The sequence below is a fragment of the Carassius carassius genome, chromosome 5, assembly GCF_963082965.1.
Source record: "Carassius carassius chromosome 5, fCarCar2.1, whole genome shotgun sequence".
NCBI classification, from domain to species: domain Eukaryota; kingdom Metazoa; phylum Chordata; class Actinopteri; order Cypriniformes; family Cyprinidae; genus Carassius; species Carassius carassius.
The window spans coordinates 27210979-27499336 of NC_081759.1; the positions used below are offsets into that span (position 1 = coordinate 27210979).

A 288358-nucleotide genomic window follows, 5' to 3' on the forward strand; every position below is an offset into this window, starting at 1 on the left:
TGCAACAAGAGTAAAAGGTGGCTCATGTTGAAAAAAATAAGGAAAAATTGTTCAGCTTTGGAATGACATGAGGGTGAGTAGGTAATGACTAAATGTGTAAGCTTGGATGTGACTTCACAATGTAATAATAAACTTTTCATGGTCATCATGATGACGTGACAAGAAGAAACCATCACATTTGGACTGTCGTGGGAGATTGAGGAGTGAAGTGCGCTGAGCTCCAGCCGCAGAGTGGAGCAGTGTCTCCTCTTTATGTTGAGTCACTGGATGAGTGAGAGAGCAGGAGAGAGAGAGAGAGAGAGGTTGGTCTCTCACTTAACTAACAAAACAGCAGCAGATCTGCGGACATAAACAAATGCACGCAGGCTGTCTGTCCCTCCACCTGCCGTGGGAGACACTTTGATGATCGCAGTAGGTTAAATTAACCGGATTACAGAGAACCTCGCTCTGCTTTATTTTAGCGTAGACCTCCGACGATATCTATGTATTATTTGGACTGAAATAAGGCAAAAATGACGGAGCTGAGACGGCGAGGAGGAGGAGGAGACCCCGACACCACTGAAAACATCAGTGACAAGGTAATGTATATAGAGCACACGCTGATTCAATAGGCTTTATTTCTCTCAGTCGACTGCGAATGACCTTCTAGCTAAGCAGCTAGCGAGCAACCAGTCAGACCGCTTCAACCTGAAAAGATATTACACAAAAACAACTTGTTTAAGGCGAAATTAGGATTTTATATGGCGACTTTTGCGTTCGGGGACTGTCCCTTTAAAACATTTCATATTTAAACTGTCGGTTGCCTCATAAAGTTGGTGAGCCAAACGCACTGCAAAGCCAGTGTCACTGGCTGTGTCGCAAAACCTATTGAGCTGCCTACCTAGACAGCATTTTTAGTAGACGCGTCTGGAACGTTCTGAGTATTTTGACTGAGCATCTCACATAGATACATGTTGCATGCCTAAAATACTGTCTAGGTAGGCAGCTCATTATGGTTTGACACAGCTGTCAGAGTCAGGTAGTATGTGTCATACAAAGCTGTTTTATGTCATTTGAATAAGACTTCAGTAACCAAGTATTTAAGGAAATGTTCACCCAAAAATTAAAACTGCCATCAATGTATTACCCTCATGTTGTTCCACACGAGTATGACTTTCTGCTGTGGAACACTAAAGTTGGTAGAATGACAGTCTCAACCTCTATTCATTTACATTGGTTCTTTCTGTACGTTGAAAGTGAATAGTGACATCAACATTAGTCATCAACATTCCTTTTTGTGGAAGAAAGTTGTCCAGGTTTGGAAGAAGATTAGAGTGAGTTATGATATTTTTATTTTGGGATGAATTATGTGTGTGAATTATTGCTCTTTCAGCATTCTGTTATAAATCAGAGAAATGTAACATTGCCCTGCTATAAGAATCTGTTTACAAATTCTTTATAACGTGTATCTGTCTGATTGAATATAACCATTCCCTCTTCCCTGGAAATGATGTAGTTTTGTTGATAGCTGAGCGTAGATCACATGTGACAACAAATCGCTTGGCCACAGTGTGGAAAAGTTGAGAGGGGAGTAACACAAGCGTGCATACTGAAAATGGATGATTTGAACTCATGACTCCGTAATTACAAAGGTTTTGGTCACAGACGAAGCTTTTGAAGGAGATCTGTTCATGAAGGCTGTCTTGTCTTTGCACTGTTGAATGGTGTTACTGTATAAGGACTATTGAGCTGTCATATGGTGTTTCCCCTGGAAAAATTCCCTACAAGTGTGGGAAAACTAGGGGACGAGAATTTGAGAGCAGAACCAAGAGCATTTTGGGTCTTAAACCCAAAACTTTATACCAAATTGGTGTCATAATTAAGTAAAATAGTAATTGCATATTTTAAAAAGAAAGTTAATTTTAATATAAAAAATAGGCTAAATAATATGAATAATTGAACAGTAAACTTGTAAATAATAAAATATTTAATGACATAATTTTAATAAAATGCATACAATTATTATTTTACTTAAAAATAATATTCAATAATATTCCCAAAAATCAGAAAATTATGTGACCAAGACTGCCGGCTCCATTATATCCAGTGTTAATTATGCAGAAATACTTCTGTTTATTCACAGATAATTCTGCAAGGGTGTATGGTTTATCCTTTTAATGGAAATAAATGTTGCAAATTTAGTCAAAGAAGCACTAAGGCTCTGATAGCACATTGTGTTATTGGAGACCGCTGACCTTATAAAACTCATGCTGATGTCTCATGGGCAGAGCTTTGACTGTCCATCTAGAGCCCCTCAGCCAGTTCTCTCAAGGTCAGTCTCTCCAACACTCATAAGAACAGCCCTGCACTCTCACTGATGACTGAGGTTATCTACAGAGTTCAGTCTGGTGGTTTTCAGTTCATATCTTTTCTTCTCATTGAGAGAAGCATCATTATCCACAGTCTCTCTGGGTTTTTGCATGGTTCTCTGCTCAGTGTATACCTCAGCAGTCTTTGGAGTTCAGTGGACCATCATAACCTCTGCGCAGCACGTCCTGCAGCCTGGCCTCAGCGATGGATTCGCTCTCTTCCTGGTCATGGCCTACTTCTGCTTCTGCAATTTACCACAGAATGGTTACTCAACACATATTACAATCACAAAATTTTCAGTGATTTATAATTACACAATTAGGTTTAGGCCTGGCAGTGTAGGTGTTATGTGGATTTTTTTTTTCTTTCAGGTAATTTGAGTCATTGATTACGGAGCTCCGCACATGACATGCAAGAAAAAAAAGAAAAAATAAATAAATTGTGTGCACGATTTACTAATTCGTTCCCTCAATGTACTAAAACGTGCACAAGATTACTATTGCGTTCCCTCGATTTACTGTTGCGTTCCCCTTTAGCAAATCGAGGGAACGAATTAGTAAATCGTGCGCACAATTTATAAATCGAGTGAACGCAATAGTAATCATGTGCACATTTTAGTACAGTGAGGGAACGAATTAGTAAATCGTGCACACGATTAAGCCTAATATTTTTTCCTGCATGTCATGTGCGGGGCTCCTTAATTGATATATATATCAAATATATATATTTAAGAAAAATCTATGTTTGACAACACCAATTGCTAGGTGACCAAATAGTTTGGGTAAAACTGCTGCAGGTAATTTCTAATGACTTTTCCAAACATATTTCCAAAACATTACCCCAACTTCCATGGTTGGACAAAAATGGTAGTCCCAGCAAAACTCAGAGATTTGATTGGCTAACATATGGGCGGTAGTCATTTCTCAGAACACATCTTTCAGAGTAATCTCTCTGGTAATGGGGACATTTTATGTGTTGTATCATGCAGAACACTAGTGAGCAACTGTGCTGGTATTATCAACATTTGGTTTTTCTCCCATAATGCAACAGTGGACTATATAGCACAGAATACAGTAAGCAACACTGCGTTTGGAATTATGCTGCATCCACTCTCCTCCAATCACTTTTGACATCAGCCAAGAGTGTGTCCATTTTGGTATTTGCTGCAACAGTACAAATTCCTGATCAGCCCTTTTTTTTTTTTTGCCACTGCTGTAAAGAATTTAAAGCGACAGTGAAACTGGGCCAAGCTGTCATCCCCGGGAAAAAGTCCACAAAGAATATGGTCCTTGACTGACACTTTATTTTCACCCTTGAAGCACTTTAGAGAGGATTTAATAGGCTGCTGAAGTGATGATTAGGCAGGTTTTTTGACATTTCCACAGTTCATTGGTTACATGATCTCAGCACGTCCTGTTACAGATACCGGCTCTGCAGGTAGAAACTGAACGAGAGATGCGGTGACTGCTGACTGCTGACTGCGGTTTTTATGCCTTTGTATGCTTGTGTTTTGGTGTGCGCTAGGTCTTTTGGGACTGGGGCTAGACTGGGGCTTTTCCCTCTTTCTCTCTGAGGGATTAGTGTAGTCTCATTTATGGAGCAGCTAATCAGCAGGCTAGTCTTCTTATCCCTTCACTTCCAGGACTCTTATAGGCAGTAGGATACATGTGCGGAGCACACAGCTCTCAAGGACACAAACACAGCAGTTTCTCTCTCTTCTAAAGGGCATGTTATGGATTTATATGATTAATTTAATATTAATATATTGAACATTATAATAAGTTATTATTATTATTATAAAATCATCCATTTTTTTCATATTATGGGTTCTTTGTAGACTAATGTAGTTCAATCTTATCAAACAGTTGAAACAATCAAATAAAATTGGGTACTTACAAAAAATAATGGAAGTGAAGCAAGAAACCTTGACTAACATAAGTGTGCATCAGGGAACAAAATAAAACAGTTTGAAAGTAAAATAGCCTGTTTGAACTGGGTGATTTACTATTAGGTTTAAAGAGCTGTACTTTATTATTGACTGTTGAGTGTCATTTAAATAGTGGAAATATATCAGCACATTCATAAACACTGATTCTTTTTCTTGAGTGGACTGCAGAATGCTACTAGGCTACCATTTAGTGGATCCCTCAGGCTAATAATAGGTCTACTCATCTGTAGCGTTAGGAAACTCTCTCTTCTCATCTGTCTATTGTCCTGACAGAGTATGAAGGAGATAATGTTGCAGTTTGTTTGTTTTCCTTCTGTTTACTTTCGAAAATAACCATTTAATTGTCACATTGCACAAAATGTAGTTAGACTTCTCTGATGTAGTTGGTAGCTGGAATGATTGTTGCTCAGATCTGTACATCCATGAATGTACTTGAGTGGGCTTGAGTGTGTCCTCATTAAATAGTTAGCAGAGGGTTTCTTTTACCAGCCTTAATCTGAGCCTTGTTTCAGATATGAGTGACCTCCCTGCTCGACACTTGCTCCAAATGACTTCCTCAGCACAGCTGCTTACAGTCATGGTCCAAAGGTTCACTGTCAAATTTGGGAAACTGTACAATGTTCATCTTGCTCATACATTTCCAATTTTGGTTGTCAGTAAGGGGTTTGAAAGAAACACCACGAAATGCACAAAATCTATGAATAACAAAGCCAGCATAGTCTCACAGGGCCAGACTTTTGCCCGGCATAAAGTCGGTAGCACATTCAGACCTTATTCTGGCCATGAACAACTGCTTTAATCTGGACACCACTAGTGTGTCTTTTATTTGACCTTTAAAGTTGGTTTTTGAAATTCATATTTATGCATGTGACAGACAGTGCAAACCAAAACGATATACAAGGCATGGAATATGTGAAAAAAAAAACTTTGTTATAGAAGTTCTGGTGATGTTATTTATTTAGATAGTTTGTAGGCTGTAGAGGAGAATTACATCTACGCAATATTACATATTAACTTGTCAGCGTGTAGCTTGTTTGCTGTTGCCTTTTTTACATTTAAGTGCTGTAAAACAAGCTGCAGTTGGGATTTTTTTCTTTAGCTTGCAATATTTTGTTTTTCGGTCTGAAAGGCCGATCAGCTACTTTGTGAACCACTCTATGATCGCAGTGGTAGACTGCCGGCACAGCATTTAAATCCAGATTGCAGATTTATTGCAGATTATGAGACAATTACAAATCAGACTTTCCAGGATGTGGGCTGCTGTTGAAACCACATGTAGAGGCTTACAAACCAGCAATGACATGTCCTTGTTAGCCAGTAATATTTCCCTATAATGATGTTATCAGCGAACATTAGGGCTGGGTATTGACACAGATTTCACTAATAGATTTGATTCTGATTCACAAGCTCTTGATTTAGTTCTGATCTTGATTCAATGCTAAATCAATTAATTGGATACCTATCCAGTACAGTACATGTCCATTTTCTTCTCTCTCAACAAATGCTGTAAACTGGTGCTTGAAACACTGTTAGAGCGATTACATGAGACATGATACATATCAGTAAGTAACTCAGCCCTTGTGAACATGTTGAGTTGCTCATTAAATCATAACCACAAGCTGTTATGATGACATATTTGGTACTCTTTTAGTACACGCACCCAGCAGCATCCATCCATTAGTTTTCTCTGTTACTGTTGCCGGCCATATTTGATTCTGTTCTTTGGCTCGTCATTGTGTTGTGCTTGCCAAGACAACAGTGAAAGATGAGAAAGCAGCCTCTTTTTATCTTCAGTCTACTGTACTGCACCTACTCGGGTGCCATGTCCTCAGGCCCGATTGATTTTCCTCAGAGGCATTTGTCTAGCATTTGCATAAGTCATTCTGGCTAATATCCTATCGACCGTCGCTCTCTATTACTTTGACTGGTAAATCTGTGATTTCCATGAAGGGGCTGCATTTCAGGGTGATTGCAAAAGACTACTGCATTATGACATTGTGAATTGTGAGTTTTGTTTTGAGTCTCCATCCAAGTGTCTGGTGCTTCTCTCACCTAATTCTATGTTTTTAGAAATGTTTCTTGGTGTGTTGTTGTTGTGTAATATTCCATACAAAAGACTCAAGACCGTTCACTCATATTGCTATGAATGGGAGCACTGCAGGGATGACAAAAACCATATCACTGAAATATCACATATATCACTTCTAGTTCCAAAATCCCTTTGCGTCTGGTGATTGTATTTAGGCTTCAGAATTCCTAAGTTACATTCATTTGTGAAGATAATAAAGTGTATAAGACAATTGACAAAATGTATAAGAAACTTTTGTTGGTCACAGAGCTTATTTTCTGCAGTAATCCAAAAGCCATTTGAAAAATCCTATTGTGTCTATTGCCAATAGCAAATATGCTTTAAAAGCAGTTGATTTACCGATGCCATAATGGACACATACCAGTTGAAACATCCCTATTTAAAACCAACACACACACTTTAGCAACTGCACAACAATGCCAAATTAACATTTTGTGCCATAAAATGCAATATAAAATTGTTTGTGTTTATGCCTGTGTTGTTAAGTGTATATAATTATCTGCCTTGAAATCAGTGCATTAATTATCTTGTTTTCTTCTTCTCACCGTTTGTTTACACTCTGCAGGAAGCAGATGGAGATGACAAGCTCCTTTTTCCTGGTGAGGGGGAAGGAGAACTAGAGGGCGACTCCAAAGCAGACACACCAGACGTGCCACCTTCCACAGATAACACTCCACAGTGTCTCAACAAAGCCCTAGAGGGCTTGTCATCTAGGTACCCATGATACTGAGCTCATGAGCAACTCCCCAAACAATCAACATCGGCATTAAGGACCTGAAAGGATGTTTAGGCCCCACATGGGCAACTATGAGTCTCTGATGTATCACAAACAGGTTGAACCTGTTTTTGCTGGGGAAATAAGAAACCTGTACACTAATATTCTCTAAAAATAACCCTTTCCAAATATTTTTTGGTAAAATCAGTGCCTTGTAAAAAACTGATCTGGTTAATCTTTGAAAGCTGACACATAACCTTACAGCCAAGTGTATCGCTCAGCTGTTCACTTCTAATTCTGATCAATAGGACAGACTGTAGTGATATTTGATATGCAGATGAGGTTAGGGGTCGGTCAAAAGGAAATGGGCCCTCAAAGAGATTAAACGGGATCTTTATTAGGAACAACCCTAATCCTTGTCAGTTTTGCTGTTGTGTTGGTGGGATTTGCTGCAGACTTTTTAAAAGACCGCAGAGGCGCTGGTCCAGTGACATGCCTGAATGCCGGCGCCTGGCTACCCACCACATTTTGTGATGATGCTGCACTTTTTTTCCCATTCTCCCTCCCCGTTCTCTTTCTCTCCATTGACAAATTCCCTCCCATTCTTTTCAGTGGCTTGCATGAGTTGTGGCCCCTGCAAACAGTTTATCACACTGTGGGCCAGAAAACTAAGAATTCACATCTCTCACGAAGCCCCATTTACTACATTTATGGCACCATTGGCATAAATCTATCCCATCAGTTTTGTTCTCACAAAGCGCAGAGTATCATAAATACATCTTGAATGTTCAACACTGAAGCTTAAATCGAACTGATATTATTATTATTGTTTTGTCATGCAGTAGATCATTCTGCTCAAGCCATTTCATTCAGTTAAGAAATCCCTAGGTCATCAGTTAAACTTTTCACACAGCTTCATTTCCACCTCTTTCACAGGCTTTGTGTACATTTCCAAGTAAACACAAAGGCAAAATGTCATCTATACCCTTAACAGTATAAATGTATTTTCATGGACAGGACAGGTTTGTTGCAAAACTGTAGTTTTATTTTTGTCTGCATTCATATTGATTTTAATTGTAATTTTATTTTTATTTATTTTTATCCCAACAGGTGGAAGAACTGGTGGATAAGAGGCATATTGTCATTGACCATGATCATTGGCTTCTTTCTTATCATCTATTTGGGACCCATTATGCTTATATTAGTGGTAAGTGTGAGTACAAACCATCTATGTACCGTGCAAACAAAGTTAACAAGACAAACACACTGACCCCTTGCTAGCCAACATTTGTGGTTACTATAGAGAGCATTTACAAAACATTTTATCTGTCCTCCTACAAACTCTTTGGGCCACATACTGTCATTTTAGCTGATTTATAACCTGACCTGATTTGACATCATAAAAAAAATACCAGTAAAACCCCTAGTGTTTTAACTAGACATTTGACAGAAATTTCAAAAGTGTTTTTTGAATGTGTTCAGCTCTTACAACATACTTATTTTTTATTACAGCTTACTTTTTTATATCTTTTGTTATAGGTTATGGGTGTTCAGATCAAGTGTTTTCATGAGATTATAACCATTGGCTACAGAGTTTACCATTCGTATCATCTACCATGGTTTAGGACTCTTAGCTGGTAAGTGAAATGCTGTGTACGTACTGTAGGTATCATTTTAAGCTTTCCATTCACCCCTTATCTCTCCACCCTTCCCCCTACTCTCCGATTCATGCACTTCACATTCATTTACGGACAGCCAACTACAAACAAACACACACCCACTCTCTCACGTTTTTCCAGTTACCTTTTGTCATAGATAAAGTAGTGATTCACTGGACTTGAGCAAAGTGCACTTCCATGTTGGAACCTAGCATAAAGTACACCCCACCTGCAGGCTTTGTCCAAACAAAACAAGATGACAACCAAGCAGCCGAAAGGGGCCATGTATTGTTTCCATCAAATAAATTTATTTCCCTTAAATCTTCAGACCTTGACACAAATACACCTTGTATTTCAGGTACTTCTTGATTTGTGTGAACTACTTCTTTTATGGTGAGACAGTGGCTGATTATTTCGGCGCACTCGTCCGAAGGGAGGAACCTTTGCAGTTCCTTGTGCGTTATCATCGGTTTATTTCCTTTGCACTGTATTTATCAGGTGAGTGTAACTCGCATTAAACACTCCACTGAAACTTTTATGACCCTAGGTCAAAAGCCCTCAGTGAACACTTAGCTTTATAGCATAGTTTATATTTTGTTTGTAGATTATATATATCGAATGGTATTCAAATTGATTGTATGCTTGGTCACTTTGACATATGCTTTAATTATATTAATATGCTGTTGCTCTGTGCCAACAAGATACTCACCTGTAGCTATGCTACCGTTCAAAGGTTTTTTATTTAATAATTAAATAAACCAAATTTAAAATTAAATTTAAATTTATGCATTTAGCAGACACTTTTATCCAAAGCTACTTACAGTGCATTCAGGCTATCAATTTTTACCTATCATGTGTTCCCAGGGAATCGAACCCCCTTCCTTGCGCTTGATAACGCAATGCCCTACCAATTGAATTGCAGCATACATCTAGCACAACCTTGAATCAAAAATGTTTAGAATGAAAATGATACATTTTATAATGTTTTAATATTTGTGCAGACTTTTTGCTTTAATGGCAGCATCATGAACTGCATGAACTTCACAAATTTGTATAAAAACCTCATGAGTTCGGACCAGCTCAGGGCCATGACAGAGTAGATGTACAGTTGATACGTCTCTGTTATGGCCATGAATGCACAGCATGCTGGCAGCTGTTGCAGGTCTCTCTCTCTGCAGTCATTTATTCTCACTAAACTTTGCTCTCTCTCCAGCACTGCTTAGTGGTCATCGTCATACAAAAACAAAATAACTGTCTGTGCTGCTTTCATAACAGTGATATGGAAGCTTTCCAAAACAAAAATTGACAAACTAATGCTTGTGTGCTATCTTTCAAATACATCTCTTTAAATGGAAATCAGGATGATACAGTAAACAGTGACAAGGTTTATAATATCTTCTGTATTGTTGGAAATTAACCGCATGTTATTTGCTTTTTACAGGTTTCTGCATGTTTGTACTGAGTTTAGTGAAGAAACATTACCGCCTGCAGTTTTATATGGTGTGTATCAGTCATTTATATGCCAGCCGGAAATAAACTGTCCCTTTCATTCACAGTCATGTGCATATCATATGTTGGGTCTTTGGATACTCAGTAGTCCCATGTCATAATATCACATTTAATGTTATATTTCTGTATAATGATTTCACATTTAGATACACTGGCCATTGTGAAAGGATTGCAAATAATGTTTATATGAGTCATTGCATGCCATATATTAACAGTGTATGCAAGGCAAAACTAGTGCTGAAATGTGGGTTTCATGATCCTTTAGCATACAGACTTTTGTAGATCGTTTTAGTATTAGGTGTCCTTTTGAAAAGTGCCCCTATTATGCCTTTTCGACTATAACCTTTCATGCAATGTGTCATGTAGCTGTATGTGAACATAAACTATCTGCAAAGTTGTGAAGCCGACAGTGCACGATAGATAAAGTTATTGTCTGTCAAAAAAAAGAGTAGGCTCACAGTCGCCTAAACGAAGTCGTCAGGAATTTGAATCTTATTCTGTTACGGCTCTACGTCACAAAGTAACACATGCATAATGTCCGCCCACATTTTACGTCGCCAACTTGCCTGCCAACAAACGCAGTAACATTTCTGTGTGGTTTACATTATTTCGAGAAGATGCTGTATCCTACGCTTTGAGAGTAAATTTGTTTTATCACATCTCATAATTACCACAAACTTGTCAACACTTGACACTTACCACTGAGAAATGTCCTGCTCCAGTCATCCTTGTGAATCAGTCTCTTGTCCATCAGCCAGTTCATCCGTTTCTTCATCAGACTGTGGTTTGAATTGGTAAGCTACAATCCATAATCTTTTCTATGTCTTGACAAGTCTCCAGGGCTGTCATTCTGTCATGGCAATTAGGTTTTCATTTCCGGCATGTGCTGTAGGCGGTAGAACAATCCAGAGCCAATCTTTCTATGGCTCTGGACTAATCACAAAAGACTGCTCCATCTGACCAATCACAGCAGAGGGGGCTCACGGAAAGGAGGGGTTTAGAGAGACTAATTCTTTGAACTGTTTCGCACGAGTTGTTTATGAATAATTTAGAAACGAGTTAAAATTAAATCTATTTTCTGAAAAAACAAGTGGTTTTTGATTGACCTAACAATAACTGCATATAAATTGGAAATATATATTATTTGTAACTTATTAAATATAATTATTGTAAATGTTTATCAATTTAATGCCCCATTGCTGAAGAATTTTAGAATTTTCACCATTCAGAATGCAATAGAAATAATGATGCTCACAATTAGTGTCATGACAACAGCGATGGTGGCTCTGATGCTGCTTTTTATTGGCAAAACCCCAAAACCCAAATTCAAGCTGATGCCTGGCTAGCACTGATATTTCCTTCAAGACATGCAAACGTACTCTGTTACTAACGTAACCTCGGTTCTCTCTAGAAGAGGGAACGAGTACTGCGTTTTAGCTAAGACGCTACGGGAAAAGTCTCTTTTCACGAAATACTGAAGCAAAAAATTATCCTTAATTTTGAATTATTGTAAAGCGCATTTGCAGCAGCACACAGCCATAGGCGAGACGGCTCGCTCGCTCATTGGCTGCTCTGCGGCAACTGCACAAGCCTATCGCGCGCAGGCTGATGTAACATCAGACCAATGAGGGCGCTTCGCCGAAACGGGTGTGGCCTAGCACTATAAAGGGAGCTCGAAAAGGCTGACTCACCTGATTTATTTCATTGCCGAAGCGAACCAGAGTGAATCGTACCCACGGCAGAGAACGCAGTACTCGTTCCCTCTTCTACTTCTAACTTTGAGCGTGGAGGGGGCTCTGCCCTTATCCAACAGCTCCTGTAGGAAGGAGAGAACCTCCGTCACCTCACAACTAAGGGGTGAACGTCCCCGAGCTGTGCACCAGCTGGAGAATACTGACCACTTTGAGGCATATAGCCGTCGAGTCAACGGAGCTCTAGCCTGAGTGATAGTATTTAGCACTCCCACTGAGAGATCAGCGGGTAACCGATGAGCGCCCACACATGGAGGGACCACAACTCCGGTTGAGGGTGCCAAATCGAGCCCCTGGCCTGCGAGAGGAGGTCCCTCCTCAACGGCACTGGCCACGGGGCAGTGTCTGCTAACTGCATTAAATCTGGAAACCATGGTTGGTTCTTCCAAAGTGGTGCTACAAGCAGTACTGAGCATCTTGTTTCCCTCACCCGTTCCATCACCTGCGGAAGGAGGGAGACGGGGGAAAAAGCATAGAGCGGGCTCTCGCTTTCGCTCTTGGAAAAGAACGCGGGGCAGTGAGCATTTTCGTGGGACGCGAAGAGGTCCACTTCCGCCCTGCCAAATCTCCCCCACAGCAACTGGACTGTCTGTGGGTGTAGAGACCATTCGCCAGTGGGAATGTTGTTTCTGGACAGTCTGTCTGGACCCAGATTCTGTAGCTCAGGCACATGAACTGCTCTCAGCGAGCGCAAGTTGCGCTGAGCCCAAACCAGGAGGCGTTCCGCCAACCTGTACAGGTTTCGGGACCTGAGACCGCCCTGGCGATTTATGTAGGACACCACAGACATGTTGTCCGAACGGACTAAGACGTGGTGGCCCTAGATTCGGGGACAAAAGCGCGTCAGCGCGTTCTCTACTGCCAGTATTTCCAGACAGTTTATATGTTGGAGCTTTTCCCGTTCTGCCCACAGGCCAAAGAACGGTCTGCCCTCGAGCAGCGCTCCCCATCCCGAAGTGGAAGCGTCCGTCGACACCATTTTCACTTTCGAGGAAGTCCCCAGGCTTACACCTTATCGGTACCAGTCGTTCGCTGTCCAGGGTTTCAAGGCTGTAACACAGCTCTGATTGACCATGAGACACAACTGACCGGATATCCACGCTCTGCGCGGTACTCGCGCTTTCAGCCAGAACTGCAAGGGGCGTATGTGGAGCAGGCCCAACTGAAGAACTGGTGATGCTGAGGCCATGAGACCTAGCATCTTCTGAAATTCTCTGAGCGAGAATGTCGCGCCGCAGCGGAGAGAGCTTTGACCGTGGTTTCGACGCGCGCTACAAAGCGCGGAGAGCGTCGAAAAAACTGTAGCGAGTAGCCTCCCTTTATAATGTCTAGCACCCAATCCGAAACCCCTGGAAGCGCTGACCATGCATCTGCATGAATGGCTATGGGTTGGATGCGAAGCACGCTCTGTTGGCTGGGCAACGGCAGCGCTTTGTTGTGCTCTAACATGGGCGTTAAGCCTGTGACATCTGAGGCGGGGAGCACGCTGATCACAGCGGGCAGATCGCTCGTCCTCGACCCCTCCATGGTGCTTAACCGAGTGAGGGAGGGCTGAGCGGGTCCCGTGAGACTCGTGCTGTCTGTGAGTAATTGTGGGCTGTAAGCGTGCACATTTACTGCTTTAGACTCGCTGTCTGCCTGGGCAGAACGAACGTGCACGGGTTTCGTTTTTACAGAAACCACATGACGTGTGTGACATAGTGTTTGTGGGCACTGAGGAGTGGGCACGTTTACTATGTAGTGTGCGCGATCGACTTGAGTCGCTTTTATGGGCGCGAGCCCTGTGTGAAGGGCTGTGCTTATATGTGGAGATGGGCACTGAGCAGTGGGCATCGTCACTACATTTATAGCACCATCGGCCGTGGCCGGGACACCAGAAATTACACCTTTTTCGGGAAATATCTGGGTAGCCGTGATAATGTTTTTTTTGTGTGCAGGCAAGCGGGCAACCGTACAGGCTTGCGCATTGCAAAAGACGCTGAGACAGTCACAATCCCTGGAACTGAAACAGCGGCGCGCTTGGGTGAGAGTTCGGCCGCGGCGACTTGTACACCGGCGCTTTCCTAGGAATGCTAGGATGGCTTCGGGGCTTCCGGCCTCACCGTAATCCTCTGCCCTGGTCCCCGCGACGCGGGGCGACGGCCGGTAGAGCGAGAACGGGGTCTCGAGCTGCATTGCTGACGTTGAGCTGCGTCAGCCCTAGATGCCTCTCAGCCACCGTAGCGGAAGCCATAACTCGTCCCATGGCCTGTGCAGCGGATTTAGTAGCGAAGCACTCCTAAAATCCGCGAGACAGATAGCCTCAGGTCCCATCTGTAGTGCAGACGCAGCCTGCCCAGCAGCAGAAAGATTCGCGCGAGCAGAGATGACGTCATGCGGCAGGCTTTAGATGGCAACACCGCTTTCGTCCGCTGTCCAGCAGAGGGCGGGCAAAGGTGCGTCGCTATCGCCTGTTCCACCGGCGGAAGTGACTGGTAGTTCCTGTTTTTAGCATCATCCAGTGTGGAGAATGCTTGTGAGACAGACGAACGAGTTCACGCTGAATATGGAGCGTTCTAAGCCTTTGCCACCTCTTCGTGAAGCTCAGGAAGAAATGAGACTGGCTTTGAGTTCGGAGAAGTACGCTCATCCGAAAGGAAACTACCATCCAGCCGGGAACGAGAGGAGGGGCGCTGGTGCAGACCACTCGAGGCCGAGGCTCATCGCTGCCAGCGTGAGCACTCGCATCGGCTCCTTCTCGATGTCAGCTCGTTTGCTGGGCTTCTGAGCAGAAGGCGCGAGATCCCCGGAGCTCGCCCAGCCCTCACTGCCCGAAGCTAGCAGAGAGCACATGTCCTCTTCCCCCGACGCGGCCCTGAGATCGACTTCCTCGGAAGACGCGGCGGCAGAGAGCGGGCGCTGACCATCGGGAAGCGATGCGAGAAGGCCGGTGAAGCAGGGCAAACCGGCGAGCTCGGTTGAGCTGGAGGCGGTTCCGGAATCCGCTGAAAACGGCGCTTTTTACAGCGCCGCAGCGCAGCGGAGAATGCAGGCTCAGAGAAAAAAGCCAAGCGAGTCCTCAGAGTCACCATTGGCAACAGCTCGCAGTGAGGGCATCTGCCGTCAGCAAGCGCAAGCGCTGCATGATCTTCACCCAGGCAGGAGACACAGATGACGTAACGGTCTCCCTCGCTGAGTGGGGCTCTGCACGAGCCGCAAGAAGGCATCTTAAAAAAGACGCAAGCTCTTTTACGAGTGTGTGTCGCAGGGCGAACACACACACATGCATAAAGAACAGTTGGATATAATAGAATTGAAAGGATATGGGCGCCGGAACGCGCAGCAGGAACGGCAGTGGAAGGCGGCGTTGGCCAGCGGCTTCAGGAATAGCTTGTCCCGCTGAGATGCTATCTGACGGCGCTTGCTTCTTCTCGTGATCCAGTGATGCGTGAGCTTCGCTGAAGAGATGAAAAATCAGGTGAGTCAGCCTTTTCGAGCTCCCTTTATAGGGCTAGGCCACACACGTTTCGGCGGGAAGTGGCATGGAGGGCGCGAAGCGAAGAAGTGGCATGGAGTTACATCAGCGTGCGCTCGATAGGCTTGTGCAGTTGCCGCAGAGCAGCCAATGAGCGAGCGAGCCGTCTCGCCTATGGCTGTGTGCTGCTGCAAATGCGCTTTACAATAATTCAAAATTAAGGATAATTTTTTGCTTCAGTATTTCGTGAAGAGACTTTTCCTGTAGCGTCTTAGCTAAGACACAGTACGAGAGAACTCTCGTAAGAGAACTTAGTTTTGATGTTGATTTTTGGTTATGTATTAACCAAAGTGTTGAGCTTTTGAGCTGAGTCCAGCTACAGTGGTTCAGAATCTCTAATAATAGTTTTGAACTGTGACTTACTTCTTCATTTCAACCATTGATGTCAGCAAACTGTCATTTCCTTTGTGAGTGTGGTCACACCCATTCCACATGAAATTAAAAACTGCCAAATGAAACACTCAGCAGCCAAATAGCATTTAGTATTTAAAAATGAAGAATGTATGTCTATTTGTGTTTAATTTTATAGTCTTAATACAAACTTCAGTATTAACGTTTGAGAAAAAAAAAAACATTTGAACAAAAATAAATCACCCTGTGATTTTTTTTTTTTTTGGATATGTGCCATAACTCGCTTTGCATTATCATTGTTTGAGTGAGTAGATAACATTTCAATGGTTCACTCTGTTTGTGTGTGTCTGTGTGGATGGCCATTGTGTGTGTTTGTGTGTGTGTGTGTGTGTGAATTGTGTTTGTGCTTGCCATTCCAGTTTGCTTGGACCCATGTGACCTTGTTGATTGTGGTAACTCAGTCACATCTGGTTATTCAGAACCTGTTTGAGGGAATGATCTGGTAAGCCCACCTGACCTGACAGACCTGTCTGAAGTTTCACCTCACTCCTACTTGAGTTTCTCAAGCTGCATTCCTGTGTTTCCTGATGTTCCACATGATAACTTGCTGCTCAATGGAGACCAGAAACACTCATTTTTTTGTTATATTTATTAAAATGTACATTCTAATCCTCTAAAATAATCAGTAATGTAAATGAATCTAATTGGAACTTTCTTCTCTCCTACAGTATGTGTTTGTAAAATAAAAAAATTTGTTCTCTAGGTTTATTGTTCCCATCTCTATTGTGATCTGTAATGACATCATGGCCTACATATTTGGCTTCTTTTTTGGAAGAACTCCACTGATTAAGGTGAACCTGTGATATTTGCATGGTAGATGTTTCCTCACAGCACTAAACATTTCTGAACATTTTCTAAACTAATGAGTACCATAATTACCATAATTGAATGCGTTGTGGATGAAAATAATCTCATCTCAAACCTTGTTTGCTCTCTCTTCCAGCTCTCCCCAAAGAAGACCTGGGAAGGATTCATTGGAGGATTCTTTGCAACAGTGGTCTTGAGTTTCTTTGTAAGTGACCATTAGACCTTTGAGCATCCATTACACAGTCTTCATATATTATATGTACATGTACATGCATTGTTTTGACCGTTGTCATTCACATCGATTGGTTGATTATGTACAATGCCTGCACGCTATTGGTCAAACTACTTTTCAGTCATTACCTTCAGCAAGTATGAAAACAAAGTGAAAACAATTTAGAAATCCCAGCCAGGACATGTTGTATGCTCACTCTACTTTCAATCAACACCAACAAATGTTATATTACCCCATAACCCTCATGGTATTGTGTGACAACTTAAACCTTTATGTCTGCCTCCTATTCCAGTTTGCGTACCTGCTATCCCAGTACCAGTACTTTGTTTGTCCAGTAGAATACAACAGTGAGACAAACCGCTTTGCAGTGGAGTGTGAGCCCTCAAATCTGTTCATGATTCAGGAATACACACTTCCTGCAATGGTGCAAAATGCAGTTAGATGGGTGAGTACGTGAAAGGCCAAAACTACATGCTGCAACCTAAAAGATTGTGGCCTAATAAAACTCTGCTAAATATAAGAATTAAGAGGGTTGTTTTATTCCTGAATCCTTTTTTTGTAAAACTATTGTTTATGTAGTATTAGCTAATAATTATGTGTACGTCTTTCTTGTGTCTGCAGAAAACGGTGAACCTTTACCCATTTCAGATCCACAGTATTGCGCTCTCTACATTCGCCTCTCTGATCGGGCCATTTGGTGGATTCTTTGCCAGTGGCTTCAAACGAGCTTTCAAGATTAAAGTTGGTCCACTTTCAGCAGAAGTCACACATAAACCCTTGAATTTGTATCTTTAGGGATTTACCTAGTTTGAGTTACCGTTACACTGTGAGCTTGTGATTTATTTTTTATTTTGTAGGACTTTGCAGACACCATTCCTGGTCATGGTGGAATAATGGATCGTTTTGACTGTCAGTATCTGATGGCAACATTTGTTCATGTTTACATAACAAGTTTTATCAGGTGAGGAACTCGGGTGACCTCTCAACTTATTTGGTTACCCTTCATCCTTTCAAAAGAATATTACCTATCAAAATCGACAAAATAGTCTCTACACACAAAAAAAAAAATATATATATATATATATATATAAATAAAATTTAAAGTAGAATTAGTCACAGGATCCAAAATTAAGAGACTAAGTGTGAAATGTGTGCAAACATTGGCTTTGGCCAATAAACAAATTAGATTTACTCATCAGTGGGCTGTAACTTTATAATTATCTTCAACATGGTTTAAGTCAAACTATGACCGATAGTCTGACCCTTCATAATTTAGGTGACACTGGCGACACAGTTCAAATCAAAGAAATCTCCGGAGACTCGTAGAGCATCTTCTATTAAATAATACCATTGTCATAAAGACAAATGTATTTGAAATGCTCCATTAATTTAGTCACTTTGACCCACAAATGTAACATTTTAAAAACGTTAAAGGGTTAGTTCAATCGAAAAATCATAATTATGTAATTAATAACTCATTTCGTTCCAAACCCGTGAGACCTCCGTTCATCTTCGGAACACAGTTTGAGATATTTTAAAATTTAGTCCGAGAGCTCTCAATCCCTCCATTGAAGCTGTGTGTACGGTATACTGTCCATGTCCAGAAAGGTAAGAAAAACATCATCAAAGTAGTCCATGTGACATCAGAGGGTCAGTTAGAATTTTTTGAAGCATCGAAAATATATTTTGTTCCAAAAATAGCAAAAACTAAGACTTTATTCATCATTGTCTTCTCTTCCGTGTCTGTTGTGAGAGAGTTCAAAACAAAGCAGTTTGTGATATCCGGTTCGCGAACGAATCATTCGATGTAACCGGATCTTTTTGAACCAGTTCACCAAATCGAACTGAATCGTTTTAAACGGTTCGCTTCTCCAGTACGCATTAATCCACAAATGACTTAACATGTTAACTTTTTTAATGTTGCTGACACTCCCTCTGAGTTCAAACAAACCAATATCCCAGAGTAATTCATTTACTCAAACAGTACACTGACTGAACTGCTGTGAAGAGAGAGATGAAGATGAACACCGAGCCAAGCCAGATAACGAACAAAAGATTGACTCTTCTCGAGTCAAGAACCGTTTCTGTCAGATGCGTCCGATTCAAGAACCGAGGAGCTGATGATACTGCGCATGTGTGATTCAGCGTGAAGCAGACTGACACACAGAGCGTCTGAACCAAACTGATTCTTTTGGTGAATGATTCTGAACTTGTTCTGTGCTAATGTTATGAGCCCAGGTAAACCGAAGGCTTGAATGAAGGGCAATCATCGCCAATGACGCCATTACGTCGAGCGCAAAAGAACCGGTGAACTGTTTTCTTCAACCGGTTTATTGAATCGAACTGTCCGAAAAAACTACTGGTGATCCGAAAACCGATGAGTCAATCTTTTGTTCATTATCTGGCTCGGCTCGGTGTTCATCTTCAGTTCTCTCTTCACAGCAGTTCAGTCAGTGTACTGTTTGAGTAAATGAATTCCTGTGGGATATTGGTTTGTTTGAACTCAGAGGGAGTGTCAGCCACATTAAAAAAGTTAACAGCTCAAGTCATTTGCGGATTAATACGTATTGGAGACGCGAACCGTTTAAAACGATTCAGTTCGATTTGGTGAACTGGTTCAAAAAAATCCGGTTACATCAAATGATTCGTTCGTGAACCGGATATGACAAACTGCTTTGTTTTGAACTCTCTCACAACAGACACGGAAGAGAAGACAATGATGAATAAAGTCGTAGTTTTTACACATACACATACAGCATATATTTCGAAAATATTTACATGTATATTGTAACAATAAAAACTCCATGATCACGAGGAGGAGGAGGCGGGAACCGGCAGACAATCAAAATGAAACTTTAATAATCAAAATAAAGACAAAACAGCGCGTCAGCCCCTCGCAGCCGACTGTCACGCACAAATAAAAACCAAACACAACTAAAACCCAGGCCTGGTCCTCTCTTGTCCGTCACTGTCGTCGCTCCGGTTTTATATCCCTCCATCTCCTCCGTGGGACTCGAGACCGGTGGGTCGAGCAGGTGTCGCTCATTTCCAATCACTCCACCGGCCTCGCTCCTGTTCCCACATCTCTCGGCCCCGCCCAACTCGTCACAAATATATATTTATATTCATATCAATTATATCATATATAATTATATTTAATATATAAACATAACATATATTTCTTAAAAATATATACATGAGTGTTTATTTATATATACATAATATACACAGTACATACACATATATTATATAAACTAGGGGTGTAACGGTACGTGTATTCGTACCGGACCGTTTCGGTAAAGGGCTTTCGGTACAGTGCACGTGTGTACCGAATGACGGAATGCAATATTTTGTGTGCGGAACATAGGTACATGCTCGTGTTTCCACACGAACATATTAAGTGGCGGAAGTCTCCGCGTTCAGCGCAAATCCCGCCCTGCAGTTGATTCTAAAGTTTTCAAAAGGCATCACGCGAATGTGAACATCACTACAACTAGGAAAAAAACATATTACAAAATATTTTTATTTCATAGAGAGAGAGAGAGCGAGATATTTTTTTTCTATTTTATTATATTTTTATATACGTACACACACACACACACACAAAGTATATCTATTTATCAATTAACATATTTTTGATAGTCTACTGTATATTGTTATTATATTTTATTTCTTATTGTGTCCAATGTTGAGTTTATTGTTGCACTGTGAAATAAGGATGTTTGAGCAGGTCACATATATATTATTTTTTTAAAAACCATAAAAGGTTTAAGTTCAAAAACATATATTTTCGCTTGTCATACATTGCAGAAATAACTATTATTTAGCATTTTGATTTCAGTGCCAGAGGAGTGCACACAGGAAGCATGTTTGACACTGGACACCTTTTTTTTCTTCTTTTCCCCAGGGGGCCGAACCCCAGTAAGGTTTTACAGCAGTTGCTTGTCCTGCAACCAGAGCAGCAGCTCGGCATCTTCAATACACTACGCAACCACTTACGAGAAAAGGGCATGCTGCCCCCTGCTGTGGAGGAAGCCCAATAACAGATGTCTCCAGCTGGTGTCCTGTTGAACTCAGTAAGCATTCACCCAGGAGTGTGAAGGCACAAGCACACTCCCAACCGACCTGGAGCTCCCATTCAGTGAGAGAGAGTGACACCCGCTGCAAACCAAACTCTCACATTTAACCCATTAGAAACTCACCAAATGAAGGAGCAAAATGACCACAAGGGGGCGACAAGGTTCTCTTAACATCAGAGGTCTTCCAATCAACAACCATGCTAAATAAAAGATTCAAGCACATGGTAAGTGAATGTATAGCACTACAGGAAAGGGGATGACATTGTACAGATTTTGTGATTCTGGCCTGGTCTGCAAAGTCAACAACTCATGGTGGTGGCTTTAAGTTTTTGAGATGCCATAATACTCATGGTTAACCTTTAAATGTGAGTTTAATTTTAACAGGGGTCCTAAACTCAAAGCATTACAAAACAGTGAGTCTAAAACAGAAGCATGTCTGTAAGTCTTACTGTTACTGCTTAAAATAGCCATGTTCCCTTTCCCATGAATCAGTGTGTTTGTGTGAGTGTGTACATATCATCATATGTATTATTGTACATAGATATTATACACTAGATCACATATAGAGAGAGATTATACATTTATTAATATAATATATAAGGCTTAACAAATTCTATAAAATAGTAAGTTAGTAAAATATGCAACCAGACCTAAACTTGTCTTATTTTCTTTAATCTAGCATGAGAGAAACAGCCTTTTTGAGAAGGTGATTTGTGTTCCCCTCCGTGACCATAGGTTTTAGTTGCACTGTAACTACACGAGTCGAAAGATTCAATTCGCTTTTCAGGTTTTAATATCAAAAAGCACTGGTGCTTTGAGTAGATATCCAATAATTGAAAAATTTTATTATTTTTTTATTATTATAGTATATTTTAGTATCCTCCTTGAAATATTGTTTTTAGCTACGCATTTTTAAAAACCTTACTTTTTATTTTAATTTGTTGAAATCTTACTGAATTCTTTACCAAACAAATGTGTAGCCAAGCACTGTCAATTTTGCTGTGAAAATAAAAAAAAACTAAATATCACACCACAATTAACATTGTCAAATGCTACAATCTTGCAGTAGAAAACAATCCTATAAAAGATTGAACAAATTAGATCTTGATTTAGGCACTACAGGATTACTACAGGTTATCATCACACTTTTTTAGGCTTTTAGTTAAAAGAAGTAGATTTGTAATAACCTGTGACCATCGCCCTAATTACAAATCGGGGCTCAGTCATGTAGTTTGGGACCAGTTTTCGATGGGTGTATTGTAAAACTTAAAAGAAAAAGACAAGTGTGACCCCTTACCTTATTCATTCCTGTCTGCAATAGGTTTACATGTTTCTTTCCTTCACATCTGCTGTCCAGTAGATGCAGTCAAATGAGAATCTTGTGATTGTAGTAATATGAATCCTATCAGACCAAAAAGAGAGTGCACTTCCAGTTGTCTATAGCTTATTTTGTGGATGTCACGATATTGTATTAGTAATTTAGTTTTTTGAGAGCTGCTGTACAATTTAAGTTGTAATGTTGCCCAACATAATAATGTGCAAGCTTGCACTGTTAAGAAGTTTCACTGAAAATGGGTTTCAAATGACATGCTCATCATGGTTTTTGTTATTTGTGGTTTTAAAAAATGGGAACTTTTATTTATGTCCGTTTTGATTTTCTGATTATTTTTTTTTTTAAATACAATTTTTCAGTAGTAAATATTTACCAGAAGATAAAGAAAGTAATAAGTTATGGGCAATACTGGTGGAATAAGTAAGAATTATTGTGATATTACCCTTGGTGAATAAACTTCACTTTTGACTTTCTCTCAGTGTGGTCACATTCATTACATGATTTCAGTCTTCCATATAGTACTTCTGCAAGCAGCACTTGGGTTTATTCTCAAAAGTGTGTCTTTGTTTGTAGTTAAACAGTAACATTTGGACTGAAACAGCTACAGTGGTTCCTGAAACCAAAGCAGATTCCAAACAGACTGATAATGTGAAGGTAATAACAAAAATCAAGAAATTCAAATGTTTGACAAGAGCACTTCACATACAACATTTAACAGTCAGTATGGTAAATAACATTTAGATGAAATACTTACAAAACAATCTCAAATACCACAAAAACAAAATACCTCTTATAATGGCTTAAGCATTTTATCATTATCTCTACATGATCCATTCAGATCAGACTGTAAGTGCAACAGTGACTTCATTATTTAATCTAAGGTGCATCACCAGTTTCATTGTCAGGTGAAATGAAGAGTAGATTTATACAAACACACTGAGAGAGCATTCACCTAATGCATGTGGTTTGGGACATTTATGCAGTTACATGAAAGATTTCCTTTAACAGAATGTATAAATACATGAAATGCAGCTCCAGAACAAAAGCATGAATAGTGCAAAATAGTTGATTAAAATAAATAAAATATTAAGAACATAATTGTAATACTAAAACCAACATAACTGAACAAGCTAAAACACTGTTGTAGTTCTTACTGATAGAATGAAGTGTAAACCTCTATGTAATTGAATTCACATTTAAATAAAGACATAAAAACATTGAGACCGTTTTAACATGCTAATAAATTCAAGGCTTAAACATTTAAGCTAACACTGAAGACTCATGAAGACCTCAATCACTTCCACAGTCTATTAAAGTAAATGCCTGATATGGACGTCTTCTACAGCACAAAGCTATCAGCTGCAGTATTAATTCTAAACGAAAGCACTGAGAATCTAGCCTAATCTTAATTTTAGTTTAAATGTTGAGGCGTTTTGTTCTTCTCTGTTCACTGCTAAGTGACTATATCATTAATGGGCAGATGTGAGTCCTCTTCCTCTACTGGAACACTGTCCAAATCGTTCCTCGCAGGACAGAAGAGCCACCTGAGCAGCACCAGCGCCACACGGACCAGCAGCCTCAGTACAAGAAAAGCAAACGGTACACCAATCTCCATCATGTGAAAGATGGACGTGCTGAAGCGGCTCAGGACACAGGTGAAAACGAAGGTCCCGAGTGCCACACAGGGGTAGAGCGAGAGCTTGGCTAACATAAAGGCGTGCTCTCGTCCACCGTAGCGCACATATGGGTGCAAAGTCTCGCGTTCTGTGAAAAGTGCCGTTACCCACATGGCTAGCTGGAACAGACCGGCGAAGAAGATGATGACGCAGCTTATCTGCACGGCCTCCAGCTCATTGTGGGAGCCTCTGGGAAATTCATGCGTGAGCTGGTAGGCGAGCGGCAGGCCCCCCACGAAGGCCAGGGAGAACGTGTTGAAGAGGCCCATGAGGCGCGTGGCCTTTATCACATGCAGGAAGAGAGAGTGATGAACGAACCAAAGCAGGCCGACAGTGGCGAAGGAACCGAAGTAGGCCAGGTACTCGGGACCGTACTCCTGAAGCGCAGCGACAAGGTTGTTGTCAAACTCCTTCTTCACCACAGATGGATCAGGCACGTTGTCTTCACTGTGTAAGACATTAAAGGGGTCATATGACGTTGCTTAAAAAGAATAGTATGTTGTGTATTTGGTGTAATGCAATGTGTTTATGCGGTTTATTTTCCACATACTGTAAATTATTGTTGCTCCTCTATGCCCTGCCTTTCTGAAACGCGTCGTTTTTTTACAAAGCTCATCGTTCTGAAAAGCGAGGTGTACGCTGATTGGCCAGTGTATTGTGATTGGCTGAACACCTCAAGTATGTGACGGAAATGTTACGCCCCTTGCCATACTGTGATGATGTGTCCCGACGAGACAAAACCAATAAAACCCATTACAAACCAGGCATTTGTTGCATCCAGTGGGGACATAAATACGGATTATAATGACTTATACTGTGTTTTTACGTGTTGCATTGCATCGCACCACATAAACATAAAACCATGACTGCATTTGTCATTGGAGAAACGACAAACAACAAGCGCTTCTCTACACTGCTCAAAAATCAGTGGCAAATCCTTTAAATTTTAAAACATACTTACAGACTTTGAGTCAAAACACCCAGCATTGTAGTCTACTACCCCAGGTTCAGGAAACAGTCCTCCTTAAAATGCACTGCACACATCTGTATGTTTGGATTGAACTCTTCTGGAACACTGTTGTAAATTAACTTAACCACTGATTTCTAGTTGTGTCCTCTTTTGGAAGGCCAATCAAAGTAGTTTCACTTTCGCAACAAAACAGTGTCTCAATGACATGAAGCCGGCGGCAAAAACAATACTACAGCGAGAATCAAAGTTCCAACTTCTTTCTTTGGGTAAACATTAGGGCGGTGTTATCCAAATCTTCCCAAATAGTAAATTATTAATTATGACCCTTTTAACCAGGTGTTTAAAATAAAGTACCAAAGAGGAGCACATTATTTGAACAACTAGTGGCCTGTTGGATCCAGTAATGACAAAACTGCTTTGAAGGCATACAAACCAAATGTCTAAGATGAGCAGCGTGGCTACGATTGCATACACCCCATCACTGAAGGCCTCCACTCGCTCTTTACTCAAAGGTTCACTGGGGCGGTAGGTGTAGAAGGGCACTGAATCTGGACTGTCTTCCACTTGACCTGAGGTTATTTAAAAAAAAAACATAATGCAGTTAGCAAGTGCTCCAATTACACTACAGTTCAAAAGTTTAGGATTTAAAAAAAAAAAAAAAAGTTTTTTGTTTTTTTTTAGCAAGAATGCATTGAATAATGATTCATCAAAGAATCCTAAAGAATGTATATCTCAAGTTTCCGTAAAAGCACGTCTGTTTCCAACATTGATAATGAGAACTGTCTTGGGCAGCCAATCGCCATTTTAGAATTATTTCTGAAAGATCATGTGACTGGTGACTGTAGTAGAGGCTGAATGAATTCAGAATAAAATATTCAAAATAAAAACTGTTATTTTAAACTGTAATAATATTTCACAATATTGCTGTTTTTACTCTATCTTTATCAAATATATGCAGCCTGGTGAACATTAAGTGACTTCTTTCAAAAACATTTGAGAAAATCCCACCAAACCCCAAACTTTGAACAGCAGTGTATGTACAATGATAAAATATCTATGCATTGTAAGAATAAGAGAGTACAGTGTGTTGAGATCTTACTCTTACCCCCGATGGCTTTACTCCCGATCCATTTTAAACACTGAGAGATGTATGGCAGGAATATGACGATAGCCAAAATAATGTAGGACTGCCAGAGGAAAAATACATAAATATTATTAATCAAAATGTTATAATATGAAATATGTTATAATGTGTGTGATTTAAAATTTGTTTTACTTTTGGCATGTATGCCTTTATTATGACAGGACAGATCAGAACTGACAGAAAGTGAAGTGGGAGAGAGAGGGGAAAGATCCTTGAGTCACGATCGAACTCGGGACGCCTGTAGCACATTGCCGCTGAATATTGGCGAAACTGCCCACAAGGCTATCGGCGCCAACTAAACATTCTGTTTTTATATCATAAAATAAACTGTATAAATTTAGCAGTAAATACATAGGCTGCCATAGTTTGTATGAATAAATCGTTCAAGCTCAATCCCTTACCACTTGGATAAGGATGACTGAAAAGACGCTGGCAAACAGGCACATGATAGGAACCCTCATGATGATTTCAAGGATCCGTCTCTTATAATAAGCCTGATTCTCAGACATTTGGATCTGATCATTGAGAAGGAAAGGATGGCTGAATCCATACAAGACAATCAAGGCCTAAAGACACAAAAACATTTGACTGTCAAATAAAACTCAAAGCATCTTCTGCTGGTTAATGTTATTCAGCACATGCAAGTGTTCTCACCTGGATTAAACCAATCACCATGACACAAGCACAGAAGAGGAGGATGCCGAGGGTATTATTAGGGAATGTTGCCATGAGAGAGAACTAAAAGAAGACAAACAAACAAAAATTAATCATGAAAAACAGTCATAAACAGGGAGGTTTCCCATAAAGTCAAATAGTGCTGAACTAAGCAATCTTTCAAAACATCAGTAGAATGACTCACTGTGTATGGTAGAAAGGTTATAAGCATCATGCATGCCTGAAATAGAATAAAAATTGAGATGTTGAAAAGTCACCACACACTTGAATATACAGCTACTTTCCATTCATTAAGAGGAATACTTTGGTTGGTGTTCTCACCAGGTTAAGCAGTGCAAGAGTGTCGTCAATGCGCTCAATGACTTGAAACAACCTAAAACCAAATGCTTAGTGAAATCTTTATGCAAATGAATGAAAACAGCAGTTCTATGAAGTTAATACTTGGTAGAGTGTAGTTCTTGAGGGCTCTCACCGGATATGTGCAGCCCAAGCAACAGTCACAATCAAAAAAGTCATTAAGTAGACAGCAATCTTGGTAGTCAGCAAAGCCTGAAGACTCTGTTTCAGTTCCTGAATATAGAGAGATGGGTTAGGAGAAGAAAAAAAAAAAAAAATTGTGTATTTAATTTGTACGTCTTAAAGCAACAATTCACCCAAAAATGATGTTCATACCTTCACGTTTACATAAACCAGTGGTGATCAAACAAGGACCCCAAGATTTTAAAACCCTCAAGGTATTTCTGAAACATCTGCTATAATGACTACTTATTTTAAAACTTCATTTGTATAAAGCAGTAGTGGCAATAGATTTAAATAATTTGATCATTTTCAGTTGTCCTGCTGCCCTTTGGAGGTGTGCTGAGGGCCCGAGAGGGTCCCCGGTCTCTAGTTGAGAACCACTGCTCTAACTAAACCAGTATGACTTTCTTCTATGACACAAATATAGACAACAGGAAAGACATTGTACTTTATTTTATGTTTATCTGACTTCTGTGGAAATCTCATGGTTATAGCTTAAAATGAGGGTGTGTATAATGACTACATTTTCATTTTTGGGTGAACTATTCCTGGAAGGGTGGCATAATGTAACTTTTCACCTCATTATCCTGAAATTTTGTATGTGCAACAGGCAATATCTGTGAACACAAGAAAATAATGACACACTTTAAACACACATAGTCATACAGTATGTTTTATAAACCCCGTCTTTGTTTGGAGCCCAGAGAACAGGCGATTAGAAAATGACAGCGGTTTTGTCATACACTAGCGGACGTCAGTTGAAGAGTGCATTAAACGCAGTAAAATGTCCCATTCCGTTTGTCTAAAGTCGGTCTGTCTGTGGGTTTCCTCACCATTACAGTGGCGATGATGGAGATGAGCGCATCACTGTAGGCGAGCAGGCGGTGTGATGACTGCGTGCTACTGTATCCGTCCTTCGACGACGCGACGCTCTCCAGAAAGGATTGCGAATGATTCCTCGACGTCCGCATCTTCTCCATCTCCTCGTCATCGTGGTGCTCGATTATTTCGCTTTCATCGTTCTCTCCCATGACCGCGACGGAGTGTGGTGTCAGTGGACGGCGCAGGCATGAAGACACAGAAGTTCTGTTTGCAAACACCGATGACACACTATCAGCTGACCGGAAGATTGCGAGGCCGTTTCCCAAACGGGAGGCTGCGTACTCCGGAGATCGCATTTGCAGTCTGACGTCATCCAGCCTGGTTTATTTCAGTTAACCGAGCATTACATTCCCTTTCTAACTAGGCCAGCACTAATTGACGCAAAATCTTCAGTGAACTGTTGTGAACTTCTGTGAGTCGGACTTAGCTAAAACAAAAACAAAAAACAAAACAGGTGAATGAATCAAATAAAGAACAGCCTTAGGTGAAAGAACAGACTAATTTCAATTAAACTATTAAATTATTAATTTGTTTCAATAGTTTTAAATATTGTGGTTAATAGGCTTTTTTCCCTCTTCTCCCAATTTCCCACAAAATGTGATTTGCCGTTGTTTACGATTCAATATGAATCTGCGTTTAAACGTAATTTTACGATGTCAACGACAAAATCGAATGCTGAATTTTAAGAATGGATTGAGAAAAGAAGAGAAAAGAAGGTGGTTGAATTGTTAAAGAAAAGGTTTTACGGTTAAAGACAAGCTTGATCAAAGATTAAACTGGCAAATTAGTATAAGCAGAAATGCGAAGTACCACTAGAGGGAGACAAAACTTTGTTTTAAAGGACGAACCTGACTGCTAGCAAACTTCAGAGATATTAAATCACCCAAATAGCTTCCAGTTTCTGCATTATTTACCAGTTTACCAGTCACTATGGAGGCAGCAGAATTTGCCAGCATTTTCTTGTACCACAACCAAAAAGAGAAGAAGAAGATGATGATGAAGAAGAGAGAGAGGAGAATCAGCATGTTTTTATGAGCTTTTTCAGTCCCTGCAAATCCACAGTCCCAAACTAACTGGATGCAAAAACAGAAGAGCTCCTTTTGTTTTTTGTTTTTTTTTGTTTGTTTTTTTGTTTTAATGGAATTTCAATCAAAGTGGCTAATTAGAGAATGGAACAGTAACCTAGCAACTAACAATCAGTCATTTCCATTATCAATTGACTGTACAACTAAATATCACATTATACATGCTCACCCACACCAGCATGAAGCATTCATGAGTGAGAACAAAAATTATATTTAAAATGTGATTTTAAAAGGGTGAAAGTCAATAAACCATAAAAATTAGGGTGAGAGTTCAAATAGATCACATGTGTCATTTATTAATAATAAGAGCTTTGTTCCATTGAAAACCAATTCCTGAACATACTCCAAACCATGACCAGAGCAATATACAAAGACATTCATGGATCTGTCTAACTGTTGTGGTGCATATAACCCTCATCTCTATTTAAAATAAAGCTAAACAATTTACCTGGCATTGTGATCCTCCGATGGCATATTCCATCTGTTCCTCTGTAAGTAATTTGCCACCACTTGCTTTCAATTTTTGCAAGCATTACATTAAAATAAATAAATAATTATAAAAAGAAAGAAAAAAAATGTATATATATATATTATTCAATATGTCTGCCTTAATTAATTGTTCTGTTAAGCCTTCTTCTAAGGAGACATCTGTTCATGCCATTCATTCAAGTATAACGCTTTCAAAGCCTTTCGTTTGTTTTGCTATTTGCTTTTTGTTGTTATTAGATTAATACTTAATTGAAAACAACATATTGGCATAATGAACCTCTATACTTTGCATATTTGACAAAAAAATTATGCAGTCGTTTAAACTGTTGTTCACATACCGGTAATTCATTAATGCCTTTACTGCCATATTTAGCAGCCCTTTACAGTGATTTCTGCTGGTGTGTTGTTTTTGTGTCGTCTCAACAGAACTGAACACTGACATTAATGACTGTTCACATAACTGCTTTTCGCTAGTCAGTAAAGGCTAGTCAAGCTGTTTAGCTCAATTTTACTGTGCAACATTAGCAACCTTAAAGTGCCTGTGCATGACCTCTGTGATGACCTTTCAGTTCTCATTGCTATTTTGCAAAACGGATTATGAAGTGGAAATGAGAGTTTTATGTTAAATTAAAAACAGCTTGATGACAGGACAAATCTACGACTGCTCAGTTATGTATAGCAACATTATTACTGACTACTTTGTATGGAATATACAGTTTTATTTTGATGCTTTAATTTGAGTTTTTGTCTATGTGATTCCATGCAAATATTTTTTTTATAAATCGTAAACATTTAAAATGAATGATTTACATAACTCCATTTCACATATTTTCTCTCTCTCTGCATTTCATTTCACATATCCAAATCATATCCAAATAAAGGGTTTAATAGAGTATTAAGGGGTGTTTTTGGAATGGTTTTGTGTGAACAGTTCATGTCTTGGCTTCTGTGTCAACAGTAGCTGAAGAAAAGAGCTGAGGCAAAGTAATCCCTCTGCCACCTTCTGGAAGAACGGGTCAGCAATTTTTATCCCTCCTGGACAACAAACAACTTGATGTGGTGTCATATACACCCGTACAAGCTGGAACATTGGGACAGGATGCATAGAGTATGCTGAGCTACTCCAATCACAGAGGTTGTAGCAGGTCTGTATTAATTCATCCATTTGTGTACAGTCGTGGCCAAAAGTTTTGAGAATTACATAAATATTAGTTTTCAAAAAGTTTGCTGCTAAACTGCTTTTAGATCTTTGTTTCAGTTGTTTCTGTGATGTACTGAAATATAATTACAAGCACTTCATACATTTCAAAGGCTTTTATCAACAATTACATGACATTTATGCAAAGAGTCAGTATTTGCAGTGTTGGCCCTTCTTTTTCAGGACCTCTGCAATTCGACTGGGCATGCTCTCAATCAACTTCTGGGCAAAATCCTGACTGATAACAACCCATTCTTTCATAATCACTTCTTGGAGTTTGTCAGAATTAGTGGGTTTTTGTTTGTCCACCTGCCTCTTGAGGATTGACTACAAGTTCTCAATGGGATTAAGATCTTGGGAGTTTCCAGGCCATGGACCCAAAATTTCAACATTCTGGTCCCCGATCCACTTAGTTATCACTTTTGCCTTATGGCACGGTGCTCCATCGTGCTGGAAAATGCATTGTTCTTCACCAAACTGTTGTTGGATTGTTGGAAGAAGTTGCTGTTGGAGGGTGTTTTGGTACCATTCTTTATTCATGGCTGTGTTTTTGGGCAGAATTGTGAGTGAGCCCACTCCCTTGGATGAGAAGCAACCCCACACATGAATGGTGTCAGGATGCTTTACTGTTGGCATGACACAGGACTGATGGTAGCGCTCACCTTTTCTTCTCCGGACAAGCCTTTTTCCAGATGCCCCAAAAAATCGGAAAGGGGCTTCATCGGAGAATATGACTTTGCCCCAGTCCTCAGCAGTCCATTCACTATACTTTCTGCAGAAAATCAATCTGTCCCTGATGTTTTTTTGGAGAGAAGTGGCTTCTTTGCTGCCCTTCTTGACACCAGGCCATCTTCCAAAAGTCTTGGCCTCACTATGCGTGCAGATGCGCTCACACCTGCCTGCTGCCATTCCTGAGCAAGCTCTGCACTGGTGGCACTCCGATCCCGCAGCTGAATCCTCTTTAGGAGACGATCCTGGCGCTTGCTGGACTTTCTTGGATGCCCTGAAGCCTTCTTTACAAGAATTGAACCTCTTTCTTTGAAGTTCTTGATGATCCTATAAATTGTTGATTTAGGTGCAATCTTAGTAGCCACAATATCCTTGCCTGTGAAGCCATTTTTATGCAATGCAATGATGGCTGCACGCGTTTCTTTGCAGGTCACCATGGTTAACAATGGAAGAACAATGATTTCAAGCATCACCCTCCTTTTAACATGTCAAGTCTGCCATTCTAACCCAATCAGCCTGACATAATGATCTCCAGCCTTGTGCTCGTCAACATTCTCACCTGAGTTAACAAGACGATTACTGAAATGATCTCAGCAGGTCCTTTAATGATAGCAATGAAATGCAGTGGAAAGGTTTTTTTGGGATTAAGTTAATTTTCATGGCAAAGAAGGACTATGCAATTCATCTGATCACTCTTCATAACATTCTGGAGTATATGCAAATTGCTATTATAAAAACTTATGCAGCAACTTTTCCAATTTCCAATATTTATATAATTCTCAAAACTTTTGGCCACGACTGTATTTTACTGTATTTGTCTGATTTTCTCAATGTCTCTGTTAGTGGAGACCAGTGTTGTTATGTTAAAGTCAGCATGAAATGAAATGGAATTTGGGATTGTCTTATATTTCCTATTGAGACATATATCTGTGTTAAATGACTTGAATGAGAAAAAACTTAAGATTTTGTTTGGTCCATCAGAAATTAATTGGATTACTCAACTGTTGTGGGCACATTGATTTTAAAATATGAGCGACGTATAGATAAATCATTTATAATAAACATCCCAATATTCCATATATTTAAAACGATTGTTCACCAATGAATTCTTTCATTTACTCACCCTCATAACATTCCAAACATAGACAGCACTGCAACTAACATGATCAAGGCCCAGAATCTTGGTAAGGGCATCGATAAAATTATCCATGTGACATCATCTTCCATGACATCATCCTGTATGCATCAGAATCAGAATCAGAATGACTTTTATTTCCAGGTATATTTACACATACAAGGAATTTGTTTTAGTGACATAAGCTCCACAGTGCAACAGAATGACAGTGACAAGACAGGACACAGATAATGAAAAGAATAATATACAAATATACAATATAGACATTGTACGAAATAGCAAAAACACAATATATAATTTAGACAATTATGTATGTACAGGTATGTGCAAATTTGAAATGAAAAAAAGCGCATTGTGGTATAATGCATTGTGGTACTCTCGTGAATGCTCAGCGGAGACTAATATAAAAGAGAAGAATTGTTGAATAAAGTTATTTTTTTTTTCTTTGCACACAAAAAAATATTCTCATAGCTTCATAACATTACGGTTGAACCACTGATGTCACATGGACTATTTTACTGATGTCTCTATACCTTTCTGGGCCTTGAACGTGCCAGTTGTGTTGTCATCTATGGAGGTTAAGAAAGCTCTCGGATTTCATCAAAAATATTTTAATTTGTGTTCCGAAGATGAATCGATGATATGAGGGTGAGTAATTAAAGACAGAATTTTCATTTTTGGATGATCTATGAAGTCGTGGTCGAGGAGTTTGACTCCTAACCCTAAGGTTGTGGGTTCGGTCTCGGTCTTGGGCCGGCAATACCATGACTGAGGTGCCCTTGTGCAAGGCACTGAAACTCCCAACTGATCCCCGGGTGCTGCAGCATAAATGGCTGCCTACTGCTCAGGGTGTGTGTTCACGATGTGTGTGTTTTCACTGCTGTGTGTGTGCACTTTGGATGGGTTAAATACAGAGCATGAATTCTGAGTCTCTTATGCCAGATGCCTTTCCTGACACAACCCAGCACTGACAGTGAACAGCAGATGCAAACCTAGTTCTTGGTCTGAGTGTGCTTTCCTGAAAAGTAAATAGAAAAGCCAAATCAGTTCCATCGCCTCCTGGTGGCTGGCTACAGTATTGTTCATAAACCTTGCCTTCTCCATGTAAACAAATGGGAAATCAAATTACACTTTGATGCATAATACACTTACCAAAACAATCCAGGCCAAAGTCACTCATTTATAACACACCATGAAACAATATGTGAATACCATTTCAAACAGTAAATATTCTGTATATCTGAAATGCTACTACTAACATTGGAAGACATTAAAAAGTAATGAGCGTTATCAATGACATCCGAAATGTTTCTATTGATGTAGCCTGTTCATCACCGTAAGGAAGTCAAACAAATCAACACAAAGTAACAGCCAGTGCACTGATTACACATGTACTATAGTTTGTATCTCTTGTCTTTGTAAAGTACTGCCAGCTAACTTGTCTACCTGTCAAAACAGCAGTTAAACAACTGTATTTCTATACATTCAACTAGAAGCAGAAACCTGGCATGCAGGTTTATGTCGCCAGCATATCAACGTACAAACCACAGTGTATTATCCTAAAATAATCCCTGTTACATAATCTTAAAGTGCATCCAGTGAGTGGTTTTGATTTCCTGAGAGATGAATCCATCATGAAAGTTGAAGTAAAAATCATTGTAATAACTTAGAGTCATCTTCATTGAGAGGAACAGATTACAGAGACATAATCCTTCCCCTATGAGCCGGGGTCAGTCTGCGCTTCAACACACTCCATACACACACAAGTTCAGGTTCAGGTTAGTTCATTTCACTATCACAGCACTAATTGTGGAGGTTTACAGGATTAACATTGTATCCAGGCCACAAGCTGAAGGTCAAAACTGAGCGTTGCTTTAAAAAGTGGAAGTTTCCTAATTTGTTTGCTAATCCATACCAACTAAGGTCTGAGGGAAGAATAGGCTCTTTATCCTTTGAACTGCTTTGGAGGTGTCACTAGATCATTTGATATCATGGCAGCGGACAGTTCTCTGGCTGGTTTTTGAGAAAAGGATAGTGTAGTAATCATATGACCACATCAGAATGTCAATCAAATGGAAGAAAACCTCTTGCTGTCCCTCATCAAATCTCGCCCTGCTGTTCTGAGCCAGAAATGGGACAGAAGTAGGTCAGCATCACATCTACTTCCCGTCCTGTTAATCTGTAATTCGTAGAGTGGCTCTTAATTGCTCTTCAGTCTTTACACGTCAGGAGCGGCTGTGGAGGGAGGACTGTGGCGGAGGTCTTTAAGGAGCACAGGCTGCATTAGCAGGCTAAGCAAATCCCTTTCTGTTTAAGTGAGCAGCAGAGATGGATTAGATCTGATCAGAGAGAGGCCAACAGTGCAGAAACACTGAATTAGAAAAGTTTGAGCAATAACAGAGGACAACAGTTCTGGAGAGGGAATATTACAGTGTGACACGTATTGAGGGAATGTTTAGATTGTTTTCCAGTTGTATTCTGCGAATTGTGGAATGATGTTACACACAGCAATGGCAAAAACCAGTGAGTCTTAAAATGACCCTAACAGTTATGAAGAATAAAATGAAGATAATTAAGGTTCACTGGAACAAATGGAACTCAGTTTCTTTATTCAAAAGGGGTTATTTATAACTGAATGTCCATGCTGCTTTAATATGGAAGTAAATGGTGACAAAAGCTGTCATGCAGTATTTTCTGTGAATAGAAAATATATTATAAGTAAATGGTGACAACATCAGTACATTATTCAGAGATGATTTATATATATATATATATATATATATATATATGGAGATACACTGTTTAAAATATAGGAGCTTTATGATGCTTCTCTGGTCCCGCAGAGTTTTCAAAGCTCCGCTCAGAAAAGTTCCAAATAACAGCCATATAATCACCTATGACCTGACCGGACTAGCAGTGCTCTTTCTATTTCCCCAGTAGTTTGAAGCTGCAAGGCCTGGAGCTTATCAACTCAACAAAGGTATAGTGGCTGTGAGAAAAGGAGGGATAAACATTCTCTGCAGAGCTAGTGTACTTGAAGTTCTAACTGTTGAGGAGCTGGTGGAAAATAGGAATGATCTATGCATTCTAGAATGGGTCAGGATTAGTATGAATTTAGCAAGCCATTGTTAACCCATTGTTAACCCATTGTTTTAAGGGGGAGTCGTGGCCTAGTGGTTAGAGAATTTGCCTCCTAACCCTAGGGTTGTGGGTTTGAATCTTGGGCTGGCAGTACCATGACTTAGGTGCTCTTGAGCAAGGCATTGAACCCCAACTGCTCCCCGGGTGCCGCAGCATAAATGGCTGCCCACTGTGTGTGTGTGTGCGCGCATGGGTTAAATGCAGAGCATGAATTCTGAGTATGGGTCACCATACTTGGCTGAATGTCACGTCACTTTCACTTTAATCTGAAAAATAAAATTATGTGTACTTTATGTCTATTCATTGTATTTACTCTCTTATTTGACCCTAATCACTGAATCAATAGAATAATCATTCTGGCTTTATAGCAATATTTTTTTTTCAGATGTTCTTAAACTATTAAGCTATAAACTGTATATGTATATCTATTCTAGTAACACTTCTATATTACATCTTAGTTCAATGCTGTTCGTTTTTTTAATTTAGTTAACATCATGTTCTCTTTATAATATGTTGTTTAATAGTTTACACACTTCCTTTCTATTCTAGGAAATATTTAATACCCTCTTGTCTAGACTATAAACATGCAGTTTGGAGGCCATCAGTGGTGTTTTCCTCTATTATGGCCAATTGTTTGCATCTATAATCCCAGATTCCCTTCACAGATGTGTTTTTGACATTACTCATTAATGCACTGGAAGTAACCTTGCAGATGATGTGGGCTGTGAGTCTCTGAATTATTGAAAAAAATTGAGATGCAGCACAGATGTGAAGCGTGCCATATGCATGTTTATCTTAGTGTGTGGACTGGGATGCGGGTATTTGATTACATTAATATTAATAATGTTTTTCCCCTTCTTTCTTTCTCTCTCTCTCTCTCTCTCTCTCTCTCACACACACACACACACATACCCTGGGTCTCAGCTCACACTTGGCTTATCAGTATGAAAGTAAAGATTAAAAAAACGTAGCTGCCAAAATTAATAGATAAAATAGATCAAAGCCAAAAAATACACATGACAGCTGACAGCGAATGCAAAACTTAAAAAAAAAAAAAAAAAAACTCAAAGAAGCTCTGCCCAGTGGCTTCATTAGCCCTTTATGTTCAGTGTAAAACCTACAAGTTTGTCTTTCCTCATTGCCCAAATGTGTGCCCTCAGCATCTATATAGTGCAAGTGAATAGAAAACGAGAGGTGCAGGGTTTGAAAGAGATGAACTGCCAGTGTGAATTAAAGCTCATTTGCTAATGGGCCTGCCCTCACCCTGAGAGCAGCTGGGGGCGATAAATCAGCTGCTGCTGCTGCACTGCAGCGTCATTGCTGCAGTCACCACTGCTTTATGGCCCTATCCCAATGCCAGTTTGGCACACGGCATATCCGCAATTGTGAGACAGAAAGAGAAAAGAACTGCTGTTGTAAGTGTTGTGCACTTTGCAGCAGCATTAAGCATCTCAGCGGGATGTGAGGGATGAGAGAGAGAGAGAGAGAGAGAGAGAGAGAGAGAGAGAGAGAGAGAGAGAGAGAGAGACGGAAAGAGAAGGATGTCTGAGTTTATCTCTACAATCTCCAACATGACGGATTTTTACTGTGAAAGTGAAAGCCTCTAATATTTCCTTTCATCTTTTTTTATTAACCCTCTTGAAATCATCCCTGAAGAGATTTTATAGCAGGGGGTCAGTCTGTGTGCTGTGAGACATGATATCCTGCACCCTACAGCTGTGAGACCATATGGAGCATCTTCATGGCACAACATGGAATCTGTCTAAAACTCCTTTATTAAAATTGCTGCACGCTTTGGAGGTCATGTACACTTTGTCTTCTTATCAGCTGCAGCGTTTGGCATTCTACAGGGCCATTTTAGTCAAGCAACCTGAAATGAGGTTTAAAATGTTGAGCGATTTAGTCAATGTGTGTGCATACAGTATGTGTTTGTGTAATTAGTCGGCAGCAGCCGGTTGAACAGCAGGCCACCTGCATCTGAAACAGAGGCACACCTGTCTCTACGGGGCCCGTTCCCTCCAATGAGACCCACTCCCTGACACTGGAGACCTCACAGACAGGACACACACACAAATGACAATGAAAGACAATTATATATATATATATATATATATATATATATATATATATATATATATATATATATATATATATATATGTGTGTGTGTGTGTGTGTGTGTGTGTTATTGTTATTTTTCTCATCTGATGTTTTTAGTTCAGTATGTATTTCGGTTTTTTAAAATGGGGTTCACAAACCACAAGGGTATCATGAGGGGGGATATATATACTGTATATGTTTATCATGTGTGTGTGTGTGTGCAATGATCAATTAACTGTATATTATACAAGTAATACTACAGAACAGTGCTATTAACCAATACAAATTTCAGCTGTATTCCAGAGAGCCGTTTATTAAACATTACAAATATTGCACAAAGATTTATGATAAATTAAAAAAAAAAAAATTTGTCTAATTGAAGTTCCGAAGAAATGTGTGTTTCTAAGGAACAGTGCATTCTTGGTATTATCACAGTCAATGTCACAAGAAAGAAAATGCAGTATTACCATGGAGACCTGTTTCAGCTGCTTGGATACCAGAGAATTTAAAGCTAAGTACATGACAGAGCTGTCTGACAGCAATTTGGATGCCTACCTATCACACCACACACTAAAAACATTCACACATCCACAGAATACATCACAGGTTTGTCAAACATCTTTAGTGTTAATTATGTCATTTTCAATATCGGAACATAGAGCATATGACTAATAGCTGTTCAATAACAAGACTGACATGTCTTCACAGGTTTATAGAATATTAAACCTTAATCCTTAGAGAACACATGTGAAAGGGAATTTAAACCCCTATTTTGTCATCAAGCCACACATGCCCATCTAAAAAAACAAAACTGTGGTCCTGAAAGGTCACTGCAAACAGATGGGACCCTGTTCATAGGGTATAAGAGTGAATGAAGGATTAGTCGGCATTAGATACCCCAGATCCCTTTACTAAGAGATATTTTTTCTTTCACTGGAACCCATTCTCAAATCATGCTAGGGAACATGGTTTTACACAAAGTTCCTACAGCTCGAGTGCTGCTGTCTACTAAACGAAATGTAATAGAAATCATCTTTGTGCCAGATATAAAGTGAAGGTTTGTTCAGAGGTGCAGTTGCAGTTTTGACAGCGATGGCAAAACACAGTTTGCATCAAATGTGCTTAATCACAACCTGCCAGCACTGTCACTGTCACACACCTGCTAATGACCACCCACTGCCCATGTGAGCTTGGACCTGGGCAACGATTTAATTAGTGATTCTCAGTCACATTTGATAAACATTCAAATGTGAATTATGATTTTGTGCCAGGGACAGACTGCGAGTCTCTTTATCCTCCTGTTCTGTTTGCATTATGCATGTATAGCAGTCCATCATCAGTCTATGTTAAAAAGCTCTGGACACATTTGGGAACACATTTGATTTGAACGGCAGAATTTTCACTGTGGGTTTTAACGCATTCAGGTCATCTCCAGGACATGAGGAAAGAGGATCTCCAGAGACTCTAGTCACTGAAGCCATGGACTGCTCTCACTGCTTCCATCAGCTTCAGGTCCCGCATCAGCAGGCTGTTGAATTACAACATCAAATAGCATTATATCTGAATGCAAGCTAACATCTCGGCACTGCATTCATATAGTCATACATACTCCACTGTATAAAAAATGCTATTTATTATTTCCTCATCACAAACATTTTTAACCTAATTACTGAATTTCTTATTCACATCATGCTCCATCTGTAGAACTATATTTATTCAATAATTTGCCCAATGCATTCTACATTGTATTGGTTCTTAAAGAAAGGAAAAGAAAGAAAAAGTTCAACTAATAATAAAAGTTCTGCCATCATTTACTCTTTTGTGTCATTTCAAACATCTGTGACTTTCTTTCTTAAAGATTTTAATGATGTATTTGCAGTGCAGGGTAGTAATTGAGTACATATAATCTGGGTTACGTAATCAGATTCCAAAAATGTAGTTCTTGAATTTAAAGTACATTACATTTTAAAATGCTTGTAATCAGATTATAGTTACTTTATATGGTTTACATGATTACATGTTATTCACACATTGGCAATACATTATGCATAATTTATTGATTCTGAAAGTGTGGACAGAAATATTTAAAACCTGGAAGTTTGGGCGTTTTCATGTTTATCAGTGTGTGTTTAATACAGGGATTGCTAAACATTTTTTTCACCCCTTAAAATATTTGTTGACATATCACAGAAGTAGTTAATATTTCAACAATTTAACAACACATTTGCAGGTTTACAGTTTTCTCATGGATGTTGGTACTCACGTCCAGGTAAATGAATAGAATGTTTATATTTTTAGTGTTTGAATTGGGTTATTTATAATTGGGTTAATTATTATGTTTTATATCAACTCACTATTCACTCTTTGTCAAATCACTGTTGTGATGTTTCATGCATTTTATGATGCTGACCTCAAATCATGGAATATATTTTCTTTCTTTTGCTTTATTTCATAATAAATCATAATGACTAATAATTTTCCCATCCAGTGAGTTGTTAACCGTTGTGTAACAACGAGTTGAACCGAATTTTAAACAATCGTTTCTAGTTTAACCGACGGATCGATTTATTCACTGTAAACAATCGACTGGAAAGAACAATGCCTAGGCCAAGGGAAATTCTGTCCTCAAACAAAATATAAAATGTGGACTCAGCGACTCAAAAAATGACAGTAATTAAACCAAAAACTAATTTGCATGCAATATAGCCATCAATGCATAATCCTAGATAGCCTACTGTCTAACATAGGTTTCCACAGGTTTGTTTCATTTGTGTAATGTTCTCATTACCCGAGTATTGCACTCTGGAGGGCTAAAGGGGTTCACGACGAGCAAGTTTGATCCTTAGAAATGATAACAGACCAAAAACTTATTTGAAATCCCAGAAGGAGCTAGGAAACCTGTCGGAACTTCACGTCCTGTCTGGCGTCCCCTCAGCTATTCCTCCCTCCCCTACACCAGGATTACAAGTGGTTTTCAATGAGCTCGACTCCACTGCGCTCGCGAGCCGCTCTACGCAGACACACGCGCTCTTGACTAGACAAAGACAATGAGCTGTCACACCTTTAAAATTAATCCTATTTGTTCGGAGTCAAAGAAATGCTGAAAGGAAAATCCAAGAGGCGAAAAATCGGTCTGTTGTGCTGTAGGAAACCGTTGCTGGAACAAGACTACCTGTGGGCACTGTAAGGGTAAAAAGAGCCAGCGGCGTTTTCAATCTACCGGCGAAACACACAACATACATTTATATGGCAAAGTTCCTCGCCGAGCTGCTGGGATGTACACTGCCCGAGAAAGGAGCATCTCCAATGTTTGAGGTATGATTAAAGTCTGTTTGTTTCATGGCACGTTTCATTACCTGATATCTTCAAAGGTTTCATATATTACAGTGATTTGTATTGGTTTATTTACCGTAGGTATAATTAAAGCACCGCTTGTAGTCATTTGATTGTTTAATCTATTAAAGCGATGCTCAGTTATTTGAGACAGATTGGTACCTTCACAGCAGTTTGTTAATGCTGCTGCCACACAATTGGTGGCTACCTGAGCATTTAAATTATGGTTATAGCTAATAGAATAAGTCCTTTTTACATAAACAAATACTAAATACAATGATGACCATTTTGATGTATAAAATAATGGGTTCAGATGAACATAAGAGCTAAGTCTTTAAATGTTGATGGAAAGGAGTCAGCCTTGATGTCCTTAAGAAGCTTTTACAGTGTGTATTTAGGTCAGTGTGTCAGGGGACATTCACCTGAAATACAAAATTGACTTTAAATCGTGATGCTAAGTGAACTAATATGAAACCTGCATTAATCAGTCCTTTCATTACAGATATGCTTTGCAATGTCCTTCTTCAACTGGGCAGTAAATGCATCATGAATTTAAGCGCATCAATTTTGTATCCTGTCTTTGGTAAAGCATCACACATTTGTGAATCTTTTGAAGGTGGCATACTGACTTTCTCATGAAAATATGTTTGTTTGGATTATGTGTTCATTATGTCAGTTGCTGCTAGGCTTAATTTACTTTATAATCCCCCAGATCCAGCTATTTTTAAATCAGTGTGTGTGAGCACAAGCTGAATCCATGCTTTTCAATTATCTATTGCTGATGGCCATAATCGGTCTGTAATAGCAGATATAGTGAGTGAAGAACAACTGCAGCACAGTGGTGTTGAGGGATTAGTGCTCAGGCTGTTATATTAGAGAATATATTCTGATTGGATCTGCACAAAGCCATGAGATCTGCCTTTGCCTCTAATCTCATGAGTGCACCATGCCTTCCTTCCCCTGTGTGTGTATTTTTGAAATGCTCTGTGTCTACTGTCCTGTTGTTTTGCATGTATCTTAACTTTTATCTTTCAAAATTTGATTAGGGTGCATTGTAATAATAATAGGTCTACAAAGTTGGTTTCTATTTCAGGTTTAGGTCTGTTGAGTGCACTTTGTTTTTTTGAGCCCACTGGGGGGCTTCCAAGGGGACACAGGATGATTTTACAGTCATCTCATTATATATAATTAAAATAATTGAAACTTGAGTAAAATCAAGGTGTAAACAGATTTTGTGTAACTTTTTATTATGTGGTCACTATTGCTGTGTCTGTTATTACAGATAGTTCGATATGTACTGAGTATTTATGCGTTTTTAGGCTGTCTAACATTCACAACTGTTGGCCATTCGCACTAGTGGGTGTTTACTTCTGAGTCTACAATCTAGCACACCTATTCAAATGGAGCGTTCTGATGAGGGGGGTCAAAACAGGACAGAAAACAGCCTATTGCCTCTAAATTGTTTTGTTTAAATGTAAAAATCTTGATAACATTAACATGGACCACAGAGAACAGTTAAAAACAATAAAAAGGCAGTTCATGACCCTTGTAAAGTCTGCATGGTTTGTTGATTGTGTTTGTCTGTAGCTTACTAGGCTTCAGTTTTGTTAGTTTTTGGGTTCAGTAAAGGAGTTGTGGCTGGTCAGATTACTGTGGACTGTGTGGAGGTGTTGAATGTTGAGTTGGCTCAGATCTGGTCCTCATTAGTGTCCTGTGGTCACTTGTTTGACACTCAGCATGAGACTGAGTCAGGCAAGGTGACCATGCATGCCATGCAAACACACATCCATGTACACAGGCTTCTTGAATATAAAAATGATATCCAAAATAATTTACCTGCAGTCTAAACCTTATACCTGCAGGCATCCAAACCTGCATTTTGATAGATTCCTAGCATATTTTAATCAGTTTGAATTAATTTTTCTTAGGATTTAAGACCTTTTAGGATTGTTTTTTTTTCTGAATTAAACTTTTAGATTAATCAGTGCAGTCCTCTGTATCTAAATTTTGTTCAAGGATTTGTAAGGATTTCAGCAAGTAATAGTGTTGTCATATGTCTGATCTAGCAAAGGGCATCATATAAGTCATCTTTTAAACATATTCCAGCTGTTATAATATAATAGCAGTATAATAGCAGCACCCAAACAAATATGTCAACTACATAAATGGATTTTGAGATATGGAGGGATGAGAAAAGTCCTATTCTGAGAGGAGTTTTCATTTAGAGGGCATATGCTCTCAGCTTCACTCCTAATCAGAACCAATCAGTGTTCTCGACAGGCCATTTCAGAGTGGACCCTGAAGTGCTGCCAGCCAAAACCAAATCCATTTCTTCCCTTAAACTGACAACTGCAAAATTGACTTGGCTTGTGTGAGTCTTTAATTTAACTTTGAGTCTTTAACTTGTATTTAATATTCTCTAGAATGCTGCAGTTTTCTCTAAATCTTAAGCTGTTATATTGGTTTAAACACACTTTATGATAATTTTTGGTTTAATATGCATATATGCAAAATTGCCAGAGTAACTACTAGTTCTCTCAAAGCCCCAAATTAATTAATTAATTAATTCAAAGCTAAAAGGCAATTTTACTATTAATATAGATTTTTTTTTGAGTACGTGTTCATAGTGTAACAATGTTAGTATGCTTTTATGTAGAATGTAAAACTTTTATGTAGAAATGGTCACTTTCACTTTCACAAACTTTTACATTAAATGTTCCCTGCTGGTGGAATGACCTGTCCTTAGCCAGCTTTAAGAACACATCTCTTCCATCTTTATTTGACCCTCTAACTTTAGCACTCTCTATTCTAATTCTATTCTTAGACTTGCACTCTATTAATTTACTAACTGCTTGTTTTCTTAAAAAACAAAACAAAAACAAAAACACTATAGCTTCTCTATTATTTTTGTATTCTACTTGTTTTCTTTTTATTTACAATAAACAAGAGCAAAAAATAAAAATATGCTTTTCTTAATTAGAATTTTTGTCTTGTTTTCAGCCCAAATATCTAAAAATTCTTAAATGAAGAAGGAAAAAATTGTTTTCAGAAAAAAAACATGCCAAAATTAAGTGAGTTTCTGTTTGAAATCTGTTTTTTTTCTGAAAACAAGACAAATAATTTTTTACTCGTCTAGAAAATCCTTCGTGATAGAAGATAGAAAACAGATACAGATTGAAAAGAATAGAGCCAGATAGTTTTATAACTCTAGTCTATAACACTAGCTGGCTCTATTCTTCTCCATCTGTTTTCTTCTTTTATTATATAATAATAATAATAACAATAAAAACTTGCTACATGTACTGCGTAAAGTTAACTGAGACTTGTTATAGCACTTGCATAACATTGCTCTTTTGTTGATTTTGATTGCTTCCATTGCCCTCATTTTTAAGTCCCTTTGGATAAAAGCGTCTGTTAAATGACTAAATATAATGTCATGTATTGTTAATTGTTATGTAGTTTTTTTTTATCACCATTTTGAATGAACATTTCTTTTTCTCCTAATGCTTCCACTGTGAGGCAGTGTTTAAAGAGATGTTCTCAAATGTGAGAACCAAGTTTTGCAATACAGATTTTTTGTGTGTGTGAATCTTTGGTCGTTTTGATGCAGTAATCTGCTTAATTTGTTAGTTTCATGAAGAAGTGTCTAAAAGAAATGTGCTTCTTTATTTTACCTTGGTTAGTAAATGAAAAATGAGAGTGTGGTCAAGACTACTTCCTTCGCCAAACTTACATACAGATCTGTGTGATCAGTGCATTTATTAGATGAGTTCTCAAGGATGTGGAGATCCTAACCTGCATACGCAAGCAGAAAAGATCAGTCTTGCTCAGCATATCCCAGCTGTGAGTTTCTGGATATCTTTTAGGAATTACCTCTAAACAAAAATAAATTTTCAGCAAGCCAACAAGACTTCCAGACAGTGGAAGCAAGTGACCTTTAAGATATCAAACTGTTCACAAATCATCAATAAGAAATGTCACAGACTGTTTCACAAACAGAATATTCTATTTACAGTGTCTATTGAATAAACAATTCAAGCGATTGTGAAAGATTTCATGTTTTTCCATACTGAATGTTATGTACTCACATTTCAGCTTCAGTGAAACACTTCTGTGTGAGTTTTCTCATGTGTTTGGGCATTGGAGAGAGATTTATGTTTTTTCTTCAGTCCTGTCATGTTTCCTTGTCCTTCAATCATATTTAGATTTAAAGTGCCTAATTTATAATGGATTTTTCACAACAGGAAAGTGACGTGACATGACATACAGCCAAGTATGGTGACCCATACTCAGAATTCGTGCTCTGCATTTTACCCATCCAAAGTGCGCACACAGCACTGAACACACACACACCGAGAACACACACCCGGAGCAGTGGGCAGCCATTTATGCTGCTGCGCCCGGGGAAGAGAAGGCTAGACTCGAAACTCTGTGCCTTTGAGCTTAGCATATCATGCTATTTGTCAGAAACATGTGACCTACAGTACTCAAGTTTTATTCAAAAGATGCAGTCTGTTGGTGGAAGTTAAATTCACCAACAGTTTAATGTTCTTCATTTTAATGTCTTCCTTGAATGAGCTTTCTGCAGGCGATGCAGCTGGATTACTGAAACTGGATTGTAGTTTAAACGTTGATGCACGGAACTTAAAAAGCAAAGTAATGACTTTCATTGGCCACAGTCAGTCATGAGGTAACCACAAAACCTACATGTTTTATTTTCTAAGCAGAACAAGTGAATATAGTTTATGCTGAGTAGTACAGAGTTTTGTATATTTTTTTGTTTTGGTCCTTGTAGTGGTCTAGTAAAGCATTTAGGCACAGTCAGTTTTGTATGTATGGAGCATGTGTGGAGCACAAGAGGAGTTATATAGTTGCATTTTCTTTTCCGTAGGATGAAGGTGAACAAAGCCTTTAATATATATAAGTATTTGCAAAATTATTCTGGAGGCAACAAAAGATTCAGAGCAAAAAATCCAAAATTTCTCACGATTAGTTGGTTCATTTACAGATTAGTTTTTTTTTTAAAGTAGCATTTGTTAGAAGCCATGTTTAATGCATATTCAAAGCTTATTGTATTAAAGCTAAGTTTTATAATGTCACCATTATTAGAATTTTGAAGATATGGAAATCTGTTCAGACCATTCAGGTTTATAATAATTATAATCTTGACAATAGCTAATATAATGCATTGAATTACGTTTTATCATTGTTAAGTGCTTTCCATGTTGGAATGATTTCATTTTCATAAATGTATTCTCTGGGGTCTGGGTTTGTCATACACTACGTGCAGTTATTTTCTGCTGACAGGGCTTTGAAGGCTTTATCTCTTTTTGTGCCTATTAGAGTTTTTAATTGACCTTCATTGAATCTTATCTGAGGCAATTTCCATTTTAATGACAGATTTTTGACTTAGGGGTAACAGATCCCTTTTTTTGGGTGTTATTGTGGCTTTTCATTTGATGACATTAGCATACCAAGAAGAAAATGGTTTTACCCAGACCATTATTGTTTAATGTGTAGTTATGGTCTGTTTTCTGTTAAAAAGGGGATTTCAGCTGGGCCTTGTATCCTGATTATGATCAACCATCACAATCATTTCCAAAGAGACACAGAAAAGGTTGTCTTCAGATACTCTCTGATACATCTATTTCTATTTCTCACAGCAAATTCATTTGAAGGATTTTTTTCCCTGGGAAAACAGGGAACGCCTCAGTTTTGTTTCCACAGCATAATCTCATCAAACAACGCTTCCCTTGGAGACCTTTTTCTCCTGATACCGTGTGTCAATCTTTGTGTCTTCTTAGTCATGAACAAAGGCCCTGCTCAATCCACCTGCTGTTTGGAATGGGGAATCATCAGACTCAAGGTCTCAAAAGAGAGACATGTCACTCACACATAACAAGCTAATCAGTGAAGATCTTGGCGGCGAATTACGCGAAGAGACTTACAATGGTAAAGGTGCTTGCCAAAAAGATTTTTAATGAACACTTGGGTGCCTGCATTTCACGTCTAATGCCTCATGTGCTTTCATAAGCAGCTGTGTTTCTAAATTATGGGAAGCTTCCTCAACCTAAATAATAAGAAGAGGCTAATTTGCACAAACCCTTGGTTAATTTGTAAAAACTCTGTATCAGTCCAAATAAGCCACAAGGGGGCTCTGTACATTTCTAAACTGTCCAAATACCCACTTTAAAAGCTGGAGAGAAACCCATATTCAAAAGCAAGTGTCTAAAGCTAAAGCTGTTTATAGCTAAACTTCCATTTATAGCTAATTTATTTAGTAGAAATTATTTTAAAAAGCGTTAGCTATAGATAACTGAGTGCATTACAACACTTTTGCCTAAAATGTTTTAGAAGTGTTTTGCCTTTTGTGCAAGTCAACATATAACAGTAAGCATATTAAGCAAGCATATAGTGGAATGGAAAGGTCTTAGACAACTAGTAAATAGTAAAAAAAAAAATTGTAATACTATGTATTTATAGTTAGATTTTTTTTATTGCTGTCAAACGATTAATCATGATTAATCGCATCAAAAATAAAAAATTTTGTTTACATAATATATGTATGTGTGCTGTGTATATTTATTATGTATATATAAATACACACTCATGCATGTATATATTTCAGTAAAACATGTTGTTTATATATAAAATATATTTATTTATAATATAAATTGTATGAATATAAATAGACATGTAAATACATGTAAATATTTTCAAAATATGTATTGTATGTGTGTGTATTTATATATACATAATATACACAGAACACACACATATATTATGCAAACAAAAACTTTTATTTTGCATGTGATTAATTGCAATTAATCGTTTGACAGCACTAGATTTTTTAATGTTTTTTTTTTTTTTAAATAACACCAGCAATTAGGGATGTTGCGGTGACGGATTTTTTCCACCGGTTAATCGACGTGTAAAAAAACCGGTAATCCCGGTGTCACCGGGGTTGCGTGTCGGGGATTTCGGGAGGCCGAAAATGTGGTTGTGCAGACGTGCACACGTCTCAATTTACTTTCACTTTAATTAGCGGCAATTCAGTAGCATTTGTTTGAATTAATCATGGGTTAATTTATTTTATTCTTAATAAAAATACACAAAACAATAAGACACTCGCTTGTATTACACACATCTTTATTGCAAAATGAATAATAACTTAACACACCATGCAAAAACTAAACGAAAGCACTTATGAAACACCTTTAAAGTGCATTTATTAACAAAACGAACCACTGCACACATCGTGCAAGTATCAAACAAGACTCGTTAAATAATTATAAATATACGTTAAATAAAGTGCCTGCCTTTTTCAGCAAAAAAAAAAAAAAAAAAAACACCGCACAACCATCGAATATGAAACGAACGAACATCAAAAACTTCGTTAAATAAGGTAGCCTACCCGAATAATCACTGGACACTTAAGTGCAAAAAAAAAAACTAATATAAAAACTAAACTCACGTTAAGCTGTTAAAAAAAAGAGGTAGGCCTATTAACTGCATACACCGTACAAAAAAAAATATAAATAGGCTAAATGAGAAACAATAAACGAAAAACCTTCATTTTAAATTGCAACAGTTCGCTTTGAAACCAGATCTTCCGCCATCCTTTGCCAGTTAGCTCGCCTCACTCTCCTCAAATGATAAATGAAATCAGACACCTGCTGCTTTACTGCGGCGCTCGTTCCGCTTACGCTAAATTACGAAGGCACGTAGTCACTAACTGAATTAAGTGCTTTATCGCTATAGGCTAAAACTTCAACACGATGGGGACGGTGCCGGTGGTCAAGTGCTATAACCGGTAGGTGGGTTAAACACCGTGTATCACCGGTAACACCGACTATCGCAACAAGCCTACCAGCAATACAATTAAGTCCGAAAACTAAAGAACATTTGACCTTGGTTGATGTAAATGTGATTAGTGAACTACAAGTATATCATTTTTTTTTTTATATTGCATCATAATGTTTATTTGTTTAAATTGATCTAAATCCTAAAACTTTGTTTACGTCCAGTTTTTGACTGTCAGTGTGCGTCTTAAACCTTGTGTATTGAAGACTATGATATTCTTCTGACCTCTGCAACCTTCAACTATACAGATTTCCATCTCTTAACCTTAGATTTTTATGTATTTGTTTTTAAAATATGCCATAAACATAGCTGGAGAATAGTCTTTTGTAATTATATGAAAGCTCCAATGCTCCAGTGAGCCTTCAAGAGCAAGACTGGGGCTATAAAACTTCATATTGGCTTTCTCTCAAGACCTTTCTCAAGATGTCAAGGTAATTTATCCTGAACTGTAAAAAAGCCTCTCTACATTATTCACTCCTTTTGTTTTATGAGGCATGTTCTGTGCCTTATCTGCCCCTGAGTCTGCCTGTCACACACTGTAAGAGAGGAGCACTCACAACTGGACAGGCCAGGGGTGAGCAGACACTGTCAGGACATCAGATGGGACCTCAGCCTGCCGTATCTCATCCCAGTGACAGCCATGCACTCCGTCACCCTGACGCTGATAAAATTGATGCCCGCTGGATAGAGCGGCTGCCTCTGTGCTGTCCACACTTTCACCAGCTTCAACAGGCTATGTTAGTCAAGGTCAGCTTTATGTAAGCACTGGTGCTCATCTGATTTGAAAAGGATAGATGGTGCGTGATAATGTGGTAATATACCTCCTGTTTAGATAGTTGAACAGTTTTTAAGAAAATATTTATAATAATTCAGCAAATTCCGACTCTGCATATGTCTGTTTGACCCTGGTGAATAAACCCTTTGGTATTTGATTGTCTTCAAGTGTCTCCAAAGCAGTTGTTGCTATGAAAGCATTATTATCAACAGTTTTACTCCTTTATATAAACTTCCCTCAAGGAACGCATATATACACTTCCATTCAAAAGTGTGGGGTCAGTAAGATTTGGTTTTATAGATATGAATAGTTAAATTCAGCAATTAAATTGATCAAAAGTTGCAGGAAAGACTTTTATTGCAAAAAAATTATTTTACTTATTTTAAATAAATGCTGATGTTATTATTTTTTTATTAATTCAAAAAAATCCTGAAGGTATCACAATTACCACAGTTATATAAGCAGCACAATTATTTTCAACATTGATAATAAGAAATATTTCTTGAGCACCATTCAGCATATTTGAATGATTTCTGAAGTTACATGTGACACTGTAGACTGGAGTAATTGCTGCTGGACTAAAAGTTTCAAGGTTTGTTTGGTTAGCATGACTCTTAGCCTACTGTAATGACACAATCTGGATTTAAACATAAAGTAGGCAAATCACATACTTTTTGGGCAGTCTAGTACTTAGTGAGAAACTGCCATTGAGATGAATGGGAATGTAAATAAACAACTCTTTAATACTCTATTAAAATAATGCAATGATTCTGTTTAATTAAACACTGCTCCTGCATTCATTGTCTTGAGTAACAGCCACTGAACTAATGGTCATGCTGCATTTGATGATAAAGAGAATTTGATTGCATTAATTACAGCACTTCATTGGGTTCCTTTTCCATTTACTGTAATGATATTCTGCTCATATGTGCCCATCTGATCCTTGACGTCCTTGACATTTGTGTCTTGCATGTAAATGATTTCACTTTATCTTCTCAGTCTGGGGTATGGTTTGTTTGGCACTTGGCATTAAACGGGTTAATGATGTCAGCACCCCTCCCAACCGCACTTATTTAATTAAAATGTTAAAAAACATTAGCTGTAGTCTTCTATTACATTTACATTTAAATCTAATATGATGTGTTTTCTATCTTACATGGTTAAAAAATAAGATCTGTAAATGGATCTGCACCATCAGATACCAAAAATACGATTTATTATTATGAATATTGACAAATTGAGCGTTCACTTCAGTTAATGATCAGTTTAGTAAGACTAAAGGATTCATCTTTCATGTCTATTACATGCCTATTAAATGCAGGACCTTTTTCTGCTGTTGCTAAAGTTACAAATAAAGCTACAAATAAGACTACAAATGACACGCTTTGGATAATCATTGTATTGCTGTTCTAGATTCACCACCATGTTTTTATTTCCTCTCATTTCTTTTAACCAGAAATATAAGCTCAGTTATCATATGCCATGTCCTTGGGATAGGACATGCTACTCACGGTTTATGAATATCTAATGGCCATCTTCTATAAAAAGGTATAAACAGTGCTACACTGCAATAATGAAAAAAAAAATAAGTTTAAAAGGTTTATTTATTTATTTTGCTCTTTCAGAAAATCTTCTGCCTTATGCTGTACTAGGTGATTTTGTCAGAGCTACCCTAGTGAAAAATAAATAGTGAAAAATAAATATACTAAAATGTATTTGAAATGCATTTATTTCATGCTAAGTTTATATTATATTATATTTCATATACGTTTACATTTATATATTTGTGACCCTGGAGCACAGGTATATTTGTAGCCATAGCCAACAATACAATGTATGGGTCAAAATGATTCATTTTTCTTCTATGCCAAAAATCATTAAGATATTAGGTAAAGATCATATTCCATAAATATATTTAGTAAATTTCCTACCGTAAATATATCAAAACGTAATTTTTGATTAGTAATATGCATTGCTAAGAACTTCATTTGGACCACTTTAAAGGCGATTTTCTCATTATTTCATTATTTTTTTTGCACCCTCAGATTCCAGAATTTCAAAAAGTTGTATCTTGGTCAAATATTGTCATGCAACAAACCATACATCCGTGGAAAGCTTATTTAGGCCATGCCCACACGTAAAAGGGTATTTTTATACATTGAGTTTTTCCTTCCATTTTCAAAAAAATCTCCGTCCACATGAAAACACAAAAGCATGCTATGAAGCACTGTCAGGAGCATGCCAAGCCGACAGGTGGCGATATAATCTCAACTGTAAAGTCATGTTGGCCAATCAGAAGCCTAAAAAAGCTTCCAGTAAGCAGAGATAACTGTGCGAAAGGAGTCCAACTAAAGATATACTGAAGTATATTTGATTGTGCTACAGTGGAACTATAGCAAGTATACTTCAGGTATACTTTAAACATCTTGCATTTAAAGACCGATTATGTTCAAAAATCATTCAGTCCTTATCAAGCAGTACTCCAAATTAAGCAGAGGTGGAAAGTAACGAATTACATTTACTCGCGTTACTGTAATTGAGTAGCTTTTTTGTGTACTAATACTTTTTAAAGTAATTTTTTAAATCTGTAATTTTACTTTTACTTAAGTATATTTTGTTTGAAGTATTGTACTTCGCTACATTTTAAAACACATTAATTACTGAGTAAAAAAATAAAAAAAATAAAAAAAATAAATCGCTCCCTGGAAACTACGGCATAATGGGCAGGAGGACAAACTGGCGCTAAAATCACAAGAAAGATGCAGACGGACAAAACGGGCGTTAGTGGTGCAGACACCGCTGAAAACGAAACCCCGTCATATTCTGAAGTTTAACTCGAAGGAAATGAAGTGAACCCCTGGCCATATGTATGCTCTATTATGCAGTGTAAGCTGTACTTGCCTAGGAAGACCAAACTAGCAGCTTATAAAATCTCGACAAGACATCAACCCTTCGCAAGAATGTAGAGGTAAGCTAAATAATTGCATCGTTGCATTGGTGCTTAAAATGAAGCTTTGACATTTTAGCAAGAGGTTTTGCACAAATTAGCTAAAAAGACCGTGGTGAGGAGTGTGCTATTTTTGTTTTAATGATGTGCGCGCGCATTCTTTCACTGTGTGATTCAGTCTCCTAAAATGCATTTAGAATGATCACAAAATTGAAGATATAGGGGCAGAAAATTCACATATTTATATAATTTCATATATTAAATCAAAATCACACAAAGAATGCCATTTTTTCCACCAAAAATCATCATGAATATATACATACATATATATAACAGTTCAGTAAACAAGTTAATTAAGAGACTTGCGTTTTAGACACCATATTGCCTTTTTTAGCTCTATTTCTACAACAGAAAATAATTCCAAACACAGCCACCAAAGCACAGTTTTGCGTCTCTGAGCAACGTGACAGTGTTTCGTTCCTGAATGAATCAACCGTTTAAATGATTCGGTTCAATCGCAATGACTCACTTATTAACAGTGACTTGCTGACACATACTGGCCATTTTAATTTCACATTTAAAGTATCTTTTGATTTTTTTAAATAATTAATTTCTTATCATTTCAAATGAGTATTCAACATTTTATGTCTTGTATATCAAAACATTATTCATGCATTTGTAACTGCAGGTTAAATGCATTCTTGTCCTGCACTAAACAGTGTAATACATCTAAATGCCACTTCCAATGAATCTTCTGCATTTCCTCTGCATTAAAAGATGAGTTTGTTGATACTGATTTGCCTGGTAACAGCCCAAATGTTTTATTATTCTAAATAACTGATTCCTTTAATTAAAAACAACTAGTTTGAGATTAATAGACCTATCCCAGGGGTGTCAAACTCAGTTCCTGGAGGGCCGTAGCCCTGCAGAGTTTAGTTCTAACCCTGCTCCAGCACACATATCATGTAGTTTTCAAATAAACCTAAATGATTAGATTAGCTGGATCAGGTGTGTTTAATTAAGGTTATATCTAAACTGTGCAGGACTGTGGCCCTCCAGGAACTGGCCTGTCCCATTTTGACTCCCTCCCACTGTTAAAATGTAACTAAGTAATTTTTACTCTGAGTAAATTTTAAATGAGCTACTTTTTACTTTTACTTGAGTAGATTTTTAGACTGGTACTTTTACTTGTACTTAAATAAAATTTCATTAATGTAATGGTACTTTTACTTGAGTAGAATATTTTTGTACTCTTTCCACCTCTGAAATTAAGTTTATAATTATAATTTTAATATCAGTCTCAAGCAATATGTTAGTAAATACGTTAATTAACTATGTTTGAACTACTTCATATGAAATACAATTATAAATATATATATGAACTAAAGTTCATGTGAAAGTTTTGACTGTTCTTTTTTCTTTTAAATATTGAGTGGTATATAATTTAAAATATTATATTATATTTTATCATTTAAAATATTATTTACTGCATGAAGATATCAGTCCCCTGAACCCTTATGCACATGTAATCACCCACGTTAGCCAAAGACCTGGAGAGGGCTCTCCCACACACACATGCGTAACCTAAAGGAGGTGTTTGGCCTCTCAGGCAGCAGTCACAATGGAGACTCTGTAGACCAGCCCAAGAACATCCACGTAGCAGGCTGCTGTGGTAACTAGGCAACTTGTCTCCCTCATAATGAAGAACTCTTATGTGATGAGGTTTCTGTTAGCAATTGTCTGTCCTCTCTCATGATTTGTGCATGGGTCTCACACTCAGATATTGAGTTTACTGATTAATTTACATGGCAACATCTTTCTGTTCTGTTGTGTAATTGATTTGGATCCTAATTTTGGTTTTTATATCGCCGTGTCATGTAAATACATTTAAGCTGTTATGGTAAGGTCCATCATCTTTGATGGGTTGGAGCAGGTGTTGTTTCCCCAGGCCCTGTGTTATATCTACATCAGCTGAATAAATTCTCTCTAGAGCTGAAAAATCTACTCAGCCGTCACCTGTTTCCCAGATAATTGCTTTGCCCACCAATAAAGGGAGCAGCGGTCTTTGGTTAAGGTCGGTGTTTAAATCTTTGGACATGAATTTAGTGAGGTAGTCAGAGTGGTATAGTGGTTTTGTGTGTGCGTGTATGAGGGGTAATTTTTGGTTCTGTGAGGATGCATCATGATTTGAGTCAGTTAAGGTATTTTTGTTTGTGTTTATGCAGCTGGTAAAGTGCAGGCTCTGAGCAGTGAAAGACTCAACGGCACACTCTGTTTATGAGCCTCACTTTTGAAAAGAAAATCCAAGCTTGTTTGCTTTCACACGTCACATTTGAAATGTGACACACAGTTTTCAAAAAGCTCAACATACAAAAAAAAAAGCTATATGTATTTAATGCAATTTCAACATTAGGATTCAAATCATTTTCCGCAAAAATATAGCATTTATTTATTTGTTTGTTTGCCCTAATGATTATATTCATTTTTTTTTTAGATATGGTGAGTTTATGGTTGAGTTTTTAAACCCACTTACTGGCCCAATTTGAATATTAACATGCATCCTGCACTTTCAGAAACAAAGGATACAAAAGCTGTAACTGGGGCAGCAGTGACAGAAGGTACACCTTTGTACCTAAAGCCTGCATAATAGCCAATAACCTTCTCTACAAAATAGTGCATTACTCAGACAATAAACTACATTCATTAAAAGCTACCCATTAGGGGCTTTCGCACCAGAGAAACCGTTTCATAGTTTCTAGAAATATTAGCGTAGTTAGTTCCTGTTTTTTAATTGTTCGCACAGCAGTTTCTTGGAACATATTTGGTTCTAGGAACTCCATTTAGTGGAACTAAATGATATGCTAATTCAGTGTAGTACATTTTGAAAGCCCCAGTGGAAGCTTTGGTACTTATTTCTGAGAGTGTGTTTTTTGAAAACAGCTCTAGGAATAAAATTTGCTGTCAAAATTTGAAACGTTTTCTGATGACCTTTGTATGGTTGCCATGTTTGATTTGTATTCACAACTATCATGCAGTTTATAATTTAAACCAGATTATATTCAGTGTTCTCTGAAGCATTTTTAGAGAGTGAGAAACCAAAAATCTAAGTCTTTCAAAGTTGTAGAAATGTGTTTTGTGTGTGTGTGTGCTAGAGCAATAAATTCCTTCTAAATTCAAAAAAACTCTTTTCTTTTCCCCTCAGTGCAGGAGTCAGCCGCACATCGGATTGAGGCATGTCACCAAACAGCGGGTATGTTCTCTTTGTCATGTGATGTAGGGAATAGAAAGTATTGATTTTGGTACACAAGCTGTAGTTATCCTGAGGCAGAAGACATTGATATTGTCCCACCTCTGCTTTTTGACAGTCGACCCAAAAATACATCAAACATATATTTATACATACCGTATTGCACACCTGAATACTACTCAGAAAGAACAAAAAACAAAACTTAAAGCTACAGTGTATGATTTCAAATGGCTAAAATACTAATATTGGCAATAAATCATTTTATAATACATTTTTTCAGACAGTTATTCCAAATACATGTTGTTCAGACAATTTGTTTAAACAATTTACAATGAAGTTTAGAACAAACTGAAACGACACACTCAACATTCCTAATTCATCAGTTTTTTGGAACACCAGCTTATTGGGTCAACTAGCCCTTAATGTTGGGATGTGAGTATTTTAAAGTAGTAGGCCACCCCAAATTTTCAATTCTGTCATTAATTACTCACCCTCATGTTGTTCCAAACCTGTAAGACCTTCATTCAACTTTGGAACACAAATTAAGATATTTTTGATGAAATCCGAGAGATTTTACACCATAGACAGCAATGCAACTGACACGTTCAAGGCCCAGAAAGATAGTAAGGACATCGTTAAAATAGTCCATGTGACATCTGTGGTTCAACCTTAATGTTATGAAGCTACGAAAATACTTTTTGCATGTTGTATAAAAAGCAACATCTAATCATTTCTCACTTCACTCAGTGTCATGGCATCACCTGTCTAATGAAGAGTTGAAGAAGGTCTTTTTTACACCTGTGAACAGCATGAACACCACTGCACTTCATACAACAAGCTTGTAACCTGATCCACTGTCCTTGCCCTTCAGACAATGCAGTAGTAATGGGGGATCAGGCACAAGCTCTCCATCAAAGCCCAGAGCTCTTCCCTGTCCCCATTCACACTGGGACCTCTGTGGCCCCCACACACTCCACCATCAGCCCAGCACTGGAGATGAGGCTTTGATCCTTGCACACATACACAGTCACAGTCCTTCTGAAGAGAGCGTCTAGGAATGCTTAAACATGACTTTCATCTTCCCAAATTCAGATTCTCTTTCTGTCAGCATGTGCTCCACTTGTTCTCAAGGCAGCCGTGCCCAGGCTCAACCGCAGCCGGGGTCGACTGGGTTTATCTGACTCTTTGATACTATGCATTTGATGCCAGTTTCTTTTAGCTAAGTTCAGAAAAAAAGAGTTGATGGGAATGTGGCGGTGGGATCATGTTGCAAACGTTTTTGATGAGGCTCACCTGACTTTTACACTTGGCACACGTGGCCAAATTGTAATAAAAGCACTTCATTAAAAAGTGACATAAAGGGGCATTATGCAGTGATAACAACAATCAGACCTGTGAAATCATCCTTCAAACTTAAATTACTTAAGAAAGAAAAAAAATTTATCATAAAACGTAAACAAGGACTGTGGCTTGGGTGTATGAGGCTAGCATTACGAGGGTCTCACATTTCATTGTGTGGTCTCTTTCACATCAAAAGGCTCCTTGGATTGCGTTTTTCGTTGCACCCTTTCCTTTATGAGCTCAACCTTTTTTGCCAGTGGAGGATTACCGTGACTGCTTTATGCCTATGTGATCAAAACATGTTCCTCACTAATCAAAGGTAAAAAGGAGCTTTTATTTAAACACCTGTATATTTTATACTTTGACAGGACCATGAAAACAAAAACACGACAAAGTTTTGGAAACTCCCTAGGCAAAGTGGGGGTTTGGACAATGTTAGCATAAATCATTGCTTTATGACTTTACATTGATAAGGGACAAACCATTTTGATGAAAACACTGCAGACAGCATTTATTTGAAATAGAAAGAAATAGTAACAATACATTTTGATCAATTTAATGCATCCTTTCTGAATAAAAGTGGTAATTCCTTTTAAAAAAAAATCTTACTGACACCCAGTTTTACAGTCGTACTGTATTTATTCACGTTTTCATGTAATCAAACAGAAAATCATTATTACTGGTCTTCGGTATTATTATTTGATAAATTGTTATTGCAATCAGCATTCTGCTGCATTTGTCCAATACCTCACTTTGTGTAGACTGTCCAAACTCCTGGAGGGCTACAGTGGCCTGGAGTGTTTCCATTATAACCAACACATGATCGCATGAATGTAGTGTGGACTCTGTTATTCTTTAATATTGAGAGCGATTTTTAGAACTTTATCTTTATCGTTATCTTTAGTTATCATGCTTTGTGTGAACGGGCCTTTACACATTCATAGAAAACAGCTTACAGTATATTTAATAAAAGCAATAAAGTATAATAAAAAGAGGTAATAATTATATTTCACCTGTTGAAATGTTTGGGTTGATATTTGTATTTGGTACTGGTTTAAATCATATATTGTTACGATTTAAAATGACTCTTCTGAATTAAAAAAAAAAGTTTTCAATATTCAACTATTATTATGCTTTCATCTATTGTTTCCTGTCTAGCAGTGTTACTTACTTCTTGTCTGCATTTAATGTTTATTTACTGTATTACTTGCATAATATTTTTGTCATGTCTACACTGCAATTTCCTGAAAAAACGTCTCGGTTACGTACGTAACCCTCGTTCCCTGATGGAGGAAACGGAGACGTTATGTCGAACGACATATGGGGTCTCACTTGGGAGGCCAATCATCTCTGAGTTTAAGAGAAAACGCCAATGAAAATTGGCTAGTGGATTTAACATACCTGAGCCACTCCCCGTGCCAACGGGTATAAATAGGGCGACAGGTGCATCCACTCATTAGGTTTTACGCTGAGGAGCCGAGAACGTGTCCCGGCAACAGCGACCGGTTCAAGGTTGTGGCATGGGGACATAACGTCTCCGTTCCCTCCATCAGGGAACGAGGGTTACGTACGTAACCAAGACGTTTCCTATCTGTCAGTCACTACGAGTTATGTCGAACGACATATGGGGTCCTATGGAAAACGCCACAACCTTCCCAAAGCCCCAGCGCAAATTCACTGACCTTGGTACCGAAGGCGCCAAAGGGTGAGTACATCGCTGCTGGAGAAGGCCACGCTGCTATTCCGCCCACATAAAGTTAATGGAAGGGATTTCAACTTTCAGAGAAAGATTGCTTCAAATCTTCCCTATTTGTTCTTTCAGCTTGGCAAGACAATGGGGAAGCGAGCCTTAGGAAAAGGTCGCTACGGAGACCACATCCTACCCGTAGGGAGGTGACATGTGGAGATACTGATATGGACTGACCCAGGGGGCAGTACTACATATGGAAGGGGTCTCTGAGGCAGGTCCTACCTTAGAGTAGGGATGGAACGGCTGCCAGAAGAGACTGACAGAACGGGCCTGTCTAGGGAAGACACGAGTTTGCCAAGAGGGAAACCTTACCGTGGAAAAATACACATATGGAATTACCTGTAGGGAATCAAGCCATATGGACACCTAGCCCAGTACAGGGGCTGACCGGAGCTCCGGGCATGCTAACACCGATTCAGCATCTTGAACGGGAGCTTGTGGGCGGAGCTCCGGGGCCGAGCTGGTGTGGAGGATGCAGAGGGGTGCCCACGGCGACGAGCAGGCTGAGGCACTGCCCGCGACGGAATGGTGGCAACCAGAGGATCAAGTCGTGGCGAGATGTGCTGTATGGCCTCAGTCTGCTGTTGTTCTGTCAGGAACTGCTGGGCGCAGCCCCTGACAGCGTCGCCACACAGGACAGCCTGGGAGATGGGAGCGTCGAGAAAGTGCACTTTGTCAACGTCTCTCATACAGACCAGACTGAACCAGAAACGGCACTACTGGACCACCAGAGTGGACATCGCCTTCCCAAGGGACTGCCTTGCGCAGCTCCTGCATCAACCTCGGGTTGGTTCTACCCTCGTGCATTTGTTAAAGCCTTGGCTTGGTGAGTTTGCAGGATAGCCATGGCATGCAGAGCAGAGGCAGCTTGGCCCGCAGCACTGTAAGCCTTGGCAGCGAGAGCAGCCGACAGTTTACAGGACTTGGGTGAGAGGCACGGACTATTCGTCCTAGTGGCGGCGTTTTGCGGACACAAGTGCACCGCAATCGCACTCTCCTGCTGGGGAATGTCGACGCGCCCCTAGCTGCCCCGCCATCGAGGGTAGTGAGGACGGAGGAACGAAATGAGCTGCTTCTGGCCGTAAAAAGGGGCCATCCACGACTACATCACTTCCCCATGCACATCCGGGAAGAAAGGAACCAGAGCAAAACGTGGTTGTGAGCCGCGCTCTAGACCAAAAACCATCCACAAACGCGCCTTCAGCATGCTGAATGCCCAGACACGGAAGACCACGATCGTGGCCGTTGTCAGAGAACAGGAAACGACCGCATCCAGAAGGACGCGGACGAAACGGCGTCTTTTAATAGACGCGAATCGTCCATGATTTGCTCTTTTAGGAAATCTGCTCTCTTAGTTGAAGCGCCCAGGGGAATCGCTGAAAGGGACACCACTGTTTGCGCCGTACCGCCAACCAGAACAGCTTCCCGACACAGCAGATGAATGGCTTTGTGGAGTATAACAGCTTTCATACAACCACTCGGCTCCGAAGCAAAAATCTAATGAGTGGATGCACCTGTCGCCCTATTTATACCCGGTGGCACGGGGAGTGGCTCAGGTATGTTAAATCCACTAGCCAATTTTCATTGGCGTTTTCTCTTAAACTCAGAGATGATTGGCCTCCCAAGTGAGAACCCATGTGTCGTTCGACATAACTCGTAGTGACTGACAGATAGGGAACCACTTTTCTTTTTCATCTGTAGTGTATTAAACATGACAGTAAAGCTGACTTTGACTTTGAACATGCATATGTTAATAAGTTCTGTTCTGGGTCTCAGGTAGAACTGAGAAGATTTTATGCTCATAAAATATATCCCTTCTGAGGAGGGATTCTCGACCTACAGTATGATGTTTGTATGTAGAAGAATGTTGGTTACTATCTAAGATGCTGAAGCACTCATTAATTCACACACAGGCACACACACCCCTTGGTGTTTTCAAGAGCAGCTGCTTGCCACTAAAGTGTGAGTTTAAGCTTACCTTTGACCCAACATTAACAGCCCTGATGTTATCACACACTGGGTCATACTGAGTTAATGTAAGCAGCTGAGTCTCCTGTGCTTACTTCTTTTACTGCAGAAACACTGCTCTCTAGAAGAGGCCACATTGTCATTTTCATTTTAAGAAGGTTTGAAGTTAGGACACCAGTGGGATTGTCCTAAAGTTAAAACTATTATCAATATTTTTGTTGAATTAGGATGCTTCTGTAATACCCTTTTCCTATCTTTAGTTAGGATATGATGCACTTAGGAAATGTTGTTCTCTAATAGCTTTTGTCGTAAATGAATTCCTATCTGAAAGTCTCTTATGTTAACCAAGGCTGCATCTATTTGATGAAAAATACAGTAAATACAGTAATATTGTTTATTATTACTGTTTAAATATAACTGTTTAATATATTTTTTTTTATAAAGTAATTTATTCGAGTGATGGTAAATCAGAATTTTCATCAGCTATTGCTCCACTCTTCGGTCACACAAATTTTGTTATTATCAGTGTTGAAAATTATTGTCCTGCTCAATATTTTGTGGATGTATACAGTTTTTTTTAATTCTTTAAATACAAAGGTCAAAAGAACAGTGTTTTTTTTTTGACAAAAAAATTTTTGTAACATAAAGGTCTTTACTGACTCTTTTGATCAGTTTAATGTATCCTTGATGAGTACAATTCAGAATGAATAATTAAACACCAGGCTTTAGCCCTAAGCTTCTTTGATTTTGAGTTCACATGCTTTAAGAAATATCTTCAGTTTGACTATCATGACTGCATTGTAAATTGATGAATGAATCCCAGAAGAGACACAACACTTCAGGATGACTAATTGACAACTTTCAGACCTGCCAGACATCGTTCAGCTGTCTGCTCTCAGACAGAGATTTATAAGTCAATGCTAAGGATCCATCATTTGAGAAATCTTTCTTTGACCCTTTACCCTACAGTTAGTTCCATTCACAAAGTATAAATTAAACACTAGCTCACCAAGTTTGCTCCCAATATCAGTCAATCAATCATTTATTTAAAACGCACAGACGAATTTATGCTTTGACAGTTTAATTGGCAGTGGAAGGAGGATGATTTCATTATGCTTGTCGTGTTTGTCACTATATATGCAGAGTTAATAGTTGAGTCCTGAATTATAGGGAATGTAGTTTCCTGAGATAACATGTAGGTGCGCATCTGTTTTTCACACAGACGTCAGTGTGACAGAAGAGGCAATCATCTGTGTGATTAAAGGGGTCTGGTGCACCTGTGGCAGCAGCATGGATTCCCCCAGTGTTTCCATTAAAGCAGAAACCTCAGTAGACACGGTTTGGCTCCTTCAGTGCCAGGAACTGATGTTCCAGTGAGCAAACTGTGTGTGAAATGTCTGGTTTCTGGCACCGGAGGATGGCAGGTTCCTGTTCTGCCCTTCAGACCGTGTTGTTTGCATGGTTGAAGATTATGAAGATTACTGGAAAACTTGAATCTAGCCATGGAGCAGCCCTAGACATGCTTGGCAGTTGTTGAAGCAAATACAATGTGTTAAAGCCAAATCTTCGAAGTATTAAGAACCATGGCAGCTTGAAATTAAAGTCCCTGAATGCTTTCATTAACACTTTACATGTCTTAGTTCAGACATTAAGAACAACATATGAACAACATTTCTTGTTACAGAATTTATTGATCTAGGACTAGGTTAATGTTATATTATTAATATACTGCTTAGGCCACTATACTATATGCAATACTATCTCAAAATAGAAACTATGTTCTTGCACCTAGATAGATAGATAGATAGATAGATAGATAGATAGATAGATAGATAGATAGATAGATAGATAGATAGATAGATAGATAGATAGATAGATAGATAGACAGATTTCTATTGAATGAAGTAATGTTAACGTTGTTGTAAAGTGTTACCATTCATACTGAGCTAGACATGGTATTAAAAACAGGCTGTGGAACTGAAGAAAGATTATAATTAATAGGCCGATGAATGATCCAGCTCTTAGATTATTCATGAGATCACATTCTTTCCAGCTGTGCCAAACTCCAAATATCCTTCCGATTAAGTCAACATGGATTACCTTTCTGACACAGCCAGCTACAGTAAATGCAAGACAGGACTTGCAACTCAAGTAGTTTTACAGGGGAAGAAGGATTGTTAGTGTAGCCCCTTAAGATTGCTGCCGTTGTATTAGTGGAATGGTTTTAATTACATGCATGACTTGCTTTGCTGCCTATTCTGTCATATTCTCATTCTCTGCCGGAGCCACCGGGTGCTGCAATGTAGCACTGTTGTTTTGTTAAATTGCTTTGGATCACTGATCGATGGACTCGCAGGGCTAGATGCTTTCTGCCATGTTGTCTCATTTGTTATTTGAAGGTCTAGACTTTAATTAGCCAAACGAGCTCCTCTTTCTTTTATGTATGTATTACAGTCACACATTTTCCATTAATCTTGACATAGACACCTGGTCACTTGAATAATGAATTCCGCTCTTTTATTATGGTCATTATTCCTTAGCCACAGTCATTAAATATCACCGGGGTTGTTAGACTTGAAGCGTCCTGTGTTCTGGACAACAGCCTCAGGAAACATGTTGTACTGTGGAAATTACTCCACTGCAGTAACACTAGATCAGTAAAGCTAATAAATCTGATGTATTAAATATTCTCTCGTAGGTTGAAGTTGGGCATAATGGTTGCTTAATTATGGAATGGTTCAATAAAGCGGATAAAACAAAGCATTCACATATTAAATGGTCAGCATCTGTCTTCCCAGTTTTAGCACTGAATCCATGTCACTTTTGCAATATGTCAAGTGTGAATATAATGACACTTTCAACGAAGCATGGGAAATTATATGGATACTAGAACAGTGTCCATAATATTGTTCGGATGCATATTGGCTGTGCAGTAAAAATACTCATGTGGTATGCAAAATATGATTAATAAATTGTTATGCAAAGCTCAGTTAATGACAAACGTGATGAAATCGTCAACAATCTTTAAGCTTTAATATCCTAAAAAATGTCAATAAAAAAGAGGATGAGAATGTGTGATGGTATCGTGTTCTGTTTGCAAAGCTTTTCTAATGCTATGTTATTGGTCTTGGTGCAGTTTGAGCTCTTATGTAACTTGAGTTTACAGTGACAGTAGCTTATCTTTCAGTCGTCTGAATTGCCTATGATCATGGCAACATCATGTGATATTTATACATCCTCATTTTAATGTAGAAGAAATCTTAAACTTCCTTTAAACTTTCCACATGACCTTTGTGTCAACCTTTGTGTTTCTTTATTGATTGATTTCTACTTTTTTTGCAGCCCACCATATTTGGGACACTGATTGAAAAACCGCTGGGGGATCACAATGCAGTAAGAAAATCATATTCCCTTTATTCTGAATGTTTGAGGAAGTAAAGATGTGATGGATAAAATGTGGTTTTGACACACTGACACATTCCTCGGTGTGTTTGATTCTTATATTTTCAGTTCACCAGTAAGCATCTAGCCATTGCAACAAAACTGCTGTTTTGCTGTCACTGATAATGTAGCTTTCCATTTACATAAATACTTATTTCTGTAAACCCTGAGACTGTGTTTGACAATATTTTTGCTCTAGACAAAAGTTGCCCATTTCCTTTATTGTTAGTCACCCGGTTACATTATTCAGTATAATTGCTGAATATTTTCAACAGAGGTAATTAAATGGTTCTCTTGATGAATTTACCACATCAGATAGAGTTGATACAGAATGAGGAGGAATGCAAAGCTTGCCAAGTAGCAAATGACTTATTCAGTACTTATAGAGCCAAGTGCATGAGTAAACAGACAGCTACATCTTTCATGTGGCACAAATAATATTGGTTGACATTCATTTAGGTTTATGTTTAGCTGTTTAGGGCCATGCAAAAAAATAACAGTTGCTCTTTCAAGCAACTCCCTTTCAGTCCTGAGGATACTAACAGTTGGAGATCATATTGTATTCAGTAAAGTTTTGGGCAGCATGCATGCTTCATCTGCCTAATGAAACCTAGGAGAATCCAGCTTGCCCACAGACACACAGGAGGATCAAGGCCTAATATTATGCTAACGTATGCATGTCGAACAATGGCTTTCTCCACGGGACTGTGCACCAGAGCCAGTCGACACATGAGATCAGTGCAGAGACTTAACTCCAATGAGATGAGCTTTAAGGATTAATGCAATTACAATGTGCCAAAGCCGTGCAGTGCTTTTGTTCTCTGCAAACTTATATTAGTCTGATCTCTCATCCACCTTCTCTGCTGTAACACATGATCTGTTTGCTAAAGGGATGAAGGCAGATCATGGAAGGTTTGTAAAAAAAAAAAAAAAAAAGAGGGGTGGGGGGGCTTTAGAATGATTGTCTTTGGCCTTGTACTTTATGGTGACCTTATATTCACCTTATGTGGCTGCAGTTTTTTGGCTCAGTGATATATTATAGACAACATGGATTTCAAATGATTTAAGCTGTGAACTTTATTTGTTTATTACAACAGTAACAACATTTGTACAAAACAATGATTTATTCAGGAACGAACTGGTGACTGCCTAAATGAGCTCTTTTTTTTAAATACGATATTTACAGCACACATTGCTGGTTAATTATTTGTGTATTGTTGCTAAATACATAAATGACAAGTCAAATGTCTTTTTTTTTAAGAGTATCACATGCACATTGGTCATAGCAAGTGCATCAGAAGGGATGGAAAAGTTGTTTTCCACTAGTGTATCATGAACATTTGACTGATTGACTAGCTGCCCGAGGTTGTTAATTTAGGTTGGCGTCCCATGACAGTGGCAGGGCAGCTCGGCTGGAGCTCTGGAATTTTAATCAGTGTTTGGGAGTTTTAAGGGGGAGGTGTCTGATTCACTGGACCATTTCAGGACAAGCTTTATATTTAGAACACATCCGCTCATGGAACCATCTGAATAATACAGTAGTGACCACCAACATAATGAGCTGAGTGAATTCAGCAGCAGACTGTATGAGAGGGCTTTTCAAGCTGTGCAAGAAGTACCTTTTGATTTCATTATAAGAGGACACTACTATCCATCTTTTAAAACACATGATGAACATAATTAAGTTACTGTTTAATATACTTTGACATCTCAAGATGGCACATGTTTTTATAAAAATATCCTTATTTGTTTTAATCCTTGGGTCCTTGGGTGCTTGATTTTTTTTTTTTCATGAGTTATTGGTTTTGATGCCCCGTGGGTCTTCATATTCCGTAGGCTTTTCTAGGTCACCAGTAGCTAATGTCAAAAGGGTTTATTTGATGTCATGCAGCTGACAGTATTGCTATGGCAACAGCAAAAGCTTTTATGCCCACATGCACCCTTTGAAATAGTGTCTTCAAATTTGAGTCTTCAAAAGAGGAGAGATCATTTTCAGACCACACTGCATCACTGATAAACCTCTGTGTTTTCAGTGTATATTTTAGTTTAACTAGTGATGTTTTACTCATGTTGAACAATTTCTCATAGTATTGTAAATCCTGTTTGTGTGAATGTGCCCTGTGTTGGTGAGGATTTCCTGGCTATTTTGAGACATAAAAATGAAGCACACTTCTGCTACAAGAAAAAGAGGCTTTTTAATTATAAAGGAAGTCATAATTATGATATAAAAAATCTAATTGAGATACTAATTGATAATTTTTAAAAAAGTTTTCTGTAGGAAGTGCACATATATGTCAGTGCTTGTGCAGAGAAATCCAGGATTACCATGGAGCCTGCCAGGCTCTGGTGCACTGCCAACTGATGCAATGCCGGTTGCTCAATTTTAACGATGATGCATTATGTAATGAGTCAGGACTTGTTATTACGCTCCTTATTTGGCCTATACAGTGCTGCTCAACTGCTGTATCATGGCCTAAAACCAGAAGTCTGTTCCGCAACATATCCACTAATTATATATAGTATATAATAAGGATAACTTTATGAGAGAATATAGTTCCCATATCTTTTATTGCTGTTTTGTTAAAAATTATCACTTGGTAGAAGCTAGTCAAATTACATGACATACCAACATCCTTGATGATAAACAATAGTGTTTTCTTTGTGGTGACTTATTTATAAATAAATACATTTAAGTCTCTTGGATCAAATTACAGTAGAAACATTAAATTTGTTGAATATTAATACAATTTAAAATAACTCTTTTCTCTTTTACTATATGTTTTGTTTGTAATGGTTGAATTTTTGAAAGCCTGTTTAGTTTTTTTCGTCAGGATAATAAGCTCAAAGAACAAATTTGAGATCTTCCCTAACAACAAGTGTCTGTTCTGTCACTTTTGATTGATGAAATGTGTCCTTGGTGAATAAAAGTATTAATTTCTGTGAAATTTATATTACTGACAAACGTTTTGAACTGCATTGTATGACTAATATATTATTAGTGCTGTAAAACGATTAATCGTGATTAATCGCATGCAAAATAAAAGTTTTTGTTTGCATAATATATATGTGTTCTGTGTATATTATGTATATATAAATACACACACATACAGAAAATGTTTTGAAATTTTTTACATGTATTTACCTGTCTGTATTAATATTCATGTAATTTATATTATAAATATATTTAATATATAAACAAGTTATTCTTTTAAATATATACATGCATGAGTGTGTATTTATATATACATAATAAATATACATACCACATATATATATTTTATGTAAACAAAAACTTTTATTTTGGATGCAATTAATCATGATTAATCGTTTGACAGCACTATATTATAAAAAAATAGTTGCCTCAGATTACTATGGCTTTTGACTTGTCTAGAGCAACTCTCTCTTCTTTCGGACAGAATTCTTTAGTTCTCTGAGAGTAAACGTGAACATTCCTGTGGTAAACTACATTGAAGTTGAAGATCAATGGTTAAGGGTATATTTGTATGAATAACCTACCCACTTGTATGGGCCTGCTTCAGATTTAATGCTGGCAGAATTAGGTGCTTGAATGTCAAATGTACCATCTGGTGCTTCAGCACACTGTAATACACTGTGAGCAAAGAAAGTCTTTCTCATGCTCATGAGGTGTTTGGCTTTTTAGGAGGGAAGTGTCATATGTTGTGTAATAGTTTTTTTTTTCCAATTCCAATGCCTGTACTTAAAGTATGCCTGCCAGTTTCTATGTTTTCCTATATTTCTTACATATGTCAGCAGATAACATGTGCCCTTTATCATTAGCAATGTTTTACAGACACAATGCAGTGTTCACGTTAAAAGACCACAGCCTTTATACAAGTCTTATCCTCTTGTAAAAAATAATTACGTGTCTGTCTCTGACAGCAAAGCTTTTATATTAGTTACAGAGTTGGCACAAACACACTCTGCATCAGATCACATCAGCACAAAGATGCATAAAAAGAAACCAACCCTGTGTCAAAGGGAAAAACAAAATAGGAAGGCTTTAAATTCACACTGCATTGACATTGTGAAACAAAGTGTTGGTTTTGTGTGTTGGGGGGTGGGCGCCTACACGCAAGCTATTCTGCTCATTAACATGGGGGCAAGTGACCTTCCTCTGAGGATGTTTGTCTTCCAAGGAAAGGCTGCTTTGATGACTAACTGACTCAGCGCTTTTGTACTAGCTGCGTTATGCCCGTGTTATGGATGGGCTACCACAGCCCCCGACTCCTCCTAAGATGAATTCCTTCTGTTTGAACTGTAATAATAAATATCCTTCTGTTTTTAATGACCTAGAACACTGTGCATCTTCAAGAATTCACTTCTTTGTTCAAAGTGCGTATGTGTTATGAGAAAAGTATGAAGGTCAAGGGACCAATGAATGGATGAATAAAGTTTTCAGGAACGTTTTGTACACGTAAAGCCATTGACACGACCCAATGCTAAACTTGTTCTAGTTGCTCTAAAGATATTTTTTAAAGACAAAACACATTTATACATTTGCCAGATGTTTGCATCCAGGATGTACAATTTGTCTCTCTAGCCATTTTAAATGAAACCAAATATTCTATTTGTAAACAAATTGATGCCTCAACTGGATTGAAAATCCACTTCAGTTGAGCTCTGTCTGAAAAGAAACTTGAAAAGGATGCTATAGACCTGGAATAATCCAATCAAAAAGAAAAAAAGTACACATGTGAATGACTGAATTGACTACCTTCTCAATCAGATTAAAAAAAAAAAAAAAAAAACTTGTGCCTATGTTTACATTCTACGTTTAAGTCATATAATCATGCCTGTTTTTTTAATCTCTTGTTTTGAGCTGGTCAATGAAGTAGACTGACCTAAAAAAAAAAGCTCTTCTGACATATATTTAGCTTACTTTTTAGATGTGTCATAAAAGCCACTTGCACACATACAGACTTTTCCAGAAAATTATCGGTAAATTGCCGTAAAGATATCATGTGTGAACAGGATCCTTTCAGAAATACTGGTAAATTCGTTCTTGCAATTTACTTGTATGAGAAGTTGTAACATTACCAGTAAATTGACGGAATTCTGTTGTGTGTGAACCATAGACTGAATAAAAACATTAATGTAGTGTCCGTGACGTCACCCATTGGTTTGCGAAGAGTGTTTTTTGAGCCAAAAGTGGGCGGAAGTGGCCGTCGCCATCTTGGCAGTGCATCACCGAGCATCACTCCCAGATAATCAAAAATGGGCAAAAAGGCGGGAGCTGGTTGCTGAAACCACGCACACCAGCAGCGACAGCAGCGGCAATCCACCTGTCACTCAAGTGGCTGAGCCCTTAATTATGCAGAACTTTATAAGGCTTAATATAATTTAAATGAATGAGTTATAAAAAAATTCACCCCCTTTACAGAAATATTCAAATTTGAAATATTCACATATTCTTATTCTGTGTCAACGTATTTACATTATGTGATAGATTTTTTATGTTTTGTACATTATGGGACTTTTTATTTAAAAAACAATAAGGTTCTGTCTACACAGTCGAATGGAACACAACAACTTTGAAGCTCAATATCTCAAAACTACTCGGAATGCAGATAGAACCTTATAATTCCAAGGGGATGATTTGTCGTCATCTGAGAGGAACTATTAGTGAGGCAGTAATGTATGATAAAAAGAACTAGATGTCGCTGAGAGCAAGGGACTCACAGGACAAAAAGTCAGGTCACCAGTAAACTGAAAACATTGCGCCTTAAATATCTAAAAAAAATGATCATTCCAAACAAATGGTAGTTGAAGAATTTCTAAGGCCTGTTATGACTTTTGTCGATCTATTCTGTTTAGAATAAATAATCGAATAAAATCTATTCGTTTTTTTTTTAGCTGTGGGTAACGTTAGCGCCTCTGCCTTCAGATGCTAGCAACAATTTCTTTTCTCCTGTAGTTCAGTATTTTGGTTTGTAATTGTCTATTACGATGTCTCTGTGACAAAAGCAGCTGCATGAATGCGAAAGTTTGAAACAAAAATGAAACCATCAACAAAAAAACTGACCACATATACCCCTCCATGTTTAAAAATACAAGCGCAGCTGTTTAGAGATTAATGATGTCAGAATTTACCAGTGTTTTGGAATGGATGTGTGAATGGTGCCTTTCTGAAAAAAAGACGTAATGTCATTGACTGTGAACAGCACATTTTTGAATTTACTGGTAAAGTCGTTCCAGTTATTTTAGGGCAATTTACTGGTATTACTGTGTGAAAAAGTCAAAAATGAAAATTATGCTTGTGGTAGCTCCAATGACATTGCAGTGTTATTTTTCTGGTTCGGAACGTGGCAGCATTTTGTGTTATGTAATATGTAATGCATATGTAAAATAAAATGTGAATCATATTGTAAAAGTAGGGCTGTGCGATATGGACAAAAAAAACCTATCACAATTTTTTTTTATAAATTTAGCGATTTCGACACACACAGACATGCTTTACAGTCATAAATGCATTCAGTATAAATTCTAAACATATTTCCAAAAGAAAACCAATGAGAGCTTTATCAAAAAGTTGTAACTTGTCTCTAGAACAGACTTAAGTCAAAATAATCACTAAGTAAAGATGTCAAACAAAATCTAGACATATGGCAAAAAATTATAATAAAAAAATAAAATAAAACCTGTGGTCAGGGATGTTTCTTTTTTTTTCAAATCGCGATTTTATTTCGATTTCGATTAATCGCACAGCCCTATTACAGTTTGTTTTCAGAATATGAAATTGGATTGAATTCATTCCAATTGCCAAAAATGTGTGCATGTAAACATACCTACTGTGTGTTACCTAGGATTTTAACCCATTATACAAACACCACTTTAGATGAAGTCTGGAAATTTCTACATTTATATCCCACCACAGCTTTAGCAGCCCTGATGTCCAGCATCACTCTTGACCATGTGTGAAAAGGCCTTTAAATAAGGAACGTCTTTAAGAATGTAACCATTAAACATTCAATCTGTGCAGTATAATTGTGTCTGACACACATTATCTTTGAGTCTTTAATGGCTGCTCAAATCGCTCTTTCTTAATATTGTTATTTGCATGCCTCCAAGCTCTTCCCACTTCCATTTAGCAGTCCAGAAGGAAATAACTTTGGCTTAGAGACTTATAGACCTGGCTTAGAAACAACACGGGCCAAGATACCATTGAACAGTTTAAGAGGATTAACTAAATCTAAAGTGTTATCTTCTATCAGTGAACCTGAGGCCCAGAATGGCAATTTCAATGCAACAATGATCAAGAGCAATGTTATAGTCAAAGTGAAGGAACAATACAATAAATTTCACCAAATCTTTATAGTTACTGTGGCCTCAAATGTATTTGGACACTTAAACCACACTTAGGAATATTAGATTTTTTTTGCATTAGCAAAATATCAAAATGTGGCAAACAATTGATAACAGAGGTTTTTTTCAACACTAATGTAACTTCTCTGAGCAGTGTTTAAATTATTTTGACAGTGAAAGAGTTTCCAGTTTTCAGCTGTTTCACTAAGTTCATGGGGGATGTGTACCCTTGCCTTCTGCATCCCATTTATACACTGTCTCCAGACAACCATTACTTCCCTCAGTAGCATAATAGCTCCGCTGCCCCAGATCAAGCACATATGGCTTATGGCAGTGGTTTTAGTAGATTCCTTTATTTATACAGCAACTGCTGTTTGACTAAGTAGTCAGTTTTATTACAGCCATTTTTTTTTGTATTGATGTAACACAGATATTTAGACAGCCAACTGAATTCTAAAAAGAAAGTTAGGTTTTAAATGTTAATTCATGTGGAATTCACCTGATGACTTTCACATGTCCATCAGATTCACTTACGGCACATCAGTTCTATAAACTCACTGGAAAGCCCCTCACTCCCACTCACTGTAGTTTTTCAGACATCTAAACCTGCTTTCATCTAATAGCTGTCATGTGTCCGATTGCATTGTTTCACAGAGAGAAATAGTAACCTCAACCTTGTGAAATCCCCACGTTCTCTTTTCATTTCCTCTTTCTCCCAATTCTAAGAGAAATCTGTTGTACATAGTAAAGTCAACCAAATGAAACCAGCTGATTGGAAACCTCAGGATATGGCCTTTACTGCATAAACTTCTGTGTTGTGGGGAGAAAATAATGTTCCGTGATTAAAAATCTTCTAGATGAACTTCTTGTATCCTAGGAAATTCCTTTTAAAGGGAAATTTTCAAAAAGAAAATTTAAGATTATTTAGGCTTGGGACTGTACTATAGACTGACAAGTAATTTATACTGTCAAGGTCCAGAAAAGTATGAAAAGCATCGTCAGAATAGTCCATCTGCCATCAGTGGTTCAACTGTAATGTTATGAATCGACGAGAATACTTGAGACGTGGCTGAAACAGAAGAGTGTAAGAGCTGCCTGCGTTCAGCCCATGTTCCCAAAATTGGCGCTACGGTGATGTGGAGAGACACAGAAGAGACAAATTGTTGAATAAAGTCAGGATTTTTGTTTTATTCACGAAAAAAAAGTATTGTCGTCACTTAATAACGTTACCCTTGAATCACTGATGGCAGATGGACTATTCTGATGATGCTTTTCATACTTTTCTGGACCTTGAAAGTGTAATATATTTGGCAGTCAATGGGACAGTCACAAGCCTCCCGGTTTTCATCCAAAATATCTTAAATTGTGTTTGTGACGAACAAAGCTTTTACGGGTTTGGAACGACATGGGGATAAATGATTAATGACAAAATTTTCATTTTGGCGTGGAGTATCCCTTTAACAATTGAAAATGCAAGTCTAGAGGGTTTATTCATGAATAATTTACCTTATAATTGGCAACATTGTGTATCTAAGATAAACTGAGCCATGGCTTTGCATAAGGAGTGTGAGCTTTAGACTTGACAAAAAATGGTATGTTTAGCCTGAAGGAATTATTTGAAATGTCTTTTTTCAGATTCGTTGCCCTTTTCAGAAAAAAGAGAAAGATGATGTTTTATTCATGCCTTATTATAGCCTGTGGCAAGCTAAGATTGTTTCTTCTAGGTGAGATTAGATATGTTAAGTTATTTGTTAAATTGTTCAACAGGATAATAGGCTTCAAATTTGCATGCGTGCATTGCCTTTGATTGCTTCATGTTTACAAACCTTTCAAAGACAAACTGTAAGTCTGCAGCAGCAGATAATAACTTCCTTTTTCTTTGACTATGAAAAGCTGACCTGTATGGAAATGAGCACTTTGCATCTATTATATTTTTTTGTCATTTTGTCATTCCTTTTTGTTTAAAGTCTTTTTGGGTCCTGTGTGAAACCAAACAAATTAGCTCTTTATTATATTACTCTTTATTATTCCTCATGATTTTGAATTAAGACCAAATGTGTGAATAGTGTCCAGTTGGGGGCCAGATGTTTGTTCTTTAGTCAGGAGACTGTGGCTTCAGACATGCAATATTTTATCTGTGTGTATTTATTTTGACAGTCATGCTGAGATTGTGTGATGAAATGTCCATCCACCAATGAAATCTCTACTAAAATATTAGACAGAGAGACATTTGCATGGAAGCACTGGTAGATATAGTAAAAGTCTGTATGTATTCTAAAATATGACTTTTGAGTGTTTCCAATGTTCAGATGGAAGTACACAAGGAAGGTCTGAATTGTTGTAAATTAAGTTTTACTTGAAACTTGAATGTGTTGCATGGGGAAACTTTAAATGATAAACAAAATGAGGTAATTAGAAGCTAATCTTAAATGGAGATGAAGCTCTAAATATAGCATGGGAGATTTATGCATGGTTTATGCATGTGTAGGAATCCATGTAAAAACAGTTTTGATCAGCTTTGATCTATTTTACTCAACCAGAGCTGGAGGAATTGCAGTTCAATCATTCTTTAAAACTTCAAAAAATGTTTGCTCTCATAAATAGGTAATTGTGTTGACTGTTAGCAGAACATGTAAACCATGCCAGTTGAAGCACACACTCTATGATACACGAAAGAAGAAAGTGAGAAGATACTGTCCCTTCGTCATCATCATCATCATCATAGATTTTTTCCAAAATAACTTTTTAACATGGCTTAACCAGTACAATTTAATTTTGATCTTGCAAGATGAGACTCAAAGACATATGTTCTTTATATTTCTCTAATAAAAAAATTCTCAATTTGAATGAAAGGCACACATGTGCCACAAAGGATTATGGGTAGTCATAAAAGGTGTCAGTTTCAATTGCATTAAACAGACTGTGACCACATAAATTGATATAGGTAATGGTGCACCTGGGTCTCATGAGATTGTCATTTTATACATGCTACAAATCAGATTTCAAAGACAGTTATTCTGTCATTTCTGTCTAAAAAAAAGTATTGCTAAAAATGATTGCTCGTAGAGGTATGTAGTAGAACTTTTCTACATGCATAAGTGTGTCAGTGTGTAATAGAGGGATAAAGAGAGAGCAGTCAAGCAGACGACTCTTCCCAGGGCAATAATAGTTCCCTTGGGTGTGTGAGTGAGAACGGGACAGGACAGGTGCAGAGGCTGACTGCGCTCTCAACACTGTGACTAATGGCACTGAGAGGCAGAGTAGGACAGAGAGAAGACAGAAATGATGAGAGGAGGATGACTGTGTGGCTAGGGGGGTGGGGAGTTGAGTGACTTTGACTCGTGGGAATGTGCCTTTCACTCTGCACCCGCCACGAAGTGACTCTCACTGTCAAGTGATGGATAAATGACATTGTTACTGTGAATGAAATCTAGGACAGCATCCATGGGTATTTCAACATGAAGTACTTATATAGAACAGATTATATAGAACAGATTTTTAGGGAAGTTTTAGAAGTGATTCACAGCAGGGGCCCCAAAGCATGTCTCAGAAAACGGTTTGCTTACTTAAAACTGTAAAAAAAGTATTAAAATAGATCCAGTAGATATTAAATAATAATAAATTATGTGGATTAGCGTGGTTATATTATCTATCTATCTATCTATCTATCTATCTATCTATCTATCTATCTATCTATCTATCTATCTATCTGTCCGTCCGTCCGTCCGTCCGTCCGTCTATCTATCATTCTTTTATTGTTCTGTCTTTCTATCCTTTGTTGTATTGTTCTCGTTCTATTTATTGTTCTGTGTATCTATTGTTCTATCTATTGTTTTAGCCTTCTATATATCGTTCTATTGATTTTTCTATCTGTGTCTTTCTATCTATTGTTCTAGCATTCTATCTTTCATTCAGTTTATTGATCTGCCATTCTATCTATTGTTCTGTTTTTCATAATATATTAAGTCAGGTGTGTTCAGGAAGAACGTTAGAAATTGTCATGGCCAAACCAAGTACACAAACGTTTAAAAACCAAATGTTCTTTGCAGAAAACAAAAGAAAATTGTTGGGTCTTAGGAGAATATGACAGATAGGGTTGAAATTCGCTGATTTACAACCAGGTAAGAGGAAACATTCTGAAAGCTTTCATGAATAGTATAATTACTCAAACACTCCACAGACAGCGACAAATGAACATCTAGTATTTGTATGAGCACTGCTGTGTCTGTAATTCCTCAAACATTCAGTCTTTTTGTTGGGATTGAATCCTGAATATCTCCAGTGGATTTAGTTGTGTTTTTTTTCTCCTTGACTTCAGAGAGCGTTTCTCGAGGTCTCACAGGGGACACTGGCATAGCTTTTATTCCTGTCTGAATAGTAACAGATGAGAGAAGGGGGAGACTCAAAAACAATTACTGTCAAATGTGTGTGTGAGCAAGGACTTTGTCTTCAAGCCTACTGAAGCATCTACATGCTTCTCTTCTCAATCCTCTCTGTCTGTCTGACTCATAATGAGCTCATATCCGGTTACATCATAGCGATTCAGCCCTTTGAATCCAATAGGTAACCGCTGGCTGAGAAACTCATTCATCCACCAACTGCTAAATTTATGAGAGATTTATTGGCTTTCTGAAATGTGGAAATAATTCTCACGGGTCCCATGCCACATAATCTTGCTGGTTACGGTGTAGATGGGAAAACATCCTTTCTCCTCCTCCCAGATGAGTCTGATTGACGTGCCTGAGACTTTGAGTCAATCAGTTATTGTCAGACTTTCTTGTGTGTTTCTACAGGTTTTGTGTCAGGGTTTGGTGTGCTGGCACAATTTGAGAAAGTTCAGCAGAAGGCCACAGTTGTGGGTTTTAAAGCTGTCACACAGTTAAGAAGTAGATTTTCTTTGTTACTCTCTTTGATATTGCTTTCTGTATTGCTAAAAGCAAACATTCATGTAAAAATTAATTACTGAACTCTAAAAACAAACTCTGAGCTCTAAAGTGCTATATAGGTAGGTACTGTATATAAGACCAAATGGATACATATATCGTGTTATTAAACAGGTCATGAACTGAAAAAAGCAAAACTTTTGACACATAAGTGGCCATTTTACTATAAAACATCCTGTAAGTTTCAGAAATCATAAAAAAAAGAGGTGTGTTCAGGCATATTGCTGGCGCAATGCTATTTTAAGGAGCTGAAAATAGACTGTAGAAAATAGAATTCCCATTGCATTTCTTCTGATCTCAACATTAGGAAAGAGTGGTAATATATTTTTAATGAAGTTCCAGACCACTAGAAGTTATTCAATAAGATCAATAAGAAGTTATTCGTTTACAAACGAGACACAATTCGACGCGGGATTTTCAGACAAATTGACACTGAAAGATGATGCTATATTAGACTACTGTATCCGACAGTGATGTCGCAACACACAAACGTGAGTATTTATGCATTTTTTTACCTAAATTACTGCATGGTATATCTGTAAATGGCATAGGTTGTCAAACATACACTGTTAGCCAATCATAGCAGTGGGCGTTTACTTACAACCCGCCATGTCTATTCATACAGATGAGCATGGTCAAAACAGGAAAGAAAATAGCTTATTACTTCAAAGGCAGTTCATGACCCCTTTAAACATAGTCTAAAATGGTACCACAGCATGAAGCCTAATCAAGTTTTCAGGTAGTGAAAGTAGAGGGTCAATTATATCCTCCTTATTTTCCATGTAAGCGCGGGCGCCCCCATTTTCAAACTATAATGTGTCAGATTTTCGGTAAAGCACTTCAGCTAATAGTAGTTGTATTGTGAAGCAGTAAAACTGTTTTTGCATAATTCTCAATGAGTTTGACTGACAGCAGTGTTAGCCAATTGATATCCAGGTTGTTTTGGGCATGTCGCACATGTAAATTTGTGCTTTTCACCCATTCAGTTGAACTGTAATTTGCAGCTTTGTGTTAGAAAATGTTAGAAAAACAGCAGCAATGCATAATTCTGTAAAAAAGAAAAAAATACTTTTAAAAACTCGCACTGATGAGGGAGAAAGCCTGTCCATCAGTCCGCATCAGGCCGGTTATGAATGTTATTTGAGCTCAGTCAGTGTTTCAGTCGGCGTTCAAGAATTTAAGACCAGCTGTTGCCAGTCGTCCTAACGATTAGCCTATTATATATATATATATATATAGTACAGACCAAAAGTTTAGACACACCTTCTCATTCAAAGAGTTTTCTTTATTTTCATGACTATGAAAATTGTAGATTCACACTGAAGGCATCAAAACTATGAATTAACACATGTGGAATTATATATGGAATTATATACATAACAAAAAAGTGTGAAACAACTGAAAATATGTCATATTCTAGGTTCTTCAAAGTAGCCACCTTTTGCTTTGATTACTGCTTTGCACACTCTTGGCATTCTCTTGATGAGCTTCAAGAGGTAGTCACCAGAAATGGTCTTCCAACAGTCTTGAAGGAGTTCCCCGAGAGATGCTTAGCACTTGTTGGCCCTTTTGCCTTCTGTCTGCGGTCCAGCTGACCCCTAAACCATCTCGATTGGGTTCAGGTCCGGTGACTGTGGAGGCCAGGTCATCTGGCGCAGCACCCCATCACTCCCCTTCTTGGTCAAATAGCCCTTGATGCCTTCAGTGTGACTCTACAATTTTCATAGTCATGAAAATAAAGAAAACTCTTTGAATAAGAAGGTGTGTCCAAACTTTTGGTCTGTACTGTATATATATATGTATATATATATATATATATATATATATATATATATACATTTTGTGACTGCCGCCAGCAATTAACTACACCTGCTTCCTTATTTGAAGACCATTTAAAAAAGACATTTCTGAATAAAATTATTTTATACACTTTAGTTATATATAATTTGACATTTTCAGTTAATGGTGGCCTGTTACATTCTTCTGATTATCAAGCCTATTCATATTATTATTTTATTCTTTATTCTTAAATTAATATTACAATTGTTTTGCCCCACAATAATTTGATAGTGCATCACCGAAAAACTTACGCTGCGAGGTAAAGATTAGGCTAGCTTACTCCTTATTGAAAATGTTTTTAAAAAGGTCCTTCAAAACAGGTTTATTGATTATAGGCCTATAATTAAAATGATTAACACTGCAATCATCATCATCAAAAAAAATAATAATATAAAGCTTTATTTCAAGCACAGACTTAAAAAAAAAACAGTTTAACAAGAAATACATTTCTTCTCTCTTTACTTATTTATTTTTACAATTTATTTATTTTGCACTAGCCTATATGTTTGGGCCATAAGATAAATAATAAGGATTTAAATTAAAACATTTTAGCTCTATATACCATTATCAACATATGAAGTAGATTTGTCGTCTGTAAAGCTTGTATTTTGCTATCTGTAGTGATATAAGTCCATCAGAATTTGTAACTCTTGTGTTGTCCTCTGTCTATACAGTTTATGCTTTCCAACTGAAGATTCATGAGGTGAACCTTTGAGCTATTTCAGAGAGAAATGGTTTATCATTGGTTGATCTACATTCTCTTCATTAGTCAAGATTCACTTGCACAATTCATGCCAAATTTACAAAAAGTTTAATCATAATGTGTAATAAAAATAGCTTGACACTATATGACAACTAGATGAACCATTTTGGATTTAATGACTTATACGATGAACTAATGCCTAAATGTTTTGAGGGGTAAGACTACTGCACAGAAAAATATATAATATATTTTGAGCGACATGACATTAGCAACTGATAATGTAGGAAATAGCAGATAAATGTGCACAATCAATTGCATGAATGTACAAATGCAATCGCAACTTTTTCAAAAGAATGAGAAACTGGTTTTATGATGTATACAAATGACTAGATGATGTGGAGGTTGTACAAGTAGTTTTGAGAATTTCATTTTTGATTTGAGAAATGCACCAAAACAACTGAGAAAAACTGTAATAGTTGGTAAGGTGATATTTTTATCAGTTCATATACAGTATGTTACATGTTGTATTGTGGATGAGCATATAAAACGTTGGGGAAACGTTACCAAACAGGAAACGGCTGAACACAGAGTGTGGTCACCACTGGAAACCGTTAATAAAACCAAAGCTAGTTCCAAAACATAGCCAAATAGACAAAAGGAGAGGTCAGTGGAATCATCATATAAATATTATGCATTCAGTTGCCTGGCACTGAAAAAGTTCTGACCCCATCTTGGAATATAAAAGCTTTATTTATAGAGTTATGTCTGAATAAAGCTTTAACATTATAAAAAAAAAAACCAAATAAATATATATATATATATATATATATATATATATATATATATATATATTTTTTTTTTTTTTTTTTTTTTTTTTTTTACTGAGGAACAGTTATGGTGTTGCAAAAGCACAAACTCGTGACTGATCATGTACAACCTTGAGTCACTTCCATGACCTTAGGATGAAAAAACTAGGAAGTTTAGGGCCTTTCTACAATCCTCCCCTTATAATAGTTTTAACTATTATTAGCATGAGGTTTCCATTGTATTTCAAAATAAGAATACCATACATAAATGCTTTTAACAGAATTCATCCCTGGATGCAAACTGAAGTCGCATTACAGAGAATTAATGTAATTACTTGAAATGTATCCTGTAATTTTTAGCTTTATGAATCCATATTCATGTGAAGTAAAAACAAAAATTAAAAAAAATCCCTTACTGGATAGGCACACTGGTCAGCATAAAGATATTTAATATTTACATCATGGATGTGATCCCTGAAGTCTATTCTAAATATTTCATTTTGTTTTCTACATAGAAACAATTAACATTTATGAAAGAAATCACCATAAGTCAAAACAGCTGCATGCGATTGTTGGTCCATTTGTATTTTACTCAGCATCTGCATGGTCAATATACACTCTATTGGTAAGAAAGTATAATATTAACCCAGAAAGAGTTAAAAGCACTGCTAGGTGTCTTGAGTCTTGACTGACAGCACAAAGGCATGGGTTTGCGTCCCAGGCAGAGATGGGCTTTGAAAGCTCTCGGTCAACACTGTGCTTTCATAATGGAGCCCAGTTTTGTTGTCTGTATTCATCGTCCAGGTTTACTTTTGTTTTTTAGACATTGTGTCTGTACCTTCTTAACTGTAGCTTTGGCTGAAGTAAATAGTAATTTTGTTCTGATGCATATTTTACATGCTTTGGTGCATTTCTCGAATCATCCTTAATATTTGCAAAAAAAAAGTATGTGCATTTCTCAAAACAATTCGTGCAAACAGCACTACACAATGGAGTAACTGCAAAAGCCTGTAACTTACTCAAAATATTTAGTTAATCTTTCAAAAGCAAGTATTTCTGCCATCGGAATGAAAAGTCCTTCTGTCATTGTTCACAAACAAGATAGTCAAAATGCTTAGTCATGTTGTCAATATGAAAGTGCACCTTGTTAGTAATACCTGATGTAAACTATGGCAACATTTTGGATGACAGTTACTGTATTGAACAGTATGCCATATGCTTATGTATGCCATATATCCATATCAAAAGTACAAATTTACACATTACTATAAGTGGGATATTGACTGAAAGAGACTGGATAGAATTCCCAGTTACACTTTTACCAGTGGTCTGACCCAAAAAAACGTTTACAACGTCATTGTGATATAGAAAAGGAAAAAGAAATATGGCCACAAAGATGAAAATAAAAAATAAGTCCATTGTCAGAATTTATAACTCGTGTTGTCCTCTGTCTATACAGTATATGCTTTCCAACTGAAGATTCATGAGGTGAACCTTTGAGCTATTTCAGCTATTTTTTTATCATTGGTTGATCTACATTCTCTTCATTAGTCAAGATTTACTTGGACAATTCATGCCAAATTTACAAAACATCTAATAATAATGTGTAAAAATAAAAAACGTGCTTGGCAGTTTATGACAACTAGATGAACCATTTTGCATTTAATGACTTATGAACTAATGCCTAGATGTTTTGAGGGGTAAGACTATTAAACAGAAAACTATATAATCAATTTTGAGCAGCATGACATTAGCAAATGATAGTGTAGGAAACCGCAGATAAATGTGCACAATCAATTGCATGAATGTACGAAAGCAATCACAACTTGTTCAAAAGAATGAGAAACTGGTTTTATGATGTGTATAAATGACTAGATGATGTAGAGGTTGTACAAGTAGTTTTGAGAATTTCATTTCTGATTTGAGAAATGCACCAAATTGACTGAGAAAAACTGTAATAATGTTTATGACAACTAGATGAACCATTTTGCACTTAATGACTTATACGAAGTACTAAAGACTAGATGTTTTGAGCGGTAAGACTACTGCACAGAAAACTATGTAATACATTTTGAGCAACATTAAAATTCAGATAAATGTACACAATCAATTGCATAAATGTACAAAAGCAATTGCAACTTGTTCTAAACAATTTGAATCTGCTTTTTTATGATGTGTTTAAATGACTAGATGATGTGGAGGTTGTTCAAGTTTTGAGAATTTCATTTCTGATTTGAGAAATTCACCAGAGCGAATGAGAAAAACTGTAACCATGAGTTCAAACAGTAATTTGCGTACTCCCTGCGGTACTCCTGCAGACCCCCTGTTGAACACCGTTGAACAGATGTAAAGCTTTAATCCTGATTCTACATTATGTTGTTTATGAGTGTACATCATGTCTTATTGCAGCACTCAGAATCGCTCGATTACACTTGTACACGTAGCAGTATATTGTGATGAAACAGGCTGCAGTAGTGTACAGTTTCATCAAAACTTCATCAAAATATACAGTGCCACATTCATAAATAATGAGCAGTTCTTGTCAGTGTCATACGGTGTTCACCTATTGCAAATAAATATTTAATGTGACTTCCAAACGACATGATGCTAAAGGCTTTGAATTTCTTTTAAACAGACAACCATTTTAAACATGCTCTATTATTGCTGCTTCTGGGCATTTATATAGTATATAGTAAATATCAATATCCTTTTAGCTGCATTATCAGTCTTCAGCATAATCTGAACCTGTGAAGTCTGTCTCTGTAAATAGCATTTAAATGTAAGTTGGGTTATCATTCTCACTGGTACCCGCTCTTCCTTTTGCATAACTGATGTGGATTATGGGTAGTGATGTGGAGCAGATGATTTTGTTTAAAAATATTTGTAATTTTATTTGCCAATTAATGTAACACAAACCATAGCATGTTAATACTATTACATTTAACAAGACATGCATAAAGCATTTTTACAAAGTGGAGAGATTATGATAAGGAGGGTGTGTGTGTGTCTGTATGTGTGTGTGTGTGTTTTGATAGCTCTCCCTCTCTCTCTCTGGTTGGGATGGGCTGCGCAGCTTCCTTTTCACTCCTCACCTCCCTGGGATAACAGCATGAGCACACACAGGCAGGTTTGAATGTGACTGATCACCAGATCTTCACTCTTTTTACAGATAAATACAAGGACCCTCTAATGCTAATAAGGATATTTCTGTTCTGAAAAGATTTGTTATACTGATAAGAGTTTATCATGCTATAACAATCCTTTTCAAATGGTAACATCCACATGGATTCATAGGGGTGTGGATTCGTAACAGTGTTTGGGTCATAGGGTCAGGTCACAGCTGAAATGTGCTCAGTAGTTTCCTAAGAGTTGGATTTCAGGAAGACCTTTCATTACTTGATTCAATATTATATATTATCTTTAGCATTTCCATTGAAAAAGTTGTGATTTCACACTGTTATGTTATTTCATACTCATTGTGTACAAAATCAGAGAAATACATTTTATGAGGAATTAACCTTTTGGAAAACTAATAATAAGCTTTTGTTTTCTGTTACCCACTTCTTGTTAGAAAAATGTATTTCATATTGTGTGGAGAAAGATGAATTCCACAAAAATCTGAGCTTCCATTCTAGACAAATGTGGGATGGCAAGCTGTGTTTATGGATCACTTTGTCTCGATGGTTATTTTAAGAAAAGCTATATTCAAAACATATATTTACAGTGGCTGTAAAAGCTAAACAGGAAGGAACAAAGGGCCTCATGCTCCTGTCTGAGAACCCAAAACAGTACCAAAGTGCATAATAGGTGCATTGTCCATCCAGTCCAACTTCCCCTCCTTTTTAGGAGGTCTTGTGTAATCTGTCCCAATTTTTAGGTCTAAACATTAGTAGATCAAAAGGAGAATTAGTCTGGAAGTAAGAAGTGAGACATGATGAGAAAGGTCATATGTTTCTACACAGAAATGTGGCTGTTTTTTTAAATCACCAAATGTGCTATCTCTCCATACCCTTTTATCAGGCAGATAAATCCAAGGCCGGCTCCATCTGGGACTGCTTTGTGTGGCATTTGGCGTGGCATGCCTGCCATCTGCGCTCGCATTGTTTCAGGCACCAGTGGCATGATAGCGAAGGCTATGAACGGGGTCAGAGCACACAGTCAAACATAACCTAGAGAAACTTTTATGGAAACTGAGTGTATGACTTCATGCTCTTACATGAACCATCTGAATTACAGCATCTTCACTTTTCCCCGGCCTCCAGTGGAGTCTCAGGCTGAAAGCGAGGGCAGTGGTTCTCGTCTGTTGAATTGGACGGCCATGAAAAGGGACAGTTCTTATGTAATCTGAACAGATTATCTTTTATGTGTGTGTGTGGTGGACTGTTTTGTCTCGTTATTTCATTCTGTGGCACTGACATCATATCTGACCATTCCCAAGCGATGTGAGATTATCCAGTAGACGACTTTGAAAAATAGAAACAGCAGCTATGCAGCCAGTTGACCGAGCAAGTGTCATATGCATTGGTGGAATTAATGAAAGAGTACAAACACACAAGTGGGCCTGTTCAGCTGTTCAGCATGGATGGTGGAAAGCGGAGGCCTCCCCAGTCTTTACTGGGAACATCATTATGAGCGTCAACTGACAACAACATTTAGCCACTTAACGGCATTCTCTGAAATTTGTGGGTGTAATCTCATGGTGATGTTCTGTGAAATGTATTTTCTGATAAGAACATCATTATAATGTGACCATGTTTGCATGTACATTATTTTCTGATTAAAAAGATAATTCATTCAAAAATTTCAATTGTCTTTTTTACAGGCCATGTTCTGTTTAAGAGTTTATATTAGTTCTGTCAAATGATTTATTTCGATTAATCACATCCAAAATAAAAGTTTCTGTTTATATAATATACAGTACAGACCAAAAGTTTGGACACACCTTCTTATTCAAAGAGTTTTCTTTATTTTCATGACTATGAAAATTGTAGAGTCACACTGAAGACATCAAGGGCTATTTGACCAAGAAGGAGAGTGATGGGGTGCTGCGCCAGATGACCTGGCCTCCACAGTCACCGGACCTGAACCCAATCGAGATGGTTTAGGGGTGAGCTGGACCGCAGACAGAAGGCAAAAGGGCCAACAAGTGCTAAGCATCTCTCGGGGAACTCCTTCAAGACTGTTGGAAGACCATTTCAGGTGACTACCTCTTGAAGCTCATCAAGAGAATGCCAAGAGTGTGCAAAGCAGTAATCAAAGCAAAAGGTGGCTACTTTGAAGAACCTAGAATATGACATATTTTCAGTTGTTTCACACTTTTTTGTTATGTATATAATTCCATATATAATTCCACATGTGTTAATTCATAGTTTTGATGCCTTCAGTGTGAATCTACAATTTTCATAGTCATGAAAATAAAGAAAACTCTTTGAATGGGAAGGTGTGTCTAAACTTTTGGTCTGTACTGTATGTGAATGTACTGTGTATATTATGCATATATAAATACACACTTATACAGCTTATATTTTTTATCATTTTGTACATGTATTTATGTTCATATAATTTATATTATATATAATTATATTTAATATACAGATGCAACATATTTTCCTTAAATATATGCATGTGTGTGTGTTTCTACAAAATAAATCTACACAATACACACACACATATAGTATGTAAACAAAAAACTTTTATCTTGGATGCGATTAATCAGTTAATCATTTGACAGCACTCGCCGCAGCACACAGGAGTATTACCTATCAGATAGGTCCTTCAAAGTATCTTGGAGAGGTGAGGTGTTTAAGTCACAACATTTAACTACTGGGGTGCCTCAGGGCTCAGTTCTTGGACCACTCCTCTTCTCTGTCTACATGGCATCATTAGGTTCTGTCATTCAGAAACATGGCTTTCCATACCACTGCTATGCTGATGACACTCAACTCTCAACCTCTCATTCCATCCTGATGATCCGACGGTAGCTATTCGCATCTCAGCTTGTCTAACAGACATTTCTTCCTGGATGATGGACCATCACCTTCAACTCAACCTTGCCAAGACAGAACTGCTTGTGATTCCAGCAAACCCATCGTTTCATCACAATTTCACCATCATGTTAGGCACATCAACCATAACTCCTTCAAAAACAGCTAGAAGCCTTGGAGTTATGATTGATGATCAGCTGACTTTCTCAGACCACATTGCTAAAACTGTCCGATCCTGCAGATTTGCATTATTCAACATCAAGAAGATCAATCCCTTTCTTTCGGAACATGCTGCACAACTCCTTGTTCAAGCTCTTGTTCTGTCCAGGCTGGACTATTGCAATGCCCTCTTGGCAGGTCTTCCAGCCAATTCTATCAAACCTTTACAATTAATTCAGAACACAGCAGCAAGATTAATTTTTAATGAGCCAAAAAGAATACATGTCACACCTCTGTTTATCAATTTGCACTGGCTTCCAATAGCTGCTCGTATAAAATTCAAGGCATTGATGTTTGCCTACAAAACTACCACTGGCTCTGCACCCATTTACCTAAATTTGTTACTTCAGACTTATGTGCCATCTAGAAGCTTGCGTTCTGCAAGTGGACGTCGCTTGATTGTGCCATCCCAAAGAAGCACAAAGTCTCTTTCACGGACTTTTAAATTAAATGTTCCCTCCTGGTGGAATGACCTCCTCAACTCAATCCGGACAGCTGAGTCCTTAGCCATCTTCAAGAATCGGCTTAAAACACATCTCTTCCATCTTTATTTGACCCTCTAACTTTAACACTCACTATTCTAATTCTATTCTTTAAAAAAAATCTAACTACATTTCTAATCTTTTTATATTCTATTTTCTTTTCATTAATTATGCAATTGTATGTGTGTGTGTATATGTGTAAAGACCTCTAACACTAGCTTGCTCTCTTCTTTTTTTATTCTATCTGTTTTCTTTATATTATATTATTTAAAATCCCATGCTAGGTGTACTGTGTTAAACTAACTGAGACTTGTTATAGCACTTATATATCATTGCTCTTTTTGTTGTTTTTGATTGCTTCCACTGTCCTCATCTGTAAGTCGCTTTGGATAAAAGTGTCTGCTAAATGAATAAATGTAAATGTAATAAAATGTTATTAATATAAGCTATGATGTTTTTTTTATGTTTTTGAATATACTTTCTTAAAGTTTTACAGCAGTAAAACCTTTCACCCATGCCTGTCTCTACATTTCAAATGTTTGGGGTCAGCACGATTTTTAAATGTTTTTGAAAGAATTCTCTCATGCTCACCAATGCATTAAAATATAAAATTAAAAATACAGCAAGACCAGTAATAGTAATAGTAATAGTAGTAAAGTAAAACTGTGTTTTCTAGCTGAATATATTTAAAATTTGTAATTTATTCCTGTGATTTAAAGCTGAATTTTCAGCAGCCATTACTCTAGTCTTCAGTGTTTCATGCTGAAAACAGGTGATTTATATTTATTTGTGATTCTTTAAATAACAAGCTTTTATTTAAAATATAAACCTTTTGGAAAATTATTAATGTTTTTACTGACACTTTTAATCAATGCAATGCTTCCCAGCTGAATAAAAGTAATTTCTTTCAAATAAAATGTTTTGTTCTGACCCCAGACTTTTGAATGGTACAATAGATGACAGCTATGTCTATATTTCTAGAAACCAGAATATTGGCTTAATCTTATTTATTGTTCATGTTGGTTAATGTGTTTACCTAATGCTTGGCAAATTCTGAATATCCATGTGCATGTAAAAGTGGTGATTGATGTAATCCAACTCACTACAATGTTTGTGTCTTTTGTCCCATTACGAAATATTTATTTTCTATGAAGTAGAAACTTCTTCCAGCATGCTTTAGTATAGTGTGACATACACAGAAATGCAGTTATTAATAGAATATCAAGAACTGATTTCTCATGTAGGTCTTGGAGACCCAAAATCTAAAGTGTACTATGAAGGTGTGCAAGCAACGTGGACCACTGACTGGTTAAGACTAGACCCTTGAAAATGTGACAAAACAATTCCCTTTCCTCAGGTGGTCTTCTAGTTTGTTTTGACAGAGGGGGGTGGGATGGAATGTCAGCTCTCAAGCCGTCTCTACCCAGAAGGTGGAGGGTATGTGGGTCACAGGGAGTTTGTCTGGGTGTTGTCTTCTATAGTTTCCTCCATTTCCTAACCTTCCCCCCATATATCAATGCCACTCCACATGCACACACGCAATGTCTTCCAGCTGCTGTTTCATATGCTTTGGGACCCTCCCAAAGCACATCACATGCTTCTCACAACTCTTGTTCATAATGTGACTTTTTGTAGACGATTTTGGAGATTTTAATCAATTTAGTCATTTGTTTTATTTTATTACTTTTCTGCTTCATTCATTTTATTTTAATTTATTACTCGCTTGCTTATTCATTCATATATATTTTTAATTACATTTTTTATTGGACATCATGCTTACACTTACATATTCATGATTCATGTCATATGCCTCTCATTTAGACAGTTTTATAACCGTTGTCTATTGTTGGCAATTCTCTTGCCTCAGTCAAAGATAATTAAAATGTCAGCACTCCTTCAGACAGCAAAGTCACAGATGGACACAAGACAGTCCTTTGCCCCCTGACTGACTTAACAAACCAGCAGCCCATACTACTTACTGTAGCATCCAGATGGGAGCAGGACATACATAGAAACACTTCTATATTATACATAGGCTTTAGACACAGTTCAGGGCTTATAGGTCTAAAGGTGTTCAGTGTTGTGATGGCTGAGAGCAGTTAATGCTGTTATGTGTCAGAACTGACAAAGAAATATGTTGCATAATTCATGGCATGCATCCCAGTAGTGTGAACATTCATACTGCATAAACAATAGTGTGTACATTGTAATCTGGATGCGTTTGCATAATTGTTCATACACAACCTACAGTAAAGTCTAAGCCTAGATTGTGTTTACCCCTGAGAAACATGGGTAGGAGTTCATGTTCTTTGGCCTTCGGGTGCATGTGGGAGCCCAGAGAACATGCAGTCCTCAACTTTCCTGTTCATTTTGCTGGAAGCCAGTCTCCTGCGCACCTGGGTGGAGAGTGCTGTGTATGTGCTTATTTGTAGGAATGTATATTTTATAATATATAATTTGTTTAATTCAAAATGTGTTTTTTTTGTTTGTTGAAAACACTTTCATACACCAGTTTCAACAATGGTGATAAAAGTGTTTGCCCTGCTTCAGTAATTTGGTGTTGATTCTCTCAGAATCCGAGCCGAGCCTCTGTTCACTGTTACACCTGTCCTTTGATCTTATCTGCTCCATCTGTGACATGTTGTATCATTTGGCATCTGTTGTTGTAGAGTGGGAGGGGACATGCGAGATCTTTGTGACCTTCAGGGCTGAGTTCAATGGGTTATTATCTGTCGCAGTGATCCTAATGAAAAGTCTTCAGTGCTGAGGTCACCTCAGAAGAAACGCAAATCTCTGTAACAGAATTTTTTTCACTGTTGTAGTTTATCTATAGGGGGAGGATTTACTGAACTCCAAATCAAGGTTTCTCAAAACTCACATCCTGCAGTTAGAGATGCCCTATTTTTTGGTTTTGGGATGTGAGCGGTTTTGTCAGGCAGAGACATGAAGGCATTCTCCTCAGGCTCACGCAAACATTGAACTAGGCCAACTGTGAAAAAATTTGTGCTTCAGACATTACTCTGGAAACGTGTATATAGGACCACATTACTGGCAAATCAATTCCAGTCATATTTTCATATCATCAGGTTACATTTAACTTAAACTGGCTTGTGTATTTAGGGGGTCCTCTTGTGTGGTCTGTATCAGTTTGAAAAGCGTAATGTAAAACTTGAAATCGACTGGGAAAGTACTTCACCCATTCTTTACTTGCTGGTTGGGGTTTCCCTGGTATGTTTGTGAATAAGTCTATATAGACTATGAGTAAAATTTATCCTGTCTGTCTCAGCATGTTTTGTAAATTGTAGGAAAAGTGTTGGGTTTAAGTACTTGGACTTCAAGGAAAAGGTTTTTCACTTAAAAGTTCCCAGAGTGGGATGTTGCATTTTTATGATGTAAATAGTGGTAGACATATCGTAATAAATGAAAGATGGCCAGTTTAGTGCAGACCATTGATTTCATTCAAATTTAGAATCAAAAATAGGATGATGACTATGATCGAAAACAATTTACAAAAAAAGTTACAGAATTAGGTTTATGAGAAATAAAGCAGGATTTCATTTAAATATTCACATTTTTACAAAAAGTTTTTTTTTTTTTGGTAACATTAAATGTCAGGAAGTAGCACGCTGCACCCAAATCTTGTTCCTCATTTGGAAGCTAATTCTGAGCACTGAGCATTGGTTTCCATGCTTGGACTTTTCCATGCATGTGATCATCTGACGTAACATGAGTTAATAATGAGGATCTGTGAATGAACGATGATTGAGTAGAAGAAGTAGTAGATTGTACTAACCTGCTTTTGCCCTTTTTCTGGAATTGGTTGCCAGTCATTATACCTGATCTGAGGCCAGCTTGGTTTTTCCCAATGATTGTGAAGTTAGAAATTGGGTTGGGGAAAGCTGGTCTAAGTCAGTGCAGGGGTAAACATTATCTGGGTCTTGATTTGATGGACTGGAATCTTGAGTGCTTTTCTATGTTTACTTGTAGGGGCGAAATCACACTCAATTTGGCATAATATTATTTCTTGCAATTGGTGAATATGGAGTGTTGTAAACCTATTTTAATGATTTCACTCTCGAAATGAAGTGGCTATTAAGCTATATGATCACAGAGTGACACCTAAGATCAAAGGAAAAAGCTGATTGTGACATCCTTGCCCTGAAGTAATGGAGATTTAACACACACATGTGACCATATGGTATGGTATACTAACGTTTCTGCAGTACATTAGTACTTAGGTTAACTACAGCTAATAGACTGTTGTTCTTAACAGAGTGCCTGATCATCTTTGTCGACTGCTAGTCATTGTTTCCACAGAATGGATGTGCCAGATTTTCTGGGGTAAGGACCCTGGTTTGAGAATTTCTATGTTTATTGTTCTTATATGAAAAAAACAGACACACACAGATTTTGACTTTTTTGAAAAATAAATTTTTTCATTGGGATAATAATTTTCAATTTAACTTTTGTTATATATATCTTCTGTTTTAGGGACTAATCTTTGAAGTAAAAAATAAAATAAAATGGAACAGCTGGCACTATGCTCATCATGCATTCTTATTAACAGTTTCCAATATTTAAATAATTCATGCTGTTTCTCACTTTTCACATTCATAATGGCCCATCTAGGACAACAAAACAGGTGTGAATACCTCTGGAGCAAAGGAGGAGCTAGGTCAGACAGTCTGTGCTGACTAACCTCAAATATGTATTTAATGGGGAGAACGACTGGACTTGAATTGACTGGTAGTTGTTTCTCTTTAACCTTTTTTTTGTTGTTGTTTGGTACTGTTAGTAGTATTAACTTTTGCAGAGAGTTTAACTGTTAGTTCTTCATATTTATGAACTCATCCACACACTCTTCATAATGAACAATGAATTTGAATACACAGAGGTTACATAACTGTGGGCCCATTGTGGAGGTGTTAGTCAAGATGTGAGATCTGTGAATGGTTATTTTCAAACATAATGCTCCCCATATTCAGATTTTATTCAGATTGGTTGTCAAAGGCATGAAGAAACCTAATTATCACACATTGTTTAAAGAGTCTTTTGTGATGCAGATTTTAAGATGATTCATACATGTCTTTTATTTTAAAGTTTTACAAATTTGTGCAACTCGGTTTGCTTTTTAATTATTAATATTGTTATTATTTATGATTTTATGGTACTGGTCTGCTTAAGACATTTGACACTTTAACACACACACACACACACACACACACACACACACACACACACACACACACACACACATTTACGAAAATATAACTGAAAGAAAATGTACAGTCAGCCAGCCATTACTGCATATAACCCCAGAGAGGACGAACTGCTTCTTAAATATGCATAGACATGAAACACTGATTTTTGAGTTATCACATTAAGTGACTTTTTGATTTAGTTTTCATTATTATTATTTATATATTTTTTTCTTCTCAATGTTCTTACCTTCAAGTTTATCAGATTAATTAATTTGTTCTGGCAAATTGTTATTGTTAGAACATGCTGCTGGAAACCCATTAAGTACACCTCATAAAGGTGAGAGAGGTGACAAACTCTCGGCCCCTTGACCTGCAATGAGAGAGGGAAAACCTCTCTGTGAACTCTTTCAGGTATTCACTGCAGTATCTAGTGTGGGGTTCCTGCAGTATCAGTGAAAATGAGACGGGGTATATAGTGTGTTTCAGATTTAATTTAACCTATTTAAAATTAAGCTAAAGATAATGCAGTTAAACGTTTCATAGGCCTACCAAAATATCATAAATATATTAGCAGTTTGTCCTATAGTGTTATCCGTTGTTGTCTTTAAAATGTAAGCTAATGATACACAAGGCAACTTTTTAAGGAATGTTGTGGGCAGCTTTGGTTAATGTTGCCATCAAGGGCCAACCAGGTGAGACACAGGACCCACTACTGATCTAGAGAAACCAGATAGAAATAGGTTACCCATTCTCAGTGAGAAAGTGCCTAAAGCCCTAATCAGCTTATGACATGAGGGAGTTCCCACAAATGTTTCCATTTTTGCTCTGCCCACGATGCTAACATTTGTAATATTATGTACATTTTTAACAAATCAATAAATGCATTTTTTATAAATTCATCAGTCTTGCTAGATTCAAATGAGACAGCTATATTTCAGGACATAATAGCGGACTTTTAAGTAACGTTAACCATGAAGATTATGTTCAGGGGATTTTCACTGAGGCAGACATTTAGTTCTTCTTTCAGTCGTCTTTTTCTAGTGAAATTCCAGTATGTTTTCGTTTTCAAGTATAGACTGATGGGCGCGCGCTGACATGCACGCGGTTGTCTGATGCTGTCCGCTGATTGGCTGTTTCAGAATCTACGGCGCAGCCTACTATCATTTACTATTCGCGCGCTCACTCAGTGGATCAGCAGCAGTACACACTTGCTTGAGATCGTGAGCGAGAAGCACGTCGCACGTACTGCCTGGATATATTTATAAGTATCATGCGCTTGAGTGTCACAGTCGGTATCCGTATGACATAGGAATACGCAGCGTGACTTCTTTTCAGATTCATATGTTTTGAGAATCCTTTTTTGGAGCTTGTTGTTATATGTCCGGAGATTCATCTCGCACAGCCATTCATCGCCAAACTTCTGCAGGGCTGATCTACAGCGGAGTCTCGGTGCCTTTGGAGGTGAGAAACTCGAGCAATGTTTAACGCGCTCGATTAATGCATTCAATACGCGGCTTGGTTTTTGCATGCATTATGATTTTATTCCACATTACGACCTGCTCATTGTACGTCAGTCAATACATTACGGCAAGGGAGCCAGAGTCAGGTTACTCGCATATAAACATGCAAACAAATATTATGTGCTGACAAAATTCACATTCTGTCTTACTGACTTAAGTCTTAACAGACTTAACATGGTGGTCTTGATAGTGAGTTCTTACAAGTGATATGCAATGTAAAACAAATGTAAAACACAACCAAGCTGTCATGTATTTTGATATATGTTACCATGGAAATGATTGATTGCTCTGTACTATTGGTTAATTGTGAAATTGTTAGTGGAATTAATATTCTATTCTAGACTTTTGGTGTACTAGTTTGGTGGTTAAATTGGTTTCATTTGATAATTTAATTTAAATGTATGTTGTTTTGTATTACATGGTAACTTAGTTTTCTGTATAATATTTTACTGAAGGATTGTAATGTTAATTTACCTTGCAAGTTACATCAATACTAACGTTAGTTAACGTTACATGGTAATTCAGACACGTTTCCCACAGTCGGAGAAAACTGGATATAAGAGCGAATTTTAAAACTGTAATTCCAAGTCGAGATCTTAAAGTTTCATTGAAATGTCTATGGAAGGTATTTTATAGTTTAGGATGATATAAAATTACAGTAAATTAGCTTAAAATAATGTGCATGGTGTATACTAAACTGATGGTTTGCACTGCAGAATGAAGATGCCAGGTTTATGGAGTTTTGAGTGTTTGCTGAGGGTATTCACAGGGGAAATCATTTTTCATTTCTCATATATTAGTGCAGTAGTGTTCTTGTGGTGGGTGTGGAAAAGGGAGGGTTGTTGCTGATATTCCCTTGTTGATTTCAGATGATTATTACCCATGTGTTCCTCTCCACAAGTAAGCTATTTTGGGGCTTAAACAGCTTAAACAGTCTTATCTACTTGATTAATCAGCGTTATCAACAGTCTTCTATTGTACTTTTTAAAATCAAAATGAGGGTTTGTATTTGGTCAAGATTGTGGAAAGAAGAGTGTCTGAGACATTTTGATTCTGTTTTGAAATGCTGATCTGCATCAGTTTGTTGTGATTTGGCTGGACTATGCCTCTATGATACCAGTCATGAAGGTAGCTCAAAGTGCTGTGGGAAGGACACTATGCCCTGCCAATCTGTCCCGCCAGCCAAGCCCTTTATTTACCCAAGACACACTCGAGTAGTTTCAGTGAAGCTATAGCTCCCTTCCCCCACCGTCTTACACACACAGACACGGACACACACCTGCTCGTTTCCCAAGGCTAACATCTAACCCACTTTGACAGAAACCAAAAAAACAGGGATAAATTTGATCCTTTTGTTGAATTTATCGAAAGCCGACAATGTTGTGTCATACTGGTATCTATTACAGCGCTATGAACAGACATGTTTATTTCCTCATTTCCAGTGGCGGAGGAGGGGCCAGTGTTTAACCAGAGGGGCACATTAAAAATGGCAACATATTTTATTTAAATGTAATGCAAATAAATACAAAAAGTAATTCTTGAAAAAATCTACACAGTAATTTTACACAATCTAAACAAGTTAATAAAAATAAATTACTATTAGTACTCTTATAATATTCAATCAGGCAATCATACATTTCACAATTTAATATTTATATAGACGGTTTCATCGGGCGCACGCGCCTGGACCTAAGTTGAGTTCCGGTCTGTGTTGTGTATATCGGTCTGGCTGCGGTGCCTTCTACAAACGCAGTTAAAGTCAATTTGATGAGTAGACTGAAGTTGGGGTCAGGTGGTTGTGCCGCGGGATGTGTTTCCCATACATTTATTTATTTTTGGAGACTCGCCACAATTTTAAAACTGATCGATTTTCAAAAAGGCTTCGTTGAATAAACATGAGTAACGTTATGTACTGCACGTTTAATAATAATAATTCCTTACATTTATATGTTTAAATATCAAAACGAGGCACAGGTGTTTTTATATCGCTGTATTTCTGAAGGAAGACTTGCATGTTATATGCCTGATAAAGCAGCGTGTGAGCGTACCAGCTCTGCTTTGTTTACAGCTGTTACTGGGGAAACCTCTATTTCTCGCCCTTTATGTCTATGCTTTAAAACATCTCCTGCTGGCAAAGAATGAATTTGCATTTTCATTAAGTCCGCCTGATCCACGCGGCAAACATATTTTGTTTGTTTATCAAAAAATATCTACTCTAGAGGGACTTGGCTGTTGTTATTGAGTTGTTACTATTTGGAAGTCTACCGGAAGTTAAGTTAGGTCCACAAAAGCGCGCATGCAAAGTAACGTTTGTTTATGTTGTTGCCGTTAAAACCGTCTATATGAATGTCAAGAATTCAGAAGTGTATATATTTATAATGCTTACACTACACAGAAATAATATACAATTAAATTATGCTTATTTAAATGTATTGTGCAGGCAAAAATATAATAAGCTTTTAATAATCTTTCAGTGCGCAAAACCATGATAATATGAAACGCTTCAAAACTGAGCTCACAAAGTGATTTTAAACGTTTACGGCTTTTAAAACGTGTGTGATCTAACAGGCACAAGCGAGTCTTTTAAAAACAGCAACAAACATAAAATACAAATACACAAAATAAAGTCATTTTATGCAAATCCACAGCCTTTTTATCTACAGATCAAGCATTATAATGTGAGTATATAATATTGGAGAGAGTTTTACCATGCATCCTGCTGTAAATGGACGAGGTGCGCGCTATTTGAATACTGAATGGAGAATGATTGACAGCCGCAGAGGAGGGAATACAAGGTTTCCATAAACTTTAATTTAATGATGTAAATAGTCTTCTGTCCATAACATTAAGTTATGGAATTGCTTCAGATGACTTTGAGAAATTATAATCAGACCCAAGTCACCCAAACTGATGTGAAAAAAACGGGAGGCGCCGAAAAGCGCGATGTTTGCATCCCTGATTATGATTAAGTTCCTAAGTGTTTGGATGCGCTGCACTAATTTACCCGTGTAGAACGTTGCGTCACATTTGTTCCGCTTTTGGCGCTCGCGTGTAAAATCCATAGACAGTAAAAGAAAATCATATTACTTTTTTTTTTTTTTTTCAGCACGGGGGTGGCCACAGGGGTGGCCAGGGACATGTCTACAGAGGCACGGGCCTCCCTAGGCCTCCATGTAGAACCGCCACTGCTCATTTCATCATATTCTTAACATTATAGTAATTTGTCAATTTACATAGAACTGTGTTATGCTCCGTGCACCAGGCATTTGTTTGTAGAAATGTAAGTGGGAATCATTTCTTTGTCATCACAGCAGTGATCAATCCTTCATATTTGTTAAAGTCTTGATCTTTGGCTGTTTTTATATTCGATATGAAGTGACCTTTTAAAGACAAGACTGCCACAACAACTTAACAGCTCCTAATATTATGCCAGTGAGCGCAACACACCCTTTTGTTGAGGATGCAGTTTCAAAACACTCCAGAACATTTGGGTTTTTTGTTTTAACCTCTACATTTGCATTAGACCGGGTTCCCACAGCCATTGAAAACCTGTAAATATCAAGGAATGTCAAAAGTGTGATTTCCATAAAAACTGATCTCAAGAAGTCATGGAAATATCATGGATATTATCAAATTGAAATGTATTTTCTGTTTATTTAATAAATAATCTATGAATTGAAACATAACTTCGAACTCAATTTAAATTATATATAAACATTCTATTTCAATGTATTTTCACTTGGAAAGACATTTCCATTTCTATGTCTGTAGTATTCGTAGAATCATTTATTTCTATTTTTTTGACTTGTGAGTGCAATTTCAATATACAAAGAATTAAAAAAATCCTTCTCCAGTAGGGGTAAATGAGTGTAAAACCATGGAAATGTATTAGTCAAATGGTGTGGGAACCCCAAAGATCAGACCGTTTACTTAAATGTTGCTTTACGCTTGAGGAAGCCCGTTTTGATCTTGAGACACAGTAATCAACAATACAGTCAACATGTGAGTGGGACGGAATTTTTTCAGCTTTCAGACAGTCGTAACTATCTAAATGCAGCCATGCAAGGATGCCAAATAAAAGCTCTGGCGAAAACATTTCAGTAATTGTGTGAAAGCAAGGGCTTTTTTGTTTGCTTATATACAACCCGAATTACGGAAAAGTTGGGACGTTTTTTTAATTTTAATAAAATGAAAACTAAAAGACTTTCAAATCACATGAGCCAATATTTTATTCACAATAGAACATAGATAACATAGCAAATGTTTAAACTGAGAAAGTTTACAATTTTATGCACAAAATGAGCTCATTTCAATTTTGATTTCTGCTACAGGTCTCAAAATAGTTGGGACGGGGCATGTTTACCATGGTGTAGCATCTCCTTTTCTTTTCAAAACAGTTTGAAGACGTCTGGGCATTGAGGCTATGAGTTGCTGGAGTTTTGCTGTTGGAATTTGGTCCCATTCTTGCCTTATATAGATTTCCAGCTGCTGAAGAGTTCGTGGTCGTCTTTGACGTATTTTTCTTTTAATGATGCGCCAAATGTTCTCTATAGGTGAAAGATCTGGACTGCAGGCAGGCCAGGTTAGCACCCAGACTCTTCTACGATGAAGCCATGCTGTTGTTATAGCTGCAGTATGTGGTTTTGCATTGTCCTGCTGAAATAAACAAGGCCTTCCCTGAAATAGACGTTGTTTGGAGGGAAGCATATGTTGCTCTAAAACCTTTATATACCTTTCAGCATTCACAGAGCCTTCCAAAACATGCAAGCTGCCCATACCGTATGCACTTATGCACCCCCATACCATCAGAGATGCTGGCTTTTGAACTGAACACTGATAACATGCTGGAAGGTCTCCCTCCTCTTTAGCCTGGAGGACACGGCGTCTGTGATTTCCAACAAGAATGTCAAATTTGGACTCGTCTGACCATAAAACACTATTCCACTTTGAAATAGTCCATTTTAAATGAGCCTTGGCCCACAGGACACGACGGCGCTTCTGGACCATGTTCACATATGGCTTCCTTTTTGCATGATAGAGCTTTAGTTGGCATCTGCTGATGGCACGGCGGATTGTGTTTACCGACAGTGGTTTCTGAAAGTATTCCTGGGCCCATTTAGTAATGTCATTGACACAATCATGCCGATGAGTGATGCAGTGTCGTCTGAGAGCCCGAAGACCACAGGCATCCAATAAAGGTCTCCGGCCTTGTCCCTTACGCACAGAGATTTCTCCAGTTTCTCTGAATCTCTTGATGATGTTATGCACTGTAGATGATGAGATTTGCAAAGCCTTTGCAATTTGACGTTGAGGAACATTGTTTTTAAAGTTTTCCACTATTTTTTACGCAGTCTTTCACAGATTGGAGAGCCTCTGCCCATCTTTACTTCTGAGAGACTCTGCTTCTCTAAGACAAAGCTTTTATAGCTTATCATGTTACAGACCTGATATCAATTAACTTAATTAATCTTATTAATTAATCTGAATCTTTTCAAAACTGCTTGCTTTTTTAGCCATTTGTTGCCCCCGTGACAACTTTTTTGAGACCTGTAGCAGGCATTAAATTTTAAATGAGCTAATTAAGTGGATAAAAGTGTAAAATTTCTCAGTTTAAACATTTGCTACGTTATCTATGTTCTATTGTGAATAAAATATTGGCTCATGTGATTTGAAATTCCTTTAGTTTTCATTTTATTAAAATTTAAAAAACGTCCCAACTTTTCCGGAATTCGGGTTGTACTACACAGCCCCTGTGGTGAAGGCTGTGCTTCGTGTTTGTTTAAGCAGGACAGAGGAGAGGACATGTGGCTGGCCATACTTGACACCTGCAACCAAAAAGTAAACACATCCAGAATCCCTGTTACTAATCAGCTTCAGCTTTGTTTTATTCGTTTACAGAATTCAGTCGAGCAGCTGCTGGTGCGCCTAGAGAGTTTAAAAGGGCTTTGACTTTTTCTGTTTTAGCAGATTTGCATTGTGGCCTGGGGGCTTCACTAATAGGGTTGCATGGGCAGATGCGCATGGGTGTCTGGTGCTTTTGGGCCATATAATGAGACAAAAGTAGAGTTTATTCAATGCTGCTTTGTCAAACACAAAACGCGGTTTATTTTTATAAAAAATTCTGGCAAATTCTGTGACAGAATATGAGTTGGAGAATAAAACAGTGCGCGGTTCTTAGAGGCATCATTCATAAAGGACTTGAAAAATGGTAAATTTCTGGTGATGAGCACAAAGTCATTCTTGACATCATTTGGCCTTCCTTGCTTTTTATCTCATTGATTTGTTCATATGGTGTAACACATGGTAAAGCAGATGCGCAGGGGGGCGTTTGCTGCCTTGACCTCTTGGGCCTCCATTTTGATGCTAATGTCTATGGTTTTATGAAGAGGTCTCTGTGGGGGGCCGCGGACTGAGAATATACCTCAAAGTATGACACCCCCTCCCTCCTGTGCATTTCCGACCGAATCTGGCACCCAAACGCCTGCAGTGCTGAATAGGCAGGCGGCCATTGGGGCTGCACATTGTTCGTGGTGTCCCTTGACGCCCCTTGCCGTAGTTCTGAATCCTTTATTGAGGGGCCCATATGCGCGGTGTACAGGAATCTCACTTAAAGTCACGGGCTGAGCTCTGAAATGGCACAAAACCTCATGCTGGAGCCGCCCACGTGATTATGTGATGCATTGACATGTGCAAAACTCACTTTCTGCCGTTCCACGAGAGCCTGGAAGATACAGAAGTAGGAGGGAGGGAGGCAGGCAATGTGAGCCAGAGCTCTTTGTGTGGGTGAAGAACTGCTTTTGGCTGCTTATCACCTCTAGCTAATGCTGACTCATAGGACTCTCATCTGTAATGGGCCACGTTTTGGTTTTGAGGGGGAAATTAAGAATCCTTCTTTTCAGAAGCACTAGATCTCATAGGTCATTATGTTTTTTTGTATCAACCCGTAATTGAAAGAGCCTCTTTGTTGTACGTCCACGTGAGGTAAAAGCACCATGAAGATTAATTTGTTGGTGTTTGTGAGTGAAACCCGCCGGCGGTATGTTCAGCTGCTATTATGGTGGATTAGAGCCAGCTAGTGTCTAAAATATGAAGCGAATGGAGGTTAAACTCAAGTTCTCACAGGCTCAATCAGGGAAGGTGTTTGCACATTGTGATTAATCACGACATGTTCATCCCCACGAGTCGTCCATCCGAGGAAGAGTAATTTTCCACTCAGCTTCCTATAATGATACTGGAGACCTTGTGTTTTACACAGAGGTAAACAAAATTTTCAATTGAGGATGGAAGCTGAGCATCAACAAATTGGTTCATGCATCAATGTCTGTTTTTGATTGTATTTGTGCTTAGGCTAGGCTCCTCAGACTGATGTTTCTTTATATTCTTCAACAGGACAAAATGCCTCAAACACCACCCTTTCCAGTGATGTATGGGTCCAATGGTTACAACAAGAATCTCTATAAGGCCAAGGAAGAGGAATATGAAGGCCTGTATTTCCATGAAAACAACCTGGTGTCTGGGTCCTTGGAGGCTCTAATTGAGCACTTGGTCCCTACGGTGGCTTACTATCCTGATGTGAGTATATAAAGTAGCTATTAAGCCAATTCACATTATTGGATTCTGAGTATTGAAAACAAATATGAATTGCTCAGCTTTATATCCCGCATTTTTTTATTTTTTAAACACAGAGACCACAAACATGACTTGCAATTGGTCTCAACTTATAAGTTAGCAATATGCACTTCTGCTCAAAAATGTGGTTTTAAAAGAAATTAAGTTTAATCAGTAAGGATTCATTAATTTGATCTAAAGAGACATAAATCCTTTGTATCATTTCAAAGTACTTTATTTAAAGTAAGAGTTGTCCTTTTGAGGAGTAGTCTAGCTAACCAGATTGATTTTCCAGAAATCTAAATACATTTTATGTAGCTTTGTCCAATGTTAGTTTTGTTTTGAATAATGTAAAACGGATATTAATGATTTGGATTGTTGCACCAACATTGATCTCATTTTTATTTACTCACAGAGAACATACATCTTCACATTCCTGCTCAGTTCCCGTCTCTTTATTCACCCCTATGAGCTGATGTCCAAAGTGTGCCATTTGTGTGTGGACCAGCAGAGACTCGCTGATCCTCAGGCTGATAAGGTACAAGAATGTCTTTATACTGATTGACATACAAAGTGAGATCCAAGGACAATAATTTGCAATTACAGTGTTGTTTTGTTTTTAACTTAATCTGTAGGCAAGAGTCAGGAAAATTGCTCCCAAGTTCCTGCAGTTGCTGACTGAGTGGACGGAGACATTTCCCTATGACTTCAGGGATGAGAGGATGATGAAGAGCCTGAAGGAACTAACACATCGTCTGAGTACTGGAGATGAAGTAAGTCTGCCATGTCCAAGTGCTGAAAGATCATTTCAGCGGAAACGATGAGTTTTGCATTCTTGAGGAAATGTCAGCTAAAGGGCAACACCGTTTTAAAATAATAGTCACCTGATAGGTGCGAACACTTGCGTCAAAGACATTAGCTTTTCTTTATGCCTTTAGTACCACTATTAGCATAGACAGTGTAAAACACCTTTATATGTCTTAGCATGGCTTTTTTTAACATTCATCTGGTTAAGACGTAGGATGTAACACTTTGGGAGAGTGTCAACACCTGAGCAATGGGGGGTGAGATTTCTTTACTCCAAAGCTCTCTGACGAGGAGAGAGAAGAAAGCTCTTTTGTTTAGCTGCTTTTGTCTTCCCCGGTGCTTTTCCACAGGCTGCATTTAAATAGTTCTACTAGCGTTGACTCGTTTGTTACCATGTTACTGGCTAAGCATTTTTTTAATCAAAGGGACTTTTTCACCACATTACTTCCTAGACACAAAAACCAGCAGTGGTTGTGTTACATGATTAGATTTTATTTTACATCTAGTAATCTTTATTTGTTTGTGCTCACACACACGCCTTTTGACGTCTATCAGCCGAAGCTGAGCCTGTCACTTCATTTTGAATCTGGATAAAGTTGGGTGCTCTCATCAAGTGTTGTCCTCAAACGTCCCTTTTTCCCCTCTATGTACACATCTGAATAGTCCTCCTGTTGCTAACTCTTGATTTAGTTAATGTACAGTGAAATAAAAAGAGATTTGCAGAAGCTCGCTGTTGTCATCTCACATGGTTGGCGAGCATTAGTGTAATGACTAACAGCAGGGCACTAGTTAAAATAGACAGTTTAAGATGGACATCGCTCCATCAGATTTAAATAAATGGGGTTTCACTAATTTGAAAAGACAAGCAGGGCTCTTCCTCTGGTGGCTTGTATAGTAAACAAACGTGTGACAATTGATCTACTTTATCCCGACCCAGGAGATCGATGACCTTCTGCGGCTCCGCTAAGCTCGTAGAGGAAATGTGTGCGTGTTGCACCGTCTCCTCAATCTAGTGAAAGGGTGATAAGCTAATAAGACGGCATCTACACTCAAAAAAAAAAAAACAACAACATGGAGAACTATAACTGTGTTAGGGTCCATGGTTGACCTGCATATATTTGAAGAACATTGAAATGCAATTCATATATACAATAACCTGAATACACCTCTTATATGATGAGCAAGTTTAATTTTTTTTAATTAAAATGTATTTTGCTATAAGTCAGTATCAAAATAAGGCAATTGTTTGATTTTTTTTTTAATAATTAAGATTTCTACACTAACATTTTTAGCATCATTAGATTATTATTATGTTTTATTTATGTACCATTTTTACATCTTGATGTGGATCAAAATTTTTTCTTTAACAGTGTGACCACTTCATGTTTTCTCCATTCAAAGTATCTTTAGGATCTTTACATTTGCTAGGTAGGCGAGACAAATGTAATCTGTGTTTTGAGATATGACTGTCTAGTAGATCTGTATCTATGCATGAGTGTCTCATAGTGTGAATATTGCATTCATGGTTCATACCATCAGTATGTTGACTGTATTATGTCATTCATGTAATTATGTTTTTCTCCCGCCATCTGAACAGCATGTACTTGTACGTGAATTTCGTTAATGAGAGTGTCTGTTACAGTGGAGCACTTTACATTGACGTGGTATTCACAGCAGTCAGAGCCACACAATAGACAATGGGTGTATTTATAGCTTGACATGAGCCCATCTGAGTCAAATGTACTGTCCAGTGTTTGCAGCCCATCATAACAAGACCACTATGAAGTGGTTTCCAGTTAGGCCTTTTATTTTTTTGACCTCTCCTAGACCTCAGTGGTCCTGAAGAGTTTGCCAGCAGTTTGTTGACCTGCTGTTTTCTGTCTTTTTACTGGCAGTTGCGTCACAGATCTCTTGCTTTCAGCGAAGGAGCTGAGAATAGATGCCGTAACATCTGTCTCCAGACCACAATTTGGTCCTCAGGCTTCTGGTCAGCAAAGATTGTCATTATGCATGTGGTTTTCTGTATAGGAAAGGCAGGGCCCAGTTGTGCATTTGCAGACACAGCCATTTGGTGCACATTTGGACACCTTTTGCACAAATCCAGTTTATTGGGAAAGTAATGGAGAGCATTCACCCTTGACCTGGGTGTGGTTTCTGGGTGTGAGTGCAGGAGGCTTGTGTCCTTCTGCACTCGCTCTCTTGTCAAATCATCAAGCTGGTGCAGGTTGTTCTGAGCCAGATGGATTTATGCCCCACCGACCTCCTTCACAACAAATTAATGGGCCACTTTTTATTTTCTATGAGTCAGAAAGGAGTACAGAAGCCTGACAGAAATGAAAGATCCCACAACCAATCAGCAAAATGTTTGAACTGCCAACTTTTTATATCTTCATTGATAAAAACAAAAGCCTTAAGGCTTGTTTGCACCTAGAACGATAGCTATATTGATTACTATATTAGAGTCCACACAAATGGACAGTAACATTTTGTTCAATAAAAGAGCTGCAGTTTTGTTGTCTGATAGTTTAAATGCTTAAACTGTTCAAAGTTGAGTGGATTCTGATTGGCTTTCTGGTGACTGTTCCTCGCTGTAGCCCTGAAAAAAAAATAGAGAGATTTTTTATAAAATGTGTTTGTTTTATCGTCCTTTAAGTAACAAGTTTAGGTAAGGCTTCCTTTTAAGTAGTCTGTTTTAAATGTATGGCATGGGGTCGTCTTCTTGATGTCAAGCAGGCAGAGGATGTAGATTCTTGTCTGACTGATGTTGACCGCTGCTTTCCTCTCCTTACGCAACAGAAGTCCAGAACTGTGTCAGGCTCTTGTTATTAGATAACTCAACCCCATCTTGTGTTACGAGGGGATGTGGGCGGCATTCAGGATTCTTGTGAACCTTTGAAGGACATGAATGAAGTGCTGCTGTTTCGTAAGCCTGCGTTAACCATTTATGTAACATACTCAAGACCCATACTCAAGAACATACTCCGCACCACCGTCATAGCAGACCGATCAAGAGGAAAGGTCCATTAGATGTTTGCAGGGCAAATACGTTGTGCATTCCCTCAGCTTTCTTATCAGTGTGGGACACATTTTGTTGTCAGTCTTTCAAACGAATGATTACCTTGTCATTCTGGTCAATAAAAGCATGGTTGCAAATCCACATCTTCTGTCTCCCCATCTCTCTTCAGCTCTATCGCAAGGCGGTGCAACAGATGACACAAACGCTGATCCGTAAGCTCACCACACTGAGTCAGTATGAGGAGGCTTTGGCCAAGATTAACTCCTCTGTGACTGACAGACTAACTGTGCTGAAGACCAAACCTCAGTCCATCCAGAGAGACATTCTGACCATCTGCAGCGACCCCTTCACCCTGGCACAGCAACTCACACACATTGAACTGGTGAGTGGAACTTACAAGACCTTACATTCCTCACCTCGCTGTGGGTTTGGATTGATTTATTTACCAAATCAATAATCTGTGCAGTTATTTTCAGGTTGACCGTTTGGACTAACTGCAAAGGTTAAGTTGACATCATCTTCATTTTTCAGGAAAGACTGAGCTACATCGGACCAGAGGAATTCATTCAGGCGCTTATTCAGAAAGACCCTCTTGATAACGACAAGGTAACAGTCCATTCCTGTTTATGGTCAGCAAGGTCAACTAAAAATATATACAATGCAAATGTCGCATCTTGCGCTTACTACAACAAATATCTGACTCCAACAAATCAATACGCACAATGTTTACACTAACCTTCGGGTTCAATGAGGTGTCACCTATTTCACACAGCATTCACAGCACATTCCTCGTCTAATCTATCACCGTCCCAAGTTTCCCTCCTCACGTTCCACATGGTGTCCTTTTGTGGTCAAAGCCTAGCAACTGTTTTCTCACAATAACCTGCCAAAAGTTTACTCAGCCCTGCCTCGTAATGCCCATTGCTGTTGGGCTGCTAGGCAACAGCCCGTGTCAAGGCGATAGTAGTGCGAGTTTTCTCTTTTGTTCTGGTCGCCGTCTCTCCAGAGGGTCCTTGTGCACTGCTGTGGTTCTCTGATGTTGTCCGTCAAAAGTAGAGTACGGTGGATTGGGTATTGTGTGACGGGCAGCACAGTCAGACCATAGGAATTTGAGGAATGAAGGGTTTAGAGTGGCCCAAGCTATCAGACAAAGTGTCTGTATACATTCCCTAAACGAATAATAGCACAAGGCCCAGTGAGCGTGGAGGGTCTGCAGGGTAAACAAGCTCTCTGATTGAATGTGCTTTGTTGGAGATCATCAGTCATCTCGGAGACCTCTGTTCTTGGGCTGGGACTGTAGGAATCACAGATCCCAGCATGCAAAGTTCTTTGAGTTCACTTAAAGAGCAATATTCTACCAATGATGAACTGTTTGCATTCCTGCCATACGTTTTAGAACTCAGAAGTTAGGATGAAAAATAGATGCACCAACGCTAATATTCTGGCTGATAGAGATAGTTAAAATAGCTGATATTTGGAATCTGTGCAAGTCTGATGATAATAAATAAATAAATAAAATGTACCCATACTGATTAAAAAAATGCTGAAATTGGCAGATAACCAGTATGGTACAGATAAAGTGTTCATCCCTAATAAAGACAATTTGAAAAATAAACTGGAAAACGTTGTGGCAAAATGTCCTAAATGAAGCTCTTGACCAAAACTCAAGCCTCAATTGTAATTGAATGATGATACTGACCCTGTTGAAATTTTGATTCTTGCAGAGATGCTTTAGTGATCACAAAAAAGCCAGTAACCTGGAGGCTTATGTGGAGTGGTTCAACAGACTCAGCTACCTGGTGGCGACAGAGATCTGCATGGTAATAATCTGCTTTTATTGCTATGAATCTTCCAGAAACTTCCAGAAAATTCCTATAGGTTTTGTTGCACTGTTAGTGATTCTAATGTGATTTTTAAACATAAGCCTTATAAAAATATACACCACCTTTCAAAAAAGTCAGTAGGTTCCTGAGGTCATTGTTATTTCTGTTAATCAAATTGTTGAAAATACTTCAATTTTCTCTTTTTATCCTTTTTTGTTGTTGTTGACCCAATTAATGCAGTCTTGGTGATCATAAGACTTTCAAAACATAAAAAAAAAACAATCTTACTGACCCCAAACTTTTGAATGGTGGAGTAGGCAGCAGTAGATTTTACATCATGAAAGTTCCTAAAGTATTGAGTATTTAAAGAGCATTGTTATAAATATAACTTTTTGTTGTTATTAAAAATATTTGCTTGATATTCTCATGCAGCCTGTAAAGAAGAAACATCGGGCTCGAGTCATTGAGTTCTTCATCGACGTGGCACGAGAATGCTTTAACATTGGCAACTTCAACTCGCTCATGGCCATCATTAGTGAGTGTTTTCCTGTCCCTTGCAAGACTTTGCTACAGAAAGCTCTTTTGTTCCCCACAAATCACTTTGGATCACACAGTTTGCTGTTTTGGCAGGATTTGGTTTGCTTTTCTAAACCCTTCTCTTGTACGCTTAACACACAGAACAATGTCAAACCTCTTACAGACAGATATTATTTAATTTGTGTGTTTGTTTAGCTATGCGTCAAGTTTTAGATAATGAATCACATTTTCACTAATCCGTATCATCCATTATTCAATAATCTATAATAATAAACAATTTTGTGTTTATGTTAGACTTCTGATAATATATAGTACATTTTACCTTTAATAATATAATAAAATAATGATTAGCTTCATTAATCATTCACTCAGTCAGTTCTCTAAACACTCACCTAGGCCTGTGCCTGAGGCATTATGGGTAAGGGAACAGGAGTGCATAGAGCCAGGAGAAGAAGCAGCTGTTCAGCCTGTGTGAGTGAAAGCTGGAACGAGGGAGCTGCGTCCCTCAGGCAGATGGTCAGTGCTGACCAATCCAATAGACTGAGCGAGGGACAGACTCTTTGAGAGGGGGATTGTGGGAGGGAGGGAGTGGAACCAGCTGTCCTTTCCCTGGCCATTCCCTGGAGACGAGCCCACGGGCCGGGGCTCTTACACAAGCCTCTCTCCCTGGAGATGGAGCGCTGATATTAAAGTCACTGAAAGAGAACAAACAAGTCATGGGAAAGTTTGATCACTCTTGCTTGTGTATTTTGGAGGCAGCGTACATTGTGTGATGTGAATGGAGCGTCAGTGCGTGTCTAGAACTGAACGATCACTCGCTCTCATATCATGTTAGCTCTGGGCCTGACACCTGTTCCTATCGACAGATTGTTGATGGTACTAAAGCCTCAGATGGCTCTCTTGTAGATGAATAGATCGTGTTGCTGCTATTATTCAGGATTAAAACTGGGGAAGAAAACATCTGAAATGACTGAATTTTAGATACAGATCACAACATATTCAGTCAAGTGTGCATGTATGAACTACAAATATCAATGTTTCCCTTATCCATTAGTTAATTCCTTTGTCTCCCTGAAGCCGTTTAACTTTTAACACATACTACCATTAAATATTTGGGTTCAAGCCAAAGCCATATTCATCAAAACAAATCATGGTTTCCACAAGAATATTTAGCAGAAAAACGTTTTCAACATTGATGATAATAAGAAATTCTTTTAAGCACAATAATATTAATTATGCATTTTAAAATATATTAAAATAGAAAACCATTATTTTCTAAATACTTAAATGCAGCCTTGCTGAGCTTTAGAGACCTACAAAAGCTTCCAGACCACAAACTTTGTGTATTTGTGTTAACAAAAACAGCGACTTGATGTTATCCTTCTAGAATTGTTCATATCCTGAAAAGTGTATTTTATATATAGCTAAACAAGGCCAAACTGAGAGCCTAAACAATGTCGTATCTATAAAAGGAATGTCTTTTAGCAAAGTAGTAGAGGTGAATTTATTTTGAAGCTTCAGAAACGAGTAACTTAACGTCTGATCAAGACCTAGTAAGAAATGATGCTGTCGTCAGTACAGAGAAATCTGATTGGTTGACCCACTCCAAGTGATTCCAGTCAACACTCTGACCTCATCTGGACATTAATGCTGACTGTGACTCTCGGCTTTATAAACCTCACCTATTGTCGAAGGGAAATGATGCTCCTGCTAATGTCATTGTTCATGTGGGCTCATGGGCTTACACTGCTCTATTTGCCATAGAGAAAGTGCACTTCTGACAGGAAACAGTGTGCTGACCTGTGTCTCTTTCTATGTGTCTTTCAGCTGGGATGAACATGAGTCCAGTTTCACGGCTTAAGAAGACCTGGGGCAAAGTCAAAACTGCCAAATTTGATATACTAGAGGTATGCATTTCATCATGTTGAGTTTGATGTTGTCTTTTCTGTTTACAGCAGTGGGTGGCTGTGACTCACTGAACATGTAGGGGCTGCAGTGCTGACATGGCACTAATCATATTAAGTGTCCGACCCTGGCTCTTATCCCCGTGACTCATGCTTGCACGATGCTCAAACCCCTGACAATATGGACACCATATTCTGCCAATTTTAGTCCCAAGTGGGCGAGAATTGTTGCTTTTGTGTCATTATTTTTCTGAAGCACAGCGTTTCTCCCTTTGAGTGGGTGTGCAAATGTTTAGGCCAAATTTGAGAGGGATTAAGACCTTTAAGGCTTTCATTTTGAATCTGCACCCTGTGTTTACTGTCTAAAGAGGGTTTTGTTTAGGTCTTGCTTTATCTTTAGACAGGCAGAGGCCTTGAACTTGATATATGACTTATGTACGCAAAAAAACACCTAAACATTGTTCAGTCTCGCCTTGTGGCTTTCACTATTTTGATGTGTAAATAGGGACTGTATGTCTAGTCTTCAGGGAGGTTCAGCCTTTGGATCTCAACACACAACGCTTTTTCTTTTCTCTCACTCTGTCTTCAATGGAGGATTGGAGGATAAAAGGCTTAGTCATTGCGCCCCTGTAGAATCAAAATCTTTATTGTGTAAAAGCTGCAGATATTCACCACTAATCCCTAATAAAGGTTATTACTTGTTCACCTAAATTAGCCTCGATAAACTAGAATATGTAGCCTTGCAGTACTGTTCAAAAGGACTACATGCTATTTTTGATCAAATAAATGCAGCCTTGGTGCATAAGAGACATCTTTTAAAAACATTTAAACAATCTTACTGACCCCAAATGTTTGAACCATAGTGTATCTATGAAACCTGCTTCTTTATACTGGTTTAAGTGAACTGTAACTATAACTAGAGTGGCTTTTTTGAGACTTAACGATGTTGAATGGGCTTAGAGCTCATTAGATTCGTTTATTTGTAGAAACTACATCTACATTTTTCAGGCCAAGTCCTGAGGTTGATGCCTAAACCTGTTTTTGTCTCTATTCGCAGCACCAGATGGATCCCTCTAGCAATTTCTACAACTACAGAACAGCGCTGCGTGGAGCCACTCAGAGATCCATCACTGCTCATAGTAGCAGAGAGAAGGTAATGCGCAGAATTTTCTCACAGAAATCATAGGAAAGTTGGTTTTATAACACTGTTTGGGTGTGGGCGGCATTTACTTACAAAAAAAAGTCATTTGAAGTGTGATATGTTGGACTGATATTAGCAACAAACGCAGCGAGGACAATGATAAAATCACATTCATTACATAAAAGATGCCAGTGATTGGCTTAAAAGTGCAGATCCCAGTCCAGAAGCTTTGTCTTTACACTAAATTGAGGTAGCTCCTGGCCTCTTTGGCCGAGAGTTGTGTAATAACAAGGGTAAAGGACGGGGGGTCATTTGAGGATGATTTGCAAAGGGCACGGCATCAAATGGGACATTCTGTTTCCTCTGCTAAATATGCTCCATTCTAGTTATAAAAACATGGCATTCAGCCAGTTAACAAAATGTTCTGATGCTCTTCAGTGTTTTCGGAGCGCAAACTCAATAAAATCCATCCGCCATCTGAGTGTGGCAAAATGAAGCTCAACCCTGTTAATTTCTTCGTTAAGATGCACAACTATTTTGAGTATTCTAAAAAAAATATTATATATCTATATATATATATATATATATATATATAGGATATGTTGTTTGTTTTTGTCAGGCTTTGTAAGGATTGTTTTGCATCTTCGACTGGTTAGGGAGGAGATCTTCACTGTGTGGGTTTGGGTGGTGAGACAGAATGTTCCAGAGCAGTACTGGAATGCTTAGCCCTCTCTTCCGTGGGGTGGGGAGGACGTGGGTTTTTTTGCATCACAGTGGCCCATGTCACTTGTTTTTCCCTGAAATCAGATGTGTTTAGGCTTTAGCAAGCATTGTTACTTTAAAGATATAAGGGAGAAAATAAGTGCATGTTCCAGGACAGGAATTTCCACTGTAAACAAATTAAATCAGGAATGCATTACTGCTCTCTTAATGTCTTTAACTCATCAACTGGTTTGACCGCTCGTATTTTTGACCCTTCGTTTTGTTCACGATGGATATTGCGCTTATTTTAAGCTTGATTTGAACTTGAGGTTAACTATTCACATGGGACTGTACTCTAATTATGGCAGTAGTTTTATTTTGGCATATTTATTTGTCTTTATTTATTCATCAGTTACACTTAAGCTAATAACGACTTATAATTTAAAACAAAAATAAATAAATGTAAAATAAAAATAGATTTTCAGGATGTTGATGGCATGGAATGATTTAATTGATTAATATTGTAAAATAAATAACATTTTTAGAATTATGTTAATAGCATTTTATTTATTTATTTATTTTTTTTGAATACAGGATTGACACACATATTTAACTTTGTTTATCATGTCAAACCTAAATTTGCTACAGTGGCGTTTGTATTTTGCGTCATGTACACATCACTGCTTCCTTGTGTCATGACTCATTGCGCTCCAGAGTGGTAGATCCAGTTGAGCTGTGCCCTGTAGGCTTCTAGAAGCTGTTGTAAAAACGGTTGCCTAGTGCAGTCTTACTGTGACGACAACACTTAGATGGACTCCAATGAGGCTGCTCCTTTTGGTTGCATGTTTCTTTCTTAGTTTTTGGTCAGTTATGGCTGTTAAGTAATCTTGTGTTCCCTTTTTGCCTTTCAGATTGTTATCCCTTTCTTCAGCCTCTTGATTAAAGACATCTACTTCCTCAATGAAGGATGTGCCAGCAGGCTCCCGAACGGACATGTCAATTTTGAGGTAATTCTTGCCCTTTGGCTTGGCGCGATACATGCAAGCTAACATGATGCATGGAAACAACTGCCGTCACAGCTACTGAATAACAAAGGATGCTTGAGAAAACACTGTCACATAGCAACGGAAGCATCCAGATTTAGTCCATTGACGTATGCATCTGTTGAAATGAAGTTTCAAGGGCATCAGTTCAGTGCGAAATGAAACCTAGGCAATGATTTCTAACAGAATGAATCTTGACTGTGCTGCAGAAATTCTGGGAGCTGGCCAAACAAGTGATGGAGTTCATGACGTGGAAGAAGGTGGAGTGTCCTTTTGACAGAGACCGCAAGATCCTGCAGTATCTCCTGACCGCACCAGTCTTCAGTGAAGATGGTAAGGATGTTTTTTAATTCTAGTTTATGATTAATTGCAATAAAGTTTAGGAACTTTTTTTGCAGTGGCGAACATCAATTATAAGCCCCTTAATTTCAACTTCTGAAATGCAAACATTGAGGCCAGACAGTGGTTTTGCTAATTAAAAAAATTTATGAATTGTCTTTTTGGACTTCCTGTCTGAGCTAGAACTCTTCTGCAGACTCATTTTCTGCCACTCGCGTCATAAACCTGTTCTAATGATAGTTGCGCAGTGAGCAAACAAGATACCAGACACAAAGACAATTGCGCTTGTCATGATTGCCTCGGGTGTGAAATGCCGTCACGCTAAATAACCAAGTGACACAGGTTCAGAACATTCCTCAAGAAAGAAAACAGGTGGCTTTGTTTTTGTTGCTGACACACTCGTCTCATCTCACTGATCTCTCAACAGCTTTGTATCTGGCATCATATGAGAGTGAAGGACCAGAGAACAACATGGAGAAAGACAGATGGAAATCTCTCAGGTGTGTATGATACCATTCATCAAGGGCTGAGATTATTCCTGACCTGTCTGAAGACTAGTGCCAAATGAACAGCTAATTAATCAAGGAATTTAAAGAGTGTTGTCCACGCCTTGAAAAATACTCATTAATAATGAATCAAATATTTATTATATGGTCTTCTCGTGGTTAAATATTACTACTTTACAGTCCAATATGATCTGTAAGCGATCAGTGAAACACTTCACAAAGTCGATTAGATTTAAAAAAAGAAAAAGATTATTCACTAATAACAATTGTTAATTATGCAAATTCATTAGTCAATACTTGTACAAACCTTAATTTTAAGCACATTATTTGAATGACATATTTTAAAAATCATTTTCTATAATTTTTTTTACACACGTCTCACTAGAACAATACATGCAATCTAAATGACTGAAATGGTATTTTGAGAATTATATTGTGTAGACAGGATTCTGACACTGTTTTTTTAAAGGAGTGCATTAGCTGTTTTTGCTCGCACATTTGTTTCGATCGACAAAAACGTCTTCCATTAATGCTTGCCAAAGAACACGCTATGATAGATACACACACATATGTGCTTGGAAAGGATGAGACCTCTTGGCTCTTGCTTAGTCACGTTTCCTGATAACTTTACAGCTCAGGAGGGATGGATAGAGAGAGGGAGGGAGGAAAAGCGAGATTGCGGAGGCAAACGGTGGGCTGCTTTTGTTTTTTTCTCACTGCGACAGGATCTGTCACAGCACCAGATTCTGTCTGTATCAGCAGTTCGTTCTCCACCACACTCAACTCTCTCTCTGTCTCGGCATGAGGATCGTAGCCCTCCAGGAAACAAAGAAAAGACAATCCAGCTGAAGAATAATATCCATAGGGCAAAGCTGTCTTATATTGCTAGTCTGAAATCAGTTTATACTTGATTTATCAGGTGTGGGGCACTGGACTTGGATCACAACACAGGGCAGACACTATACAACGTTTTTGACCTTAAAATGTGACTAAACATTGAATACTCTGTGTATTTGCTTCTCCATGTTTAAGAGAGATCATTTTGAATAATTATATTTGGCTGTTCTATTCATTAAACAACTCTTCTTCTTCTTTATTTCTGCAGGTCCTCGTTGCTGAACAGAACATAAATCCTGTGAGGAGCTCAAAATCAAGTGAACCTTCTGACAAGCAAGCTGTGTCCCCCTTTTGCGCCCTCCAAAAGTGAGAAGTATCCCTGTTTTTCAAGGGAGATGACAATCCATATTTTGCTGAACGGTGCATTTTTATGTTGGAAAGAGCAGCATCTTTTTACAAGGCCCTTCTCTTTTTGTCTTTCATACTGGATATTTCAGGCTATTTCATGTCTTTGTGCAGACTTTTGTACTCCTTTTTCCCCGTCTTTAAAGCATGATTTGAGCAGAAAGGAAAAATGACACATCGCTTGCCTACAAACCAATTCCAGTCTATGCTGTAGTTCTTCTCTATTGACTGTAAGAGTTCGCCGCTGGTTGGTAAACTCAATTGGAACAAAAAAAAAAACAAGATCATAAACCAGCATTATGTGTACTGGCTTCCAGTACTGTTCCAGTATTTTTATTGTACCTGAAGCATTAATTTAAGTATAGATTTATGTTGTCACTATTTTTTGATATTGTGTTTGTCAGTTTTTTTTATGCATATGAGATGTGAGTAATGCATTGCTTTAACCTCTGTGAGTGACCGTTGATGTGTGCGTGATAAACCCCTAAGTGAGGGTTCCCGAATGCACTGGATGCTTCTGTGAATAAAGATGTCAATTCCTTTCTTGTGTAAACTCTTTTGTGATAATTCTGCAGCTTTAAGCTCCCCATCTCTATTTTCTTGTTGTCAAGGCTTCGCTGTAGACGTATGTTGACTGTTGATGGAAAGACCGTGTTCGTTCGTCAGTGTTACAGGTGTAATGCTGTTTCTTACACAATGAAGGTGATATTTTCAGAAGTGCAGCTCACTGCGTGACGATTGTTCACGCAGAGGAGAATGGTGTCCTGTCGCCCTCTGTTGGCGAAGTGAAAATGAGCTCGTTACATGAAGGCCCATCATACCTGTGGTAGTTAGGATTTGAGTCCATTTGTATGATGTATAACATTTTATTACTGTTATTTTGTTAATATTTTCATTAGATTTTATTTATTGGCTTCAAAAATATCTGTTGTTGTCTGCTTTACTGTTTTAAAATATTTGAAAGATATTTACAGGCTTTATTATATTCTGTTATTTTGTACTAGGTACATGTTTTATAGTAATCAGATAGTGCTCTATCTAATATTTTATAATGTTTATAAAAGTTTGTATGAGGAAAAACTAATATTTGAAGGTACTAGCACATATGAAGTTAATGTCAGTCAGTCCCTTTTTTTCTTATTGGAAACTCCACAAATACATACTTTTTTGTTTTCTGTGTAAATATCATGTCGTTTCTCCACTCTGTATATTGGTATGTATTTTGATCGTTCAGGCAGATTATAAAACCTCATGAACAGTGGTATGGAGTGAACAAGAAAAAAAGATGAAATAAAGAATGCCTATGAAATGAAGCTATTTGAGACTCATTGTGTCTTTGTGTGTCAATTCTCTCAGGAAAGGGTCATTTTCAGTATGCAGAATATTCATATTAAAAAGAATTGCTAAGTGAATACTATTCTAAGGAGATGAGTTTAAGGTATAGTATACTGAAGTATTCATTTTTTATTTTTGACCTCTTATGATAAAATAGTTTGCGGTCGTCTTTATTATTATTTTTGAAAGTAGTCTGTTATATTTACCATGGCTTCACTTATTTGATGAAAAATAAAACCATAACATTTGGTTTTAATAATAATAATTTAATTTAATAATATTTACTTAAATATTGCAGTTTAATATTATTACAACTTAAAAATTATATTATATATCAATTTATTCCGCACGATTTAGTCCACTATTTTTTCCTGCATGTCATGTGCTGGGCTCCATACTGTTTGAAAACAGTGTTGCTTAATAATTTAGTGAAAACTTTTATACATGTTTTTAAATATTTGCATTAACATACTTTTTTATGAATTGAAAGTAGAAAAGAAAAGTGTAACAATGTAAAAGCTCGCCAGAAAGTCCTCCATAGATCCTGACTGACCTGACTTGTTCAGCTGAACAGTGACGCTATAATGAGTTTTTTTGGCTAGGTTGAGCTGGAAATGTTAATTTATCCAGTCTGAGATTTGTTTAGGATTTAGGTCCATATAGGATCAGCAGACTGGACTGAGCTGGGAGTTATGTAGCGGAAGAGTTATGTAGCACCCCACCAAGTGATGTATATTTAGAAGAGAAGGGGGCTACAAAAATGTCAGAACAAGCCATACACAATGCATTTATGTAAACTATAATAACTGTAATGACAATGTTTGAAAACAATGTTAAAAGCCATGATATATTGTACTGTTCTGATCATATATAGATCAGTGCTCTGCCTCCATCTACTGGTCAACTATCAAACCATCAGATTTCTTTCTATTTATTCAGTAGAGTCAGTAAAGTTTTTGCAAGTGGACATGTGATGGTTTGAAAAAAAAATATATAGAATTTTGTAATATAAATTTGTAACAGAAATATCTATTTGTAATAGGCTATGTATGTATATATATATATATATATATATATATATATATATATATATATATATATATATATTTACATGTAATAAATATAGGAACATACAAAAACAAAACAAACAAAAACTCATTTGAATTTATTTTTTAAGTTTATAATTTCAGTATTCAATTAATATTTGCTGAAAATATGTGAAGCACAGTTGATATTAATGACAGCTTTGAATGATATATTAGTCTTTTCAGTTGCCAGAGGCTTCAGCCACTCTGATGAAGTCACTGGCTCGGATTCACGTGAATGCAAATAAATCAATTCATCTGACTCTGGGATTGCTGTGATAGGCTGGCACTGTGAACTCTCTCTCTCTCTCTCTCTCTCTCTCTCTCTCTCTCTCTCTCTCTCTCTCTCTCTCTCCTCTCTCTCTGGATACATGTATGTACATAGAAACGTTCCGTAAACTCCAAAGAATTTTATATAGTAAAGTACAGTTTTGTTTTGGTTAAAAAAACTATAATAATAAAATTGTAATAAAATATCTAAAACGTCACATTAAAAAGAACAACATCTCAGCAGGAGAAAACATCAACAAATAAATGAATAATTAAGTAATGACAAAAATGAGAGTGAGAGAGTGAGAGAGGGGGGGGGGGGGGGGTCTGACCGGGGCGGCTGCCTCAAACACACAACAGTGTCTTTCAGTCATCGAAGAAGAGTTCCTGTACACGAAAACGGTAGGTTTTTCATGTCATTTAAAACGATTTAGAAACTTTATGCTTTTCAGTGGCGTTTAGATTAAAAGATAAAACAGCTGTAACGTCTGTATGTCTTATGCTAGAGCGTCATAGGCTTTTAAACTGCAATTCAGTACCATTTCACGTATTATTTTTAATTTATTGAAGTTTTTTGTCAATCATGCATTGTTAAAAAAAACTTTATAAATGTATTGATTTATAGGCTGTTTATTTGTAATTCTATGTATTTTTTATGCTTAGCTTATAGCAAGTGAATTACCTTGAATATGTATATCCTGCTGTAAACATCCTGTCTAAATTAAATAACACAAATCTCTTATGGATGTAAGTACATAAAGATAATCAAATATCCAGTGATTTCAACATCCAGATTAGACGCAAACAAAACAACAGTATTACTGAGTTGCATACTGTGTTTAACAAAGTTTCTGTGTGGAGATGTAGAGATGTATGAGGTCTGCTCAAAGCTCGTGTTCTGTAAATACTGTGATTGTGCTCAGACATTTTTCTCTCTGGTGGGAGTGTCAAGTGTCCATTGTGTATTTGTAACCCAGAGCGAATTACCAAACATCTTATTTTTTTATTTTTCCATCAATGAAGGGCAGCAAAGAATGACATCACCAGATAGTCCAGGAAAGAGCATACTGCTCACTCACGGGGTGCTGCTGGTGCCATCCGGTATTACTGTGCCTCTAAATTATTGATTAGGTCTAAATCACTGGGGCTACAGATCTCTGCTAAAACGCACGCGCTCTTTTTTAATCCGAGGTATGTAAATATAGACGATCATTTTGTGTCTTGTGCCACTGTCTAAGCCCCTCATAATGAGATACATGACAGGTAGATGAAAGGCTTGGGAGGATCCCCTAACCGTCACCATCAGAGTTGTGTTCTGCAGAGCACAGATGCCAGCATCAAATCGGACAACATAAGATCAGCACACACCCAGCAGCATTATCTATATTATTTGTCAAGAAATCTGTGTGGAGATAGGGCAATAGGTTCAATATTAAAATGAACACACCATGTGCAATCACACACATATTTAATCCTCAAGCTCTGCTTGTCCTTGTGACCTTCTTCTGGATGTATGGGTAAAAATGAATAAATAAATTTTTTTAAAACAACTCAAATGTTTTACTAAATTGACCCTTTTATTAAATTTCATTGACCTAATGAAAACACAGTAGGCAAATATTACTAACTCTATTACTAAATTAGATCACTTCAAAAATCCAAAATGATTGTATTCTATTGCATTTATGTAGACCTATTGTTTTATATATGGGGTGTAAGTAATATAAGTTAAGCAATAATAAGTAAGTTGTAATTTTGTTTATAATCACTTCTTATAAGATTAGGAAAAATGTTAAATAAATTTTTCCAGCCATTAAATTGGCATCAAAAGAAAAATAAATGTTAAGACTATAAGATATTAAATATTTTACAATTGTTAATCGTATTAGACTACAATCATTTTAATTATATTGTGTGATATCATCCCACAGAAAACTGAACTTGATCATCTTTTATTGTAGAATAAAAGTGCCAAAATGGGAAATGGATCGATGAAGCTGAACCCTCTTAAGCAGGTCAGTGGCTCCACCAAATCCAAAAACAACGGAGAATCAAGCTCGGTTTCTCAAGTTCTCAGAGTTAGAGTGGAGGAATTGGAGAGTCAACTAAAGAAGAAGGATGAAGACTTGAATGCCAAAGAGCTTCAGATCAAACATCTAGAGGAGCAGCTGGCCCTGCAGAGACAGACCATCTCTGAGATCTCTGACACTTTGAGGAACAAGTGTCTACAGCTCAGCAAGCTCCAGGATGCACTGAAGAATCAGGGGGAGTTAGGTCTTCTGCCATCACCTATCAAAGAAAAGGTCAGTCAGTGTCTCACTGGCCTGCTCAGAGATACCCTCAACAGGAGGAAAGGAGCAAAAGCTGGGGTTTCAGCAGAACCTTCATCTAGAACATATGATTCCAGTGGTATACCAAAGTTCTACTTTGAGAGTGCACGAGTCTGGAAAGAACAAAGGTGAGAGATCTGCTTTATGTTCTGCTTTTGATCACAAAGACAACTTAGTTTGATTGACAGTTGTGGTCATAGTAGTTGTGTGTACTTAAGCAAAATGAGAAGAGAAGAAAGGATAGCAGTATTTTATTATATTTCAGGTGACCTTAAAAGGTCATGCAATAATGTGTATGTGCTATATACTGTGTTTGTGTATTTGAACAGGAATATTCATTATTGTATCAAGCATCCTCAAAGAGCTAAAATAGATGTGCCATTTTTTTTACGTTGGCAATTAGTCAGTGTTTTTCATATGCTAAGCTTATGGGAGACCATGTGCGTAGATGCTCATTATGTCAGGAGGCTTAAGTTGGTTTAATCTGCCTGCAAAACACCATGCTGAGGTGCGCTTCATAGCGTGAACTGTCCAATTGGTCTTTCTTTAAAAATATGAAGATTTACATTACCACTATCACAGTTTCAAGCTAAACAGTATTCTTTTCATTTTTCTTTGTTCCTCTTCTAACAAATGTGTTTCTAACAGTATAAAGAAGCTCCTCACAGATGCTTTGAATAAGAACCAGTATCTGAGAAGACTTGAAGTGCAACAGGTCAAAGACATGGTGGAGTGCATGTATGAGAGGACGTACCATCAGGGAGAATACGTCATTAAACAAGGAGAGCAGGGAAACCACCTGTTTGTGCTTGGAGGTAGAAAATTGAGTAAATGATTGTATTTTTCCATTATAATCACTTACTATGCATTAATATAAAGATAATACTGTACATGGAACCCAGTTTTAGTCATTAGCTACCACAATTCAGAATAAATCACAACTGTTTTCTCTTTATGAATAGGACAAACCAAAGTGAATTAAGGTGCAAAAAACACAAATTGTGTTTAAGTACTGTTTTCACTTACAGATGGCAAACTAGACGTCTACCAGCACAGCAAGCTGCTCACATCGATAGCAGTCTGGACCACATTTGGTGAATTAGCCATCTTGTACAATTGCACCAGGACTGCATCAGTCAAAGGTGAAGTATTTCCTTTGTGCTCCATTCTATTTCTCTCAATGAGCTGTTTCTGACAAATATGTTATATAATTGGTTAACAGAGAATTCAATGGTCCCTGCATGTCAGCTCTGTGGGTTTATTTCATGCTGTGACCATGCATTGGCCTCATGTTGCAACAGGCTATCAAATAAACACCAGCAAGAGCTAAAACAAAATTGTTTTGTCTTGTAGCCTTAATCTTATTGGTTTGGCTCTAATTTTGTTAGTTTGTTTGTTTGTTCGCGTGGCCGGATGTCAAATGCCTGTTCTTATAATATCTTTTATTTCCACTCCTAAGAAAACAGAGATGTGTGGTAAAACATGATTTTTACCAGTAATGTTAAATTATAAGTCATTATATTTCAGTGGTTAATTCTTAATGTGACCGTTTATTCCTCTACAATAAAGTGTAATCACTTCCTAATGGCCCTATTGGAAGCAGCTGTTGTTTCTTGGTTACTAAACTACTGAAGTTTAAATGGATGCCACTGAGCGAGGAACGAGGACGCTTACCTGCTGTTTTGTTGTGATCGCAGCTGCCAGCAATGTGAAGACATGGGCCCTCGATCGAGAAGTCTTTCACAACATCATGCGGATGACTGCCGAGGCTCGACACGAGCAATACCGCAACTTCCTGAGGAGGTAATCCAAACTGCTCATCCCTCCCGCTGTTTACTGTGCTGTCCTACCACATAATGTGAAGCCAAGCTTTAGCTGGACCAGAAAACATCAAAGAGTGGTCTTTGCATGAAATGTTGTGGAGATCAAATAAAGCTAGGATTTTTTTGGGGTGGCATTAGTCATGCTATTAATAATGAAGGTCAGTTTGATGGCCTTCATGGTCTGGTCGAAGTGAACTCTGTGACCTTGCTTATGTAACTATCAGTTTAAATAGCAAACATGAAAGGAGGAAAATGCAGTAATTCAATTTGAGGGCTCTGGAAGACATTCTATTAAGAAAAGATTGAGAGATATGATCTTATATAATCCTGTATAAGATTAAATAAACACAAATGTTCTCCATAACCATCACTTCATTCCGAGTCGAAGGGGAAGTCTTAAACTGCTTGTATTAGTTTAGCCATATAACAGTCATAGATCAAAATAAATAAAGAAACCAATGTATTTTATGACCAGTGAACACTGGACTGATGTCATGTTGCATTAAATGCGTATGAGACACAAATGGCTAAAGTTATATTTAGAAAACCAAATGATCTTGCAACTGTTCTAACATTTTATTTAATTACATTTTTTATTTTTAGTGTTTCACTTCTTGCCAGTCTACCTGGGGACAAACTAACTAAGATTGTGGACTGCTTAGAGGTGGTAAGTAACACTTTTTAGCATTAATATTGCTAAAAAAGAAAAATAACCAGTCCTCTCAGGGCCGAAATATATATCCATCTGTGCTGAATACTTGTTTTTAAATGTCTAGATCCAAAGGGACAAAACAGTGTTGATATTACATCTTTCTTCACTCTGGCCCAGTCTATTACCATAGTTATTTGACTAAGGCTGAGCGAAGTGTTCACTCCAATTGAGGGGACGAGTGATTTGTTAAAGATGTTTTTAGCAGCCAGTACAGGCTGCTGACTGATTTATTCCATTTCACCATGAGGGGCCAAAAGTGAGTTTTTCTGAAAGAGTGTGGGCTTTGTCAACTCAGTGTCAAATAAGCCTCCTCATGTTCTTCCATGCTGAAAAAACGTCAAGGACATTCTTTTGGATTGTCAGCTCCTGGGGTCGAATGGGAGAATGTCGTTATTCAATCACTCCGATGGAGTTGATTATATTCCCCTCTCTAGGGGTAAGAAAGCAATGTAACCCAATAGTGGCCCAGATGTTTTGGACTGAAACATGCAGATAATGTGGAACTCTATCATTAAACAGTGGGGAATGGAATGCAGACGGGACGCTTGGAGCAGACAAATGTTTTGAGACCCTCAGAGGAGTGTGGCATGCCTAGAGAGATTCTCTAATGAAACGGCAGAGCTCTGTCAGAAAGACAGTTGGGTATGGAGATCACTTGAGAACATGGACCAGCAAAACCTGCCTTGGAATGTCTCTGACGGACAATGTTCTAGAATGTTTAAATGATTAAGTTTGGAACTCAGGTTTCAGTTTCTTTTGAAACATTTCATTCCACTGTAAATAGAACATCATTGTTGCAAATCACTTAGTCTGCTATTGAACTGGAGGGATACCAGTTTATTGATCAGTTCAGTCATTTAGTTTAATGCAACAGTTATTGTTATTTATTATAAAGAAGTTGAACTGTTAGTGAAGTGTTACCTTAATGTCACTAATCCAATTTCGAACTGCTTTTAATGTGAAATCACACTTTAGTAAGTTTGTAAAGTACGTAAGCAGTAAATGTAGGAGGCATATCTACTTATATCACTGTAGAAGCAGACATGGCGTCCTTCCTGTTGTCTCCCTGGGGGGATCTCTCCGGGAATATGACGGCACTGGCTTGATGGTAAAATCAATAGCTAAATGAGTTTTGTCTTGTGTTTCCTGATCAGGAGTATTATAATCAAGGAGACTACATCATCCGGGAGGGAGAAGAAGGAAACACCTTTTACATAATTGCCAATGGAAAGGTAAATTGCTATATATTATCATCAGTTTGTTTTGTTAGTCTTGGTTCTGTGCATTTATTGCATTAGTGTATTATTCTTAACACTGAATTGTTTCTCATTCCATGGGGTTGCTTAAAATAAAATGCAAACACATTTCAGACGGAGGTTGATGTGATCATTACCCATTTCTTCCTTCCCAGAAGCTTTTAGTAATAATAGCCCTTTGTCAATGCCCACTGAATACAACAGGTACATTTCTAAAGTATTTATTACTACCCAGTATAGAGGTTATGCTATACACCAAAAACAAAACATAAAGTGATTTAACCCACTCGAAGCACCATTTTTCCACTCCTCTAACCCTCATGGACTGTGGGAGGTTGAACGCTTTCAGATAAATCAGTAATTCGACACTGAAGGGGTTAAGAGACAGGACTCTCCACTGGGAAGCAACAGGAACTGTTTAGCATGAGCTAGTCAGGCTTGGATCCCCTGTTGATTTCTTCTTTGCAGTCGTTCAAAATGGAGTGGGGAGGAAGATGTTTTACTGAGGGGGAGAGAATTGAATTACCGGAAATGATGGTTCTCGTCAGCCTGTCGCCATCATGTCCGAGAGCGTGTCAGGAATTAGGCCATTAGTAACAGCCACCAAAAACGGGCAACCAGAAAGGTCAAGAAGGTCATCGTGGTTTTGAATGGATCGGAATTCAGTGAACTAACTCAATTTTTTCAGTGTCATTATTGTTGATTACACACAGTGTGTGATGCAGCATCTCAACACACATAACCTCTATATAATTAAATATAGATTTGGACTATTAATCCAAATGCAAAATACAGATCATACCCAAACCCATACGTTTGTTCTCTTAAACTGGTTAGAAACGTAACGTCTGTCTTTCTGTGCTACCCAGATTCAAGTCACACAGAGCACACAGGATCATGAAGAGCCTCAGATCATCAACACTTTGGGGAAAGGGGATTATTTCGGAGAGAAGGCCCTCATCAGGTGCTGTCCTTCTTCAATCCCCAGCTCAATTCTCATTTGCCCACTTTAATCCTGTTTCAATAACCTTTTGGTGTATGAGGACTTTTTGTATTACTGTAGTAGCAGAGAGCAATTTTGTCTTGTCGACGTGTATTTGACTTAACACAATATTATTACAATCAAATCCACAGAACTGTCATTTTAGGAGCCATTTTTAGCTCAGTTTATGTCTAATGCACTTAACATGTGCTTCGTCAAAACACAGCGATGATGTCAGATCTGCGAACATAATCGCAGATGAGGATGGTGTGGAATGCCTTGTCATTGATCGAGAGTGAGTTCCCATTTCAAGATCATCATAGAGATGCTTCTGATTTTGTTTTAATCTCGCTGACAGTAACAGTGGTCTTTTCTTAGAACCTTCACTCAGACTGTTGGGACTTTTGATGAGCTTAAAAAGTACCTCCAGAGCTATGTTGAGAATTTAACACGGGACGATAAGAAGAGAAATGCTAAGTAAGTACTAGCTGTTTTTTTTTAATTATATAAACTTAATGACCTCTACATTGTGCTGTCAAACAGTGTTTTCAAGTGAGTATATCCACCAATCTCCAATTGACAGAATATAACTCATATAATTAATAACATTTACATATGCACATTTTACTTTTTAGATTTAAGTATTTGAATCCCCAGTCCTCCTATTTATTTATACAGTGGGGTCCAAAATGACTTTATCAGCAGAACAATGGTCATTGTCACAAATTTGCTCATTTAATTATATTCAATGAAATTCATTCAGGAGGTCAGGAAGCTGCACTCCTCCCACCACCCCAGTGTCCCATGACATGATAGAGCTGAAAGAGCGAGAGAGCAACTTTGCATCCACTATCCCCTTTAGCTGCCTTGAGGTTATTGCCACGCTGGGAGTTGGAGGCTTTGGCAGAGTTGAACTGGTTAGAAGCTTGTTGACAATAATCCCACGTCCTCTTTATCATTTTAAACATTTCCATGAAGGGAGGGAATAATATGAGCAATAATGATGCCAGTTTTGCTCTAGGTGAAAGTGAAAAATGAGAATGTGACGTTTGCTCTGAAATGCATCAAGAAACGGCACATCGTGGATAACAGACAGGAAGAACACATTTACTCCGAGAGGAGGATCTTGCTTGAGACCAACTCTCCTTTCATTGTGAAGTATGTTCATCTGGTTTTAGTCATGCCTGTTTAGTCTTGTGAGTTTTAGGAAATATTGGAACATCTTCAAAATAATAATTGAACTTCAGTGTTGCTTTTAAAGAGACACTCACGAATCAAATGTAGAGAGAAGGATCGTAACCAAATAAAAGAGAAAAGCCAGTGGCAGTGAGTGTTTCGATCTAATCTCTACATTTTTCACTTTAGAATGTACCGCACTTTCAAAGACAACAAGTATGTGTACATGCTGTTGGAGGCATGTTTGGGTGGAGAGATCTGGAGCCTTCTTAGAGACAGGTTAGCTCCATTTCAAGTGGTCAGTGTTCAGTGGTTTAAGACATAAGCTGAACGTGTCTCTGTTTTAATACAGAGGGAGTTTCGATGAATACACTGCCAAGTTCTGTGTGGGCTGCGTAACAGAGGCCTTTGACTACCTACACAACAATGGCATCATATACAGAGACCTGAAGCCTGAGAATCTCATGCTGGACACAGATGGATACATCAAGCTGGTAAGCTCCTCTGCTACATCAGCAAGCCTTACTCAGTAAACTCAGTGCAGCCAAATCGATTCCAAGGATCTTTCCTCAGGTGGATTTTGGCTTTGCTAAGAAGCTCAAGTGTGGCCAGAGGACCTGGACGTTCTGTGGGACTCCAGAGTATGTTGCGCCTGAGATCATTCTCAATAAAGGTCACGGTCTCAGTGTGGACTTCTGGTCTCTTGGAATCCTGATCTTTGAACTTCTCACAGGAAGGTTTGCATTAACTTAAGTTTTCATGTTCTTGTCATGTGGAAGACATTTCTTAATACATATGCATATGAAAGACAATCATATTGTAAAATATTTGATCTGATTGTTCCTGAAGCCCCCCCTTTACTGGCTCAGATCAGATGATTATATACACATTCATTCTGAAAGGAATTGAGAAAATGGACTTGCCTAAAAAGATCACCAAGAGGCCCGGTGACCTTATTCGAAAGCTGTGCAGGTAGGATCATGGATCGTTTGAATGTTTTTTACATGTTTTTTGAACCGATAAACTATAATCTGATTTTGCTGTCCTCTTTCTTTCATGAAGACAAAACCCTTCAGAGCGACTGGGGAATTTGAAAAATGGAATAACTGATATTAAAAAACACAGGTGAGACTACAACAGTCACATTCTGGTGCTGTTTGACTAAAGAATGTCCTCAAAGGTTATTTGAAATACTCATCTCGTACATAAGAACCAAATATTAATCAGAGAGGATTTAAAAAAGTACAGTATGCTTGGTTTTTCACAGTGATGGCAGCTCAAAAAACCCAAGATCTGATTTATTGTTCCACCAAAAGTCACACTGAGGATGTTTTAAACACGTTTCCATCATGTTAGGAGACTACACTTGCATTTAACTTTCTGAAAGCTGGGCATCAATAAACACTCATTTTGAAATCTGTGTCATTGTCACCTACATTGTACATACATTTGACAATGGTGATTTAATTCATGATGTTGCTTTTTGGTGTTTTAGATGGTTTACAGGGTTTAGCTGGAGTGGTCTGAAATCCAGAAGTCTGATATCGCCACTTAAAAGAGAGGTACAACACACCTACATTACCTGGACAGAGTTTATCTTATAGGAATATGTCATGAGATGACATAGGCCTATAGAATACCAAATATATATTTATTTTACAATCACAAAGGCTGCAATTATTTCATGAAAAAAAGTAATGAGTGAAATTATTACAATTTAAAATAATTTTAAAATGTAATTTATTCTTGTGATGGCCAAACTGAATTTTTCATCCGCCATTAATTCAGTCTTCAGTGTCACATGATTCTTCAGAAATCATTCTAAAATGCTGATTTGCTCAACAAATGTATTATTGTCGAATAGAGTTGCAATGCTTAATATTTTTTGTGGAAACTTTTGGAACACTTTTTTTTTCCTTTAATGAACAAAGTTTTTTATTTGTAACAACGTAATAGTCTTACTTGTCACTTTAGGTCAGTTTAATACATCTTTGCTGAAAAAACAAAATAAAATAATATATATTTACTGTATATTACTGATGCAGTAATATACATTAATGTATCAGAATATCTTGTTTTCTCTTTTTCCTTGTTTTTCTCCAGGTGAAGGGACCCACTGACCACAGTTACTTTGACAGTTATCCTCCTGAAGAAGAAATCCCTCCAGATGAAACGTCAGGTTGGGACACAGACTTCTAACTGACCCCTCAGTTCACCCATGTGTTCAAACAGTGTGAGTTAAACAAAACTCTTCTCCAACATGCCAGCCTTTCTTCCAAGGAACCTCATACCATTAAGTCAACAGAAGCAGTGTATGTGCCACAACAATGGACTCCTTGACCGGAGGCCGCTGTTAGTGCAGTGGGAGGCACAGCAGAGGTGGACAGACATAAGAAGGGAATTGTTTCACCGGGAAATATACTCATACATTGTGAAGATAAACGTTGCTGTATTTGACTGAGATGTCAGAGCAGGATCAGTTTGTGAGAATGATGTAGCCAGGGCATCAACCACTGGTAATATTTACCTTTAGAAGTGCAGAAGGGTTAGTGGTTTGTCACGAAGGTGAGATGTTCCTGGTGATGTCACATATTTGAGCTCCTGAAGGTAATAACCACCTGTGACTGTGAATGCCACTGATGGAAGTTTCAAAGGTTAACCTCAGCGGGTGACTGGCACTGCACTTTGTGCAATTCAAGCAGAGATATGTGAATAGTATTTTTAGTGATTTTTCCTAGAGTTTGAGTATTTCAGGTGACTGTAACTTCTGCACCTGAGCCAAATATGTTTGTGTTGATGTAATGCTTGGTGCTTGCTTAATTTATCCTTGTGAATAGGAAAAATGTTTCATTTTTAGTGTGAGAATTGACATTTTGTTTAGTCATTCTACAAGCTATTTTGCAATAATTGTAAATAAAAATGTCTGTTGAAATGTACAATTTTGTTCCCAGCAGGCGTCAGTGAACTCTAGTGATTTGTAAATGAGAATATCTATTAAATAATGGAGTTTGATGTTTGTGTGGTAACTTTCCAGTCCTTATCGACCCATTAAGCCATTTACACCAGGTTCCATGATGCAACAGTCTCAACATGTTTTTGATTGCATAACAATGCAATCAATATTCAGTAAAGCTGTGCTGGAGTCCTTCATTACATGACAGACAAACACGTGGCTACATAATTCTTAACACTTTATTGAGTTTTCTTTGAATGGTCTGCCAAAAGGGCTTCTTTCAACTAAAGAGATGTGTGACAAAAATAAGCATTCGCACTCATTCGAGTCATGTGATTGCTTCCTTTTGCCCCCCTGTCTGACCTTTGTGCGGCAAAGCTCCATGAATATTTAAAGAAGCCCCTCTGCGCTTCACAAAATTAAGATACAGAAGGCATCATACAGAAAATAAATAAATGCTTTTAAAGGTCATTTCCATATACAAATATAATTTCTTATGAAGCTTATAATACAAAGCACATCCTTTCACCTACATCATAACATTTACAAAACGCACAGTGTGGTGGAAGCCTTCCAAAAAATATATTACACAAATATAAAGGAGTGCTTTACATAGTGTTTCTTGATGTATGTTATATATTAAGATAATAGCCCACTTTAACATATATGTGTACATTTCTCTGTTGTCCATAGGTTGAATTTACATCAACAAAAAACTCCAGCTTGAATGCACCCCGTTTATGAACATGCAGCTTACGATATGACATTGCTTTACTTCTAGGCTAATTTCAAAGTAAAAACAGAACAAAATGTATCATTACAGAACAGATATCATTATTGGAACCAATGATCACATTTTATCCAAACAAACTGGTAGACTAAAAATATTCTGCCAAAATAAAACATTACATAAGTTAAATATAAAGTTAATATTCTAGTAGAATATTTTTATGTATGATGGTAAGGCACTTTATATAGGCATTGTTATGTTAAAGAGAAAAAGGCTTATTATAACCTACATACAATTTTCTTAATCATCTTCCTGAACATATCATCTGAAGCATTTCTCATTTTGAGATCTATTTGCAGTTTTCAGAGGAACAGCAGAAAAGTTTTTCACGTGAAACAGAATGCTTGCGTATACATTATGAATTTGGTTAATGTGAGGATTCAACTTGTATTAGTAGGTCAGATGGAAACATGATTGAACATATTTACAATTGCAAGTAAAAAAAGCCTTACTGAACAAAATTAAGTTTACAAAACGTGATGTAACACTATTACATGTAAGCTCGTAACAATGCACATTTTCTGAGAAAATAAATATATATATATATATTCTGAAGATTAAAGACATTCAGTACAGAATCACCCAGAAATTAAACACTTTTTTAAGCTTAATGTGGAAAACTGAATATGAAACTTATATAAGTAAGAAATTTAATATAAATCTTGGTTATTTTTATTTTGATTTTTTCTTAAAGGTCCTCTTTTCAGCACATTTGGGCTCTGGAGTAAAGTCTACCTCAGTATAGCAGCCATAGAATATGAACGATGAGAGTCAGTCAATTCCTCTGTAGCAAAATATATAGCTATAATAAATGACAGATCATACAAACTGTACAGAAACATGATGGATGACAGCAAATGTTTTTCCCTGTATGCTTAACTGCTGAGGTTATAGAAACATGAGAATTTCCTGGTCAAACGCAGACAGACAGTCTCTTCATATGCTCATATCTCTAGTGATGCATAAAGCCTCCTGCTAACAGTAATGAATTCCTTCTGGAAAAGCAATTTGCTCTTCACAATCCTTAAAGCTGGAGATAGTTCTTCAAGGGTTATGAAATGAACATCTTCAGTCTTTCTTCCAGTGCAAAAATTTGGAATCAGTTTAAGGAAGGAAGGCTGTAAAAGAGACCAAAGCGTTTACCGACAGGCACAGGAGTCCACTGTCATATTGGGGTAGACCTTGAGGACCACGTTCTTGTCTTCATCAAAAAAGAGGATGCTGAGGGAAGACATCTTCTCCGGTACACAGCAGGGCTCTGGGATGCCCGGGACCACCCCCACCGCCCGCACGATGCTCTGAATGGTGGCGTGGTTTGAAGGTTTCAAAGACTGGAGGAGGTCACAAGAGCAAGAGGTTAGACATTTTTCAGAACTTGTTACTGTGTTTTGGACTGTACAGTTTGTTTTTGATAAACCAGTCAAAAGCACTGGCTGTCACTAAACTAAAGGGTGAAAAAGAAGTAAAACATTGTGGATTCACTGTCTGTGAAAATAAACTTGTTAAGAAACATTTGAAGAGCAAAGCAAGCATGATAAAAAAGCCATATTAAAAATAGCTAAATTAAAGATTAAATAAAATAAAATGTAAACAGTAGAAAAAAAACCTAAACTAAAGCTTAATGAAAATTAGAAATGTTGATGCTTTTGCAACTAACTCAATATGAATACTAAAATTACTAAAACTATAAATACATTTTTAAATAAAATAAATGAAAATAAAAAAGAGCATAACAAAATAACTAAAACAAATAAAAAAATAAACTGTATAGAAAAACATTGGCAATGCACCAATGTTACAATTCTGGCCAATAACCAATAAATTGTAGATATTAAAATGCTATACTATTTTATCTAAATAAATTAGTTATAAAAGACTAAAAATCAACCATTTTTACAAATGAAAGTGAGTTTAGCAATTATAATGTTCATTATGATAAATGGATAATTGTTTTGAGATTTGCTAAAGATGACATTTAATTATATTATTATATTATTAGGACTGTTAGACAATGTTAATCAAAAAAGGGGGGGCATGCACTATTAAACATCCACTGACACATAATAAGAAAATCACAAATTTGCTTAAACAAAATGAAGTCAATTCTTATCTGAGAGGATGGTAAGGGGATTATCCAGATATTGTAGAATATGAAACAAATGCATCTTGGTTTTGTATAATCAGCTTTACTACATAAACATAAACTTCAGTAAACTGCCACATAACTGAAGTAAATTAGACTTCATGTTTCTTTAAATCCATTGGTAGCAACATCTCAAAGTGGTAATGGGCAGGTTTTGTGATGAAGAATGACAAATGGTGTGATAATGGAAGTTGCCCACAGTGTCGAGCGGAATGATTTACAGCTGTTCTCCTGACTGCCACTAGGTGGTGCTTATAAATCACTTCTCTTCATGCCTGTCACTATCCTTTTGCCCACTGCTTAGTGCTTGCATTGCTTATTCACTTCTCAAGTAGATTGTCTCACAACAAATTTGAGTTGTGCCAGTAAACTAAATGGGTGCTTAATTTTTAAACAAATCCAGCAAATTTTCAACAAAAAATGTGTGGAACCATAAATAAACAACGTACCTTTGGCATGGGGAACTGACATGACCCTGAGCAGTAGTATGCATCAAAAGACTTGGGGGAGATAATCCACTCGCTCCAGCCAATATCTGCAAAGTCAACCTTTAAATATCTGCGAGCACAGTTCTTCGGCTCGTTCCACTGCTTCTTACGCGCTTTCTTAATGGTCTGCTCATCGAACTGCAGGAGAGGGGTCTTGAGCCGTGGATTCTTGCGAGGCTTCTTACGAGGGCGCTTGACTGCTTTACTCTCCACTGGATCATAAGGGCTGGTCTCATCCCATGTAGGTATCTCATAGGGGTACTCTGGGCCTGGAAGCTCATTGTTCTGTAGTGGCAGCAGGATGTTGGCAGACCGTTTGGTCCGATGTTGTGAGGAGGCACTGCGATTATGTATTTCGAGCATGTGAAGATTAGGCACCAGTCTGTTTTTGTGTCTCTGCAGGGTGGACACGACACTCTCAGGCTCTGAGATAGCCGAGTCATTTGCGTAGACCAGAATGTAAGGAGACCTATCTGACAAGAGTTTCTTCCAAGGATGATGTCCTTTTGAGTCAATGTCAATGCCTATGAGAAGCTGGTCGTGTCGCTTGGCTTGGTTGACTACACGAGTAATGTCTTTCCACTGCCATGATATGAAGTCCTGGTACAATGTGGAGATGTTAATGGAGAAATGGTCGACTGTTCTGGTGGTGTTATCCACATAGCTAAAGCTCCAGACATTAAGGTGAATATGACCTTGTCTTCTGAGGTTATGGTGAGCACAACTTTTGTGCCTTGTGCATCTATGGCTGCTGTTGTGCAGGTCACCAATGTAGTAGTGCAGCGTTGCTGAGAGAATGTCCTCAGACTTAGTGAGGGAAGTGAGGTTGAAGATCTGTAACTGCTTACTATTGATGGTCCCTAATAAGAAAAAAACAAGCAAACAATAATAATAATAAATAAACAACGTTGCATTACTATCACTCTTCATCTGAAACTCATATTTCAGAAGACAAACTTTGTCTATGGATTTTTCATTGACATATGATCACTGAGTTTTAATAAAGATGAGTTAGAAATCGTATGACAAGCATGATAAAACCAGAACTGAACACTAGGGGGCGATAAGAATTTAGGACTGTGCTGCCATGTCCACTAGTCACAAGAAACTGGGCTTGTTTTTTTCAGTCTCTCATAAATGTGTAAATTCGCGTGTTGCGCTTTTGGTTGATTTTTTTTTTTTTCGAACTATGTAGGAACAATCGCTAAACTCTAAGATGCACTCTACATAACTTCATTAATAATCGTTCACTATTTAGTTTACCGTACATGTGCAAGAAAAATATGTATTCCGTGATTTAGATTGCTAGGTTATTTTTGTGAATGTAACGTACAATCATTAAAAAGGCAATGCTATTGTGGTGTGGAAAGCCGCTTGATTCGAGCTTGTTTTGACGAGAGATCTGGCAACACCGGCGCCTACGCGCTAAGTGTGAGCAAAGAAGCGCACTTCTCAGCACGAGAGAAAAGTTATAAAATAAATTTATATAAAGTATATTAAAATGAAATTTTATTTTAAAACAACAGAACAGTATCAAAATCGTTGAATCCACTTGCAAAACATTAAGACTCGTTTTACAACAGTTTTACAATCAACGAGTAGGCCTAACACCTGCGATGTAGAGTTGGCTCATTACGTTTATCGACATCTAATAACATCCCTTTTAAAGCTTTAAACGTATTATTTAACGTCTGAAAAGATTTATGAAACGCTATAGGATAAGCTATTGGCCTCGAGCTGCTGTCTCACGCAAATCAACAGGTGTAATAGCACCAACTGCAACACAAGCTGTTACAGAGTTAGGCTCCTTTAAGCTGTTATTATTTGTATATACAGGAGAAGTTATGGACGGACTGACAGACAGCCTCGGTGTTTTTTCATATATATGGAAAAAATATGCATTTTAAATTGAATGTAAACATGCTGTCACGCATCAAACTTTTTGGCGTTTTGTGCGGAAAAGTACATTTCGATAAAAACAATAAGGTGAGTAGGTCTATAAGAGATTTAGATTTTTGGGTGAACTTTCCCTTTAAGAGATCAATCTCAAAATTAATTAACAGACAAACACAACACAAAAATAAAGTGGGCTAAGAGAAAAAGAGAGGTGGTATTACGACTCATTACTTCATTTAGTCATTTACTATTAAATGAATTGAACACCTACCCAAATGCCCTTTGAAGCTGCGGACAGTGTTCCCGTCTTTGAGAAGGAACCCCGCGCTGGTGTATTTGGCGTAGAGCATCTGCATGTGTTCTGACAGCGTGTCCTGTTCGCTTTTCTTTGCATGTTGCTTATCTTGTGCCTCCACTTTCTGTCCAAAATGCACGTCTTTTGAGAAACCCATGAAGGGTGGTTTAAGCACAGCACCGTATCCACAGCACAGATAACCCCATCCCAGCAGGAGGACAAACAGTCGTTGACAGCGATCCATGCTGGAGGTACGGGACTGCTGAAGCTGATCTAGGTGTAATATATCAGTGCTGAATGCGCTTCCAGACTCTTGTCTCTTGAGAGGGAGAGCATCACATGGACCCCCAAAATAAGGCAAAGACAGCGAGAAAAAGAAGGGGGAAATTTAGACAAGATGTCACTTTGGTTTACTCAAAATAGTCCATATGCAAGTTTCCAAAGATCGACGTTCCTGCAGCAGATATCGCAGTCCCTGTGCAACATATGCGAGGATGTCCGTGTGAGTTTGATCTGTTGTAGTCCTGATGGTCAGGCTTGATCCTCGGTTTTGTGTCTGAGCTTCGCTGTTCTCAGCCAATAGCGCCTCTTCCCTGCGTTCGTTGAAGGTAAAGCTTGTTGCGCTAGTAATATATAGGGCTCATGGGAGCAGTCGGACAGTGTTGGTAATCCGACTGGTTTCCGCGAATCGGTTCATTTGAACGGTTCTTTTCAAATAACCGGTTCACTGAACAGAGTGTGCTGTTAAGTCACCACGCGTTCCCTAACATCCATCTCTTTGTACTAGTTTTAAGAACGTTTATTATCTGCTCACATTGTTAAAGTTATGATTCAGCTCACAAATCCACTTGGAAATTATACATGTAATTTGCATTTACACTAAACACAACTAAAGTTAATTCACATCACTTTGTTGAAATAGTTTTGCGTTTAATAATAATAAATAATAAAACTGTCATACAATCAATTCTAAACTTCTATAGGCTACACAATCTTTTAATTTAGATATTTAGATAGTCGTAGACTCGTAGTAGGCTATTCACACACCATTGGTCAATACAGGCTTTCGGGTCAATGATTCGGTTGTCATGTGCGAGTCGGACTTGTTCAAAAGACCCACTTTGACCGACTCGGTTAGGTAACCGTTCTTATTCATTCAGTCCAATTCAAGAACGAATCCTATAGACCGTTTTTGTGAACCTTATGAAGTGATTTACTGAGAAGATCCGATTCGTTTCTTTACAAAGAGAGGAATGCGCAAGGAAAGTTTACGTGACAAAAAGAAAGAATAATAGAGGAGTAACTATTTTTTCGCGATATATATAGCCTACCACACTGAAAATAGCTACACGACGTGGAAAATACATTCTTTATCAACACGTTTGGGGCATCAAAACAAACATTACGTCTTCGTCGTACACTATGCACGCTCACAGCTGTCTCTATGAGTCGTGTGGATCTGTGTTGTAATGCTCGATGGTGAGATCCGTGAAACGTCTCTCAGCAAAGCTGTGTGTCTGGGCTGACGCGCTGAATGACATGGCTTATGGGGAGCATTAAAGGCTCTCTGTCTCATTTAGCTGAGCTCAATGGCGATGAGCAGACACATCCTGCACAGCGGAGTCTGATCCGGATGCTGCACCGCGTCCCCTCCGCACACTAGAACACGGCTTCAATATCCTCTGTCACGGTCTCGCTTACAGGATCATTGAGGAGGAAGTGATTGACTCCCACCCCAGACATCTGATGCCAGTGGGCATATTTTCAAGACATGGTTTTGTCAGATCTGTACCCGAGGTATACTGTAATTGCTGTAGTGAGAAAATATGTGGCCTGCCTCAGTAACCTATATTTATCATGTTTTATTTCCCACCAAACTCTCCAAAGGAGAGTCCACTTTAGGATAAGAATCCAGATTTTCACAAGCACATCTGCTACGTTGATTTGTAGGTGTTTGAATGAACTGTGCCGTTGTGAGGGACTGGAGTGCAATTTCATCACACTGCCACTCCACCACATGAATAAGGACTGTGGCCTGTGAAGTTAAACAGTTATGAATGTGGGTGAATCACCACCCACTTCTCTTGCCTTCATCCTGGTGATTAAACAGAAACTTTATGTAGCTATATACACTTTTTCTTCTGGCAGATTGAGTATGACCTGATATTTTGTATTGCAGATATGTTGGGGACTATGAGTGTGTTATCAGTATAATCTTATATCATTATTTTATTTATAAAAATAATAAAAAAACGTTCTGATTTTCAAACTCCCTACACTGCAAAATTAATTAAGTAATAACAATATATTGTTAGAAATATATACACTAATATACAAAGGTTTAAGGTCAGTAAGTTTTTTTTTCAGCAAGAGTGCATTAAATTGAAAGTCACATTATAGACATTTAGAATGTTACAAAAGATTTTTATACAAAGTGCTGTTCTTTTTTTTTTTTTTTTTTAAACACCGTCTACTGTGAAAATATAAATCACCATATTAGAATGAGTTCTGAAAGATCATGTGACATTAAAGACTGGAGCCTTGCCATCACAGGAATAAATCACATTCTAAAATATATTTGAAAATGTAATAATATTTCAGTTACTTTTTTTTAATTTATTTTGTGTAAATATAATACAGCCTTGGACAGCATTAGAGATTTAGATTAGAGACGGTCTGTTTGCATATTCAGTCTAGCGTGGATTAAAGCTGTCCTTTTTGCCATTTTTTTTACTTTTCGTAGTGTAATGTTTCTTTCTGTTAATTAGCTTTTTATCCAGAATTTGGCCAAAACTAGAGTGAACTGGAACCATTCAAGTACCACGATGGCAACATCAAATACCATGAGCCACCACCATAGAAGTATCTTGCTGACTCCTTTTTGTAGAGTCGCAAAGACAAAATTATTGACTGATGGATATCTAATTCCGGAACTCTCTGCAGTATCTCATGATCTGAAATCATGTGGAATGGGTGTCGTTGACCATTTCATGGAGTGTTTGGCAGCTTTTAGACAAAATGAAGCTACAAGCAGTCATGCGGGGACATGAAAGAACCCCCATCTTTCTAAAGGGCTTTATCTTTGATTTGTCCAGACAAACAGAGGAGTTGTTTTAGATAAGAGTACAATACAAAGCTCAGGTTTCCAAGTAAGTGACTGCATCATCAGACAGTCTCTGAGAGTCATGTCACCAAGTGACTCAAATGTGTAATTGTAGATGATAAATATTTTAAAAAGCACACAGTAATTAATAAAAAATAAATAAATAAGACATAAAATAAATCAGTTTATTTTTTTTTATTTTTTTTATTCAGACACTGTTAAATGACTATTGGCCTTAATATGCCACTCGATGCATCCAGATGTTGTGCACAATATGGAGTCATTAATGTAGTTAATGTAGATTAAATTAGAGGCTCCAAGTGCTTTTTAATACATTTAATTGGAGAGCGGTGCACAGGAACTGTTAGCAGGTTTTCTGGTGACGTGGTCATAAATGACAACATGCACATATAGGTCACATTGGACAGGAGTTCGGATGGAGCTATCGCCGGGTGCTGCCTGTTGGGTTAGAGAAATAATAATTAATATTAAGCTGATTGAACTGTTTAAAAATGCGAACAGTTTTATTTATTGGATAGCTTTTGGTATGTCAGATCAAATTTATTGCAACAGAAGAAAGCACTTCATAACTTCCTTTTCCCCCCATGAAATGATGAAAACTACTTTTGTATTAACTACTAAATTTGTATCTGTTACATACTTGTTCTATTTAGAGGAGACAAAAATGATTCACTGATTCATCTTATACTTGTGTTACTTATTTAATTACATTCAATTAATATAATCAATAATGTAGTTACATTTCTATTTATATTACTAAAGGAAAGGAAAAATACATGTCCTGCAGTATAAATGTGATTTGATGTTTAAACATCACTCTGGGTGTGACTTTAAAATATGGACTCCATAGGGTGCCTCCACCAAGAATATATAAGATCTTAAGCCAGATGGGATCTGTTATTAAAGGGTAACTGTCAGAAGATTTAGATTTACATTCATTCTGTGTATTTACTGTACATTTTGTCTGGGCTAACATACACATATTGTTTAGAGCAACGATAAATGCAAACATGTGCTGAACATTGCCAAAAAAATCAAAAGAAAGAAAACAAAAAGCAATAGCTGTTGATTTATAAGGACTGGTTATCAAACTAAACCACCTACTGCTACTTTGGAGGGATAACCAACATATTTTCATCAAACGCGAACATAACCCAAAGAAGAAGAATTTGGGTTTATCATTTTGAAACATTCACAACATTGGCTATATCTAATGGGTCGATAAAACAAACAAACAAATCAAATTCAGGGTTTAATATTTCACAATACCGCCAGTTTGTATGAAGGAATGCATCCACATGGGCAATGAGGTCATGCCTGGTGGGGGCCTGAGGTTGGATTCTGGGTGCACTGGCGGTTTCAGTGTCTGGGTTCCTTAGCCTCCCCTCGTTTTTAATAGCCGGCCTGGTCGGGGTGTGCTCGACCACAGGCAATACTCGCCTCTGCCATCTCGCCCTCAACGAGGCAGCCTGGGTGAGTTTGTGTTCAAAGAGGCCAGTCTGCAGCATTGCTTCTTTTCCAAAATAGCATGCACTCATAGCTCCTGGGCACACAGGCAAAAAAACAGTGGCACAGGTTCCAGGACTGAATTTCGCGGTTCCTTCTAACCCACTCTGATGGATATTTCCAGAGATTGGAACAAAAATGCTACCCAGGTGCAACACTATCTTTCCACTTTACACAGAAGTCATTTGGTACCAGCCGGCAGCCATATCTTCCTGTAGCTGAAGCTAAGCAGGGTTGAGCCTGTTCAGTACCTGGATGGGGGACCTCCTGGGAAAACTAGGTTGCTGCTGGAAGAGGTGCTAGTTAGGCCAGCAGTGGGTGCTCACCCTGTGGTTTGGGTGGGCCCCAGCACCCAGATATAGTGATAGGGTCACTATACTGTCATCAAGCACTGTCCTTCGGATGAGACGTTAAACCGAGGTCCTGACTCTCTGTGGTCATTAAAAATCCCAGGATGTCCTTTCGAAAAGAGTATAGGTGTCACCTTGGCATCAGGGCTGGATTGGTAATTGGGCATACCGAGCATTTTCCTGGTGGGCTGACGCACCTAAGGGGCCGACAGAATGTTTGTTTGTTTTTTTGCAGAGGACTAGTGTTGCTTTCGTCAATGAAAATTAAGACTAAATATCGTCGTCAACTAACCTTTACCACGTGACGAAAAAGAGACGAAACGCAACGTGAATGCTGGTTATGTGATGATGACTATAATTAAATGTATAATGCAATATTGTTGACGAATAAAAACGAGACTAAATGTGGTTTACAAAATAAAAACTATGCTAAATTGTCTCTTCATTTTCGTTGACCAAAATTAGAAGAAACAAAATGTTATAATGTTATTTCGTTATTATTATTATTTTGCAGTATTTCTGTTTCCTGTGTCTAAACTTTAGGGGCTGCATCAGGTAACACTGCGCAAGCGACATCACTTCCTTAAGCCCCACTCATGGCATTATTTAGAAGACGACAACAAACAAAGTTAAATCTGATACAGAGAAAGGGACTGATGTGTGTACTATGTTTGGTTGGTAAAATAAACATTGTAAATTCAAATCAGAGCGTCTTCCGTGTCTGGAATGGATGTATTCTTGAGTCTATAAGGTAATAATAATATAATAATAATATAAGATAAACTTGTTTGAAATGGATTTGACTAAAATAACATTTTAGTTTCATCAATACTACTAGGTACTTATACTATATTGACTGGGTTAAATAGAATTGCATTACTAAAATACAATTTTCACTGACTAAAACTGACTAAAAATCAGTTTTCGTCGACTAAAACTAGACGAAAATAGTAATGGATAATTCTGACTAAAATGAGACTAAAATGCTCAGACTTTTAGTTGACTCAAACTTGACTAGACTTAAAAAGAGTATGAACGTGACGAAAATGAATAAAAACTAAAATGACAGCTTCTCACAAAGACTAGACTAAAACTACAATTAAAACAGGCCACCAAAAACAACACTACAGAGGACCATAATACAGTTTTTAAAACGTAAATTCGTCCTTTGCGATTTTTTGGCCAAGTCAAATCAAGTGTGTTCATAGAGGTTGGTGGCACTGCTGAGGTGGTATGGAAGCCCAGGTTTCTTTGACAGTGGCCTTCAGCTCATCAGCATTTTTTGGTCTCTTGTTTCTCATTTTCCTCTTGACAATACCTTAAGGTCTAGTGAGTTTGCTGGCCAGTCAGTCACTCCAACACCATGGTCATTTAACCAACTTTTGGTGCTTTTGGCAGTGTGGGCAGGTGCCAAATTCGCTGGAAAATGAAATCATTATCTTCAAAAAGGTGATCAGCAGAAGGAAGCATGAAGTGCTCTAAAATGTCTCGGTAAGCGGGTGCAGTGACTTTGGTTTTCAAAAAACACAATGGACCAACACCAGCAGATGACATTGCACCCCAAATCATCACAGACTGTGGAAACTTAACATTGGACTTCAAGCAACTTTGGCTATGAGCTTCTCCACCCTTCCTCCAGACTCTAGGACCTTGGTTTCCAAATGAAATACAATACTTGCTCTCATCTGAAAAGAGGACTTTGGACCACTGGGCAACAGTCCAGTTCTTCTTCTCCTTAGCCCAGGTAAGATGCCTCTGATGTTGTCTCTGGTTCAGCAAATTCCTTGACACCTCTGTGTGTGGTGGCTCTTGATGCCTTGACCCCAGCCTCAGTCCATTCTTTGTGAAGTTCACTCAAATTCTTGAATTGATTTTGCTTGACAATCCTCATAAGGCTGTGGGTCTCTCGGTTGGTTGTGCATCTTTTTCTTCCACACGTTTTCCTTCCACTCAACTTTCTGTTCATGTGCCTGTTAGGGGCCTGTTGATATGAGTGTGATACATACATACATACATACACTACCAGTCAATTTTTTTTAACAGTAAGATAGATGCAATAGAAATATCCAAAGATCTGCATTTCAAAAACAGTAGCATTTAATGCTAGTACACACAGATCTGTAGAACAAGTAGGTTACAGAATGTAATGAAATACAAAAAACTAGCCTTGAAGAAGTCTATGCTATGTCATTCAGTACAGTAACATTTTCACAAATCATACTGTAAACTTTCATAAGAGCACTAGACAAAGTTATTGTAGTTATGTCTTGTTGCTATAAACAACTGATAAAATTATCCACCCTTAAACATAAAATAACACATTTTGATGCAATAAATAGGGTATGATTTAAAAATAGTCATCACTCCAAAGCCTGGGTACTGCCATGCATATCACATCTTGTTTTGGATAAGAAAATATAGTTTTATTCGCATTGGTCCATGGAAACCTCTATGAAAACACTTGACTTGAAAAATCATGGGTGACGAATTTACACTTTAATAAAAAGTGTTTACTTGTTCTACACTCATGGCGTGTGCACACATTAGGATAGGTTAGATGCCTGCCTCCACTGCTCCTGCTCCTGCCTCCTGCCTGGCTCTTTGGCCACATCACTCTCCGCAGAGCAAGACCGTTCTTGATAAAGCTGCTGTGAAAACGTGAGAAAAGCTGATGAGGAAGAAGTTGGGGTGCAGCGATATTTATATAGGTGGAGCAAAATACTTAATCGCCCCTTCTATAGCACATTGTGATTGGGTGGTTTACGCTGTGAATACAGGAGACAAATCAACGGGCCACTGGCTGCTGGCTGTCCCAAAAATAAACATTCTGTCGGCCCCTTAGGTGCGTCGGACCACTGGGAAAAAGCCGATATGCCTGATTACCAATCCAGCCCCCCGAGTGGTGGCCTGCCTGAACCAAAAAATGCCATGGCCGATTTTTTTGTCCCAGTCCAGCCCTGCTTGGCATCCTGGCCAAATTTGCCCATTGGCCTCTGACCATCATGGCCTTCTAACCATGGCTTAATCACTCTGTCTCCTCTCCACCAATAAGCTGGTGTGTGGTTGGCATTCTGGCACACACTGGTGGTGGATGAGGAGATCCCCCCTCAAAAAGCACTTTGAGATCAATTCAGTTCAAGTTTATTTTTAATAGTGCTTTTTACGATACAAATCATTGCACAGCAATTTTACAGAAAATAAAATTTCTACAATATTTAGTGCCTAGAAAAGGTCTATATAAATGTACTGATTTATTATAATTAGTATCATGACAGAAGGGTTTCAAAAAGACTTGAAAATGCATCAACATTTCTGCATGATTATCTGCCATAATCAACTGATTAGGCACTGCATCGAAAAAGGAGTAGTATAGGAGATGACACTATGTTCCTTTGTAAATCGCATTTCTTTCTTGAGTTATTTATTAAGCAAATACTCAGCTTAACATAGTTCAGGTGTTCATTTACTCATGGATGTTAAATGAGAGCTGAGAGAGGTCAGCACTCTCTGTTTACCAGTGTCTGTTGAGATCAAACATGCTCACCTCTGGGTCAACATTCAAGATTTTCCTGTCGTTCTTGCACTTGAAGAGCAGGCCACTTGGATTTTCTGTGATTACCTCATAGTTTGTGCTGGCATTATGTTTGGCCACCTGTGTTCCCCAGTTGTAGAAGCTGAAGATAAAGTTAGGGTTAATAAGTTTATAATGGTCTTAAGATAATAAAATGCATGCTTTTAAGGTGTTGACAGAAAAACTCCACAGTATGGATGAATGGCTTTAGTGAATGTAGTGTAGTCTATAAACTACAGTTAAAAAAAGAAAGAAAAAGTTTTTTTCACCTGACAAAATGTCAGGATGTGTCTAGTGTGCTTTTCACAAAAAGATGAAATAACACATTTGTTCCAATTTTGATAAAAGGTGCGCTTGGAAAGCCAGGTGTTAAGTTGTATAAGGAATTCAGTCTGTTCGATGTTTTAGAATAAGTGCCAATCATTTTGTTTCTCTATTCTAGTTCTATTCCACTATTGAAGTGGAAGACAAGAGAACAATTGAGCTCTTGACATCCATAAAATTACAAGTGAGGTTTGCTTTCTGAAACACCTTTGGAAAATGACTGAAAACAACTTCAATGGCTGGAGAATGTATTCAGTTAAAAGAAAGGAAGCAAAGCACCATTATTTTTAACTGTAGAGAGTAAATCTAATGGGGAAATATATTGAAGGTACAGCTATTAAACGTATTAAGCACAAATTACAAGACATCAGGATTTGTCGGTGTGCCTTTTTGGATACGATCCTCAATCAGTTGATTTCAAGCTATGGAGAGTTTGGTTCAGTAGCAATCCCTGGTGCAGTATAAAGACACTTAGACATTTGGACACTAAGACATGGAACTATCTAATAAATAACTAATATGCCTTTTAACTAAATCATGGATTAATGTCATTGTGGTGTCAAGTATTTAAACAAATTACAAGTCCTAAAAACACCTGAGGATAGTTGCTCTTGATAAGCTCTTCTTTTCACACAGAATGTAAGTAAATATAACAAAAGCAATTTAAGTTCTTTTTTTTATTGCTCTGCAGGCCCATCCTGTGGCTGTACCATCTTGAAAGAACTCCAGTCTATCATAATTTATTACATATGGCTCTGTGTGTAAGAGAGCGAACGCATGATGGAAAGACACCTCACACTTCCCTGTCCGCTACAGTATTTCCTGTCAAGGTGACCAGAAACCATGGTGCTGGTCACCAAAGCAAACAAAAGAAAGCCTGAAATAAAAAGACTGGATAATAAGATGTAAACAAAAAGTAATGGTCTGAATTAAACGTTCTCACAGGGTCTGAGCTTGCCATTTTACATCACAGGAAAGACTTCCTTTGGTTGCCATCGGAGTGAGTGCCATCAAGGTAAACATGGCAGACTCTGATTCTGTGGAGAAATACAGTGCTGCATGAAATGACAAGTTTAGCTCTCGCTATGTTTGCCTTTGGATCAAACTTTCTATATAGATGGATCTTCACAAAAAAAAAAAAAAAGAAAGTCTTTACTTTTCTTCTCTCCATATGGTTTATAACATATACAAAATGTAAAACTTTGTGAAGGATGCATATTCACTTCCTCCTTTTTAAAATAAGGTTTGACAGCATTTTCGGTGTCTATTTATACTGAAACGCCATATAGCAATTAGCATTTTTGGGTTGACCACTTTTATGCAATGGTGAACCACTTACTTTTGGTCGAAGAAACAGGACAGATGTGAGATATTTTAACAGAGAACATGAAAAGATGGGCAGAAAAATGCTCCAAAGCCTTGAAAAAGTTTCAAGTCAGAGGAAGCTCGAAGACCGGCTGGGCTTTCTGAGCATTTGGTCTATTCGTTTTGTGATTGAAAACGCATGAGTGCAGCAAAACATGTAGATTGAACACATTCCTTGCCACTTTTGGTCCCTTTTGTCCCTGCAGAGACGTCACCTGGTAACATGAAATTCTTAATATTCATAGCGCAGCTGAATGGCACCCCACCCACACTAACTTACAAATGTGTGAAAGACCTGGGATTTGTGGAAACAATTATTGTGGCGTTAATAACAGGTCTGCATCTTTACCATTACACTACACAACACTGACAGAGAAAAAGATGTTTGTGTACTTCAGTGCTCCATGGTTACCAAACTAAAGCCTGATGGAGAGTTTTAAGAGTGTTTTAAAAATCCACCAGCTGTAACTCTATGGATCAAGGAGAAAGAGAATGGTCTGGCTGGTAACCTAGAATCACTGAGAGGTGCTGCTTTGAGTCAATATAACCAAAGAAACCAGTTTTCTATAAAGAGGGTAAATTATCTATCTATCCACCTTTCCATCTAGCTATGACTTTTCTTCTATATTGCTAAAGGTTTGGTGATTGTCCTCAGCTGGTGGCCATGATTTTTGTACTTTTTATTTTTGTGGTGAGGCAGTCAAAGTCTGTCAGCTGTAGTGTGGATTCATGCATCTGTACGGGAAGAACACAACATCTGCTCCATCTTAGTGGCAACCACAAGCACTGCTTGTTATTGTTCCCGTGAGAAGTATGGTGGAGGAAAGCGAGAACAGAGAGAGGGGGGGGGGGGTATAGAGAAAGGAAGAGAGATGGGGCTGAGAGTAACAGGAAATGAGAATGCTTATGCTGTAGTGTACTTCCATTACTTACCCTGATTAGATCATGTGCTGTGACAGTTAAGAGGTGGATATACAAACATGCCTGCTATACTTGCATACTGGCTATACCAGCTTTAAAGGTCTTAAAAACCCACTCAGTGTTTTACTGTGTTTGCATATTGTTTATTTTACAATATTTATTTGAGTTTCATCATATTTTTTTATTCATAAATATATGTACATATACATTATGTCATTCAAAAGTTTGGGGTTAGATGGTTTTGAAATATGTTTTATGTTTATATTTAAGGTGTTTTATGTTTGATAAAAGTACAGTAATAAAAAAACAGTACTATTGTGCATTGTATTACAAGTGAAAATACATTTTACAATATTAATATAAATATAATTTATTCCGGAAAGGGTACAGCTGAGTTTTCATCAGCCATTACTCCAGTCTTCAGTATCACACGATTCTATAAAATAACGTTTCTTTATTTTTATCAGTTGAAAATTGTAGTGCTACCTAATGCTTTCTGCTAAAGTGTTCTTACAGTGTTTCTTGTTTTCAAGATTCGTTGATCAACAGAAGGTTTAAAGAACTGCATTTATTTGAAACAGACAGTTTTTCTAACATTGTAAATGTTACAAAATGACTGTCATTGTGATGCATCTTTGTTAAATAAGCATATTCTTTTTCCATAAGAAAATGGTACTGACTCATTTTTAAATATTGTATATTCATCCTATAATATATTTCAGATGCTTGCTTTTATTAATCTCAATTGAATCTCAAACAAACTGCTCTTAAAGGAAATCTCTATGAAGATTAGTGATGCTTTCTTTTTTGCTGGCTATGACTACCTTACTTGGTTTTACAGAGGATCACTATTTGACTAATATTAATATTAGAGGATGAAAAAGGCATCATTAATAACACACTCCCATTTAATGCACTGCCCAGGGCAAAAAGTTACTTCCTCTTCCTCCATTATAAAAAGGAAGTCTGTTTTGCTTTCACTTTATTACTTGCACATTGATATTTTGGAGAAGATTTTTGAAAAAATAATACTTCAGGCATCAAAGGATGCATGCACATTAATCTGAGAACATCGAACTTTGAGATGTTCAGTAGCATAGCTACTAAAACAATAGTAACCGGAAATCATCATGGATGGGTCATAATATATATAGGCTTACCTTAAGTCAGTTGGTTTTGGCATGAGCCTTTTCTTTCCGCTGAAATATGGTTCAAAGTCTTCAGATTTTAGTCGGTGGGAGTAGTCTATATACCCAGATATTTCCTGTCCGTGAGAATTTCGGTCCCTTATGAAAATGATGGACTGCAAGGAAAACAGAAGGACATGCTGTATAAATAATCTGGAGTGCAGTATCCTATACTGACAAACTAGACCAAAGAGAGAGATAAATCATTGCAATATGGAAGATTCTGTTACAAATACACCTTTAATGAAATGGTGTAACAGTCCATACCATGAATCAGATTAAAAAAAAAATAAAAGTCTCTTTTAGAATGGAAGACAGGGAACTTTGCACATTTCGGAGTTCAGTCAGCAGTTGTTTTGTCTGGATGCTAGTGATGAAAGAATATCTTCCAACCACATCTGCTGTGAAGAGGATCTTTGTTTTGGCTTGTCTGTTTACCTCCAAGAGACAGCGAGAGACAAGAGTCACACTTCTTGTGTGAAATCATCCTTTTTGATAGCATAGTAAATGATATCACTTCCCTGGCCATCTGTGGATTTCCCTTACATGTGCAGGATAAAAGTGAGATAACTAGCACTGCAGACTTGAAAAGGAACGGCCCTCCTTTAGATGCTTTAAACAGATGCTATCTGGTTCACAGCTGGCCAGGGGCTGATCCAACTACCTTATCTGTGGCTTTTGCGCTCCCCCGTCAGTCTTGAAAAGAAATCATCAGGCAAAGGTGGGGGATTACAGTGGGCAGAGTTTCCATCAGTGTCCCGTAGTCAAAGAGAACAGGTGTTGTACCTTCAAGAAGTTTCCTCTTTTACTGTATCTGATAAAGAAATGGCCTCTTACGAGAAAACATCACTTACAGACTATGTCAGTAACAAATGAACTGTACTGATATTACAAACTATTTGTAAAAGTCTATTTCGCCAAAACTACAATCTGGTCTTTGCCTTTTTACATTAATAGGGATTCACAATGTTTTGGTACCGTGCATATTTCTGAAAGTAGATTTTTTTTTACTAAACAATTTATTTTAGCATTCACTATTTTTTTATTTACTTAGACAAAATAGTAAACAATACCCAAACCTTTGGGATCAGAAAAATCTTATGTGTCACAAAGGATGCATTTATTTGATCAAAAATACAGTAAAAACAATAATATTGTGAAACATTATTACAATTTAAAATACTTTTTTTTTTATCTTATTTATTTGAAAATATTATTTAATATATTTGAGTATTTTATTAATGTGAAAGACAGGCTTAATTCTCTGTAGCCATTACTCCAGTCATCAGTGTCACATGATCCTTCAGAAATCACTTTATTTGGTGCTCAAGCAAAATTGAACATTGAAAAGAGCTGTGCTGCTTAATATTTTTGGGGGAAACGGTGACACCGTTTAGGCTTTTGATCAACCTAATGCATCCTAGCTGTTTAAAAGTATTAATTTCTTAAAAAAAATACAAAATATATAAAAAACCTTACTGACTATCTTACTGATCACAAACTTTTGAACATTACTGCAAGAATGTAGATTTTAATGAAAATAATAATCTTTACAGATTTTTTATAATGTTGGTGCATCTCTAAATATTAATTTAGTAGTCTAACTCAAAATTTTGCAGTACATCAAAAAAAAAAAAGTGTGTTGCATCTGTTTTGACAGGATTAATGACTCAAGAAAGCAAGTTACTCTCACAAACCCACTCTTGGGCACTGTGACACTGAAAGAAGAGAAAGCACTCTTTTATCATCGGTCTGGCTGGTTCATGAGCATGTTTCCTCTGGTAGGATTTACCAATGACGCATTTCTTTCAAGGTGGCACCCTCTTGAATGGATAACACTTTGAGAGGAAAGCAGGGCCTCTTGTTGCTCTCCGCCTGGGAACAATCCTGCACTGTCAGGGAGGCTTGCAGGTGTCTGAGGGTGTCAGCTGGCATCTGTTTATTATTGGTGGGCTGTGCTTTGGAGGAATCCCAGGCCATCACTAACAACTGTGTAAATTTGTCGGGGTAATGAAAACATGACCAGGATGAGAGGAATGCTTGGGGTCGGAGTCCTTTTTTTTTGGCAGCCTTACCCTTGTCCCCCTTTAGGTGTTCTTTTTTTTTGGGGGGGGGGGGGGTTGCTTATTTGCCTTGGATGTGACTTCACATAGTGGGGCTTGTGTAATAGATGCAGCGGTGAGTCCAGATGTGCTGAGGTGTTCTGCTTCTGTTGGGATCAGTCAGAATCGCATTTGGCCTTTAGAAAACTAAGAGGTCCTGGAGGTGCTCTACAGGGTCACAGTACTTCAAATAAAAATCCTCTAAATGGGCAACGTGATACACATTTTTTCCTTTCAGTCAGAACATAGATATTACACTACCTCTGAACTCGCATAACTACCCAACCAAATATATATATATATATATATGTTGGGAAATATTAAAATTAAATAAATATATTATAAAACAAATTATAAAATATAATTACTGTGGAAACATCCGTGTGTGTGTGTGAGTGTATATATAAATGTTTCTTGAGGAATTTTCTTAGCCTGCATGAAAAGAAGGCTGTAATTCTGTACGAGTGATTTAAATTTCCTAACATACACATGAAACTTTGGACCACAGAAGCAGTAAAAATGTTTAATGTGTTTAATAGTGCTTCTTGAACCACTGAAGTGTTTAGGGGTTTTAAAAAAAAAAAAATTTCATAATCATGTCAAACCTGGTCAGCCTACAAATGACAATCAGTGTGCATTGAAATGGTTTAAAAATCTCAAGACAGAACAAAACCACAGAGTGTCTACAACAAATTAATGAATCAATTTGGCAGTCTTTAACGTCTTTTTTAATGTCTCTGACAGACTTACAGAGTTTCTGTGGAAATGTATGCAATACGAATGAAAATAATCAAAAGATGCTGCTTCCTTTTTCTTATAATGACAGGGTGTGTCAGATGACAGATGTCCTGGCACGAGGAACAAAAATGTACAACTTAACCATACCGAAAGACTGGTTGCTCGTTTTGGCAGCTGGACATTCAAATCTGGATTTACTTTGAGAATTTCTGAGTTTTAAAAATAGTTTGTTATATATTCGCAAGAAGAAACTGAGAGAAGGAAAGAAAAGAAAGTAATCAAAAGTTACCGTGGGACAGTGAATTCAAAGCAGGTGGTGGAATTGTGACAGGACCTTTTGGCAAATACAGACATAGGATTGTGTCTAGATATGTGGTTGTGAGTAGAAAAGAATGTACGTCAAAAAAAAAAAAAAAAAAGGACAAAAAGGGGTTGTTTATACAGAGGTCGAAGGGGAGATGAGATTTAAGCAAATGTTTACTCATGTGCTCGGCTTTTCCAATCATAAACACATTGCTTGGGTGTTTGTGCAAGAAAATAAACAGAGCCTGAGCAGGTGTCCTCTGGCCATCTACAAAACTCCCTGAAAAGAGTTGGTGCTCCACTCTGAGGGCTGAGATGGGGCTTGACAACTGTGGACGCTGCCAAGGGTGGAGGAAGCCAAGCGAGCAATCAGTTGGGCAGAAAGCTAAAAAGTAGAGACCAAACCACTTAATAGGTGGCTTTAAGGGGTCAAGATTTGGCTGATTGGGAGCATGGTTAAGACCGCCCCTGCTGGTAAATGCTGTAACTACACAATTATGGAGGCAAAAAGCATCTTTTCTTAGTTGCTGGCCATTAACAATGAATCAGCTATTTTCAAAGCACCACACAAACTTTATAACTGTATGGTAAATTTTACTTGGATTCAAGAATTAAACATTCTGAAAAATATGCATGCTCATTATTTTTTAAAGAAAGAAACCATGCATAAATTGCAAGAGGCACAGCTTTCAAAAACCAAATGCCTGTGCAACAGGTGGAAAATGTTCCAGACTGAATAAAGTCTGTTTGAATGCTAAGTTCAGAGGTCTATATTGATGAGGAGAGTCAGTGTATCTACTGTCTAGGGAAAAGTGTCTTAAATTATGGGCACAGCTAAGTTATGTTGAGAATTATAGCTTCAAAAAACTAGCACCTAGGGTCAACAAAAGTGGCAGCACACAAATCAGTTGAGTTTAGGTCTCTTTTGAGATTTCCTACACCTATGTGACTCCATGCAGACAGCTTTCCCCAGCAGTGCTGCTACCACTACAGCCATTTTCCACATTCTTTTGGCTTCCATGTTACTTTTGGGAAAATTTAAGTTTATCTGAAACATGTGCAAAGCAGCACTGCCCTTAGGGACTAAGAGCTTCATATATGTGAACCTGTGAGAAACCTTTCCAAAGATTGACATTTTTGGATCAAGTGCTCATCAATTTTATCGGACACTTTCCTTTTGCTAAGTCATAACATTTTATGTTTCTTACACATTGTGGGGTAGTAAAAAACACAGACAGGAAAAAAATATCACAGGTTATGGACTACTTAGATTCTGCTCTTTGTTTTTTGAGTGTGAAGAACTTTCAATGGGCTTACAAAAGCTCCCTCAATCACAATGTTTAACATAACACACCTTTTATTTAAGGAGGTGTTGAAAATCAGGCTTCCTTTTTTATAAACCCCAATCCCTTTCTTAAACTAATGAAGAATTCTCTTTGGCTACAGAGGAAAACAATACTGTTTGTAAAGCTTGTCTTTATTATTGAAGCATACCACCTGCACAGGCGCATGAAGTGAAGCAAAGCAGAGGTGAACCAGAGTTGACCAAACACATGCAAAAATGCTAAACCTCAAATCTTGACAACCTCCTGAGCTCATACATTCACTGCATGAAAAACTCTGAAACATCATAATTTCCATGGTTTCATTAAAAAAAGTGTATTTCACAATGACAAAATTGGAAAACAAACTTAATTGCTCTTCCTTATATTCATGCAGAGTCATCTGAGCGAGCACACTATACAGTTCATTTTCAAGGGAATTCTTTTTTGTTTCCTGCAATTAAAACACCCTTTTCCCCATTTAGATCAATAAGAATGTTATGCCAGGGATTTGTAAAGGAGATTAACAGCAAGATCACAACCTATTAGTATGCTGTCCTTTCTGGTTCAGGGTGCACATGACCAGCTGTAGTCCTGGGATTTGTCAAGATCGGAAGGTTTTATGAATTTGATCGTATGCAGGATGCATGGCTTGTTTTCATTAAACCTTCCCTTTGATTTTTCAGAGGATGATGCTATATACTGGGCTCTGTATTCCCGTGGATTGCAGCTAGGTAACCAGACCTTTGTTGAACATTTACTTAACAAATCACTTTTGTTAAACAAGGGTATGCAAACAGTAGCCATGTTTAACGATGAGTTAAAACCTAATCTTTTTGTCTCAGACATCTGCAGGGCCGTTGCTATGATTTTAACTTGGTACAATATTACAAGGTTTTCACTAGTGTTGAGTCAAAGAACTGGGAGGAAAGTGTGACGCAATCGACCTCAAGATTTCTATGAATGGAGTAGAATGATAAATGAGTCACGTTACTAAACCTTAATGTTCTCGGGTTGAAACCACATTCACAGCTGCCATGTGTCCCCTGTCTGAATGTAGCAGGAACTTGGTGTTAAAAAATTTAGTTTGCTGAATTCTTCGGTTGAACATAAAAGCTGGCCACAAACAACTTTATTTTCGAATGCACTCCCTTCCTGTTATTTAAGGAGGATGTGTTAAACTGAGAGCAGAACAAAAAATGAAGCTCATATAATGTGGTGTTGGATGTCATTTAAACTTATAGATTTTCAGACTTTATGATTCTACCTGTCCTAGCTGGACATAAGATAAAGTGGTAACACATAACCAGAATCAGAATCAGAATCAGAATCAGAATCAGAAAGAGCTTTATTGCCAAGTATGCTTGCGCATACAAGGAATTTGTTTTAGTGACATAAGCTTCCAGTAAACAGAGACAACAACACACAGACAAAAAAAAAAAAAAAAAAAAAAATTTACAGGAGATTTACAAATTGGCAAATAAATAAGTGTATAAACAATTGTGCTATAAATGATAATGGAATAGGATTGAGTGAGATGCAGGAATGTTCTAGGATGGAGGGGTAACAAATAAATATAAGGATATTGCACATTTTTGCATAAGTTTAAGTGGGAAACATTTAACTGTTCATGAGGTAGATTGCCTGGGGGAAAAAACTATTCTTGTGCCTTGCTGTTCTTGTATTTGCGGCTCTGAGGCGCCGGCCAGATGGCAAAAGTTCAAAGATGGGGTGACTTGGATGTGAGGGATCCAGAGTGATTTTCTGAGTCCTTTTCCTCACTCTGGATGTGTACAGTTCTTGGAGGGTGGGCAGGGGAGCACCAATAATCCTTTCAGCAGTCCGAACAGTTCTCTGTAGTCTTCTGATATCTGATTTTGTAGCTGAACCAAACCAGACAGTAATTGAAGTACACAGGACTGACTCAATGACGGCTGAGTAGAACTGTTTTCAGCAGCTCCTGTGGCAGGTTAAACTTCCTCAGCTGGCGAAGGAAGTACAACCTTTGTTGGGCTTTTTTCACAATGGAGCCAATGTGATTGTCCCACTTCAGGTCCTGAGAGATGGTGGTTCCCAGGAATCTGAATGACTCCACTGCAGTCACAGTGCTGTTCATGATGGTGAGTGGGGAAAGTGCAGGGGGGTTTCTCCTAAAGTCCACAGTCATCTCCACTGTTTTGAGCGTGTTCAGCTCCAGGTTGTTAAGACTGCACCAGACAGCCAGCTGCTCAACCTCCTGTCTGTAAGCAGACTCGTCACCGTCCTGGATGAGGCCGATGACTGTAGTGTCGTCTGCAAACTTCAGGAGCTTGACAGAGGGGTCTTTAGAGGTGCAGTCGTTGGTGTACAGGGAGAAGAGCAGAGGGGAGAGAACACATCCCTGAGGGGCACCAGTGTTGGTGGAGCAGCTGTTTGACATGAATTTCCCCAGTCTCACTAACTGTTGCCTATCTGTCAGAAAGCTGGTGATCCACTGACAGATAGAGCTAGGAACAGAGAGCTGGGTCAGTTTGGTCTGGGGGGTTGTTGGGATGATGGTGTTGAAAGCCGAACTAAAGTCCACAAACAGGATCCTCACATAAGTCCCTGTTTTGTCCAGATGTTGCAGGATGAAGTGCAATGCCATGTTGATTGCATCATCCACGGACCTGTTTGCTCGGTACGCAAACTGCAGGGGGTCTAGTAAGGGTCCAGTGATGTCCTTCAGATAAGCCAGAACCAGTTTTTCAAACGACTTCATGACGACAGACGTTAGAGCCACAGGTCTGTAGTCGTTAAGTCCTGTTATCTTGGGTTTCTTTGGAATGGGGATTATGGTTGAGCGTTTGAAGCAGGAAGGCACTTCACACAACTCCAGAGATCTGTTGAAGATCTGTGAAAAGATGGGGGCCAGCTGGTCAGCACAGGTTTTCAGACAGGCTGGTGTAACGCCATCTGGGCCTGGTGCTTTTCTTCTTTTGTTTTTCTTGAAGACCTGGCGCACATCATCTTCACAGATTTGAATTGCAGGAGGTATGGAGAGGGGGATTGCAGGAGGTGTTAATGGTTGTGCAGGGAGATGGTCAGAGTGGGTGTTGGGGGTTTCAAATCTACTATAAAACTCATTCAGGTCGTTAGCAAGTCGTTGATTAGCCTCAGTGCAAGGGGATGGTGTCTTGTAGTTTGTGATGGCTCTCAGTCCTCTCCAAACTGAAGTAGAGTCGTTGGAAGTAAACTGGTCTTCCAACTTTTTAGCGTAGGTCTTTTTAGCCGCTCTAATCTCTTTGTTCAGTGTGTTCCTGGCCTGATTGTACAAGACCCTGTCCCCATTTCTGTAGGCATCCTCTTTGGCCTGACGAAGGTGTCTGAGTTTTACTGTAAACCATGGCTTATCATTGTTGAATGTTAAATAAGTCCTGGTAGGAATGCATATATCCTCACAGAAACTAATATAGGATGTTACGGTCTCTGTGAGTTCGTCCAGATCGGTGGTAGCAGCTTCAAAAACGCTCCAGTCTGTGATGTCAAAACAAGATTGTAAATCCTGCTCTGTTTCGCTGGTCCATCTCTTCACAGTCTTTACTACAGGTTTAGCAGATTTAAGTTTCTGCTTGTAGGTCGGTATAAGATGAACCAGACAGTGATCAGAACGTCCCAAAGCTGCTCGTGGAACAGAGTGATATGCATCCTTTATTGTGGTGTAACAGTGATCCAGTATATTACTGTCTCTGGTGGGACAGGTAACATGCTGTCTGTATTTTGGCAGTTCATGGGAGAGATTGGCTTTATTAAAGTCCCCAAGAATGATTAAAACAGAGTCCGGGTGTTGTTGTTCTGTGTCTGTGATCTGATCAGCGAGTTTCTGTAAAGCCAGACTTACTTGCGCTTGAGGAGGGATGTAAACACTAACCAGAATGAACGAGTGAAACTCCCGCGGCGAATAGAACGGCTTGCAGTTGATAAACTGCGTTTCTAGATCAGGACAGCACATCTTCTTTAATACAGTTACATCTGTACACCACTATAACACTAAGGTTCCATTTGTTAACATTAGATAACGACATTGGTTAACATGAACTAACCATGAACTAAAAAAAGGATTGAAAGCATTTATTAATCTTAATGTACTGTTCTATTTTATTATGTTATCTTATAGGCCTGAACTAAATGAACTAACAATGAAAAAAGATATTAAAATAAAATTAATAATATTAACAAATATCATTAAATAATGTAACATTGTTCATTGTTAACTATCAAATGGGAACCTTTTGTAAAGTGTTACTGATGAGGTTACGATCTAGAAAGAAAAAATTTGAAAGCAATTATGAACTGCATGCTTTGCAACCTTGCAATAACAGTTCATGTTAACATATGTCATATTTTATCTAAATTATCAAAAATGTCTGGGTTTTGGCTCTGTTTTCCCATTATTTTTTTGCTAAAGGCAATGACTTAATAGTATTTTAACCAATAGCTTGCAGGCATTGTATTTACTTGACCAATGGCATGTAGGCATGCAGATGATGCCAGATAAAACCTGGACCAGACAATTCTGAAGTCAGGACATGGTCACCCTATAATAACAGCAGCTGGGGATATGCTGCAGTTGATAGTTTGCTTATCATCAGATGACTTCTACTAATTTCATATTTGACAGGCTAATCATAGCTGTTTAATAGCACACTAAAAAGTTTTAATGAATAAAGTTTTTGAATTAATATCCAATATGTATTTCTCGCTGTAAAATCCAATAATCAAATGGTTATGCATTTACTGCGTTCCAAAAGACACTGATAAATACACAATGTCCTTATGGAGTCAACTGTCAATCACCACTATTCAGCAGTCATTAAATTCATAACTGCTCTGCCTATGCCCGCTGTAACAATAAAAGGTACACATTTAATATAGTTAACACACAGTGTGTGTCTTTCCTGGTCCTCATTCTTCAAAAGGAACTGCAGGCCAGGATAGACTTATGTCTAAAGCATTGCAATCATAGTAATTACAAAGTGCCTCTGGCCTAACCAAACTTACCCTCCTGTAATTAGGAGGGCCAGTCCCAAATGCACCATGATAACATTCCTGCCTTGCACAGGACGGTCTTCTGCCCTGCAGACTACAGACTCATGAAGGTTTGTTTGCATCTTTTTTTTTCTGCATTTGACTGTTTACATAAAATGCCACACCTACGTACAGTCCGACACAGACAACAATCAGCAGGGACAGGGCAGAAGCTCCCCATCATCACAGTGTTCTCCCCTTCAACTGTCTATTATAACAGCGGTTCATTATGCTCAGCTATTCTGAAAAAATAAAACTCTTCTTTATCTCAGGTGAGATCTAATATCTCTGCTCACAACATTTCTTGGACACTTTGATCAGAGGGAAGTGCGATTACGAAATGCCACGGGAGGTGTTAAAAAGAGCCCACATAGGTGTAGGCAGCATTTTTTCCTAGGAAAGAGAGAGGAAGAGAGGGCGAGAAAGAAAAAAAACAGTGAGGGGGTAGTAGGGTGTTGTCCGCTCTGCCTCTTGTCAAAAACCCTTGAGAAGCAATTATTTTCCCTTCTTCTTTTTCTTGGAAAATGCTTTGCTTTTCACCATAGCACTGTGCAAAGTGTTTAACATATTCCAGTAAATCTCAGATTTTAACAAACTGCACGGCTGCTTGGAACATCCCACTGGAGTGTTTTAATTGTTTTTAAGATATTCAGTCATAGCAAAGTTGAAGAGGAAAAGGAAATAATGGCTGGTTAAGAAAACATTACTTTATATTTCATCAGCCCTAACTATGCATTTTAATTAGAAAAACAGAGCTCATTCCAACAAACTGAAGAAAATATTAGTTAAATACTGTACTGTAAATCTAAAAAGTCTAATAAATGTATTAAAAGAATGTAATATAAAATGTTAAAATAAAAAAGCTTAATAACATTTTATCCATTTAACTGTCTGCCTTCATTTACTGACAGTGTGAAGTCATTTCTGCAGTGGTCAAACTGGTTTGAAAATAAGCCACACACAAGTTTTCTTTTTTTTTTTCTCTCTCAATGTGGTTAAAGACATCTTTGATGTTCTTGACCGTAAATTACACAATAGTGATGAAATGAGGTTGGGTGTTGTGATATTTACTGTACTGTTAGAGGTTAAGGAATGCTTTTCATCTGCCCATTTGGGCCTGGGGGATTCATTTGGGGAATGCTAGGACTCCATCCATAGTGGTCAAGTAATTTAGCTGCAAAGATTATTACAAGCTATGGCATGGTTTAAGCCCTGTGTGATTACCGTAATCGCAGACTATAGCCACAGATAAACTATATGGAAATTATTTTTCATTATCTGTGCTTGGATATAATTAAGCAGAACCACATACCACAAACTGATCACAATTAATGTTCATAAAAGTTTTTTAGCTCAACTTTTAGCTCAAAGAAAGAGACTTAGGCTCTAATGAGCAAAGATATTAGTAGATGCCTTACATGGGGCGAAAGAAAGAAAGAAAGAAAGAAAAAGAAAGAAAGAAAGCAAGAAAGAAGGAAAGAAAGAAAGAAAGGAAAGAAAAGAAAAGAAAGAGATTTGTTGGTGCATGCAGAACAAATGATGCATGGCTTCAAAGCACTGGGTGGAGTGTAATGTGTAATTTCCACCCAAAAATGTTTATATTATTGTGATCTTAACAAGAAGAAAAAAAAACATATATTCCCCTTATGTCAAGCATCATTACCCATTATGATGAGAAGCCTTGATAAGACATGAGGATCTGACAACAGTAAAAAAAAAAAAACTCATTTGACCTTGTGGTTACAACTATTTAAAAGAGCTGAGAATTGTACCTATTATTAAAATGCCCATCAAAAATGACAAAAAGTCATCAAACACATTCTTGTTTATTATTTTATATCATTATCTAACTGTTAGTGTTGTTCTTTCTTTCTTTTTTTGGCTTAAAAACAGATGCTGGCTGATGGTGTTTTAGATTATGCGGTGGTCAGAGGTGATTAGTAATTCTGAATGGATCATATACTGTGGTACAGTCAGGTCAAGGCAGGAGGTTTAGTGGTCTTTGGTCTTTGGTCTTTTGTATATGTATTGAAAAAGTTTATTTAATTATTGATTGATTGTGGCACAATGCATACATTGTGAATTAGGAAAATAAAAAATAACTTATTTAATATAAAAAAAAAAAAATAACAAGGGAAACTTTGTTTCTTTGCAAAGTTTGTCACTTTGCAACCGATGCCCTGAACAAGAAAAAGCTGATAATCTGTTTAAAATAAATACATCACACTATGTGCTGGGTGCAAAGCTTTAAATACTTTGTTTTCCGAAATTCTCCTTTCAAGTTATATTAATCCCTCCATTAATTTTTTAAAACAGATAATACAACAGTTTGAAGCTCAAATGAGCACTCCTGCTACTAGGTCTAAAATAATGTTACCTCAGGGATGTTTTCACTGCTACAGGCTTCCTTATTTTCTATAGAGCTCCACTCTGTCAAACTGACACAATTTTGTATAAAGAATTTTATTTTAGTTAGAATATGCTTCTGTCTTCATTAGAGAGATTTATTTCCCTAAAGCCTAGGTCTCCTAAATCTCTGCTTTAGATTAATTAAATGGTACCCGTTACATATTATTTATGTACATGAGGTAAGGTATTCTTAAATAAAGACACTAAATCACCCTGAAACAATTCTTCCACACAGACTATACCAACAGTTAGAGAAAGCAAAGATTATTATTTGCTAGTACTTAAAAAAGAAACGTTTATTAATACATGATTTTTTTTTATCACACTCTAAAAGGCGATTCTCTTGAGTGTGCCACACACCTGCAAACACCTTTACAGTTTTCCATAAAATTCCAAAGCGTTCAGTTAAGCATAGGGTTACTTTCACTGGACTGCATGTGGTTAATGGTGCTATTTATATTTACTTGGTGTGACAGAGCAAGTGGCATAACAGTGTGAGGCTGGCAGGGCTCTTGATGACTAATTCCCATATCTACTTGAGTGGAACAATCTGCACATAAACCCTTGGTTCAAATCCATGCTTTGGAAAGATGTGTTTGCAGATGGTACATATTTAGTCTTAGAGTACATAAAAGTTAAGAGTTAACAATTAAAAAATTCAGTTTTCTTTAAGACAAAGTTCCATAGATAAAGTGTAATTAACAGCATACATAGTGACTATCCCACAGATATGGAAATTTGATATAAATTTCAATTCCTACAAATTACACAATTAATAATTGTTTTCCTAAATAAAATTGTGAAATTCAGAAAAAGAAACTTATATTTGAGAACCTAAATAGGGACTGCAGGGATAAAGGTAAAGTGCATAGTCCTTGGTTGTATTATGCTTGTGTATTAAGTTTCAAAACTGGCATGACTCACGTGAGCAAGCGTAAAAGCTAATTATTTTAATTAGACAATTCTGATTTGATTAATTATTTACTAGACTGAAACAATATAAATCCTATACCATCTGCAAGTGTCTTAAAGAAAAATCAAAAGAGAGCAAAAAAATCGTATTTGTCTGCATAATTGCTTGCAAATGTGGTAACATTTTATTGGAGGCTAAATACAGATAATAATTTCAGCGGTCAAAAACAATTTAACAAATGAAAGACCTGTTAAAGATTGATTCTTAGCTTGGTAATTAAAGGTTAGGAAGACAAAAATAAACAGTAGAGAAACAAGGTTATGATTAGACCTTTGAAAAGCATGATAGGCCTAAGAGGGAAGACAAGTTTGCCCTATATTTAAGACTGAATCCATTACTTCATTCAACTTGGCTTCATCCTTAGAGTGAAAATAAATGTCAATGAATAATATATAAGACACAATGATGAAAATAAGCCATATGGCAGAATATGAGTTTGTAAGAATTGTGTTGAAGACATGAATAACTTTATTAGTGCTGTGATTAATGGGTAAATCAGGATAAACCTCAGCCACAACCACAACCACAGCTGAGCTTTACCACCACCACCCACTGAAAAGGACAGACTACGGAGTCTAAACTGATGATTTACAAAGTAGTTTTGGACTTAACAGTATTAAGACCAATTTATAATGCACATGTATGCAATATGCTATTCCGAGTAGTTTACAATTGCATATTTCTTTAGAAGATTTACAATATCATTTTAATTCACACTGATTTGTTGAAAGGATACACAATAAATATACAATCCACTAGCCTAGGTATTTTTTATTTGCTATATGTTAGACATTTTCTCCACATTTTGAGTAAAAATTTAATGATAAAGTAAAAGTTTTGTATATTGCTTGGTGACTGTAAATTACCAAACAAATGTAAATTGTTATCTATGAAATGTCTTCTCTACTAACACAGCGCAGGAACATTCTTGAGTGTGTCTAAGAATCCTGAAGTGTTTTCCTGTTGATTAGTATCATAAACAACCTCCATTAGTTTTTGTTTGTCACATCTAGAAAAGATGTTTACATTATGTTTCAGTGAAATCAGAATGATTAGGTGATCAAATTCACTGAAAACAGCTTTTGAATGAGCAGGTGTGATGTAAAATTATATTAGTTTTCAGTTGTTATTTCATATTTTTGTCTTCTGTGATGTGGTGCTGCCAAACAAGTTTTCCTTTGTATTTTAAGTACAAGATGTGCTGATATCATTGTTCAACATATTCATCTCTTTCATAACGGCTGCTAAAAGCATCAAAGCATACTGGGCTGATGGTTGCAGCTGACTATACTCAAAATAAAGTGATGGGCTTTCTGGTTCTACTTAAGACATAATGTTTAGCCTCGGGTTATTTAGTTGTTGGCTTCAAATTTATTCAGAGACTCAAATTTAAATACAAGATGAAGTAGCTGCCAGAAAACAATCCTGAAACACAAATGAGTAACAATATCCCATAGCAATCATATAATTATATATATGTATCTGAAAAAGACACACACACACACACACACATGCACCCAAACCCACCCACACACAGACACACACACACACACACACACACACACACACACCAGGTTTCCTTTTTCTACAACACGCTGTTTGAGCAGACCAAAACAGATTCCCAAAATGTGTTGTATCACAGAAAAAAAAGCTAAACATATCACACCTGCAACCTCTGAGGACTGAACGACTGTAACCCTGGAACGACTGTAATCAGACAGCTATTTTACAACCCATTAACATGAATTGCCCTTTGCAATTTTTTTTTTTTTAGTTAAGTCTGCCCTGATGCTGCACTGGAGTCAGTCTGAATAAGTAGCAGCTGTACATGACAAGGCAAAGAAAACATGCTCCATAGCACCCTTATGTGAGTTTCCTTCCTAAGGATCATGAACTGCTCCAAAGTAAATATTACAATCTTTCTTAAGCTGATCATGTGCTAAACAGGAAGTCACAGCTAATCAAGTCTTGTCTAACAAAATGCAAACAGACATCCAATGTATTCATAAACTCCTTTTAAGCATAATATAATATAATATAATATAATATAATATAATATAATATAATATAATGCTGAAAAAATACAGAAGCAAAATCATGTATACCTCTGATGTGCATTGTCTAATTTAGATAATAGTGAGTAAAATGGCTTTTCAGTTTTAAATACTTGAGACACGTGTCAAATTATCCTCATGTAATTTATGTCCAAGTTAGCAGGATTTGAGCCGTATGCATGGTAAACTCTCAAGTTTCCCTCTTCCTACGCTGGTGCAAACTTTGCAACTGTGTTATTCTAAGAACTCTCATCCATGACACCTGTCAGGAGACATTTTGCTGTTGTTGGCCTCATCGCTGGAAGCTTCTCCAAGACAAATATTATTCCCCGACCACTTGGCAGGACTCTACCGTTTCCCTGTACCATTTTAGCCAGGGGGGTCAAGACGATTATGACAAGAAGCTGTAAAATGAATGGGATGCTGTAGGCTATCCAAGAAAATGACCCCAAAAAAAAAGAGAGAAGACATTTTAACTCTCACAACATAAGCTGGCCACTGTTATCTACAGCAGCACTCCAACATCATGTTTCCAAGGCAGGATCAAAGTGGATGTATTACACCCTTTAGAGAAGTAAGATAAATGTTCAGGGAAAGCTCTTATCAAAGGCCCGGCTGTTTTAAGATTCTGATTAAAGTCCAGCAGTCCTTTTTTCATACTCCCAGAGGAAATAGGTGTACAAATATTACACTGTTTGCATTGGCCTGATAAATTTAGTAAGAATCTCCCTCCAGATTGCCCATGAGACCCAAAAGCAGTTGTTCTGATGCATTATGGGGAGGAGGGTTCAGTGTTTTCTCTGCACTTTCTGAACCAATGTCAAATACATCAGTGGCAAAACTAAATATTCAACACTACTGGACAAAATACTAAGCTGTAAGTATGTTGATCCTACTTTTAGCTATAAAGCTGTACCTATTTAATCAAATCGGTCTAATATGGTGTTTTTCTCATTGTTTTCAATAAGAAATGCTGAATAAACTACAATAAGTATTTTGACAGTGTAAGGGGGGAAAAGGGGAATCTATTATCCTATGCACACAGCAGTGTCATCTCTGCTGAATGAGCACCACAGAGTGACGGCGGTCAGAATATGTTTATTTTAGCACGCCTGTCAGTCTCCTGCAAAAGATTACAGGTCTTCCGCTGTCTGAAGAAGATGAACAGATTTGGGTTTGTCAGGGAGCAAAGACATGGAATGCATGGCGATATCAACATTGCCAGATGGCGGCTGGAAGTAGGAAGTTGATAGGTGAAATTCAAGAGGGCAATGGTGACATTTTCACTCTTGGGATATAGGAGCTAAGAAAGACTTGCATAACACCATAGGTTTTGTGAATGACGGATGAACCTCAAAATATTATTAAGGAAGGAGGAAAAAAATTACAATAAGTAAATGTAATTAAAGGAATAGTCCACTAAAATGTAAATTCTTTTATCATTTACTACCCCTCATGTAGTTTTGTGTCATTCTTTCGACTTCTATATTAATTCTAATCTCTATTGTGGCAAAGACAAAACACAATTCCCCAGAACATCCTCTATGCACAAGTACAAAACATTACTCATGGTCTCCTGGTTTCATTGTTTATTTCATTTTAGATAATACATAATTTATATAAGCATATAATAATATAATAATATATACTGTAAGCATTTTTATTGCGATTACTTCATGGCTACATTATAACTTACTTATATATGTGAAGATCTGGCTGATGAATTTCAATGTATCCAAATTCCATGTTCCTCAGGAAGTATTAGGTTAAATATGTGCATTTAATACCCATTCAGTATTCTGGCAGGTGTAACAACTCTTTTTCAAGCCAAGATGGCAATCCATCTGTGCACCTCCTATTATATAGTACAACAAAATGAAAATATGAGAAGAATTTGACTTGCCAAGTGTTTTGAAACAGTAAGTGTTACAATAAACCAAATTCATTGGTGCGCACATGTACTATGCCAATGATTCATTGGGAGGCTGTCGCACATTGTTCCTAATACCTCTTAAGGAAAAATCTCTGCAAAGATGGAATTCCTCGAGCTTGTCAAAAAGGCAAAGATGTAATAACATTAGCATATGGTTAGAGAAGGAGAGCGAGAAAGAGAGAGAATGAGGGGGCTTTGTGGGTGAAATGGTGTGCAGTATTTGCTCAGGTGGAATAATACACATTCAAGCATTATGTATAGAAAAAACAAAAAGGATTCCAAAGAATGTGCTTTGTGAGCTTGTGAGCCTTCTCGAGCATAATTACATTTCCCAGTTGGATGGTCCATGACAGAGGTCCATGCAAAACCCCGGCCACACGTCTGCAGTCACTGGGATGTGCTTGAATGCTTAAAGTTCTCAAGATGAAATAATTGATCGCTACAGGACAAGTATTCTCACCCAAGTAATTCCACACATCATCTATAATGTATTTATTGCTTAGACATCTTCAGCTGCTGAAACAATGTCCAGCTTATGTTGAGCTCATTCTTGACGTGAGCACTCTACAGCATAGGTTATAAAGCTGGGAAAGGAAAAAGAAGGCCTTGATGGAGCAGGTGTACATTCCTCAGAAAGAAGAGCCAAGAACCCTTCAGCGCAAAGAGGTTAACTGGTTCCTTACAAGTAAGAGAGCACATGTCATGTGTCATGCTGAAAAATGATGTCTGTGGATAGGAGTATCAGGAATAACAACATCACGATGTCGGAAAGTGGACTAGACAGAATTCCATTGCTGCGGCTGATAAACAAGTGCAAGGAGAGAACGTGAAAAGGAATGTGTTGGAAATGGTGGAAATAACTTTTGAGTATAGCATGAGTATCCCATTATGCTTCTAAACACTTAAGGTGTCTTCTGATTCATGGCGGAAGTATCAGATCAAGCTGTCATATGTTAGAAATCACAGTAAAACAGCAAGATACCACAATTCATTTAAACCTGTGAAGTAGAACCAGAGAAATCATGTTAAAGGAATAGTTCACCCAAAAATTATGGTTTACCCACCCTCATGTTGGTCCAAACCTGTATGACTTTTTTTTCTTCTGTGGAACACAGAAGATAATAATAATTAAAAAAAAAAACCTCAGTACAAGGAAAGTCAGTGGGGTCCAATGTTGTTTTGGGAACATTTTATAAACGTGTATTATTTTTGGGTGAACTTTCACTGAATCTGTATAGAAACATGCATTGTTATCCAAGCCAAGACACTAAATGTGTTTACCAAAAACTCCTCCACAATGTTATTCAACATTTATTACAGTCTACAACCTTGAGTCTTTATGGAGAATGCAGAAAGCAGATGAACAAAACCCAGAGACTTTAGAAATTAGATTAAGTGTATCCCATTTCATCTCCTCTAAAAATCTTCCAGCACATATTTGAGAAGATGGTCAAGCCCTTGCAGCTGTTCATTAGAGAGGCAGGCAACAGGAAACCATTTAGGATGGGTTCTTCCAGCCATGTTAGCAGGAAAAACATCATGCCACTTGTATTTTGGCAACATACCTTGATCTCTTCTCTATAGATTAAACACATGTCCAGATATTAATCGTATTAGCTATTCTGAGTATAATGGTGTGTAAAAATACTGTGTCAATTCACAAAATGAAGGACCCTTAACAAAATACGAAGCATATCTAAATTCATTTTACAAAAAGACTTCTTTGTCTATTCTATGAATGAGTCCAAACTTAGTGGGGTCAGATACCCCAAACCTCAACCCTTTGAAAGTCTTTGTGGGGCTTTCAAGGGGAGGTCACATGATAGCTCTGCATGACTGTTTTCTAAGGGACCTCCACCTTTGGTCAAGTGCTTTGAAACCAACATGCTATTGTTATTTTACTGGCCATGACAAGGACAAAGGGATGACTGGCCGGGACACACACTCTCACTGTAATGGTATATGGCTGGGAAATTCACTCATTTCTATGCTTCTTAATGTGATCTTTGAACTGCATGGCCGACCACAGTGTATTCTATACATGAACTTATCAATACACAACTTGCTGGGTCTGTGGACAAAAGACAAGAACTTGCTTTGTATAAGAAAAACGCAAAAAAAAAAAAAATTCACTCAGGTTTTTAATAATAATCAGCAGGAGAACGTCTATATATAAATAACGTCTGTTTATAAACAGACCTGGGTAATGCAAGCAATGTTTGCTTGAGACAACAAAATCTGTTCAACTCAAATAAAGTGCACTGAAGATATGACGGCATTTTTGGTTTGTGGAGTTAAAGATTCATTTATTTTGTTCCAATGTGCCCTTTCTAGCTCAATTTAAATGGTCCTGTGGAATGATAAATATATGGAAATATAAATATTTTACGTAATCTCTCAAAAAAGATAATAAAATAACGTTTAAATCATGTAGAATCCGGTACAGTATGTCACACAATAGGAAGTGTCAACAAACTACACACAGATTTGGGGACACTAAGGTTTTTATTTCCACATTACAGACACATTAGAGTGAAATGTGAGCATTTTGTGAGCATCTACAACAGTATTTTCAGACCTACTGATAATAAACCTGAACATATAAAGAATTTCATCTTTACGACTTACTTGGCAACTGTGGTTTGACTAGCATGTGCAACATTTCTTCTGCATAAATAAATGCATGAGGGAGAATACCACCAACCACCACACATTAATTTATTATGTGACTGTTTATTCACATATCACCTCAAAAACATGTTCACACAATGGTAACAATATGACCGAGGTTGCAGATACTGTTCTTAGAACCACCCACGATGCACTTGGATGAATGAATTCCATCATGAAATTCATACTCTAGAGAATGAATAGTACAAAAATCAAGTCCACTGGCTTTGAAATTGAAGAGGGCATGAATGCTGACATCATTGTATCACTGGGGTAAGAGCAAAAACAAATAGCAGTAGGGTGGGGCGGGGTTAGGGGTTAGAGCACCTTCAGTTTCAAATGTGTACCACCCAACAATGGAGCTCCTCAGGCATCCAGCACAGGTGTGACCTGGATTTGATAAAAAAAACTCAACTTCTTACCCAGAGTAAATAATGCCAAAGCTGTCCAGGTGCACCTTTTGTTTATGTGACTTTTGGCAACAGGGCAACTTTCGCAACACCAAGGAGGAAAAAAGTACAATGTATGCTAAGCTGAGTGCTTTATGAGCTCAGCTGATTGAAGGGATAACACTAACCAGAGGACTCAAGAATGCCTTGCCTGGATGGTACTGATAAGAACTTAAATGACACTAGCATTTGTTTTGCCCCTGTTACCGACCAAATCTGAGCCCATGATTAAGTTACTTGCACCTTTTTTTGCCACATCAGCAGATTAAAAGTTGGAACATTTATTGCACGCTGTGCTTAAACAACTGACACATGCAAGCCAAACAAAACTTACTGTACAGTCATTACGATATAATGGTTTCCTATCTATAAATGTATATTTATTTTTATATATTGCCATTAATTTGTTAGGCATGAAATTAGTTGCAGTAGCCAAATGTACTAGGCTGATCTGATAGAAATTACAAATATTTGAATATAAAATAATTGTTTTAAATACTTAGGGAGCAAAACTGTCTGGTTTGCTCCTTGGAGGTCCAGAAAAAATCTAATTAAATGACTACGTCAAAGATAATCTAAGTTTTCCTTGTGTTCAAAATGTTCACCACTTTAGTGTTAAAGTTCAGAGTCCACCCAAGCTTGTTTCCAATCACAGTTGTGCATTATTTATATCATCTATACTGCAAATTAGACATAATTTTTTTTTATTATGACTTGGGAAGCCAGAAAAAAAATCAACATAATTCTGTAAATAAATTATGCAAATAACTGATAATACCTAAACATAATTTGAAACAATTATGTTAACATGAAACATGTTATTTTCATGTAGGAAAATAACAGTAAAACAGTCCTGATGTAAACTCGATGAAGATTATGAACGGTTCTTATTCATTTCCAAAGCACAACCTTTTGAGTAATTGAGGATCTGACAGCATAACATTGCTTGATCCGGAACAGTACATTTTCACTAATATTTAATGAATGCAAGAAAGAGTTTTTCTGCACTAAAGGGACAACTTGAACTCTTTATATCAGCCTCAATTATACTAGGTTATGACTCTGAATTGGGGCTTTCAAATAGCACTGTTTACAAAGTCAACAATTAGTGGGAAAGTCTGTCAGCAGTCACTGGCTCAGCTTGCCGTGTGCTCCTCATTTGATCGTAAACACACACATCCCACTGGGGTTAGTACAAGAGGGTCAGGTAAAACACTTGTTTTCTATCTGGTTGTGACAGGGTGAGTGCAGAAAAACATTTCGTTTCCTAGCTGGCCAGAACAAATATGAGTATAGTTTACATTCCACTTTCATTTATTTCTCTGGTCTTGAGTTGCACTGACACAGATTTATTAGAGTTCTGCAATGCTTCCACCATTTGACCCATGAAGCAGTTATAATAAACTATTTCTCCTGTGTAGGAGGTAAAAACCCCAAACAAGATCCTTTTTATCCCAGATTTATTAAGAATTCAGAACACAAGGCCATGACACATGGTGTTCAGATGTCTGTCTTGGATATTGTGATAAGGCTCTTAATCAAACTGTTATAGCACATAGACCATGTACAATTATCATTTAGTTGAATTACGGGCATGACTTTTTTTGTTTTAAATTGTAGTCCTTCCTGGTCTCATCAATTCAACAGCATGATTTCATTTCAAATTTACGGAGAACAAAATCTGGATTTCAGTCAAAAACAAATGGACTTTGTTATTGTTTCATTGTACATTAATAATATAACTGCTTGGATGAGGAAGAAAAACCTCAACAATTTTGACCTGCAGCAATAAAAACTTGCAGACTTGGATTAGGATTTTTCCTGTTTGCAACTATGTACAAATGTGATGATTGACCAATTGAAATGTTTAAAAATGATTGAACAAGAGCAACAAATCAAAGCTAATGACCAAGTACATTTAAATCAATACATCCTACTAAAGCATCTGGACTTTGTTCACAAACTGCAAGCTTGTCATGTTGTTCTTTAGTATACAGTGTGCAGTACAGCAGTAGACTAGATTTTCACCAGCATCTCCAGATTTGTACCTCTTCAAATTTGCTGGATTTCAAACATTAGTAATGAAAGTAGCTCAAGACAAACTGTGCGTGATTGTAAGGAGCTCTGCAGTCTACAAACACAGCAGGTACACACATGCTTGCAAGTGGTGAAAGGATATATAAAATCACGCAAGATGACCGTGGTAACAGACAAACTAAAATAAATAAATAAATAATTAAATTCAGTCAGTGAAATGTAATTGTTATAAGCCAATAAAGTCCATGGAAATTGCTATTGGATAAAGTGAACTGCTAGAGTATGTTATTTACTGAAGTCTGGTAAAAGTTAGTCCACTTGAAAAAACAGGGAATTATTTATTATACCTACTATATTGTTTCTTCCTAATGAATAGATAAAAACCATTCTCTCTGCCTATTCCCAGACTATACTCAAATGTTTTATTCATTTAAATAGCCTTGTAAAAACTAGAACAAATGAAATTGTTTGGAGAAATACAAGAGCCCAAATGCAAGGGGCCCGACCAGTGGCTCCTACTGTTTATGGTGCGTCTTCTCTGAGAAAGAAGGCTGAGGTGGCAATAAAGCAAGGTACGTGAGAGAAGGGGGTTACCTTTCTGACTTTGACACAGTGTGGATTGTGTTCCCGTCCTAATGGAATTGCAGAAATATTCTGGGGGAATCCCATTACGTAGCAAAAGGAGTGCTGTAATAATGTACTCACAGTCATTGCCCCACTGCGGTTAGCCTCCTCCCGCTCCGCCAGGGCTCTCAGGAAGTTATCTTTGAGTTCCTTTCCTGTACTTGCCAGCTTCCTGGAAAAGACAACATTTAAACAGTTTGAAATGTCTCTTTTAAAAATCTCTCTTGCCTAAATATTCTCAGTTTAGTTCATTCTCATAGGCAAACCCTGATGCTTACTTTTTGAAACTGATGCATTTTCATAGACCCAAAAAAATTAAGTGATTAAATACAATTCTTTCAGAAATCCACTGTATACAGAGTTCTACAATCTGACACAAGAATATTTGTTTTCAAGAAATGCATCCAAATCCTGCTCTCATTTAAATTACAACTGAACTGTAAAATACACCAAACATCTACAAGCACTGTAACAGTGATACAGATTATAAAAATATCCAGAATACTGAGTTACATTAAAATTTGTAAAATAAGCTGTCGGAAAAATGTAAATAGTCTCAAGGAGTGATATCCGACAAAATGATATCTTCATAAAAGAAATGATACTGCCTCCACTCTAAAACTGTTGGTAATTAATCACAGTGGGAATTGCTATTGAATAAATCCTCTCTTGAATTATAATCTCTGTCATTTCACTAAGGTTTTTTCTCTCTCTCTCTCTGTGTGCTATTTGGCCTTTTTCCATGAAAGCAAAGATTTGGAAAACTCCAGCCTGTACACCTGACATAACACTCATTGGCATTCATCTCTCAGACGTTTCACAGTGCAGTACCAGCAATAGCGCCTTGTCATCCACCCCAAATTTGCTCAACATTCATAATGTCTGGACTATACCCGCAGAATCATCTGCCTGCCAATAAACAAGTATTTGAGAACTTCAGGTTCGTAGGGAGCAAAAACAGGTGAAAAGAGCAGCAGAGATTACCTTCTCCTCACATCACAAAAAAATTGAACAAACTGCCTCATTCAACCTATCAAACTTGATCTGTTCCCTAGAAAAAATGTTAAATATTAAAAGAACAGTTCACACAAAAATGAAACTCACCCTCATTCATTTTTTTTTTTTATCAGTGGATCACAAAAAGATGTATCAAGCACAATGTTAAGACGGCTCTTTTCCATTCAATAAAAGTCGATGGCTGTCAATGTCCTGATAGGTCAAATTGTACCTTAAAAAAGTTCATCAAGCTTTTACATTTTTAGTTTATGTAAGTACATTTTGAAGAATACTCTTAGTAAACTGCTAGTTGAATAATTTTACACTGCAAGTATGCTTGTGAGTTTTTATTAACATCATAAATATAGTTTAGGATTTATATATATATATATATATATATATATATATATATATATATATAATTTTTGCAATATATATATAATTTTTGCAATGTGTGTCTTTTAGTTAGGAGTAGCGTAAACACACAAATCTCATACGCATGAACAGGTGACCTGTAATTATGCCTATTTGTTATCAGTCAATGAGAAACAACTGTGAAATCAAAAAAGTTATGCACCTGTATTGGCTTGAAGACATAATATTGCTAATAAGACACCGCACCCCACCTATGCTGCTATATTCGGGTTACGGGGGGCAGGTGGGGGGGCTTTTACAAACAGGCTTGCTGCTCAGAAAGGATTTAACAGACCATGATGCACTTGGGGCCCTGCTCTGTTTATTCTGGATGATGAAAAGAAACTGGGGGGAAAAGCTCTAAGTAAATGGAACACACACATGACATTTATTTTGGTCAACTACTCGGCTGCCTGTAGTTCAGAAACGTGCAGCCGGATGCCAGGCACTGTAATACTCGCATGAGAGGCCTTTGTTACAGTTCCTCAGTGAATGCGGGACAGAGGCTATAATGCTGTCAAAGCTGATCTAGGGCTCGTGCCAAGTACCATATACATAATATACATATGTTCATACATTTCAGTAGGCCAAGATTTTTAAAAATCCTTTCTTTGTATTGGTCTTAAGTTATATTCTAATTTTCTGAGATACTGAATTTGGGATTTTCCTTAGTTGTCAGTTATAATAATCAAAATTAAAAGAAATAAACATTTGAAATATATCAGCCTGTGTGTAATGAATGAATATAATATACAAGTTTCACTTTTTGAATGGAATTAGTGAAATAAACCAACTTTTTGATGATATTCAAATTATATGACCAGCACCTGTATATCTACAATCTACTTCTATGCTCAAACAATGAAAAAAAAAAGGATTAGTTATATTTGTTTGCTCTTTCAACAAATTCACACAAACAAATCTGTACATAGATTCCTACAGGTGCGACATGAAATGTAGCCTGAACATGTCAAACCACCAAAACTTGATCAGATACGTGACCACCCAACTAAGTCTGGTATCAATAAGCAGAAGTGTTAAAAAATATGACCAGCCTGTTTGAGTACATCTCAGGTATAACTTCATTCATCTATTTAAAGAAAGCAATCTACAGGGACTTCCAAGTATTTTTTTTTATTTTTGCGCACCCATTACTCAACACATTTGGATGACGTTACCTAGCAAGTATATGCTAACATGTCACTGTGCATCAACAATCAGGGCTGTGTTGAATTAGGAAGACAATGGTTGAAATAGAAGTGCCATGAGCAAGTATAATTATAATGCAAACAGAATGATCCGTCAGTGATAGACGGCGATATGAGAGTAACTGTGTGTGTTCTTATCATTATGTAAGATGTAATGAGAAGAAATTTGGAACACTTCAGGGTGGAACTCAAGCCAAACTGATCTCATTCACTTCACTGCAGACTAATGTCCTAGCACAAGTATTTTAGATTACACTCTTAAGAATAAAGGTGCTTAAAAGGTTCTTCACAACGATGCTGTAGAAGAACCATTATTGGATCCAAAAAAGAACCGCTCTTTCAAGAACCATCTCTTTCTTACCTTTTTATAATCTGAAGAACCCTCCTTCACCACAAAGAAACTTTTGTGAAACAGAAAGGTTCTTCAGATGTTAAAGGTTGTTTATGGAACCATTTAGACAAAAAGGTACTTCTATGGCGACGTGAAGCACCTTTATTTTTTGGGTATAATGCAACTTTGGCATGAAATAATCTACAAAGCATTCTAAAACTGACCGTGTTTCCATCATTACATGAATTTAAGCTACTTTTAACAAGCTGTGTGTTTTACCCTTTGGTGAATTGTTGTTGTGATCTTTGATTTGTGTTTTGTATTATGACATACACTTGTATATACCTTGTTATTTGTTGCTGCTTTCTTGGCCAGGTCACTCTTGCAAAATAGATTTTAAACTCAATGAGTTATTTTAACCTGGTTAAATAAAGAAATGAAAGAAATGATTTTTTTAAAAGTGTAGTCCTGCATCGTTTAACGGACGACTGTAAAATGGACGGTTAAATTTTACAGCAACACATATGCCCGAAAGTTTGACTAGTCCATCATCTAAAGTCTTATCCTATCATTGTTTCATGCATTTACACAGAAAATGGGAAATGTTTCCTTTGCAACCAACCAAGATAAGTACTAAAATTACGAAACCTAAAGCAGAAATGAAAAATTTATATATACAATAAATAAAAAATAGAACAATGACAACTGCATAATTGCAGTAAGCAGTACGTCTTCATTTCCCAAATGCTAGCAAACTATTCTAGAATTCACAATGGGTTTCCATTAATTTAGTTCTTATGATGAAAAGATACTCACAGCTGTGTACTATTTGGATTCAATACGAGTGTCAAACAGATGTGTCTCAATAACATTTTTACATAGCTAATTGGAAAGTACAGATTTATTCATTTGCCAGATGCTACATAAAAAAACATAAAAAGTTTCTAAGGAAACATAAATTATGTATAGCTAAATTTACCAACCCGGATTCCTTACATCCGGCATACTTTAATATTCACAAATTTATGGTAGTGGCATGCGTGGTAAGGACAGAGGAGGAGCTTGTATCTCAGCATCTAATTGTGTTTTCTTAATCTGCACAAGGTTGTCAGAACAGATTTATGCGCAAAGTAAAATAAAATTATAAAAAATAGCATGAAGTATTACTGCAAAGTCAAAATACAAGATAACATGTGTCTACTGAGCATAGATGGACTGCCAGAAATGAGGTTTTGGGGTAGAATGGTTTCTTTTGGCTTCAGCCGCCTAGACACAGAGTCGCAAAGAAACCAAGCCCCCATTTTTATTGGACTATGATGAATGGCCCTTAGAGAACCTTAGAGAACCTAAAGCCTAAGTGCCCTTGAAATATGGTGTTGATGCACACAGAGGGTTTGGCTATTTACATTCAATTTAAGGGTGTTTCGGACATAAGGCATGACACTCAGCTGATCAGCATCAATTTAAAGACAGAGGGCACAATGTGTGTTTGCGAATTGGTGTGAGAAAGGTAAATTCATTGTGGTGCGTTTGCACTTCTGTACATTTCTGAAGCATTAAAAAAGTTCTGTATATACAAATATTATGTATGTAAAGCTTTCTTAGTCTATGTTTACACGACAGCGGTGTAGTCAAAAATGGAACCGTTTTTCCCTTGCGTTTTTAAAAAGTTTCATGTATACACGACAACGTTTTCAAAACGATTTGCATTTACACATCTGTGAAAACAGCCAAAAGCGCTGTCAATCATATGCCAGGCCAGTAGTTTGCACTGTCACCTTGTTAGAAAATAGTACCTGTAGGGAAGTGACGATTATATGATGTATATGATGCGTCTCTGCTGTTGGTTGTAATATTGGTGAAGTAAATCCACACTTTGCTGAAGGAGCATTAGCAAACTCTTGAGCAGCAACAACAGTACCATGTAATCCACCATTGTTGTGTATGTTTGTTCACACATGCCTTTAAAATCAAAATGTACTGCGCATGTCTATATACCTAACACGTACTATGCAGCACGTGCAAGACGTCACCATTTTCAAAGATTCCCATATTGGGTGTTTATGTAAAACTTTGAAACCCGTTTTCAAAAATATGTGTTTTCAGTCCCCAAAAACGCAGTTGTCGAGTAAACGAACAGTCAAAACACATAAAACGTTTCCTGTTTTTGGCTGAAAACGTTGGCCAATTGGTAAATGGCCCCTTAGATTGTGTGTGTTGATGAATACATGTAAGTTGGTCAACTTCAATTCATGACCACAAAAGAGGGGAATCAAATGGACTAGACTTGCGCCCACAGAAGCAATTAATCACAGTGAAGGATAATAAAAGAGATTCTTTCCCAAAATGGAGTACAGATGGCCTTTATTCTTGATATATAGCCCCTGAGTGTAACTGTGTCAATAACTAGGTTAAGCAGAAGAAAAGCACACATAACAACTTTATCATCACTGTGAAATAGTCCAAAAACAATGAAATGACAAGAGAATCTCTAAGCCTTGACAAGTTTTTAATATCACAAATCTGCTGAATAGAGAGATTCAGTTCATAACTGTAAATTGAAAGGTTCCTAGTGTAGGCTGACTCCAAAAATGTACATTACAGTTTTATAATGGAATCCAACCCCCATCATGAAATTTATTAGCCCCGTCAAATGTCCTTAGCTCAAACGTATGGTATTCCAGATGTTTTGAGTTTCAAAACCAAAAAATAAAAAAATACATGTTGTTTTCACATGTAGTGAAGAGATGTATGTTTCATAGAATGATTTATTAAGACAACTGTGCTGACTTTCCTTTTCCTTACTTTCCATTAGTAGCGCTGGTCAAAAATAAAGACAAAGACAAGCATAAAGAAGCCTTTTCCCACACTCGCATTGCAATAATGTGGTGCAGGTTGTCTTTGTTTTCACCCCCTCCGTGTTCAAATAAACTCCAATATGAAGGAGGAATGTAGCCTCTGTTGCTGATGCCCACAATGGAACTCTTAGAGGAATTGCATAGCGGTGAAAGTGCAGGAGCAGCATATATTTGAGAGCTGGGAACCCACTTCATCTTCGGTGTGAGCGAGGGACCGCTGCTGGATCATGGGGGCCGAGGCCCCAATGTAAACACAGGTGTTGAAGAGGCAAGTAAAAGGGATAACCCCAATCCAGTAGCTAGGGAAACAGCAAAAGTCACGCTTGGAGAGTGAAAACTACCACCATAAACCATGCCAAATGGAACATTCCCCATCAGTCTGACATGACTCTTTATTAGGTCTAATTTGAGAGAATTAATGTGGCCTCTGCCTTCACACAGCAATTGCTGTAGCTAGTGATCAGGTGCACCAAGACATGAAACTTGGGTATTTCTGAATAATTTGGACTCTGTTTGTCATTTATCTTCTTACATGTTGCAGAGTTTTTCTTGGTAAAGTTCTGAATTAATGTGCTTTAATGAGATCTTTAGTTGAGGAAAAACGCTAGGTGAATTTACAATAAATCACTTGTTTTTCCCCTCACATTTTTATTTATTTATTTTCACCATAAAAGCTTTCAATGTTTAACCTTGACATTTTTTTTATGAACAACACTTTACTTTGCATGTCTTGGAGAGATTGATTCAACCATGGCCACTGCAGTTCGTTCTTGGTCGTGCTTTTCAGTTTCTCTCTCGCTCTTGTATGAAAGCACAAGATAAACTAGAAAATTAGAAATTAGAAACTAAATTGTTGAATATGGCAGCAAGATATTTGCCCGCCCTTCAGCTAACTGCATCAATTTCCTTTATTTCAGTGTTCTATCAATAAAAAAAAAGAATGTGCTTACCATGCTCATACACTATTAAAGACCTCTGGGACTATGGCCGGCCAGAAAAATAAGACGTTTTTTTTATCAACCACAGGACACAAAGTATTCTCAATTGCGCTCTCTCAGCTATGCACTGACCAACACTACGAATAATGATTTATCTCCTAGCTGCTCTCAAGTTCAATTTTACTATCTGTTTGTACAGCTGTAAGGAGAGGCAGGCTTTAACGCTTAAAATATAATGAAAGAAATTCAATATGAACATTGCCATGAGCTCTAACTTCTGGCCATCCCATGCTAAATAAATCTGATCTGTGCTGATTCCTAATTATAATCAAATGGCTGAAGTGTTGTCAAATAATTGTGATCATTACTGATGGAATGTCATCGAAAAACCTCACATTTTACAAACTGGCCAAATTAACCTCAAAAAGGATCCCTGACAATGATTAAAACATCGCTAAGAACAACAGATGTGTTGAGAATTCAGTCCTTCAGTTGCTTCAAATCTTTCTCAAAAAAAAAGAAAAAAGAAACATTAATTCATACTGGCCTGGCAGCTTTCAATAGTACAGTGATTTCTAAAATTCAGCAGGTACAGTTCGTGAAATATTTTTCCTGAGGGCACATGGAGAAAAAGAATCTTATGGAAAATATTATTTTGGGCTGTTAAACGTCAAGGGAAATTCCACCCAGCATGACAATTTACTTAACTCATTTTTTAAAGAAATTCAGTGTCACCTCTGATTATATTGAGTCAAACGTATCAGTTACACATACAGTACTGCATTTTACAGATTGTTAACCACTGATGTTTGTGGTAAATGAAACATGCAGAATCATTAAATTATACTGAGGATATTTTTAATATGATTGGTGTCCTGTCAAAATGTTACATTTTAACCTGTGCTGTCAAGACACAGTCTAAACATTCAACAATACATTGATTCATTTGATTAGTTGTAAACTCCTCATATGAATTTTATGGATTAATCTTTTGACCTGAAGCTGAACTGGTTTACTTAAGTAAAGTCCATTTTCTTATTAACATTAGCATAATGTTAGTAAAATATATCCTTTGCATGCAACTTTGATGTACAAAACGTAGGAAAAGGTATTTAAATGATATTTAAATATGCCTGTGCTGCATGAAATGAGTTGTTTCATCTCACTTTGACATTCAGCAGGATTCCTCCATCACAAGCACTGTGGTCCATTAGATTAATCTGCTTTGCACATGTTAGGCTTGTGGTTCTAACCTCATCAGTCTGCAAGACCTTCTAATCATACAGCAAGCTAAAGTGGCTATTAACCACAGGCAGACTAAGAAAACATAAGGACTCTATCTTACAAAATGTTCTGACCAGTGGAATTGAGCTTTTCTTACTTGCGTCTTTTGTTGCATTGCTTAACTGTCCAGTCTTTGATAGTTTCACATCTTTATCAAATGTTAAAGCTGTACTGTAGAAAATAATTAAATTTGATGTTATTTTTACAAATACTTTTTAATGCACCTTCATTTGGCTTTCAGAATAATGCAGAAGAGTCATTTCTCATCCACTCCCATCTCGTTCCACCACTAATTTGGTAAATCCTCTACACATTAAAAGGTAGTCCTGTTCAGTGTCTCTGCACTGACAAAGCTATTAACATGCGTTCATCATAATACCTCCAGGTCACTGCATAATCCATCATATACATCCGACATTTGTGAGGAGGCCAAACTACAAAGCAGATGATTGTCTAGTATCTTTATGGCGAAAGGCTACATAATGTGAAAAACACTTCCACCTCTGCACTGGGATACTGGAAGCCACATCATCAAACATCACAGGCCTTAGAGCCTTAGGTAAAGGGCAAAAGGTGAACTCATACGTACCTCTGCAAAGTCACTAACTACTGTAACAGCTCATAATGAATGCGTTTTTCAAAGAAGACCAGAGCCTGAGCTGCAAATACGCTTTCTCGACTGAAAATGCCAGAGGTGGAAAGAGTACAAACATATTCTATTAAAATAAAAGTACCATTACATTAATGAAATTTTACTTAAGTACAGGTAAAAGTACCAATCTAAAAATCTACGCAAGTAAAAAGTAGCTCATTTAAATTTTACTCAGGGTAAAAATTACTTAGTTACATCTTAACAGTGTGAGGGAGGCAAAAATGGGATAGGTTAAGGATGTCAAACTCAGTTCCTGGAGGGCCGCAGTGCTACGCAGTTTAAATATAACCCTAATTAAACACATCTGATCCAGCTAATCTAATCATGTAGGCTTATTTGAAAACTACATGGTATGTGCGTTGGAGCAGAGTTAGAACTAAACTCTGCAGGGCTGCGGTCCTCCAGGAACTGACTTTGCCGAATAAATCTGGCTGTGTCTACATTATTATATTATCTTTAAATAAATTTTTTAATGATTATTATTTTAAATTATTGTCCCTGGATCAGTAGGTTACTCAAGTAATAAAGTAGCGCTGGTACCGGACATATTTTAAATATCAATTCTGATTTAAAATATGCAATCTAATCCTGTATACATGAAATAAACCTGCTCCTGAGTTTACGGACCAACTCAGCAACTCTGGGATGAGCTTCGAAGAAACCAACCAATCCAAGATCATGCCGAATCGTCAACAATCAAATCCAACTGAGTCAGCGATGTACGTAGAACGGGCCACAGGGCACTCTGTAGGAGTGTTTTGTTTGGTTCTTGGCAAAATACAGATAATGCCAAATCGCACATCGTTAAAACAAAAATTACGATACTATCGCAGACGATATATATCGCACACCCTACACCACCATCTTTTTGGCTAGTTTGTGCAAAACCTTTTGCTAAACTGTCAAAGCTTCATTTTAACCACCAAAGCAACAATGCAAGTATTTATCTTAAAGTTTCCTATACATGCTTGCAAAGGGATGATATAGAGATTTTTTAAGCTAGTTTGGTCTACCTAGTCAAACACAGCTTACACTGCATAATAAAGCATAAATATGGCCAAGGATTCACTTCATTTCCCTCGAGTTCAACTTCAGCAGAATATGATGGGGTTTCATTTTCAGCTGGGTCTGCACCATAATGCCTGTCTTGTCCTTCTGCATCTTTCTTGTGATTTTTAGCCAGTTTTAGCCAGTTTGCTCTCCTGCCCGTTTCCAGGGAGCGAATGTATTATTATTATTATTTATTTTTTTACTTTTTTTTACTCAGTAATAAGTGTTTTCAATTGTAGCAAGTATAATACTTCAAACTAAATTTACTCAAGTAAAAGTAAAATTACAGATATTAAAAAATACTTGACAATACTTGATAAAAATACTTTACACAAAAATGCTACTCAATTACAGGAACACGAGTAAATGTAATTCGTTACTTTCCTCCTCTGGAAAATGCCATGACAAACAGCACACAGAGAGGAAATGGCTAAAAGTAGAACATAACAAAACAATGCTTTCATTAAGAACAAAATTGAGCACACAAAGTACACAAAGATTTACTTGATATTCCGCTGTTGTTGATTATCTGGAAATATCTGGTGTGGACATAACTGAGACAAATCACATAATTCTCTAATGATATCCATATTAATCAGACACAAAGAAGACTAAATCATCAAACTCAAGTGTCTATTTAGGGTTTGACCACACAGTCGTAACATGTGGTGGTGAGAACAATCACAAGAGTATAAACATTAGTGATTGCATGACCAAACCTGAGTCTGGTCATTTGGCAATCACATCTACTGTAACTCAGAGAGTAACATTGTGCCCAATAAAAAGAAGCTATGTCATAAAGCAACAAATTAGGAAATATATGTTATTCATGTTAAATACACAGCAACAAGCAAACATTTTATGGTTATATGGTTTTTGGATGCATGGTTTCTATTTTTACACCTGTCCACACAGAACACAATGTATATTAAATATCATACACATATGCGGAGAGACTTCTGACTGCAAACATTTAGATTTGGATATTATATAACAAATCCTTTAAGTTCGACTAGGAAAACCATGAAAAGCATTTGGAAAAGTTGCTTTTTGTGCATGTCAGATTGTAATAAATCATTAAAGAATAAAAAAATGTAAACGGTAAGTAATATTATCCATGGTTCTTTTCATTCTCTCATGAAAGTAAAATAAAAAACATGACACTGAAGCATATTTTTCTAAGTTGTGTTTTTGATTTAGGTCTATTTGAAAAAAAAAGGGTAAATTGATTACAATAAATAAATTCAATTAAAAAAAAAACATTTTAATACAGTGTGGTTCGATATATGCAAAATTGACATTTTAACTTGTTGCCCTTAATCAAGTTTAATTTTTGTTGAGACTTGAAATGTGTCACGATCATTAGCTGGAGTGCCCATGAACTTCAGTAGAGGGCACTCCACTAGAGCTGCAACTAACGATTATTTTTTCTGTCGACTAATCTAACGATTATTTTTTCCGATTAGTGGACTAATCTAACGATTATTTTAATTAAAATACATTATTAATGTAATGTTCTTTTTTTGATTAGCTAATTAATCCTTTGGATAAATTAAAAAAAATATATATAAGTACAACTTCTAATATAATATTTCAACCTTTATTCATTTTTTCCCAAAAATACTTCAAGTCTTTACAGTATACAAAAATAAAGAGGCAAAGAAAATTATTTTACTATGGCGAATATGAGTTAACAATAGCGTTTATAATTAAACCACAGTAGCCACAAATTTATAGTTGTCTGAGACGTCATGAAATGTTCTTTAGTATCACAAACCATAAAATGTAGTCAAGGTTCTGCTATGGTTTATTTTCATAATAGGTAAACACAGGTTACAAGTTAACACGATCACATTTCCTTGATTAAACAGCTGCACGATATGCCGCCGAGAGTCCTGTCTTGAATCCAGAGATCTGGAGCTAGTTCGGTGTAGATCGGTAACTTGGTGGTTTGTGACTGCTGTCTCGCGGCGCGCCGTCTTTTAACGCATGTTTGAAACCCGCACCAACACAGACTTACTTTATTTTTATTTTTTTGTTTATCCTACTTACTTCATCTGCTATGGGTGATCATACCAATAACTTTTAATCTTTACAAGAATATCAGAATCATGCAATGAGCAAGTCTGCGTTTATTAGACACTTAATAATATCACATCAGTTTGTGCTTTTAGAATCGCCGAATCTGCTGCGGTCGTTCCATCACATCTGCAGCGGAGACCTGAACCAGGATAACACGGTAACCAGTTAAACCGTAACACCGGAGAGCGCCAGAATGTTTTCTTCTGAGGTGCTCGTGCATCGCAGTTGTGCTGCCGTCGTACACCATATCGGTTTTGCAAATGGAACAAAGGACCATTTTATTTGGCCTCTGTTTAAAGTATTCCCATACTTTTGATAACAGTGGTCTCTGTTTTTGTGATAGAATGCAACTTTCTCCATTCCCAGGAGCAGAAGCTGCCACTACGCGAAATGTAAACACTGTGACGCGTCGACGCATTTAGCGCACGTCGACCTATTTTTGTAGTCGACGTAATCGATGATGTCGACGCGTCGTTGCAACACTACAAGGACCATTCCACCCATCAACCACCAGATGTCATCATATCATCACTTGGACACTAGCACCTCTCATACTGTTGCAACACACCCGAACTACATCTCCCATGAGTCACTGCATCACTAACCACCTTGCCACACCTGCACCTAATTCATCAGCTAATCTCCTTGCCACACCTGCACCTCATTTACATACACATATAAGCTGCTCTCACACATGCACTCATTGCAAAGTCTTGTTTAGCCTGTCTAACATTTCTGAGCGGTTTCCCTTGTGTTTGTTCTTCCCTAACATACCTTACTCCATTCCTGATTTCTGCCTGTCCGACCATTCTCTGAATAAAGTTTTGCACATGGATCCGAATGCCTCTGACTCCTCGTTACAAAATGAAAGTAAGACTTTTGGTTTAGATTGATTGTAACTGTGTTAGTCTAACAAAAAATTCTGTCACTATATTCATTTTGTTACTTTTACATTTCAAATGCTGTTTCTTAGTCCTAATCCACATCAGCACTGTTGATTCTGTGCAAGTCTGGTCTCAATCATTCAGAGCTCAATTCAACACCAGCTTCGTAACAAGATCCACACCGTTAAAATGACTCCACATGCGGCCAATTAATTTGTGAAAAACCTAGTTTTACTCAAAACAACATCCATAGCATTTCCAAAAGGTTGCATGCTTCAAGACAAGTAATAAGGATGTGAAAAGTAAAGGGACAAGTCAGTGAAATAGAACATTATTTCCAGATTGAATAAATCCATTGCAAAGCTCTTTAAAGGAAACTGAAACAAGATCTTGTTATTTCTGACAAATCCCATGTTTTTCAATGCGAACATGCTGAGCAAGGAAGTTGGCTTTTAATTCTGGTGAGTGAGAATATTTGCTCAGTTGATTTGAATATAACCCATAATTTAGTTCATAGTTAAAATCAGCTAACCTATGCTTATATTTTGAAATGTATGGTGGGAACAAAACAAAAACCTATTTATGTCAACAAACCTTTTATTTCTCCTTATAATAATGACTGTAGATATACTGTGTCATTAACAGTTCAATTATTTGTTGCTTTTCTGGACTTTTCTGTTGAGGTAGATGGATGATCAGCTATGACAGATTACTTGCACACACACACAGGTCAAATTCACCCTCAGCGAGCATTTTGTAAACTAAATTGCTGACGCATCACATTCAGGTTTGCTATGGTCTGAATATATATATATATATAGAGAGAGAGAGAGAGAGAGAGCACATCAGGTAGGCTGTTAAGTCTCTTGTACTACCACAAAGACATTAGAAAAGGGTTAGTTCTTTAGCAGAAGACAGACCCTAATAAACTGTGCTGGAAACAAAATTGACCTAAACACAGTGTTGAAACAGTTGCAAACCAACCACCTTATTCATCCAAAAATGTAAAAATTCTGTCATCATTTATTCACTCTCATGTTGTTGTAAAACTGTATGCATTTCTTTCTTTCTTGGAAGTATTTGGCAGAACATTTGTTAAAAAACAAAAAAACAAAACAACAACACATAAAAAGGTCATAGAGGTTTGGAATGACAGGTAAATAATGACAGGTTTTTCATTTTTGTGTAAATTATCCCTTCATTGTGGATAACCAGAAGAACGCTCAACCCTTGAATGATGTATGATATGTTTCAACAGTCTCAACTTATTTATTTTTGTATACTGCTGTCCTTTCACTTGGTAAACCAAGACTTACTCATTTCAAATCAAAACAGGACAAGAAGTTATTAACATCATGATTAGAATAAAGAACAAAATTATTTAAAAAAAAACAGCTGCAGCAGACTAAATTTAGTTTTTTTACATCAAAGCATACACTGTCTTTACATAGTGGTTTGTGGATACAATCGATCAATTCAAGCTCCTGAATAGTACAGAGAATAGAAAAGAGATCTGCTCGACAGTTTCTCTGTATTAGATACCACTGCCACAAGCTATTTTTCCCTTTACAGCAGAAGAAATACTATTACAAAATGTTAGCACCATGGGGAAAAAAGTGGTGTGGACATCCCCAACATAAAATGATGCTTAGGCAAACAACTGCCTTCTTCGAATTGATTGTTTATCACTGCACTTATGCAGACTCTTGCAAATCTTAATATATAAAGCTTAAGAGCCGTGTAAATACTGTATGTGTTTGAGTGACTAGCACGTATGCAGCAAGTTTCCAATTAGCGTTCATTTAGCACCTCATATGCTGGGCCGTTGTGGGACAACTAGCATAGTCCAAGCGATCCTCCTGACCATGCCCTGGAAAGCAGGCCTTAAGGTCTTATTTCAGCCTATGTGAGCGAGGGATTAACACCGCCGTGCATATGTACAGTCTGTGTTCGCAGCAGGGTTTTACTTGGCTAGTGAGAGATGGCTGCAACCATCAATTTCGAAAGGGGTGAATTTGTGGAGAGTGGCATTTTTTCGAAGGAGTCAAACAATGGACAAAGAGCATGGCTGTGGTTGTGCTGGGGGTTTGGGGGGAGGGTTCGAGCTCGAGTCTCCAGAGCCTGTCATGAGCACGCGAGGTCAGGACATCTGCTGACATTTACTGCTGGGCCTGGGCCAGACTGCAGGTTTCAGGGCTGCTGCCAGGGCCTCATATCAGGCCTGCGTAAAACCACCAGGCTCCCTCGTCTCTCTGAAACTCGCACCAGAATGCGCGGAACCTGCGTGACCTTACGCTTTTTGATCCAGGCCAAGTGGTGCAGCATTTATGAGGACACTGTGAACTGTAAACTTGCTGAGAGGGCATGAGCTGGCTTTCGACATGGCCCCGGCACTAAACACCAGTACTACAGGAGAAACAAATTATGCGACTGCAGTGTTTTTATTTTTTTTGCACAATCCATATGTTCAGATCCGAGCCAAACTCATGGCTCCCATTCTCTCTGTATGGACCTGATTTATTAGTGGAAAAAAGTAATGCTTTCAATCATCTGCTTAATTCACATTCATCTTGAAGAAGTCACAGATGCAGATAAAAAGAGACGGTGACGAAGGAGTGAGGCATTCAGACAATCCCTTGTCCACTTTTAATCACATAAAGTCTTGCGTTTACTGTTGTCCATTATTTCAATGCAGTCATAAGTCATTGTGGAACCTTTTCACCACAATAGCCATCTTTTAGTCAATCTCTTTCATTCAAACTTTTCCCATTGCGTCTGTCAAGTATTGAGTTTCTCTGGGCGGAATCCTTTCATTTGTTCAATTGTGATTTGTTGGCAGGATACAACAATGCCTAGCTGTCAAATGAAGCATGTTATGGATTAGCCTATAACGTGGCAACAAAGGGGCAACATCTGATTAGCATTCAGTCTCCCTCGTCCTCTGGTATTTTATTACCACAGGTGCAAGAGCATTCATTGATCAGATGCACGCTACAGGCAAAGCAGGTCTTAATTGAAAACATCTCTATTTATACACCTGCAGGCACTAAAGGTCTCCGAGAGCAAAAGGAGGCTTAAAAAGGCAGAGAGGAATAAAGGCAAAGAGAGAGAAAGAGCATACTGGAAGACGAGAGAGAGTCACTAAAGGGGAGAGATATAGAGAATATTTGTTTTGTTGAGTTGAAGGTAATTGTAAATCAATCAAAGATTTCAAACTTTAAATATTTTTACTGTCTAATTCACGACCCATCCAAGGATTGGGCTAAGTACGTTTTTTTTTTTTTTTTTGGTTTGTTTGTTTGATTTATTTATTTATTGAAAGAAATTATTACTTTTATTCATTAAACATGCATTACCTCGATCAAAAGTGTCAGTGAAGACATTTATGATGCTACAAATTATTTCTATTTCAAATATGTGATGTTCTTTTGCACATTTGATTTATCCAGGGATCTTTAAAATATCCCAGTTTAAAATATTAACTGACTTAAGCTTTAATTAAGCTCACTTACATTTAACCACACAGGTCATGTCCCCTCCTCACCATGCCCTTCAAAGGCGCAAAAAATGCCATTTGGTCTTTTATTACAAGTGTTTGGCTTGTCTTCACTATCTCCAGAAGCAGTAAGGTTATTGTGATCCTGGTCACTAATACAAGCTCAGTGATAGCAACACAGTATCTAAATAACAGTCTAGACTAACTCTTTAACAGAACTTTACAGGAGATTGTTCAGAATTTAATGGAAGTAACTCTGCAGCATACAACTAAACCTAGGCTTGATATGCATACTATCCATCAGATGTGCATAGCTAGGAATAGTACTGACGTGATAGGGCCCTCGTGTGGAGAGAAAGGTAGATGTGAAAATCACATTTAGATCACACTTCGCTAGCATCAGTTTAAGCAAGTAACCAAGAGCCACCGTTTACTTATTCACTATGTGAAAAAATGACTAAATACACTTAAATGGTCAAATACAGCATGTTAAAAGCTACTGATTTAAGAAAGCCCAAATAACTGGGGCCTGCAGTACAGCGCTTTACTGACTTTTTGAGCTTATTGGTTAAGAAAGACACAGTAGGAGCACTATCAAGGAGTTTATTGGCTTGAATTAAACACAATGGCCTTTCAAATGGCTGTATATGCCTAAAAAGTTATTTTCTTATTTAACTACAGTTTAAACTGAAGTAGACTCTTTTTTTCTTTTCTTTCCTTTCATTTGACATATTATTTTGCTTGAACTGAGACCCAGAACTTCTGTCCATTTTGACAAACACTGAACACCACAAAGACACATCTGCAGGTGGTTAGGAAGAAAACACAAATATAGTTCTCCAAAAATGTTTCCTGAAGCCTCACCACAGCAGCTATGCAATCCTCGTCCAAGTTGGAGTCCAAGTTCACAGCATCCCAAAAATCCCCACAAATAAAGCTTTTGCCTCTCTCACAGTGATGGGATGGGGGATATGTGCTTAAACACATGAGCTGTCAGGTGCATCTATAAAGAGCATTAACATCACCGGAAAGTCCTTAGTGGTTTGAGCAAACATTGTTTTAAAAAGAGCCTGTTGTGTCCTTGGACATTTAAATCCTATAATCTCAGATTATTTGCTACCATTTTACTGTAATTTGATGTTTTTGATATTTACTGTACAGTGAATGTGCATCAATAATTAATCCATTCTTTAAAGCCACTGGGGCTCATTCATGAAACATGAGCAGAATGAATCATTGTATAAACTGTTCGTAAATTGCGCATGTACGTAGATTGCGCCATTAAATTGAATGTGACAATTTACGTCAAAGTGGTTTAACAAACGATTTGTACAGAAATTCATTCTGCTCGTGTTTCATGAATGAGGCCTAAAGCATGTACTGGAAAATACATGTTCTCAAGGTCACATACTGGTGTGAAATTTGTCCCCTTTTCATGGTCACAACACAAAAACCTTACTTCTGTTGGCTCCCTGAAGCAAGCCTGGAGGCCTCGGCAGCTGCTTTCCTTGTCTCAAATTCCTCCCGCTCCAAACTGCTACCCTTGTGGCCCAGCTCCACCAGTTGGCGAGCCAGTTCCTGATCCTGGAGGAGCAATAACACAGATCTGCTGAGCTGGGGGTGGTTAAAACTGACTGAACAATATGAACAAATGGCATTTCTGTACAAACAGGCCAGTGTTTTATGACACATTTCTGGTAGTTTTGTGCTCAAGTGCTATTTATATCAATCCTATTTTAGTATACATGCTATTTATATGACAAAATTACATGAGCTGCGCTGACAATTTCATGGTTGCAAGGATTTTTACCACATGTCACTGCAGCGTAGTTAAAAGTGAGTAGTATCATTTCCATATGATTTAGTGAGATTTCCTTATGCCCTCAGAAGGAGGAGCTGCTTTCATGTGGCAACAGGGCATTGAGTTTGTAGAGAGCTGCTGCCGAGGACCCCCCCCCCCCACACACACAAAAAAAAGAAAAATTCAGACTCAAACGGCAAGATCCATTTGTGAAGGGAGAAACTCAATCTTAATATAAATACACTAAAAGTCAAACAGTGAAACTTATAAATGTCAAATAAAAATAGGTAAAAAAAATATATATAAATTATCTTTAAGGTTGACACTGAAACCATGTTAATGTGACCGAAATATATTTTCTAACACATCATCAAAACATCTGAGCCTAATTTAGAATTTAAAAGATATGTTAAAGATCTTTCAGTGTTCCTGTGATGGCAAAGCAGAATTTTCAGCAGAAATAATCCTTCAGAAATTAAGATTTATATATTTTTAATCAATGTTGTAGACAGCTGTGCTGCTACATATTTTTGTGTAATTTTTGTTTCCAGGATTGTCAGATGATTTGTAAGTTTAAAATAATTGTTTGAAACAGAAAACTTGTTTTAACATTATAACTATCTTTGATCATAATAAACTGTCACATTGGATCAATTTAATGCATTTTTGCTGAATAAAAGTAGCTATTAATTTCTTTAAATATATATATATTATTTTCTTCGTACTGCTTATTAATTACACTTATGACCTAAAAACCATATAGTGGATTGTATTACCAAAACCTCCGGAGAGTAGATTTGAATTTTGAATCCAGCGCTGTATGAATGACTGAATGTGTAACCACTCAAGTCATACAACACCTTATAACTTAAGACACGCTCATTCCTCTAACTAGAAATAAGCCCCCACATATGAAACTAAACCAGAATGTGTCCGAATATATCCCCGAGTCCTCATTGCGAAGGAAACCACACATTGGCATTTATAGACTGCTACAGACCATTCCTACAACTCAGGTTTGAATTAGTTTCTTCCAAACTATAACAAGCCCCAAGTAAATCAAATGGGGAACTTTTTAAAGTCAATCCAAATTTCTAAAACTGCGCTAAAAGAGACACTGTAATGCCTGATGTTGTGACTGAATGTTGACTTATCTCATCAGACTATAAATATAATAAATACAACTACAAAGTGTCTCACTTAAGCTACCATTGTACATAATGATGAGAAAACGTTGCAGTTTATAGAACTATGCAGGAAAGTAACGTTACCATGTCGCCATCTAACGTCTAACTGCGAACGTACACTTTCACAGGACATATTTTGTTACTCCATCTGTCTGCTCAGGCTATCGTAACTTGTGCACAAGCGTAACTGCCAGACTATTCACATTGACTGAGACAAATTCTGATTTAGAATGAAACAAAATAAATCGTTTTCTTGATGCATCTGATCTCACAATGTGTGTGAGATTCGCAACGTCACATAGCACAGACGGTTTAACTTGCAGCGTGAAATGTAATGCTTCACCTCGAGGTAAAATAAATCCAGAGGTTTTATCTGAGAATCTAAGAAGTCCTCATAAGTGCGAAACTCTTCCACGGTTTCTCCCGCAAAGACGCCTCCGTCGTCTTCCATCTTGTTTACTTTGAGTTATTCCCATGGTAACAGACAGCTGTAGTAGGATCGTGTTTTCCGGTTATAAACCTATCACGAACCAATATAAATTCGTAAGCCCCGCCCTTCAAAACAAGCGTGATTCGCAGGAAAATTAGACGATCTCAAGCGAGTGTAAGTTTGTTTGTCTGCAATGCTGTTTCTTATAGCTCCAAAATAGTTATTATTTTAGATATGAATATTATAACCAATACCAGGGTACTAATTCTACTATGTTAAGAGAAGCAGGAAGGTTGATGGTATGCATCCAAAAGCTGTTTTTAAAATCTTTTGTGTGAAAGCATTACAAGTGACTGGTGAATGTATGCTTACGTGATTTCTTTGTATCATGTGGTCTAGCAGAGTCTTACTGCTGGTAGCCTACTAACAAAAACCTACTCTGTGTAATTCATGTTTTCTTGCAGTCTAAACTTCTATAATATAATATAATATAATATAATATAATATAATATAATATAATATAATATAATATAATATAATATAATATAATATAATATAATATAATATAATATCATATAATATGGAATAATATAATATAGTTTAGTTTAGTTTGAATTTTATATTATCATATTATTTTGAGAAACTGCATCATATTATGGTATAAATTCTAAATGAAATTTTCATGCAAATTTAAAATCATCTTGCATCATTGTTATGTCAGAATAAAGACAATGCGACTGATTCATTTTTAACAGCAAACATTCATTATTAATATTTTAAGAGTTCCAATCTATTTTTATTTATTTATTTTGGCTGAAGAGCTTTTTCCTTTGTCCTTTAATATTTATAATAATATATATTTATAATAATATTTGGGGGGTATTGCCCAAAATAAAATAAAAATAATAATAATTATAATAATAAAAATTTTGCTTTTACAACATAAAATGTCTAATAATCAAATAAATACATTTATGCTAAAGGGTGTGTAAAATGAAAATAGCAATAAGCTTATTAACTTTTTGGTTTTGTGGACCTTCACTGCATTAAACATTACTGGATTTAGTGGGAATTAATTTATGTGGACTGATCAGTTTTGCTGAACCACAGTTTTGTGGTGTTATTTGTTGTCTCATTTCAAATATTGAGCACAAGGCAAACAGGTATCCTTAATGTTTTGCCAAGTCCGACCAAAATGTACCTGTGGTTTAATTATTCATACATCACCACTAGATGGCACAGCTCTTCAAACTATTATTAAACAGTTCTCAATGTTCTCGTAGTTCTATGCATTTTGCCATCATTCTTGTTCTTATCTAAACTTGGTAAAATTGATTCTGGTTATAAGGAATTTGAATGGCAAAGATTGTATTCCAAGACAAAAGTCATAGTCCTGACTACTGGCTATGGATTTATGTCTTGGCATGTACCCAAGTAGTATGAAGAAACCTTTAGAGCCATAGAACTGTTCAGCATTACGGTTTATGCAGACACCATTTGATGTGGATATCTTGAGCCCTGTATTTCAACCTGTTTGATGAGACACTGTTGTAAACCATTTTCCGGTGGAATGTCTGACCTCCAACAAACCCTGACTTTACCCCTTGCATCAGTCCAACAGGATAATGGCACAAGCCAGCTGTTATGTCAATTGCAATGGGCAATAGTCTTCAGACATAGACATCCAATACCACCACCATGCATGCACAATATGGATTTTGGCCACATTGATGATTCCAGGAGATTCTAATGCAGAGTTTATAAAGTGTGCAATAATAGTTGTGATTAAACATTTATGATCTGTTAAGGATTTCTGTTGTGTCCTATTATATTCCCATTCCAAATACAAAAGCATGGCATTCCTATAATGTGGTAGTTTGTAAAACAGACAATAGCCTTAGAATAATTTTAGGGAATTATGCACAGGATGTTTTTAATGTCATAATAGTGAAATGTTTATTAGAAATGAATTGTTGTGAAAAGTTTGGAAATGGATTATGGTTGCAATCACCTGTAAACACTAAAGATGAGTTCCACATCGTTTCAGAGTTCCCTGCTTGACAGTTATAGGGATATTTTGTGAAGGGTCATACAACGACTGTCTGCCATTTGATACACCTATGAGCAGAGCTCATAAAATACACAGAGCAGTCCCACAAGACATGTTTATCCTTGTGAGACATCGCTCTTCTGTGGAATGCACTGGGGTCATGACAGGATTTTAATTTCCACGACAGTCAGCATATAGCCTGATGGTTTTGATGGACAGACATCTAGTAGAAGAAATATGGACTTTTCATGCAAATAAGCAATCCATGTGCATTTTTCAACCCAGAAGAATTCAAAATATGTTGTCTTTTTCTTGTACTGTTCTTCACCGTTTTTAAAAATATATTTGCATATTACCATCACAAACATTATAATTTTGGAAGCTGGATAACTGTTTGTGCAAAAAAAGCTTGTAGAGACATAAATATATTGTATAAATACAGTGAGGTATAATATAAAAATGTAGTTATATTTTGTAAAATCACTGAGGATAATAAGGCAAATCCTCTTGTAACGCAACTTTAGTTCAAATACATAAGATTTTCACAAGATCCTCATGAAATGCACATCAGACTTCAGAAGATCCGTCGTGAAAATGTCTTGTGATTGGCTGATTCAGCCCTTTGACGTCTAATGTACATGATGAACGGAATGCTCAAGTCATGTAAGTTAAGCAAGTATTGGTTATCCTGAAGAGAAAACTGGTTATTTCAGCAAACCATCTTTTTTTCCCAGCTTGTCTTTTTTGCAAGATTAGTCCTTGTTTAAGACAGCACTGGTTTATCCGAATCGAAACTTGGGCCAGTATTTGACTACTGGTCGATTCTTCTTTCCGGTGTTGGCTGCGACTTTTGTTATAGAGGGTGTTGGTGGGTGTGGAGGTGGTTGTTTTTCCTGCTCTTTATCTGTTATTGTGAATCCTTGATCAGTCTTTTCATGCAAATGCATCCTCGGCAGAAAATGTGTAGACACGTGTTGCGACTTCACTCTTGGACTGGACCCCATTTTTGCTTTACCTCTCTTGTTAAGTGCCACGAACCACTCTCTGCCAGTCCGATGGTTCTTGTGGATCACTGAGGCATATGTGTTGTAGCTGTTCTCCTGAAAACGCTCCCTGAACTTACAGTCATCTGTAAAGCTCTCCTGGGGAAAAGGACAGTAAAAGGGGGAATGAAAAGATACAAAGATAGAATATCAACAAGTTGTTGAGTCTGATACTTATACACCTGTGCATGTTAATGGTCATGTTAATATGTCTTGAATCTTGGCTTTCAACACAGTCTGTGAATGATACTAGATCCCTCTGATGATCTATGTTTGTATTTCAGCCGGAGTCCAGCTGCAATGGTGTTTATTTAGTGTATGGTTTCCTGTACTATTTGTACATCTTACTTTCAACTGAGATGATAACTTTTACTGTTTAGTATAAATGTAATCGCCATAAGTTTTTTTTTCTCTCTACAAGCTATTCAGCAAGTTTGTTACTGTGAGCCTACACATAAAATAAATAGACCATTGTTTCATACTTCACCATGGAATTAAATAATTCTTCTTTATTCAGAGTAGCAGGATGTATTATAGTAGATACCACACAACACAGGAGGACATGATCAGTGTACCAGACATGTAGTTCTTTTCCAGCTCACTTTTCATTGTAAGTTATGGTATAATTTTGTAAACTGAGGAATAGAAAAAGCATAAAGAATGTCAATGAGCTTTAATTTTCTGTATTGAAAGGATAATGATGTTGATAACGGTATTTGAAGTATAATACAGGAAAAATAATGTATTAAATGTACAGTATAGATCCAATTAAAACAAGAACCATTACAGTTGTGCTAAGTTTACGTATCCCTTTTAAAAATAATAGGTAAAATCTTTAAAATCAAATCATATTTTAGTACTGTCTGAAGATGCAGCACAAAAGTCTTCGACAAGAATGTTATATTTTAATATAATCTTTAACAAATGTATTTTCAAAAATGTAATTAATTAAAATATTCTAAAAATGACATTAGTTAGCAAAGCTGGATGTCAACATCATCTACAGTACTAGACTTTGAGGGAAAAACCATGTGTGCAGAGAATGCTGGGAAATTAAAGAAGTTATAAGAACATGTACTAATGCAGAACTTGAATCTTAATTTATGTAGCTTCATCAAGACATTCTGCAAAGGGTATGTACACTTTACACGGAACTGTATGTGGTAGTGATCTGCTTTTGTATTGAGCTTCAGTTTTACCTCAGCACTAGACAGTGCCACAGCACATCAACAAAGCTTTAACACTTTGGGCACACAATAAGTTGGGCACACAATTTACTGTGCACACACTTTGTAGGATGCCACATTAGCAGCTGCTGGAGAGAGAACACTTTGTGACCTGATTGAGTTAGCCCCTCATAAAGAGAGCTAATGAAAAGCAGCAAGCAGATTATAGACACGAGCCCCAGAATGAAGCATCGAGGGGGTTTCAGAATAATTGCAAGTCTTACTTTTATCTCCTTATCTCAAAGTCATCAAAACCGACTTTCCAATCAAAGACTGGGGTGACCGACAAAAGCAGAGCTTCGTTTGTGTGGGCTGAAAACTCATTAGGCTGTGAAACAACTTTATCCTTCCAGGGCACAGGAAAGCAGGACACATGCTTGTTTGTAGGCAGTCTATGGTTATGCGCAAGCCTATCTCCTTAGGTAGGCTTTCAAAAAATGCAGCCATTGACTGACAAGACCAGACATCCATTAGATCTCTCTCTAGTAAATGTTTTTAAAATCTGACCAAAGCTCAGATAGTTCAATTAGATGAATTTGGTCAAATCAACACTAGATAGCAGGCATAAAGCGAACTTATATAAGATTACTTCATCACTGGTCTGTTATTGTTTCTTCTCTGGCTCTCTGTCGAATGTGACTTTGAACTCCTTTGAATAAATGTGTGCAAATAGTTTTTGGGAACACTGTTAGTAGTTTGTAAACAGCAGCTTATATTAACAACTGTACACAACCAACATTATTACAAATTTTGGCCTCATTCTCTAAAAATACATCTGGTGGGAAACTATATCATGAATTTAACGAGGGTCAGTCCCAAGTAAGAGGTCTTGCATAATTCCCAAACTCTGAAATAATAAAACTGTTCTGGTTTGCTGAAGCAGAAAATGGTGCCATTACAATATTTTCTAAACATGCCAGTCACAACGTGACCCACCATAACTTCACAGGGGCTCTCTCCCCTAAATCTCGCCCCAAAAACATCTGAACCTTTGTTTGATTAGGATACATGGTTTCTGTCTTCTGGAAGTGCTTTATGACCGCTGTTTTAAACGGCAGCCAGCTGTTGAGGATACATCCTTTTATGACATTTTTGGGGGGTTATTTCGATCCATGTTTGAAAAGATAGAAGAAATCCCATGTGTCTGTTCGGGTGTCTGCAAGCAGTAGACATTTTATTGTTAAGTCATGAACTTGCACATCTGTTTGACCTGTGTCTGTTCTCTGACAGCTTTCTTTGTGAATATTATCCACAAACAATCCTTTCTCAAGATTTCCCATACTGTGGTACCTCCACTGTTCAGCCTTGCACCACTAGCATTGAGTAATTAGACCGTTACAGGCACAGATACGAATAATTACATCTTGGCACGGCAGATTTGTTCCCATTCGTAAGTGTCGCCATATTATTCAGAGCTGTTTTCTTTACCTTTAGACCATGTGAGCATTGTTATATTTGAGACACCTCTCTGCCTCATGAGCAATCCACGTTTCATGGAATGGGAGATGATTGCATCTCCTTTTCCCTCTTGGTTTCTCACCCGCTCTCCATTGTTTTCTTAATAAATGTAGTGACCTCTTAAGCTTTGCAAAGATTATGTTAGTAATAGCTTGCTGGGTATGTCACAAGGCACAATGTACATCTGTCTTCCTTGCCATTATCGCAGCAATAAATTGCCACTATGAAAACATCTAAATATTAAATATGACAGACAGTGCAACAAAAATCAGACATTAAGTCATTTGATACTCCTTTGGTTAGGCCGACTTGTCTACGAAGTGAAGTGCTTGGGGTTTAAAAACCAAGCTGACAGCTATTAAATAAGCCTATGCAACTGTAGTTGGTCTGAGGAAATGAAACCCAATTCAAGTCTGACGGAGCCGCTGCAGCTGCTTTAATTACAGATGATGTCTGCGGCAGTTCAGAGGCTAATCCTCAGATTTATCAGACTACTTTATTATCCGCCCCATACAAGATTTTTCTAAAATTGTAAACCGTTAATGTGAAGTAGGGTCTACACAAGTACAGAACAATTTATATATAATAAATATATATAATACTTTTTATTCAGCAAGGATGCAGTAAAGTGTTTTTGTGACTGCCACGACATATATAATGTTACCAAACTTTTCTGTTTCAAATAAATACTATTCTTTTGAACTTTACATTCATTAAAGATACAGTATATATATCAACTGAAATATTAAGAATATTATTATATGCGATATTATTATAATGATTTCTGAAGGATAATGACATTGAAGTTTTGAGTAATGACTGGTGAAAATTAAGCTTTGAAAATGACAATAAAATATAATAAAATATACAATATTTATTTAAAATTGTAATAATATTTCAGAATATTACTGTTTTACTGTATTAAAATACATGCAGCATGGAAAAAAACAGTTGCTATTATGGGAGAGTTATAGGAGAGTTATAAAGCTATATGAATGCAGATTAGAGTTCCATATACTGTTGCTTTGCTTGCATAAGTCCCAGTTCTTGCTGTCTGCATGCTAAGTGCCCTTAAAGCTGTCCAACTTTGTTTACACAAATATTGATCCCCTTCCTTGCAAGATTATCAACTACCCCAGACTCGTTTTAATCTGCTCTTCCCATTAACACATGCTAATAAGCTCTGCCTTCTATCAGACAGCCCAGACCCCTTCAAAGCCAGATTGCTCTGGAACTGCAGTGTCTCTCCACTCCTTTGTGCTGTACAAGTCTTTGTTGAAAGAATTTGCCGAGGCTCACAAATATCAAAGTAAGCTGAGATTTCCTTCAAAAGTGTGTATGGGGAGTTTTTGTTTTGCATATTTGGGTTAGTTTGCATCCACTTTTTTGTAGTGGATTTATGAGTTTATATTGTGTTGGGTCTGACTTACAGTTGCATGAAGCCTCCCCCTCTTGTTCATGGCTAGAAATCGGTTGCTGAAAACCCCTCGGATCCCTATGACCCCCTGAGACACGGCAAACAGCTCAAGCACACCTACAGATCGAAAAAACACAACAATTGCAGTGACGACTGATTACCTTTATGTCCTAAGTGTCAAAGGTCAAACAATGGCTGTGTTCACACACAAGTTTGGTTATGAAAGAGAGAGAATAAATAAAAAAATCAAGTGTTTTTAGCTTTATATATTTATTGTTCTCTGGTTATTTGGGTTGCAAGTATTATTGAATGCTATAGAAAGAGAGATTAGTTCAGTTAAACATTATTCTATCCCCTCCTGTCTACTGTTGTATGTACAGGACAATGTACAATCTGAGTCACATCTGTTGATAAATACATGTTATACAGTGTGTGTGTATAGCCTATTTTACATCTCTTTTTTTGTCTTCTTTTATATTAGTCAGGATATTAGATCAATTTACTGTACATGTACAGTAAGTAAAGAATAGAGAAACCACTGCAACGCACACTGTAAAACACACTAACATCATAAAAAACATCCACCCAGAAAAATGAATGTGACTTCCCAATGCCAGTCCTACAAGTTTGGGTGCTCTTCATTTAGCGTGTGTGCAGTGATAGGGTCCATATAATCCAAAAATAAGCTTTTTTGTTGATTTTAAAAAGCCTGTTTGTTACCACTGTATATACAATGTATATTTTGAGGTGGTTTTACATAAGTGAACTACACATAGAGTTGATCACTTAATATAAAAATTGACTGGCATTTGGATATAGCATCCATCTTTTTAATATTTTAGGCAATAACAGTACTGGTAAATAATGTTTGTTGATATAAAAATTAGATTGTTTAGGCTGTATTGTTTCAGAGAGATGTTTTAGGTCTATGATGTTTGCTTTCTAAATATTCCGCCTGGCACATGGACTTAACACCAACAGCCAAACTCAAAGTCCTTTTTACTTTAATCTAATTTTGATCATCTATTTGACAGTAGACCCTCTAAATAGACCTAGTACTATGGTATGTGTACCCAGCTATTCAACCATTAACAGAAATCTAGTGCATGGCATGTTAATGATGCCACTCACTCCAGCTTTCAGCTCACTGGCATTCTGATCTCAGCCACTGCACCTGTTCCCATACCTGTAAATAAACATCCGCTCCAAACAAGAGACTCCAAACAGAGGAAGCACTAATTTATCATACATTCAGTCTGCAATAAGAGTTTCTTGAGCCAGTGAGTGTTTGAGTGCACAGCCCATCAATAAGATTCTGTCTGTGTGACTTGGAAGGACCTTCTCTATTATGCAAAACTGTTTAAACATACATGCAATTAACATGCAAATAATTTTTTTAGATTCTCTTTGGTCATTTTAATAATTCATTTTAATTTAGGATGTAAATGAGCACAATTTCATCCGTACTGAGTATTGGTAAGTTTATTTCTATCGGAAAATCCTTATCGAACACTGTGCAGGCATACCAAGTATGGAAAAAAAAAGGATCAATTAATCACTAATTTGAATTTAGCTGTCCACATGTCCGTAAAGAGGGAAATGACTACTTACTTAACGGATTAGGTTCGTGACTCCCGTTGACTCTTCCATCGGGGTGAATCTGAAGGTGGAAACCAATTCCAACTCTACAGTACAGTCTTCCAGTCCTGCGCCCTGATACGCGTCCTTCGACAAGTTGGTGCTCCAAATACGCGCGTTCAGATCCCGTAGGCAATGCAGAGCGAGGCAACTGAAAGAGGAGTAAAAGCAGGAGAGGAACGTTCATTCTTTCCAGAGAGCTGTGTGTGAATGTGCTAGGCCACTTCCAGCATTTTGCTGCTGTTCCAGCGCTCTGAGGTAACTCGCTGTTTCACTAGTGGGCATTACCCTCGGCTGCTGCAGGAGCTGGAGCAGATCTGCTGGCAAAGAGATATTTATATCACAAATGATCTCACTGCTTGATGCGTGCCTGAGATGTGCTGGACGCTCTCTCTCATCCTCAATTTATATCGGTCGAAACATTCAAACCTTCCTGAGTTCTGTTTATCGTTGGAGATGTAGCTCCAAACAGCGCGTCTTTGACCAAGGATAGGAATGTGCAGTTATTTATTTATACTTTAATACGTGGGTCAGTGACAATTAATGACGTTTGAGGTGATCAAACGGAGACATGAGAATCTTTTTTAAAACACGTGGCAAGTTCTTGGAAACGTAAGACTTGTCATGTTTTGAATATGTTTGCCATAAAAACAATAATATATATATAATATATTTAATGTCAAATGATGTAACCATGATGAAGTAGAAAGTAGCCTACGAATTACATTCCATACACATTGCCGTTTTTTTTAAACAAGCTTTCACTTATTTTCCAAGGTTTTTTATACAAATATATCATACATTTTTTAATTAATATCAAGTTTGATTTCTCGATTTGATTCAATAAAACGTACATTTTCAAAGAAGTAATAAATAAATAAATGCATGCAGTACATACAAAGTCCTATGTAGTTTTTTTTTTTTTTTTGTAAACTTGGTGACTTTGACCCCTCTCTCTCTCTGTATATATATATATATATATATATATATATATATATATATATATATATATATATATATATATATATATATATATATATATATATATATATATATATATATATATATATATATATATTCACAGAAATTGCCTCCTGCGTTTTGGTTACACCGTTGGACTTTTATTTAGGGTAAATCTCTTCACTGCTTGTTTGTTATAATTAAAGGATTTTGCGAATGATAAAATATAGTTAATAAAAATATTTTGCACAGATACCACCTTGATATATTTTACCTGAAACCCCAATTAAAAAAGATTAATTAACGTTTAATAGCCTACTGCAAACATGTTTGAAGCTAAGTTTTTCTTAAAGAAGAAAAAAACGATTCAGAGAAAAGAGCATCACGTAAAGGGACCAAATACATACTCCTTGAGCATTTTACGCACGATGAAACATATAGGCTATACAACTGGGTGGACAAATAATTTATGACTGGAAGAGAAGCGGTTGTATAAACTGTCATGTTGTACTTGGTGAAATCACGCTCACCGTCCTCAGGTAGCGCTGTAATTTAGCTCGTCCAGGTTCAGATTAACCGTGCGTGAACCTGTCTATCACACAGACTGTCGCATTATTGGAAGTTCTCAGCTCTGACTCCTTCTGGGACAAGAAGCAACAAAACTAACATATACAAACTTTACAATTATTTTTGGAAAGAGGACCTTCAGGATGAAGACTGACTTTCATATTAAATGTATTCATTATTCATATTTTCTTTTTTCTGTGTCTTCTCTTAGTCAGAACATAGCATTAATGTTTCTTTTAGAGAATTTAATCTCAGTTTTCTTACATATATAGCCTATTTTCATTTGTATACAGTGAGGACATGGGCAGTGAGTGATGCAGTGTAATAATTTAGTGATAACACATTATCACTGTGATTACCCTTGATTCATTTAAAAGTGGAAATGTTGCTGTAATAAACTATACATATAACTATAACTATAGATAAACTGACAGGTAAAATTGTGGCAATTTGTGACTCACCATAAGATCAACTGTGTTATATGTATTAATTTGCACCACATGTTAATGACAACACAGAATGAAACAACATACTTTATTTAAATAACCAGTATACCGTATCATTAGGACCTATTAGGATTATCTCTCTATTAAATGAAACAATAGTGGTGTCCAGGCCAGTTGTTTCAGTACAGCTACCTGCAGAGTGAAGAGCAGCACTACACATTGTCTGCTTAATGGACAGCACAGTGGGAATTTCATGTTCTTTGAAAAAATGTCTGAAACATATGAATTTCTCATCTACACACAATATTGTGTTATTCACAGTTATATGTGAGATTAACTGTACAAAACCTGGACAGGAAATCTTTATACATATAGGCTACATATAAATCAAAAGATCTTTGAGGTTTATAAATCCATATATAAAACATAAATAGTGTTATTTAATGTATATTCATGAATATTTTATAAATCAAAGATTGTCAAGCAATTTGTTTTGTAGGAGGCAAGGCTTATGTAAATATGCATGCTATATGCTCAAAAATGCCTTAAATGCATGAATTTGCATGATCCTAGAGCATTTGTAGATTTTGCTCACAGCATCTTAAGTTACCTTTGAGATGCGATGGCAGCCTTCAGTAATTTGAAAGGAATGTGTCCTGAACACTTTACGATCTTAATCACTAGATGAATGGTGAATGGAGACATGGAGGTCTGTGATGTCTGTTTCACTTGCTGCACAACACGGATTGATCACTTTAATATAAACAGTGCAGGACTGTGTACCTCCCAAATTGTAAAGGCCATTTGTTTGTGTTGGAACCTCCAGTAACTGCAGTGAGGTAATACCCCAGATGAGTATAAACACTGATGATCCTGACTGATTCATCAATGATCCTGGCTTTTAACAACTTTGTAGTATCATGCAGGATTTTCTCTGTTGGGGAAGAATCATTTGTTATTGTTTTGGCACAAGTGATCATTATCTGTGAATTAAGCTTTTGAGTAACAGGGGAGGAGATGAGTTTTCAGGTACTGCCATGAATGATGGCATCTGGACAGTGTTGGGACTGTTTGGCCCACTTAAAGATTATACTTAATAATTTGGTCTGTTGGCTGATGGTTGTTAGCTCACAAGCTTTGGCAATAATGTTGTACCTTCATTATGGAGTCGTCTCCTTGATAGATGATGCTTTTAAAAGCTGTATCAAATGTATAGTAAATTTAAAAGGTTTTTATAAGCAAATATTACATGAAATGTATGACTTTCTATGTTTTATCATATAATGTATAAGTTAGTATATGTATATATATATATATATATATATATATATATATATATATATATATATATATATATATATATATATGTATGTGTGTGTGTGCGTGTGTGTGTGTGTGTGTGCACGCAAATATGAAATATTACATCATAATGCATTTGGGCAGGTATTTACATTTAAGGAATGAAAAATTCCTTAAGGGTTTCTGCTGGTCTTAAAAAGGTCCTTAAAAGTCTTAATTTGTGTTTCCACACATTAAGGCCTTAAAAATGTCTTATTAGGTGCAGAAAGACTTAAATGTAATATTTAACAGCATTTAAGCAATTAAATGTTGCATTCACAAATAAAAGATTTCTTCTTTTCTATTTTGTGCTGTTTTCCAGTACAAATACCTAAACACTTGAGATGCAAAAAGATACAAAATCTTGTTTTCTGAGAAACTAAACAAAATTCTGTTAGTTTAAACTATGAAAACATGTTTTCCTGTTGAAGCAAGTTGAATTAAGTTCTGAGCCCACTGGCATTTGTTCTTGTTTTAATCATAAATCTACTTTTTTTTTTTTTAAATATTTTAGAAAACAAGACAACTCAGGTAAATGCACCTTGATTTAAGCATCTTTTTGACATTTTCAATGGAAAGCAAAACAATTATTGAGGAAGATTTGTGCTTCCTTCAATTTATTCCTTAATTTAGCCCGATAAAGGTCTTTAAAAAGTATTAAATTCACCTTTATAAAACATGCAGAAACTCTGTTCTAAATAGAGAGCCGTTTTCTAATTTTCCTCTACGTGTGATTAAGTGTTATTTTACAAGCCCTTTTACAGCCGCTGATTTGGGAATCACTAATATTTATTTTTAAGTCACGACGTAACAAGGGAATTTCCATTTGCTTGAGGGTGTTTCTCTGATGATTCGTGTAGATTTCACTATTGAAATAACAATCAAGTTATGTATGTGTTTTGACCCCTGAACCACTTTCTCAGCCTTATATTCCTTTGCAAACGTGCCTACAGTCATCTGAAACATTCCACCACAGCAAGGCGGAACGGGGAGAAGGTTTTTGTTCTCAATCTAGAGGTGTCCTCAAACCAGAAAGCCATGTTTGAGCTGTACTCTAAGGGTCAGAGATTCTCACCCTATTCCCTCCTCCCATTCCTGAGAGTTGGAGCATGAGGCGACGTGAAAATGGCCACGCATTTCAAACACGTCTTTTCAAAACAGCCCATGGATCAGCCAAGCATTTAATCTGTAATAGATCTAAACATTTGCTTTGGAAAAAGTAGTACCCCATTCATTTGTGAAAAAGCCAGCGCTGTGTTTTTGCAAAGTGTCTGAGGGCTTTTGCTGAGGAACAAAGAAGCACCTGTTCACTGGTTACAGACAGAGCTGCCTGTCAGTGAGCAGAGAAAACATTGTCAGTGTACAGCCATCAGTACCTACTGACAGATTCGGCAAGATAAAAATGAACAGGGTAAACCCCCTTGATAGACACCACAGTCAGAAGTAAATAAGAGGTTAGCAATGTACTTTTAAAAAGTGTCAGTGAGTGTTATTTGCCTTTATGTACTGTAACTCTAGCATCTCCTTATGGATCATTATATGCATCATTCACCTTTCTAATTGTTAAATAATAGTTTAAAATAATAGAGGCTCTTCAAAAAGTTGGCAATGAATATTTCTTATGCACAATAATGTACCTTTTAAAATGGTACTACATTTTAATCTACTTGATACTGTATATGTGCATGAAATATTTTATTCATTATTTATATACATTATTTACAAACAAAATTGTGTGTGTATATGTGTGTATGTGTATGTACATATGTATATACAGTGCCCTCCATAAGTATTGGTACAGTACTGTCAGCCTTTAATGCAGCCAGGTCCAACTGTTGGTTGTTTTGGGGAGTTTCTTTCTTTAGTCTCCTCTTCAGCTGGTTAAATTAATGTTAAATCGGATTTAAATCTGGAGATTGATTTGGGCAATCTAAGACTTTACATTTCTTTGCCCTGATAAAGTCCTTGACTGAACTGGCAGGGTGTTTTGGATCATTGTCCTGATCCAATATGAAGTGCTTTCTAATGAGTTTAGATGAGCATTTTCTTGAATATTAGCCATATTCAAGCCATATTCAAACATAGAATATTGAGGGCAGCTGTGGCCTAATGAGGGCAGCTGTGACCTAATGGTTAGTGACTTGATTAGTTATTAGAAGGTCGCCGGTTCGAGTCTCGGTGCTGGCAGGAGTTGTAGTTGAAAGGGAGTGAATGAACAGCGCTCTCTTCCACCCTTAATAATCATGGCTGAAGTGCCCTTGAGCAAGGCACTGAACCACCAGTTGCTCCCAGGGTGCTGGATCTATAGCTGCCCACTGCTCTGGGTGTGTGTTCATGGTGTGTTCACTTCTCACTGCCATGCGTGTGCACTTGGATGGGTTAAATGCAGAGCACCAGTTCCAAGTATGGGTTACTATACTTGGCAAATGTCACGACTTCCACTTCCAAGATGATTTTGTAATCTTCCAAATTCATTCTGCTACTGCCATCATACATTAAGTCATCATTAAAATTGCTCATCTTCTTAGTTGGTAAAACATCTTTGTGTTTAATCACAATTAATAAAATGTGACATCATCTTTTAATCATATTTACACATTTCTTGACTCAAAAGCAAACAGAACAATTTGTCTTTACTATATATATATATATATATATATATATATATATATATATATATATATATATATATAAAAATGTTATTTATTTATTTATATGCCAAGATGATGCCCCTTTTAGGTATTACATTATTCACAGTAATGTAAACTGTTAAAAACGTTATGGTCCATTTGTTTCATTTTCAATAAATAATAATTAAACAAAATAAAGTACGCAATTAGTATATTAAATGATTGTAATGTGTAATGTTTTCAATTGTTCAGATATTTATTTATATACATTGTACTTGAAGAGTGTCAGTAATCAAGCTATATTGTGTATTTTCGTATATGTATAATTTATCCTTTCGAATAACTGAACCATTTTTTTTTGTAACCGTATATATTGATGTGAGCCGTCTCTCTGAGAGTTTGTTTCTCATTGACCACCTAGCCTCAGAAAAACCTCTAATGTTCAAAAACAGCCTTTTTCCTAATACATCATCTACATCTACCTCTCTCTGTGCTCTATGCATCTTCCTTTGAGTGTCAGGCTTTTGCTCAAGGCTTCATTCCTTCAGGTCATAGTTGAGGCTATACGGAAATTGCTGGACTCTCTGATGTGAAGTCCTATCCCTCTTGTGCACTAGAGAAATGCATCTTTTGACGTCTTTCAGTCCTCCCCCCTCTCTAGTCCTTATTTCTATCTAGTAAAACCAACAAACAGTCACCATTTCTCCCCTCTCACCAATCAACAGGGAGTTTCCTGTGCACTTCCCGCTGCATAAATCCACCTTCAGGCCTACCTGACTGCTTTGGCTCAAGGCGTAGTAATCAGAGCTGGACACTCGAAATGCCTGCACAGCGCTGAAAGATTAGTTCCGTATAGTTTTACAGTGGATTTCCGAAGGCCTATATTTTACCGCTGTGCTTAAAGAGGCCTCTCTCTGAGAGCAGCACCCTGTGCACTGTGACAAATGACCCAGAGCAAGAAACAACAACAAACCCGGTGGTAGTCAAGATAAAATGTGTGACCTGTACACTGCCTTAGTAAAGCATACAGCTTGTTCCTGTTGATGACATATAAATTACGGCCTGGCATGACCCAGAAATGACAACGTGATGGTACTGGTGTCTGTATTAACGGTGCATGAATGACTGGTACATCTTTTGTGCGGCTGCATAATTTATGTTCGATTGCGGTTCACCCCGTTGCAGTATAGCAGAGCGAACAACAGCTGTGTCCGACATTGTTAGCGGCTGAGCTGCTGACACCTGCATGCTCAGTATAACTGTAACTATGGAATGTGAACGAGCGCTTTGCTTTGATTTCGTATGCATGAAAAAGATAAATCTACATCTAAAAAAAGTGCAGATCCATAAGCATCAAAGATACAGTTACATGAGAAATCCATTCACTAAAATCTCCTTTTTTAGCCCATTAATATCCTCCTTTTACCAGGCATGAACTGTAAATTATAAGAAATTACATTTTATAAGAAAAACAATTGTATGTGTTTCATTAAAACTTTCGAATTGAAAATTTCACAGTGGGACTTTCCATTTCTTTGTAATTATTTGTGAAATTTACTAGCAGTTTCTGAGTGAAAATGGTTTCTACATCTTTTTTTAATTGTAAGAAGAAAACACTTAATAGTTCACATGGACTGAATATGGATAGTTCACCCTAAAATGAAATTTCTGTCATTTACTCGTGACGTTGATTTTATTTTTATTGTGGAACACAAAAGAAGATATTTTGAAGAATGTTAACTGTAAACTGTTTTTCTTCTATAATACATTAAGAAAATAACTTTTCAAAATATATAAACTGCTCAAAAAAATAAAGGGAACACTTCTGGGTTACATTGTGTTGTTAAGTGTTCCCTTTATTTTTTTGAACAGTATATTTTTGTGTGTGTTCCCCAAAAGAAAGTTAATTACACAGGATTTTGAGTTTTCATTTTTGAGGGAACTATCGCTTTAATATATATTGTCAGAGTGTCGGCAGAAGATGCTTAAAATCAATTATAATCTGTTTCTCATCTCCTTGAAAATGTTGTATGACCCATGAAGGACAGAAGTTTGAAGAGGAAGGACAGGTGCAGCTTAAATACTTGCCTACTCTCAGATCTGTCTATTACTCTCAGCAATGCTTAGAATTTGTGAAGCAGACGCACAGAAGACAGGTACAAACATCTTAGAGGGACAGAGAACATGCAAAGTGCAAAAGCATGTCTATAAAGCGGATCTGTTCATCTTTGAAGTGAACGCTAAGTGTAAATTTGTCCATGTCAGCGCAGAGGAAGATTGAATGAGTCCTGCTTTAAAATAACTTAAGCAGTCTGTTGTTCATATGCAACCAATGGTAGGTAATAACACAATCATAGCTACTCCATGGAATGAACAGGCAACTGTTGAAAACTATTTAGAGGTTCAAAAAAAACACATACTGTATAGATTATTTCTGTTAATTACGTATTTACTTGTGGAATTAATTTGTCTAATATTTCATAATATTCGCTGTTGTCCAGAGCAATGCTGAGTATCAAACCACTGGCTCATTAGAAATTTAAAGTATTAAAGTTTGCATGGAACGTCATCTTTTGCATGCAGTAAAACTGCTTCTCAAAAGAGAAAAAAAGGCCCAATGTGTCCACTGGGATTTATTTGGATTGTTGTTGTTATTTTCTTAATGGTTGGGATCTCATGTTGGTTGAGTGACAGATTGCTGCTAGATGGGATGAAGGAGGGAGAGTTAATGATTTTTATTATGAAATCAAATTATGATAAAAAAAAAGATGTGTATGGACAAATCACTTATAATAAACGCTGAAATATTTAATAAAATATAATATATATATATTATTTGTAGTGATAGTAGCAATTAGTAGATTTGCAAAATGAAACAGGTTATTCTATCTGTTATATTCTGCAGAGAAACGCAAACAGTCAATCAGCAGTTATACATTTTGGATTTGGCTTTCTCATGCTTCTTGTCATGTTCTCGGATGTCACTGCATCGTTAGTGTGAATCATCTATAAATACCATGCTCATATACATACTGTTTGAGATCGGTGTGTTTCACACTATTTTGATGCAAGGGCCCCATTGCCAGGATGTTAGAGAATAACAGGAAGATGAAGGGAAGAGACAGATGCAGGGAAGAGCAGTTCACCATAGGACACAATCGCACGTAAAGTATGAGAAGCGGGCCAGCTGGGTTAGCCAAGGGTGACCACACTGGCCACATGTGAGAAGGGTATAAACTGAGCCTGACCGAGAGGTGCTGAGTGATACTGTGACAAATGTAACTGGAGCTTATGAAGGGACGGATGACTCCAGTCACAAAATATGGGTCAGGCAATAAATATCTTCTGTAATATAAGTTACTATCATCATCTCCTAGCTCATTACCTCATATTCTGGACTGAATTCTTTCATGGCTTTTTATGATTGGGAAAGGTTTATTTTTAGGTCCACTTATTAATTACATTAATATCACATTCAACCAAAGTTCAGTGTGTTCAATAAGCCCCTCCCCCCCACTCAGAAGATCACTTTTAATTTTATAAATGCATAATTAAAACAAAGCAACTAATTAACAAAATTAAATTGTTTTAACTAAATTATTTTAGTTATTTTACATTTAGCTCTTTTATAATTGCAATAACTAAATGAGCTGGTTGAACTTTGGCTTTGTTGACACCTGTGTCGACCGTTAGGTGGCAGTCTGAGCCTTTACAATATCAGACATTTTTACAAATCTTGATTTGGTTGAATTTTTCATTATAAAAGCTTGGTGTCACTGTTGAGCTATTTTAACAGCTTGTGGCTCTCTCGGCTCCTTGGTTTCAAGCCCCACAATGCAAGTTCTGATATTAATTTCTATTTGAAAAAGACGTGTAATATAAAGCTAAGAAAACTATCATATGGTGTTTTATTGCCTAATTTTGTCTTACAAAACAATAATTGTAAATCACAATTTATTGTGACAGGTAGACTATTGACAATACAAAGGTTTTATTGTTATAATTGTGCCTTATATGATAAATATGTAGCATAGTAAATTTCTAAATCGAGATTAGGCTATTTAATTTTAATTGGCTTCTGAGTGGGCGTTTGCATTTTTTCTTTTATGCATAGGTAAGGCCGGTGTAAATTTACAGTTAGCCAATCCGCAACATTAAAGGCTGTTGGTTCATTTTATTTTTTAAACCGAGTAAAATTTTAAGTAGTTTATTAAGTATTTTACTTTTTAGAGCTGCTAATAATGGAGTAAAGTAGTATTTGCTTTCACCTGAATTTTCTGAAGCACGCACTTTTACACATGGATTATAATAACACAAACAGCGAAATAAACCAAACGATTAACACTTTTAATGCATGTTATTGTGACACTAGAACAAGTCTTTGAAAATAGAGAGCGCGCCTGTTTAATATAGCTAGCAACCGTCTTTCGTTTGTTTGTTTATTTATTTAATTTTCTATTTTCATTGTCTAAGAATTAAAATAACCTTTACCACAGTGGAAATCGTGTTTCTTGGAGGCGTATCGCTATTTAAGATTTGAATTCAGTGCTTGGTTTTCACGTGAGGAGAATGCTTCGAAGCAGAAATGTTGTTATTGTTATTAAGAATAGGCTAATAATAATACTGTTGTTGCTGTTATTATAACAAACTATAATAAATACTGTGTTTAATTTAGGCTACATTGTAGTAGGCTATTCATATTGTCTATTTATTTATTGTCTTTTTGCTGTTGTTGGTTTGTGTGTGTGTGTGTGTGTGTGTGTGTGTGTGTGTGTGTGTGTGTGTGTGTGTGTTTGTGTGTGAGTGTATTTCCCCCGCAAAATTATACATTTCGAACCCGACTACTCCAATTCTTAGTGCACGTATTACAGTCAATGGTAGATGAATTGAATAGGCAATTTTAGAATAGGCTAATAAAGACATATTAGACTACCGCTAATTTACCCAAGACAAAGATCGCTTATAAGCGATAATATAAGAGTTTTTGTATGAATTATGACTCTTGTTTAAAAGGAACTCTGTCGATACAGTACCAAGCATTGCTCTGCAATCCTCTATTAAGAGGGTCAGATTACACATGTAGCCTACACGTTTGAGATGTTTAACGTATAATTCCCTGTCATTTTATTGTCAGGCATAATAAATCACACAATCAGGTGAAAATAAAGCTATTTTATTGTAAAAGCATTCAACATGATTAGATAAACTATCAAATAGTAAATTTCAAACACTGGATCTATTTCTCACAGACACAAAATATTACACTTTGTATTCAAACAAACGAGTATTTACATTATCTCGAATAGACTGCATCTTATACCAATAACTATAATTTACATGCACTCTTAAATACACTTCAACATCATGTTCCCAATGTTCGATATCCTTATGCATATAGACATAACATGTCATTGAATAACGCTCAATGAAATGATCTGCATCTGAATTGATTTATATACATTATAGATTAATATATACAAAATTCAAGGTACACTTACATTATTATTGTCCCCTTTTTTCAAATAATAAGTGCTTCATATAATAAATAGATTTTAGGTTTTTTTTTTTAAGTCAAAATGCATCTTCATACACAAAACATGACATTTGAAGAGATCAAACTATTTAAACAGTAATGTCTTAAAATTGAGAGCAAACTTGTTGGCATTACTCCTCCAGGTTAACCTTATTCCCTTTTGATTAAAAATGCAAGAACAAACGAAAGGAGGAAGGAAAGACGGTAAAACAAATAAATCCCCAAAAATTCAGTTGTGAGAAGTCATGTGCCGGGAAAGGTGGTGCCGCTCCCTGAAAGACTCGTTACAGATTGGACACTTTAACTTTTCTTCTCTCCTTCTTTTAACAAGAGGTTCCATTGCATACTCCTTTTTGTGGTGCGAGCGCATGTGGTAGACCAGGTCAGAGGTCATGCGGAAGGAGGCATTGCATTTGGCACACCAGTTCTGGGCAGGCAGACAAAGGGAAGTAAACGAAGGGGGCAGGAGCGTGAGAGCAGTGGGCATTTGCAGCTGGATGGGGCCTGAGGTCTTGGGCCAGAAGGCTGTGGCGTATAGGAAAGGGTTCTGTTTCGCAATGCCACCAGGCACAGGGCAGTTGCTGCCTAGTTCTGAGCCTTGAAGCTTTGCGGCGAGGTGGTCCGCCTGGTAGAGTCTATTGGAAGAGACGGTGTTGCCCACTGCAGGATGGCAGTCAACTGCCGGCAGAAGCTTGGGTGCCATGACAAGAGGTGATAGCTGCGAGAAGGTGCGAGACGGCTGGCTAAAGGCACTCTTTCTCTCCGAGCCCCCACCACCCTGCTGGGGCACCGAAGTGAAAGCGCTGCCAATTGAAGCGGTCTCCATTCGGGACTGCGGGGGCTGAGTCTCGCTGAGAACCTGTCTGATGTTAAGGTGCTTTTCAGCCGGGTTGCTGCTGGGCCGGCCAGCCTCCTTGTTCTCCGAATTGGAGCTGGAGTTTTTACCGCTGTGCTTCAAGCTCTGAGGTGACTTCTTGACCTCGGTGAAGGCGCTCCTCTTGGTTTCCGTCGACTCTGAAACAGAGGGCGAGAAAGCCCGTCTGCTTTCGTCCAGACCGTACGCTCCGCGGTACTGCTGCGCCGAGTTGGCCAACTCCTCTTTGGACTTGGGAGGCTGAGATAATCTACTGTTCCTGCTGTCCTCCATGTCAGAGAACTTGCGCTTTCCAGAGCTCTCGCTCAGGATCTCAGCCTCTTTGTTGCTCGGCGGACTGGTTCTGTTATTCTCCAAATCCCTGGCTAGATTATGGAAGTCTGTGGATGGCTTTCCTTCCTGTGGATTGGAGAAGACATCAGATCGGCCCAGTTTGGGACTGGACCTGGCAGGAGGTAGACTAGCCTGGTTACTGGCATCCGTGGCCTCCTCCTCTGGGCCGGCTATGCTTTGTAGTCTCTTAGTGCAGCGGAATCTTAGATGAGCCAAAAAGGGAAATTCGAACTGGAAACGCTGGCTACAGTCTGGGCACAAAAAGGGCGATGTTCCTGCATCAAATAATTGATTGGGGTAGGGTTGGGGGAGGGAAGAGAAAAAGAAAAGTGACATTTTAGAAAATGTGTCCTTCAACGGGTACATAATGATAGCATGATAATGATTAATTAAACATAATTAAAAAAATATTACTTTATATCTATAAATTATTGACTTTGTTTAATGTTTATGCATTTTTAAAATATTTGATAAATCTATATTTTGCAAGCTCATCAAACCATATTTACTGATTGTTTAAACACAAACAGTTGCTATTTTTTTATGTAAAATATTAGATCACATGTTGATCTTCAAAGTGTACCTTTACTTTTGGCTTGATTTCTGCTTGAGCTCAGCAGCAGCAGCTCAATGAGATCCTTGCCATACCACACCAGCATCTCTTCATCTTTCTCTATTCTCCTCAGTGACCTGTAGAAAAGCTGGCCGTTCTTCACATAGGCCTCTAGGTTCTGCTCGTCTTTGTCTCTCGCTGACTGAACCAGCCTCAGCCACATCAGGCCTTCTGAGGAACTGTTGGCAGCTGAGGTGTCCACCTATGTCCAGCAAACATTTCAAACATTTAGCCAAAACCTTAGAACCATCAGCAAATACATATCAGTAATCATTTCAAAAGAATAAATTTCCTCTACAGTTTTACATATTTGTAAAAACGATATATAGCATATATATATATATATATATATATATATATATATATATATATATATATATATATATATATATATATATATATATATATATATATATATATATATATATATATGAGTTAGGACTACATGGCTGAAATAAATATGCTACACAATTCAAACTCTCGACTTAAAATAAAGCGTGACCATACCCTGAAGATGTAAGGCGCCGTTCGTTTGTCTGTGGACTTGAGAGCGATGAAGGCGATGCTGTCATACAGTGAAGTGTGACTCAGAACACATGGGCCAAAAATGGCATTTTCTGGAATGTCACAGGTGGTGTACACGCTGGTAAATATATCCGTTAAACACTGCTGCATCGCTTTCGCGTCGCCATCCCAGCCCAGTCTCTGCGAACTGGATTCCTCCATCATTTGCTGTAAGACAAAAAATGTGAGTGAATTAATGTGAATAAACAGAACCGCGCATAGGTCACTATTTCTCAATTATAAAATGTATGTAAATATTTTAAATATTTTTCCTAGTTCTTATGTGCAATTCCAAGTGAATCTCCGGAACAACCCGTTTAATAAAATCTCCAAGCATTTCGATTGTTAAATTAGGCCTATATATTATTGTTATTTTTATAGTGTTGTTATTTTTGAAACTGTTATATATTGTATGTCATTTAAAATATAATCTTGCCTATATAAAGAAAATGTAAACGTAGAATTAAATTAAGTTGTATTAATTCTGTAAAAAAGCAGAGAAAGTAATAGAAAAGAAGATCATTTCTTATAGTGCATTATTTCGATTTTAAAGCGTGACTGTGAAAGTATTACATTAGTAACTCTCAGTGCGTATTTTCAGATTTTTCTTTCACTTGTCGGAGTTATTTACATGCCTTTGACAAGGATGAAAATCTGGCCTTATGAGGCCGTTCGGTCTATTTTACCATCGAGGACCATATAGAATGGATTCAATAGCGCTGTCAAAGTCACCGATTTCACGTCAGCTAACCTTTAGCTCCATTCTACAAGAAGGAACGTATGTCTCCTTATTACCATAATCCACCACTTTCCTTCTCAGACTTTAATTAAGGCAGCACGCGGAGTTAATTATTTTTCTTCTCCAAACCCCTGATGCACATTTACAAATGAGCTGAATGTCCCGTAGCTATTTTGTTACGCGTGAAATGCAGTTCACTCGTGTAGTAACTTGTCTTAGAACCATTTAAAAACGGCGGGGAAATATTTAAGATATACAGTCTATTCCATATTGTCGATCATCTCTGTTTCTAATTGTTTTATTATAGTTTTAACAGATAGGCTACTAACAGTGTGGCATATTGCTGGGATTTCACATGATTTCTCAGCTTTTTGAAGAGGTCAAAAAGAAAACTCAATGAAAAAATATTTCTACACAAGGACAAGAGTGGATGGAAATGTTGTTACTGCAGTAAGTTGCAAAACGCAGTAAAACGCAGCTCGAATTGTTACATTTTGAAGCTGTTTTTCAGACGCGTTTATTAAAAACGTATTAAATTTACAAAATCGTATGGTAGCTATATATAAAGCAGACTTTCTTTCTTTTTTTATCTAATGCTACTTCGTATTTATCGCTCAAATAACGTAGCTAGGCTATGGTTAGGACACTGACGTGCTTAAAATAAAGAACTACAATTAAATTGTGGAAATATGAAAAACATATTTCTGCAAAGCGTTTAAATGACAATTTACTTATGATGACGATGTTTGGCTATTTCTAAAAGACACGTTTGGCTCTCGATTGTATTATCAAGACACAAATGCTTAAAGTTCCCTTCATCCATAACAAGCCTTAGTGTGAATTTTGCCCTTCCTTTCACGACCCTCTCCTTTTGTAGCTGTGAGGTCGCAGTCTCACTCCTTAGAATCACACAAAGGACCCAATGAATATGCATTTCAACTAAATACTATAATAGACCCATGAATATATGCGCATTTCTAAAAGAGGAGACGAACCCATTGACCTTATTTCAGGCTAAAATTTATTGCGCTTTTTATCTGCGGTCTTGTTGTTATTCCAACTTTATGACTTTATGATGTGTAGCCAGTTTCCCTCTCTAGTCTACCATCTGCAAGCTTTCTACACGGTTGCGAGGATGCTGGTGGGTGCTGCATAGGCTACAGCCCCGTGCTTTAGGCTACTAGCCTCCGGCTGTTTTTATTGCAAAATTGTCTTTACTCACCATGATACCAGGATAAAATAATCCACAAAATGTCACAATTGCCGTCAATATATCTTCAAGTATGTGCTGAGCGTCTCCGATGAAGCCCGTGCAGTCAGTACATGTCCCCGTCTGTTGAAAGTGACAGTGTTGCCGACCGTCTTATGATCGCGAGCGCAGAGAGGCGTGCAGATGGGGCTGATACACTGACTGAGTGGCACCCACATACACACTTTTTGTTTGCTGCACATAATCTGTCCAATGAGGCGTGACACGCTTCGTCTCCTCCCTTTAACTCTTCGGTCGCCGACAGTTAGCTAGTAGATGCAGGGTATTTCTGCTGAAACATAAAGTGGACCGCAGTCACTAAAACAGATGCATATTTCATAATTCATATTTTCATACATTGTAAAACAAAGAATATTTGCTGATTTGTTTTTTATTTTAATTAATTTTAATGTTGAAATTATTATCAAAAGATGGTGCTTATGCTGCTTTTGAATGAGTATTGTACAGTGTTGCTTTACTGTAAAAAAAAATGCAGTGGCGATGTTACATGCATACAGGATGGAATTTTGATCATAAATAGGTTATATGTCATTAATATATCAGTCTGTCTGGACTATCTTTTTGTTATATGCTACTGTTACCTACATGGATAATAGCACAGGTGGCACAATGGAAGGTGGCACATGATGACTACTATTGTGGCCAATAATAACAAAGACAGAGCCCAGTTTAACCATAAAAACACCACAAGTGCAACACACATGACGCCAAAATAAAGCAGTAAACAGCAACTACAACATACAATGCAATATTAATCACCTGAACTCCAGGAACTAAAAACAAAACAAAAAAACAATCCAAACAAATGTGATGGTTCAGCATTGGATTTTGGCAATGTACCTTCCAATTAATTAGCTATAATAACATATCTAAAATTGTATTTTACAGTAAAATTACATGTACTGTTTTTTTTAATTGCAATTAAAAAAAAACATCAGCGTTTTTCATTCTTTTCCTGTGTTAGCGAAAATAATTGTGTTTGCTCGTGACTGCTTTTGAGACCTGCTGATTAATAAACATGCCAATAGCTAAATGGGCAACAAAAAGTTTATACTCGGATAGTGGACTGAGTAACTGTTCATTGACTGTCTTTGTCCCACAGCTTCCTTAAAATCGCGGACGATTCCGCCTGTCTTCGCTTGGACTTTTGAATGTTTACAGACAACATGTCGCCACTTGCAACGGGTTCCGGTTTACATTATGTCGTTGTATTATAATTATCATGACTTTTTTTTCTCAGTGCTGGTTCGCCAACTGACAATTATCAAACTGTTCTATTGATACTTATCTTTATCTGGGGCGCTCTTTCGCTTTGCTGCAGCCAGAGATCCGGCTCATGAGCGCAGAAGCTCGTCGCGTGCACACCTGCTGTGGCGCTCCATCTCTAGAGGAGAGACGCACGAGAGCCCCGCGTGCTCAACCTGACCTCAGCAGGACTGGATTGTGATGTCTGTATTAACATCTGTGAGAGACAGCAGTGAGTATTCAGCAAGCCAAGTGCACACACCAGAGCTTCCTTCAACATATTGCGGCGGTACGCTACAGTCCCGCTGTGTTTTAACTGATATGGCGAAATGTTTTAAACATTAATCAGTCTGAAGATTTGATAAGCTCCACAAATCAATAGATTTCTCTGTGGGGTCAGTTGGTGGTAGGTTCACAGGGACACGGTCGTACATAGTTCTTTTGGATGTCATCCAACTTATAACCTCGACTGAGAGAACTAATAAACCGACATAATAGATAAGAGAGATTTAGACTACCTTCTGCTGACATATTCATCTTTCTTGTGTCTTTTACCCCAAGAATAGCTCTTATCAGAAGATAAATGTGTTGCTGCCATATAAAGAGCGTTTTGTATCTTTTTGCAAAATAAAAAAAATTGTAAAGTGGTAAAGTGCAATTATTAATAATAAGATTAATAATTAAAATATTTTAGATTGTAAATGGATTAGGAGAAGCTAAACTGTTCAGATGCTGGCCTATTCAAGAAAAAAAAAAACAATAACTTTTGTCATATAGCCTTCTGTAAAATGTGTCTGGTTCTTGAGCACAAGTGGGCGACTGGTTAATTCAGTGCAAAGGTAAAATGACATCAAGTTTCTCAAAAAGAAAGAAACTGAAATACATGTAGTGTAAAACAGTTTCTGCTTCAGCATGCTGCATATTGTCTTGTTGAGGACAACATCTTTTTTTTTGTATGTGATGAAAGCAGGGCATTAAAAACAATCATCAATATTGTAATTTAATCATCTTAATGCATTTCAGTATCAATACTTAATATCGAATCAGTATTTGAAATGAACACAGTTTCTCTAACTAAAGAGGTCTCTCTGATTTTCAGGGTCATTAACTAGACAAAATAAGTATTGTCTTATATTACAACTATTATCTTCCATTATGATAATTCAGTATGTATTTCTCAGGAATTGTATACGCTCAAATGATACTTTTTTAAAAAGAGGACTAAATGAAATATTCTGGTTACACCATTCTTTCCAAAGTTAGAGCTTAATGGAAATTAAAAAAATATTAGTACATTAGGTGTATAACTATTCATATAACCAATATTTTTTAAATAAAAGATAAAATATTAAATGCAATTCACATGATGCATTTCAAATTATGGGACTTTTCCCACCCTTGTCTGCACAAAATAGTTTTTTTTTAATGCTGAGGCCTTTGGCATTTAAAGATTTACACAGTCTTAACCGTAAATCTCCTCTTGCTCCAAACACTTGTCCAGCCAAGCATGATAAGGACACTTTTCCCCATACAGTGTTCTGAAAGCTTGCTCAATCAGTAGCCATCTGCTTAGCTCATGAACTGCAGGTTCATGGTGGCTGGCAGAGGCTGTTCGGTGGACAGAATTAATCTCCCCTCCTCCTCCTTTATTGTCCTAAAACATATAGCCCCTGTTAATAGCGGCGCTTTACTGGGGCAAGCTGCCTTCTCAGTGTAAAGTGTAACACGGAGCAGATTTCTCTGTGGCATCCTCGTGCGGAGGCTAATTGTAGTGCTCTGATGTCAGTTGTCAGATCAACATGACCCTAATGTTAAATAACATTTTTTTTTTTTTGTCACAAAGACTTTATTGATTATTAACTAAGGACAAGGGATTAAGATATTCTTTTGTATTAAAAGTCTATCTGATTGTGCGAAAATAATCCTGTGTTTAAGAAGGAAAAAGGAGAGATTGTGATCTTGAACTGTAAGCTTCTAAAGGATTAAGAACAACTCCATTCTGGACGTTCAGACATGCCACGCACCAATCTAGAATGATATGATTTTATTACCAGAAGCTAGAAAAACAAACATGAACATATTTCAAACAGATGCAAGTCAGAGTATAGTTAAAATTAACAAAGGGTTATTTTTTTAGTTTATTTAGCAATTCAGCTGTTGTGCTGCTTTTCTTGCAGGAGATTAAGTATGACAACGTATACAGCATGTCATGATAACAATAGGGATCATCTGATGGAGGAACAAGGCTCATATTTATCAATGTTTTGATTAATGTTTACATCTGCTGTGGCGTTGTCATATTGGCAAGAGAACACAGATTTAGACTGTTTTACAATATAAACTACAAAGCTCAGTCCTGACTGTTCATTTCCTCAGCAGTGTCACTCAAAGTACATTTTATGAATTTAGCATATCAAAGATGATGCAAAAAGTCGATAACACTTTATTTTAAGGTGTCCTTGTTACATGTTACATGTACTTATTATTCTAATAACAATAAATTATGCATAATTACATGCAAGTAACCCTTAACCTAAACCCTTATCCCAACCCTAACCATATATTAAGTTGTTTAGTAATTAATATAAGTACTTAAATTTATAATTATACTGTAATAAAGACACCTTAAAAAAAGTGAAACCAAAAATTATTTATGATATATGGCTGTGTCAATTAAATGTCATAGAAAGAAAGAAAGAAAGAAAGAAAGAAAGAAAGAAAGAAAGAAAGAAAGAAAAAGAAAGAAAGAAGGAAGGAAAGGAAAAAAGAAAATATGTTGATTAGGGCTGTGCACTGAGCATTCTGAAGACTTAACATGGTCTTTCCAATGGAGGGCAGAAGAGGAAAAGGAAGGAGTCTAGACCCTGTAAAGAGGAAGACAATACAGCGGTCTTGGTATACAAGTGTTTAGAGCAGAGGGAAACAAGCAGAATTAGGGACTCTGTCTCATAATCATGTACACACAGGTGCTTTTGCAGTGCTTACAAAAGACTCAGGTAGAATCCCAAATCCATCCCTTTTAATCTCTTTTTAAATGACCAAATGTTCCTATTAATATGTACCTCAGAGCTGCACTTGCATAAAATGGTTCTTTTAAAGGGGTACAAAATGGTAAAAGGAATAATTAATAATGAGCCACTTTTATATCGGATCCAGTGATCATACAAATGGAGGAAACCGCCAAAAATATTCTGTTATGGCATATGGCACTTCAGCTGCCATATGTGCCAGTTTTCACTAAAATTGGCACCACGGCACATGATGGCCAGTTGCGACTGCCAAAAACACAGCGAGGGCTGTGCAGAGAGAGCGAGAGGAAGAGGGGGGGAAAAGGCTTCATTGCCTCAGACAAGTGCACTGATGTCCTTCTGCAATTCCCACAGCACAATCAAGAGCGAGTTAGCGAGTGTTGGAGGAGAGAAGATTTGGGCAAGAGGAGAAACTGGTGCTAGGGCCACATTTTACACTCACCCTCACTTTCCCTGCACTTATTCAGCCTTTAGACTCTGTGTTTATTCAGCTTTGCTGTAAACCGGAGGAGAGACTGATGCATCTTCAAGGGGGGAAACATTGCTTTGGTATCTAGAGCATGAGATTTATTACAGTATGTAGTCCCACATTCTCATCAAAACTCATTAGTATGAGGTGGCAAAATTGAATTGGCTTGTATGAAAATGTATAACGTTTGTATAGGTTTTCAGGCCATTTCACAATTTCATATGATGGGTTTAAATATATATATATATATATATATATATATATATATATATATATATATAAAGAAATATATGTATCAATTATGCAATTTTGCTTTTCCATGTACAGAATGTTATGGAATTGCTCTAATTAAAAGTAGGGATTCACTGATATTTACATTTTAGTCATTTAGCAGACACTTTTATTCAAAGCGACGTACAAATGAGGACAATGGAAGCGGTCAAAATCAACAAAAGAGCAATGATATACAAGCACTACAACAAGTCTCAGTTAGCTTTATGTAGTACACATAGCAGGGGTTTTTTAAATAATGTAATAAATAAAAAGAAAACAGGTAAACAAAAAAAGAATAGAGTAAGATAGTGTTAGAGTTCTTTCCTTTTGTTAATTGTAAAATAAATTAAAAGAAAATAAATACTATCTGATATTGATAAGCCTATATTTGTTTTTATAACTGATTATTGATAAATGGCAGATATTAACATTTTGTCGAAATAGAAAATAATACACATAAAACTTAAATGCTACGAGTGTATAACAGCATTTGTATCAGAAATTGATTTTTTATTTTTAAATCTTCTGAAGATTACATTTAACTGCTATTAAAATTATTAGCATTTTTAAAGATTTAGTGACTTGAGGGACTGTTACGATGATAAAGGAAAGTAAATATAAAGAAATGTAACTATAAAAATATGGTGAATGAGCATGCAATTGGCCAACATTTTGGCCATTATATGTTAGATATTGACTGAAAATGATTAATATCAATATATATATTTTTTAATATATATTGCAAATATTCCTAATAATAATAATAATAAAGTTAAAGATCAAGAAGTAAGTTTTCTGTAGTCCCTCTAATGTGTTGGTGCCCATGTTGAAATCATCTGCACTGTGGCCTGTACCTCTCACTGCAGAATTCTGGAGATTTGTACATTCTGTTTGTAATCGATGATACCTGTTCATAGTGCAAGGCCGGGAGTCCAGCCCTGGCTCTGACTGCAGGCCCAGTCGTCCAGGCTTCAGATCTTCCCTCGCAGCCGAGCTGCCAGACTAGCTCAGGGTTCATGGCTGAGCTGAGCCACCATGGCAAGTTTTAATGTTCCAGGTTTTGGGCGACCCCAGGGCATATGCTCACCCTCCCTTTACTAAGAGGAAAGCTCACTTCTGGCAGTGAAGGACTGGGCCTGGCCCCAGCAGTCCTTCAGACTCTGTCTAACACAGGCCTTTTACATGCCACTTCATCCATGGACAGGATCACAGAGTGATATATTTTATAGCACACCATGTACTAAAAGCTTAGCTGTTATTTGTTATTTCATATATATGCCCTTAAAATTTGATTGGCATATTGTACAACAGTTAGTTGTATTCTTCAAATGTGACTGGCCAAGGTCTGTGTTCAAAAGTGCTGACAAAGTCCAACAGCACTATGATTTTTCACTGTTACAGACAGTCAGTCTGGATGAAAACCTTAGGGATTTGTCAATAACTTTTTTATACAGGTTACATTCATACACCAGTAGGTGGCAAAAAGTGACTTCATGAGTTTATCATTGAATCATTCATTCACATGATTCGTTCAAATACCCTGATTCACTGCCATGGATTTTATGGAACTGTCTGCAGAGCAAAAATAGACCATAACGGCTAAAAAGGCAAGTTTGTTAGTGGCAGCTCACGAGTTAAGCTATATTTTATGGGAGACTGATATGTACTGCAGAGGGTTTATTATTACATTTTTTTTATATGGCCTATATTTACTTACAGTCATGCCCATGTACAAAATGATAATGCCCTTATATTTTAAAATAGTCTTAGAATTAATAAGTAATAATTAATGATGCATTAATATCTCAGATCACTGACAAAATCACATCTGGCTTGCTTAGTTGTGGACACTTATTTTCCAGCAATATCGTCGACTTGATTGCACAGATACTATTTAAACTGAACTGAGCTGGATGATGACATCACTGTATTCAATGATGAACTGCCTTTAACTGAAAATTAAGTGTTTACTATTATCCTTTTATTGTTCCATCATTAACACACTATTTTCTATTTAATACTGTAAAGTCTCTTTGGCACAATCTGAATTGTTAAAAGCACTATATAAATAAAGGTGACTTGACATGACAAAACACTTGTCGTTATACAGTAGCTAGTAGCCTAATCAAGGGAAAAAATCATACTCGGTTACTAACGTAACCTCGGTTCTCTCTAGAAGAGGGAATGAGTACTGCGTCTTAGCTAAGACGCTACGGGAAAAGTCTCTTTTCACGAAATACTGAAGCGAAAAATTATCCTTAATTTTGAATTATTGTAAAGCGCATTTGCAGCAGCACACAAGACGGCTCGCTCGCTCATTGGCTGCTCTGCGGCAACTGCATAAGCCTATCGAGCGCAGGCTGATGCAACATCAGACCAATGAGGGCGCTTTGCGCCCTCCATGCCACTTCCCGCCGAAACGGGTGTGGCCTAGCCCTATAAAGGGAGCTCGAAAAGGCTGACTCACCTGATTTATTTCATCGCCGAAGCGAACCAGAGTGAATCGTACGCACGGCAGAGAACGCAGTACTCGTTCCCTCTTCTAGAGAGAACCGAGGTTACGTTAGTAACCTAGTACGTTCTCTTACGAGAGTTCTCTCGTACTGCGTCTTAGCTAAGACGCTACAGGAACCCAATGTAAAGCGCCGTGCGTGCAGGGATCACACACCAATAAACCTGGAAGTGACGCCCAGGATTTACAGTGCACAATCACCCGAGGGACTCACAGAGAGTCCTAGAACAGGAGGGGGGGGGGGGGGGGGGCTCCGTCCCATATCTAGCAGCGTCCGTAGACGCGGCAATATGACATCACATAATCAAGGCAAGGCCTGACCAATGTGGTAATGTGGGTCTTACCAATACTGCCCATATAACAGTCGGCAGCGCATAGCGCTTGCGATCTCAGAGTTCCAATCAGGACCCTGATTCAACTATACCGACAGCAGCTTTGCTTGCAGGGCGGGAACCTCCAGGTTATAGAACCTGATAAATGTAGACAGCGAGGCCCATCCTGCCGGCATACATATATCCTGTAAGGAGATCCCACTAGACCACGCCCACGACGAGGCGACGCCTCTTGTGGAGTGTGCTCTGACGCCCAGTGGGCACTGAAGGCCCCTGGAAGCGTAAGCTAACGCTAAAGCATCAACTATCCATCTGGATAGGCTCTGTCTCGAAACAGCCATTCCCTTGGAATGTCCACTGAATGAGACAAACAGCTGCTCAGTCTGTCTGAAGACAGCGGAGCGAGACACATAAGCTCTTAAAGCCCTAACGGGGCAAAGAAGACACGAGTCTCCATCCTCTCCTGACACCGACAGGGCAGACAGGGAAATAACCTGAGCCCGAAACAGTGGGTGCAGGTCACCCACACGCTTCACTGAAGCGAGAGCCAACAAGAACACTGTCTTGAATGACAGATATTTGAGGCTAATCGTTTGGATAGGCTCGAAAGGGGAACCTTTCATGGCCTCCAAAACCGTCGAGAGGTCCCATACAGGGACTGACGGAGGTCTGGGAGGATTCAGCCTCCTAGCTCCTCTAAGGAAGCGGATGACCAAATCGTTCCTTCCTATTGACTGACCGAGCGTTGTCTCAGAAAACCCTGCGATAGCCGCCACGTAAACTTTGAGCATGGAGGGGGCTCTGCCCTTATCCAACAGCTCCTGTAGGAAGGAGAGAACCTCCGTCACCTCACAACTAAGGGGTGAACTTCCTCGAGCTGTGCACCAGCTGGAGAATACTGACCACTTCGAGGCATATAGCCGTCGAGTCGACGGAGCTCTAGCCTGAGTGATAGTATTTAGCACTCCCACTGAGAGATCAGCGGGTAACCGTTGAGCGCCCACACATGGAGGGACCACAACACCGGTTGAGGGTGCCAAATCGAGCCCCTGGCCTGCGAGAGGAGGTCCCTCCTCAACGGCACTGGCCACGGGGCAGTGCCTGCTAACTGCATCAAATCTGGAAACCATGGTTGGTTCTTCCAAAGTGGTGCTACAAGCAGTACTGAGCATCTTGTTTCCCTCACCCGTTCTATCACCTGCGGAAGGAGGGAGACGGGGGGAAAAGCATAGAGCGGGCAGCGCGGCCACCTTTGTGACAGCGCGCTTTCGTTCTTGGAAAAGAACGCAGGGCAGTGAGCATTTTCGTGGGACGCGAAGAGGTCCACTTCCGCCCTGCCAAATCTCTCCCACAGCAGCTGGACTGTCTGTGGGTGTAGAGACTATTCGCCCGTGGGAATGTTGTTTCTAGACAGTCTGTCTGGACCCAGATTCTGTAGCCCAGGCACATGAACTGCTCTCAGCGAGCGCAAGTTGCGCTGAGCCCAAACCAGGAGGCGTTCCGCCAACCTGTACAGGTTTCGGGACCTGAGACCGCCCTGGCGATTTATGTAGGACACCACAGACATATTGTCCGAACAACTAAGACGTGGTGGCCCTTGATTCGGGGACAAAAGTGCGTCAGCACGTTCTCTACTGCCAGCATTTCCAGACAGTTGATATGTTGGAGCTTTTCCCGTTCTGACCACAGGCCAAAGAACGGTCTGCCCTCGAGCAGCGCTCCCCATCCCGAAGTGGAGGCGTCCGTAGACACCATTTTCACTTTCGAGGAAGTCCCCAGGCTTACACCTGATTGGTACCAGTCGTTCGCTGTCCAGGGTTTCAAAGCTGTAACACAGCTCTGATTGACCTTGAGACGCAACTGACCGGATATCCACGCTCTGCGTGGGTACTCGCGCTTTCAGCCAGAACTGCAAGGGGCACATGCGGAGCAGGCCCAACTGAAGAACTGGTGATGCTGAGGCCATGAGACCTAGCATCTTCTAAAATTCTCTGAGCGAGAAGGTCGCGCCGCAGCGGAGAGAGCTCGCTGCGCGCTGAATGCCCCACGCGCGCTGTGGCGACAGCCGCGCCGTCATGGAGCGTGAGTCCAGAGCTATACCGAAGAACAGTATCATCTGACTGGGGTTCAGCGAACTCTTCGTCCAGTTGACACTGAGACCAAGTTTCTCGAGGTGATCGAGTAAAATGGCCCTGTGTTCCACGAGCTCTGATCGTGATTGAGCCAGAATCTGCCAGTCATCCAAATAGTTCAGCACTCGCATGCCTCTGAGTCTGAGAGGAGCGAGCGCTGCGTCCATGCACCTCGTAAACGTACGAGGAGCCATGGACAAGCCGAACGGCAGGACTGTATACTGGTATGTCTGGCCCTCGAAGGCGAATCTCAAGTATTGCCTGTGACGTGACGCTATCTGTATTTGAAAATACGCGTCCTTCAGATCTATCGACATGAACCAGTCTCCTCTGCGAATATGCGCGAGGAGTCTCCTGGTTGTAAGCATTTTGAAACTGCGTTTCGGTAATGCTTTGTTCAGCTGTCTTAGTTCCAGTATGGGTCTGAAACCCCCGTCTTTCTTGGGCACTAGAAAGTATCTGCTGTACAGCCCCCCTTCGCTTTGAGCTTGAGATACAGGCTCCACAGCCCCTTTGCTCAACAGTTTTGATATTTCGGCTCGAAGTAGGTGTGCTACTTCTGTTTTGACCGTAGTTTCGACGTGCGCTAAGAAGCGCGGAGGGCGTCGAAAAAACTTTAGCGAGTAGCCTCTCTTTATAATCTCTAGCACCCAATCCGAAACCCCTGGAAGCGCTGACCATGCGTCTGCATGAATGGCTAAGGGTTGGATGCGAAGCGCGCTCTGTTGGCTGGGCAACGGCAGCGCTTCGATGTGCTGTAACATGGGCGTTATGCCTGTGACATTTGAGGCGGGGAGCGCGCTGATCACAGCGGGCAGATCGCTCGTCCTCGACCCCTCCACGGTGCTTGACCGAGTGAGGGAGGGCTGAGCGGGTCCCGTGGGACTCGTGCTGTCTGTGAGTAATTGTGGGCTGTAAGCTTGCACATTTACTGCTTTTGACTCGCTGTCTGCCTGGGCAGAACGAACGTGCACGGGTTTCGTTTTTACAGAAACCACATGACGTGTGTGACATAGTGTTTGTGGGCACTGAGGAGTGGGCACATTTACTATGTAGTGCGCGCGATCGACCTGAGTCGCTTTTATGGGCGCGAGCCCTGTGTGAAGGGCTGTGCTTATATGTGGAGATGGGCACTGAGCAGTGAGCATCGTCACTACATTTATAGCACCATCGGCCGTGGCCGGGACACCAGAAATTACACCTTTTTTCGGTAAATATCTGGGTAGCTGTGATAACGGTTTTTGTGTGCAGGCAAGCGGGCAACTGTACAGGCTTGCGCATTGCAAAAGACGCTGAGACAGTCACAATCCCTGGAACTGAAACAGCGGCGCGCTTGGGTGAGAGTTCGGCCGCGGTGGGACTCGTACACCGGCGCTTTCCTAGGAGTGCTAGGATGGCTTCGGGGCTCCCGGCCTCACCGTAATCCTCTGCCGTGGTCCCCTCGGCGCGGGGCGACGGCCGGTAGAGCGAGAACGGGGTCTCGAGCTGCGTTGCTGACGCTGTTGCGATGAAGCAGCAGGAGGCGGGGGGTGTGGCTGAGAGCTTTGCGGGGCCGGTCTAGCACGACTCGCTGCAGAACCGGAGCGCTTGAATGCTTGTTGTTCAAGCGCTTGAATGCTTGCAACGCTTTCTGGTCCTCGACGAATCTCTCAACGAACTCGTTGACAGAAGATCCGAAGAGGCCAGCGGGAGTCAGCGGGGCGTCGAGGAACGCAGTGCGTTCAGACTCTGCCATGTCTGAGAGCGTCAGCCATTGATGCCTCTCAGCCACCGTAGCGGAAGCCATAACTCGTCCCATGGCCTGTGCAGCGGATTTAGTAGCGCGAAGAGAGAGATCCGAAGCACTCCTCAAATCCTCGAGACAGATAGCCTCAGGTCCCATCTTGTCCAGCTTACGGAGGAGATCACCCTGGAATATCTGCAGCATGGCCATGGTGTGTAGTGCAGACGCAGCCTGCCCAGCAGCAGAAAAGATCCATGCGGCAGGCTTTAGATGGCAACACCAGCAGAGGGCGGGCAAAGGTGCGTCGCTATCGCCTGTTCCACCGGCGGAAGCGACTGGTAGTTCCTGTTTTTAGCATCATCCAGTGTGGAGAATGCTAGTGAGACAGACGAACGATTTCGCGCTGAATATGGAGCGTTCCAAACCTTTGCCACCTCTTCGTGAAACTCAGGAAGAAATGGGGCGGGCTTTGAGTTCGGAGAAGTACGCTCATCCGAAAGGAAACTACCATCCAGCCGGGAATGAGAGGGGGGCGCTGGTGCAGACCACTCGAGGCCGAGGCTCGTCGCGGCCAGCGTGAGCACTCACATCAGCTCCTTCTCGATGTCAGCTCGTCTGCTGGGCTTCTGAGCAGAAGGCGCGATATCCCCGGAGCTCGCCCAGCCCTCACTGCCTGAAGCTAGCAGAGAGCACGTGTCCTCTTCCCCCGACGCGGCCCTGAGATCGACTTCCTCGGAAGACGCGGCGGCAGACAGCGGGCGCTGACCATCGGGAAGCGATGCAGGGGAGGCCGGTGAAGCAGGGCGAACCGGCGAGCTCTGTTGAGCTGGAGACGGTTCCGGAATCCGCTGGAAACGGCGCTTTTTACGGCGCCGCAGCGCAGCGGAGAATGCAGGCTCAGAGAAAAAAGCCAAGCGAGTCCTCAGAGTCACCATTGGCAACAGCTCGCAGTGAGGGCATCCGCCGTCAGCGAGCGCGAGCGCTGCATGATCTTCACCCAGGCAGGAGACACAGATGACGTGACGGTCTCCCTCGCTGAGTGGGGCTCTGCACGAGCCGCAAGAAGGCATCTTTAAAAAGACGCAGCTCTTTTACGAGTGTGTGTCGCAGGGCGAACACACACAGGATAAAAGGAATTGAAAAGGATATGGGCGCTGGAGAGCGCAGCAGGAACGGCAGTGGAAGGTGGCGTTGGCCAGCAGCTTCAGGAATGGCTCGTCCCACTGAGATGCTTATCAGACGACGCGTTGCTTCTTCTCGTGATCAACGATGCGTGAGCTTCGCTGAAGAGATGAAAAATCGGGTGAGTCAGCCTTTTCGAGCTCCCTTTATAGGGCTAGGCCACACCCGTTTCGGCGCTTCGCGCCCTCATTGATCTGATGTTGCATCAGCCTGCGCTCGATAGGCTTATGCAGTTGCCGCAGAGCAGCCAATGAGCGAGCGAGCCGTCTCGCCTATGGCTGTGTGCTGCTGCAAATGCGCTTTACAATAATTCAAAATCAAGGATAATTTTTTGCTTCAGTGTATCGTGAAAAGAGACTTTTCCCGTAGCGTCTTAGCTAAGACGCAGCACGAGAGAACTCTCGTAAGAGAACATTTAGTGCTCTATACAATGACCGTTATAAAAAATGAAACATCTTCTCACCTGTGAAAATGATTTCTGTCTTATCATCCACCTGTTCATTATGGCAAATGTATGTATGGTTCTGTTGTTTCAGTCTCAGTTCAAAATTAATTTAGTTACCTTCCCTTGTCTCATTTTCAGCCTCATTTTGATTGGAAGCAAAAGACATCCATTTTCTGATTGGTCAGTTTAGTAATAGAGGAGCCTTTATTTAAGGAAAGAATGAAAGGAAAGAAAGAAAGGCATGTAAATTATGAAGAAAGATATGTAAAAAGAAATAGGCATGTATACTAGTCCAATTTTTGTGCATTTACTTACAGTAAAAGAAATACAGTAAAAAAATACAGTAAATAAGTAATATTGTGAAATATTGCTTAAAATATCTGTTTAATAAATTTAAAAAGTATTTTGAGTTATGTCAAAGCTGAATTGTCAGCAGCCATTACAGCCATTATTATTTTTGTGGAAACGTTCTATTTATCATTATTCAATTCTGAAAAAAAAGAAAGGAATTGCTTAGGATTTCTACAGGAATATTTAGCTGCAGAAACTGTTTTCAACACTGATACTAATAAGAACCGTTTCTAATAATTGAGCACTAATAATATATATTGACCTCCAAATCTGTATTGGAGTGACTTCTCATTGTTTTCTCAGGAAAATTCAGCTTTGCCACCACAGGAATAAAATACATTTTAACATTTTACATAAATCATTTTATTTAAATCCCAAAAAAAAATTTTTTTTGCATATGATAACTAATTAAAAATAATTACAGCCTTGGTGAGCATAACAGACTTTTTTTAAAAACATTATAAAATCATACGAACTTTTGACCATTTTATGCACAAAAGTTAACTTTATCACCTTTATTATTGTAGGATACAGACCACTACTGTTGTTATTTTTTATAACAATATCACAACAGCAACACTCTAGCTCATGTTATATTGCTTAATTGTCATGTGATTTTGAACTGTTTGCCTATTTTTCTATGAGCTAACTAAAGGCTGAATGCAGCTGTTGTTCTCCATAAATTAAACTCTGCCATGATAGCAGCAGCACACTCAGGGGTATTGACATTTGATGTTGTTGTTTCAGTTGTGTGTGTGTGCGTGTGTTTCAGAAGGTGTGTTTGATGTTGCAGAAGAGGGGTGAGATGGTAAGTTGATGGCAAATGCCTTGAGGAGAAGCTGTCAGCACAGCCGGTTCCCTCTGAAACCCTGGTGGCCTGAGCCGACCGTGGCAGAGCGAATCAAAGACAGCCAGCAAACCCACGGAACGGTGGGACTCTGAGGGCTGGCCCCTAGATCACCAGTGTTTTTGAGGGAGTTTTACAGCACAGAGGCAATGTTCTGTATTTCTGATTCTCAGCTCTGGGAGTGGAGAGTGGAACTGAGGAAGAAGTTCATCAAAGTTTAAAATGGCAAAATAACAATGAGCAGAGGATATGTGAGGGGTCTGTAGATATCACAGCTGCGCCCGCACCTCCATTAAAATTACAGAATATTTTGCACATTGGTAAAACCTGAAATACAAAAGGCCAGAGAATAGAATATGTAGCATCAATGGCAGATCCATTCTCCCAAGCTCGAATAATTCTTCCCATGATTTTAGCCTGAAGGAAAAAGCTTGATTTAAGTATGAAACGCAGTCCTGCCACACTTCTTGTGTAACCAACTGCAGTGTTTGTCAATGATTGGTCCTGAGCTTTATCAAAGTTCTACTGAAGCATGGCTTCAAATCTTCTGTCCATCAGAGAGCGGAGGAGTGTGTGGTGCTTTGTATTAGGTTAATTTGGGTTGAGGCTGTGCAGCTCAATGTCCAGCTAAATATTACAGAGATTGGCCTGAGCTTACTGGTATCGTAAGTGTTCACATTTAATCTTGTTTAGGTGCTCTGGAACACACATCCATGTTGTCTATTAGTGTTAGAGTCATTTAATGGATGGTTAGTGACCTCATAGAAGGGAGACACGTTCTCTAAGTAGGCCGTTAAAAAACTGGGAGATAATCAGAAAGACGTTGCTATGCTTCTATCCAAAGATTCAAATTTAACTTACTGTATGTGCAAAACTGGAATATCGCATAAAAAAATTACAAAACAAAATCACTTCCTGATAAACTGGCACTAAATATGACTAAAAAAAGTAGGAGAGGCCACTTAATACAGTAATTTTCATATTATGGTCCTGTCCCAAATGAAACATTTTATGTGCACTTGTGGTCTTATGGACTTACAATGGCTGCTGCGTGTGCGTGTCCGTTAAGTGCACGAGAACGTAGGGTGTCCCATTTATCATTTTACCATTCAGAAGGGTGCTCGCGAGCGCCCCCTTTGAGGTCGTATATGCGTGGAAGATTTATTCCACGCATATGATTTATACGGTAAATGTGTTTCCATCATAGTTTTTGCACATTTTTTTTTATTGGATAAAAACTTTATCCTAATCAGTTGTGTGCACAAGTTTCTATACACATTCTAGAATGCGCATTTTCGTGTTTTCCAAATATTCCAAATTGCAATATTCCAAATTGCGCATAAAAATAAGGTGTTCTGGGTTTGTTTTTTGTCAGTTTGTAAAATTACTATAAAGCATTTACGTTCTGGCTTTTTGTTGTTCTTATATTTAAACAAAGGATGACTGAGATGACTGATGAAGATATGAAGGAGGCCAGAATTAAAATAGATTCTGCAGTTTTAAACTTTTTATTCATCATGGTTACCAAAAAATAAAAATAAAAATGTATATCACCATTCCACAGCCTTTTTCAACAGTGATGATAATAATCAAAAACAAATTTCTTGAGTACCAAGTATTATAATGATTTAGTGCTGGGCGATGTTAAACCGGTTTGAATTACACACATGGTATGAATGAAAAATAAAATAAAATGGCATACCGGAACAAGTGCTAAGCAACATAAACAGTGTCATGAATTGAGAGGAGATCCCTGTTAACTGCATACACTTCTGATTAATTGTTAGAGAACTATTAATAACACAAACAATTATTTAAGTGGGCAAATAAACCAACTGTAACTGGCCATTAACAGAAGCCAGAGACGTTGAAGATGAATGCAAAGAGTGCTGAAATACTGAATTGGGGTGGCAGGTTTATGTGAATGTATTTCTGAGGGAAACTGACCATCTTGATATTCAATAAGGTAATATTTAAAAGTGTAGCACTGCTTTGTTTACAGCGGTAACCAAGAAAATGTTCTATCGCTGCTGTTCCATGAGTGCTGCCTGTTGTAAGAGAGTGAATACGCGTTCTCATGCAGCCCGTCTGCTGTTTTTGTTTCATGCAGATGTTTTATCAAGTTGTAATAAACTGTGAAACTACCAGAATTCTTAAAGGGGTCATTGGACGCCCATTTCCCACATGTTGATATAATCCTTCAGGATCTTAATGAAAGGTTTGTAACATAGTTTGGTTAAAACCTCTCAGTCTACTAAAATCTTTACCCTTTTCTCAAATCAAGCGGAATGCAGACGTCATACAGACAGGCCCCTCCCATAATAGGTTGATTGACAATAGCGTTTCTACAAACTGGACTGGCGTCTTACCTTAGACCCGCTCTGAGTGATCTGTCATCAGTCCACCATTGTTTCACTGCCGAAGCAGATGTAGACAAGAATGGCTCCTAAGTGATTGAGGTGTTTTGTTGTTGGATGTAATAATGAACATGGCAGTCATCATTTACTCCCGACATCTGAGCCGTTGAAGACGTAGAGGATTAAATTTGCTTCTGAAGGGAAACTGTACGATCTACCTAAATGCAACTATCTTCATGCAAATTTTTTATGAATCTTTGCAAATTGCCTTTCCTAATAATGTGCTAATTAGCAAATTTCATGATGAATTCGGCTAAAGTAAACAGTCTCTCTGAGAGCAGTTTGGAAGAGAGGGGCGGGTTCAGCAGAGCTCATTAACATTTAAAGGAAAATGCTTCAAAATGGCTTTCTCTGAAAAAAGTTTTTTTTACACTACCATTGAGAAACTTTAACCAAACTATGTTACAGACTTTTCATTAGGACCCTAAATAATCATATAAACTTGTGGAAAATGAGCATTCGATGACCCCTTTAAAATAAACTGTGATACAGATTTTTGGTCAAACTGCCCAACAGCATGATTTCTGAAGAATAATGTGACACTGAAGCTTTGAAAATTCAGCTTATAAAAACAGGCAAAAAAAAGGCAGGTATACAAATAGTTATGTTCTTGACAGGTTTCTAAAGTGTTATATAGTAAATTGCATAGTTTGATGCTCAAAAAAAGCATTTGTCTCCTCATCCTCATGTTTCTACAGGCACATCTGAAAAGGTAACAGTTGTTTGTTTCACTGATGCCTGGTGCATTGATGGAGCATACACGGTTGTTTGCGCTTACAAATACATCCAGTATCTCAATGGCATCTCAAAAAAAAAAAAAAGGAAAAAAAAAAAGGTGTGCATGTCCATCGGTCTGAAAATGTGCAACTCGGGACAGTCAATCCAGACACCACATAGAAGGATGTGCTAGAAGAGTGACCATTGCAGCTGTGACTGCCTTGTTTTGGCCATTTGTATTCTGCTTGGCTGAAATGACTGATATAATCATCTGCGATGTGCACTGACATGGCAGACAGCACTCTCCAATGAATGAGCGAACCTCACATCGAGCCATGGCAGGTGATGTGTTGCTCACGCTAGTTCAGAATCACACTCAGGTTGGCTTGGTGTGCTAAATGAAAGTAGAAAAGTTGATTTGTCTCTTTATTTCCTAATATCTTTAAGCATAAAGCAAAAAAAAAGAGAGATGAAGTAAAGCATAAATCTTCAGAAAGACGAGCTTAAATGAAGATAAAGAAACCCTTCCCTGTAAACCGACTGGCAGGTCCCAACATGCCCTAAACAAAATGTACCTTCTCAACCATGTCATAAAGTTAGATGTGGCTTTCTCGAAGTCTCCTTCGAGTTTCCACTAATCGGATGTTACGCTGCTGTTTTTCTAATCTCTGTTCTGCAATCCTGAGAAGGATGAGGTGGAAAAAATAACAAACGTGGAGCGTGATTGTGCAGGCGGTGGGAGCAATGCTGGGTCACTGAAAATGGCAGCTGTCAAGGCAAGCTGACAGCGAGAGCAACTTGCGCAGTCTCTTGCTGTTTGAAGACTTTGTCACATTGCAGTAGAAACCTCAAGGAGTTCCGAGGAGATGTGTGGTGGCAAGATTGTCATATTTATTAAGGAGATGTTTCGCCTACATGTGAACTCATGTGTGACCACCTTAGTAATTGCATTTAAAGGAAGAATTTATTTTCCAGTTTGTGGTACTGGATTTTTGGTATATATTATGTGTGTGTGTGTACTATATATAAAAGTTAAGATCCCTCAATGAACTGAAAAATAAATTAGTTATTAATAACAAGAGTATCTCGCATAATATGTGCACTGTACTGAGGAAGCTTGGTTTTTATTATTTGAACTGATAGCACAGAACACCACATTTTTGCACTGTATATGCACACAAACAAGGCTTCAATAAAATAACTTTGACACAACTGATTGCAAAGACGTGACAGCACTATACATTTCAGAATGTGAAAAAGTGCCCAGGGCAAATGTAATTGGAGCATGTAAGAGAACATTTAAATGGCTATTTGTTTTGCATTACGTCAGCTAGTCAGTTCTGAACTTGTTTCTTTGCAAGCTGAATGTGTTTCTAGATTTTACAACCGTTTACGTGTGAATAAGAGTTCTCAAAGACATGACTTATTGACTGAAGCTGTATTATTAATTGGATTTTATTTGTTGTCTATTGATTGGGCATCCGCATCTACTTATCGTGCATGCTATATATTTTCAAGCTCACAAATTATATTCAAGCATCTTGTGAGGGAAATAAATGCCTTACACCTTTGCTGCAATATTCATGTTGATTCCTGTTGTTTATCTAGTGCCTATAAGACATTTTTTGATGTGATGGAGATGAAAGAAGTAAAGATAGCTGGAGTACAACACTGACATTTATCTACAGAGCTCTGGACAGGAAGTTGAACAAACAATCAGGAGAAGCAGGTGTCATTTGATGGACAAAGCTGCCAGCACAGGCTGCTTGTCAAGAGAGTAAACAAAGAGAGAGACAGAGAGAGAGAGGAAATGACATATTCAAATTGTGCTGAGAGACAGATTTTAATTTGCTTGTTCTCTGACTCCTTTCAACTGCTGTTCTCATGGGCAGAGCGGAGGGGTGACAGTGGTTCACCAAATTATTTTATAAGAGCTGGAATGGATTTGTGTAACTCTGTAAAGAGCTCATTTCAGCTGCAATTTATTTATCAAAACAAGTATTAAATTTTAATTATGATGATACATGATACAACTTGCCCCAACCTGAACTTTAAAAAAAAAAAAAAAAATTTTTTTTCATTATAATTATAATTACATTCCAAATAAATGCTAAAGTTCTTTTGAACTTTCTATTCATTAAAGAATTTTGAAAAAAGGCATCCCGGTTTTCAGCACTGATAATAATGTGAAATGAACTGGAGTGATGGTTGCTGAAAATTCAGCTATGCCAACATGACTGGAATAAATTACATTTTTAAATCTATAAAACTTGAAAAAAGTTGTTTACGGTATTTAACTGTATTTTTGACCAAATAAATCAAGTCTCGGTGAGCATAAGAGACCTCTTTTTAAAAATAAAAAAATAAATAAAATAAAGTGAAACCTTAACAAACTCTAACTCCATCGAACAGTAGTGTATGTATCATCTCGTCTTCCCTGTTATATAAATATTTTATTTTACATTGCAATTTATCCAGCCTTTTAACAGAGAAAATCAATAAAATGCCATAGCCAGATCAGGATGTGTTGTGGTATCTCGCTCATGTCATGCACGTCCAAGCATTTTCCTCTTCCGACATCTTTTACCTGCTCTGATTGAGTCTTTTTTACAGGTCAATCCTCATGAACCCAGCCCTGTCTTCTTTGATTTTCCCTTGTTCAGTCCTACTCGGGCACGTTCACGGACGCCTGCTCCATGCAGAAGAGGAAGGACGAGCAGGCACTCTGCAGAATCCTCTCATTAAGATGACAGGCCCAGCCATGGCAACAATTAACTCCATTCAGCCACAATTCATCCCTCTCTTCAGGGTGCACAGAAGAGATGAGAAGAGACGTGCAGGTCAGATTTAGCTGAGTGTTAGCCTCGCTTTGTGAAGGATAATCTGAGGTACTGACGAAATGAATGACACTGATGGAGGTCTGTCCGGAGCATATCCAACAGGATATCCCATTCTAGGGATGGACTGGTCATAGGGTGCACCAGGACATCCTGCTGGGCTGGTCAACATATGGAGTGCTATCAAAAAAAAAAGTACAAAGTATTTGTACAAGGATTTTAAAACAGGAAAAAAAAACATCAGTACAGTCCTTTAAAGTACAAGTTGTTCCAGATACCTGGTTATTTAAAATTATGAATTATTTGGGCCTATATGATCAAATTGCATTACATTTTGCTCTTGTAAACTCAAAAGTTTGATACCAAAAAGATATTTCTTTGCCTGTGTGAATCTGTATTTAACGCTTTGTTTTAAGAGCGAAGACAATTTTGCCCGAAATTATGGATACCTTTGTTTTTTTTTGTTATGGACTCCTCTGATAATGAGTTTCAACACCTCAATGCATTTCACAATTAGTTGAATAGTTTTCCCTGTCATTTCCAATTATTCTTACCATTAAAATGTCCATGACAAACCAATGGAATAGAACTTACGACATTCCGATGAAATCTTCAGTACATCACCATAATCAAGCATGTAAAACACAAACAGTGTTTACACTACCACACCACTTCATATCCATCATCTGAATAGATAACAATTATCGGTTTAATGCAAGCTAATTAGGAATATTTGACTGTGTTTGATTCACAGGCTTATTAAAAATTCATGGTGGCTTATGATGGTTTCTGCTACTCAAGGCATGGTATTATATATATTGCATTTAGCGTAACGCCATCATTACATTACATTAGTTTTCAAAAGTTGTAATCAAAGGAAATGAAAAACAAAAATGTATTTGCACTGATGCTGGTAATTATAGCAATTAAAAATGTGAATGGAACTTAATTAAATGTGTTTGTTCTGCATGAAATACACAAACAGACAGATAATCCAAAGAAACAACAAAAATGATAATAATAAAGAAAAAGAAACACTACACTTTGTTGGGAAAAAAAAAAAAAAAAAATATATATATATATATATATATATATATATATATATATATATATATATATATATATATATCAGTGTTTCTGATAACTTATTAATATAATATTCATAATAATACACATTTCTGACCTGGGGACTTTTCTTTGGATCTATCTTAGTCAAACACCATTTTAATAATAAAATTTCACTTAACACATAAAATATATATTAAATCATAAATAGGCCTATGTAAAGCAAAAGCACATACATGCTGTGAAGAAAATAACTTTGAAGTTTAAAAATGTCTTAAACAATAAGTGGTTAGTCCAGGGCTTCTGTTTCAAATCTAAATGTAACCAGTTTATCTCCCCTTGTTTTTTACAACCACAATATGCCTTGATGATTCACTGAATTGTCTGTGGATAAATAATCATTGTAATCGCGTGCTTCCTAGTATTGCCCAATACAGCTTGGTGTTAATATATTACATATATGGCTTTTTTAACACGCATAAAAAATTCCCCACACAGATCACACAAAACATGACTCAAGGCCATATCTTGCCACATACAGGAACAGGGCTTGTCTGTTAAAGTCTGCTATCAAAATGCAATCAATATTAACCCTACCAAATAGAATCAGTGTCCCACAGAAAAAAAGAAGCCCTGTTTCTTTTATAGTCCTTCAAACACACTTCCTGTAAAAGAAAAGCAGCTGCTGGGTGTGCTGGTGTGCATCACTCGCAAAAACCGACACCGGTCAGTTTGTTTTAGGGGTGGCGTAAAACGGATAAGTGAAGAAATCATATGTAGTGACGTTGCATATCCTCTGTTTCACAGGAAGATGTTGAACTTTTCTGCAACGCTATAAATTGGATAATGTTGTGCCAGACCGGGGGACGCAGCGCCGTTGTTTTGAACTTGACTGTGTTGTTATCCAACTTCATATAAGAAAACGCCATTCAAGTCGGTTTTTAGGCCCACTTTTATTATTTTATACCGCGAATGCAAAACTCGTCGTCATGACAAAGAAAACTCTCTGGACCGTGGCGACCACGGTGATGATTTTCTGCTGTTTATATTTTTCATCTATTAAAGCAGAATCCTCTTCTTGTCACGGAGCATACGACCTTTACTTTGTTTTGGACCGGTAAGTACACTCAAACTTTGATGTTCTTCCGAATTCAAAGTCATCAAGATTTACTGTTTATAACGCTGTATGTCGTCTACGTCACACCAAACTCGTGCTTGTAGGTTAAGCGTCAAGTAACTGTCAGCTTTTCTGCAGTTTGACCTGATTCTACATCTGTTCCAGACACAATCTATCTACCCGTTTGTGTATCTGATGAACACAAGTTCAGGAAGACTATCCGTTCCTTTTTTTTGTCTGCATATCTGTATATCCATTTAACTGCCTGTCTTTCATCTGCATGTGTAATGTTACATATTAACTGGCACTCCTTTGAGAATCCTTTGTTGGCTTCAGTGCAGTCCTCCATCCTGTCTGGGAATATTACAGGATGATGGCACAGATGCACTCTTTCCTCTTTTTGGTGAACTTAGAGCAGCACAGAACCAGCCAGGCATAATTACTGGTCAGGACCAGCAGGAAAAACAAACTTCCCTTCACTGGTGCAGACCGTTTCTCTTGCTGGATGTGGTTTGATGTTCTCACTGACGCTTATCTAGATTCTCTGACCTTGAATTGAGACAAGGAAGAAGACAATGCATAAAAAAAGATTTTCTAATTACCTATCGCTTGTGTTTTATGTTCTCAGCACATGCAGTGGACTATAATTATTAGTTCAATTACCTTGTAGCTATTATATCAAGGGCACATTTTATACACTTTTCTCATTAAAGACACTGCATTACACTGAGGTTAATGTCACAGAAGTCCACTTCCTCCTGAGTTGATTAATGGATTGTGTGTACATATTTTGCAATAATGGATTAATAATCAAATTGATTATGAAATCATCGCCATATGTATGTATACAGTTGCATTCTGGCTAGGCATTCATTATACCACAGCTTCATTTGACGTTGATGTGTGCGGCGTTCTTTGTATGTTCTTTTGCTATAGACCTTTTTGGCTTTGGAGTACTATGTAGCTGTGTTCTCTGTTACCTATCTGTTACCATTACTTGCCAGTTTAAAATGATTTGTACATTATACCAAACAGAAGTGTAAGCGTCCTTGTAATAAGAGCCAGTAAGAACAATAAATTGACATAATAGTTAATATAAACCCACAGAATAATAGTAAATGCTTAGTTTTCTTTCTGTTCAAGATAATGACAATACATTTTATGCTTTGTTGGATATTTTCATGTTGTTTATCTTAAAATGTAAAAATAATTTGTTTTATTCAGCCAGGCTAATTAATTGGCTGATATTTGACAATTTTGAGATGATCAGCATTGCTTAATAACTATGTTAGCTTGGCCAGTTGATATGTGCCACTTTCGTTATTTACCAGCAGTCTTGTTAATGGGCAATAACATTTTCTGTTCTGGAATTACACTGCCATTCAAAAGTTTGGCGTCAGTGCGATTTTTATACAAACGGAATTAATTTACTCAAAAACCAAGCATTCAACTGATCAAGGGTGACAGAAAATACGATAAAAATGTCACAAAGGATGACAATTTCCTTGAAATCCTGTTCTCTTGTACTTTTCTTTTCTTCTGACAATTCCCCAAAAATATTAAACCGAATGATTTCTGAAGGATTCCTGCGACACTGAATACTGTAGTAATGGCTTTGCTGAAAATTCAGATTTTCCATCACAGGAATAAATTGTACAATATAGTGAAATTTAAAAACTTATTATTATTTTTCATTTAAAATCGTATTTCACAATACTACAATTTTCTTTTTACAGTACATTTTTATTTGTAATATTTTCAACAGTAATTTATGTGGTGTTTTTGGCGCATCTCATTTGCTGTTATATATACACTGGACATCCACCACTGACTCGCTAGTTTGATGTTTGGTGTTGGAATGATGCAAAGGTTTAAAGACTGAGTGATACTGGGAATTGAGGTGGTCAGCAGTTATAATGAAGTGCCTTGACTCATACTGTGTGTTTTTGTCATAGCTCATCATGGTCTGTCCTTAGCCCATTATAGATAGACATCATTTTCTGAGACTGTGTTAACACTGGAGTGTTACTGACTCAGCAGCTTGTTTGCCAAAAAGTAATCAACAGCACAACTCTTACAGTATCCAGATGGGGACATTTCAGGGGTTTAAATATAATTGCCTCAAGCTGTTTTTTCTTTGGTGCTGACTTTGTGTTTCATGTGCTTCCTTACAGATCTGGAAGTGTTTCGACCGACTGGAAAGAGATTTACGAATTCGTCAAAAATCTTACAGAGAAATTTGTGAGGTAAATATTCTAGCTTTATGCTTCCTGACAAGTTGCTTGTACAATTATGAATGTATCTCCAAATTCACCAGATCAAAGAAAGTCATCCATCACTTGAATCAAAGCTGAATGCTAATTTGGCTGAACAGCAGCTACACATCCGGTTCTGAGATGGCCCTACAAGGCAGGGGGGAGGGTAAAAACCCCAAAACGTATCAAAAATAAAATAAAAAAATGCCAGATGAATGTGAACTCATGTAACGTTGACTCAATGTATGTGCCAGTACAGACGGTAGCGACCTAGCCAGAAGAAAGCAGTCTGCTTGAGAAAATAGCAAAGGGAGCAGGTGGGAGTGGGTGGCAAGGAGGCTCAGTCTTCTGGGCTGTGAGAATGGCCATTTGCACTGCAACTATCCAACAGCACACTTATCCCTCACACATGAAAGGAGAAGACGCAGCCAATGTACTTTAAGTCATGAGTGCAGGAAGACCAGTGCAGTCTGCCATAGACTTTGATGGTCTTCTGTTGTGCCATGTGGTCTGCATTGGCTCTTTTTAGTGTGCTTTTTTAAGCATTGAATGGACCTGCTGTATGAATGTATCATTTAGGAATTACCTTGAAGAGCGGTGTAAGGGGTTACTGTGTTGTCTGATGGTGTAATAAGGGACCAAGCTGAAAGACGATGTAGAATATAGTACATCTGTATTCTTTATATATGCAGGAACATTCAAGGTCATTTCCTTTTCAGGACAATGTTTCGTTCAGGCTGGGTATCGTAATACCATTTGGCGAGTCATTGTTGCATTTATCACTTAATCGGCTTGCGAAATGCAGTTCTCTTGCCTCTTCTTCATCTGATTTTTGTTACCAAAATTTGGCTGCTTGGATACATTTGGATATTCTCACTGAGTATCTGATGTGGGGGATGGTTGTGGATTGGATGTCATGAGTGAGAAAAAGCAGCACCTCTCCTTATGCTCAGTCCTGAGACCTGACTTCAAATGTGTAGAGGAACCCAACATGTTCCTATGCTGTGTCAGCTTTCGTGACAGAAGGTTGTGAAAAAGACCAACTGCTCCACTGAAATGTACTTGTCATAATCAGCTATATATTTGTTGTCAGATCATGTGTCAGTTTTTTTTCTGAGAAAAGAATGCTGTACCAATATCATTAGGAAATAAAATCCCTGATTTTGTAAATGCATGATAGCATTTAAAACTGTTAAAATTTTTCCAGTTAATTGGAATAAATCTTAAATAAATGTTAGCTGAATGATTTTTGTACTAAAACTAGAAATGTTGCATGGGCGAGTAACTGAAATAAAATTTTTGTTAAATTATTAATAAAGCTAAAACTGAAAAAAAATTAATAAATTGAAGCTAAATGAAAAATATATATAAAACAACAAAATTACTAAAACTTTTAAACTAAAGTATAATTAAAACCCATTTCAAAATGGTAATAATGGTAACGGTAAATAATACATAATGGAACACTGTAATCTTTGTTAAATAAGGCCTAAAAAAAAAATTTGTTTGGTTCCGGTTTCCGACCGACCCTGTCAATTTATGTGCGACCCAAATTTATTTTATGAGACTGGGGAAGAACGGTCTTTCACACATCGTTAATTAAATTACAGTTTCCTTTAAATGCTGTTTTACACTTAAGTAATCCGTTAAAAACCATTAAGTATTGCATCAAAACCCTTTAACTGTCAATTTCTAAAGTGAGCTATAACTTAAGGTTTGGAAATCGTAACATTAAGAGAAACACGGGGGGAGGGGGGAGTCAACAATATATCGCGGAACAGAGAGGGCACTGACAACATGCTGACAGACAGGGCATTAACATTACCAGCTTACTTTTAATATGAAACAAAGTCTCATTTGGTTATTTCACCTTTCAAATGTGGTCATTTTTTAAAGAAATGTAAACAATAAATACCGTTTTGTGGCTCTTGAATGTGTCGAACAGATCGCTGTAAGTTAGATCATCAGTTAAAACTAACTGATCGTCTCTTGCTTCTAGTTAATTTATAGCATCAAAATCAAATAAACCACATAAATGAACATAACAAAGAATGTTGTTTGACTACAAAAAGATGTCTGTACACTCCGTTTTTCAAGTTCAAATCCTCCATGTTAATCTACTATGAGATCGCCTGTCAAACTCCCGCGAAGGCTTTTTGTGTGTGTGTGTGCGTTTTGCGTGTCTATGGCAACAACAGACTACGGGAATACAGAATCACTGTCGTAAAAGTACCGGTACACACATTTAAAATCAGCGCGCGTGTGTGTGTGTGTGTGTGTGTAAAACTGCCACTGGAGAAAAAAAAAATTAATTAAAAAAAATAATAAATCCCTACCGACCAATGACCTCAACTGACAACCAACCGGAACCAGACTTTTTTTTTTTTAGGCCTAATAGGAAAATAACACTGGATAACTTGAACAGTGAAAAATACTTTTTTTAATGTCACTGTTCTGCTTTTTAAACTTGACATAGGTCCAAATGCACATCTGAATTGCATCAATGTTGTGCAGAAAAGTTGTGTGGCTTCTTGTTTCTCCTTCTCTTATTGCAAAAAGTAGGAGGAATATATATATAGGAAGTGACAGGTATAAATATAATCACCAACAGGACATCTGCATGAATCACACACAACAACCTGTTTCCTGTCTGCATACCAATTAATCACTTCCTTGTTCCTGGCAGAAGGGTTATTTTTTTTTTCCAATCACAAGATTTTATTAGCTGGTCACACTGGCGTGTGTCTTAAGGCATGAACAAACTCTTATGGTTACGAAAGGAGCATGAGGACAGCTAGACTTTCTACATCACAGGATCTCTCCACATCATTTGCAATAATGTTTGTATTTGTAAATAACAAATACAAGCAATTAAATAAAGTATAAAATCAAGAAGAGCTTTTTGCAGAGGTTAAAAATGATATGTCTCCAACTAGAATTTGCAGCAAGGCTTGGTTTTCCATTTGTCATTCATTTACAGCATTTGTAAATTTTTCCCATTTTTTCATTCCAGTCCAAATATGCGAGTGTCCTTCATAGTGTTTTCATCAAGAGCTGAGATTGTGTTAGAGCTCACTGGAGACAGGTACGAAATCAGGCTTGCATGAAGTTTTTGCAGTCTCTAGTGTAAGAAAGCTAGTAATACACCATGTGTTTGTGTTGTACAGTACAATAAAGAGGAGTAAATATTTATGATTACTCTTATATTACAATTACATATTACTGTGAGCATAACATTTAGTAGAATATATCTTCCATGTACACCAATTTGAATATTCCTTGCCTTACATTACCAGGGCAAAAATAAATAAAGGACTGATGGATTTAAAAGCAGTCAATCCAGCAGGAGAAACCTACATGCATGAAGGAATGAAAAAGGTAAAAAACTTTCATTTTTGTGCTGAAACAGGAGTGCAAATATACTCGACTGACTGTATTTCCTGGACTTTAGTCTTGTACTGAAATAAACAAAATAAAACATGGTAAAACATGGTTCTCCCCGTGACCAAGTTAATGTATAATTACATCATCATTACATCATTACAACATTAAATGACCTGAATCTAGCCTCTAGATGCCTTCTGTATCTTTGATGGTGTGCAAAGTGCACACACACAGTAGTGAACGCACACACACCGTGAACACACACCCGGAGCAGTGGGCAGCCATTTTTTGCATCAGCGCCCAGGGAGCAGTTGGGGGTTCAGTGCCTTGCTCAAGGGCACCTCAGTCATGGTATTGAAGGTGGGAAAGTGCGCTGTACATTCATTCCCCCCACCTACAATCTCTGCCCGTGCGAAACTCGATCCTGCAACCTTGGGTTACGAGTCCGAGTCTCTAACCATTAGGCCATGACTTCCCAGTATTTATTGTATCAATAATACATCATATTGATATAATGATATACAATTTGTATATACTGTAAAAGTATACTACTCACGCAACTATCAATCCCTTTCTCTTTCCAGGCAACTGAACAAATGAAAGCACAGCATAAAAAGTCCTCTAGCATCATTGTGGCTTTGACTGATGGAAAGCTTGAACCATATATCCATCAACTCACTACAGAAGCGGTGAGCTGTTGAGCTTGTACATATTTTTCTTAATTTAACAACTGCATTGTTATGACTGTTTGTTGTGTATGCAGGCTGGTTTAGCAAGGACAATTGGGGCCCGTGTATACTGTGTCGGTGTAAAGGACTTTGATGAAGAACAGGTAATACTGGCATTCCAGCAGATTTTAAAGTATTGTGAATGCTACACGGAAATCATGTGTGGTTAACACTTACAAATCTCTCTAAAGCATCACGTAGTGCAGAGGTTTTGCAGAGTTGCTTGTAATTATAGGACTGTTGCTCTCTTCCTGTGTCTGCAGCAATGACAAACTGAGTTAAAGGAGAGGAAATGTCACGTTTTTTTTCTTGCTTGGCTATCAGCCCTGTTATTATTATCTCTCTATTTGCCTGCCAACAGCTCGCCGAAGTGGCTGATACCAGGGAGCAAGTGTTCCCAGTCAAAGGAGGCTTTCAAGCTCTCAAAAGCATTGTGAACTCGGTAAGTTGCCCATGCCAGTGGCACTCATCCCCTAAAGGTGTGATAGAAGCCTCTAGTCAACTAAGACAGATGCATTCTTTGAACAACTAAGTAGTCATTTTAGCTGACAATTTCTTCAAAGTGACTTACAGTAGACTTCTTATGTGAACAACCCCCTGGAGTGGAGCAAAAAGAGGTTAAATTCTTTACTCAAGGGAAGAATGCTGAGAGAAATGACACCAAGCACCCCAACTAAACTAGCGTAGACAGCCCTTTTTGGGAAATATTTCCTGTGATCTTTGAAAATGAACATATTTTTGCAATTAACAAACTGGGTTCAGACAGATGCTTGATGCTAAAACAATCCAGATTTGTTATTTAACTATAGCAAAATTTCCAAAAATACTTTTTTTTAAAGCAGTTTAATACAATATAGCTTTTGAAAGTTTTAGTAGCATCATTTGGTTGTAAATTGTAGTTGTTTTTTGCAAAAGATTATGTTTGCATGAACTTGCCAAAGCAGTTTGTCTGTTGACAATTCTTTTGTTATATTTTCCATTTGCTTCATGATGCTTTGAAGTGTTCTTCAGCAAGTATTTTTCAGTGCATGTTTGCTGCTTTTTGTGCATGGCATGGTGTTGTTTTGTGACCACAGAAATCAATTTCTGGGATATTTTTCATGTTTAGTCAAAAGACAGGACCTAATTTATTGTTTTGTCCAGAAAAGAGATATGAAAAAAAGACCAATCATCTTGTTACCGAGTAATCTTGTTTGGCTAAATGTAGATTCAGGCCCAGCGAAGCACAGGCATTCTCTAGTGATTAGTTATCTTGGAGGCTGGGCTATTGGCCCCTCATGTTGCTCTCTGCTCAGATTTCCAGGATTTGAGATCATCTGTGCAGCTTTGCAGTCCGGGCCTAAAGTAGAATTAAAAGAGATTTAGTAAAAAGCAAAAGCCTAAAGAAAAGATTTATCCAGGCCTAATTTAATATTCCAAGAATGTTTTGATTGATGGCAGAGAACTTTTTTTTGGGGTGGGGGTGGGGGGGGGGGGTGGGGGGGTGGTGGTTGGAGGGGCTTGCACCTGTAATGTAGGGAATGAACCTTGCTTAAATGGTTAGAAAGTTCTAAGTGTAAACACAGGTTTCTGAGTAAAAACATAAATCTTGACCCAGTTGTGATATGAAAAGGAAGGATTTTTTTTTGACAAATTAGGTCAAATATATTTTGTCCCAAATTCAAAAGCAGTACATGTAAGTGCTAATTCTGACAGCACTGAAACCTCATATGCATCATATAGTGAAGTCATGGCAATATCATGCTGTGGAGCCGTTAATAGTGAGAAGATTCTCAGAATATCAGACCACAGGAAATACTATTTAAAACGGACTGCAGCTGGAAACACAGGATGGTGATTCAAAGACAAGGCAGAGGCGGAAAACATCTTAAAAAAGGAATTCGTGTCACTGTATGAATGTCATGATTAACCAATCAGAATCAAGTTTTCTAAAGCTCTATGTACTAATTGTAGATAGATGGCTGGTCTAATGCTTCAAGTCTATTCCTTTGTGTGTATAGATACCTGTCAGAGAGAATAAGTTGAAACGTCTTGCAATGAACCCCAGTTGTATCGTGTCATATCATAACTCATTAAAGAGCCATAAAGACCATTCTGAGTATTTTTTTGCCTTGACGTTCAGTCGGTGTTCCTTCTCCCCTTTAATGATAGCAGAGTTTATCAGGTGTCATATTCAATCAGCCTGTTTTATACGTGTCCTCCACTTCAGTCTGAAGCCTCATCTCCACTGCAGGTGATTTTGATGACCATATCTTTCTGTTAATGTTGTCTTTTTGTCCGTTGTGTACAGAGATTTGCATAGTTTGTCCTCTGTTGATTTATGTGGATGATGGGAGAAGCGATGGTGGCCTCTCGCAGGCCTGTTTATATGATAATGTCAGCCTGCGGTCTCTAATAGAGCTGAAGAGGGAAAATGGCACCCCATAATTTGCCCATAACGGCTGACACGGGTCTATCCCACACTGCACTGTACGTGATGCTCATCTCATTGAGCTTGATTTGGCATAACAAACATCCCCAGCGTGAATGCTAAAGACCCGGACACTGTGATAGCTGATACTGTGATTCAGCAGTGACAAGTACTGATTTGAATACATTATTATTCTTTTTTCATAACACAGATCCTCAAGCAATCATGCACAGAGATTTTAACAGTGGAGCCGTCCAGCGTCTGTGTGAACGGTAAGCATTTCAAGGGCTTTTACAGCTGTCAGGGTGGATGGAATTGCGTTTTTGTGTGTGCGTGTATGTGGTCATTGATTTGGGTGGATGCCCAGGAGTGCTTCTCATTTTGTCCTCATCTGCTTTACATACCTAAGAGACCTTTGACATTGTTTTGAGAGGGAATGGGTTCGCAGTGGGGAGGCAAACAGAAGGAGTGCTCTGCAGTTTCATAGTGGATGGAGTTACTCACAGTAAGTATGGTTATTATACTGCATAAACTTACCTCAACCTTATTTGATGTGCTACTTAACTGACAAAGCCAAATGATTTAAGAGGTTTTGTGTCTGAAAATCAGTTGTGTCAGACAGGAAGTGGCAAGCAGGCCACACCTAGGATGCAACACACCTAAAATGCAAGATTTTTTTGTGGTTTAACAGTCCCATTTGGTTACTAATGACAGAATAAGATGCTGGACTACAAATATTTTAAGCAGTGATGACTGGGTCCAAAGAGAAACTTCAGAGAGGGCCGCAGGATGACTTCAAATTATTTAATTTAATAAATTAAGAAAAAAAAAATCAATAAATTTAAACATGTAGTCTGACTTAATATGCTGAAAATAACTATTCATTTAGTTACACCAATAACACATTGTTTCTGATAATATATTATGGTTTTATATAATATACTGTATCAAAAAGTTTGAAAACCATTAATCTAAAGTAACTTATTTTAAAAGGGAAATTTCACCCAGAAATGAAAATTTACATGCTGTTCCAAACCTGTATGACTGACATTTTTTATGTGGAACACAATGAAAATTATTTGGAAAAAATGTCTCATGTGGTTCATACTAAAGCCAAAGGGCTCCTACACCACACTTGACTTTCATTGTCCGGACACTTTCATTGCATGGATACTTTTCAATGTATCTTCATTTGTGTTTTAAGAATAAATAAAGTCAAATAGGTTTGATATGATTTAAAGGAAAACGCCAACGTTTTTCCATATTCCGCTATGTTCTTCCCTCAACTTAGACAAGTTGATACGTATCTCTCCTGTCTCAGTGCGTGCACTCAAACACTGTAGCGCATGGCACCACTATGTTAGCGTTTAGCTTAGCACCAATCATTCCTTAGGATCCAAACAGGGATGAATTTAGAAGCTACCAAACTTTTCGAAGAGCACTTCGCTGCACTTCGACCTCGGTGCAGTAATGTCATCACTACTGGTCATCTCACTGTTTTCAGGAGTGATGATATTATTGCGCCAAGGTCGAAGTGCTGCGAAGTGCTCTTCCGCCATACACTATAGTTATCATTTTTTATCCGCTTAGAAAATTGCCACATTTTATTTTGCGTCCCATTACTTATTTGTGTAACTACTCATGTAACCGTCTTTAAATAGGGAAAACATGGAAGTATTTGGTGGCTTCTAAATTCATCCCTGTTTGGATCCTAAGGAATGAATGGTGCTAAGCTAAACACCAGCATAATGCACTCACTGAGACAGTAGAGGTATGTATCAACTTGTCTAAGTTAAGGGAAGAATATAGTGGAATATTGTTCGTTAATTGTGTATAAAAGTGTAGTCTTCCATAAGCAGCCACATGCTATATAGCCACTGCAGACAGCTCTCTAGTTCTGTCCCTTTCAGACTCTTCCTTCATGACTGCAGTATCATTATATGACAGATCCACATATGGCAGCCACATGTTTGCTCGCTTCTTTTGTAACTAGACAGGAAATAAACGTTGAATTCCGGGTGCCTTCAGCAGTGGTGTGACAAAGAAATCATTTTCAAGTTGAGATGGAAAAATATGGCACTCTTCCCTAAACTCTTCCCGAGCACACGTCAGCAGTTCTAGTGAGCCTCTTCATCATGATAAATGGCCTGGCGGTACTCCTCTTGGGGGGAGTTTGTTCTCCAGCTAGTTTGGCAGGGGATCATAACATGATCAACTTTCTGTTCATTTTGCAGCGGTGAAGCCAACCAAGGTGAAGAATGACTATGTCCTGTGTCCTGCTCCAGTTCTGAATTCAGTGGGACAGTGAGTATTCATGTTTCTTAAAGCAGCAAGTGTCACAGAGATCTACATATGTACAGAAAGCAAATGTACATTGTGTATCGTCACTGTTACAGCCTATTGCACAAACATATTGTGTGATACACAAGCCTCAAATGTCATGGTACAGCATTATGTTATTGAAATAACCGAGAGACGCAGCACCCCGTTTAGATCAGGGATTAGCTGTGAGCAGCTTGTGTGAAATTATGGTCTGACTTAACTGGAACATTTGATCCACTATACGTGGTCGCCATTCAAAAGGCTTGCTTAATTAACTCTTGGCTGGCAACTGTGACCCATTAAGTAGTTTGCTGCTATGAACGGCTAGTAAACACATCTGGTGGAGGGCTTTAAAAGGATGTGCGACAGATGCACCGATTCCATTTTCCACGCTTCCATTTAAATAATTCACCGCATACTGACAATGGGCTACCACATAACACCTGCAACATCGTTGAGTGCTAGAAATTTTTCTCTCTGTCTTTTTGGACAAAAACCGCCTGTAGGATATGCCACATAGAAATCAAGTCATTTATATCATATATGCTAACGTACTGTGTATGAGTTAATCAGACCACTAGGGGAAATCAAATAGTGTCTTTTTGGGATTTAAAGGGTCTTTGTGATTCAGTGACGTAGCGCCAGATATCAGGGTCTCATCTGCAACGACAGCTGTTGGTTCGTCAGACCAGGATCTAGGGCATCTGTCAGCCTGCCCATTAGCGCTGGCCGGCCCCGTCCCTTTGAATGTTTGGCTGGAGGGGGTGAGGAACTTTTGTCTGGCAGCAGCATGGCCTCACCTGCGTTTTTCACAACAACAACGGAGTGAGAAAAATAACTGAGGGACAGACCTGACACCTGCCTGCAGCGCGAGTGGTGGAACGTGCCTCATCAATAATCAATCTGATCTGTCAGGCCGCCATTTCGTTTCCATCTGCACAGTGGGTGGGAGATGCACCCAGATAACATGGCAGCACTGCCTCCACCAGTGCTCCTCCTCTCACTCTGCTAGATGATAAAAGGATGGTCACTCTTTCTAAAATGAAAGGCAATGACTTGCTGAATGGTTGATTTATTTTTTAATGAAAGTTTGATGTTTTCTTATCAGGTTATGTCATATTGGATGTTTTTACCAATGCTGGATAGCTGCTTGCCAAGCTACAAGTTAATCATAATTTGATCTTGAATACACTACAGTCAGCGTATTCTTGTGGAAAAGTAGTTAGTTATACTACTGCTGAAACCGTTGGGTTTGGTAAGGTTTTATAAATGTTTTTGAAACAAGCCTCTGCTCACTGACGCGGTTTATTTGATCAAAAATACAGCAAAATGGTTAAATATATAAATATATATATATATATAAATATATACTTGGCAGTGAATCTAACAGACTTAACTTTGCTCAAACTTCAATCAGGCCTGTTTGCCATTGTGTTGCTCTCTGTGAGGTCTGATGCATTTGTTAGGCCTTGAACAAACACAATAATGTCCTTAGTGACACCCGTTTCATCCCATTCAGCTACGTCACTTTCAGTTTCTGTCACCATGTGCTTTGTGACAAGAAATCAAACTCACACACCACTCTCAGTCTCCTGTGGTGCTATGAGGGGCCTTCTGGGACTGCAAGAGCACTTTTGTGTACATGTGCTTGACTCATTCTGCTGAACTTCTGTCACATTTTCCTCTACTCTGCAATTCTAGAAAAAAGAAAACCATTAAAACTTTGTTTAGCATGGGATTCACCTGATTTCAATATAAATATAATTGGAAACCTTTTGGGGATGCCTTTTAGAGTTTACCACAGAGTTTCCTCTTTTGATATGGGACATTCTGGCAGGCATTGTGGTTTAGAGTACCTCTGAAGATAAATAAATCAGCCTTCATTGATTGTTGTGTTTGTTGCCAATTGCAGTGTGTCCAAGAATACTGATTGAATGCAATCAGTTCTCACAGAGCATCACATTTAATATTTAATATTCCTCCAGAGCTACTTTGTGTCCAACAAAGACTGAACAAAAGTGATCTGAGAAAGTCAAGAGAGTCAAGTGCAAGGAAATAAAATCTTTTTGTGAATCAGTTCTCCTCTCTTCACCAAACATACATATATCCAGCTTGATTAACAACCTGCCTCCCATTTGCATGTATTGAGTATGTCAGCTGAATTAGCCTCTCCTCTCATCCATTCAGCACACAGACCTAGTTAACATGCAGAAAACCCTTTACAAGCTTCCTGCAGCCTCAGGACTAGATTTGACCATTTAAGCTAATATCATGTAAAAACCCTCAAGAGACAAAAAAAACAAAAAACCCCCGACATTACAGTGCAGTACTGTGACAGATTTTAAAGTGTGGGTTAGGCTGTTCTGGGAAAAGTTAGTTCTTTAGTTGTTTTTGTGAAGTAATCTTGCTATTCTCATTGGTAATACTTTGCGCAAGACCCAAACATTACTGAAATGTTTTTTTTGTTTGTTGTAGATAACGCTTATTCTGCAATGTCTCCATTGCATCGTCATTTGCTCTGCAGACAGTTGTCTGTCTTTTTTACATATTCTCTCATTTTGGGAAGGATCTCAGGCGTTCAGTCAGTTGATTTCCTGCTTGAGGATTCTCATTAGCCCCATGGTAATCGTCTCCTGCATAATAGACATATGGAAATTACAATGCCGTTCATCATTAGTGCCTTAATTGCAAGCCACCTTCAACTCCCTCCTCAGTAAATAAGAGAGAATTTCAACTCAAATTGTGTAGGAATTAAACTTATTAAAATAATCGCCATGACACCAGTAAGCATTACTAGTTGAAAGTGAAAATTTTACATGTATTTGTAGTTTATTTAGTTTAATAGTTTTAATTTTGAATTCTTATATAATTGTATTTATCTTTTTCTTCTGCCTATTTTGATTTACATAAAAAATTAATTCCCCTTTCCTTCCATTCAATCTGTAAGAAACTCCCTATTATGACACACTTATTTTATCAGAAACTAGATCATATTCTTAATAATTCCCAAACTGACCTCTTCCCCAAAAGTTGCTTCTCCATTTCTATTGTAACTGTCATCATATTACAGAAAAATCTCGGCAAGTAAAGCAGAAAATACACTTGTGCTTAAAGAATGAAAATGTCATTTTTATTTTCTAATTTTATTCAAGTTAATGTGTAATTACCATTACAATAAAAAGTAAAAAAAAAAAATTCATATGTCCAATTATGCATTCTCTTCTTACAGACAAATGGAGGTTCTGATCAGTTTGAACGGTGGCACATCGTATATCTCCAGTGCTTTCGTCATCACTGCCTCCACATGTGTAAGTCAAACATCAGATCAGAATTTACAAAAAATGTATCTTCATCTTATAACAAAATTTAGATTGATTTTAAATGACATGTGTTTACAAGTGTTTCCTTAGTTTTTTCTGTTTTCTTAACATTTTGCTGTTGTTCCCTAATGTTCCCTCTCTCATTAGTCGGACGGCATAGTGGTGTTCATTGTGTTCTTGGTGCTCTTTCTCCTGTTGGCTTTGGCTCTGATGTGGTGGTTCTGGCCTCTCTGCTGCACTATTGTAAGTGTCACATGTCTTCCAGCATCCCAGTGTGAATTTTTTCCCTTTTACCTACAGAATCTATATTGAGATTGAACTGGAATTGAGATTAACATTCTCATTATTTATATTTGCCTAGATAGTATTTTAACACTAAATTCTCTTGAAGTTTTCATCATTCGTTTACTGTAAGATACGAATTTATTGGAAGGAGCTTTATTGCTGTAATATGAGGGAAGCAAAATACATAGACCTGACCACATCCTGAATAATCTTATGATGCGTGCAACCAGACCAGCTGCCGAAGATACAGAAGTGTTTCCTGTGCGAAAAAAAAAAAAAATCTATTTTCCAGTTCCTTGTGTTTTTAACCAAACAAAGTATATAGTATAGCTCTCATACACTTAAAATAATAAATAAAAAAGCAGCTACGCTTCTCGGGCTCTGATGTGGTTGTGTATACAGATGGTGCACTTTCAAAACATCTAGAATTCGTGGAGTTGGCGAGTATCTCTATGGCAATCAGCATCACTGCACCACAAAATGATATGCACCACCTCTCTTTGAGAACCTGGCGGGAACCTTTCCAGGATGAGATGGAAGCATATTTTGGAAAACCAACAAAGGCATTTAAATGTAAACCCCCTGCAGCATGTCTGGACTTGGCCCTGTTTGTCTTGGTGGAGGAGCTGCTGTTCCTCTCCATCAGGGACCCCGGCACAAGAGAAGGGCCATGTGTGCTTTGTTAATATTTAAACTCAGCCTTGCCAGTTTTCAGCAATCAGAGAAATACAGAAGCACCTCATCCCCAGAAACACACAGATTAGTATCCACAGTCACGGCAACACGTTTTTTGCAGAAATGCCATAATTTTAATAAAATAATAATTAGAAAGGTCATAAGAAAGAAGGGGGTCAGGTATGAACGTATGTGTTTTTCAGTCCAAAATCTACATCGACTAAACATTAAGTTCCATATATGTATGTAAAAAAATCAATAAAACTTTTAAAATTAAATATTATACATCATTTTAAATGGATAAAGGCATGTTTATTTATGTTTTGAAAACATAATTTAATTGTTGTTTTACAGCAAACAGGTTAATTTTATGTTAATAGAAATGCACCATTTTAATTTGCAAATATGCTACCTGCTAAGTGTCCATGATCATGTTAAGCCTGGGAAACAGCTTGACACAACAGTGTGTTCAGAGGGGTGAAATGGACAGATTATAAACTCCAATTGGATATAATTATCCCGGAAGCCATATGGGGGACGTTGCACTGCTGGACTGTGATTGGTCGATTCCACAGCTGTGCCACTAGTTTTTAGCCCCTCGTGCGAGTGTCAGATGGCTAAGTACACTGACATTTTAGGATTTAATTATCAGCTCTTTATCATCGAAACCACATTTAAAGGGTTGTCCCGGCTCCACATCTGTCCGTCAGGTAGTTTGAGAACCTAACAGCCCAGCGTGTCATTTGTGTAATGCCTTATTTATCCCACAATATGTCTGGCAAATATAAATCTGCTCTTTAATTACTCAATAAAAAAGCTAATCCTTTAGCACCAGGTTCTCTCCGAAGTTATGTTAATCATCACACGCTGTGGCCCCACGGACGGATGGGACTGGATTTTCCAGCAGTCAGTTGCAAGTCAAAGAGCAATTAATTAACTCTAATTGATCATTTTCCATCATTATAATGATAACAATGGCTAAATGGTATCAGTGCGCTTTAATGTGAATGAAACAGCTGTTCTACCCGTGATATGTGATGATTCCCCCTGAAAACTAATTTAGTAAATGCTTAACCTGCAATGGTAGTGTATCCATCTTTCATGTTTAATGAGACAAGGCTTGCTTCCATTTTGTAAAGGATCTGCAATGGAAGGGTTACATGGTTGACAGGTGAAACATGGTCACATCCAAGACGTTTTATCTAGATTGTTGGAGTCTTACAAAGGGTCATCAATGCTGAACTTTTCGAATGACATATGTAGCCATTATATTGCAGTAGTTTGCCATTTTAACCTCAGTGAATTGGACTGATAAATGACATTGGATTCAAACATAAACTTTTGTCTAGTAACACACTTATCCGTCATGTTGAAGAGTGGTTAGATGTGTCAGGTCAGTTAAAAAGCAGTTTGCTGAGTGATCACTAAAATGACGAAATTTCCAGGTGTCTTAACTGTGAGTGAAGTCACTTGCTAAATTCAGCATACTGTTTCTTGTAAAAGATAAACAGTCACAGAAAGTGCTACAGGAAGACATCTCATCCTGTTAACTCTCCTCTCCTTTGCACTGGGGATCGGCCTGGAGTGAAGCCCAAGTTTCCCTTCTGTATTTCATTGCAGCTAATTAATTCCTCAGGACTTTATGATTGGGGTATTGCAGGGGAGCGTTGAACCTCGTCCAATTAATTAAGAGGTAAACGGACCACTGTGCTCACCCCAAAGACTCCCCTGTCAACAAGTTGATTTTTGGGCTTTCTTTGTATTGCACAGGGGCCTACAAGGTTAGTTTACAAGCAGATCCCTGTAATCAATTGTGGTGGTTCCAGGCTCCAGTTGTTCAACTGCGAGACAAGTCCTTAGACAGCAATAACTAACTTTGCTTAATATAATTTTGAATTATTCTTTTTCTTTTCTCAGGTTATTAAAGACCCACCCGCTCCAAGACCTCCTCCACCTCCGCCTGTAAGTTTTTATTTATTTATAAATTATAAATATAAATTTAATACATTTTCAATTTATATATTTCAAAAACATACAAAAAGGTTTATTTACTGTTCCTTTGAAGGTATTATTTAAAAATCCTAAAATGCAGTCAAAAGTTTGGGGTAAGATTTATTTATTTATTTCTAATTTTATTCCTGTAAGGATGCATTAAGTGACAGCAAAGACATTAATGTTACTATAAATGATTCAAATAAATGCAATTCTGAAATAAAGATTTTTTTTCTTACAAAAATAATTAGCAACACAACTGTTTTAAGCACTGATGATGATAATAATAATAATAATATATGCCTCTTGAGCACCAAATCAGCATATTTCTGAAGGATCATGTGACTGATATAAGAAAATCCAGTTTTGGCTGCACAGGAATGAATTGCATTTTCCAAAAATATAATTCCTAAGATATTAAAATCTTAATGACCCCAAACTTTTGAATGGTAATGTGGATAAATATAAAAGTCACACATCTGCTGTAATTGCAGTGCTTTATTTGAGGCTGGCAGTATCAGTTTAATACATTTTCCATACATAATCCTTTTTTTTATTTATTTATTTTTTTTAGAAGCCAGAGCCAGAACCAGAACCCAAGAAAAAGTGGCCAACCGTGGATGCATCTTATTATGGAGGAAGAGGAGCTGGTGGAATCAAACGCATGGAGGTGAACATCAAGACATTACACTTTAATGATGCTTATAATGATTTGCAGCCCCCTGATGACAGGAAAGGTTTTGATGTCATCACAGCTGTCTTTAAGCATTTAGCAGTTGTCCACCACCTCTACTCTCTCTCTCTGGAGTGTTGATGACTTGCCTGACATTATTAATGCTTTGTATGTTTATTAAGTCACGTATAACTACATCAACATGCTTCTTTCTCTGACAGTTTTCATAAATCTAGGACTTACAGTACATAAAAGTCTATTTCATACAACAGTTTTGAACGGTTAATGAGCTGTGCAGTGTTCAAGTGGGGGTGTGTAATTTCGCCTGGAGACTGGAGCTAGAATGTTTTTGGAAAAATGGTCTATCCTGTTTTTTTTTAGTTTAGCAGAAAATGGAAAATCTGGAGGGGACATGGAGTGGGGTGCTTTGATTCGGGTCACACATAAGGATACACAATATATTGCTACCATATTGGTTATCGGTTGACATTAAAGTTTTTTTTTGCCAGTATCAGTTGATATTTTATATTTTATTATTATTATTTTTTTATGGATATTTAATTGTATGTTTTTTTTTCTTTCTTTCATCTAACCCTTATCTAAAGTTATTCTTTAATAATAGAATAATTGTACAACACAGTTAAATGGCATTTTTAATAAATCTCAAAGATATTATTATCTACAAAATAAATATATATTTTTAAACTCTATATATTACATTATAATTGTCTAAATTGACTTTTAGCATTTAAACTGTGCATTACTTGGTTAAATGCAAAATATTTACTATATATATTTTGTATTGGTGTGAGACCAAAAATAAAAAATAAAAAAAAACAAGTCAAAGTTGATCTGAAATGTAAGTTACATGATATTAACTTGTTCAAATGTTTAAAGAACTGCAAGATAACTTACTCTTATTTAGTAAAACAGCACCCCAGCTCATGTGATATTGCTTTATTAACATAATTATATTGTTCATTTGATAAAGTCATTTGAGTCATTAGGTATGGTAGTTCTATTTGTGTTGCTTTAGATGTCAGATATTCTTGATCATTTTGGTCCAGACCTAAATAATCAGGTGGAGGATTAATGAAGTGAGCTTGGAAAAGAAAACATATTGTTTTCTTTTGATCCACAAAAGAACACTTGCTCTTCTTGCCCATCTAAAAGCCTTTGTTTCTGTGATGTCAAGCTCAACACAACTCAAAGTTTCTGATAGAGATCCCCTTAAATGTAGCACAGTCCCTGACTGATGCTTTTGACATGACAGGGCCCTGCCAGTTCAGCTTCCATGATGTCCCGCTGTCTTAAGTCATGTCGACGCTGAAGGATTGTGAACTGCTGTGACGAGATGAATTCATCTTGCTGACTTCCATTCTGTCATTCGACTTGGTTCTTCTGAAATGTGCTACTTAGCACTGTATACATCTCAAAGCTGGTTTGATACATGCTCAGCCATCCCTTCTCCAAGCTCCTAAGTAAAGCAGACATCACTAAGGATCCCTCTGAAATCGTAACTTTTCCCATGAGTGTGTAAAGCTCAGGGCTTACGGGATCACAACTTTCTTTATTGTTTAGAAAGCTTTCATTCATCCAGACAACCTATCTACATTTCTAAAGCCATCTCAGGATCTGGGGAGGAGGTTTACCTAAGAACAACCTGCCTACTTCCTCTTAAAACACATCCTGACATGTAAAGAAGAAAATATGGTATGCAGAGAATGTTTTATCGATTGAGAGTTGTTGCAGAATGGGACGTCCTGGGAAGCTGTAAAAAAAAAAACTGTTCTATTGATGTGTTTTTTAACGTACAGCTTGAGGAGTGCAGTTTTAATTAAGGTTTTCAAATAAGGGACAGACATTAATTTATACATTATTTAATGTCTTTATATATATTTATTTATAGTTTTAATTTATAATATAATATAATATAATATAATATAATATAATATAATATAATATAATATAATATAATATAATATAATATAATATAATATAATATCATATCATATCATATCATATAATATAATATAATACAAATTTCTGTGTAGGTCCGTTGGGGAGAGAAAGGATCCACAGAGGAGGGTGCACGGCTCGAGAAGGCCAAGAATGCAGTGGTGCAAATACAAGAGGAGACAGAGGAACCCATGATCAAAAAGCGTCCCGCACCCCATCCCACATCCCATGGATCTGAATCCAAGTGGTATACGCCGATCAGGGTGAGGCCATCTCTTCTTTTCTTCCCTTTCCTCATTTTGAGTTGTAGTTTATAATGTTTGACGCCTTTTTTTGAGATCAGTGGAAAAGAAATCAAGCTGAGGCCACAGGTGCACTTTGGATGGGTTAAATGCAGAGCACGAATGCCAAGTATGGTGTCACGTCACTGTCTCATATTGATATTTTCATTATAGGGTCGGCTTGACGCACTGTGGGCTCTTCTGCGGCGACAATATGATAGAGTTTCACTCATGCGCCCAACTACCACAGATAAGGTAAGCCACAGATGGTTTACCCAATTGCAGAATGCAAATATGATTCATCACCCTTACATACTATATCAACCTAGAGCATTTCTGCAAATGAAGCATAAAAGGGGATCAGTGTGTGTTGTAACAGTTCATGGACATGCATGTGTGTGTGTGTGTGTTACACTGAATATGTGTTCAAAAGTTTCACAAACCTTAGCTGCAAAGACTTGAAACAGGATGTGACTGCCATGAGTTCATATTGCAGACACTTCCTCTTTTGTACCTTTTGTAATGAACTGATATGTGTGTAAAAACAAGTCCTATGAATGTTCAAAAACAACATTAAAAAGCCTTAAATTTAGCAACAGAAGGTGCCACTTTATGTTTATCATTGTACAGATTACACTACCAGTGAAAAGTTTGGGGTAAGATTATGTTGGGTTTTTTTTTCATTCTTTTTCTAATCAACAAATTAGTTGCTTGATGAAATAAATATAGTTTTGATGATATGACAATTAGGAAAAAATTGCAGATTTTCTTATTACTGAAAATTGACATTTATTTGAAATTGAAATCTTATGCAGCATTATAAATGTTTTACTGTCACTTTTGATTAGTTAAATGCAACTTTGTTGAATAAAAACATTAAATAACCCCCAAATTTTTGACCGGTAGTGTAAATTAAACATGAAGTGAATTGAGTCAAATGTATCATCCTCTTGTGAGACTAAAGTAAACAGGCTTGAAGTAAACAAGTTGGGCTGACAACGTGCGCACTACAATTTAACTTTCCGAAAGAAGGGCACAGTTTGAAGTATTTGTTTGGGTTTGTTTCATCTCGAAGAAGCCCTCACCGCATGTGTGGCACTAGTGCTCCCTTTAGCTACAATATCCCAGTCATGCTTGAGCCAGTTGTTCTGTTTTACTTTCTTCAAACGAACTGTTAAAACCTTTGTAACTCTCAATACATGTGGAGGGTATGGAGCCTCCAAGCGGGACCCTGGCACACTTCAGTCAGACCACAGCTCGATCGTGCAGACTTTCAAGCCCTTGATCAAGTGCACTGGGTGCAGGCATGAGCTATCAAAGCCCGAGGAGTCCCTCGCTGAAGCCAAGGTGGGCCGCGTACGCTCGGCTAGAGAGAGGGGGGGCTTTGATGCCCGACAGGAACCCTCCGGGGTCATGAATTTTTTAGCGCCGGATCCGTGGGGTTATGAGGACTCGTACAGGTGTAAGGAAGCAGGTTGTCGCAGACATCTGTTCAGCTCTGAGACCTCTCCCGGTCCCTCCTCCCACTCCGCCCACAGACAGACTGCTGGATTGTCAGCAGATGTAGTTTTTTCAAGACAGCCTGAACACTTTCTGCTCTCCCATTTACCGCCTGAGGGGCTCCAACACCAAAGGTAGAGTGGAGGGTGGACACAGCTGCACTGCCGAACTTGCCTGGGGCACAAATAAAGAGATCTAATGTGGTTTGACTGTGTTGTTAGGGAGACCGGGGAGCCAGAGAGGCACTTCAGAGCCAGCTTAGCACTGCAACATCTGCCGTCAAGTTTCCGGAAAGAGCGGCAGGGGACAGCAGGTAGAGAAGGTGGCAGCGCGTCAAGGGCTGGCCTATTACTGGTGGGGGCTCTTTTGAACGCCCGCCCGCCCCTGTTTTTCCCTCTCTCTCTCACTCCCGCCTCTATCTAACCATCTCGGCAGGGCTCGGTATTGTTTTACAAAGCAGAAGTCTGCAAAACACACTAATAAGCACCTTAATAAATGATGCATTAACATACATTAACCCCAGAGAGGCACACAAAGGCAAACTCAAGACGGGACCCGCAGAACAAGCTTTTGTTTTTTTTGCCCTGCTGCTGTGGGTCTTAAAGGGATAGTTCACCCAAAAATGACAATTCTGTCATTTATTCTACCATTCAAACGATTAGGATTGGTAAGATTTTTGTAAAGGTTTTTAAAGCAGTCTCTTATGGTGACCAAGGCTGCATGTATTAAACCAAAAATACAGCAATACTGTGATAATTATTACAATATAAAATAGCTGTCTATTTGAATATTTTAGATTCCTGTAATGGCAGAAGTGATCTATCTATCTATCTATCTATCTATCTATCTATCTATCTATCTATCTATCTATCTATCTATCTATCTATCTATCTATCTATCTATCTACCTATCCCTGTGTGTGTGTATATATATATATATATATATATATATATATATATATATATATTAGGGGTGCACCGATCAAGATCGGGCGATCAAATGCGCATCTCGTCAGTAAAGCCGGTTTTCTAATCAGCTGTAAATTCCATCAGGTGCGTGATTTCACATAGAGCAGTTGTTACTACACAGAGACGTTGTTAACTGACTAGCTGTGCAAATCCACGTTCATTATCAGCATTTATTTGCACAGCTAGTCAGTTAACAACGGGTCTGTGTAGTAACAGCTGCTCTATGTGAAATCACGCACCGCTGAATTTACCGCTGATTAGAGAACTGGCTTTACTGACGAGATGTGCATTTGATCGGCCGATCTTGATCGGTGCACCCCTGCACATCCAGGGCATGAAGCTCCCGTTCCACCACATCCCAAAGATGCTCTTTTGGGTTGATATCTGGTGACTGTGGAGGCCATTTTAGTACAGTGAACTCATTGTCATGTTCAAGAAACCAATTTGAAATGATTCGAGCTTTGTGACATGGTGCATTTCCTGCTGGAATTAGCCATCAGAGGATGGGTACATGGTGGTCATAAAGGGATGGACATGGTCAGAAACAATGCTCAGGTAGGTCGTGGCATTTAAACGATGGCCAGTTGGCACTAAGGGGCCTAAAGTGTGCCAAGAAAACATCCCCCACACCATTACACCACCATCAACAGCCTGCACAGTGGTACCATCACCAGCCTGCACAGTGGTAACAAGGCATGATGGATCCATGTTCTCATTCTGGTTACGCCAAATTCTGACTCTACCATCTGAATGTCTCAAAAGAAATCGAGACTCATCAGACCAGGCAACATTTTTCGAGTCTTTAACTGTCCAATTTTGGTGAGCTCGTGCAAATTGTAGCCTCTTTTTCCTATTTGTAGTGGAGATGAGTGGTACCCGGTGGGGTCTTCTGCTGTTGTAGCCCATCCGCCTCAAGGTTGTGTGTGTTGTGGCTTCACAAATGCTTTGCTGCATACCTCGGTTGTAACGAGTTGTTATTTCAGTCAAAGTTGCTCTTCTATAAGCTTGAATCAGTCGAGTCACACTGAAGGCATCAAAACTATGAATTAACACATGTGGAATTATATATGGAATTATATACATAACAAAAAAGTGTGAAACAACTTAAAATATGTCATATTCTAGGTTCTTCAAAGTAGCCACCTTTTGCTTTGATTACTGCTTTGCACACTCTTGGCATTCTCTTGATGAGCTTCAAGAGGTAGTCACCTGAAATGGTCTTCCAACAGTCTTGAAGGAGTTCCCCGAGAGATGCTTAGCACTTGTTGGCCCTTTTGCCTTCTGTCTGCGGTCCAGCTCACCCCTAAACCATCTCGATTGGGTTCAGGTCCGGTGACTGTGGAGGCCAGGTCATCTGGCGCAGCACCCCATCACTCTCCTTCTTGGTCAAATAGCCCTTGATGCCTTCAGTGTGACTCTACAATTTTCATAGTCATGAAAATAAAGAAAACTATTTGAATGAGAAGGTATGTCCAAACTTTTGGTCTGTACTGTATATATATATATATATATATATATATATATATTTTTTTTTTTTTTTTTTTTTTTTAATTCTCCATACAATGACAGTCAGTGGGGTCCACTATTGTTTTGGACCTCATTAACTTTTAAAATATCACCTGTTGTGTTTCACAAAAAAGTTTCATGCAGGTTTGGAATGGCATGAGGATAAGTTTACGATGACAAAATCAGAATTTCTTTTCATCGCTTTTGTTTCCTCATTGGAGACTTCTGGGGGTGGTATGGGAGTAATGATGTTAACTCATGGTGATCATAGATAGGATGTTTTACAATGTTTTTCATTTTCAAGATGTCGTTCAGCAGGATATTTCTTCTTTCTTTTTTTCTTTTTTTGTTTTCAATCATTCATTTTCTCTCTGGTTTCAACTCCCACACTCACTTACTCAGGCTGAGTCGATACTGTCAGAGGTTTTGTAGCCAAGGAAGGCTCAACGTGTTATACAAGCTTGGTACAAATGCAATATTTGCAGATTTAGCACCACTGGCCCCCCACACCCAGAAAAAGCATTGTTCAAGACTTATAATGTCACTTTAGCGTAGCCTCTGAATACATTAAACCCTATTAAAATCTCTCTCTGTATAACACATACCTTATTAGCCCATGCAGACTGCTTGCTTCCTTAGGGCAATGCTGTAATGAGGTGGAGTGTATTTTTAAATGGTGTAAATTCCGACCTCAGACAAAGAAAACATGTCAGCTCGCAGTCCCGAGGCCTAGTGCTTGTGGCGGAACTCTCCCCAGCAAAAATAATTATATAAATAAATATAAAATATACTGTTGCGGCCCAGTGTGACAGCATCTTAATTTAACAGTCATCGGTCACATAAACAGAGCGGTGGGAGCATTTTAATTAAGAGACTGTGAGCGGGCGGCACGGCGCGGCCAACTCTTGAAGAATGCTATTAGAGGAGGCAGGAGAGAGGAAGAGAGGAAGGCTACACTGGCATGGAGAAATAGCAGCAGGGTAGAGGATGGAGGAGAGAGTGAGAACGAGCGAAAGATTAAGGCTCTAGGCTGGCAGGCCTGGTCCCTCAGGTCGGAGGCACACATGGCCAGGCTTAGCCGCAGTAGTGTTTAAGAGCCCAGTCTCATGACTGGATTAGGGCGCAGAGCGGCAGACCGCGAACTGTTTGTGTTTTACCCCGGGAGCCAAGAGAGCGAACGGTGTCCTAATGAACTAGCAAGGCCAGTATGAAGTGGGTCTGGCAGCTGTAGTGAGGGACAACTGCCTAATGAGCAGAACTGGTCTGCTCTGAACAGATCAGCAATACAACAACCGTCAGAAATGTGGTTTGCTTGGCACTAGGTAAAAGCAGCATCGTTTAGATATGCACTCTCTGTGTTGCGTTTCAAGCTTCTGTGTGATGAATTTTTTTTGCTGTACAGTGTTAAGATACTTTTTCTTATTCCAGAGACAAGTATTAAGCCATTTGTAGGCTGTTGTGTAAATACTGTAATACTGTTATTTTTTTAATAGACACTTCTTTATTGTATTTTTTTATTTGAAATATCTATATATTATTTAAATAAGAATTTCAAGCAAATGAAATATAAACGGATAAAACTCTGAGAATCATATCTGATATTAGGACTTGTTTTCAGACACAATATCTTGAATAAAATTTATTTTTAATTGCCTAATTTTTAAATTGTAGTTTTCTTGTTTTAAGTATAAACCTACCTATATTTAGTGGTGTATGTTTAAAACAAAGACGAGAATGCGAGATGAAAAATAAATTAAGTTAACATATAATAATCATCTAAAAAGTGTATTGTTTAAGGGATGATTATATTTTTTTTCAGCAGTTGAGGTGATTTTTATTTTAATTTGTTTGATTTTGCTGTGATTGCAGTGATGTGAGTTTGGAGCAAGGCAACGGGTTTAATTGGATTTAACAGTTATTACTTCAGTAGTTCCATTTAGTGATGCTGTGTGCAGAAACGAAACACTTCAGCTTTGAGGCAAATTAGTTTTTTGGTTACATTTAAATGGCTTAATTTTTCGGCCATAAATTATTTTGTGATGTATCCCATTGATATGCAGATTTTGTATAATCAATATGCTGATTAAACAAGAGCACAAATTGTGGACTTGCATCTCAAGAAGAATGACAGGAGATAAGAGTGCTTAATAGTATTTAATGATTTAAAATCTCTCTCTGATTGCGTTATCACAGGATGTCATGTGACAAATACAGCGCAAATACAGAATTGTTTGCCTTTAGAAAAAAAAAAAAACACTTTCTGTTCTGTGAACAAATACAAGCAAGTGCTGGTCTCCGTGTACAAATAAAACCTGGCAAATGTTATTAAGTTGAAACATACTCTAGATCGTAGGGCACAAGATCTCTAATTACTGGGGTAATTGGAATTAAATCAGAGCGTCACAAATAATAAAGCAGAGGAAAGCACTTGTTTATGGAAGCAGCTGACCGCACAACGAAACGTTAACATATTTATAGAAGTATGAGTCTTTTACCTTCTGCTGTAAATCTTCACATCTTCATTATTTTCTTGAGCAGCTAATTTTTGTAGCCATTACAGCACCGTTGTGTTTGTTATGACAATCAGTGTGCATCCTTTAAACATGCTTGTGTCTTTTTCCTGGTCCTCATTAGTGCTCTCAGCAGTCTGGCCTGTTACCCTTAACAAGCATTAAGTAGAAAGCTGACAGTTCAGTTAAAGCGCGCCGGCCCCAGAGGAGAAATGACAGCTTTAACAATGACTGGCTTGCTGATTCCATGAAATGGCCCCTTGCTCTTTGAACCAGGTCTCTCTCCATCTTTTTTGGGGGGGATATGTGAAATGTAGAAAGTAGGGCAGATGTCCATGTGGCTGGTTGTAAATTCGACAATGTCTGCCGTGTTAATCTATGAGCCTCCTCAAACAGCCAGACCTCCTGGTAACAGGATTAGGTTGGGGAATACAGTAAGCTGGTTTGGAGGGTGGCACTGGGAACTAGAAACTGGGGGGCAGGGGGGAGTGCCAAAGCGGATGACAGAGCTCTTGGGTTAGAGTAGTGTACACATTAGTTGGGTTTGAAGAGGAACTAACCTGTCCACAAATGTAGATAGATAGCAGTTTTCTTATTTGTTGGGGCTTTTGCCATTGTCTCCAGTACATTAAGCACTATTCAATTACTGTTAGTGTTGTTGTATAATCCTCAGCAGTGGAATTAAATTTACGTCAAAGTAAAGTTTTTGTTTATGAGATAGATAGATGGGGATGACAACTATAGAAAATGGTCTAAATTGGGGAAAACAAATATTCAAATCATTTATGTCCTTCTTACGATTTCATTTTATGCTTTCAGTTCCTTTTATAAGCTTTCAGCATGGCTTTATTTGAAGACTTGATATAAGTATAACAAAATGCAATCCATTAACAATCATATTTTTTCCTTCCTCTTTGTTTGCATTGTCATTTTTGTTCCCATATAGAGGTCAAGTGTTTTAGCCTACAGAGGTTTTTATCTTAGTGATGAATGTGACAGAGGCATGTGCTTAGAAATCTTTTTCCTCCTGTATCGGAGCAAATTCTGCTGATTAGCTGGGTGAGCTGGTACCTGCCCCCTTTAGCAGACTGTTTAACACAGGCGCAAGCTTCTGTGTACTTCCCCTTAACCCCCTGATTCAATCCGAGTTGATGTCCTGCCGCGTTTGTGTGTGTGTGTGTGTCTGTGTGTGTGCGTGTACATTCTCTTTCCCTTGGCCAGACTGGCTACAAATGTGCTCGCGTCAACGTGCGGGCCATTTCTTCATCGTCTATTAAAATCAAAGCCCCGTTGCAATGAGAGCTGGAATCTTGGCTTTAATTAAACAGCATTACTGTTAATGTCAGATATTCCCTGGGCTGCTTTGTCGCATTGATTTTTCTCCTTGTGTGTGACAGACCTATGGAAATCATAGAGGGAATCGGTAATGTATTGTAATTCACTCCTTCCCTCGTCTGATCAATTTGAATATTTAAAGTGATGAACACAGTGCACAACTGTTTAAAAGGCAATTTGCGAAGATTTTTTTCAGTGGTTTGTTTTTAAGATATTTAAATATGTACATTTTGCAGCAATGATCATATTATTAAAATAGAGGGGAAGAAGAAGAATTGAGGATTTACATAATAATTTTTTATAATTTAATAAATCAAGTAATTAAAATGAAAGGAAGACGATTGTAAAATAGTTCAATTTAAATTGAATTAATACATTTTGTTAAAGAAATAAAATTAAGAAATTTGTATTTAATTTAAGAAAACTTCAGATTGTTGAAGGTATGCCAATAGTAGTAATTTTGTGCTGTTAGAAAAGTAATCTGAAAGGGAGAAACTACTATAGCTTATAATACACAATGGTTCTTTTTTCAGTTTGTAGCTGTTCTTTTTCAGCTCTCTGAATGCAATGAACAGGATTTCAGTGGCTTGATTATGCTAATTAGTTTTAATATGCAAATTTGGGAGGCCTCTTTATTTTTAACCGATGGTCCAAGCAATATTAAATGCAGTTCTAATCTTTATTAGGCACTAATTAATTGTGCTCACATAATGCATGACTTTAACAGTGTTAAAAAGCAGGACTTGATTTTTTTCACTATACTGAAACTCAGTGTTTGGCTAGACATTGTGAAACTGCACCCTAGGATCTCCCTCTAGATCTCATATCACATCAATTTTTAGATAAGACTCGTGGTCCCACGATATGGGCAGAAAGTCACTTTCTTACAGGTCTGATGCAATGCAGCATGTAATTTTGAGCAGATGTATTTTTTAAGATTTCAAGTTTGGCATCCCTATATCACTTTGTGTTTGGAGTGTCTTTAACATTTCATCACTAGAGTCTGAATTGGCTATAAATAAGTTAGAACTTGTGGTTCATAATTGATTGGAAGAAAGGACACAGATGCGACAATTATTGTGCAGCTGTTGAAAAAATTGGTTTATTCATTTATGTATTTGTTCCGTCCTGTCAGTCAAACGTTCTCTCAGAGGAGGAAAGCTAGTGCCCTCAGTAAACTAAATCAAAGAGTCCTGCTTCCGTTCCCTAATGTCACTTCAAAACTTGTGCTCAGCATGCTCACACTTTATAAAAATTACAGAGATGTGAATCACAATCCATATGACATTCATCATAATTATAGATCATCATAACAGTTTATAATCTAACATAGGAAGTTTAATGATGATGTCAACCTTAATGATTTATAGGTCACTCTGTCCCATAAATCATATCATAGATCAAATCAAGTAGAAACAAAGGACTCTGGGTTTGTCATCAGCAGAGAGATTTCGACATAAAGAGATCAGATCTGTGGGAAATGGCGTTGTTTACTTTCCTTTGTTTTGATCACAATCATCTGGATATGTATCTGTGGGTCTCAAAACAAATGCATTTAAGTAGTTCTGAATCCTGGTTTTTGTGTGCACAGATGCATGACTGCTCTTGTGGTCTTAATAGTTTTAACCCATCAGATGGCCCAAACCCTTCCGAAGTAGCAGCCGCATAAATTTCCTTCCCCAAGAAGTTTTGAGTTTTACCCATCCATTCTGTCTATCTGTCCAACACCAATCATTTACACAGTACATCTTAGTTCACTGCTCACTTTATATACATGCATTTTATCTGATTGCATTTCAAAAAATATTAAAGAATCTGTACAAAGTAGTAATTTACCAACTGTAGAGACAGTAGCACTAATTAAAGGGATCATATGATGCAATTTTAATTTTCCTTTCTCTTTGGAGTGTTACAAGCTCTTTACAAATTACAAAGACTAAAGTTTCAAATACAAAGAGATATTCTTTATAAAAGGGTCAACCATGCTCTCCTAAAACGGCTCATTCTAACACACCCCCATGTCTACATCACGATGTGGGAAGATTTGCATAACACCACCAAAATGTTCACTTAAAGAAGGGGGCATAACTTTTATTCTTGTTGTTCCACTGCCATGTCGTGGAGATGCTGTGTGTTTCCTTTTGAATGCAAAGCTACTTTGTTTGGCCTTCCAAAAGAGGACACGACTAGAAATCAGTGGTTAAGTTGTATTTACAACACTGTTCCAGGTCAGTTCAAGCCAAATATTCAGATGTGTGCAGCACATTTTACGGAGGACGAGGACTGTTTCCTGAACCAGTCGCCTACAATGCTGCTGTGCACAAAGGCTGCTTCTATAAAGCGAGCAATATAATTCTAATTCTTTATAATTCTATAAAGTGGGGCAATTCCAACTTTGCAAGGACAGTGTGGCACTTCTGACTCACAGCCTCTAAGTACGTTTACATATTTAAAGAATTTGCCACTAATGATTCAAAGTTGGGTTTTGAGCAGTGTAGAGTAATGCTTGATGTTTGTAATTTCTCAGATCACAAATGCAGACATGGTTTAATGTTTACGCAATGCGATATGCAATGCAATGCATAAAAATACATTATAAGTCATTATAATAGGAAATTATGTCCCCACTGGATGCAAAAAATGCCTAATTTGTGATGGATTTTATTGGTTTTATCTGGTTGTGCCGGGACACACGGCATCACAGTATGGCAAGGGGCGTAACATTTCCATCACACGCTTGAGGTATTCAGCCAATCACAATGCACTGTATAGCTGGCCAATCAGCGTACACCTCTCTTTTCAGAATGATAAGCTTTGTAAAAATCGACACGCTTCAAAAAGGCATGGCACAGAGGAATAACAATAAAGTACATTGTGGAAAATAATGTGTTTTTTGAACTGCATAAACACATTGCATTGCACCAAATACACAAAATAATGTTCTTTTTAGCAACGTCATATGACCCCATTAAGACTTAAAGTGTGGATAGTGATGTAACCGAGAAATTATGACATGATGATGTGAAGATCTAATGAAAGGCAAGGACTCAGGAGGACTGTGTGTGTATGACCTCTGCTGGTTTTCTTGATTAGAAGCAGAAGGCCTTGTTTGTTTCTGGTTTCGGGCCCAGTGGAATCATGGGGCAAAATTTGTTTGGTATCATGGATGTGTTCACTTCAGCATGCATGTGAGTAATAACTTCATCATGTCATACTGACACTTGGGGAATTTAAGGACTGGGGGAATTTCCCATGATTATTATAACATTGTGTAACAGTCCTGACTCATATACAGGAAATCTGACTTTTTTTATCAGGTTTCATCGTAGTGTTTGTTGTTGATCATTATTTTTATTATTTTTTTATTTTACATTGGACATAAAGCAGTGCCCCAACGCAGAACCAAAATTTTTTAATTTACAAAAGTAAATGTCTTTAAAATCAAGCATTTACATTTCATGTCATCAGTGCTTACTGGGATTTGCATTTCATTGATTTCCATTTATCATAGTTTTTCCCTGCCATCCACAACGTGACTCCGAGTCATGCACACCAGTTGAGAAAAACTTCATTATAGAATGTAAAAACTGAAACCCAAATGGTAATTCCAGAATTGTGGATTTTCCTGACAAAATGGTTTGAAACTGTTACAAATCGTGCAAAAATTATGCTACGTTCTAGATCCTTCTTTCGAAAATGTTTGATTTTACAGTGATAACTTCAAATTTAAAGAATATGCGGAAGAGCTTAAGCATTAACATTTTTATGTGAATCTTTTTTGTCTCTGTCTTGTAGATTCATTTTGATTAGGTTAACACTGTTGTCTTCATAGGTTTTTTATGTGAACTTTGCTATCAGGTACATATGCACAGACTCATGACTTTTCATTAGCAAGGCCATCGGGTATGGGTTGATATGATCCTCTGTAACAAGGATATGGAAAGTTCTGCTCTTTGTAAATGTTTGCATATATTAGCACTAATTCTATCTCTGTCGTCTGAGGCTTGGCTCGGGGGCACTGATTCTCCAGAATCGGAACATATGCAAATAAATCATATTTATGTATATTTTTCTCACTGTAAGATATGTAGTTAGTTAACATGAAATACTTTTGGAAAGTTGACTTCTGTGTGTGGTAATCAGATGATATGCTTTATCTAAAAAGCAAAAGATTTAAAAAAGAAATCAAAAAATTTTATTTATTGTGCAAGCAGCCTTTATGACCTGATTTACAGTAGTAAATAAAAAATGTTAACACAGGATATTATATTATATTATATTTAACTGGAGCTAACTGTACTGAAATAGCACTGCATTGTATTTATCAAAACCATAAGGCTTATTGTAATGTGTGCTTTATTTATAAAACTCGGCTCTATTTGTCTGATGCAATTAACATTTCACTGTTATTGACTGCAGAAAGTAGGTGTTAAAAAAGAGATGCTTTCGTACAATTTCTACCGATCATGATTTCAGTTATTCATCAAATGACAGAAATAAGCATTATAACCAGACTTATTTCCAGACATGCGGTCAAGTCAAGCTCCTTAACCTAGTACTGTACTTGCACTAAATTGCACTCCGCAAATAGCTTTTTTTTTTGGGTGTATTTGCACTGCTTTCTGATTTGCATAATTCACTAAAACAGCCACACAGACAGCGTGTGCAAAGGAACGCCGTTATCATTCTTAGTAAATTCCCTTCTTTGTTTTATTTGACTTACATTTTTCTTTAGTTTTCTATTCCTCTGAGGAGACAGAAAGTTAACGAGTGTATGGGCAGTAAAATTAAAGAGGCTGTGTTCATTAGACAGGGTACAGCATAGCTACTACCAGGGCTGGGCTAACTGGTTCTAGAGGCACCCTGACGGTGGCCGGTTAGCGTGGTGGCAGCGGTGTGGGTCAGCCCACCTGGGAGGGAGACAGCTGTCTCATCGCTATCCAGCGCATGTCAGGCCTAATGACTCGCAGCTGACACCTTAACCCAGTCGCACTGCAAAGTAGCGCATTAGAATAATTACTCCCTGTCATCCTCCATTTAATAGCCAGTCCCACCCCCCTCCAGATATACCCACTCTCATCCACAGGGCCTGTCCTCTGCTAACACACATACACGGCTTCAGACGCTGTCATTGGTTGGACCATCAAAGCTAAGAGCGCACTTGCTCACCCCACCCCCTTGTCGTTTGATCTTAGCCGATTTTATAGTATTCGCAAACCTCATTTAAAGAGAATGACTGGGAAGCAGGCCGACGCCACTGCCCAAGACAGTGTTTGGTTTTAGTGGGAGAAAAACATGCTCTCACACACAGATAGAGACGTGCAGTCACAATATCATCCAGCCTGAGCACGCAGCTCGTTATCATGACATCTGCATAGCTGAATACAGATGCTCCTCCTCCTGATACAGTGGAGACAGAGAATTTTATCTCAATGTCTGCATTGAAATTGGATATACACTACCTTTTAAAAGTATGGGGTTTTTAAATTAATACTTTTTTCAGAAATACTGTGAAATAAATAACTGTATTTTATTTGAATATATTTAAAAATGTAACTTATGCTTGTTATGGCAAAAGAGAATTTTCAGAAGCCATTACTCCAGTCTTCATAAATCATCCTAATATGCTGATTTGGTGAACAAGAAACATTTTTATCAAATGGCTGCTTAATATATTTGTGGAAACTTCTTTATGTATTCTTTGATTCATTGAAAGTTCAAGAGAGTATTTATTTGAAGCAGATTTTTTTAGTAACATTTACTGTTTTTGATCAATTTAATAAACTGAAAGCATGATCAAATGTGACGAAATATTGTTTTCTTGTCAGTTTAGTCCAGGTACATATTTTGAAAAGATATGTTTAGTCAGCAATAAGCTGTGTTGATCTTAAATAATCTGTTTAGATTTCCTGCAATAGAAATGCAGCTGTGAGTTAATGGAAGTTGATGAGGAGATGAGCAAAAGGTCTGCAGAGAAGTAGCTGTGTAAGGTGTGACATGGTGACTGGTTTCTGGTCTCCATGGGAGGTTGCAGCAGACGCTAAAGGAAAGGTCACGGGTTGTCTCATATGGAACAATGGTGATCAAGAGGCTCTGACCGACTCAATGAGGTTATTTCTAGGTATTTGTAGTGATTATTGGCTTGAAGCATTGTTACACCTGTATGCAGTTGTCTTGTCTTTGAATAAGTGCTTGCACCCTGGAATCTTGAAAATGTTGTGAACATTTTTGGTGTGTATGTCGGAAGAATGATGTTCTATTAAATTACTAGTTTTATTCTTCAATGTGTGTGTGTGTGTGTGTGTGTTTGTGTGTATGTGCCTGTGTGTTCTCCTCCTGACCAGTATGTTGTCTGACCAACTCAGGTCACATTAACCCAGTTCTCACAGTTGTGGTCTAGGAAAAGAAAAAAACACACACACATACAGCTCTCCTTAGTAATGTAGTGTGGCCTGAAGCTGCTTCATGCTGTTAGATTTCCACTGTTGCTGTGCAATGATCAAGTTATTTACTGCTTACATTACCATGCGGCTTGATAAGCATATTTTCCCCAGTAGACATAACAAGATGGTTTATCACCAGGGTTGCTACTGAATATAGCAGGGTGTGCAGCCAGTGCGTATTTACACTCCTGTGCTTTATACCACCACATAAATAAACCTTTTCTCTACAGTAAATTAAAGCTGAATTTTTTTGCATTAAATAATGAGGGAACTTGCTCGCAAAGGCATCATTAGGTCATAAATCAAAATAAAATAGAATATGTGCAGACTCAACTGTTTGGAAACTTTCTGAGTAAATGATGAAGTATATATAACTTCCTTTTTTTTTTATATGGACATTTGAATTTATTATAATTTGTTTAGTTTCATATCTTAACACCCTGGGTGCAGAAATTCCCTGAAGATAATCAAAATAAAATTTTACGCACTTAAAATAAACTTGTATAATATTTAAAGACATGATTATTAAAGTATAACTAGTCCATAGTCTTTATAATCATTTACAAGGGTTATACAAAAAATAAAATGAGCTAGCCGATTGTCACAGTCCATGAAACCATGAGTAGTATTTTAAATAGCTGTATACTTTCCTTTACATTGCAGTTTCTCTAACAGGTCACCCATTGACCTCTTTGTGGGCTGGGTGCCAGAAGCGATTCTACACACATTAGCCTCATCACTAGTTTTAATGCATGCCGACCCATGGGATGGTAGGCGCCCTGGCACGTGTGTGTGGTCGAATCCAAATGGCAGGAATCTTACACGGACGCAACGCTGCTCCATCCTGACAGCTCCCTCCAATTACCGCCAGTCCTGTCGCATGCCTCCCATCTCTCTCTGGCCCAGATCACATGTGACCCCGCCTGCCGCCACGCTGGTGGAAGCGAAAGGGGAGACAGAGGAGTCCAAGGGGAAAGGGAGCCTCACACAAACATACACTCAGATGCTTTTTCTGCCTTTTGCGCATTCCTCTTCTCAGAAGCTTCTCTTTAGAGTTTTTGGTAAAACTGTTAGTCTATTAATGCATTAACACATTAAGTAAATTTCCCCCAAAAAGTTTTTATGATAAATACAAAATTATTCTCCATATAGACATAAAATATGTATGTACTGTATTTACAAATTTCTATGAGAGGGTTTGTGGTTAACAAAATGCAATAATTATAGTGTCAGATTGAATTTGCAAAAACCAATATCATGAAACATATTCAATCGCAAGTGTTAACATGCTGATTTTGACAGCCCTAGTTTTTAGATTGTGTTTTTTCTCTTGGACTGTGAGTCTGTGTGCAAGCTTATGGTTTTTGTGCAGCTGAATGTTTATAGGGGCCTAGGGGCCTGACTGCAGGCCAGTTGAAGCTGCAGAGACAGGCCAGAAATGAAAAAGTACAGATGAGCCCAACAGCTTTGTTTGGATGCTCATTTGCAGTGTCGTGAGATTTCTCTGAGGAGGGGAAGAAGGGAAATAGTCACATACAAGCAGAGGAGTGAGGAAGTGGAGTTTTCAGTGGCTTGAAGGGTTTCTGTAATTAAACACAGAAACTACAAACACGTTACGGCTGACATAATTTACAGTTTTCTCTCATGTAAAACAGTTTCAAATATTTGTATACTTTGCTGCGCACACTTCAAACATGAAAACTATTTGAGGAAAGACAGCTTTCACAGAGAGGAAAGCATTTTACTTTTTAATATATAAAAAAATCTTTATTTTTTATTTTTTTATATTTTTTATTTTTTTTGCAGTTAGCAGCTGAAGTATTGCTGAGAAAAAAAGCATGAATGGGCTTTACATTATATAAAAAATATATAATATTTAGCAGACTTTTCATCGGCAGCTTGTGAAAATTATGACCAGTGTATCAATAACTAAAATGAGCATCATTTTAAGCGTGAAGCATGAAACATTTATATATTTACAGCATTCACAAACAACATTCCCTGTTCTTCAGATGGCAAGCTGGAGTAAATACCTGCTGTCTCAAGTTTTGCTATTCTGAAACATGTATTTAACTAAGAACAATCTTCTCCCATCTGATCCGCTGGCATCTGGCCAAACAGATTTCTCCCCTCTTATGATTATTTTATCACTTTAAATTCTTTATGATGAAATGCTGCAGTGGTAACCTTGCTGAAGCTGAGCAGGGCCTGGCTTTCACTGCTGCTATTTGGAATAGTTCTCCTCGGTGGCTCGTTCCTGCTCCCTCTGTTGGATTCTGCTTGTCCATTAGTGCCATCTGTGCCCGCCTGTGCCGTCTGTGAGTGCCTGCGCTCCGCCAAAATGACTGGCATTTTCTCTCAAACAACCAGGGGATGGTGCCCAGAGCTGTTAGCTGGCAATCATGAGCACTTTTTCTGACAAACGCGGGGAAAGAAAGACAGGATGGGGAGCAGAAAACATCTGCAGATGTAGTGCAGCTTTGCATAAGCTACGTTAACAGGAAAATACTTTTCTGGTGACCATGCTGCTAAGCTGAGCTTTGTAAACTTGGGCCCGGTTTCATAGACGGGGCTTAGCCTAAACCAGGATTAGGCCATAGTTCAATTAGGACATTTAAGTAATTTTTATAAACATTCCTTCGAAAAAAGTATTACTGGTGTGCATCTTAAGACAAAATAAAGGCACTGACATGTTTTAAGATCAGTCGGTGCAAGTTTATTTTCGTTAAAACAGCTCAGATTTACATTTTAGTCTAGGACTAGGCTTAAGCCTTGTCTGTGAAACCGGGGGTTGATCTTTTCCAACACGTTGGTTCCCCAAAGCAAACTTCCTCCAAACCTGTATCATTTTCTTGCTTCTGTGAAAACATAAAAGATGAAGATTTTAAGACGACTGATTTGTATTGTACAGAGAGAGAGAGAAACAGAGACATCCCTCAAAATAACTTGTTTTGTGAATAACATGATGCATGAATTTCATGATTTTCAGTTGTTTAAGGTGGACTATAACTTTTAAAAAATATAGTGATTGACCAGTCATAAGTCATTACCTTTTACCTACACTGCTGACATATAATTTTTGCAAGCATTTTATTTCCTTTCATTTTGTGACTCGCAAAAAAGGCAATAAAATACTTACATTTGTCATTAAATGTTATTGTTTAGAACTAATCTGCTTGGTAAGAAGATCTACATAACTAGATTCAGTCGTGTGATTTATATATATGATTTACAGTGTTTGCTTGAATGAACTTGTAAAGACAGATCTGTGACAGATGCTTAAGCAAGCAGAGGTTAATGGTTTGTAGAGTCTGTTTTTGTTTACTATCAGCTTTGCCTCTAATGTTATACCTAAAATGTGAGGCAGTAATGACCAGTTTGTAAGCATAATGACACCTAATGCCAGTGTTGGATTTTTTTTACCGGTCTCTCAAGATTAAAAACCATCATTCTCCGGTAGTCGTCAGCTCTTGATTGCTGATCATATGCCACTTTATTTACCCAGAAGACTTGATTTGAGCCAGCAGGATTTGCTGAAAATATTGTGTCAGCAGGAGGGGGTATTTTATACCCTTGTAATTTACAGCACCTGCGTGCCTCCAAAAGACATTGTGGCTCATTGTGACTGTGGACTTAAATTACAGGGATCACCACCACGCAGTCTGCTCTCACTTTCAAAGCAAGCTGCGGGTAGAGCATTATAAGGTCCTCCAGAGCCTATGAGACTCCTGCTGACATGCTTTTTTCAAAATGGAATTCTTGTCAAAGGATCCGTTTTGATTCATCCGTGACAGCTACAACTGTTTCTGGTGGCTCAAACTGTCCTTTTCTTGAGGCTTTAATGTATTCACTGTTCCAGTGCCTATATCACTTTTTAATGACTGGAAAATTTATCCAAGTTGTCAGCAGGCGTTAGATTTTAGGCTCTCTTGGCTTGGTTCTGAATCTCCACCAGACCAGATGGCGGTGCTATGTAGGCCGTATGTGGACCATGGGTGTGGAGATAGTGGGGGCCAGCTCTAGAGTGCAGGATTGCTCACATTCTGGCATTTTCCCTAGGCCTGTTTGCAGCTGCACTTCCTGTTCCATTTTGATCTTCTAAAATGTTCAATATGTGGGAAGGGTTTTGGAGGCAGCCCTCTTTCTTTGTAATGTCACAGTAGTTTTTATAAATAAGACCGAAAGGTTTTAGTGAAAGAAGATTATTTTAAATACAGTATATTGCATGTAAAACTTTGCACTTTTGCAAATAATGCATGCTCTTATAATGTATACATCAAATGTTTATACAATTAAAAGTCCAAAATTGTTATATAAACAACAATTAAATTCATATATATTAATATAACATTTAAAAAAAGGATCCTCAAATCTGGCCCACAAGATCCACTTTCCTGCAGAGTTTAGCTCTAACCCTAATCAAACACACCTGAGGATGCTAATCAGTGTCTTCAGGATCATTACAAAATCACAGTAAGGTGAGTTTGATCAAGGTTGGAGCTAAACTCTGCGGTGCATTGGCGCTCCAGGACAAGATTTGAGGAACCCTGATTTAAATTTTGCACACACACCAACTACCAGTCAAATTCCATAATAAATGTTTTCATATTTCTTAAAGGGGTCCCTTATGCTCACAAAGGCTGTATTTATTTGATACAAAATACAGCATAGTAAAACAGTAATATTGTGATATAGTCTTGTGCTGTTTTTCTATATTTAAAAATTTAATTAATTCCTGTGATGGAAAAGCTGAATTTTCAGCAGTCATTACTTCAGTCTTTAGTGTCACATGATCCTTCAGAAATCATTCTAATATTCTGATTTGCTGCTCAAGAAACATTTCTTTAAAAAAATGAAAACAGTTGTGCTGCTTAATATTTTTGTATTTATTTTATAATTATTTTGTGTTAATTTTCTTTATAGTTAAAAAGAACAGCATTTATTTGAAATCTTTTTAACATAAATGTTTTTAGTGTCAATTTTGATCATTTTAATGCATCCTTGGTCAATACAAGTAATAATTTCCTTCAAAAAATCTTACAGATCTTACTGTCCTTTTAACAATAGTGTTAAAAAGTATTAAAATTGAATTTTATATACATTATATACATACAGTTTTTTGTATATATAATACTGTACTTTTTAAGAAAATCAGCTACAGTAAATGGACAAATATGTAAAGACCAAATAATACTGTACACACTGTTATACATCTTTTGAGGGGAATAAAATGCTCATCATTGCATGAGATGAAATGGTCCTGAGAAGGACATGGGCTACTTTCCAAGTTCCACCTTTCTCAATTCATGGATCTCACTCCTTTTAAGAACAGAAAGTGCAAGACGGCTCCTCTGGGAGTTCTAGGGTTGGAGGAATCAAGCTGTTCCAGAGAGAGGCTAGCAGAAGATGAGATGCAAAAACACACGCAGACCCCTCTTTTGGACAGGTGCCCAAGAACACGGCTAATCAGAGCAGCAGACATCTTTCTGGGAAGTCTGGTGGCCGTCAGAATGGTGCGGCTCGGAGAGTGCTCCAAAGAGCAGAGATGGAAGGGTAATGATGGCCCCCCAACAGGCCGTCTCTGTTTGACTGATCTGTATAGGTTTAGCCTATGTGTGGGGTCACAGAGGTGAAGCTCTTGATGAACTGAGCCTTGTGTGATCTCTTAAAGATGGCATGAAACCATGAGAAATCTCTGATCAGGCCAATCAAGCCGCTTTCTAGTTTTTAATATACTCTGTGTGGTGTAATTATTCCTTCTTTTATGTATTCAGCAATTATCAACTGACGTTGTTTGATATTTGTGCCTTCATGGGAGCATAATTGAACTGTTATTTGTTCTGCATATTGACCAGTTTAGTGCAAAGAACTTGCTGTCAGGCTCATTTTATAAACATGAATCAAAATTTGCAGTGATTTGATTGAAATATAATTTTATTTATACTATTTAAAGAATTCAGACACAAGGGAAATGTAACATTTTAAATCCATCTCCTCTTGACAACTGCATTTTGCAAGTCTCAAGTGAGAAGAACAAGTAAAAATGTCTCTTCAGCGTACTCTCTCTACTTTTACCCACGGCACCCTGTCCAATGTAATCACCTTGACATCTAGCCCATGGTCCTTCTATTCTCGTGGCACAGGTGGGCTCTGTCTGTCTCAGAGTGTCCAATGCCAAGTCCTCTTCCCTGGGAGCGATAGAGTTAAAATGGGTCTGACCGTGCCGTGGGTTTGGGTATGACCGTATTGCTCGGCACCTGGTCGACTCCTATAGCAGAGACTCACACAGCCTTTGTAGCGAAGGCGGACAGCTTTTCAGAGTTCCTGCTTCAAAGCCTGCAAAATCCAGGAAACTTAGCCACACAATCAACCGTGGCCAAAACAGCATCTGATGTGCCTTATTTGTTGACGGAGTGAGATCTATCGCAGAGGGTGCGCCTCGCTTGGCTTACAATGCAGGGACAACGTAAAGCCCGTATTCATGGATAGTCTATGAAGACGCTGGGATTCTTCCAAAATCTAATGCCAATTGTGACTTGAAACTAGGGCAGGCTACTGTGATGTTCGTTTTTCATTGTTGGTTGTTACACACTAGTTATCAGTCATACATGCTGGGAAAAATATATTAGCTCTCAGTGTTAAAAATCTTAGCTTAGGTTCAGTAGAACATTTATGTATCCTGCGTGTGTGTGTGTGTGTGTGTGTGTGTGTGTGTGTGTGTGTGTGTGTGTGTGTGTGTGTGTGTGTGTGCGCGCATGCATGCATGCATGCATGCGAGAGTGTGTATGGTTGTTATACGCTAGGCGAGAGCTCCCTCTTGGTGCCAGTGTACCCAGTTTCTCCAGCTGATTAGACACACTATATAACAATGGGAGATACGATGACACTCTGTGCCAAAATAAAGCATTTTCCAGGATTATTTTAATTTTTTTTCAACAGAAATACTCAAAATGTATATTTTTGAAAAGTAATGATAATAATAATAATACACTTTTTACTTGTGAGGAAAATGTAATCATTAATTTTATTAAGAAAATTAAGGAAATTTACCCCCGTGATATGAGGTTTTATTATGTATATATATATATATATATATATATATATATATATATATATATAATGTATATACATTATGCATATATTATAATATTTTATATGTAGTATGCATATAATATTTGAAAGTAAATTATATATTTGTGTGAGGTGAGGGCCATTGTGACAAAAAGCCATGATAATTGATGTCTGTACATAGTATTACACATAAAGGTAATTAAAAAAATCTGAAATACTGTAATTTTATATATACATATATATGGCACAAAAATGTTTGTATTGTTATTATTTTGATTTTGATTTTTATTGTTGTTGTGGTTTACAATAATTTAATGAATGTAAAAATAGTTATAATACTAAAACATGAATTACTAAAACTGGAAGAATCAATCAATCAGTTAATTATCCTTTTCTTTTTCTTCTAGGGACGCTGTATGAACTTCAGTCGGGTGCAGCATCAATAAACGACAGCATCCCGTCTCTGAAATAATTTGACTTCCAAGTCTATCAGATGGAACAACAGAAAAAAAAAACAGAATTTCATCGAGATGACATAGCTTATCATTGGCCACTTCAGAGTATCTTGTTCAGGCTTTCCAAAACTTATAATTCTGCTATCTCTCAAGCTACTGAATGGCAAGCAGATGACTAGATAGATCAACAACAAAAAAAAGTGTCTGATTTTGCAGCTGATCTGGTTAGCTTTAATGCAAAGCACAGGCTTTTTCATGTTCTGACCATATTGTGTCTTCTGTGAAAAAATAGAAAAAAAAGAATCTTATGGACACAGACGGAGGCTATTTAAAAAAAAAAAAAAAAAACGAATGAGATGAGGCTCTTTGCCGTTGGCTGAGAAGTAGAACTAATCCCAGTAGGCTCATGGAGTGCAGTAGTACTTTGCCTCTTGGCAGTGTCTCTTCACAAAAATCTCTCCAAGCCCACTATTGTCGGATGCCTAGCGGGGCTTCTTTGACTGGAGATCTTGTCATTTTAAGTGCACACGCATGACAAATTGTAGACAGAATGCCCTAAGGTATTGGACGCAGTAAGACTTTGCCCTTTAGTTTGTGAAGACACCTTTCTATCAATGCGAGGACAGCGCAGAGAAATTAATAGAGCGTTATTGCACCGCAAGACACCCTGTGACCAAAGCTTTCCGGCAAGGATTTGAGGGACAGATTTACCTCCGGTGGTTGGTGCTTCCTCCCCATTTATTTGGCAGTCTGTTCTGTGCTCACTAATGCATAGACCTTTCACAATTCAGAAATATGCCCCTCAGTTAAAGTTTTAACACATCAATAAAGCTGTCCAGCCACAACCTGATCTCGCAAAATTTTGTGCACAAGTTCTCTTGGCATTGGAATATCAAACTTTGATAGATCTTAAGGCAACTTTAGAGATTCTTCTTTTGTATGAGGTTTGACCTCTCAAGAGATTTTCTGTAGAAATTAAGGAGTTCCTCAGCTGTGCTAATGTGACACCCTCATTCGATATACTCGGAAGATCAAACCGATAGGGGCGACGGACGGATGAGTATTGTTCATTTCCAGAAATTATCCACATCACACTCCCCCCTCCACTTGCGCACAGAAAAGCGAGCAATATATATTTATTTTAGATTTCTTTAACGCGCTGTCACGACGACGATCGCGAATGATGTCAGTGTCAGTGGAAACACTGTGGGGGAGGAAGGGGGCGGCAGCTGAAGAAAAAGGCTCGAACGATCCAGTCACTTTCGATACGCTACTTCAGATGCAAAATGGATATTCGAGTCGAAATCTGACAAAGCGTGCCGGCTTTGACGGGAAGTGGTATAGACAATGACCAGTGGCTGGGTCAGTGGGATGTCTCAGTGCAAGCAGGGAAGCTTATCAAATGACACTAAAAATAAGTTCAACAACCATCAAGTTTGAGGGGGGAACAGAATGGGGCGCAGTGGCTCACATTCGGTGGGCATGCAAGTGTGCAAGATGGCAGGACCGTTGGGGGAGAAAAAGCCCTTGTTTAATGATTTCTTTGTTTCTATCATCGTAATTGTAAGGACATTAATTATTGCTCCCCTCCACCCACCCACCCCAAAAAAAGAACAGAATACATTCATAGAAATGTTCAAACATTTGAAATGGTTCCCGGAGTGGCACTTATAAGTTATGCTAATGCACTTCTTGGATAGCTAGGTGAGTGTCATTTTCAGCCTCATTTTTATGTGTATTTTTCATGTCACAGATCATAGAATATCAGTTAAATCTTAGAATTTCTTTTATTAGGTTAGTTATAACATGGCTTAATGTTTTTATCAGCTCCTTACATGCTATTAATCCTCCTCAACATCACCAGAGCACATCTGCTTTCTCTTTATTATTGCTTTTTTGTATTTACCTTTTACATTGTTATATTTATGTTTTCACTTCATTTGTGGTCCTTGTGTATTTTTATGTATTTTATATGCCCCTTTAATGTATTTGCAGAAAAACTGATTGTAAACTTTGTGTAGCAAATTGGGTTTGTTCTTAGTATTAATGAACTTAGCACACCAGCTATTAAAAAATAATGTTAGCAATTTTTGTAAAAAAAGAAAAACAAGAAGAAAAAAAAAGAAAGAGAAGCTAATTGCACCTGTTTTAACTTTAAAATAGAATAGGGTCACAAAGTTTTGATGTAGAAATTGGACTGAAAAACAAGGATTTATTTCATTTTTAAGCATCTCAGTGATGACAGTTGTGCACTATTTGTTGTACATAAAAAGGCAAGGAAATAATGTATTGGTACTAATAATTTGTTAATTTAATTAAAACCCATTTAGGTTTAGATACAATTTTTTTCTATATATATTAGTACTTGTGGCCTTTGTGATTATAGTGGCTCATGTCCCGCTGCAGTCCAGTCAATGAATGCAATTTCAAAAGTAACTTGTATTTATTTCTCTCTGAAAACAGTGGGTCTGCAGATATAAACTTCACCAGTGCACTGGTTAAAAAGTACTATTAGTACTAGTAGTGCACAGAAAGAAAAATGTTTTTGTTAAAATGCAAATACATTTTATGGTAATGATAATAAAAACAAATACTGAAAATTGTGAAAAGCAATGGGCAGTAAATTTGCCTTCACTGAAGGCAGCGCTCTTTATACACTGGCACTGGCCAGTGACCACTGCATTTTACACTCATTTTACAAAATTTACATTCGACTTCTTGATTTGTTCTTGACTAAGAAATCATTTGATCTGTTAAAGAAAGCTAGAGACACTCAGATCCACCATGAAAATTAGTTTGTGTTCACTGTCAGTCATACTGTATTAGTTTTTTTTTTCTGCAGTTGTCTTATGCTATAGTGATGACACCATACACATCAAAGCATTTAGTACATCTCAGCATGATCTCACATGACAGATTTCAGGACAATCTCATTTAATCTCATTTTCACATTTTCCTTTATTCAGCCATCATTGAGTTTCAGATATTTTTGTATCTTTTGTAATTGCATTTTTGCGTTTATTTCTATTAAATAAATGGCACTTTTTTAAAATGAAGCTGTGTCCTTTCTAAACACCTGTCAGTATCACTGAACTTCAATGATTCATCACACTTAAGAAGATTACTCACTGTTCATGATTCAGAACAGCTTACACTCAGTAATAGTGAGTTATTAAAAGCCATATTTTCATATGATAAACTGCTTTAAACCAAAACATCTGCTTATCTGTCTTATCTGACTATTAGCAGAACTGGACTTGACGTTTTGAACTGTTTTAAATACACATCTCTTCTTTAGCTAACAGTATTTGAATGCATGTTTAGAATGCCATTTTCAATCCCAAAACCCTGAAAATGCTTCATTTCTGTTTTTGGGACTCATGCAGTCACCATTAGTCAGTTTATACATATATACTGTATAATAACGAATGAGAATCTACATAATTTCGAGTTCTTGCTACACTGCACATGTACGCATTTAGATCTATCTTACAATTTTAGGCTGTACACATAACTCATTTATCTCTATCCATCCAGCTGCACAAGGGCCTTGTTAAGCATATATTCAACCATCATAAAACCTACCGGATTCCCACCTAACCCTGCTCAGCTGTGCGTCGTACTCCAGCAATGCATGACCAAAAGCCTCACAGAGTTCAGTGCTGCTCATAATTTCCCATTGAAATGAGGCATTGAGACATTTTACACACCTGGTTATGACCATAAAACCACCTCTTTTAAAGTCAAAACTTGTGCTTTTGACATAACATTAGGTCTCAAAAGGAAATCTTCCATTTAATGTAAGGTGAGTTGAGTGGCATGGCTCATTATCATAGGTTCACACTGTTTGATAGAAGTGTTATGGGGCATAAATGCTGAATTATAAAATGTTTTAATCATCTTTCAAGTTTGATGAAGTGGAACGTCAAAATATCTACCAAAAAATCGTTGGAATTAAATGGGTTGATTTGAATTTTTTATTTAATCCCCACATACACCCTTAAGAATTTTTCAGATTCTTATTGTTCTAACATTTTTAGCTTTTTCTGAAAAAAGAGTTGCAGTTTATGTTCTCAAATACAGAAAAAGGTTATATTGTTCTAAACGAGCAGGAGGTGCTTCCTGTACTAAATCAGACAGGATTTCCTCACCTAAGGATGGCCATAAAACAGAATCCTTACTTCTTTGATTGTTTTCACGGAAAAGCCAGATGAATGCGGCTGTTCTCTATGTAAGCTGGTCTGGGTTTACAGGATATCCCCATTTTCACAGTTGTCTAAGAATTGTGGTTACGGTGATTAAACGCTGCAGAAACAAAGGTTTCCTTTAAGACCATCTTGTTAGACTTGACACTTGAGTTTGTGCAAAGCATTTCAAAGTGAATAAAACCTAATCCAGTTTATGCTGTAAAGAGTAGAATCGCAATGAGCCACATGTGGAACGTGCAGGTGGTGGATTACTGAGTTATGGTATTTTACTCAATGTTTTTTTTTTTTTTGTAGCACTTACACTATTACATGCGGTTTTAGTGATTTTTCCCTCCTATAAATGTTGAAAAAAGCAAAGCAACCATGAGGCATTAGCTGACTCTAACTCCAGCACACTCACCTCAGTGCTGGGAGGGTTAGAGGGTGAGCGAATCGCTCCGTCTGTTAATGCTAAAAACCAACATACGAGTGTCAGTTCACTTTTGACTCCAGCTTGAGAGCAAAAATATTGCTTTCCACACACTGTGCTACAAAAACCACAGACACATCTCTCAGCCAATCCCATCAAGCTGCACCAAATGAGGGCGGAGCTTTCAGCAGCTTACAGAAGTCACCTTGCCACTGGTCAGAAAAGTTCAGTTAATGGACATGGAAAGAAACGATGACCGGCGGTGATTTTACTGCTGGTTTCAGAGTCTTTGTGTCGTCATATGCCAAGAGCAGCTTTTAGAATTTTACAGCAGATGTTTGAGCGAATTGTATCAATATTTCCTGTTGCAGCAGTAGGAAAATTTCCTTTTATTTCCTCATTTGCCAAACAGTTCTAAATATTAGCAAAGTGCGAGTGATCAAAAGATGATTCGCTCTCAAATTAGCTGTAAAGCGATCAGCGACATATGTCTGACAATGCTTCAATTGTCATTTACGAGGGACGTTTGAAGAATGCAGAATATTCCAGTTGGTTCCAGCTCAGCCACCACTGCCCATGATCCAGCCAGCCCACCGCAGACATGCACTGAGAGAAGGCAATTACTACCTCAGATGCTCCAAGTTCTCTAAGCATAAACACAGGCCACCCACTTCTCCCAGTTGCTGGCATCATTAAACATTACGATATTTTCTCTGTGTTTTTTGACGGATGATGGGGCCTCATTTCTATGCATGTGCCAGATGAATCATAAACCTATACCATATGCCATTGCAATTTGCTGATGGGACCAAGCTGTTTTGGTGGATATAAAATCCAGGGATTATAAATGCCTGATCCTCAGTGAATGGTACAGGGACGAGGTGGGGTGAACGCAAGCCATCTTATCCAATGAATTGGGTCAGTGAGCAGCGGTAAAATGCAAAGATCCACCAGCATCAACCTGCTACCTTTACTTTGGTTAATCCTCAAAACAGCAGAAGCGTACTGGACAATGGCATTGTTGAAACAAACAGTTCAGTGACAACATGTTTGTCACCTTCAGTCAATGTCAAAGCTTTACGACGAACAAACAAAATAAAAGGATAATCTGAATGACTTTTTTTATAATTTCAGCAGGATTTTTACTTTTGTGTGGACATGTATATTATAACCAACAGCAATTCAAAACATTTCAGCAATGTCCACTTTTTCCTTTGATAAACTTTTTCTACTTTCATATGCTTTATATTTTATAAAACATAAAAAGCTTAATAAATTATTAGTAATATATTTCTTAAATGTATATATAGGGTTTAGAAAGATAATTCAAATAAATACTTAATCTCAAGGATGCATTAAATTGTCAAAGCCCACAAAAGAGTCAAAAGATTTTTATTTAAAATAAACTCTTTTATTTATTTATTTATTTACATTCTATTCATCCAAACATTTTGAAAAAAGTATCATGGTTTCCACAAAAAAAGTTACATTTTATTTTAAGGAGTCCTTGTTACACTTTACATGTGCTTAATATCATAAAAGCAATAAATTATGCATAATTGCATGCAAGTAACCCAAAGCCAAACTCTAATTCTAACCCTAACCTAGTAAGTATATGTAGCTAATTAATTTTACTCGATATTTAAATGTATACTTAAACCTTTCACCTTTAAATAAAGTGTAACCCACAAAAATATTCTTTAAAATTCAACTTCTTAAAAATCTTACAGGCCCCCAAATGTTTTATTTAATAATTTTTTTAAATCTTTATTAATGTTAATATTATCATTATTATTTAACTTGGCAGCCTCTTATTGCATGTAAACCTCACTTGTAAGCAAAAGTGCAGTGTGAAAAAATACCTATTAGTTCATATATATATATATATATATATATATATATATATATATATATATATATATATATATTTCTGAAGTGTCTTAGCACCTCACTAATTGTAAGCAAAAGAACAGAGTAAACAACAACAAAAAGTTTATATCTTGTATTTATAATTTTTTTTAATTGCCTTAAATAGCTTCTGTTATTTAGTCACAAGCGTAAATAAAGAAATCCTAAATCATTGTTAAAAACCCAAGAATGATTTGTTTACACTACAAAATTGTTTCACTTATTATGACATAAATTGCTGGTGAAATGAAAATACGCTAATCCCTCGGCTAACGTCACCTTCGCCATAATCCTTAACAGCCAACAGCTGCAATGTGTTATGTGATTATGATGTTCACAAAAACAGTCTTTGAAACAGCCGCACCAACAAACTGTTTGTTTGTGTGTGTGGATTAGTCATACCCCAGGTGGTCAGCCTTTCTCCAAACTAGACGAGATAAGCTTGCTACGTAATGTATACAATACATACAGCCACAGTATCACAGAGCTCCATCTTTGGTTCTGTATCTACAATTGAGGGTCTTGCACTGTATACCATTGAGGTACTAGATAACAATGTTAAACATATTTGTGTTCGAGCTCAGAGAACTTGTTGACTTCACCAATTTGGTTTCAGTCCTTTGCACTGAAAAGCTGCAGTGGCGACTAACTCATGTCCTGAGAGGCAGAAGGCTGACCACCACCCTCCCATTTTTAATTGAGCAGGTCTGAAACAGACTTTATGTCTTACCTTTTATGAGCCGAGGATCCATTAAAGGCCAAACTGCTGTAATTCAATCATTTTCATTGTGGAAAATGTTCACGATCAATGTGATAGATTTCTTCATCAATCAGCATTACATACTGTAGGTTCACAGACTCCAAGCCCTGAATAGAAGTGATCAAGCCATGAATTTCAGTTTTATGAACCACATCTCTTCTAAAAGTTCATTAGTAAAGCCAGCTATGTGCTGATCTATGGCTGCATCAGGAAAATTTAATTAAAAACCGGACAGACAGCTTTTAGCATCTCTATTTGTCACTGTATCACTTTAAACCACTACATTGAGTTTTTTCTAAACCTGTTTGTAAGGCGTCAGCTTAAAATACATAAATAAAGCACACCTGTCATTTTCAATGTCACCTTTATTTCATGTAATAATACATTAAATAAATCCTTTTGTGATTTGCATTTTAGATCCCCTTTTCCTTTTCAAAATCAAATGTCCAGTCAAAATAATCTGTTATTTTCAAATCTAGTCTAATCCTGTCCATATTATCTTGAATAACTCAATATTAATCAAAAGCTGTAAACATCTAAATATAATAGTTAAATCAGAATTGTATTTTAATAAAACTTCTGATTTTCCTGATAAGTTGTAAACACTTGTAAATTATAATTAAACCACAGTTTTACTTCCCTTGAACCTATTTATGTAAAATAAATAAATAAACAAAATGTAAAATATGAAACAATTCAACTTCAGATTTGAAAAACATTCACTATTTATGATAATTAAACCACAATTGCGCTTCCCTCAAACCTGAATATGAAAACACACAAACAAATAAATACAACAAGACTGTCAAATAATATTTAGGCATGTGATTTTCCTGAGATTGTACTCATATTATAAACAAGGATGAGAAAAACATGTCTTTTTTAAATCCTCAGATACAGTATGTAAAATCTGATTATATTGGTGATAATATCACACAGACATTATATGAAGAAGAGAGAAACCCCTGATACCTGTAGTTTTAATCTGCTGTCTATTTCTACAGGCAGAGTCCAGGATGTTGTGTTTTTTCATTCTCTCTGTTTGCTGGTGAAGATAGACGGTGACTGGAGGTTGGGGGTAGAGATCGCTGGCGCTCGCTCTCACCCCCCACCCCAGGGCACACCAGGTGAGAGATGGAGAGAAAGAGAGACACACAGCTGTGGAGTTCTTTACAGGCAGGCGAGAGGGCCCTGCAGGCACATCTCATTATTTGAAGGTCATCCTTTTTCATACAACCAAAACCCGGTGACAAGTTAAAGTCTGTCCCAACCGATCTGCTGGATCCCATTTGATGCTCAAGAGGAGTAAACAACTGTCAGAAAACTGAAAAAGAATTTGTATATGATGACAATATTATAATTTTTTTATTCAATGAGTCTAAAAGAAAAAGCAGAACGCCCAAAATTTTGTGTTTATGCAAAGGAATGCAATATAAATAACACAATAAAGCAAAAAACCACACTTTCAGTTTTATTATTATTATTATTTTTTTTTTTTACAAAAACCTTTTTATAGACTTTATGTAATGAAGAGATTTGTTCATTTTTATTTAGCCAGTTCATTGTCTATTGTTTGTATACAGCTGTATTTGATATGCATATCCACTATCATTATTTTTTTAATTACAGCTGTTCAAACATTTACTGTAAACTATAAATGATGGCAACATGTACCATCTGTACATCATAAACACAAAGAAACCGAAGCAGAGGACAGTGGTATCTTTATTCTTCAATGGCTGTTCCTCAGGGTCTAGGCATGTTACCCAATTAGCTTATATTTGATGCACTTTGAAAATTAATTAACTCTAAAACCAAAGGCTGGCTTATAATTAACTGTCTACATGCCGCATTTAGAAGAAGAGCACTGTTATTGATTGTGACTGAAGCACTACTGTGACCCAATAGCTCACTGTTCAGTAATGCCATGAAGTCATATGCGCACAGGGCACCAATCGCTGAGCTAATTCTCGTCTGTGCTTTACCAGGTGTGTATATACTGCATATGATTTCCATACGATGAGACACTGTGGCAATAAATATTATAAAACACCTCCGATTGTGCAATTCACTTTAAGTTCAAGTTTTAGAAAAATCAACAGCTGTATTTTACATGAACCACTTTTGCAGGTTTCAGAATGGCATGATTTTCTCTCATAGCATAGACTGTCCAACACAGTGTTGACTGCCAATGATTGTTTTATTGGCAACCACTCTGTGATGCATCATTTAGAGTCATAATTTTGAATATGCTCTTTTCTGCCTCAGCATGTATATTTTATCCGTGTCTCTCAGGCCATAAAATGCATCCACCAGATCTGCTTTGGGTCACGACTCACTGCAGGCCCAGCGTGCATCTCTGCAAACAGATGCTCAGAATTAGCAATGAAATGAATAGGCATTACATAGACTGCAAAAGAAGACTTTAAGAGACATATTCATACTCCTAAAATGACTCAACAATGTAGAATTATATCTATATCTATATATGTAGATAGTGTTTTGTACAGATTTGAATATGTAATTGGATGTAATTGCATCTTCATGTACTTCATAATGGCACTAAAGATTACATTGCTGAACTGAATCTGAAAAACTGAATTCTGTAAGAATGAATTAATGAGAATTAACCTGTAAATCAAAAAGTATATTTGGCAAAAAAAATATATATATATATATTGCATTAGTACTATCTGCTTTCAGACATTTAAAAAAAAAATTATTAAAAAAATGTAAAAAAAAAAAATGATTGAATTCATAAATCACTAATACACTTAACAAAATGAATTATGCTGTCATTCACACTGCTACTCCTTATATTATTAGATATATATGGATCTGCTGGCATTTATCTTAGGTTTTAAAACTGCATTCATTCCAAGAGAAAAATTCTTTTGATATGCTGCTTATAGAGAATTAATGAGTTCTTGATGTTGCCGGACAGGAAACTAGCAGTGACAGAAATGT

The 288358-nt window shown here is 37.7% G+C and overlaps 9 protein-coding genes across 13 annotated transcripts; 4 read left to right on the forward strand and 5 right to left on the reverse strand.

The window, feature by feature from the left end:
* Window positions 1-282: 282 nt before the first annotated feature.
* cds1 (CDP-diacylglycerol synthase (phosphatidate cytidylyltransferase) 1) lies at window positions 283-22868 on the forward strand. Its single transcript, XM_059550356.1, has 13 exons — window positions 283-578; window positions 6952-7100; window positions 8212-8308; window positions 8641-8738; window positions 9118-9257; window positions 10201-10259; window positions 16304-16386; window positions 16648-16735; window positions 16888-16956; window positions 17276-17428; window positions 17605-17724; window positions 17841-17944; window positions 20891-22868. The coding sequence occupies exons 1-13, from the start codon at window positions 513-515 to the stop codon at window positions 21024-21026; spliced, it is 1362 nt and encodes a 453-aa protein (XP_059406339.1). The 5' UTR covers window positions 283-512; the 3' UTR covers window positions 21027-22868.
* Window positions 22869-23648: 780 nt separating this feature from the next.
* On the reverse strand, window positions 23649-28540 carry tmem175 (transmembrane protein 175). The gene is made up of 10 exons (XM_059550355.1): window positions 28213-28540; window positions 27958-27996; window positions 27333-27430; window positions 27182-27233; window positions 27045-27080; window positions 26840-26923; window positions 26587-26751; window positions 26147-26228; window positions 25475-25610; window positions 23649-24518 (listed from the first exon to the last, which is right to left on the reverse strand). Exons 1-10 carry the CDS (start codon window positions 28408-28410, stop codon window positions 23849-23851), a joined length of 1560 nt encoding a protein of 519 aa, XP_059406338.1. The 5' UTR covers window positions 28411-28540; the 3' UTR covers window positions 23649-23848.
* Window positions 28541-41221: 12681 nt separating this feature from the next.
* On the forward strand, window positions 41222-114752 carry rasgef1ba (RasGEF domain family, member 1Ba). Of its 3 annotated transcripts, XM_059550357.1 has the most exons (16): window positions 41222-41451; window positions 56257-56304; window positions 64703-64753; window positions 101211-101393; window positions 101845-101967; window positions 102065-102202; window positions 105422-105634; window positions 105784-105858; window positions 106977-107072; window positions 107508-107610; window positions 109440-109519; window positions 110574-110669; window positions 112271-112366; window positions 112612-112735; window positions 113169-113241; window positions 114353-114752. In XM_059550357.1, exons 1-16 carry the CDS (start codon window positions 41383-41385, stop codon window positions 114375-114377), a joined length of 1593 nt encoding a protein of 530 aa, XP_059406340.1. In that variant the 5' UTR covers window positions 41222-41382; the 3' UTR covers window positions 114378-114752. The 3 variants fall into 3 exon arrangements, with proteins under 3 accessions (XP_059406340.1, XP_059406341.1, XP_059406342.1); XM_059550358.1 differs by lacking the exon at window positions 56257-56304 and having other exon boundaries at window positions 41224-41451; XM_059550359.1 differs by lacking the exons at window positions 41222-41451; window positions 56257-56304; window positions 64703-64753 and adding an exon at window positions 93488-93762.
* Window positions 114753-117408: 2656 nt separating this feature from the next.
* On the forward strand, window positions 117409-128517 carry prkg2 (protein kinase cGMP-dependent 2). Of its 2 annotated transcripts, XM_059550360.1 has the most exons (19): window positions 117409-117581; window positions 119141-119637; window positions 120158-120324; window positions 120538-120651; window positions 121207-121312; window positions 121936-121999; window positions 123199-123276; window positions 124170-124264; window positions 124509-124577; window positions 124661-124759; window positions 125046-125199; window positions 125304-125440; window positions 125648-125737; window positions 125811-125952; window positions 126032-126195; window positions 126308-126430; window positions 126521-126583; window positions 126954-127020; window positions 127562-128517. In XM_059550360.1, the coding sequence occupies exons 2-19, from the start codon at window positions 119156-119158 to the stop codon at window positions 127655-127657; spliced, it is 2310 nt and encodes a 769-aa protein (XP_059406343.1). In that variant the 5' UTR covers window positions 117409-117581; window positions 119141-119155; the 3' UTR covers window positions 127658-128517. The 2 variants fall into 2 exon arrangements, with proteins under 2 accessions (XP_059406343.1, XP_059406344.1); XM_059550361.1 differs by lacking the exon at window positions 117409-117581 and having other exon boundaries at window positions 119131-119637.
* Window positions 128518-128632: 115 nt separating this feature from the next.
* Window positions 128633-134759, reverse strand: LOC132141118 (bone morphogenetic protein 3-like). The gene is made up of 3 exons (XM_059550362.1): window positions 134000-134759; window positions 131794-132692; window positions 128633-130532 (listed from the first exon to the last, which is right to left on the reverse strand). Exons 1-3 carry the CDS (start codon window positions 134265-134267, stop codon window positions 130341-130343), a joined length of 1359 nt encoding a protein of 452 aa, XP_059406345.1. The 5' UTR covers window positions 134268-134759; the 3' UTR covers window positions 128633-130340.
* Window positions 134760-137367: 2608 nt separating this feature from the next.
* cfap299 (cilia and flagella associated protein 299) lies at window positions 137368-188693 on the reverse strand. Its single transcript, XM_059549170.1, has 6 exons — window positions 188556-188693; window positions 186684-186808; window positions 169113-169203; window positions 146345-146487; window positions 142548-142677; window positions 137368-137585 (listed from the first exon to the last, which is right to left on the reverse strand). Exons 1-6 carry the CDS (start codon window positions 188661-188663, stop codon window positions 137463-137465), a joined length of 720 nt encoding a protein of 239 aa, XP_059405153.1. The 5' UTR covers window positions 188664-188693; the 3' UTR covers window positions 137368-137462.
* Window positions 188694-190672: 1979 nt separating this feature from the next.
* On the reverse strand, window positions 190673-197952 carry fgf5 (fibroblast growth factor 5). The gene is made up of 3 exons (XM_059549171.1): window positions 197448-197952; window positions 195850-195953; window positions 190673-191834 (listed from the first exon to the last, which is right to left on the reverse strand). Exons 1-3 carry the CDS (start codon window positions 197659-197661, stop codon window positions 191472-191474), a joined length of 681 nt encoding a protein of 226 aa, XP_059405154.1. The 5' UTR covers window positions 197662-197952; the 3' UTR covers window positions 190673-191471.
* Window positions 197953-208572: 10620 nt separating this feature from the next.
* On the reverse strand, window positions 208573-214205 carry prdm8b (PR domain containing 8b). 2 transcript variants are annotated; one of them, XM_059550365.1, is made up of 4 exons: window positions 213294-214205; window positions 211276-211500; window positions 210745-210970; window positions 208573-210430 (listed from the first exon to the last, which is right to left on the reverse strand). In XM_059550365.1, exons 1-4 carry the CDS (start codon window positions 213294-213296, stop codon window positions 209178-209180), a joined length of 1707 nt encoding a protein of 568 aa, XP_059406348.1. In that variant the 5' UTR covers window positions 213297-214205; the 3' UTR covers window positions 208573-209177. The 2 variants fall into 2 exon arrangements, with proteins under 2 accessions (XP_059406348.1, XP_059406346.1); XM_059550363.1 differs by having other exon boundaries at window positions 210739-210970; window positions 213294-214202.
* A 21420-nt stretch (window positions 214206-235625) lies between these two features.
* On the forward strand, window positions 235626-280646 carry LOC132141120 (anthrax toxin receptor 2-like). The gene is made up of 17 exons (XM_059550366.1): window positions 235626-236034; window positions 238209-238280; window positions 241303-241374; window positions 241586-241667; window positions 242258-242362; window positions 242437-242505; window positions 242763-242843; window positions 245023-245083; window positions 245221-245316; window positions 247046-247115; window positions 250363-250441; window positions 250601-250696; window positions 253331-253375; window positions 253980-254075; window positions 256133-256300; window positions 256493-256573; window positions 278059-280646. The coding sequence occupies exons 1-17, from the start codon at window positions 235907-235909 to the stop codon at window positions 278095-278097; spliced, it is 1440 nt and encodes a 479-aa protein (XP_059406349.1). The 5' UTR covers window positions 235626-235906; the 3' UTR covers window positions 278098-280646.
* Window positions 280647-288358: the final 7712 nt, after the last annotated feature.

Bases quoted from the DNA above. Each gene is read 5' to 3' on its own strand.
- cds1 (XM_059550356.1), top strand. From the start codon at position 513: ATGACGGAGCTGAGACGGCGAGGAGGAGGAGGAGACCCCGACACCACT. The intron at 10,260-16,303 runs GTGTGTATCAGT...TTGCCATTCCAG, and splicing joins ACCGCCTGCAGTTTTATATG to TTTGCTTGGACCCATGTGAC. The intron at 17,725-17,840 runs GTTGGTCCACTT...TTTATTTTGTAG, and splicing joins AACGAGCTTTCAAGATTAAA to GACTTTGCAGACACCATTCC.
- tmem175 (XM_059550355.1), bottom strand. From the start codon at position 28,410: ATGGGAGAGAACGATGAAAGCGAAATAATCGAGCACCACGATGACGAG. The intron at 26,752-26,839 runs GTGAGAACACTT...TTGTGTCTTTAG, and splicing joins TGGTGATTGGTTTAATCCAG to GCCTTGATTGTCTTGTATGG. The intron at 26,229-26,586 runs GTAAGGGATTGA...TTCCTCTGGCAG, and splicing joins CAGTCATCCTTATCCAAGTG to TCCTACATTATTTTGGCTAT.
- rasgef1ba (XM_059550357.1), top strand. From the start codon at position 41,383: ATGGCAAAGTTCCTCGCCGAGCTGCTGGGATGTACACTGCCCGAGAAA. The intron at 107,611-109,439 runs GTGAGTGTTTTC...TGTGTCTTTCAG, and splicing joins CTCGCTCATGGCCATCATTA to CTGGGATGAACATGAGTCCA. The intron at 113,242-114,352 runs GTGTGTATGATA...TTATTTCTGCAG, and splicing joins GACAGATGGAAATCTCTCAG to GTCCTCGTTGCTGAACAGAA.
- prkg2 (XM_059550360.1), top strand. From the start codon at position 119,156: ATGGGAAATGGATCGATGAAGCTGAACCCTCTTAAGCAGGTCAGTGGC. The intron at 120,652-121,206 runs GTGAAGTATTTC...TTGTGATCGCAG, and splicing joins CAGGACTGCATCAGTCAAAG to CTGCCAGCAATGTGAAGACA. The intron at 124,578-124,660 runs GTGAGTTCCCAT...GTCTTTTCTTAG, and splicing joins TGCCTTGTCATTGATCGAGA to AACCTTCACTCAGACTGTTG.
- LOC132141118 (XM_059550362.1), bottom strand. From the start codon at position 134,267: ATGGATCGCTGTCAACGACTGTTTGTCCTCCTGCTGGGATGGGGTTAT. The intron at 132,693-133,999 runs GTAGGTGTTCAA...TTTTCTTATTAG, and splicing joins CAGCTTCAAAGGGCATTTGG to GGACCATCAATAGTAAGCAG. The intron at 130,533-131,793 runs GTACGTTGTTTA...GACCTCCTCCAG, and splicing joins GTCAGTTCCCCATGCCAAAG to TCTTTGAAACCTTCAAACCA.
- cfap299 (XM_059549170.1), bottom strand. From the start codon at position 188,663: ATGGAAGACGACGGAGGCGTCTTTGCGGGAGAAACCGTGGAAGAGTTT. The intron at 186,809-188,555 runs GTGAAGCATTAC...TTGCTCCTCCAG, and splicing joins TGGATTTATTTTACCTCGAG to GATCAGGAACTGGCTCGCCA. The intron at 146,488-169,112 runs GTGAGTACATTA...TTTTCCTTGCAG, and splicing joins ACCGCAGTGGGGCAATGACT to TCCATCATTTTCATAAGGGA.
- fgf5 (XM_059549171.1), bottom strand. From the start codon at position 197,661: ATGAACGTTCCTCTCCTGCTTTTACTCCTCTTTCAGTTGCCTCGCTCT. The intron at 195,954-197,447 runs GTAAGTAGTCAT...TTCGATCTGTAG, and splicing joins TCACGAACCTAATCCGTTAA to GTGTGCTTGAGCTGTTTGCC. The intron at 191,835-195,849 runs GTAAGTCAGACC...CCTTTTCCCCAG, and splicing joins GGGGGAGGCTTCATGCAACT to GAGAGCTTTACAGATGACTG.
- prdm8b (XM_059550363.1), bottom strand. The intron at 210,971-211,275 runs GTATGGTCACGC...TGCTGGACATAG, and splicing joins CGGCGCCTTACATCTTCAGG to GTGGACACCTCAGCTGCCAA. The intron at 210,431-210,738 runs GTACACTTTGAA...TATTTGATGCAG, and splicing joins AAATCAAGCCAAAAGTAAAG to GAACATCGCCCTTTTTGTGC.
- LOC132141120 (XM_059550366.1), top strand. From the start codon at position 235,907: ATGACAAAGAAAACTCTCTGGACCGTGGCGACCACGGTGATGATTTTC. The intron at 236,035-238,208 runs GTAAGTACACTC...GCTTCCTTACAG, and splicing joins CTTTACTTTGTTTTGGACCG to ATCTGGAAGTGTTTCGACCG. The intron at 254,076-256,132 runs GTGAACATCAAG...ATTTCTGTGTAG, and splicing joins GTGGAATCAAACGCATGGAG to GTCCGTTGGGGAGAGAAAGG.